General features: G+C 32.6%; 2 protein-coding genes and 1 pseudogene across 4 annotated transcripts; 1 reads left to right on the top strand and 2 right to left on the bottom strand.

Annotated features, from left to right (window-relative positions):
• The first annotated feature begins 117,962 nt into the window (after window positions 1-117,962).
• On the top strand, window positions 117,963-247,503 carry wb (wing blister). The gene is made up of 30 exons (XM_085955467.1): window positions 117,963-117,998; window positions 119,310-120,315; window positions 197,564-197,670; window positions 199,436-199,619; window positions 201,117-201,253; window positions 202,074-202,304; window positions 203,430-203,654; window positions 204,112-204,429; window positions 205,744-205,940; window positions 206,514-206,772; window positions 207,351-207,522; window positions 211,969-212,196; window positions 213,511-214,022; window positions 216,336-216,811; window positions 218,573-218,832; window positions 219,580-219,876; window positions 221,010-221,176; window positions 223,075-223,388; window positions 224,712-224,996; window positions 229,843-230,017; window positions 232,141-232,297; window positions 233,325-233,581; window positions 236,116-236,377; window positions 237,493-237,823; window positions 240,533-240,686; window positions 241,509-241,670; window positions 243,011-243,292; window positions 244,519-244,818; window positions 246,512-246,764; window positions 247,267-247,503. Exons 2-30 carry the CDS (start codon window positions 119,358-119,360, stop codon window positions 247,407-247,409), a joined length of 7,803 nt encoding a protein of 2,600 aa, XP_085811593.1. The 5' UTR covers window positions 117,963-117,998; window positions 119,310-119,357; the 3' UTR covers window positions 247,410-247,503.
• A 3,434-nt stretch (window positions 247,504-250,937) lies between these two features.
• Window positions 250,938-271,532, bottom strand: Lamp1 (lysosome-associated membrane glycoprotein 1). 2 transcript variants are annotated; one of them, XM_085955465.1, is made up of 5 exons: window positions 271,345-271,532; window positions 261,735-262,022; window positions 259,279-259,509; window positions 256,428-256,616; window positions 250,938-251,592 (listed from the first exon to the last, which is right to left on the bottom strand). In XM_085955465.1, exons 1-5 carry the CDS (start codon window positions 271,406-271,408, stop codon window positions 251,450-251,452), a joined length of 915 nt encoding a protein of 304 aa, XP_085811591.1. In that variant the 5' UTR covers window positions 271,409-271,532; the 3' UTR covers window positions 250,938-251,449. The 2 variants fall into 2 exon arrangements, with proteins under 2 accessions (XP_085811591.1, XP_085811592.1); XM_085955466.1 differs by having other exon boundaries at window positions 259,282-259,509.
• Window positions 271,533-277,477: 5,945 nt separating this feature from the next.
• LOC147066045 (sodium/potassium-transporting ATPase subunit beta-2 pseudogene) lies at window positions 277,478-283,591 on the bottom strand (annotated as a pseudogene). Its single transcript, XR_015071628.1, has 3 exons — window positions 283,571-283,591; window positions 282,838-282,991; window positions 277,478-277,947 (listed from the first exon to the last, which is right to left on the bottom strand). The product of XR_015071628.1 is annotated as a sodium/potassium-transporting ATPase subunit beta-2 pseudogene (transcript).
• Window positions 283,592-288,358: the final 4,767 nt, after the last annotated feature.

Genomic DNA, 288,358 nt, shown 5'->3' with positions numbered 1-288,358 from the left:
TTTATTGAAATTCTTTCATATTTGTATACCCTAATAAAATAATCCGGAATCGTTGCTAGCGCCCTTATTTCTATAAAAATCGTGTGACTTTTGTGAGCTTTTTTTACTACGAGATAAGAGAAAAATATTCTAATATGTAACAATAATTTCTGATGCACCTGCTGACAATAATAGGTGTATGTTCGGTCTTGGATAACGTTACATATTTGATATTGTCAGTTTAATAATACAATAATTAATCGCGTTTTTGTTTGATAAGAAATGATAACTTTAGAAATCTCAACTTATAAAAGCATTACTTACCTCGTTATAGATAATACCATATTTTTATATTCAATAATAATTAACACTCACGATGGCCGAGCGGCTAACGCATCGATTTATAATGTAGCGGGTCCCAGGCAGCGTTGCCAACTTAGAGTTTTTCTTACCAGATCTAGCATTTTTCGACTAGCTTTCAAAAAACGCATATAGCTTGTGGCTTTTTTACTAGCGTTTTTTGATGCCTCCAAAAGCTTTAAATATGCTGAAAATACGCTAGATATTTAGTTTATATAACTTCAGGCATATCAATTTTCTGACCACCATATAGGTACTTAATGAATTAGGTCGGTACATGAGAAATAAAACAACATAATAAACCAAGTACAGTAGGTGTTCAAGTTCGTAAATATTTTTATAGTGCGGTAACTATTGAATGTATTGGTAGGTACATATTATAATAGGATAGAATGGGATTTTTTTTATAAATTTTTAGTAAAAGTGGTAAAAGTTTCGGAAAAAAATATAGTGTCAATTTTGCCCTTAGGTATACTTAGCCAATTATTTTTCAAATTTTTCACTTTTCTCGATAGGCGAAAAAAAGATATTGATATCGTTTTTGGGAGATATAAAATCATTTTCACAAAATCTAGCATTTTCTCCTACCAAATAGCTTGCTTTCCCACCCGTCTGGCATATTTTTGTCAACGACAGTGAGCAACACTGGTCCCAGTTTTGGTAAATACACACATTGTTTTTCAATGTATGTTGGTGGATGACCTAATTGGTTGAGAGCAAGTGGCTAACATACATTTCTCGTGAAAACAAAAATCTGTTATTACAAACCTCTACAGTCTACACTGTGGATGCCCATATTATGATCTTTTTAGGATTGTACATAATCAAAAAAATAATACAATATATTTAATAATGTTGCATTCTTTCTACCAAGTACCTACCTACACCGACCGGATCACTATGGTTGTGCTTTCAAGTGTTATGAGTTTTCGGATATTAAAAACAATATTATTCTATAATGAGGTCCGTATATTATTTTAATCGACTATAATTACATAATGATGTTGTACGTAAAAAATAAGAATACCTACAATATACATCATTTATATATAACAATATACATTATATATTCATACATACACATTCAGCTTTGCTTGAAATTGGTTGTCTCTGATAAGAATTTGCAATAAAGATCCAAAGAATTTTAATCGCTTCCATCGGGTGAGAGTCGATAGTGTAATATAGTAATATGGCTGGATTCACTTGGTATTAGATACCTATTTATAATTATATACAAATCCCATTTGGAATATATGTAAATCATCATCATCAGCCGGGTTCAATCCACTACTAGATCAAGGCCTCCTCTGGCTCTCCCTATTCTTCTCGGTCCATAGTTCTTCACTGCCACATACATCCACCGAACTTTATAAGTTGGTCTATCCCTGTGGTCGTTTAGTGTCATATATACATGTTATGCTTCTAATCTCTTCCAAAATATGCAAAATTTCATATATTTTAAGCATGCTCTACCACAAAACACCATTGGTGACTTAGTTGTAGAGTATCTTCCACTACTGCCGTATATAGTATGTTTAAATACATCGTGTGTTTGATCCAGAGTGTTTTTAACGAGTTGATTAAATGCCTAAATCCTAATAGGTGAGTTAAAAAAACGTTAGTACTTAATATATTATATAATATTGCTCCCGGGCAGACTAAAATACACAGCGTCGTTACGTTGCGTATTACTCCTTGTAAGAAGGGTTTTAAGCCCTAAAGGAAATTCATTGAATAAGAAAGGTCCATCGTGAAAATTTTAACCCATTTTATTCTTGCGTTTAAATGAACTCCGATTCACATACATCTCACATAAAATCGTCGTTAGAATCGTTTGAATCGATCAGTTGAGAAGTTTTTAACAAATCGACCATCCGATACATACAACATTAGATTACATACAAAAAAATCGGTGTGTGTACTTATGTATGCGCGTTTGAAGTTATACTTCTTTGGCGTAACAAAACAAAAACAAAACTTGTGATAACCTAGATTCTTCGACTAGCTCTTAATAAGTTCTTGTTAAATTACACACTCAATAAAAAGGACCGCTTATTGGAACGCCGTTGGATTATTTCTATACACTTTTACTTATATTACTAACATACTAAGTACCAACTGTCAATCTGACGTTTAATAGTTTGGTTACGTAAGGAATTGCGAATTGCCGACAATAATAAATTCGCTGCCTAGGCAACGGAACAATTCTAAACAATAATATTATACTGTATAATCGTCACGCTTGCAGTATTATACTGTGGCGTAAAGGTAGTGCGTTCGACTGATAACCGAAAAATCGGTGGTTCGAATCCAATAGAGTGCATTTTTTTCGTGTGAAAAAATAAATTATGTGTTACATGTCACACGCCAAAAATACACTCTGATCTCGCCAAAAGAAGTATAACTTCACAAAATATGTGTCTTTTATATATTATAATACCTACATATACAACAGAATAATTTTATCCCCTCCCCTTTTTGAGACCAACGTTCAACAGTATTGACTATTTCATATAGCTTTAGGTAAATAAAGATTTAAATCACAATAATATTGTTTATTTTTATTTATTTATTATAGTGATATTTCAATATGTATAACGTTATTTTTAAGCTAAATATTACATTATCAATTTCCTTGGTAGATAAATTGCCTTTAATAATATTGCCTTTTCGATTACGTTCTATAAATACATACGACAAAACTATAATCAATAGCTTGAATCAGTAAAAACTAAACTAAATATTTAATTCAACTACTAATCTTAAATCATGCTCTTTGAATAAAGTAATATTTAAAGATATAAGTACTAGACAAGAGATTATCATAAATCAGTAATCGAATAAACAAACTGATACTAATAGAGTTTCTATTTCGTCCTTGAGTCGAGCCTGGGTTGTCCATGTCACGACCTTGGCATCATAACTGGTACGGTGTACTTTTAATAAAAATAATTACAGGGCAAAGCAAAATATTATAATACACGTGGGAGTGGGAGAGGACTCCAAAATGAACTATGCCCTCTCTGGGACCCCCTCTACCCTCTTCCTCACCCTCCTCAAAGCTCTTAACTGACCCTTCTGACCTTTTGTGCGTTGAGGAACTTAACTCTTTGATGCCTGCTTGATAATTCTACGCAGGAAAATTCAATTGCTGAATCGGATACAAAATATCTTCGGAATTTTTTCGTTTTAGATATTTATTTAGGCCTAGCGCACACATAGCAAGTTGTGGCTAATAATAAACCACATGTGGCAGTTGCCAATGTGCATGGTTGGTTGTAATTTCTTCCCAATCCTTTTCAAAATATAATCGCTAAATCAGAATATATCACGGATAATTGAGGCTTTCGAATTGTGGCTGTGTAGATTGTATCCTCAAAATTGCTTAGACTAATAGAGTAACAGTTGTTGACATATTCAAACAAATAGGAAATGGAAATGAGAAGTTCTGCGCAGTATCAAGACCAGAAAACTATAGTTCCTTAGCCTTATTTTGAGTAAACAAAACTACAGCATGCTCTAATTAGTCTAACTCATTATCATAGGAAAATTTAACAGTAAACTTAGCAGAAGACCGCACCACATTTTACACCATAAGAACCTTTCTGATTTAAATGAGTGCAGCTCCGTTGAATTGCTCCGGGTTACTGATGAAAACGCAAAGATTGATCTGATAGCAGCCAATCTCTGACAATTGAGATGATTCGTGATGAAGAATAAGGAGTGGCTGCCACATTTAGCATGTACATATTTACCCCAAATGCTTGGCTATAGTGGGTAGTTGTGCACTAGGCCACTGTCATAGTTTGAAGCAATGTCTCAAAGAAACAGTATAAATTTAGTCCGCAAAGTGTGGTAACTACAGCCAGCTGTGGTCAGTGGTTGTATCTGAAAGCGCCCTTTTTACACTACCTATACATTTTTTAAAGCTGATTGTATGGCGTTTCAACATTGCTCGATCATCCATAAGTGTGTGGTGGCAGACCCATCGTGGGAATTTATTAGACCTCGTGATTGGAATGACATCTAAGCACCATTTCCCACTATTTTTGTCTAAATTGTTGAAATTTTTGTGGAAAATTACCTTGGTAAAGTACTGTTTAGTGGGTTTACAATTTTAAATAATAATTTAAAAAATATTTTTTTAATGGAATATTTACAATGATTTTGTAAACCTACTACCAGTGCTGATTACCCGCAGATAATTTGCGAATATTTTAATTATGTACTTTAAGCCCGTTTAAAATGAATGATGATTACACAGTCAGTGCCTCATTAATTTCTGTCATAACTCATCGTAACAAAAGCTCGCATACTGACAACTTAGTATTGGATGTGTTAACCCGTAATAAAACTATGGGCGGGCATGGGAGACCACCCACGAAACCCTTTGTTTATAAATCCCATCGCGAAAGTCTCTCGGACATTAATTTTTTATACACTATATCGAAATAATATGATGAAAAACAACACGGAAGGTTTCTTTTTATCGTTTGCAATACCAAACAAGTTAAAGAAAATCTCGTTAAGTTAATTATTTGATTTTTATTACAGCCTTATAACTGCCGGATAAAATTTTAATTGGCAGTTTATTTTGCTTGAATAATCTCCAAAAAATACAACAATGTTGTAAAAGGTTCCTTAATTTGCTTGTTGATTTTTTTTTATTAAAGTATTAATTTCATACTATCAGCTAATGTTTGAAAATATTGTTACCATTGATCGCACTTTCAGATTTTCATGGCCGAGCATCCTCAAATACCCAGTGGTGCAATCTAACCATATCAATCATATCATATCATATTAAAATTAAACATACATAATTTTGAAAACACTTCTGAGAAAATAAATATAGCCAATAGAAAAAATATTTTTTGTGCGTACGTGCATTTTTTAGGGTGGGTGCCAATCCCGAGAGACACAGGTTCGAATCCTGATTTTTCCTATTGGAAAAAACAGTTTTTTTTCCAAGTGATGTTTATTAAGAAAACAAAAAAAATGTCTTAAATGTTTGTGATTTACTCGTTTACCACTTAACATTTACAACTTAATAACATTATGTGATCAATAATATCTATATTGCCAAAAGAAAAAGAAAATTCCCATTAAAAGTAAACTTATTTTTAATGGTACAGGTGACAAAATATTTGTATAACACTCCACTTAAATGCTTGTTTTCAATTTTTTTTATTTACGAAGTGTGTATTAATATTCTATAAAACCTTTTATATCAATTATCTTTACCTATGTCTGTATTGGAGATAGATAAATTTATACATTTTTTTCCATAATTTCCAATGAACTGATAATATAATAAAGAGTACGTATTCCGAAACAAATGCGTAGGTTAGTATTTTTACTACCATCTTTATCTATGTTGTTTATATTTTACGCAGAGGTAAATCGTATGTATAGAACATTATAGATAAAGGTACTTAATATGGTATAATAATGCAACTACACTGACACTTAGTTAGTAAGAATCACAAAAAATATTAACAGTTGAGTGGTAATATTTTTTCTATTCCTATGGATTTGGATAAGCAGTGAATTAATCAAAAGGAATTATCGCTACAATTAAAAATTTTGCGAATTACATTTCATATTACTTTGTGGTATACTGAAATCATTCTGTAGTGGCACCATCGGTAGAGTGCCACTTCATAACTTTGCACTCCGGCTCTAGGATGGCATTGGTGTAATATATTGTAAAACTATTTTCACATATATTTTCCATTTATTTATTATAAGTGAATATCATTAATTGATCTAATTTTATGCGAAGTAATCAGGCAAAGAGGCGTATCAGTATAGTAAAAAATGCAAAAAACTTTATAAAGCGTATACCTACTCTACTAGTAAAAGTCTATTCGTACTTTTTACTAAACACTGAAACAGTTATTGCAGAAAGCAACACTAATACAAATGCGAATCGCTTTTTTATATAGTATAATGTGTCAAAGTATAATATATAGTGATTTACATTCTTAAGTCGTTATTACCTATCGCTATAGATTTTGAAGAAACCCTTCTTCTATCAGGTAACGTTTAATATGGTATTTATAAAACTGATTCTACAATATAAATATAGTTTATTAGGTACTTAATTGTATGTAATTCATCTCGCATTGTACTAATTTGTACAAGTTTCAATTAATTTGTCACTCATGTGGTCTGTTGCCAGAAATATACTATAATAAAAACATCTTGCATTAGTTGTCAAAGTCTAAAGTATATGTACCTATACAATGAATCATTATTGTTTGGACGAACAATCACAAAAATATCATATATATGTATATCAAAAACAAAACGTCAAAAAAACCACCATTGCTTTTGTTTACCAACAATGCAATTTGTCAATGCATAGATTATTTTTTCCATATTTTCCAATTCAAGCACACCCGAAGCTTCCATCAAGCTGCTCGTAGTACAAAAAAGTTTCAACATAATAAATAAAACTTTTACTATAGTAGGAAAAGCTGAGTGGTTCACAAGCATAGTGAACCAAGTCCATTCTGGTTATTTTTGAGTAAGCTAGGTTCAAACATAATATTTGAGTATTTGTAATTCTGTAAGGGTATGATTGTAATTCTGAAGTGTTATTTTGAGTATACTTATTTTGAGTATACTCATTCGCTGCTGACTAGAGAACGATTTTTTAATTACCACCTTTAAAATCCACGTTAATTACATCGATCGGCCTTACGCGCCAGGTGCGTCTTCAGCGTCCAAACTATTAAGTTATTATCTAAGGGAAATCATACCCTTACAGAATAAAAAATACTCAAATATTAGCATGTTTGAACCTGGCTTATTCAAAAATAACCAGAATAGACTTGGTTCACTATGCTTGTGAAACTCTCAGCTCTTTGGCAATTATCTAATAAAATGATTAATAATTATACTTACATGATACCATACCATAATATAATTATACATAATGTAGTGACTAAAATAATTAAAAATATAGTCACAAGAAGCGGTAAATGTAGGACAGATTCTGATTACAGTAATGACAATGCGGCCACGACGAAATCACTTTGGAATAGTATTAGTGTCATTAGAAAGTAACGGAACCAACACCTAAATGAGTTGCCTGCACTGCCACAAGAATCTAACACAATTCTAGCAACATTTTTTTCCAATTTACTGCTATCTGAAAAAAGAAACAAAAATAATTATTGCATGTAACAACCCTGTCGCAACAGCCAAAATATTTTTTTTTTTTGCCATAAAACGCCGCCAATCCAAAAACTGTCACTACCCAAGATATTATTACAACCTTCACAGGGCCCGCTGATAAGATAGGTAGGTATATCGTTTTATTGAAAAAAATATTAATAATAGTTTGGTAGAGATAAAAAAATGGTGGGAAATAAGTAGAAAAATGCGAGTTAATTAAACACCGTCATCACCGATTTCTAACTGAGTGATTTTTTTTGTTTCACGAAATTTTGGAATGGAAAGTATAAAAACTTTTTTTAAAAGTTAAAAACGGCTTTCTCAGTTCTATACGCAAGACACTGAATAGTCATACCGGAGGTCAAAGTTACAATACAGCTGTATGATTTTCTCGATTCTACGTACATATGTGATGAATTTCACTTATGGCTCCCACAGGGGGGTGGCCGACAGGGCTCTAGCCTAGAGGCCCGGCGTGGCGGGTCGACCAGGTAAATGAGATTAACACACTTCTTAAATTTGGTCTAATAGTGAAAAAAGTCACCTGCGGTGCTATTTTACTTCGGGGTTATTTATTTTTAAATAATATATGGTTGTGCGATGCAATTTTTAATATATTTTTTTTATTTTCGTTATATTTGATTTATATTATATTTTTAATTTCGTAAACTCCATAATTCGATGTGTTAAAAAAATGCTGAAACTACATTGAATTTTATTTGACGTCGAACACCAATTAGAAAACGCCACTGTAAGCAATGACATTATTAATGGACAATGCATTCAATACAGTAGCTAGTAAGTAAATTCATGCACAGTGACATTCGCACATGTATAGGTAGTCACGCAATTTCCATTATGCGATATCACGCATCGGGAATTTATAGCAATATCACCTTTATTGTAATGGCGTTAGAACAGTGTTTCTAGCGTCAATGTTCATTTGAGCGAACCCGTTCGAACCGAGCCGTTCGGCAGACCCAACAAAAAGCATCGGGAATTTATAGGAATATCACCTTTATTATAATGGCGTTAGAACAGAATTGAATACGTGTATTAAATAAGGCTCTAAGTACCAAAAAGTAGTATTGCCTGTAGTTACAAAATACCGAGTCATTGCAGTAAAATTTCATGAAGCAGACCTTTTGAAAAATGTAGTTTTACAGTGTGAATCAATCACGGCAGCTTCTATAATTTTAGGTATTAAGAACTCGCAAGTGTCAACACACCATCGTCAGTTATTTTATATTTAATGCCGTTGACCACTGCAGTGCTACATACACCATTATAAATAAAATACGCCAACGGACTTACAACGTCGACGGGTTTAATTATTTTGCTGTATTTTTTTGACTTGCTTGAGGCACTTAGACTATAGTTGAAGTTATTGGCGTTGGTATGTAGAACATTTTTCTATAAAAATGTCAGTTTTTATGTTTTTGGTACTTAGCGCCTTAATTAATACACGTATTCAGATTATGCCATTCGGCAGACCCGACAAAAAAGTGAGTGTCATTTTTATTCCCAGATGCTTCGTCCATATTAATGTCATTGACTGTAAGCCGTCAAGTCTTTAACCTTAGCGATGGGTAGGGGGACCCGCTAAAGATCCTGGCTTGGGGACCCGCTTCAGAATGTGGGGGCAATGATTTCACCACTGTAATTTACTTGGTAAAATTCCATTTCCAGTAGTATAATTTCAATAATATTAAATCACACAATTAGTACTTGTTTATTAGACCGATATTTCGGCTAAAACACAATTGATACCCAGTGATACTCTAAAATTGGTATTTAATTGACTATTTTCATAATTCTTCACTGAATAAATACAATTTACAAATGCCGTGTTTGAATTTGTCCATAAATCTGATGTATGTTGAAAGGTTTGCAACACAAAGGTGGAAATAAATTGTAAAATGTGTCAATCCGCAGATTTCAACTACGATTGCTTGACACAAAACAAATCTACGTGATGGATTTTCATTAACAGTGAATAAAATACTACTACATCGTAAACAACACACAGATTATCTATCACGGAAAATAGAATGTGTTTTTCTTTACACAGAGGTGTTAAATTTTCCATCAGAGAACTATAACTGATAACTTATAAAATTCAAAATTATCTCTGAATTACCTAAAGTAGGCAATTTTAGTTATTTTTTTTATTAAATACTAAATACAGGTAACGATATTATTTTATTTTTGCCTACAGATAATTGATTAAACCACGCTAAAAGATTTTTTTTAAATAAAACGTCATTTTTAACAAAATTAGTTTAAAATATATTATATTACGTATTCTAATAAAATAAACAAAAATATTTTTTAGCTTATAAATTTTTAATCGACTAATATTTTTAGTTCGTATATAAAATTAGGTTTTTGAAAACTCCTACTTTTAGTTATTAAAATATATATTCTCATTGCAATATCCAAAAACATGTTTATTTATTAAATGCTTATGTGTATTTATCTCAGTAAGTAAATCGGTGGCACCTATGTTTTATTGCATTTCAATTTGGAAACTGGAGAATTTGATTGGTAAAGATTTTACATAGATATTTTCTTGTCAGATTGATACTAGGCAAAAATTAACCTCAGACCACTACTCTTGGTTTGTAGATTGCTACAAATAAATTTTCAATGTGAAGTGACATCTAATTTAAATAACATAAAATTATTCTCATCTCTACTTTCATATTATAATAAAGATCTCATTACCTCTACCAGCTGTACCTACATTCATTTTTATTACCTACATCTATGCAATCCCATGGTAACAATGATGGTCTATTTATCAGTCATATTTTTTATATCAAGTGCCTTACACTATCTATACACATAGCTACATAATATATTATATTTATTACTTATATAATATGTAGTACACATTCGAGATAATTTATCACATAGCAACACTGACAATGAAATACTATTCTATTTTCAGGAATACGAAATGGCGCACGTGATTCTCCGATCAGGTCCGTCTCCTCGTCCCGCCGCCTTCGTCCTGGAGCGAGCCACGGCTACCGACCCTGACGATTTTTTCCCTTGGCAGTATTTTGCGAGAAACCCAGCTGAATGCCTGGACTTATACGGAATCCCAGCTGCTTCGCCTGGGAAGCCAAAACCTCTGGCGGGACCTCAATCGACCTGCACGACGTTTTTCGCCAAGATGCAGCCCGTAGAATATGGAGAAGTATGACAATACAATTTTATTTTATTGTGAAATTTTTAGATTCGCGTCTATATAAAATCATAATATACCTATAGAAAGCGCTTTTCGTCTTTATCATATCGACAGCTCGTAGGTATATTATATATAAGCAAAGATGTTGAACAAAACCTTCGTGTACAGAGATAGAGCCTAAACGTATCAAAGTGATCGAAAAATGGGCAAAGGACCTCCAATTTTCTTGCATACTCTCATAAAAAAATTCTGTAAACCTGATAAAACTGTATCAATATACCATTCAGCATGAAGTGATGAAGTGACTGACACACTTTAATATGTAGGTTTTGTTGTTAAATCAAAATATTAGAGAAATAGAATTATCAGCGTTTTCTCAAGCATAACTAGATCAGTACCTAGTGTTTGTTTTGATTGGTAATTATGACAATATCTATTGTGATATATGTACTGCATTAATATAAATAAGAAAGAAAATCTATGAATCCTCACTGAACTCGTTAAGTCCGTCACGAGACGTACTACTATTGTCACGATTTCTTCACTCGGCATAGTAATCTCTTGATCATATCAATATTACCAGTACATCATTACCTCGTGATAAATATATACACGTTCAAAACTATATCGAAAAATTATAATGAGTACCTACATCCGAAATGTAGATCCAGCGACTAAATTGACAAAAAAGCTTAACTCTGTATAAATACATGGCAATATAATGTACACGACCAAGAAATATTAAATCAACTTGGAAAGGTCATCATTCAGCAGTGAATTGATCCGTGCTTCTGACAATGATGATAGATGTTATTATGATTATTAATTACCTAACTACAATATTGCAATGTGTGTATATTTTTTTAATAAGCTATTGAATCTTTTCGCGAGTGCAATTGACCGCAATGGTCAATTCAGTGTACAAAAGGAAAGGGAAAATAAGTCTAAAATCACTACAGTTCAGGAGAGCCAAAACAAAAATGGGTATAAGTAGGTTATGGGGAAGCCAACAGCAAACACATTTTGAAAATAGCCGATATTCTGGATTATTTGTTAGGTTGGGTTAGTTTAGGTTAGGTAAGTTTAGGTTAGGTTAGGTTGGGTTAGGTTAGGTTAGGTGTTCATTCTTGAATTCAAGAATTTTCCCAAAATCGGCTATGACTTTAACCGCGGTTCCCGCCTGGCTTCCCCATAAACGACTTGTAGCCAAAAATGATATCTCGACAACTTTCTATATGATTTTCTATGTTCCTGTATGAAATTTAGAGGCATCGACTAATCCTCTTTTCTCGTCATTCAATTAGATTCGATTTCACCCGATTTTACAGAAATATATATATATACATAGTTAATTTAGCGCATTCAATTATTGCCTTAAAACAATTTATTTCACTTTTCATTTCGCACACACAATTATTTCCAAAAATATATACCGATTTTAAAGCAACGAGAAACGCTGACATCGTTGTATTAATAAATCTTCATACTTTATTTTGCGCAGATTTTTTGCATAGCTTTTCCGCATTTTGTAGTTCATGTTTGCATTAAATTTGCTAAATCTGTGTTCCGCAGCGAACCAGCAGCGCCGAGTATATCCGACATATTAATACTACTATCTGAATCTCCGTGCGTTTTCATTCCCGCTGTCGCCGCGGATCCAACGTAAACAGAATAATGTGTTTTAAATCAGTGTCCCCAGCCATTACGCCACACTTACATCAGGCTTAGGGCTTTGTTGCTATTATGAAAACGGGTAATCCCCGAAGTAATCTACCCGTCTGCCAAAGCAAGTCGAGTCTGCGTGCGCACTCGCGAACAACACTGGTTTACCTAATTGGCCACTTGCTTCAACGCACGTGTAAGTACTACAAACACAATGCAATAGTTTATTTACAACCACAATACATAATTTATAAGTAGAGACCGGATTATATACAACATTAAAAGCTTGAAATATGCATTAAAAATAGTTAAAATATACATGAAAAGTGCCAAAATATGCAACATTAAATAATAAAAAAAATAGTAATTTTAGTCTTTTTATTACAAAATCAGCATACAATTAGTAAGAATCGACGATAATTATTAATTATTAATTGTACAAGTCGGTTATTCTGGATACAGCGGCAAACATATTTTGAAAATAGCCGATATACTGGATTATTTGTTAGGTTAACCTAACCTAACTTAATCTCACCTAAACTAACCCAAACAAACAAATAATCCAGTATATCGGCTATTTTCAAAATGTGTTTGCCGCTGTATCCAGGATAAACCTTATTAATTAACAATCATTATTTAACATTTTGTTACTCTTGTACAATCAGGTACTGTTCCAAATGTTCGGTAGTAAGATTGTGCCTTCGACCAATTAAAATATTTTTATAAGTGAAAGAGGACCGTTCCACATTCACTTGGGTAATTCGGCAGTATTTGAATTTGGGTGCTATGTTAGCACTTATTGTTTCTGACAAAAGTTCACCAGTCCCATTAATAAAACTATCAATTTGACACAAAGGTTCAAGGCCTAGTTTATTGTTCAAAATGTTTTCAAACTTTCAGTCTTTCTTGAAACTTTCATAGATTCAGTCAACGACAAACCTTGAGTTTCAAGCTTTTTAATACTAGCAGAGTCGCAGGTAGGTAGGTATATGGAAACAATGAGTGCTAATCACAGATATGTTTTTTTATACTTACTAGAATCATTAAATGCTTCCTTGGACTGAAATATAGCAAAAATATGCATCATCACTAGATTTTAGATAAAATATGCAATATCCGGTGAGAATGGGCTAAATATGCAATTGCATAATATAGTATGCAAATGCATATAATCCGGTCTCTAATCATAGCACAATTAAACTAACATATTTCTTGACTTTTGCAACGTAAACTTGTAAGTACTATTATTATATTATTATTTGAATCGATGTTAACGTGGTAGATTTCGATTATATTGGTTTTAAAAACCAGACCGTTGGAGCGCTGTTCGAGCAGAAGTACAGAACAGTGGAGCAATGGGGTTTAACCCGGAGCAGGAACGGACCCGGAATATCGAAAATTTGTAGTTGTCCACTGCTCCGAATGTTTTTTTTTATTATTAAATTTTCGTCCTAAAATCCAATGAAAATATTATATTTGACACTTTGCAACACTGGAATTATTTGAAATACCGCAACACGTGATAAATAAAAGCCGATTTACTGTCGGAATTTTTTTTAATAAAATTAATAATGAAAAGGACGAATAATAAACCTTATTTCAAAACTACTTATTTTTTTCATTTTTTAACATTTGTATAGGTACATATTAAAACGGTTTGCCCAGAGCGGCGCTGGAGCAAGTATTAGGTCCCGGAGCGGAGCTAGAGCGGAGCAACTCAAAAAAGGGTCCGCTCCAAACCTGTGCTTAAACATAAAACAAAGATTAATTTATTATCACCATAAGCCGCTACTAGGGTCCAATATCGGGATCCAGATATACATTTAGAAATTTATATTGCCTAGTTACTTTTTATATTAAAGTAGGTGGTTGCCCACCTATCCTCTTCAAATTGCAGAAAATGATTGTATAACACAGCGTGTATCCAATTAATACAAAATAACGCATCGCATTGAATTTTCCCGTTTAAGAAATAAGTATGTGTGAACACCAATATGGTTAGGAAATACTATATTGTCGAGTAGTTTGTATCACGATCGACCCCGTAAACCTACAAAGAATTCCCATATTAAAATTTCCAAATATAGAATAGATATAGAATAGAGTATTACGCGAAACTCAAATAAGCGGGCAAAGCTTTTCTGATATGGCATGAAGCATTGTTCTATAAAATGAATTCGCAGCAGAAAATACACATATGGAACTACATACCCATTATTGTATCGAATATTATTTGATGGTTTAACCCCAATCAAACACAGAATGTTAGAGACAATAAATATACATATCTCATATTATATTATATTTTAATTCAGATAATAATGAAGGTTTCCATTAGTTACATTACAGTAGGTATTGCTTAAATTTATAAAACACCTTGTATTGAGAATTAATGTTCGATAACAGTGATCCTATATTATATGTGAGTATACCTTTTTTCGTATTCGCTCCTATTGAATGGGTGTTCTTCACCAAGGAACATGTTTCGCCTGAAGAAATGGATAGGTTAGGTTAGGTTAGGTATTCAGAGGTTACTTGGGGAGCTAATAAATATATGATAATTTATAATAATAATAAAACATACTTACATAAATTCTAATGGATTTTAATTCAAATTCCATCAAGTACCTTCGGTCGATTGGAATAGTACAAAACTTAAATCCATTAGAATTTAAATTTAAATTCCATCAAGTACCTTCGGTCGATAGTATTAATATTAATAATACTTACATAATTTGATGAATGATTAATTTTGATGAAAGAAGTCCGACACCCGACGGGATTTGAACCCGTGCCTAGCCACTGGATATCCAACATTATTACGTCATGACTAAAAATCTGGAGCGATCAGAACTTCGGTTAGTAATTAAGGCATTTAATTCATACCTAGGTATATTGATTAAATATACAAAAACCGATAGCCACTAGTATTAACGCAATTTAATAAGAATGTATTTTATGTAAGAACTACTAGTTAAATTCGTCGTAATTAGGTAGGATGCACGCAGCTGGAAAATCACATTGCCACGAATCTAGTGGTTCCAGGTTCAAGTTTTGTCGGGTGTCGTATTTTTTGGATTAATATTATTTCTAGTGGGTATATATATATTATATATATATATATATATACATGAGATGTTTTTAAATTATATATGTTCAATAAATATAGAATGTTACTTTCTCAAATCTTGTGAATTCATTGAATAAAAGAAATATGTACGTAGTTTATTAAAATAATAAAAATAACCACGTGCTCAAAACACGTGTCGTATAGCAAACTTTTTATGTGGTGAACATTATTTCTGTTCATTCAGCAATTCTCTAAAAGTTTAAAATGATTACACCATTGGCAACAATCGGTCCAAAAAGTATTGTATTATAATATACCTACGATATATTTTATCTACTTACTTTTAATTTAACAAAGCATCCAAAGTGTTTCAAATAACTCTAGGATAAAGTGAATCGGAGTCACAGTATATGTTATATATTACCCAACTTTCCATCAAATGTCATTAATTTCCCGGAAAACAGTTTGATTACTTATCACATATTGCTACATAGTGTTGATTCAATAAATAAAGTAAGTAACTCAATCGTATGAAAACAATAATACATTTATTATTGACGATTTTACTTACAATTTTCCGACAAAGTACACATTATTTGACGTCTATTTGGTGGTGTTTCAATCAAACAACGAAGAGAAATTGGACTTTTTTTAAATTTGTTTCCTGCAAAGAGAGTAAAAAATACCCAATTATATTATGTTACCATAAATAATATATATTTTAATTAGCACAAAAGTCCTGTGTGGATATGAGTTCTTTAACAAAGAGGTTTCTTAATAAATTTTTGTTTTACGAGAAATGGATGTTAGCCACTTTGCTCAGCCTTTCAGATCCAGTGACTGCAGTCATATAAGATAGGATAATTATATGCTCAGAATATCAGTCCTATGCGACATTTCTTTTACCACGGGAAAAACTCGGCTACAAATGGCAGTCCTCAGTTCCCAATGAATACGACAAAATATTCATCAGAATCACCACCGCCTTGCGCTACAAAGAAATTTCCAGGGTTTTTGCGAGGCGGTTTCATAGGCCCTGGTCGAATTCAAATTAGCAATACCCGATGCGGGTGGAAGAATAGTTTTCAATAAGGCATATTCTCTCAACCGGCACAATTTTTATTTGACTAGCATCAAGTAGAGTACTTTGCATGCCAAACTCCTTAAAGAAACCTCGATAGTAAATGCGAGGTATCCATAAAGGCATCTAGAAAAAAAAACCTATTAGGTTCACGCTCTGGATCCAAATAATACATGTTCAATAAATAATTCACATATTGTATATATACTTTATACTTGCTGATTTGTAAATAATAAAAAAAATACTAGTTTCATAAAATATACCTACAAATACGATTTATTTGACAATTAATTAAAAAAATATCCAACAATTTTAAAAATCAAAATAATAAATCGGTAGTTTCAAATCAGATGTATCACACAAGATAAAAAAAAGCTTCAAGTCTATACAAAAGATAGAGGCCACATTTTCTTTGGATATATATTCCAAACCAGCGCATCTATTCTACACACATGACTGCTATCGGCGACTATCCATGGTAGTTTATCATATTTATATATTGAGGTATTATAACTGTTAAATTAGTTTTAATTGTTACAAAAAGTGCTATGTTTTAACAACACCTCTTTTGGCTGTGTTAACTTTTAGAGTGAAATAGACAGTTTTAACAGTTTAGACGGATAACTTAGTGTAACAATAATTATAATATCTCAATACATAAATACGATAAACTACCCTCGATAGCCGCAGCTGATAGCAGTCTTGTGTATAGAATAGATGCGCTGCAATAATTTTCTTTAATTGTACATTGATATCGATTACCTACATTTTTTTTTAATCTGACAAATTACAAATTAAATAACACAAATTAGCTAAGTAACATTTAAGATAGATATTCAATATAGAATGTTACATTTTAAAGTCTTGTGAATTATTTGTTGAATTAATTATAGTTTATTAAAATAAATAATCTACTGGGTGAAAGCTTCCCTAGTTTTTTCCACCCCTCTCGGTCCTTAGAATATCGTTGCCGCACAATATGTCCCTGCAACCACAATCAATTCAGTTATCTTGTCCATTCAATAAAATTATGGTTTGTATTCATACTTTAGTGTTAGTCGAATCATCCGAATCCAGAATTTATCTATATAAGACATACATAGTACTGGTATGCAGATGTTTTCCCGGATTTTTTTTTTAACGAAAAATGTTTTTCCACTGGTGAAAAGCAGAACACTAATTATCTTGTGACACACAATATTATTATTATTATAAAAAGGAAGTCGTTAAAAATTCACACAGCAGTCAACTATGCAAATACTTTACGCAAATGGGTAATTAGGCATTATTATAACGCCGTGGATAAAAGCTTCACACTATGCTTAAAGCTAGTGAGCTTTTAATAGAGCTGCTAAAAAGATTAGCTTGACATTTTACTTTACATATTTTTATGTTATTTGTCATTTAAATACATGCATACACATGATGTTGCTTATTTTAAATATTACAATTAGAAATATACCTACGTAATGATTTAATATTGTGGTTTTCATTATTTCCTAGACAAACAATATGCTCATTCCTTCCTCTTACTCATAAAAATAAATTTTACCGACGTACCCCAATTTTAACATTCACAATAATTAGAGATAATAAATGTGAATATGACTTTACATATTTTTTGTGTCGCGCAATGGATTCTATGGTGGTTCGTGTACCACAATTTGGGAAACTCATTCTTTGGTAAGTAACTAATCATTGACTGTCGTTCCTTGGGGGTAAAATAGAAAACGTTATGTTATGAAACTTTAATAAAATATGAATGATTGTTAGACATTTTTTCAACCCTTTAGATCACACAATAACCACAGAAAGAAAAAAACTTATTTGGAAAAAATCAAATCCTGATCAGGTAAAAATATAATTATTTAGTTAAATTGATAACTTCCTGCCATAAATAGGTTAATGAGACCATTGATGTTATCAACTTTTACTGTGACTATAAATATATTATACACTATACTGGGTACCATATTTTACATTTTCATAAATAGTAGTTTATAACAAAAACAACCGATTAAAATAAAATGTTAATTTTGATAGTGTAGTTTAGTATTCATTTTAATGGTATTAACTGTCAAATTAAATTATTGATGGAAAGGTTTTAGGTATAACAAAAATTGGTACAGTTCGGTTATGAGGAATACAGCGGAAAACACATTTTGAAAATAGCCGATATTTTAGATTATTTGTTGGGTTAAGGGCGGACATGCTCAGCGTTGGTCAAAATGGAGCTTTTATTGTATTTTCAAAGCATGATCCTGGACATTCCTTAAACGTTTTAGATAATCTATTTATATAATTTTGAAGCCTTATTATATTTTATATTTATTTTATCTCTCATTATCGACATAATTTGTTATCGTAAATATTTCACTATAATAATTTCGATATAAATTATACTGATGGTTTTATAAATGCGTTTAAAAATTAATAAATGTAAACATCTTAATACCACTGCACATGTATGTACTGAAATATAACTATTTTCTAAAACATTAGAGCGAGAGGTTTAAAAGAATACTATTTTATGTAATAAAAATACTTTATGCAGTCATCAAATGTTCAAAATAAATATAAAGGATAATAAGGCTTCAAAATTATATAAATATATTATCTACAACGTTTCAGGAATGTCCAGGATCATGCTTTGAAAATACAATAAAAGCTCCATTTTGACCAACGCTGAGCATTATATTATTATTAAACAGGCGCTAGGGGCCGTTCAGGTCCATGGCCGACTGCACAACGTTTCTCCAGGCATCTCTGTCCAGCGCTCTCTCTTCCCAGTTGACTATCCCCAGCCTTTCCGCATCCCTTTGAATGTTGTCCGCCCATCTCCGTCAAGGACGGCCAAGAGGTCGAGTGCCAGCTGGTGTGCCTTTGTAAATCCTATAGAGAGTTCTAGATCTTTCAGATCGTACAACGTGGCCCGTCCATCTGAGCCTTCTTGACCTCAGAATATTAGTGATTGTAGGTTGGTATCGGTCGAAGAGCTCAGCGTTTGTGCGGATGCGCCACCGGTGGTTCTCATTGACGGGTCCAAGTATTCTCCGGAGAATTCTGTTTTCAAACACTTGGAGCGCCGGAACGCTGAGCATGTCCGCCCTTAACCTAACCAAACCTAAACCAACCTATCCTAACCTAAACTAACCCAAACTAACAAATATTCCAGTATATCAGGCATTTTCAAAATGTGTTTTCCGCTGTACTCCTCATAACCGAACTGTACCCAAAAATTAAACACTAAATTAAATGGTGGGTAGTTAAACGTATACAGTAGGATTTCGTGCATAGGTATTGCATTATAATATTAGTGTGTATACATTATAATAACTGTTTAATAATATATATATATATGATTAATATACCATCATATTACAATAATAATAATAACCAGTTATGTACCGAAATATGACTATATTCTAAAACATTAGAGCGAGAGGTTTAAAAGAATACTATTTTATGTAACAAAAATACTTTATGCAGTCATCAAAGGTTTAAAATAAATATGAAGCATAATAAGGCTTCAAAAATATATAAATAGATTATCTACAACGTTTAAGGAGTGTCCAGGATCATGGTTTGAAAATACAATAAAAACTCAATTTTGACCTACGACGAGCACGTGGGCCGTTAATTATTAATTAATAAGAATTTTATATTAGTTTTGATTGATGAATTCTTTGTAATATTATTAAAATTTATTTACTCCGTTACTCAATGATTTTATATTTAATCTGAAGTATTTCCTGTATTAATCGCTTCCGTGATATAAGGTAAATTAAATTAAACTATTATTGAATACACAATACTCTTAGAAATTTGTATTTAATTAGACTTTATAGATTGATAAATCTATTGTTATCATTTTTAAAGTGGTTTTAATATTAAATAATAGCTGTACCAGGAAATGTTGAAATAATTGCGTTATCTTCTAGGTTTAAGTTTTAAATCTATTAAAGAATAAAAGAGTATTAAAGAATAAGCTATTTTCAATATTTACATCTGTATCATAATAATAAGTCTGTCAGGTAAATGAAACGCGTATCCAATATTGTTAATATTTTATGACACTCTTTGACCCTTTGTGTTTCTAGCGATTTATGGCCTGAGTAATAAATCGAGCCCTGCTTCAAAACCTTTGTCCATGGCGACTGGCAATTACATTTATATATTCTGTGACCTGTGCAATATATTTTGTGTATCAATTGATAATATTATACATGTCTAAAGCTCAAATTACATTGGCAGATTGCGTCTGACCCGATCTAGTGCAGGATCCCATAGACTTTTCGTATACATAATATGCGGAACGCATTCTGAAAATTGGAATAGGTTTTGGGGGTCACAAAGATATATAAAGTCGATGTTGCCAGGCGATATTAGTGGTCAATTTTTTTTTATTGAGGTTTTAATTTTTTTTCTTATAACCCACCAAAAATTATTCTGAGTTTTTCAATAAAACCATGACCGAATCAGGGATTGATTGACAATGCAGGAATTGTACCATGCCATCGGCATGGTCGTAGAACGGTCCGTCCCGTTTGAAAAAATAAAAATAGCGGATAGTGCAATGTGTTCAAAATTATCGATTCTTAGGACCCTTCTTGGCTTAAATTATTTTATTTAGTAGCATTTTTGTATATAATCACCTACATTGGTTTCTTTACTATATCTATGCATATGACATTAGTTTTAGTATTATGGTTAATCCAGAAACAGTGTAGGTTGCATATATAGGTAGGTGAATAAATGAAATAACGATAACCACTAACCACACTAAGTATCTACACATTTATTAAAATAAAGAAACAAGAAGTCAAGTGTTCAAACTGCTTTAGGTATCATGGTCACAGTTTTTACAAACAATACTTACACATTTGCACAATGATATTAGTGTCAAAGCCGATTTCTTATAACTACGTGATAATGTACGGCAGTCAGAATTACATTTGCATGGTTTAACCAAATAATTTGGCAGAGGTTCATTCGTCATTTGTCTTGTATACAAATTATTTTCTCATAATTGTTAGAAGTTGTAGGAAATCAATAGGCTCAATAGTGGATCAGATGAGTTTTTCCGTAAATAAACTTGTGCTGAAGCCCTTAAACAGTGTAAATGCTTATAATATCTAAGTCTTGGAGATTGTCCCTTAGTGTATGTAGTAGGTATGTGGTGGATTAATTGCAAAGATTTTTTTGTGAGCCCTAAAAATAAATTACAGCTTGTTAAATGCATTTGCAAAAATCAACGGAAAAAGTGAGCTGTACATTGTGGTGGAATTGACGACCCCACACAATGGTTTAAATTGCAGGGATCAATTTTCACTGACGCCATTGATTTAAAATCAAAATCATTTAGAAGCAGACTCTGGAGTCTAGAATGTTCTGTCATATATTTCATGCTGTAAAAATGCAAAATTTGGAGATTATCACAGTCCCGATACAGATGTTTTAATTTTAGGCATTAATTTCTGGAATAAACTTGCAACGATTGGTTGCCATGGATTATGGTTTGAGGGATCTCAGAAGAAATCCCATGTTTTAGAATGCCATTTGGCAGCTGAATCTCTTGGCGAAAATATTTGTAATATTATACCAGCATTACATTATTTAAACGGCTGCGACACCACTAGTCGCATATGTACCTACAAAGAAACAAGCTTTAACCATCTCGTCAATGAGTTTTGTTCAGGATGCACTTTCACTTTTAGGAAATGGTTTGTTGGAGACCACAGCAGTTTTAAGACCTGGAAATTGTTTGCACTTACTTATTATGTAAACAAAAAACAACAGCGAATGAACTTCGGCATAAATTTATTTCCCAAAATATTGGATTTAGTTTAAATTTGTCAAGAGTGATATGCACATATGATTCATTGTATTTACACTGTTTAAAGGCTTCAGCATAAGTTTATTTATGGAAAAGCTCATCTGTTCCACTATTTGAGCCTCTTGATGTCCTACAACTTGACTATGAGTTACGAGAAAATAATTCGTATCCAAGACAAATGGTGAATGAACCTCTACCAAATTATTTAGTTAAACCATGCAAATGTAATTCTAACTGCCGTACATTAAATTCACGTAGTAATAAGAAATCGGCTTTGACATGTATATCATTTTGAAAATGTGTAAGTATTGTTTGTAAAAACTGTGATCATGATACTTAAAGGAGTTTGAACACTTGACTTGTTGTTTCTTTTTTTTTTAATAAATGTGTACTTAGTGTGGTTAGTGGTTATCGTTATTTAATTTATTCACCTACCTATATATTATGCAACCTACACCGTTTCTGGATTAACCATAATACTAAAACGAATGTCATATGCATATATATATAGTAAAGAAACTAATCTGGGTGAATCTATACAAAAATGCTACTATATAAAATAATTTAAGCCAAGGAAGTATCCTAAGAATCGATAATTTTGAACACATTTCGCTACCCGCTATTTTTATTTTTTCAAACGGGAAGAACCGTTCTACGACCATGCCGATGGCATGGTACAATTATTGCATTTTCAATCAATCCCTGATGCCGTCTTGGTTTTATTGAAGAACTCAGAACATTTTTTGGTGGGTTATAAGAAAAAAAAATTAAAACCTCAATAAAAAAAATTGACCACTAATATCGCCTGGCAACATCGACATTGTATATCTTGTGACCCCTAAAACCTATTCCAATTGTCAGAATGCGTTCCGCATATTATGTATACGACAAGTCTATGGGATCCTGCACTAATCATCTGCCACGACTGTCAAACTCTATTCTCTATGGTTTTCAAGGATCGTGAGCGATCGGAACAGAAGTGGAATTTTTTTTTATTATTCCGTCGTGCGATCTATTCATTAGCAATCGAAGATTGCCGAAGGCGTACGAAAATAGCCGAATACGCGCCCGCTCGCGAGCCACGCAAATGGTCGTTCATTCTACTGCTCGATTTCAACAACTACAAGATGGCGAAATCTCAAAAAAATGTATGGACTAGCGATGAGGACACAGTCCTCGTCGAAAAATGTCAAACGGCCGCGTAAATTTCAACAGATGCTCGCTAGGCTTGACAGCTCAGTTTTTTTGACGTAAAATTGCGCGAGAATACGTTCAGTGTAGCCACCAATCTAAGAAATATCTAGATTTTGGTCAACCTATATTTTTAATAATAGCAATACTATGTTTATTTTAAACCAATCAAAAGGAAGGACCAACGCGATTGAATCGTTGCGTGTAATTGCAAATAGTTGGCCACGACGGTTATTGGATCGGGTTGGGTCTGCGCGTCTGTCAATATAATTAAGCCTTTAGACAGTGACTCCCAACCAGCGATCCTCAATGTTTTTGTAATTATTGTATTCGAAAAACTATGACTTTTTGTATTTGAGTAAACATCAACGTAATCGTATATTAAAATAAAGAAAGTTTTTACGTATGTAATCTATTTATTCAGCAATTGCATATCTGCGTGATATAGGTAAAACAATTAAAAAAAATAAACATTAAATCTCTACATAATAATAAGTTTTTACACAATGAGTGAGTGGGGAAAATATTTTATTTTTTTGAACTTATTGTGTCAGCAAGGTAAGGGTTCCCCGATTTTTTTTACAAGATATTCAAATATTTCGTTAATTAACAATCCTCCAACCAAAAAAGTTTGGGAATTACTAGTCTATGAGGATGAAACTGCTCTTATTTACTGTAACTACCAAACTATTAACCATTATTTCGTATTAAAGGTTTTTGAAAATCGAATATCTATTGATCGATGCACTCAAATAAAATATGACGTCATGCAATTGATTATGTCTTTTTTCACTTACATCTATCTACATCGCCTTCTTCTGAACAATTGACAGTAGAAACGTTAACCGCATCACTCGAATTTTGAATCTCAGAATCAAATTAATCACGTTCTAGCCACTCCCCCTTGTTGTCTTTATCGACATTTTAGCCTTTTCCGAAAAATTGTTGATTTTTCATTAGTGCCACACATTTTTACAACATTTTTATTAGCTCGTATACTTGTTTATCCGGTGGTTTTTTATCCGGTACACACCTTGCAATCAATTTTTAACTAACTTCCCGACTAACTAGACATTTGAAACTTTTAGAATATATCAGGATGACAATGCATTCTTTTAATACTTTTAGCCATCTTTAAGTAGAATTGAATTCATTATCAGTTAATTCTATTTTGTATGAAAAGTCAGGACTCGAAATGAACCGGAGCGCACCGGAGCGCCGTTCCGGTTCGTGAAATTGGTAAAATTATCACTCCGTCTTGTGGAAAAAATAATTTGACCATCTTAGCTAGATACGCCCTATAATAAAAAATCTAATACACTTATTTATATAAAATACACATAAAATTTGATAACTATGTTAATATCTTCAGAAAAACATTTCGAGCGCTGTGAAAAGTTATTTCGGAAGAAATCCGTAATCCAATCCACTATTATCGGTTGCTAAGTAGGTGGTCCTAACAACTAAATTATTAATATATACGTGCGTTACTATGGAAATCAAAATGACATTTCAATATTCTATATTTGTTTGTTTTTTATTTACTTCATAACAAGTACAAGTTTGAGCATATTGAGCATTCAACAGAAAATTTAAAAACGTTGTATATAAAAAGTTCTTTTTGTCTTGTAATTATTCAGTCTCAGGTTGGATAAATCTCTTTCTAAATCTGGAAGAATTTTCCTCCACGATAGATCGAGTGTTACTGGATCTAGATTGAGCGCACGCATAATCCACACCCAGATAATCGAGATAATTTATTATAATAGTGTAGATTAACCAGGGGCGAATGGTGGAGGTAGGCTGTTAAGATCCAACATAAATAGTGCACATTAAACTTTGTTAGTCATCCGTTTTTGTTTTTCTTGAACTGAGACTACAAATTACAGATGGTGTTGGTTAGTTCTTAAAAATCAATTAAACCCTGCCTATACCAAACCATAATAGTTTTGGTATACTTTGGGCGACACAACAAAATTGTACACACTTTTATTTTTCATTTTTTTTAAATTCTCTAATCCTGCCTAAACCAAACTATGATAAAAAATTATTCTCTCTATAAAATATCCAAATTTATGGCATAATTTTAGATATTTTATAGATAGATAAGTATTTTTTGACTATTATCTATTATGGTTTGTTTTCGCAGGGCTTAATTGATTTTTAAAAACTAACCGACACCATTTGTAAATTGTAGTCTTTGTTCAACGAAAACATAATACGTATGACTGCCAAAGTTTAGTGTGCACTATTTATGACGGTTCTTAACAGCCTACCTCCACCCTTCACTACTGAGATTTACTATATTATACACTGTTATATTTTACTTTAATCGATAATATTGTAATATAAGAATAAGAAACCATTTCATATTGTATTAGTATTGCGTCCGACCAAACTCATACAAAACCTTCGTAAATTGACATTGGTAGTAAAAGTAACATTCTAATGATATCGTTAGCTTTATTCCCTTGCCTGTAACCTTTTTATGGGCATAAGCGTTGAAATACAACCATTTTGTTAATACATTATATTGTATTGTGTTGATTCCCAAATTGACTTGAACTCGCTTTGATTCGATGTGAATTAATTAAGTGCATAAAAAGTTAATGGGAGCTATTCAGGTTTTACGTCATCGTAGGTCGTTGGTCTCCATTATTACGGGGTTGATTGCGCCCCTGTTGGAAGAGTTATATTATTACCACAGTTATAGTTGTAATTCTATAGTTCATAATATATATGTTATGTAGGCCAGTGATCGCCAAACGGTCGCTCGCAAGCTACCGGTAGCTCGCGGAGACATTTTCGGTAGCTCGCGTAGGATATTTTGTCATATTTATAAATTTGCCTTTTTTTACTAGTTAAGCAAATAAAATTTATGATGTGTATTTATCTCACTTATCTGATCGACTCAGCTCGCCGGGCCCTTCCTGAGGCGGACTCCCAGGCTAGGGCCCTGTCAGCCCCCTCCTTGTGGGGGCCATGGGTGTAGGTATTGTCACCATTGTCTTTTGACACACGAATCTAACCACTACAAACTATTATACGCATGGCCCCCACAAGGAGGGGGCTGACAGGACTCTAGCCTGGGGGCCCAGGCTTAGGAGGGGCCCGGCGTGGCGAGGCTCGACCAGATAAGTGGGATTAAAATACATCATAATGCTCTAATAGTAAAAAAGAGTTGCCTGCGGCGCTATTTTCCTTCAATGATATTATTTAAAATTATGTGGCTGTACGACACAATTTTTAATTGTGTATCGATACTCGACATCTCAACACTAAATATACCTACATATTAATTTTACCGGGTACACCATCTGGAAAACCCTACTGTAGAGCATCACACTGCCTTTATCCTTAGTGATAAGCAGGGGTGCCCGCTTTAGGATGTGGGGGCCATGATTATATGTCTCCTGATCATAGAAAACTGATTTATAAGTACTTGTGATATTTATTATGAAAACCAGAAAATAATCATTAGGAAGCTTTTTAATTTATGTAGACAGATTGATAATATAATATTATTATTGTCTTACCTTCTTACCTACATACCTACGTACATCAGTGCACAAACACCATTTATAAACCTTTGTATAGAATCATTTAAAAAATATCATTCTTTCAAATGCCCATGCTTCTCTACAGACTCTACAAGATACGATGATGCCAATGTAACACAATTTATTCATAATTTCCATTTTATAGTTATTTATTAAATTTAATCAACATGTATCCAAACAGATTATAAACTTTTCTTGACTAAAATATTTTCTTTTACTTCTTTCAGATTCATGTGACTTTGGTCAGTGACAAAGATGAGAGCTGGAACCGAGCACAGTTTGTCAGGATTCGCCTACTGGGACTGCACGGGGGCGCCAGATCAGATAGGCGCTATTACACACTTCGCGACATCACTGTGGGAGGGAGATGCACATGCCATGGTCACGCGCATAACTGCAGGCACAATGTTGCAAGAGGGGTAAGGATTCAATTGACACTTTTTGATGCGTTCTCATTGAATTAAAATATATTCTTCTTATAATTCCATTCCCTATCGAAGGCTGGTCACCATCAGAGTAATCTTTCCTTTAACGTCTTTTACCCAGAACAATTTTACTCAACGGAGCTGTACTACTACTATCCATAGAGATTCTTAATCCTCATCCTCTGCTATTTTTACCATTGATCTTTCATTTCCATTGGGTGTTACTGTACCATTATCCTCTTATAATGTGGTTGAGGTAGATACTAGTGGTTTTAATACTACACAGAACTTCTCTGTCCTTTTCTATTCATTTGGGAATGTCAACATTTTTAGTCACCTTGTCAGTCTAATTGACTTTGGGGATACATCCGTACCGCCACATCTTGAATGTTTTAACTCTCTGTGATATTCCCTGGTTTGGTGTCCATACTTCAATTCCTTAGAAAAAGTTTGGAAGACAACCGACAACAGCGAACCATACACTGTCTCAGGTCTTTTCTTAAGATTCCTCACAATTAAAGAGATTTCTTAGATGACGTCTGGATTTCAATAAAATTACTTTGCATAATAAAAACCATTTATAATGAAAATTATTAAACTAAAATATAATGAATAAATAATGTCATCAAGCCAATATCCTAATAATATGTACCTATTACTTTATATCCTTCTAGCGTCCTGATTGCGAATGCATCCATCACACCTGTGGACCAAACTGCGACCACTGCTGTCCAATGTACAATCAGATGCCTTTCTTACCAGGATCCGTCACTGAGGCTAACATCTGTCAGCCATGCCAATGCCATGGTCATGCCTCGGAGTGCATCTATAGCAAAGAAGTGGACGAAAAGAAGTCCAGTGTCGATACACATGGCCGTTTCAAAGGTGGCGGAGTATGCGTCAACTGTCAGGTATGTCAGAAATAAAAAGACTTTCCATTTAAAATTTATTATAGTTGTTCTATTCATTCAGAGATGTCACTTTAGGGCAAAAATATTCATAAGTAGTCATCTTATAATAATATAATATACCTATATTAGATAGACCCATATAGTGACTACACTGGCATGCAATTTAAATATAATCTTTTAAATATCTTTATAAAATAAAATTAATATTACATAATATTTTTATTCTTTGAGTTATTCCGCTTATTATTTCATTATTTCAGACAATTTTAGTTGAAATCATCATTTATATATAATATTCATTAAGGGGGATGCTTATACTATCAGAGGCGAAAAGAGGCACCTAACGGAAAAATACGAAGCTTGCAATTTGAGATTTTTTTTTGATAATTTACAATTTCAACTGTAGTAATTAATAAACATGTAACTGAAAACACTAAAAAGATTTTTTATTTTTTTTAAATTTAAAGATAAACTGGAAATTGTAAAAAAATGTAATAAAATGTAAATTCGTTGCAGGGTCAAATCTTATTATTACATTATATTTTATGGCCATATTTATTATTAAAATTTAGTTTATTAAGTTCTAGATTTTTTGTCGTTTAGATTTTTGATTAATTCATCGTTTTAATATTTTTTATATATATCTTAAAAAACATCGATTTTTATAAAAATATAAATGTGTATAACTTGAAATCCTTATTATTTATATCAAATTTTATTTTAGGCATGGTCACAATATTGAAGCTCGAGTTGATATACATAAAAAGGATTTCAAGTTATACACATTTATATTTTTATAAAAATCGATGTTTTTAAAAATAAATATAAAAAATATTAAAACGATGAATTAGTCAAAAATCTAAACGACAGAAAATCTAAAACTTAAAAAACTAAATTTTATGATAATTTAATGATAATTATGACCATAAAATATAATGCAGTAATAAGATTTGACCTTGCGACGAATTCACATTTTATTACATTTTTTTACGATTGTAAGTTTATCTTTAAGTTTAAAAAAAATAAAAAAATCTTTTTAATGTTTTCGGATACATATTTATTAATTAATACAGTTGAAATTGTAAATTATCAAAAAAAAATCTCAAATTGCAAGCTTCGTATATTTCCGCTATGTTCTCTGCTGGCATGCGTCTACCCCTTAATAGAACTGTTTAGTTGGATATAAATATAAAGGATTCCAAGTAATAAGCATTTATAAAAAATCAATTACTTGCTTGAATAAAATATGAAATACATCATTATTGATTTTCAAAAAAATCTCAATGGTCGAGAAAACTCATTAACGGCACACAACATAGGTCAAAATGGAGTTTTATGATATTTTCAAAGCATTAGCTTGAACATACCTTAAACCTTGTAGATAATCTGTTTATATAATTTTGAAGCCTAATTATCCTATATATTTATTTTAAACATTTATTTTGATGACTGCATAAAGTATTTTTATCACATAAAATAGTATTCTTTTAAACCTCTCAATCTAATGTTTTAGAATATAGTCATATTTCAGTACATCCATGTTCAGTGGTGTTGGGATTTTTTAGGTTTATTAATTTTTAAACACATATATAAAACCATTAGTAAAATTTATGTTGACATTATTATAGTGAAATATTTACGATAAAAAAATTATATTTATAATCTCTGTGATCCCAAATTTGACAAGAATTAGGCATTTTATTATTCAAAAAATGGGCAAGATTACCACATTTGAAGATAATTATTCTAAAGATACTAATTATAAGCTATGTTTTTGACCATTCAAATGTGATAAAACATCCTACGAATAATGATTGTTTTATAATAATTATTGACCTAAGAATAAGGTAGTATTTTTTTGAAAAACGCCATTTCTATTGGCATTTCCCAGTGGTTAGGCTACAACAAACGGCCGTAGCCATAAATTGACAAACTATAACTGAACAAATAAAAATAATTTCAAGTTATACAGATTTATATTTTTATAAATATCGATGTTTTTTAAAATTATTATAAAAAATATTAAAACTATGAATTAGTCAAAAATCTCTTCAAAAAAATGTCTCAAAATGCAAGCTTCGTATTTTTCCGCTAGGTGCCTCTTTAAAAAGGCTTCACCTTAAGGTGAATAAGATGTTACAAAAAATTGTTTCAAATTACAAGCTTCGTTTTGTTCCACTAGGTGCCTCTGGTAGACAGAGCATTCACCTTAACCAGTATCACATTGATAAATTGTGCTACAACAGTTTTATTTTTAGATACCGATATATTAATTAATTAAATACGTATAAATCTTTAATACGGTAAAAAAATATTGCATTATTCTGCAGCACTAATGTGAAAGACTCTATGAATGGAAATTGTATGAAAAAACGATAACAGAAAACTGTAATTTACTATTTCAGAGACATACTGCAGGAATCAATTGTGAAAAGTGTAAAAACCATTATTACCGACCTCCTCAATTGCTTGCTGATGATGAAGAGCCATGCCTCAAATGCAACTGTGACCATAATGGATCAACTGGTAAATAATAAATATGACTATATTAAACGATAACTAACCTACCCTAATCTAACCATGCCATGCCACACCTGTGCATCTATTCTATACACAAGACTACTATCGGCAGTTAACAAGGGAAGTTTATCATAATATGTTTGTATTGAAGTATTATAATTGTTACAATAAGTTAGCCATCTAAACAGTCAAAACTGTCTATCTCGCTCTAAAATTTAGCAAGCCAAGAGAGTGCGCTTTTAAAATATAACAATCACAACTAACTTATTGTAATTGTTACAATAAGTGCTAATACTTTGATACAAAAATATGAAAAACTACCCTTGATAGCTGCCAATAGTGGCCGATAGCACTCTCGTGTATAGAATAGATGTGCTAGACCTATGATCAAATCACTACCCCCTGTAGCTCTCTGTTTACTAATGAAAGGTTTCGACAGATATCAATTATTATTAGTTAATTCTAGGGTCTGAACAAAATTTGTTTATTTAATATTAACCATAAGTGCGAGTAAGAAAGCATTCAGCACTTTTATAATCTTCCGTAATATATGTACATTAGAGTAATGATGACATTAGATGATGATGACACAACCGATATATGCGAAGAAAGACTGTGCGACTTGGAGTATGCAGACGACGCAGTCGTGTTTGACTCGACGATCGAAAGGTTGGAGGTGACCGTGAACAGGCTCGCCACGAACTCGAAACGTGTGGGTCTTCATCTGAATGCGGCTAAGACCAAATCCATGTGCAGTGTTGCATGCATCGACGCCGACACTCCTCTCCGGGTTTCCGGTCTGCCCGTCGAGCTGGTGTCCAGATTCAAATACTTGGGTGCCACGGTTGCCGATGACGGTGGTATTTCTAGTGAGCTTGGAATCCGCATGGGTGTGGCGGGCTCTGTGTTCAACCAGCTTGGAGTCGCATGGAGGTCAAGGCTGTGTTCTGTGAGGACCAAATGTCGTTTGTTTAACGCGTACGTGCTACCTGTGCTCCTGTATGGCTGTGAGACATGGCATCTTCAAGAGTCTCAGCTTTTGAGCTTTGAGAATCGATGTCTCTGCCGAATCTTAGGGGTACATTGGTACGACAGCGTTACAAACACCCGAGTTCGTGAGCAGACACAACAGCCTTCGGTGATTGAAGTTATCACGAAGAGACGATTTACGTGGCTGGGACATGTATTCCGGATGCCGCCAAAGAGTGCGGCACTTCGTACCCTTGTGGCACAGCATCAAGGGTTCCGTCGCCGTGGCCGGCCCTACCTCACCCGGTAGCGGTGCTACAAAAGCGACCTACGTGCTGCAGGTTTGACATGGCGGGAGGCGCAGGAGTTGGCGATGGACCGAGGGAAGTGGCGCCAACTTGTGCTTGCCCTATGCCCCAATGTTGGGACGTGAAAGGGTGGAAGAAGAAGAAGAAGAAGAGTAAGATAGAAGACATATGAATAAACGACTTAATGAAGCTAGATGTGAAGCCGGTAAATATTGGTTTGACTCTTAAACCGAGAGCATGTGCTGCTGAAATATATGGTTTTTTATATGTGAAATATAAAGTTACTGGTCAATATTTTTAGTTATTTAGTAGTAAAGATGGCTAACTGTATTATGTTTAAATTTGGTATCCATATGTACTGAAAAGCAAGATGATGGTACAATGTTTCATGAGAACGTTAACAATATTAAAATTGAGGTTCTACTGTCCATCATACGCAAAGAAAACGGCATAATATAGTCAGAAAACACGATCTCTCTTTGGGATTATTGCTCTGAGGTTAATACTATTTTACCATTGGTTCTTTCAGGAAACTGTGCATATGATGAGACTGACGACGTTGTAAGATGCGAATGTATAATGGGTTTCACAGGCAACCGCTGTGAAAAATGTGATGCAGGCTACCGAGGTTATCCGAAATGCGAGATATGTCCATGCAATACGGCTGGAAGCCTTTTCATTGGAGACTGTCTTGGAGATTGCCAGTGTAAAGTAAGTAAAGTTTCACATAATAATTTTAAAGACCTTTGTTAATACAGTGTTGTAAACCATACTAATCCAATATTTGTAAATTTTTTTACAGTTCAATGTTGAAGGACCCTTTTGTGATTTATGCAGAGAAGGTTTCTTTGGACTAGATTCGAATAACCCAGAAGGCTGTATTCCATGCTACTGCTCAGGAGTCAGCACAATATGTCAGGCTACTTCAATCGAGAATCATATCGTAAGTTAAATTTACTAATCTTGTAAGGATAATTTATTCATAAATATTTCAATGACCCTGTTTGGTATAAACATCTTTAATAATCATTAATCAGTTGTGATTGCATATTTACCAGTCTATTCACAATATTAAAAAAAAATATGCCAATCTACTGTGATTATTTTATATTAGGTATACGATTTACTATCAGCAAGGCTAATCCAACTAGTTAACACGTTACCACGTTAGGTGTTAACACCTTTCCATTATTTCTCACGTTCCGAAATAACATGGATGGTTCTCAGATCAATTCTGTATGCAAGATGTTTATCTAAATTGCAAGTTGACACTTAACGTCATCTCCTACGTGTGCGCCATGCCACTGATATATTTCATTATGTCACTTTGACGTTTAGTTAACCTAAAAAAAGAATTGTTATTATAACTGTGACACTTAAAAACAAACATGGCCATCTCCAACATAAGCGAATCTGAGTAAATCAACTTTTTTTATAGTCAATTTGTACCTATGAGTTCATAATTTCCTAATCTATAATTATATTTAACTCAAAAAATACAATTTAAACAATGCTCAATAATTAAAAATCTTTAACAAACAAGAAATTTACAATTTAATGTTGGAGATGACAATGTTTGCTTCGTATCATCTGGATTTGACCAGGTTTGAAATAAATACTATTATTGGACATGGGCAGTTTTGTTTTGTATTCTATTATACATGTCTATTTACGAACACACAGGATTGTGCTCAAATAAACTTTCATTTATTATTTTATTGAAAAACAGCGGGCGCAGTGGCATTATAATCTTAAATTTCCAAATAGTCACATATCGTGATATAATTAACTCTTGGAATATAACATAGAATATTAATTATCACTTTTTTTATTAATTTTGTAGTTAAGTTGTTAAGTTATGTTGGAATAGTTTCGCAGATGAATATTGTTTAAGAAGTGAAAGATTTTTACGCATCAATATTATTTTACTTTGTCTGCAGTGTGTTTTTCAAAATGTAAATGAATATTTATAACACTTTTGAATTGTGTATCCTGTTATATACTAAATTTATATTATCCTTTTATTATAGTTCCAATCTCCTGAAAACTGGCTTGTAACTGACATAAGCGTTTCACAACAAGTATTTCCTACAGTAGACGTAGACTCGGGAGTGCTGACTGTGGGAAATTTTGAATTCTCCAGCATCGAATCATATTACTGGAGCGCTCCACACTTGTACCTGGGAAACAAACTAAAAGCATACGGCGCTCGGCTCATCTTCAATGTCGGATGGATCGTGATGCGCGGTGATACAAGCGGAGAACCTACAACCGGCCCAAACGTTATACTAATCGGACAAAATGGAATTAGAATTGCATTCGATGACATTTATTATCCCCAAAAAGGCGACCGGTTAGAAATTGTCGTTCCATTGTACGAACAGTATTGGTATCACGTACCGCCATCTTTGAAAGATATCGTTACCAGACTTCGAAGAACTGAATACAGAGGAGATTACGTTTCAAGAATACAGTTTATGAGTGTACTATCTAATATAAAACATATATTATTACGAGCAAAATTTCATACAGATCAAGCAGAGGGTAGTTTGCAAAATATGTTTATTCTTATTGGGAATGGTAAATCAGAAGTTACAACATCAAGTGTTGAAAAATGCTCATGTCCTCCTGGGTACACTGGTCTTTCTTGTGAAATGTGCGCTTTTGGATATGTAGGAATTTTCACCAATACAAGTAATCATAAAGAGCAGTTTGAATGCGTTAAATGCAACTGTAATGGTCATGCTGAGACGTGCAATACATTAACTGGTAAATGCGCAACTTGTGAGCACAACACGATGGGAGAAAAATGTGAAAGATGTATCAGCGGTCATTATGGGAATCCATTAGTAGGGATGCACAATGACTGCAAAAGATGCGCTTGTCCTTTGCTGATTGACAGCAATAATTTTAGTCCGAGTTGTTCTTCGGATGGAAATATCGGTGACAGCTATTTCTGCACTCAATGTCCTGAAGGATATACTGGAGACCATTGTGAAATGTAAGTATTTCTTTTATTAAATATTCTATTGTTGAGTCTTGCATCAATTGTATTCAATTAATTATTACATAATGTCATTGATTGTTTTCATCTTCATTTTTAGCAACTATTCTTAACACAAATAAGTAGTACATTAATTGAATAAATATTACACACTGTAGTGCAGTGGTTTCCAAACTTTATGTTACTACGCCTCCCTTTAAAAAAATCTAATTTTGGCGCCTCCCCCCCTTCATTTCATTAAATAATACAGATACCTTTTTAAATAGTCAATAATGTACTAATACAAATATGAAAAAAAAAATTATAAAAATAAACAAGGTTTTTAATGTCCTTGTTTATTAGCACAATCAATTTCAATAATAGTCAATCCAAATTCATCATCGTTCATTGACAAATGGATTCTAACATGGAGCCCACATCCTGAAGCGGGCCCCCAGGCCTGGATCTTTGGTACGTCCACCTACCTATCGCTGAGGTTAAGGGCAGTGTGGTGCTCTAATGTAGTGTTCCCTAAATAATACATGGGAGTTATCATTGAAATATATCAATCATCATATAGGTATCACATCAAATTGCAACGCACAACCACATATTTCAAATATTTAATAGTTCTTATTTTTGTTTGCTTCAATATACCTAACGCAGAAATCGTTTAAAAGTGGAAACATTGCGAACTTATTTTTTTGTAATTTTGATTTAAAAAGCTCCAATTATTATGAATGCCTTCACTTTGTCTTTTTAAATAATCATTGAATGCATTAGTGGTCTTTGCATTGATTTATTTTAACTAAATAATAAACAAGTTTAATTACAAAATTATCGTTCCTAAACAAATTTGCCTCATTATGATTTCACCTTTATTTAATTTTTTCACGAGATAGCCAGCGCGCTTCACAATAGTATTATAGAAGTGAGGTATAATAAAAATAGTCTCCATATTTTCAGACAGGTTTGCAAACAACCTTTTATAGGACTGTTTTTTTATGTAGTTTATAACCAGCGGCCGTTTTATAAACTATGCATTTGCAAACTGCAAACCTGTGGCCACTCGTACATTAATAATTATTGTGTTATCGCGCCTCCCAGTTTGGAAATCGCTGCTGTAGTTTCAGGAATATCTTTCACATTTCACCCACAACCCATCATCCTAATCTTTATCACTTTTATTCGCAACTTTTCCTGATACAATCACGACTTGGACTAGATACTTGAAAGTAAATTGCTGTTCTTTGTCAATGTAACCTAACCAAATTCCACCAGTACACGGTTTTCTTTAGCTGAGAAATTCATTTTCTTAGTCCCTTTTTTCTTTAAATATTACGTGGTTATTAGCACGTTAATAATATTATTAATACGACTACTCATTTCTATGTATATTCATGTAAATCTGTCTCCTTTCTAGTTGTGACTATGGCTTTTTTGGAGAGCCGACAGTTCCAGGATCTACTTGCCAAATGTGTTCATGTAATGGTGCTCCTTGCAACTCTTCAACTGGACAATGCTTATCTTGTCCGGGAAATACTCAAGGATTCAAATGTGAAAGGTACATATTCAATTATTATCAGTTTCTCTTACTAATAATGTTTATTTTTCATATTATTTCTGTCAAATCAAAACACGGCTTGGTATTATTAATGCGTTTTTTTTAATTTTATTTACAGTTGTAAACCTGATCACTATGGCATCGCATCAGAAAAGGATTGCAAACCTTGCGAATGTGATCTGAGCGGGTCAGTAACAACAACGTGTGATCCTAATAACGGACAATGCCAGTGTAAAGAACGATACGCAGGACGGACATGCAACAATTGCAAGGTATAATTTTATTAACAGTTTTCTACATTATATAAGAACAAACAATTTCATTATAAAGGAATATTTATTTAGCTGTCTGTGTGTAAAGCGTCAATTACATTGGGCTACTTTACGAGCTGTTTGTTGGCGAATTTAGAATCTGCCTGTAAAGTCGCCCAGTGTAATCATCGAACAAACTAACAAGCAGATTGTAAACACTCTACCGAGAAAAGTTGAAAGCCGGTAAACTTTACACGCTAAATGCCAGCGTGTGGGCCTACTGCGTCTGCGCAGTAGAGCGCAGTAGCAACCTCCCGGTAAAAAAACCAACTACGTTCTGTCAAAATAGTCGCTAGCTTGTGGCTTCTCAGCGAATGGAAAGTTTTATGTGTCATCATCATAATCGCAGTAGCTGAATCGCCCGCTATTAAGTTCGCCAACAAACAGCTCGTAAAGTAGCTCAATGTAATTGACGCTTAATTAAAAGGGAGATAAGTATGATATTACTATTTTCCATGATACCTTAGAGAGGATTGAATTTTCGACAACTTTGTATGTTCCCTGGTAAAATTTACCAATTTAGTTGTGTTTATTCGACTTGTCACTTTTCTTTTTTGAATATTCAACTCAATTATCTATTTCCATTTTCCCATAATCAATTAGCTACAGACAGACTCAGAATAGTGTAACAAATTTCAATTGTTCTTTGCAAAGGTTAGGTACATATTTTCCAACTAATTAGTAAAATTGACAAATTTTACATTTACCTACCCAACTTTTGTAATCTTATTGCTTTACCAATGTGAACAGAAACCATCAATTATTTATCAACGAGACAAGTGGTTTCATTGTCTGATTTTGATGTTATTAAATTGGGTCCTATTATTTTTTTATATTTCAGGAAGGATTCGGAAACATATCAGCTGGGTGTACTCCGTGCACTTGCGACAAGGTTGGATCATCCGATATGTCCTGTGATCCGGTAACCGGACACTGCGCTTGTCAGATAGGAGTCGAAGGATTTCACTGCGATGCCTGTCAATACCTGCATTATGGTTTCTCTCAAGATGGCTGCAAAAGTAAGTGCAAATTGTTTATCATCATGGTTACTTATACATATTATATTATAATAAATGTACCATCATACAAATTTTAATTTTTCAACATTTAGCATTCATAATGTTTTTACATTTCACAGATATTTATTTACGATATAAGAATATTAAAAAATACATTGCAAAGTATTTATGATCCTTGTACTTAGACTGCGGCAAGTTTAACGTGAAGCGTGGTCGTTTCGAGAACTACAATACTGACAATCCTTTCATAATATATCGCAACGCCATGACACTATGTTATAGTTATGTTGAACATATTTTTCGTCAGTAGTGACATCTATACGCTGAAATGATGACCTATATTTTTAGAGTGTGTTAGATCAAGTGTAGATGTCACAAATTAGTAAATTAATAGTGCTAAATTTATTCGTTCACAGATAACGCTACTTAAGTTTTAGCGAAGCCTTTTCTATCTACATGTAGATGGTTCACCATACATGTAATAATTTAAAATATAAGGGACAAAAAAGATACATGGTCAGATATTTTTGATACGTGCACTTAATCTTATGTAGGACGTTCTTAAAAATTTTATACTGCCAATGCTTTAGAAAATATTTGTTCTATCAGTAACGATGTCCATACGAAAAAATTATGAATTATATTTTAGTGCTTATATTTATATTATAGTGCTTTAATTGTAGTGTAGATGTCACTAGTAATCAACAGTAATAAATCTATGCGTTCACAGATGTCATAGTAAATTTTTTATTTTAAACTTTTTCTATTCAGATGTAGATGTCATTCATAACGAAAATAACGTCGATATTTTTAGTTATTTCTACAACATTTTAATTATTTATGTTTACAGCTCTTTCGGTCTATGTAAACCCACAAGACGATTGTAATTCTTCGATCATTCTCAAAATAAGATTATAGTCAGAAAAAGTTGTCAAGTCAATATAAATAATTCATTATTGTAGAACTAACAAACAAAAAATCGTTTCAAAAGCATAAAAATATACCTACCTACCTACTATATTATGGCATACAAAGTTAGATATTTTATATAGTTATTTTTATTGGAAAAATTAGTCTGCGACCTATGTGACCAGCCGAGAATTTTATCAGACTTACTTAACTACGCCGTATACGCTCGTTTGCTCCCTAAAGCCACATTTAGACCAAGCGAGCGAATGTTTGTTCTTCCCCCACTCCAGCGAAATTCTTATGCTCGCTCAACAAAAAGCGGGAGAATTTCACTGGAGTGGGGGAAGAACAAACATTCGCTCGCTTGGTCTAAATGCGGCTTAATACATTCAATTTTTTGTTCAGTCGATTCATAATTGATTGACATTGACCAATAACGTCCCTAAGCAAAATGCCGCCCCTAGGCAGCGTCAAAATGCCACAGTATTTTTTATTATCCTTTCATGACTTCAATATCTAAGAAATACATTATTAACAAAATATATAGGTACCACAAAATTAAATTAAAATATCATCTATAATTCAATAGACAATATTGCGAGTCCACGGTTTCAGATACATTTAAAAATACACCTGACAACTTTCAAAACTCGCGAATGACAAATGAATGATAAATATTTGGATAAATTAATTAGGTATGTACTTTAGTATGTACCTACTTACCTATAATTCAAATATAATTCGCAAATCTGCATGTATCATTGCTGGTCATCAAGGAGTGATGTCCATAGACGGAAGTTAACTAGACATCGCGAACCCGACGAAAAAATACAGTCCTCTTCAACCGTTTATGCTAATTAATACATTTTGTTTCCAACCAGTGAGCTGAATTTTTTAATGGAAAGATATATCCGTTATTACTAAGTTTAGGTACCTATTCCTATAATATTATATTTATTTATTCTCCTCGATTTACCGCCCTTCGAGTAACTGCCGCCCCTAAGCGACGCTCAATCTGCCTACCCCCACGGGACGTCACTGACATTGACAATCATAATGTCTCAATATACTGACCTATACAAAATATTATGCAGGTAGTGCAAAAATTCAAGTAGTTTAACAACTAAATAAAAAATATATTTTTGATAAAAATACCTTCTAATTTTCACGAGATTACAATTGACATTGACAAAAATATGTAGTATTAAAAATTCATACTAGGGGCATGTCATCAAATACAGAGTACAGACACTACAGAAAAAAATAAGAAACTTGTCTGGTTTCTGTGTAGAATAATAATAAGGAAATGAGGATCCCGTAATTATTGTAGGGGAGACCGAGGTGGGTTGAAACAATTTTTACACCTTTGGCCATAACTTTACTGACATAACTATCAGTTTGCATTTAATATAAGTATTTATTTGTGAAAAATCTATTTTAAGGGAAGCATTCCAACGGTTTCAACCCTCCTAGTACAGCAGTAAGTTAAAACAGCAAGTAAGGTGGATTAAAATATTTAATTATATATAAATTTACATCATACTACAAGGCTTTGTAACCGGAAAAACTGTTTTAATTATTTGAAAAAACAACGTGTATCGGGATAGAAAATTCTGCCCGGGATCGCAATCCCTAATAGATACCTATTGGTTAATAAACTACGTACCGATAATATATTAATTAATTCACAACCATCCCGATTGAATTTATAATTGAATGGAAAAGCAGAGTGCCTATTTAGTATTCCTAAAGCAACCCCGTATTTTCTTTCAACTACATCTAACTGCCAACACCATAAATGGAATAAAATAACCTCCATTCTTAGCTTCTTTTATCAACAAACACTTATTCTTTGTAATGTCAATCAAGTTCAGCGTGTCACGCAACTCGGTTTAACTTGTTTCCGCGTTATTTGACATAAAAGTATTTTTATTAGTCTGACTACAGACGTGTGATACGTGCGAATATATAAGAAGGGATCCAACGATTAGCGTGTATGTAGGCAGTGACGTCCCATGGGGGTAGGCAGATTGAGCGTCGCTTGGGGGCGACAGTTACCCAACGGGCGGAAAATCGAGGAGAATTATTTGGTATATATAGAAATAGCTACCTAAACTTAGTAATAACGGAAATATCTTTCCATTAAAAAAATCAGCTCACTGATTGGAAACAAAATGTATTAATTAAGTACCTAATATGAAAGTTTTAACAGGACTTTCTTTCTTTTTGTCGGGTTTGCGATGTCTAGTTTACTTCCGTTGTCCTTGGACGTCACGTTCTTGGTGAACAGCAATGACACGTGCATACCTAATCTAAAATTTATCCTAATATGTTTGCCACTCATTCACGAGTTTTGGAAGTTGTCAGGTGTATTTTTAAATGTAAGTAGCTATCTGAAACCGTAGACTCGCAATATTGTCTATTGAGGCAGAGATGGCATTTAAATTAGATTTTGGTAGATAAAAGCACTGTATAAAAAAAATGTGGCGGCATTTTGTCACAGCCTAGGGGCGACATTTTGTCTAGGGACGTCACTGTATGTAGGTACAAATATACCGTATTATCGTGAAGTTCGATAGTTCTGACAGAAAAATAAGTCATATTCGGAGCGGCGCCGAGTGAAAGAAAACGATGCAATATGAGTTAGGTGTGAAATAAATCAGGAGTAAAGACCACAAACAATGATCAAATTGGCCCTGTGTAATTCGAGCGCACTCGAAAAATTTGCATCTGAACATATTCAAGGTTAAATTGGTCTACTGTAGGTTCCTATTTTCCACATAATAACAGACGACGTGCTGTCTGTCATATATTATATACCTATACAAATTTACTCTCACTCTCACAAGACCCGAAAGACCTCCAAGGCAGAATGCAAGAACTCGCGGATGTCAGTCAAACGGTCGGTCTAAAGATAAATGTCTCAAAGACAAAAGTAATGAGGAACTGTTTTTCGGACCCTGCGGTTATCTGTATTTCTGGAACCCAACTCGAGCAAGTCAGCAGCTACGTCTATCTCGGACAGCAGGTGTCCATAGACGGAAGCATGCACGATGAAATTGCTCGAAGAACAAAGCTGGGATGGAGTGCTTTCGGACGTCTGAATAGTATCTTCAAGAGTGACCTACCATTATGTCTTAAGCGTAGGGTGTTCAACCAATGTGTGCTACCCGTGCTCACGTATGGCTGCGAGACGTGGACCCTCAACATGAGAGATGTCCAAAGGCTAAGAGTCACACAGCGAGGCATGGAGAGGTGCATGTTGGGCATCACGCGAAAGGACCGTAAGAGAAACGAATGGGTTAGGAAGCAGACAAGAGTACGCGATGTAATAGACGTTGCCAAACAGCTGAAATGGAGATGGGCGGGGCACATTGCTCGCCGAAAGGACGGCCGCTGGACAAATGCCGTCATCCAATGGTACCCAAGGGGTACGAAACGGCCACAGGGTCGCCCTAAAAGTCACTGGATTGACGAACTGGTAAAGTTCGGCGGAAATACGTGGCAGCGAACGACACAGGACCGAGAGAGTTGGAGAAAGCTTGGGGAGGCCTTCATCCAGCAGTGGATTGACCCCGGCTGATGATGATGATGATACAAATTTAAGCTGTGGCATGAAAATGAAATTGAGCTGTGTATAATTTAAAATTTAGATAATCTTGGAAATTACCTGTTATCATTATTTTATAATATGCTCCGCTTTACTTCGCATATTATACTATAAAATTCGGCTAACACCTAAATAAATTTCGAATCTGACTCTGAAGGAAAAATTTTCAACGTGGGCTATTTGAAAGAATCTTTACACACTAAAAGCGTCGTGAAATGAAAAAAATTGAAAACCACTTCGATAACATTAGAAATAAAATGCGGGTTTTGTATCATGCGTTTATGAAGGATGTAGTGGGCATGAAGTGGGCATGTCTTGCATAAAAATCGGTATTCCATGCTTTGCATTTCACCGCATTTGTAAGACGATCTCCCATTTCAGCATATTCTTGCGGGTGCGTTTGGTTCGGAGTCTGTTGAAGGCTTTCAATGTTCGGTACCTCCTCAGGATGGGTTCTGAGGAGAGATGGTATACTGGCATTATTAATTTCTCGAGACTCTCGACATGCGTACAGTCGATCCCCTCGAATCACACGATTAATGAATGGTGCATTTAAGCCTAGTTTAAGACATTTTAATACCCATACCTAAAGTACATATACCTACCTGTAGATAAAGGATCGTGGCACCACGCAATCGAATGAAATTCGAAAATAGACGTTCGTGAATATACATGTATCTACTTTTAAAATATATAGATATTTAATATCATTATGCATATTTAAATTATTATATTATTATTTAATACTTGGTGATAATTTAAATATTAATTGTGCATATGTTTAAGTTCCAACGAGAAGAGAGTTCTTTTATTTTTGTATAAAGCCTCAGGCATGATAATTCTCAATCCGCAATAAAAAAAATCATTATTTTAAGAGCAAAATGAAAACTATCAAGTAGTAGAAGTGGACAGAAACTGATTAAAATTCCTCGTCTACTTTATGTGTAAAATCGTAACGAATGTTTATTAATTTCATTCGACAGTACAGCGCCTAATTTCCTGGCGACCTGTTGTCCCATTCCCTATGAAAATATCATTGTAATCGCAGTGAAATAGAATTAGGTATCTGAGTTTTTAAACAGTTTGCGGCAACCCTAGAGTTGTCTTGAGGCGCGGTACGTATTTTTAATACCACTGTCTTAAATACCACATTGAAGGTTCCGTTTTTGGGAGAACAAACAACAGATTCTCCTGATTTTTAGACAGTAAAGTTGTCAGAGACACGTCATTCAACATTATATAGCAAAAACAGCACAGTACCTACCACAGACTTCTACCCCGTTTACAAGTGCATGGATTTACTGCTGACAGTACGTATTATCGCGGCCACAACAAGAAAAGGCACGTGTAAACATGTATTATCATCCAAGTTGCAAAATTGCATGCACGAATAAAAAAAAATCGGTAGCTTCTGAATTTTCACGCGACAGTTCGGTTGTTTGATTGTTCGATATCTTCGCCTTCGCAGTAGAAAGGTAGTGGCGAACCTGCCGATTAACAGATTTTCACGACCTGTCAAATAGTAATATAAAATGACAACACCACGTCTCGGTTACTCTTGAAGAATGAGATTGGCGAGGCAGTCAGCACTCTTACGTGTAAACAGTTATTATCACGATAGTTTAAAATACGCATTATTGCTGCCAGTAAATCCATGCACGTTGACATGCGCTATTATACTACGTAGGTAAAAAAAATATTTGGTATCGAATTTTAATATGTTTGTTATCTCTATCCGCGAGCCGTTTTTAGAATCAGTTAGTACGAAACAGATCCTGTTATAGGTACCTACTGAGATCAAAAACATTTATCCTAAAATTCCATCTTTAGTTATATATTAAAAATAAGATTCATGTTTTTAAAAAACGGTGTATTTATTTACATCGGTATCATGCTTACGATCAAAGATATTTTAAATCTCTATGCTCTATAAAAAAAATATAGTCTGTTTTCTATCGAATTGGCACCGCCGTAATTTTAACGGAAAGCAAAAATGTATTCGCGATATTTAGATTAAAAACTGGTCTGCTAGCCGTGGTTACTAAAGAGATTTATTATGAATTGATAAATACCAAGTAATTGCCGTCAAACGAATCTTATAACATTTTCATACACGCACATTGTAAAAAAGTATTTTCAACATTCAAATTGATCATTAATATTCGGATAGTTTTCACATTGAAAACCAGAAGTACGCACACAGAAGAATGGGAGGGGTCCATTTAAAAATATATCAATAGTATTGATTTTTAAGACGGGGGAAGAAAGCAGGGTTAACAAAATCTACCAGTGGGTCTATTATATACACAAGGCGGCTATCGATGGTAGTTTATCTTATTCATATATTGAGGAATTATAATTATTACAATAAGTTAGCTGTCTAAACTATCAAAACTGTCTATCTCGCTCTAAAAGTTAACACAGGCAAGACAGGAGCTGCTGTTAAACATAGCATTTTTGACAGTTTAGAAGGTTAAGTTATTGTAACAACTAACCACCTCAATACATATAATTACAAGATAAAAAGAACTTTTTATATACAACGTTTTTAGATTCTGTTGAACCATATAAACTTGACTTGACTAGCTTAAACGATCAAAAAAAATTGTACCTGACATGTCATATTGATTTCCATAGTAACGCACGTATATACCTATTAATAAGTTAGTTGCTAGGACGCCAGACCCCCAGCAACCGATAATGGTGTCGAAATAACTTTTCATACAAAACAGAATTAAGTGAAAATAAATTATAAAAAGATGGCTAAAAGTATTAAAAAAATGCATTGGTATCGTGTTCTGATATATTCTGATATCTGATATAGTCGGGAAGTTAGTTAAAAATCGATTGCAAGATTTTTACCGGACAAAGAACCACCGGACAAATAAGAATACGAGCTAAGAAAAACGTTGTAAAATATGATAAACTACCGTCGATAGCCGTCTTGTGTATAGAATAGACCAATAGGTGCCTCTAACATCCACATTTACCCCGTACTTTTCCGGGGTATTTGTCGCATACCCAGACACTCCTCATTTTGAGTTTACACCTGGCCTTCAGCTATAACTACGGACACTCACCTACGAGATATTGTAATCTGCCGTATCCACGAAGGTTATCAAATGTGCGTGGCGTAACAATAATTATTATTAGGATCATTGTTGGTCCATTTGTGTCGTCTGCGCTGACTTGTCTTGTCAAATCATCCTAGTCACTGTACTTAGTTGGTCATGATATCCAGGCAAAGGAGAAGAAGTAATATTATTCTATTTACCCAATTAATTTGTATTTTTTTGGTTTGTGGGGGGGGGGGTCCGAATCCGAGACCATAATAATAATTAACAACGACTTTTACATCATCGACTTTATTATTTTATAGGTATTAGGTTTGGTTAGGTTAGGTTACCTCACCTAACATAAAAATACACAAAAAAAGTAGAAGTAAAACTATTTCGGTTGTCAAACTATTATCAAGACTACGAATATAAACGATATCAGCTGAATTCAACTACATATAAAAGAAAGATACAGAATCATCTCTCTCTCTCTCTTTTACTTTAGCAACTATTACGGAATATTACAATAATGTTTAGTATTTTTAAAACCATATTAATTTGATTAACATTAAAGACACAAATAATTTTCATACTATATTTTAATACGTACAATTTCGCGGTGTGATTTCACAATACAGATAAGTTTATTTTGCTACTTGTTTCAGTAATAATCTTTAATAAAAACATGTCAAGATTTTAATAATTGTTATGTACCTACATTGTAAATAATAAAAAAATCTTTCTTATATAATATTATTATACCTAATAATACATACATAATATTAAAAGATGATTTCGTTCTCTTGATTACTGACTAGTAACATTATGAATTCGAACAGCCGTAGAGTCATATTTTATTTTGAATAGTTTTGGTAACAGAAATGCTCAACAGATGCCATTCTGGAATATCTGAAGAGATGAAAGATGACCAAAGCGAATTCCTGAAGATAATGAGTTCGCGAGACGAAACATGGCGCTTGGGAAGATTACCAGACCGTGTCTCCATCTGTTATGGATCTCTAACCCTCCGCGAATGAGGCGAGTCGAATTCAATGGCTCTCGTATTCCTTAAACTGCTTGAATAAATTATTCTTATTATCCTCCATATTTAATATTTTGAACGTCAATTTATAAAGTGGGTTTCTGTAGCTACGTATTAAAACAACACTAATATAAATAACCACTATATGCAGTATACAAATCAACTGTACGTTCTTTTGTCTATTATTGTCATACTGTTCTTTGATTCTAGATTTAAAATTGTCACTACCAATCATAATAATTGCTTCATATGAGTTTTTTCGTACTTTATATTGTAAGTCTCTTTTCACTGACAGTACAGAGTATTACGACTTATTTATTGAGATAGCACTTCTAACTAATTCGAGTAATTGGAAAGATTTAAGATAGTATTTATTCGGACATATAGAATTCACAAGACTTTATTTATTATATTAACAACCCACTTTTTCTATAATACGTAATTATTATTGATTCACTAAATATATATTATGCTTTAATATTATTGTACATGAATTACCTATCATGATTCACAGACAAATCATTAAATCAATAATTCCGTGCTATTATCTCTGCAAGATGGTACATTATAACGTCACTGTTCTGGCACACCAATAATATAATAGAAAATACTAATTCGAAAAAATGACATATTGAGTTAGTAAGTACCAAAATGTTCCTTATTTCAAACTTTACCGTCTGGAAACCTTATTAATAAATAAACAGTCTTTATTTTAAAGTCATCCTTTCTACGATTATTTAATAAACTCACATGATAGATCATTATTTCAAACATTTTAACAACTTCAAAGTCAAATTACTCAAAACTAGTACTCTCCAGTTAGTGTGTTCTGCCAGAACAGAGACGAAACTTATAACATATCATGATTCATGATATGTTATAAGTTATAGTGTACCATCTTGCAGAGATAATAGCACGGAATTATTGATTTAATGATTTGTCTGTGAATTTTGTACGTTTTAAAATACTATACACAAACCTAACAAACTCCAAACACATTAAAATCAGGTTTTTAGCTATTTTATATGGATACCATGACCATGTCCGATCCTAATAAGATCATAATATGGGTCTCTACAGGTGGAGGTTTTGTAACTGATTTTTGTTTTTACGAGAAATAGATGTGAGCCACCTGCTCGACCTCCAAGCAATATGTGTATTTTCCTGACCCAGGATTCGAACACGGGACCCACGACATTATAAGCCAACGAAAAGCCGCTCGACCATCGTGGTTAAATTGATACATATTGATTTTTTCTATTTAATTAATTCATATGTTGTAAAAAAGGACAACTTTAACTTAGGATAAAAGCTTAATTGGAAAAAATTCACAAGTTGAACACATAGCCAAAAATCTGAATTATTAAATTAATGTTATTTTAATAATAAAATGATAAAATCAGGCAGAAATCAAATATTTTGATAGGTACTTAACTGTAAGACAATACTGTGATTAGTAATCGTGTACATTATAAATACTATAATATATATAGACAAGCTTTTTTACGTTTTCCTAATAACGGTAATATTTTGTTGCTAATAGCTTAATTTGTCAAATATATCATTATATAATAACATTTCACCAGAACACATTGTTATGTAGTATGTACGTATTTTAAATCGAGATAACATCATTCAAGTTTTTCTATTCCATGTAATAAATACATGTAAATTCAGCTCGAATTAATATCTTGATGCTTTTACACAAACATATTATTAATTCGTTAAGCCACCTTACAAATGTTCATGGCTCGACATTTCTAATATATCAAAGAAACACGCTCATGCCACAACACTCGTAACTGGACGGAAATACAACAGAGCTTTTGTTGATTTAAAGGCTTTGCATTATGTCAGTCATTTTTCACACTAAGCGTTATGAAATTCCCAACGTTTCCTCTTTGATTATTACAGCCATTCTTCTCGCTAAATATTGTGACATTCCCACCTTTCCCCTACAGGAGCAAATCCAGTGACCTAAAAATAATAGATGGTATCTTTAAAACTATTCCATTTCAAACATTCGATTATAAATACAGTGTATCTTTCTATTTTTATAATCGAGCGGTATTATGTATGGCAACACTAACCTAAAATCGTGTATGACAGTGGAGTCCGTAAAACGTGAAATTATGCTCAGTCGATAGCTAGTAATAACAGTAAAAGTACATAATATTATATTACTTATAACTAAACAGTGAAGTAGTGAAGTCTCTACATCCCTGGATTATTTTAATCCTACAACTAAATAAAACTCACCTGTAGGTATTGTATTTAATGTGTGTGATGGATATAGAGCATGAACTCAATGTTTTGAGAGAATGGTTGACAACAGGGAACTATTCTTTTGAAAAAAAAATAAGATGACTTCTGTTCAATATGTTCACGGAAAATACTTCCACGGCCTTATACATTATAATTCCAGGATGTTTTTTTACAACTTCTTAATTTACTTTATGGTTGCTGCATTATTCAAGTATTGGTCAAAGGAAAAACTGATGTGTATAACTCATGGATGGAAGCTCGAACTAATTATAATTAAACTTGATTTATAATGAAGGCTCTCTTGTTCGTATTGCTAAACGTTATTTATGGTGAATCAAATAGGTCCATAAAATGTATTGTTTAGTAATAGCATGATTGGTTATTTTCAATATCATAATTAATAGGTACTTACTTAATAGTTTTTTACATATACTTCCGGATACGGAAGAAAACGACATATCAATATCAGCAGGTTTCCTACCTGCGATCCATCTATCAAAAGCGGAATGCACTATCCATTGCTCCACGACGTGCGATTATGTAGTACCTATAGTGATAGATACTCAACGTGTAGTAACAGGTACACTACAAACTATCCCAACAAAATATTAAAAATAGATAATCTTAATTCAATGCACTGATGAGATTATAGTTAGAGATGAATACGCTTCGATCGCTGTTTTCTCCAGGCGATAAGATTATTTAAACTGTTCTTCCCTTATCTCAGACATTACGCAAAGTTGTCAAAGTTTATCCAATCAACAATAAAAGCTCTAGAATCCGATTTTATTGAAACAATAAATAATGTACATATTGCCGCGACACCAATGGTTATACGGGTTCGAATCCCGTCGAGTTTCGTATTTTTTTTTTCAAATAAGATTTTTTCTGGTTGGTATATATTTGAGATGTTTTCAAGTTATGTATGTTCAATATATTCAATATATTGTTACATTCTCAAAATATTGTGAATTATTCATTTGAATAAAAGAAAATGATTCGAGATTTTTGTTTGAAGATTTTTTTAATATGTATGTATTGTTACATTCCCAAATGGTCCCCATTTGGGAATGTCTCCGTGAATCTGGAGAAGCCCAAATCGGTACCAAACCGACAAATAGTAAGGGTTGATTACGAAAATAAATAATAATAAAGCCGGCAATGCTATCAATTGCGGCCGTTTAAAAATATCTGCAACGTCGCCATTGTCGCCGTTTTTGACAGCGCTTTCCGTTGAAGGCGAAACATAAAATGGCGGACAGAACGCGGCAGCAGTGTTGCCATGTCTACTGATATTTTTTGATATTTTTGGCAATATACTGAATCTACTGATATTTCTTCATTTCAAAAATTCCCACCAGCTGGGAAAAAAACTAGCCATCTTCGAAAATTTAGGAATCTGCGGCCCGCGGCGAAATTTTTTCCCCTAAAAAAACGAGCCGACCATGAGAAATTGGGAACCTGCGGCCCGCGGCGAAATATTTTGCTTAAAGCAGAAATCTACTGATAATTTGTCGAATCTACTGAAATTTTTTTACACATTCTACTGAAATTTCAAATTTTGACTTGGCAACACTGCGCGGCAGACTGCCAGAGAGTAAACATTGTTAACTCGCGCTTCTCATAAAAGAAATTATAAAAATGTAGCCATTAGTACATATGAACGTAAATATATCTCTTCGTTTCCACCACAATTCTGGTGTGTTATTTGTCTACCTCCAAGTCCCGAATCCAGACGAAAAACCATACAAAGAAACAAAGTGACAGCATCTCATCACTTAAATTAAACCACGTAAATGACGGGAGATGACAGTATATTAAGTGTTTCCAAATTATGTATCTTAAATGTTTATAATGCTTAATTTACACTACACCTGTTTTTCGCAGTGTTAGAATCTTCGCATTCTACAGTCCACGCAATTTTAACGCCTATGTAACAATCTGTTACTTTTATCGCACCATTGGGAATATAAACGCTCGCTTAGTTCTGCCACATATTATTACAATGCCCCTCGATATTCGATACCATAAAGCAGCATCGCTTTATGCGATCTTCACGACTTAATTATGGCCACGAGCTAACCTTGCTTTCTGCATATTGTCTAATATATTGAAACATACACAAAACGCTCAAAGACTTAACAATAGATACGTATTTTTGCATACGAGGCTGCTGTGGTATTCGATATCGATTTTATATATTCGTTAGCAACTGGAAGCTATAAACCTACTGTGTACCTAATATTTAAAATTTAAGGTACAAAGAATTTATAGTAATTTAGTTATAATAATATAGAGAATATAGTGCTACTATAACATCTAGTAACGAAATAATGAAACATGTAGGTATACTTAAACAATTTAACCTTGAATATGTGCACAAGAGTGTCTTCTAGTGCGCACGAATTACACATTTAACTTTCGAACTTAACGTTCTAAATACAATTTATCTTCAATTAAATAAATCTTTTTTTTATTAAGGAAAGGCAGGTTTTTTACGTTTAGAATTATTAAACTAGACTATACATAGACACCTTGACCTGTCTTTAATCAAATCCTTATGACAGTGGTATGCAAACTGTGCGCCGCAGGCTATTTGAAATTTCAGAAATCTAATTACAATGCTTTGATACCATAATCATAATTAGAGCTTCCAAACCGGTTATAACCGAAACCGGCCAACGAGTAACCGCGGGTTTTTAAACTAACCGAAAACCGGGTAATTTCAAACGGTTAACCGGTTAAAATTATTAGTAGGTATCTAAATATATGAACCAAAGAGACAAACAGTTAAAATAGCATGCGAAAGCTTTTTCAAAACCATCATGTCGTAACAAAAAATCAACAACTGTCTTAACTTAACACTAATAGTAATAAAATTGCCTGCCTAAATAATTACATTATTACCAACCCTTTGAATGGCTTACTTTACCATTTCCTAGAATAAATTAATAATAGCACGGCGGCTAACATCAATTTTACTTATGGTTTTATAAATGCGTTTCAAAATTAAGAAATCTAAAAAATCTTAACACCACTGCACATGGATATACTGAAATATGACTATATTCTTAAACATAAGATCGAGAAGTTTAAAAGAATACTATTTTATGCAATAAAAATACTTTATTCTGTCATCAAATGTTTAAAATAAATATAAAGGATAATAAGGCTTCAAAATTATAGAAATAGATTATCTACAACGTGTAAGGACTGTCCAGGCTTGTGCTCTGAAAATACCTTAAAATCTCCATTTTGACCTACGTGACGCATGTGGGCCCTTAATATCATCATTTTTCTTTGGAATGGTATAGTTTGATTCTAATTGGTATATTTGTAGGGCGTTACGAAGAAGTTTGAAAACCTCTGCTGATTAGGATTTACCAACAAAATATTATATTATTATTATATTTAACAAAAAAATTTAAAAAATGGACATAAGGCCATTATCGTTTCGACATGTTTCGTTTATTTTTGATACCTAACTAGATTTCAGCAATAGCGGCATATGGTTTTTTCACTTGAGATTCGTTAAAACATTTTGCGTAAACAATGCGAAGCATTATTATGAAATGTTATTTCTGGCAAATGGTTTCAAAGTTTATTTATTTATCTATCGATTGGACTTCGGTATACGATAAAATTAGAAATATTTCGGAGAACAGAAAATATAACATTACTTACCTACATAGTGAATATCATTATAAAGACAGATTTATACCGACAAAGATCACAATAAATGCTATCGAAACTAAAATTGAATAATTATCATTGATTTTGAATAAAAATCAAGTGACCCACTATGTAGATCATAATCATGGCCCCCACATCCTGAAGCGGCTCCCCAGGCTAAGATATTTGGCGGCCCCCCTACCAATCGCTAAGGGTAAAGGCAGTGTGACGCGCTGCAGTAGTCTTTTCCAAATGGTGTACGTGGTAAAATTAACGTGAATTTTTAGCGATTTTCTGTATTTTTAATATGTACATCCATTAAAATACAGTTTAAAATTGCATCGTCCAACCAAATATTTTTAATTATTAACATCATCGTAGTAAAATAGCGCCGCAGGCGATTTTTTTTACTATTAGAACAAATTTGTGATCTATGTTTAACTCACGTATGACTCCTACTTGAGCCTGACTTCTCAGAATTTTGGACCACGTAAACATTTGTCTCAGCAAGTAGGCAGAGTAAATTATAATTTATAATTATTTTTACATGCAGAAATATCACTATTACAGTGGCGAAGACTGCATACTAGGTGATTATTTAAAGCTAAATTCAAGTCCTAATATTGCTCTCCTAAGACTTACTTTCAGTTACCTACTTCAGCCTATCTACCTTCAAGAGGCACCGTTCGCCACTGGTACATGCTCATGTAGTGATAAAACAATAATAATCGAAGAAGTCGCTTGATCTATAAATACATAGAAAACCCCATGTAGGCGAGTCGTAATGCAAACGATTTAAATTTCCCATGTATGTTTTGCATTTTGTAAATTAATACTTTTAAAGCACACGAATGGCATCAAGTATAACTAGTATTTAAAAACATGCAGTAGGTGGCTCAATTTGAACGAACAATGTGTATTTATGTTTCTATAAAAGCGATTATTTTTATGAATATATTGTTCTCTGGCGCACTCATTAATTTTAAATGTATGTACGGAAGTTTCTATCGATAATATTGATTCATAGTAATAGCCATTATGGCCACCTACTTGAAAGTGCGTAAGAAAACCAGTCAATGGGCCTACATAAATCTCGGGAGACTGCACAATTACTTGGGAGCTTTTTCATACTCACAGTGGGTGGGAAAACCAGTTTTCTTCAATGTAAAATAACTTAATATTTAATACTTACCTAGAAACTACTTACTAATTTTCGTGAGTACAGATGTTTTAAGTCATTGCAGGAAGAACTGTATCTGAAAGGGATAAAGCTAGATTGGAAATTTTTACATTATTTTTTACTTTACTCAACTCTTTTCTTTCGTCTTCCGAAGTTATATCAGCATACCGTAGCTCCACTATAGTCCACTATACATACCATAGGGGTAGTATTTAGCGACTTTCTAGGATGACGAATTCTTGTTGAATTGAAGTAAATACAGGCTCCTTTTTTGCGATATCCACATCATCCGGTCCAATGTTGCATCTTTACATTTGATCTGCTTTTGTGTCCTTAGATACTTTCAAACCCTTACAACCCCACACATATCCGCCGTGATCTGTCGTCAAAGCTCAACATACAATGGAAGGACTTGCTACTGTAAGTCAGCACCGTCAGAATGTCAGTCAGCAAGCATTGAATAAAGCATTTAAGATTAAAGAAACAACAGCATTTGGTGGCTTAATATAATATTGTGAAAATACGAAATTTGAAAACACTGAGAAATATATAACAACTAGAAAAAAACTTTTTGAAAAAAAATCATAAATCCTAAAATTTGCTGAATACATTTTTTTAAATTATCATCAAGTGCAAGTACGCTATAACTAAAATTTGAGAGATCCTGGCATTGATTAACAATAATTAAGGTAATATTAATACTTTAATTTAAAATACAAAATCCGATTGCCAAAAAGTAACGCAATTTAGAAAGCACTTCAGAGAGTATTGTAAAAACACTAGTTAAATTCGTCACAGTTAGATAGGACACGTATAGGTAAGTGGTCAAAGTACGTGGACGCGAATCCCGGGGGGTGCAGGTTTGCATCCTGTTGAGTGTAGGGTGGCGTATTTAAAAAAAATATGTTTTCTAGTGGTTATATATTTCTCAGAAGTGTTTTCAAATTATGTATGTTCAATAAAAGAATATTACATTCTTAAGTTTTGTGAATTATGGCTATAAATTATGATTCATCATCTCTTGGCTTTAACATCATCAGTTAATTTTTAAATATATGAAAAATTATAGATTATGATCAGCACATACGTAACCTCTCGAAAATATCAATAGATATAATACAGAAAGTAACTACCTGAATTCAATTAATCAGTAGTTCAATTTAAGATGTGAGTAGCTAAAGTATATATTTTGATTAGTCAGAGCTATTTTTAGTATTTTTTTTCGTATTTTTAAACTGACAGGAATCATTTTAAACTGATGACTGATGTATCATAGAAGTTGAACACAACACGCGTATATCTCTTTGATTCTGACATTCAGTTGCCAACTTATAGAGATCAATTTTAAAAATTTAAACACAAGATGTTATCTGTTTTAAATAATAGTTACGCACCTGATACATATTCAAAGATCTGATATACTTAATCACGTTATGCCCAGATGCAAAAAATGGTCATCTTTTAAAAGCCATTTTAAATGTTTGTTTACAGAATTTAAACAATCTTTTCGTTGTTTATTTGTTTACGAACAAAATGTACAAGGATTTATATAATATTACATTTGGGACACATTGTCAAAAGAAAGCATGAACAAAGTTTTTAAATATGTTTAAAAATAAATTATAATAAAAATAAGACGTTATACTAAAATAAAAACAAATAAAAACCATTTTCAATTTACTATTTTAATTACGCAATTGGCGGCACTTGTATAGTGGTTAACTTTTGTGTTTGATTAATTATTTTACCATGACAAACTGTATTTCAAATCGCATATTACATCTCTTTTCAGTTATACTTACCTATATTGTGATACTTCTTGTATTATTTTTAATTTTGTAATTCTGTAGATCAAGTGACTAATAATTTTAAATTCGTTTGATATTACTTACTTAAAATATGACCAACGTCTCCTTATTTTATGACACGACCATCTCTTATATTGATAGGCATTGCAATACCGGTATTTCAAAACCGGTATTCCAGTATTCATCAATACCGAAATACCGGTTTTAAAAATCCAAAATACCGGAATTTTCGGTATTAAGAAAGCACACTCGTTTATGTTTTTGAAAATGAATTATAAGTTATGTGCTGCTAAAATGCAAATATATTGAGTGAATCAAACAGGTGAAAAAATAATAAAACAAATTTCATCAAATATGTTTATATAAGTAAGTAATTGTCGCGATGAAATAATATTATTTCGAAACAGAAAACATCCATGACAAAAATTTAAGAAGCTTTTCCTGCAGCCGGACTTATTTGCACTTGATGAACTTTTGAGGGCTTTTGTTAAAATTACCAATATATTCAAATTATTTGTAAAAAATCACTAGTTCCACAATTTATTATGATCAATACATATTTTTTAATGTCAAAATAATTAATGTATGTAGGTTTTTTCTATAAAATAATATTTTTAAAAGATTTTAATAGCTATGTCTTTATTTATAAGCACCTACTTCTGTTTTTTAATGTTTAAGAAATACCGAAAAACCTATATTGACATTTTCATTCGGTATTGCAATCCCTATATATTTATATTAAGAAATATTTTAGAGGCTGTTTTTTATTTAAATAAAAGTAAAGTAGATTAAACTAATATTTTTTGAAATTGAAAATAACGTAATAATAATAGCAGACCGGTAGCGATAGTTTGAGTCATTTTAATGCTATGCGATTATCTCTGATTCCGGCATAAAATACATCAATTCATTTGCGTATAAAAACACATCTTGATATTCATAATGGTCTCGAAAAATTTACGTGGGTCGGTCACGACTCATTCTTCTCCATAAAAACGTAACATTAGGAAATTAAAATTGTTTTACAATTTAAATACGAGTTTGGTTGTAGGATTAAAACTAGCATTTTATTACCTAATAAAATGAATTAACATCGAACACCAGATTCAACATTTTTTTAACAACAAAACACAAGGTTTGATTAATAAGCTTAGCACTGTCGACTTGTCTCAGGCAACCACGAGGCAGGAGTCAGAAAATTAGCGTTTATGCACGTGGTTGCGGCAACTAGCTCTTTGCTTGAGACAGAAAACAAGAGTAACTCACTCGGCGACCAGAGTGGAGTGCAACCAATGGAATAGCTTGTTTATTACCACGCGTTCCGCTCAGTACGACCAGCCATCAATGAACTTACCTCAAAGTAACCAATATTTTTTTCTTCTGGCGTGATGCACAGTCTCATATTCGTATCCTGGCCTGTGATCGACGGCCTCAATGCATTCAACATCTCGTCATATGATCTCAGTGACATACCAACATACTTTATATTTACATACTTTTTCAAATCACTGAAAAACACATTGAACATCCCTTTACTACGGCATTCTTGCAGTAAGGGGTGCACCCAATATTTCTTTTTCTTCTTCCTCTGCTTCATGATGAACAAAGCTACAACAACAATATCTTTCACGTCCATCTCGAAACTCAACCGCTGTGATACTTACAAGATTTTTCGTATATGGTCGCCTTATCAATTATTGGTCTCTCGTCTTTGGTCGCCCACTTTCTGGTTACTGGAAACCATGATTGTCGGAGACTGGCCAACGGTGCGTAAGGGGCCTAAAGCAACACATTTTCAAATATCGTGCTAAAATCATTTTTTAATGTAAGAAATAAACCTACTTCACAGCGGTAATAACTCGATAGTCAACGATAATTTATTGAGAGAGGTTATTTTGCAGCCACCGACGACTTGATTTCGGGCTCATGTCTCGTGTGTTTATTTATTTAATACGTGTGCTCCAAGTAAGTAAACTGCAAATTTTCGGTATGTATAATTATTTAAAGTCACACATTATAAAACATTAAAATCCGTTACAATTATTTGCATTATAATATACGTGTAAATTCGTATTGTATCATTTTTTAATTTTCTATAAGTACCTAATAGTAGATTTTAGTATTTGACTTATTTAATCCAATAAATAATATTACTAAAATGTATTATCTCACTAAGTAATCAATAATATACATAATTATATTAGATAGTTAAACTATAAATACATTCAAAATCATAGTAAGTGTTGGGCTCTGACAATGTGTTCTTCCTTCTTCTCTTTTCAACGTTTTGTCTCGTTGTAAAGGCTATTTTCAAACGTAAAGTATTAAAATATTTTTGTCAAGAAAATATGGAGAAAAAACACACGACAGCCTTAAAATAATACAAAAATACAATAACATCAAACTGCGAAAGTCTAAATCAATCTATAATTGTTTTTAAATTATGTGCCTAACCTTATATCATAATATATCAAGTCCAGGACATCAGAATGTGAAAAATATCTAAGCCAAGAGAAACAACGCACATTAAATCGATAAAAAGAATCGGCAACGAAAAATCGATTAATGATAATTTGAAATCGGTAGCACCAACTTATGTAGTCTTGTGTAGTGTAGTAAAATGTAGTCTTGAAAAAATATTCTATAGAGTCTCCGTGATTGCAGAAGTTAATCTCACTCAAATTTTGATATAACGCATTGTTTCCACGTTAGCATTTGTGTACTATCAAAAATCTCCATCGCTTGGTATACTAAAATGATAATAGGAAACGGAATACATGCAGTAATATTATTTACAGACTTTATTATACCAAATGATGCCATGAACCAATCCGTTGAAGATCAACCCTAGGATAGAAAAACGGCATTAATGTTTGCCACATGACTCACAGTGAGTACTAATGAGTTAATAAAATCTAACGCAGGGTTTCCCAAACTTTTTCTGCAATGATACACTTCGCAAACCCGGAAATTTTAACGGAACACTTAGTTTATTTTGTACGTTATTTATTAGCGCAGCTAACCGTTCTGCCAATTCTGGCAACTGTCGTTAAACTGACAAGACTTGTCAGCCGGCCAGTTAAAGACAATATACCCCATCTTTTTCATGCGCACGGTGTGAGAAAAGATGGTCCTCTGTCTGTATCTAGATCATGGTCCCCACATCCCGAAGCGAGCCCCCAGGCTAGGATATTTGGCGGGCCCCTTACTTATCGCATAGGTTAAAGGCAATGTGACGATCTATAGTTGCATATTCCAGATGGTGTTTGAGATAAAATTAAGGGTATTTTTAGCGTTTTTTGTATTTTTAATACACCCAATCCATAATTGTGCACATCAATATGTCAAATATCGACAATAATCAAAAATTCTAAGTATGGCAAAACCACATATTATTAAATTTTAGCATGCTTTAAGTGAAACAGCGCCTATTATTGCATGTTTGTGATGTGTGTTTATCTCACTTGGCTGGTCGATCTCTCTGACCGGGCGTGCCGTGCCGAGCATAAGCCCAGGCCCCCAGGCTAGAAGCCTGTCAGCCCCCCCTTGTGGGAGCCATGACCTATCTAGATACTTGACGTCATAAACATCAGTGGAGATTGATCATCACTCGTCTTTCAATATGAAGTAGATTCTTTAATTATTTTAGTTTTACTTATTTTACTTCTACTTAGTAGATCTTTAAATGTATTGCAGAGCTTTTAAAATGGTCGCGGAACACCTATTCAGGTTCGGCGGAACACTGGTGTTCCGCGGAACATAGTTTGGGAAACCCTGATCTAACGATTGAAATAAATTTTTGTAACCGCATGGAAGACGTCAGTTTATAACTAAGATTTTAATTCTTGATGATCTAATTCTAATAAAATGTCAGATACACGTACCTTGGTACAAAATTATTAATAATATCATAGAAAAAACTCACATTAAACAGTTCAATGGCCTTGTATACGAATTTATTAGCGATCCAAAAAACTAAGAAGATAAATTAGTTTATGCTAATTCAAAATCAACATTTCAATTCCAACGTAATTCCTCATTCATTATATTGACACTCGTAAAATAAACACACCTTGGCTGCTAAAAAAATGTATCAAATCAATAGAAGATTTTATTTTTCCGCATGCGATATATACTACGTGAGGCAAATTGTATTTATACATACTGCGAAAATAGCTCATTATTTACATATCAGATGTACTGAATAGTATAGACCGGCAGCGTTGCCAAGTTAGCGTCTTTTGCCAGATCTACCATTTTTGATTATAAATCTACCTTGCAAAAAACACTTCTGGCGTTTAGCGGACAATCTAGTTTTTTTGACAGATCAAACATTTTAATATTTAAGCAGATTAATATTGGAAAACAAACTACCTATATGAGGTGTAATAGACAATATTATTTAAGGAATTAAGCAATGACCCAATGTAACTCTTAATTGCATGGTGTTGCCTTTGAGCATTAAGCTGTATTATTCTTAATGTTTTTTTGTGGTAATGAGTTTTTATTTAAGAACTTTCAGTTATCTGCAGTGGATATAATGTACTAACAAAATAGTTATAGTTTTTTTCACAGGTGCCAATGTTAATTTACAATAATATTAAACATTAAATTTGATAGATAACAGTAACTAACGTACGTTAAAGGGCTGCCATCATGCATTTAAACTAAGGGTTAATAATATACTTACATAATTTTAGGTGAATAATGAAATGACTTGTTTCTAGGTTTTAAAATATTTTTTCTAATTCTACAATAATGTAATTATTTATTTTGACGGCTGTTTTTGTCTATGAACCCATCTTCAACTAAAATTTTTCAAAACAATCATAATGAAGTTTGACTACGTAAACGCTAATTCAATTAATTCTGTACCTCAGAGGCAGACCGATGCAACTCCATTTTTGGGGAAAATGAGTTTTTTTAAGAATCGTCATGCTAAAGGCTTTATTTATTAGAGGCAGAGAGATGCAAGTCCTAGTTGCTATAAGGCGTAGCATAAAGATGCAAATGCCATACCTACCTTAGAAGCAGAAGGATGCAAATCCAATAATCCACTAAGAAAAAATTCTCTCAAACCGTCTGCAATATGTACTAGACGTGAACCACCCAGGAGAACAAGCTTTAGAGGAGGATACAGCACTATGGACCATATCCAAGTCATCATAGAAATCAGAGCGGTAGCAGGAATACAAGCTGCCGCTATCTATGGGTTTTATAGACTATGAGAAAGCGTTCGATTCCATAAAGAAATTTTCAACACTCGATGCACTCAGAAATCAAGGAATCCCCGGGAGCTATATAAATATTTTCAATAATATATACAGTAGCGCAACAATATCTCCATAAACCATCGCGCATTTCCTATCAGCAAAGGAGTCCGATAAGGTGATACAATCTCACCTAAGCTATTTACAGCTACCCTTGAAGACTTATTCAGGCAACTTGACTGAAATGACAAGAGTCCCCATAAATGGAGAATACGCGAGTGATCTGCGCTTTGCCGATGACAATATATAGTAGTTTGCAAGACTCAGAAGACCTCCAAAGCAGAATGCAGGAACTCGCTGAAGTAAGCAACAAAGTAGGCTTGAAAATAAATGTATCAAAGAAGAAAGTCATGTTCAACTGCTATGCGGGCAAAAAAGAGATCCTCATCAATGGCATTCAGCTCGAACAGGTGAAAAACTACATCTATCTGGCACAACAAGTGTCTATAGATGGATGTATATTTGATGAAATTGTTCGCAGAGTAAAAAGCTAGGCTGGAGTGCTTTTGGCCGCCTGAATAATTTCTTCAAAAATGACCTCCCACTGTGCCTAAAGCGCAAAGTGTTCAACCAGTGTGTGCTTCCCGTAATCACATGCGTGTGAAACATTGACCCTAAGTAAAAGAGAGATCCAGAAACTTAGAGTAGCACAACGTGATATGAAAAGGTGCATGCTGAGCATAACGTTAACGGACAAAAAGAGGAATGAGTAGATAAGGGAACAAACAAGGATGTATGATGTGAGAGAGTTTGCTAAAAAACCTCAAATGGAAATGGGCTGGACACATAGCTCGAAGAAAGGACAATCGTTGGACAAATTTAGTCATCCAGTGGCATGGCCCTCATATCCTGAAGCGGGCTCCCTACCTATCGTTAACTATAAAGGCAGTGTGTCGCTCGACAGTAGCGTTTTCAAATGGTGTACGCGGTAAAATTAATGTTTATATTGTAGTGTTTTTTGTATACTTTAATACACCCTTTTGAATTATGGAGTTGTCGAGTATCGATACACAATTAAAAATTGTATCGTACAACCACATTATTATAAATAACATTATAGAAGAAAAATAGCGCAACGGGCGACTTTTTTTACTATCAGAGAGAATTTGTGTTGTATGTATATCTCACTTATCTGGTCGACTCGCCACACTAGGCCCCTCCTGAGCCCGGGCCTCCAGGCTAGAGCCCTATCAGCTCCCCTTTGTCATGGCCATGTCCAGTGGTATCCAAGAGGTACAAAACGTCCGCAAGGTAGACCTAGAGGCCACTGGATCGATGAAATGATAAAGTTCTGCGGAAGTACTTGGCAACGCAACGTACAGGAACGAGAGAATTGGAATCAGCTTGGAGATTAGCTAGGCCTTCATTCAGCAGTGAATAGATTCAGGCTGATGATGATGATGATGATGACATAATAAAATTTTAAAAAAAAATGTATTTTACTTTGTTACATTTATACCTATAAATTTTTTAAAGTTATAAATTGTTTTATTTTGGCTAGGTAAATACAAAATATCTTTAGAGGCAGAAGGATGCAAATCCACACTACGTTTTTTTTTTTTTTTTAGATATAACATTGTATTATATTTATTCCTTTCTTACATATTCCAGAAGTACTTTAATTGAATTAGAATACAAAAAATAATGATCATTATATGTATATTTTCTTGGAAGTTATGAGTATTCGTTTAAAATAAAAATTGTTTTTTAACTCTCCTGAACAATTGGGTATTTGGCACTTGCATCCGTCTGCCTCTGAGGTACAAAATTTATTAATACAATATGTCTTATCTGTTGTTGACAAAATAAAAAAAAATCTTCATTGTCTATTCTCGTGGCGATAGTTTTCGTTTTTTTATATAGCAATGTGTTTTAATATTTAAATTTATAGAATAGCTTATCTATTTTACCCCATCTGGCATATTTTTGTCAACGTCAGTTGGCAACTCTGGTTACGTTTACTTTGCCACAGTGCAAGATGAAGTCATAGTTTATGAATGGATGGAATATATTATTATTTATTATGCATCACTTGAACACAATATGTATTTAGAGCGTTAAATTGTCGTGAATAAATAATATAATTATGTTTACACGTTGTCATTTCACGATTTTACAGGATGGCCGAGCGATAATGTATAAGCCTATAATATTGTGGGTCTCGGGCTCGAATCCCGGGTCTCGCGGAAGAAAATACGTATTATTGTTTTTTCAATATTTTTTTGAATCCCGAGTTTGAGCAACTGGCTATCACATATTTTTCGTAAAAAGTCTGTTAATAGTACAACCTCCATTCAGTGGAGGCCTATTGTTCTTCTAAAGATAAAAATCCGTATTCTCTCTTTTATGTTCAATGTTCATGTTGACAATATGAATTAATACTTAACCAAAAATATAGACATTCACAACTGTTACCTTATAATATGTGTATCAAACAGTTTCAGTTCAGAATGTCATAATATCGTCGGTGTTTTATAAAAAGGGCGAATTAACCAAAATGCTACTTTACAGGAGGAGGATTTTTAACTTTTGACATTTATTTGTTTTTTACCTGTAGATGATTATAAATATCTAACAAGTTTATATTAAAGCTAAGAAAGAATACTGTCATTATAATAGGTAATATTATATAATATTTTAAAAGGTCTAATATGTCACATTTGCTTTTTATTTTGTAATTTTAATTAATTTAATTTTAGTCGATTATCGTTTTTAAGTACTTTCCTGTGGAGATAAAAATTCGTCGTTTTTACACAACAAAGGTAGTGGGGTACATATTGTATTTTTGTTAAAATCTCGATTTCGCCCTTTTTACAAAACACCGAAGATAATATGCGAGCGAAACCGATACTGTTCATTATTAAAATATGTGAAAAAAGTACTACCTATATAAATTATTGTGTTTTTTTATAATCACTATAATATTTTTCCACGAACAATTATCGGTTAACACCATTAAAGTAATATTATTTTTTGGCATGATAATATTATACAATTTATTTTTAATTAACTATTTCTTTTATTCAAACGAATAATTCACAAGATTTAAGAATATATCATTCTGATATATTCTCTGATTTGGAAATGCCGGGTTCAATTCCCGACCGGTTGGCTTACTTTTTTCAAAAAAAGTTTTTTCTATTGGTTGTGATATACTCTCTCAGTTAGTGTTTTTCTAAATTATATAATTTATATTATCATTTGGTAAAACGGATTTTAGCATTTAAATGCTAACTAAATCAACAATCTTTTTATTGGGTAAATATTTTTTTCTCCAAGTAATCATATCATGCATTATATCCGTATATACATTCGAATAAACATGTATATATACATAATTGTATTTAGTTGTACCTACGAGTGTATGTATACATATAACATTATTGATGATTTGATTGGGTAATAATTAATCAGTTGTTTGAAAAACGATATTCACGTTTAATGTAGTTAAAAATACCACTCAGCTTTTAAAGATTATAGTAACATTTATTGACATAATATATAACTAACCATCTCAGTCGAAAATGAAGTAGGTACTTGTCAACTTATTATATTATTGTATTGTATTCCATATAATGAATAGTCGATATTAAACCTTTCAATCAAGCAGTTCACAAATAATAATATCTCAATTGAATAATCGTTCATCGCAACCTACTGTGTCTGTCTGCAATAGACAATAAACTATCAAAATAATAAAGACATACTTTAATGTAGGTACTTACCTAATATTAAAATATATAATGTGAAACAATAAACAACCATGAACAGTTCTATGTTTTTAATAAATAATTATATATCCATATTAGAAAATTAAACTGTGTAGTTGGATGTCATAACAACTTGAAATAACGAGAAACTAAACATAATAGTTAAAATAATAATTAATATTTAATTTGGGAAATTTTAAACATACATATTTCCCAATCAACTGTTCATATTTTAGAAGTCGCTAAAAGTCATAAAATTTCTTATCTGAGATTGGCTAAGATACAGTAACTCAGTGTCTAAATGGTACTTTCGATAATTATAATAAAAGTTCAGCAGGTTTACTTTAAACAAACTGACGTACCTACGTATGCATATATTATTTTCTTTCGAGCGATATATCATTCGGCGCACCTGTGCCCAGGTAGACGTACCTGTAGCCGATATATCTGTATAATACAATACACATTGATAGATATATCGCGAAGAACATTTCCTCTCTGGTTTAATAAGTGGTCCAAACGATTTATAAACAACGTCTCTCTAAGCTCGAAATCAATCGGCTGCTTGAACACAAGATCGATTTACATAATAGAGTCATTTTAACTGTAGTTATATGGCTATGGTTACATGCTTAAATGTTGTTCTTTGTGACCGGATAAGATGCTTTCGACTTGTTGGTTAGTCGTGTATTCGAATAATAATGTAAACAATAAAAATATATAATTGATAATTGACGGGAATCTGACTAATATAAGTACACCAAGTATATATACCTATATGACGAAAATGACTTTTTACCTATTAAAAACAACAAATATACTGCCCATTGACTGCGAAATTTTCATATATGTTGTTATTTTAACAAAAATGATAGAGCCATTTTAGTAATTTCCCGTATCTGCAGGAATATTCTAATAATATAATTGCAGGAATAAACCTGTAATATCCCGTATCTTACCTCTAAGCTGTCAAGCGTGTTGCATGACGTGTATCGAATTCAGCTTCAGAATGTCACTTTCGAATTATTTAAGAGGTAAAACAGTGCTCGTAAGTAATATAACAAATTTGGATGTTTATCTTTATATATATGTCACATTTTATTGGATGTTATCGTTGTATTAGGCGTTATCGTTATGTGCTTTGTTTTACCACTGTTTACGTTACGGGTTATTGGCATACTAAAATGTTTTTTTTTAACTAAACACAAAAAAAAATAAGTTAAAAGGTATCAATTTTCAATTTTTTGAGACGTTTTTTGTTTCCCCTGAAAATTTTAATTAATTGACTTCCGCGGTGTTGTTTCTTAAGCGAAGATACTCAGGTTCAAATTTGGTGGTATTTAACGCTATGCAAAGAAGAAGAATAAAATCTTGTATTTATTTATTTATAAAAGGCGCATGCACACAACATGAAATAAAAGAATTTTAAAATATAACAGTAAACCAGAGCACAAAGATAATAATAATATTACAAGCAGGTACAATTTATACAACAACCACCAAATTTTAGAGACAGACAATTTATTATTAAATTAGAAATAAAAAAGATGAAGTATGATAATATAAAATCAGCATGAAATTATGAAAACAAATTGAGTATGCAGAGTACCAATTCATATGGAGGTATTGAACATATCAATAGAATAACTATTCGAAAGAGAATGAATCCTTTGTATTTATTTTAAGAATAATTAACTGAGAAATTGTTTGCCAATTACTTTGCGTTTCAAAGAAAATTGACTACAAACTGTATTACTTACAAGACTGTTTTTACCATTTATTTGTTGCTGCATTATTCAAGAATGTAGATTTGTTGTGACTTATTTTAATCGTTGAAAAATAGACACTCTGATCCGTATTAATAAATGTTATTTGTTGTGAATTACAATGTATACAATTGCCATTTTTTTGTAATGATGAATATAAATTAATAATTATTTTCTCCAATGACACATACACTGTACCTACCCAATATTTTTTTGAATTAGTACTTATGTGAATCTAATCACACGTTAAATTGTATGGGTATCTAACTTTTAGTAATTCAAAAAGTTGAAAAAATATATAAAAAAGATAAAATTTTGTATACATTACGTGGTTAAAATAATAGATTTTGAGTTTGCTAAACCAAAACGGCAGTAGGAACATTTACAGAATTAGTTATGAATAGAGTTAAATTGTTTATAATATAATCTTTAGCATCCTTAAAAAAGTGTTGTAAAGAGTTTTTGTCTAAAAAAACGTTCTTTCTTTCTTTTGACCATGTTCGATCCTAATGTGATCATATGGACTAACTAATGGATTAACAGATTTTTGATTTTACGAGAAATGCATGTTAGCCACTTGCTCAACCTATTAGGTCCACACTCTGGTTTCAAAAATACATTAGAAAAACAATATGTAGTTTTCCACGACATTATAAGCCGACGCATAGGCCATTAGACCTTCGTGGGCGTACACTGATAATATACAAAGTTAATAATATGTATCGTATCTCCGAAAGACACTTTCAGCAAAACACAATTAATTTTTTTATGAACTTTCGGCTTTTTGTTTTCAAAATTCAGGTTTCTGTTATGAATAGATTCAAAAAATGAATTGGCTCCAAAAAATAAAATACTCATCGTTCAAAATCTGTACCTAATTAACACATTTTCTGCAAAATCGTACATATCGTATACTACGAGGCAGAGAAACATACTATAATAATTCATATAATTTAAATGGTAATTACTCCTCTATAAATATACACGAATCAATAAAATGTATATTGCATTAAATTATAATTCTAGGAACATATTTACAAAACATTCGCTGCGTGTTGATCTAAAATGCTTGCCTACGCAAAGTGAATACATAGTGAAGTGGACCGGAAATAATCGCGGGCCGCGGGCCGCAGCACGCAACCCCTGGAGCAACTCACAGGTGGGCCGCGAACCTAAGCGGCCCTTCATGCCAGTGGCGCACCCCAATGAAAGTATTATTAAATGCCGATAATAGAAAATATTTCCGAGCATACTTTAATAATTATTGTTAGTGACGATTTAAAAAAAAAACTTTTAACGTTATATTGGTTCTTATAGAGGCGTTATGTAAATTTATCGTGAAACATTCACAAAACGATGTTAAGCAACTGTAGTAGATAGTGTTCGGTTGGGTAGGTAATTATTTAGCTAATAATTTAACTGCACATTCATAGAATTATTAATTGCGAAAATAGAAAATAGTGATGGACGAGTGGTAACGTGTTTGATTATGAAGTCGTAGATCTCGGCTTTGAATCCCGGATCGGCTAATGTTATACTACCACCTCTCATAAAAAAACTGCTTAAAACTCTTCGCCAGGCGGCTAAATATCCACATCGGATTATGATTATATTAAATCAAAAAAAAAAAATGACAATAGTTTATTTCAATTGAGCTTTGAAGAAACGTACAATTTAAAATATCTAAATATCTACAACGAATTTATTACATATTTTATTAAAACCGTGTAAGGTTAGGCATATAGATCTCCACATAATAAAAGTTATATAAACAGACTCATATATGAAAAATGGATAATATCCTTCCATTCAAAAAAATAAGTATCCTTGCATTGGATCTTGGATCAAACACACGGGAGGGGGAGTAAGTGCCACATTACAATGTCACGCACAAATATTATTATATTTATTAGTAATTAAAGATTATTAATAATCTAGGTAGTTGCTTGAAACTTTCCTCACCTTGTATATATGTACTTATTTTTACATAAAATAATACTGACCGAAAATAATAAATTAAAATTGTCCAATAAACATTAATTTGCTTAAAATCACTCTCACACAAAGTTTTTGTTTCATCAAAAATACAGTTAATTTTTTGTGATTCCTATAAAATTGACCAGGTATTGAATTATCTTATAAAATATTAAAATTACTAAACATAAAATAACAGTAAAACTTATTTTCCACGCGTCGCTTATAACATACCCTTCACCCTTTCACTGCATCAATTTCTTCCTCCACCGCTAAAGCCTGCAGGAAGAAGCGGACATTTCATCACATGCAAATATGATGGTTTATGCGAGATTCCACATATTTTTGCATACAAAAAAGGATGTCCGTCAATAAAAATATCAACCGGTTCGCTAAATATATATATTATATTATATATATATAATCTAAATAATATTTAATAATCTATTACCACTATTTATAAGCTCAGTTTTTATTAGGTATTGATTTCTTCGTATCCACTCGCTTGTAGAGAATAATAATTATGCTAAATAAATGTTTGAGGAATTTTATAAGTATGAAGTTTCAGTAGGATTTTCATTACCTACTCTAACAAAAGTATTGATTGTAGGCAATACACTAGGATTTATCAAGAATTATACACAACATTATACACGTAATACATACATATAAATGTTTTATATCCATACCATTACATCATGTAGTCTCACTTGTAAACCATCATAATATTATGATGGTAGCAATGGGCTAAGCAAGGCAATAGGGAAAGCTAAGTTGATCATTCAGAATAGGTAGGCTTTGCAACTTTGTTTGTTTTTTTTATTTATATATATTATATTTATCTCTAATATTTCTTGGTAGAATAATTTATAATAACCCGCATGACTGTGAAGTCATTTTGCACCTTTTTAAATATCAAACGTGCACATGCCTGAAGATGCCGAAGGGCGAAACCCCGGTCGCAAAAAATGACTAAAATGGAATAGTACAAAACTTAAATCCATTATAATTTTAAAAATTAAATTTTAGCATTATTTATCAATCTGAATTTTAAAGGGAGTATCTTTTGTATCGTAGAGTAAATATTTTATACTACGATTATACGAAACATGGCAGTTGCAAATACTTATATCAAATTTAATATTCCACATAATAGTTATATATTATTCAACATGATTAATCATTATTCTGCGTGCTTGAGAAAAATTGTGGATATTAAAAATTACCAAAATCCGGCATCGGATTTCGTCCTTAAATATACAGATTTTATCTTTCTGACCCTTTATCAGTTATTATATAAATACACTGGGAGTTTGTGTACATATGAATAATAATTTGTTATGATTTATAAAATAATTGAATTCTATATTATCATTTTATAAACCAATAATTCTTTTTCATATTCGAGACATCATGACCTAGTATCTTGCCCGGACGATTCGGCCATTAGGCAGTAGCCGTCTCCACGGCTCGGCTATTTTTCTCCCTTCATTCATATGAAGGAAGCTCTTCCTTGTTGTGTCTGATCTTTAAACTAAACAAACAACATAAGAATCGGGCTATTCGTCAAAATTATCAGACAGACAAATTTGACTGCATTAAAAAAATGCAGGCGAGATAATCTCATATTATCTTATTATCTTAGTTGGATGGACAGTTTTTTGTTATTTTTCTAATTTGTCCTCCCCTACAGTCGGTTATTAAAAATAATATTAAGCAGATTTGAGTACGTGGCAACCTAGACATTCCTAAAATAAACTGTTATAGCCCCGCAATTTGAGCTTATCTTTACATCATTCATATCAAGTGTTAACAAGCAGTACAATGAATGTCTCGCAATGCGTTTGATAACGATTTGATTTAACGCTTATTGTTTCAAACTTCCCTCCAACGGATATTGTTGTCTGAGAATTCCATACGTCATAATATCAATGTTTGTTTTATAGTATACTTAATCAAAATAGCTATACAATTCAGTTTAAATTCAACCTTAGAGAAAGACGCATCGACTGCATTCACTGTATCAAGCCAAGTTATTGTCTAAAATGTAGCCTGCTACCTATATTATATTATATTAATTAGCTTCTAATAAAATCAGTTTAAATATAAAATGTGTTTATATGAAAATGATCCCGCCATTCCATAACAAAACTACTGCATTTTTTGTAACTTTTCCTGTAAGACCAAAGAGCGGGAGAGTTTGGCGCAGACAAATTGATGAGAATCTGTATCAAAAGTCAAGTTTCCCTGACAATGGACTCATTGGTAAGTTTGTCCAATTTGCCATCCACAAGATTCTCAACATCCACATCCAACACCTTATTTTAAATGCATCTAGTCTTTGTATTTCTCTTGCTTTCGCCATTCCAGTCAGGACTGTTTATGAAATTTTTAAGAACATAATATTTAGTTAACATCACTAAAATATGTAAGTAACAGTTCTGCATCCCGGCAAACTGCTATTATCTTTGGCCAGACAGCGTAATATCTACTATTACGTAAGATATCGTATGATTTCGATTTCACTCGTTCAACTTCAAGCGGTTATTAGACCCATAAAATATGATGGGATCCTAATAACTCAATTTGAATAATAGCTAAGAGGCTTTTGTTTAACGCCTTCTAAGGGATTAACCATTAAAGATTTGCGATTAAAATGTAATCATATGGAACAATCGGCAGTAAACGCTTTATAATTTGCTTTTCTCATCTGCATAACACGAGGTCGATTGCAATGTTAGTCGGTGGTAATATAACACCCCCAGAAGGTCTTGGGTTCAATTCCCGACTGCGTCAAAGTTTACATTATTATTTTCAATTAACTTATAACTACGACTCCAGACAGTCCGATTTGATTGAGCATTAGGATGATTTTGACTGGATTCAACTTAAATCAGGTATCTGTAGGTATGTCGGGTGACATAATTCTGTCTTATGATATTGGTTGGTAGGCTTGTTGTTTACATTTTTATGTAAACACCAAGCCTATATTACATTGTATTAATAGCTACTGCCGCAACTAGCATGATTTTTTAAAGATATAAATAATAAGAGACATGCGTAAATCCGTAGGTAGGTAATGCCCGATTATGTCGGGCTGCATAGAGTTTAAATATAGGTACGTACTTAGTATAATATATTGGGCCAATCAAGTTTGATCGTCAAGACTCAAGAGGGCTTTTTAGATATGATCAGAATTGGTCAAAGACATGAACTCGAATTTGCAGTATAGCCCCTTATTGCAATGAAGATAGTTTTTTTGCCTCATTCAATATGTAATAATATTATATTGTTTTTAAAAATATTTAATCGGACATGTCCACATAGTACGTTAACAGAATATAACAACAATAATTTAAATTAATAAACTACGGGCTGCAATATGTACCCATACTACCCATATTGCAATCTAATGAGTTAATTTTTCAATTCTGTAAACATTTTTTACGTATGAATGTAATTTGTATTGACATACACGTCCACAATAAAAAAAACCTAAAGTTTTAACCGGTTTTCAAGTACCTATGTATTATTTTTTAACGGTCTCAAAGTGAGTGAAAGAGATTATTCCGTCTTACTCTTTGAGTTTTATACTAATCGCGTAGAGAAGTCATTAATTATTTTTTTAGTCTTGATAATGGTGTAGGTATAATAAGAATATAAACAACCGAAATAACTATCGACTCAAAAAAGCAACATGTAGAATTTAATATAATTTATAATATCATTTTGTAAAAAGGAATTCCACCAATTATTTACTAGCTAAATCAATTAATTATTAAAATTTGTCGTCCATATAACTAATTTAAATTCGTTTTTTCATTAAGTTTTCAGATTTCATTTCAACTTGAGCAAAGATATAATTTTTATTGACAATATATTACAATAATTATGATGTATTTTACATAGTAGGTATAATCATAACTAATTAGTGCAACAGTATGCACTTATCGCTTTCCTCTCATAAGCATTGCCGAGTATGCAGATAATCACGATTTATGCCTGTCACGTATTGACAGCTCCTCGCCATTTTACCTCACCGAATTCCGCCCGCGGCCCTCGTGATTAACTTCTCTTTAATAGAAAAATCGTCTTTGAAAATACAAAGCCGCTTTTCCTGGTAGAGATTTAAATTTATTAATACTGCCGCCTGTACTGTCATAATAATATGGAACGGTTATATTATTTCAAATAAAAATGTAATCAAATATTTTTTTATTCTTTTATTTTGTATATTATGCATATGAAATTTTTGACAGATGAATGGAACACTTTTTGAAATTATTTACCGCGTTAGAAGAAACCTTCTCTAAACATAAGAAAACTAAATCAGTACGTAGATATATGAAAGTAAAACTAAAGAAACATATAACTAAGGCTAATGACTAAATAATTTCCCAATCACTCCGCATTGCAGATTCACTTGTAGCAAACATCTCACTGTTATCACTCACGTCTGTGAAAACCTGTAAAAAATTCAATACCTTCAACATGAGATTCACTTATTTTTCGTCTGGGTGTTCAATGGCTATATAAGACAAGACAAGTGCCGCTCCGGAATATGACAAAGGCAACATTTCCCAAAGCTTGTAGTATATCGTTGAAATTACTATGTTTTTATTAGTTTGTATATTGTTAGGGTAATAATATAATTTGAAAGATTAAAAAAAAAAAAGAATGTGAGACCATAACTATTAAATCTTCTCAAAGACCTATGTGCGTTTTGTGTATAATAAATAACTCGCTTTCGGAAATAACTGGACATACATTATCTATGCATTAACACGTGGTGTAAATGAGAACTCTGCCATTCTTGGTGGTATTGACTTATGTGTGTCCCTCATAACTATCTTAGAAATCGGGAGCATCAGTAAGTTATTTGTTCTCCCAAGGTGCCGAACTAACCTGCCATTGGTGATGCCAATTGGGATGGCAATAACTCTGTTCAACCAAATCACTTCTTATATTCCACCTACGTGAGAATGAGTATAGGTGGGTGTTGTTTTATAAATTCTTAAAATAGGGTCCACTGAACTCATTCGGTGTGCTTCCATGCTTCATAATTTGTATACATATTTACTTTTCAGACTGTTTTTTGTGATAAGTACTGGATATTATATTTCTTTCTTCTTTAAACTCTTTTAATAATATTTCTTTGTTTTTAAATGTCATGTTGTGAACGTCTTAAATTTATAATTTGTAATATTGTAAAAATAAATAAATAAATATGAAATTTTAATCTTAAACACGTCAACATTTTCTGTATCAAGATATTATGCAGTGTTGCCAGTTTATTAAAATATAACTTCAGTTGCATCCATGCAAAATTAAAGCCTATGTCACGGCGATTAAGTATTCAGAATTGAATGTCCACTATTTGAAGTGCGGCCAATTTCGCAATTCAACCTTTTAGCGCGCGTATTTACAGCAATTAGACAAACATTTTTTTCGGTTACTTAATAATACAAATAAGAAATAATTAACTAATAAGACTAAACTGGTGTAATTTAGATGCCTGGCGGTCGCTGTGAGTCATAAAATATTTTTGATTGGCTTAACTCGTTAAACCATTTTAGTAGGTTAAACATATCGAAAACTTTTTTTACTACACTTTAATTGCGTAAAAAGGTTTATTTCTCACAATATGTGAAATTATCTCTTGTAGGTACACATTTCACCACACGACGTCAATATCAACCGTTATCATTTGAATACGTGAAATAAAATAGGCACTAAGTATCAAAAAGCTGAATTTGAGATATAGGGGTTTTAATGAATAATTCACTTATTTTTCATAAAAGCACTGTTTTCTCAACTTCTCAATAGATTTAACGTACAATCTTTCATTATAAGAAAAAAACTACAATTTATAATAAACATGTTTGAACAACGATATTTTAGGCAAGCATGACGCTGCAACACTAATTTCTTTTTAAAAAAGCACCACCAAAAGTGCCACGCTTTATATCGAAAATTAAGAACCAAGTCCCATGACACAATATCAACGAAGCCATCTTATTTGAATATCCATGGAAGCTCTAATATTATATTTTTTTAGCACTAGATATTTGTATTTAGGATATATTTTTTCGATTCTCGGGCACTTAGTGCCTATTTTATTTCATGTATTCATTTCATATCGTATATGATGGGGCACAAAAACTATCAATACATTTAGGTCACTTTCTATACAATACGGATATTGATAGATTTTCTTGTACGTTGAATCACAGTTTTTATTGGAGATTTTTTATTGCTCATAACATGAAATAATCACCCTTAGTCCCTTTTACAAAAAATAGTCGATTAACGTCCATTATTTTTATCAAGAAAATATTGTCACCGTATCTATATCATTCTATAAAATAAAGTAAATTATTATCTTAAACCATATGGGCCTCCAAAGTTGAAGATTATTCTAACAGATTTTTTCAGCGGAATAAGGTTTCCCACCGACGTGAACCGTTGAGTGCGGTGATTGGCTCCGGCTCGCTTGTCGACCCTTCCGTCGTAAGAAATATAGAAGCCAGTGCGCGGGGCATAGCTGCGCGGGGCATAGAGATAAACGCAACCACTAGACCGCCGAGCCTAATTGTTAGCCATTCCTCTAACCGATTGATACCTTGCTCTGGATCAAACGCAATGTATTGAAAATTAAAGACATGGGGGCTAAGTCAAAAGTTTCGATGCAAAAACATATTTTTATTCATTGAATCGATATGTATGATTAAAATCTTAAAATAAGTTACCTAAATCAAAATGAAGATACCTTTTAAATCTAAAACAATGGTAAACACTTTATAAATACGTCCCCAATAATGGTTTTGAAACAAAAATATTTTTGTTAATTCAACTAAATAACTTTGTCTTAAAACCATTATAATGAAGTTCTACCACGTAAACGCCAATTCTATTAATATACCTCTAAGTATCTACGTTCACGTCCGAGATGAGGGGCTTTTTGCACTAGTATCGACTAAATTTAATATAATATAAAGTTGCATAATTTATATTTCATTCTGAATTTTTATCAAATACCTTAGGTACACATTACAGTTTAAAGGACATTTATATCTCTTATGTACGTATAGAGCCCAAGTGAAGTCAATATAAATTTTCAGAATCGGACACTCAGCCACTAATGTGTATTAATTTACTTTGTAGGTTATAAAAATGCCTTCACCAATCTGTTAATTTACTATATGTCGGTAGACGAAGCCAAGTAATATTCGTTTTAATATGCAGTAAATGGCATCATGTACAGTTAGCACTGATCAGTTACTAATCCACGAAGGGAAGGCTGCCTGTCTCTTGTCAGTTGTGTCTAACACGATCATAATTGCGAAATCCAACGAACCTGAAGCCATGATCCTTCTGATGATTATGAGTTTGATATAGCTACACAGCATATTGCTATAAATTATACTTCGTGGAAATAGCAATAACGCTACGTGAAAAAATAATTCAAAATATTTATTATTAAAAATGTTTTTTTTTTCAAATAAGATGCCTCCTTAACAACCGAGACTTCAACGTATATCTGAAACAACGAGGACGTATCGTTTTCTGTTATCTAAATGTATCATTATGACTTATTTCAATGAAATTAAACTCCCTGAATTTTGAATTAAAACTAATTAAATTTTGAACTTACATAATTATTCGAAAGCACTTCTGAAAAATATAGGTATAACCACTAGAAAAAAACTTTAAAAAAAAAATACGACACCCAGCACGATTCGAACTTGCTCACACACCTCGGGATTCACACTAATGTGTATTTACTGTATGTTTTCTAGTGATTATAATTATTATCGTCACCTCAATACTACAACTAGATAACTTGATTTTAACTGTTTTTGAGATAGCTATTGAATATGATTCTACATTTCGTTCTCTACAAAATAATAAAACTAGGTAAGTCAGCTGAAGTTAATAGGAACTGTATTAATTTTGTGTTTGAAAAAATTAGATAACTTTAAAACCATAAATGCATTATATAAATAAATATTGAAGCTACAATATTTTTTCATACAATTGAACATTATTTAATTGTTTCAATTAGACAGGAACAATTTTCCATTTTTATTTTAAATAGTAATAATTGCCTAGATTTATGTTAATCGGGTAAAGTATAAATTTCATTTTCTCAACAATGACCAAATCAGAGTTACTTAGTTGTAGTATTGAAGTGACAATATTTTACAACGTTTTTATTAGCTCGTATTCTTGTTTGTCCGGTGGTTGTTTGTCCAGTACAAATCTTGCAATCGATTTTTAACTAACTTCCCGACTAGCTAGACATTTGAAACTTCTAGAATATATCATAACACGATGCCAATGCATAATGCTTTAATACTTTTAGCCATCTTTAAGCAGAATTGAATTTATTTTCAGTTAATTCTGTTTTGTATGGAAAGTTATTTCAGAAAATCCGTAAAAAGTAAAAGATTTGGTTGCTAAGGAGGTGGTCCTAGCAACTAAATTATTAATATATACGTGCGTTACTATGGAAATCAAAATGACATTTTAAGTATTCTATATTTGTTTTTTTGTTTATTTTTTATTTACTTCATATCAAATACAAGTTTGAGCATATTGAGCATAATAATTCAACAGAAAATTTAAAAACGTTGTATTTAAAAAGTTCTTTTTATCTTGTAATTATTTCAGTTGTGTTTTCAAATCATGTATGTTCAATAATAAATGTTAAATTTTTAAATCTTATAAATTATTCGCTGAATAAAAAAAAATAATTACTCACTTTTCTTAATTGTTATATATCACATTATATGAGTACATATTTACTGATATTTAGAGATGTGTCGTTAGTATCAGGCAGTTATATAATATTTTGGTAAATTTTATTTGGTTGGGACACTTGAATGAATATTTAACATCAAAGTAGTGCCGCAGATAGAACATTAAGATCTGCTAAGTACCTATTTATTTAATGATGCATTAACTACTATAAAATATAAATAAATTATTCGACGCCTATGGCCAGTTCGATTTCAACGATTATTACTTTTGGCAGAAAAATAATATTAAATTCGTTTGACATGCGACTGCATTCAGATCGCAACTGGTTCTGAAATGCACTGACAATGCGCGTCACTGTCTATAAGATTTTTTGTAAATGCATAAAATGACATAATCTCACATCGTATTTCAAGTCTTATCGTCAAATCAACATGTCTTGTATCTTAATCAACATCATCTGACAGATACTACCGACTTGATTTTAATTCACTGCATATCGTAATGATAAAACTCAGACTGTCAGATTAATGCTACTTACACTAACTTCAACAACACTATGTGGTCAATTAACTTGTAAAAAATTAATTGACGATAAATAATGGCTTATTAACTTGTTAGCGATGACATTGATTACTGTTGATTCCATCAAATTCAACTTTAACTTCAGTTTATTTAAATAATTTGATCTGACTGGCACCAAATATTTTTCATAAAATTAGCATTAATAAATATCAATCCTAGCATAATAGAATCTGTACACGTGCATGGATTTACTGGCACTAAAAGTGTGTATTTTAAACCATCACGATATTTGACAGGTCGTGAAAATCGGCAAACTTTAAAATGAGTCTCTCCGCGGTGTAGTTCGTTTTTTACCAGGATGTTCGCTACTATCACTCTACAGCGCAGGCGCAGATATCGCACAGTCTAACTGGCGTGAAAATTTAGAAGCTTCTGAACTTTTTTGATCCATACATGCAATCTTGCAACATGCACGATAATATGTATTTACGCGTGCATTTTTTTGTTATGGCTGTGATAATACGTACTGTCATCGGTTTAATCTATGCACGTGTAAACGGGATGGAGTATAAAGGCTTATTTGCACGCTACTCACACTCAAGATTGGTTTAGATTATGCTAGTATTTTAATCGAATGGCGAGTGATTTACTTACCACTAAACGTTTTAGTAACTGAAAAGTGTCCTAACACAGTACAATAAAGTGAACATGAATATTTCTTTTCTAAATATCCTGTTACTTATACATAAATCAAGTTCATTAAAGTTTGGAATGGACTTTACGTTGGCAGTCAAGATGAACATATTACATTGTAAAGTAAAAATAAATTGATTAATACATTTATTTGTAATGTCTACATTAGAAGTGGAGGATGAAATGAGTGAGAGAAAAGAAAATGTATCAATAGGAGAGATGCACTACGAGCGTATATTTTTCTTAGAGTGGCGATTTAAAAATCGAATTATAGTTTAAATATTCCGACACAATTTTAAATTTGTATCTTCGCTCCAAACAAACAACATTTTTACAACAATACTAGTGAACTTGACTGAATATAACGTGTTTATAATTATCTCGCAGATTATTTGGTATTTAGTGAAGGTTGGTGGGGATATAGATCTCCCGGTGTAGAGAGATATTTTGATAACATAACTTTTAATTGCCTAAAAATACTTAATAATTTGAAATAATTTTAATAATCCTAGAAGAAATCTCGAACCAGTTTGGAGTCAAATATATTACACGTCATTAATGGTCTATTAACGTGTTTTCAAATATTTCTTAAGCTTGTCTTATGTACCATAAAGTCTATAGCAAAATATAGTCACATTTAAAGTGACATTTTTATATAAAGTTTATTACAATAAACATCTACGTATTTCAGACGTTTTCCACTTTATAAATATGCGATACTTGTAAAATGACCTAGGTAGATCATCAATTCCATTATTCAATATTAGGGCCAATTAAAATTATTTTCTCATTTTACTTAACTACTTAAATAATTACTTTCTACGACGACGCTATTACTTTATTTGATAGGTTTTATAATTTCCACAAAGACCGGATACTAAAGGTATTTACTAATAAATAACAGTGTAGTTAATTCATCCAAGATTTCTTTGAAGGTCAAAATCATTAGCTACACTGATGATGACCATAAAAGTTTTTACAGTAATAGGGCCTCTTAGGTCATTGTGGTCAGTACCAAATTGACTGCGGATGGTCAGCGTCAAACTATAGTACGAATTAGCTAATAATAAATAATATCAAAATGTACCTATTTCATATTTTTTTCTTATTATTTTAAGAGACATATATTGTACCAACATTGATAATGTGTTATTATTGCAGATAAATTTGTTTAATCATATTTTGACAACCAATATGTTTGGTCACGTTCAATGTTGAATTCAATTGTATTGATCGTCTAATCTGTACAAAAGCTTTTTTAAAAAGCTTATTTATAAATAAATTACTGATTAAATTACTATAGGCCTTACAGAAACTTATTTTATAATTTTAAAGCTTAGGATGTCCGTTGTACTGCGTTGCGCTCTAAACACCCGGAAATCTGTGTTCGAATCCTGTCGATTTTGCGTTAATGTTTCAATAAATATTTATATGGCTTTTCTTATTTCAATAATTACGTTATTTTTACTAATTATCAACTAACCAAAGTACTAAATATGATCTAAACCACATAAAAGAGCTACTTGTAACTTTATATATCCTGCATATCGGAGAAATTTTGCTTGCTGGATGAGCCATTGACGCAAAATTGCCCACCAATACTCTAGTCACTTTTAGTTAGCTACAAGTGACAGCATCGCAGGTTCAATTGAAGAGAATTCCACACTAAACTTCTACTATGACATTCCCCTATAATTTCAGATTCACCTAATTACTTAATTGCATATCTACATAATTCCATGAACAGATATTACCTAAGTAAGGCTTGAATGTGTAAATTTATAGAATTGGATAGTATTTTGAGTTTAATTTGATATATCATGCATCTCTCAAATTATCGTATGAAATAAGAGATTTGTAATAACAATACTATCAACCGAAGGTACTTCATGGAATTTTAATTTTAATTCTAATGGATTTAAAAGATTTGTGTTTATAATTTTAGCTATAAATACACGTGAAAATATACTTCCTCATCAATTTTATGTAGGCAGCAAAAATACATTTGATACACAAACTATGTAAAACACCTATAAATGCTTACGTAAGTTATGTAACAAAGGAACAGACTTTAAATCAAAACACGAGTCGCCATTTTGTTTTTGGGGCTGCCAATAGAATAATAAAATGATTAACTTATTCTTATTAGTTATTAGTATTACCAATGAAAACACATGCACAAATTGTTCAATTCGAAAATCGAACTGTTCTTTTCAACTCCATATTTACCTTTTTCATTTTATTAAAACCATCGTTCATTTATTTTGTCATGTTGATACTTACATTAATAAATACGGTTATATCTGTATCATCGAAAATTCTATGTTCATGAAATAACGGATGGTTTTTTACGTTCTTCAAATTGTAATCTAACAGTGCGACCAAGAAGATTCTCCAAATATTAACGATAGGCAAGTCAAAACAAATTATCGTCAATTGAAAAAAAACATACTTAATATTCAGTCTCTTTTTGAAAGACTAAATTGCACTCACAAAAAGTTTTCAATTAATAAGAGTCACTTCATTATGGGAGGCGTTGAGCGAGACCAAAAAAAGCTTTCCGCCTTGTCACTTTGATTATCGCGTCAAATAATACGTCACGCCATTTCGTCACCTCGAAATAAAAATGCTTTTTCAAAACACCGATTAAGCGATATAGCCTCATACTATTTTACAATGTATGAGGATAGCAACTATCTATGGAATTTGATACATTCACTGTTACATGTGAGATTTTTTACTATCTTCGTAATTATTATTGATAACAATCATAGAAGGTACACAATGAAAAGGAATATATTATTTAGTAACAGCCCTGCAAACTTACCTTTATAATGTTCAGACTTTAATACAATTTTTCTCAAATTGACAATGTGGGTGCAATCTAATAATCATAACATGATTTGAGTTACCCCATCTCCACCCGTCATGTATATAATATGAAGCCGCATATTTTTTAAAAGCCTCAGAAACATATCTACTAAAAAAATTTAAAAAATTACGACGCCGGTCAGGGATCTTGGATTCTGGCAAATGTGCAAATATGAAGAAGATAAACTATCCGCATGGGAGGCGGACCTAGCCTCTGAGGGTCTCGAAGATTGGGTAAAGTCAGCAGAGCATCTCCCACCCGGAGCCAGTCTCGGGTACCATACATGGAAAGCCCTAAACAGACTGAGAACCATGGTACGGCGCACCCGAGACAACATGGTGAAGTGGGGATTCTCCGATCACCAAAACTGCGAGTGCGGTGAAATGTAAAGCATGGAGCATCCAATTTCATGCAAGGCTTGCCCAGTAAGCTGCGATTTCGACGACATCCTATAAGCCGAGGAAAATGGTGTTGCCTTCGCTAACTTTTTGAGCGATACATTGTAGCTATTGAAGACCTGACACGACGAAGAAGAAGAAGAAAAAGAATTAGAAGAAGTTAGGTAGTAGAGCAACGTACGCAGAATTTGGGCATAGCTTACCATTATGCTGCGTCTATGCACAACTACACAATTTGACAATAATTATAAAATTATACCTATAAACTCAAACGTAAATTTGGTAAATGCTCATACTCGACAAAGCTCACCAAGTGAGCTAAACGTGTGTTTAAAGGATTTTTTTATATTTGGCAAATACCAAGTGATAAACTGATTTAATGTTTTACTTAATTTATCTATTCTTGAAGCATGCGTTAATGGTTACTATCCGAAATATTTTTTTACGAATAGTTCGAGCATTTTACATTATGTACCAATATAATGTGAATCTTGGCGATTGGTGGTGGTTTCCTGTTTACGAAAAATAGTTAGAATTCACTCGCTCAACCCATTGGGTAGGTATATACTCTTGATCCTAATATACAACGAACAAAAAATAACAAGATGTGAATTTAAGTAGGGACTTGCTAAATGTCATTTAAGTATTACAAAAAATGTACATACTTAGAAACGTTTTATAGCCATCTCCAAAGGCCATTAAAATTACGCGTATTCATCATGTTAAGCAACATTTAATGCCATCTTGGACGTTGTTCGCATTAAAGATGGCATACCTTTTGTTATCGGATTTAGTGGGTCAATTCAATCAAACTCTTAATAATATATATCTAGCAACTTCTATTGTTAAATAATACGCACTTCTACTACAGTTTTAACGGTAACTGGAGACACCTGAATCTGTTACTTGGATAGACAATTACAGGTATTACTTGTAACTGGTTTGGTTTGTAATTATTATGCAACTAAAAATGGACCGAATCTCTGATTTACTATCGGAACCTGCGGTCGGCCGACAAACGAAGAAACGGAAAAGCTATTTTACAAGCCATCAATCATGAAATTTAATATGACTCAAAATCTAACAGAACATTTAACTTGTAACATTAAATTAAAGAAAAAAATGTTCTGTCTAAATGTTTTCGTGGGCAGGTATTCACGTTAAATTGAATCTTGGGGTCAAATAGATATCACCTGTGAGATTTAGGAAATGGCTGCTTATTATTTATTAACTAGGGTAACTTTCCTGGTAGGTTTAGTATGGCACCGCTGCAAGAGGAAAATTTTGTGGCACAATGTATTTTCTTTATATTGTTTTTAGCGAGCGTGTTTTTTTTAATTTTTAGTTTTGGTATCTCATCAGCATGGCCCCCACAAGGGGGGCTGACAGGGCTCTAGCCTAGGGGCCCGGGCTCAGGGGGGAGTCCGGCGTGACGGAGCGACCAGATAAATGAGATAAATACACATCTTAAATTTGCTCTAATAGCAAAAAAAATCGCCCCAGTTTACTTCGGAATTATTACCATTTTAAAATATATGGTTGTTGGGATGTGTTGAATAATATTTGACAACTCCATAACTCGAACACCATTTGAAAAACAATACTGGAGAGCATCCTTTAATCATAGCGATATATAGGGGGGCCGCCCAAGATCCTGGCATGGGGGCCCGCTTCAAGATGTGGGGGCCATGGTCATCAGTTAAGTAGTCATCGCCATAATAATTTAGTAATCTGATTTACTCTAAACTTTTACTAATATCGCATACCTATAGTTGAATTCAATCTTCAAAGTTAAAATAAATATTACCTACGATTGTAAACTCTACATAACTATTTCCAATATTCTTTAAATGAGATCTTGCTTTCAAATGATCAATCAATTAATACTTACTATTTTACGAAATTAGTAAAACCTAAGTAATATCTAATTGCTACATATTCTATATCTATAGCAGCTGATTATTATCAACTTGGCAAAAGGAGGCTTATGGTTTTTCTATGTGCACATATTATTATCGTAAGGTAAAAATTAAGCCCCTCGATTATTTTAAATTCTATTTTTTTATTAATGAATAATTTCCACAGACTTTCAGTGTATGAAAATTGAATTCTAGGGATGATGTATGTACCTAAGTACCTACGTATTTATTGACATTATACTCATTTTTAAATACGTGTTATGAATAATTGTAGAACATTTGTTTACTTTAATATAAACCGCTTTAAACCTTATACACTTCTCGTGAAGTTTATTGGGTTGTTTCCAGAATATTTTTAACAAACAAAACATAAATCATATTTTACCTTTGCGCTTATCAACACCTGCTAAGAATGCCTTTCATTCCGAGTTCAGCCTGTATTGCAGTTTTAAAAACTGCATTCAATGGAATAAGCCTTCAAATACCTATAACGAGAATTATTTGTTATTGATTCATTTTATTTATAATAATTATAATGAAGTCTAATAGCCATAATCATAGGTTAATTTAATACTTTATGTATGTACGATAGAATACAATTACGCGGTACAATTTAAACACAATAAGAGGTCATTTTTTGATGACACTTATTTGTCTGTCAATGCATTGCATACATATGTGATTTCTAATTGATTTTAGATTTGTACTATTCCATTTTTGTATTTTTTGTGTCTTTTACCTTCTATTATAATCATGGTACCCACAAAGGGGGGGGCTGGCAGGGCTCTAGCCTGGGGGCCCGGGCTCAGGAAGGGCCCGGCATGGCGAGTCGACCAGAAAAGTGATATAAACACACATCACAAATTCTCTCTCATAGTAAAAAAAAGTCACCTGCGGCGCTATTGTTAGTGTTTCAAATTATGTGGTTATACGGTTTAATTTTTCATTGTGTATCGATACTCGTCAACTCGAGAATTCAAATGGATACTTATATTAAAATATACAGAAAAACACTAAATATACACATTAATTTTATCGCGTACACCATTCGGTACACCTACTGTAGAGGATCACACTCATAGACTATAGATACATCTAGACGCCACCCGTTGCATTGCTAAATGAAGCTACGTGCCGTGCGTTTGGTTTGTGGGCGAGCGAACGCATTCGCCTACAAATGTTCGAGACCATAGACCATTTCGCTAGTGCTCGCCCAAAGTGCTCGCACTAGACGCTCAGAATTAAAATATAATTTTCTATTTTTTTACGTTATATAGTATTTTTAAGCAGTCAAAATGCAACCATTAGGTAAAGATATCCATAATTTAAGTTATTTTAAAGAAACACTAGGTCACTGATATTAAAATAAATAATAATATACAAATAAATTGTCACGGACATGTATCAACTTACCTATGAAACGTAATACCACCTTCTTGCTTATCAGTACGGCTACCATATTTTAATACAACACGCAGAACCACCTTTCCTACTTAATTAACTAAAAATATATAAGTACCACTGACTTTATGTTTAACACAAAAATAGCAAATTTAGCAACACGAACTTGCAGATTATCGATGCTACGTGAAGCGATTCACCACGATTTGCCAGCGATACTTTTGGAAACTGACTCAAAAATATTAGACCTTTTATCTTACTCTAGCGCGTGTCGCAGAGATTATAAGGGTGCCGAATACTTTCTCACTCGCACTCGTGCATCGTTTTTGTTCAGGCCTTGATCACACTGCATTTATCTTTAGCGATAGGTATGGAGGCCCGCCAAATATCCTAGCCTGGGGGCCCGTTTCAGGATGTGGGGGCCATGATTATAGTATTAAATTACTATATGAACATGCATTTACTGTATTCGTTGTTAGTGTGTATTTGCCATTGAATAAAAATTATTCAAACCCTAGTACAAAACTTATCAATTAGAAATTAAATTCAAATTCCATCAAGTATCCTCGGTTGATAGTATTAATTAGCTTACGCATGTATGTGTTTACTAAAATCCTCTTCTCACACTTCCCTATTCGTTCTTCCCACCATGAAAGCATTTGACATTTCTTATTTGAGTTTGCTGTAAGTTATGTAGATGTGTTAATAATGCAAAACATCTTGAAAGGCGATGGTAAGAAGATTATAAGTCGTACTTCGAAGTAGAAAAATGACAAAAAGAGCTTATTCGGCCATAAACAATGTTATCGAAATAATTGCAGCAATGACAGGATGTTTCCATAAACTTAACTAAAAATATCCCAACTCAATGGAAAAAAATCTGTAGATATGTCATTGTATTTTATAATTATATTTTTAGGAAGTGGGGAATAATATCTTACTATCCTGGCAATATTCTTATAATATTTCGATGCAACCATGACTCAAGTTATCGCATTCTATGCCATTACATTCTTTTCATATTTCACATTCGGGTCCCACTCTTTAAATTCGAGTACACACTCTTTAAATATGCATTTTAGGCACAATGGGAGGTAATTTTTAAAGACATCCATCAATAACTGTAATGCGTATACATCCAATTTAATTAGGCATTTTTACCATACACTTTCTATGGCATTACACCTTTCACCTCAGTAACTTTTTATTAACCAGTCCAAAGAAATGATTTACAGCTTCCTATTTTCATAATTAGAAGCACTAACTCACGTGGAAACAACACCTGATTTATTAAATAATATGTTTACTTAAAGATAAAAATACGTGGTCACTTTTGAGGCGTATACGTTTCTATTATGTATGTAAATTTTAATTAAATGTATTAACGAGATTGTATAACTACGTTGATAATCGTTTTAAATTATTACTGGCAAGTTTAGCGTGTGTAACTAACTTTACGGTTTACAAACAAGTTTTTTTAAACACTTAACTAAACGAAAATGCATCTCGAATTTCGTTTTACCGTTTCCATTCACACCGATGCATTACGCTAAGGCGTGAGGTCATTATTTCATATTGTGTTTTTTTTATGTTTACCTAACTAAAAAATAAATAGATAATACAATTCACATGATTGTGCTTTTATTTCATGTGATAAATTAAAACCTGATCGATCTATTTTTTATTACAATGTTATTACAATGTTTTTCTTAGCTCGTATTCTTATTTGTCCGGTGGTTGTTTGTCCAGTAAAAATCTTGCAATCGATTTTTAACTAACTTCCCGACTAGCTAGACATTTGTAACTTTTAGAATATATCAGACCACGATGCCGATACATTTTGATCGTTTAAGCTAGCCGAGTCAAGTTTATATGATTCAACAGAAAATTTAAAAACGTTGTATATAAAAAGTTCTTTTTATCTTGTAATCATTATTTTAAGTACTTAATACGTTTATTCTAAACATATAAAATTCCATAATCAGAACGTCTCCCCGATGAGTTTTGTTTTGTTTTATATTTTATAATAGTGATAGGTAATTTCTTTTTTTTGTGTCAATGAAAATCAATTCAAAAATATTATTTTCAAAAATGTTGAGAAAACTTATCTAACAGACGAAACCTAAATTTATGATAGAGGTGGAAAAAGCGCGTTGTGATTTGATCCTCCTTCATTTTACGATTGAAAGTGAGGCGACTACGTTAGGCACGCCATGTCTCAAGGGGTGTAATAGACTATAGTATAGAGCAGGGGGGGGCAAACTTTTTGGATGGAGGGCCAAATTCAAGAATTCAAAATTAGCGGCGGGCCGCAAGTAAAATATCATTTTTAGATATACACTATTTATTATCACGAAAAATAAACATTACACAAAAATTAATGAAAAGAATGAAACTGTTGTACATTTTTGAACATTTTTTTAAATTTAGGTGTTAATTTTGTAGTTGATATTCTCAAAACTGCTTGGAAATGGGCATCGGAGATATTTGATCGTCAAGAATTTTTATTGAGGTTCATGATCGAAAATGTTTGTTCACATATATAGGTTGATCCAAAAATAACTAACATTTTTCTTGCATACTCTTTAAGTTCGTCGAATTTGTCTGAATTAAGGGCATTGTAAAATTTGGAGATTTCTTCACGACGATGCAATTCTCTTAAATCAGTGTCACACTGCAGTTGTAGCTCTGTCGGTACACTATCAATATCTATTGAAATCTATGTTCAACGTAGAAAATAGTGGTTACATAGTGTGAGACGAGACGCAAGGAAGAGGTACTGAGATAATACATTTACGAAACAACAAATTTTTCAAATTTTGATCTATTGTCAATATTTTTTAAAAAACCACAGGCCGCATACGGCCCGCGAGCTGCAGTTTGCTTTCCCCTGGTATAGAGAATAAGGAGTATAGGAACGCTTAAACTATGGTAGTTGGATTGTGTAGAGATAAAATGGGTTATCACTGGTGATAGATATTATTGTTTCTATGACACGTATTTAGCTCATATGGTGAGCTTTTAAAAGTTAAAAAATCTATTTTTTTATTGCACACTTGCACTATTAATTATTAACTGCTGTCACAAAATTCAGAATAGATTTTATACATATCTTATGAATTGTACCGTATTGTAAAGAAGCAATAGCATGTACATATCCCTGCCGACATGCTCTTTGATGTAACATTCATTCTGTGTGCTTATTTGAAAAGTATAGTAATGTCTGTAACTATATGTTACAAACCACATGAAAGATGTACGATTTTTTTTTCTGCTTCCCTTTTGCTTCCACCGCCTACTTTGAGAATCACTGGTTTAATCAGTATCTATGGCATACATTAGTATTTATAGTTGTTGCTCCTATTTTTTGTCACTTTAAAATACGAGAGAATAACAAAAAAAATCAAATCTACATACACAAGCAAATCAAATACGTAAAGTTGTTTGTGTATGGTTGCCCGATAAGGTGACATCTTTAAATACGACGAAAATGTCCCGGACATGAGATTGTGCCAGCCATCTATTTGCACAATGCATTCTTGTATATTTCCGCTATAACGTTATCTACATACATAGATATATATATATTGTATAGCTATAAAAATAGAATACCGGATTGTGGTATAGGTAGGTACACATAATGTCAAACACATTAGTCTATAAATTCTTAATATTTAAAATAATTCATTCAAATGAGACACCAACAGCATGTTTTTAAACTAAAAAAACAAATGCAAATTCAGTCGTGACAAATTTCTTCAACGGTTTTTACGAATAAGATTTATCTAACAAAATATGCCAGCAAACTAATGGAAAACATATCTTTTTTGTCATTTAGTTTTGTATTTTATTGGCTATTTTTCATAGAACTGATAGGCATATATCATTGATTTCATAATTTACTTTATTTATCATACCGTTTATAGACAAGACATTGATTTGAATATTCAATTGAATCGAAATAGCGAATTGTTTTTTATTTGTTTTATTTTATATCCTGTCATTAAATCTTAAACCTTGGGAAGACATTCAACGTAAATGTGTCTAATATGGATATACAGTTCTCCAAACTTATCTAAAGAACGGTCAAAAATGGAAATACGGACGCCATTCGAATGGCAGATTCTGTCCGGTTGCGAGTTTTCGAAAGTAACTCCCCCATCCATTCTTTAGATAAGTTCGTAAGTTTATAGGTAATTATTGACGTTATTGTGAGCTTTTTGCCTGCCAAGTTAATGCATCGCCATTTTGTTGTTATCGTAAATCATGACACGACATACATGTCATGTAATTAAATAATTTCAGTAGCGTTCTGAACTCCTGGGCATCTTCATTGCCGGCTATGGATTTGTTTGTCTTGAATATTCCGTTTTGGAAATAAATTCGAAAACCAAATTTTAATCTATTATTTAGTAACCATTGTTTCAATATGATAAAAGAGAAAGCTTATCTCTTAATATATAGTCAATAATTGTTATAATTAACAATTTTTGAATTGTGCAATGGTTGAATTTTCCATCGTTCAGCAAAATGTTACAAATATAAACTAAAACCGAGCTAAATGCATCAAAATATGCATATCGTCATTATACAAATATTAACTCTTTCATAATATTGTATCGATCACTATAAATGATTTTTTTTTTTGTGAAATTTACTATCAAAGATTTTGACAATTTCAATTTCACAACCACGTGAGGTTTTAATTAGTGCACACGCTTATATTTACCCAATAAATTCTGTTTACTGTTAATTATTGTCATTGTGAATATTTTTTTCAATGTCTCTAGAATCTGCATGGACCTTTTGCACTACCCAAAAAGGATGCGTAACAGATTTTTTTTTGACATGCCAGTATTAGCCATTTGACGAAACTGTCATGTCTTAATCCACACACACATTTAAAAACAACATGTGAATTTCTCAAGTGCAGGATTTAAAAACGCGATCCACGTCGCTAAAAAGGCAGTGCATTTTATCTGCATAAATATGTACATTTTCATTTATATTTTCACCACATTATACATCCATGTACATCAGGGCCGCCTCTACAATGTGTGCGAAATGTGCATTGCTCAAGGGCGGCCGAATATATTATTATGTTTTCATTTTATATCGAGTACCCGGTTGGTAATTGTCACGCTTTACAGAGATCAACAAAAATAATTACAATATAAAAAGAACTTTTTATATACCACGTTTTTAAATTTTCTGTTGAATCATATAAACTTGAAAATTCTATGTATTAATAAAAACTTTTTATTGTAGTTGATAGAAATATTAAATAAATATTATAGAATATAGAAATGTCGTTTTGACATTTCATATTGATTTCCATAGTAACGCACGTATATATTAATAATTTAGTTGCTAGGACCCACTTAGCAACCGATAATAGTGAGTAGGTAGTAAATATTACTTTTAACGATTTTTTTCCGAAACATACAAAACAGAATTAATTCAATTCTGCTTAAAGATGGCCAAAAGTATTTAAAGAATGCATTGTCGTCGTGTTCTGATATATTCTAAGTTTCAAACGTCTAGCTAGTCGGGAAGATAGTTAAAAAATTTGTACTGCACAAGAAAAAATTTGTACCGGACAAACAAGAATACGAGCTAATAAAAACGTGATAATTAACAAACACCACGATAAAACTACCAGCCTAAGGCCCTAAGTAATGCATCAAAAGTGTAACCCTTGCTTTAGTCCTGTCTTTTTGACAAAAATATTTTATCGCCACCTCCCTTAACACTCATGTTGTTATTTTAGTTTGAAAATACACCTAACTTATCTAGGAAAATAAATTATATTTGTATTGATTTTTAATGCATTTAAAGAAGTAAAAACGGTGCGGCTTTTTGAATTTCACACATGTGCAGCGTGCAGCCGAGTTACTTACTAAAAGTAGATTAATTTAAAATGATAATTTACCATTTTAGACGCAAAGCCGAATACATGGGCAACTACTGAGTGAATCAGTAAACACAGATGAATTAACTAAAAATGCTATTTTTACGATTTTTTCACATAGGTATGTAATTATATTTTAGTGGTTATTTTAACATATTATAAAGTACAGACTTTATTATATTTTTTATGGCAATACAAACATATTATTACCGTCACTGCCTCCACCTGTCAGGCAAACAGATGCAACTTTCTTCACGATTAGCATCGGGAGCATGTTTCAACGACAGCATTTAGAAATTTAATTCAATTAGTTAACCATTATACTTACTTTGTATGATATTGAAAAATCTTTTTCTCAATTGACGCGCATTAGCCACAATTAATACTTTCTCCGCACTATGGCTTCAATAATATCTAATCTTTCAATCAAATCACGGTTAATAATGAAGCTTTACTACCGATGTCATATCCAAACGTCTCCTGTAGTTTATTGAGAATAATTCTATAATAAGGCAACATTTCATCTCATACGACGTCATACGTCAATAGGTAATTAATTATACCTAGATCTGTTTGGCCCATACTCACCGATATTAAATTTATCATATTCAAGTAATGTACAAAAATTAAAAAATGTAAAGCATCACCATTATTCGGGGTCTAGGGCGATTCGGCGCCGGGACAACTGGGCGCCATGCAATGGAATGAAATTCGAAAATAAATAGACGTTCATGAATTGTTATGGGTAGGTACTTTTAAAATATATATTTATATTTAAATTAGTATTTAGTATTTGGTGATAATTTAAATATGCACACGTTTAACGTTTAAGTTACAATTAGAAGAGAGTTCTTTTATTTTTATATAAAGCCTCAGGCATGATAATTCTCACATTATGTTAAGAGCAAAATGAATATGTATCAGAAAACATTAAAAAGATTTTTTTTTTAATTCAAAGGTAAATACACTTACAATTGTAAAAAAATGTAATAACATGTGAATTCGTTGCAGGGTCACATCTTATTATTACATTATATTTTATGGTCATATTCATTATTAAAATTTAGTTTATTAAGTTTTCAATTTATTGTTTGACGTTTAGATTTTTGACTAATTCATCGTTTTAATATTTTTTATATTTATTTTAAAAACATCGATTTTTATAAAAATATAAATGTGTATAACATGAAATTCTTTTTATTTATATAGAGTAAAATGGTTAAGTAGTAGATAGAAACTGATTAAAATTCCTTGTCTAGTTTATGTATAAAATCGTAACGAACGTCTATTTATTTCATTCGACAGTGCGGCGCCCAATTGTCCTGGCACCCAGTTGTTCCATTCCCATCATTCGGGGGTCGATACACTGCGGTATAAATATCTCCCCTGGTCGTATCTACTCTTCATAGTTCCTAGATCTTCATTGCCACGTACTTTCGTCAAATTTGATTAATATGTTTTATAGTAGTCCTATAGACATTTAGTCTCCCTACTGCACGTGTATAGTTTCAGTGTTTCCCAATCACTGGTTCGCAGATTTTTTTCTGCAGAACCAAAATTTTTTGTCAATTTTAAAAATAAGAAGAGTATCCATCACTATGTTTCCATTACTAAAAATTATTTTACGCATTTTCGACTACTTATTCGTGTGAGAAGACTTTTTCGACTATGCCATAAAAACGAAACAACGAAACCTAATGTCACTACATGTTTCAAAAATCAAATATTGCTTTCTCAAAATTCCAGACAATTTAAGTATTATTAAAAAAATACTCATCGGTTACTAATTACAATATTAACCATAGAATTTATTTTATTTTTTGAATTCGCAATCCTACAATGTCTGTTTTAATATATGATTTAAAAACTAATATACAAAATTCTATACAATAGTTTTGTATTTCTATGTTCTCTATTATCACCGGTTCGCAGGTCTAAAAAGGTTGGGAAACACTTGTCTAGACTCTAGCGGATATCCACTTGCTGGGCGATATGTCCCTGTTGATCAGCTTAGCGACCTATACCTATAACGTCGCGTAGTCTTGTCTGTCTCAATATCTATTGGTTTATGATATAATCTTTCCGCGTTATGCCCAACATGCACATTTATATGACACACTGCATTACTACCTTAAAATCCATGGCATAATAAAATTATTATGTTATACTTATTTGACGATATTTTATTATATTTACAGTGATCTTCAGATTAAAGTTCGTAGAATAATTATTGGTTATATTATATACCTACACACCCACATTAAAATCTGGCTGGCTTCGGTGCATCCTTTATGCTACATTATGTATATAGATAAGATAACCTATATAAATTATTATGTAGACATTCCGATCATGTTTTTAATTTATTGGTTCAGGAACGGCAACGATCAGCTATTCAAGTGGTCCAATCAAATGATTCGTTAATAATATACATATTAAGCAGTTACCTAGATGATAGTGTTATAATAATTAAGTACATACAACCAATGGCACGTTTCTATCTCGGAATTTATTGTAGATACGGAATAAAGAGATGCCGTAAAAGAAACTAAAACATGTAGGGCTTCATTCAAAAGACAAATTACATTCTCGACGGTCAATCGCCGGTCAAAATAGACTAATACTCCAACAATCCTAGACATCATCGACTCCTTTGAGGTGTAGAGAATCAAACAGGTATTTATCATTTCCAGCTCTGCAGGGAGTATAGCAAACACTCCACGAATAATATTAACCCTTTTCACCACAGTGATATTATCAAATGTACCATTTCAAATCGTATATTACCTGTGTTTAATGGAACATGAAATTTATCGGCGATTTTTGGGATAAGTATTATTTTTAAACTTATTTCCCTTTTAAAATAAATTTTAAGGGAGGGAGGTAAACGAATACTAGTCACGGTCGTTATAAAATTCTATATATTTTAAATAAATAAACAGGGACACGTGACTCTAGCAAGACTATTTATCTAAACGTTTGCTACACTATTTATAATTTTATTGACACAGGAAAAATGTTTTTTATCAGCCATCGACATTATATTTTCATACATTTTTTACCCATAAAATTAGTAATAACCTGATAAGAAAGAATATTGTTCTCCATTGAAATCATATTATGTCGATAGTTAGCCCAAACTGTACTTTTTAGTTGAACTGACGTTTACGTGGTACATCTCTACTATAATGGTTGTGAAAGAAAGTTATTTTTCTTAATTATACTATTAACTGAGTCGAAAACCGGACAAATGAGTCAATATGCACTACTTGTGGCATGTTTGTAATATGTAAGCAGTAGGTATATTATATTAACTGCTCAGTCAAGTAATCAAATAATTATTTCAATGAAGTATTCGCCATTAGTATCTATCTATCACATATATTATAATGAATTAATATATTATCATTTGGTTCGGCTGCATCATGAGCACTATTTAGAGCATACTTCAGTGAAATGGGAAATAATTTTCAGCAATAGTTAGGACGTAATTTCGCAACCGTTGCCAATCGGAGAGCGATAGTCGACCTGTGAGCACGTCAATTTAATTTGTGATGACGTCGGAAGAATTAATTCTTAAATCGTGTAATGATTACTAAAAAACGTTACGTATTTACTCGAAAAACAAAACATGTCATTGAATATATTATTATTGTTACTTAAATAACAATAAACATAACATTAAATGGACGCATGTTGAATTTTATGACAAATTATGTTTTGTTCGTCACACGTCGTTTGCACAATCTGCGCGTCGCGTAGTCACGATCGTTTTAGACCATGCCTCAGCTGAAGTATAGGCTTAAGTATATATAAGTAGATACTTTTGAATTTAGTAAGTATCTATAATTGAATGAGTAGAGTAAAATTATATATTATTTTGAATTTGTATAGTTTTGTTAAATATCAAAATAGGAAGGTAGCTAATAAGAAGAACATGCAATAAAATTACATTAAAACGAAAGAACGTCAATATTACATACATAAACGAAAATACAATGACAGTTGCTAAACTGATAATTAGTGTCGTCACATCGCATGACGTCATCATTATTATGACCTTTTTTTTTAAATTTTGATTCCCCGATAATTAATTTAATTTTTTTTAATTGTCAATAGTGGTGAAAATGTGCAATCGGCACAATATAAATTGAATATAAATTCTAATGGATTTAAGTACCCTCGGTCGATAGTATTATTATTAATAATTGAATAATTATAAAATAACAATAACTACCCAATGTAAACCTTAAATATTTTAATAGTTACTTTATCATAGGTTTTTAATTATTAATACACGCACGGTGATAAAGTATTGCCAGTATATATTTTAAAATGGCAACACAATCTTCGCCCGATTACAACAATATAACGTTTGTTATTATTTCAATAAAGAAACATCTACTGTACGATGATTCTACGAAAAAAGCTTAGATACTTAAATAAGCACTTCGTACACGCCATCACACTTTGAAAACTTTTTAAGCAGTAAAGAGTTAAAATAACTTACATTAACATGAATATTGTATCATAATATACAAGTATCTTATTAGTGTTACATATACCTACATAATATATCGATATCCTCTAGGATCCGTTGCCAATCGATTTAAGTATGAGTCAATGCTTATGCTTACTATTGGTAAAGTTTTCACACGAACTTATCTAGAAAACTATTCACATTAATGGTATTAACTCTGAATTCTTGGTAAGACGTCATTATAACAGTTAAAATATAACACAATATAAACACTTATTATTCTACATAATGTATAATATTTATTGAATAAGTACCATAACTCACACAAAAAAGATTATTTATGTTAAACCATGTGAATAAATTCTCACTAAAGGCCATCGCTAAGCATAAATTAATGAAGTAGGTAAGTGGATTTCACCTCCTAGTTTCCTCTTTTGTTGTATCGCCTATGAGCAAAAATGAGTTCGTGCTGATATTGAAGCTTCAGAATAATTGGTAAAATATTTGATAATCTCGTGGAGAGAAACGATTTTCAATTCTGCGATAAATATGCTGTTCAGGAGAACACATAGCGGTACAATGTCTCTCATTTTATCGACACAGAGTAGAGCTGCAACTTGTAAATGTTTTTGAGAATGTCGAGGAATTGAAATTTGCAATAGCATTAGTGAAGATGAGAGAGCATGGAAAATCGTGAAGTTCTCATAATTGAAGAGAGGTTCTGAACAGCGGATTCTCACTTAAAAATACAATATGGCAGCAGGCCGCAGTTATAAAGATTTTGTACTTAGTAATAATTCAATAATAGGCCTATAAATACTGCAAAATAATATATATTGAAATACTCGTATTAGTCTGTCAGAGATTACAGATAATCCCTTAGACACGATGTATTGGGAGTAAGTTATTCAATATACCATGACCCTCAGTTGAATGTATGTCAGAAATCGGATTTGCTTAATTTAATAAGAGTAAGTAATTAAGATTGGCATATCGGGTACTGGAAAATGTTTCTCAGCGACTAGTCGTTCGGTCGGGGGAAAATAATGCTACTGAAATGTTACTATTAGGGCTACATATTGTAATAATATAATTAACTTTACATTTTTTTATCATTGTGAAAACTGTAGGTACATCACATTACGTGTAAGGGTTTATTATCAACATTAAAATAATTATAACCTATTGAGATAGTAACAATAATCATGTAATATGTAGGAATAGTGAGTTTTTATTTTTTAACCTGTGGTATAGTCAATAGTGCAACTTTTATAGACTGTCTCACTCATCACTATGTCCGTCTATGCGACTAATTAGGTATATCTCAATAATTTATACTGTGTATTATACATGTCATCGTCATCATTATCAGCCAGGGTCGACCTACTGGTGGATGAAGGCCTCCTCTGGCTCCCTCCACTCTTCTCAGTCCCTAGATCTTTGCTGCCACGTACATCCACCGAACTTTATGAGTTCGTCTTTCCAGTCGGTTTTAGGGCGTCTCTCTGAGCGTTTAGTGCACTTTGGGTAGCACTGTATGACAGCATTTGTCCAGCGGTTATCTGCTCGGCCTTTTTGATTTCATTGCTTAGCGACCTTTATCACAAAGCGTACTTCTGTCTGCTTCCTTATCCATTGGTTTGTTTTATGATCTTTATGCGTTATGCCCAACATGTTCCTTTCCATGCCACTTTACGCTACTCGTAATTTTGGATTTCTCTTACATTAAGAGTCCATGTTTCACATGCATACGTGAGCGTTGGTAGCACACATGGACTGAACACTTACGCTAAATACCTACAATGGGAAATCACTTTTGAAGATACTATTCAGGCGTCCAAATGCACTCCAACCGATTAATGTCATATTATTAAAGATGTTTGCAGCCCTGCATATTCTAATATATCGAGAAAAAGCATACCAAGCCCTACAAGCCCATGTGTTTTGAATAAATCCGCAAGTCTACGATATGCGAGTATTACATAGTATTTCTGCTTACTGTCAGTAAGTTCTCTGGCTTTAATGCATCACTGCACATGCGCGAGATGCATTTGCAGTTACAGAATATGCATTTGTAACCGTATCTGTCAATTCAAAAAAGAAACATTCGATTAGAACATTATAGGCTTACTTAAATAGGCAAGAGCGTTCTATATTTACCTTCTGCAAGACTCGCGGGCAATTTTCTTTTCAATGGTGCTTCTTATAAAAGCTATTTTTGTATAGGTAGGTATACCTACGTAAGCTGTTTTAAAAAGCTCCACGTGTCATTATTTAAATCAAAGTTTGGATATTGATTACTTCTTGAGATGCTTCAAACGTTTTTAAACGCTTAGGTGCGGCTTATACCTATACCTATGTATAGGATTTAAGAATATCAAAGTTTTATTATCATTTTATGGGATTTTTTTTTTCAAATATTATAACTGGCATTACGCTCGTATAAATTTAATCAAAGAACCGTCATAGTATATTTAGGTGAGGTCTCCTATATTGTTAGTATTTTTGATTAGCAGTACCTATGTATTAAAAAATAACACAAACAACTCTCTACAATTAACAATATAAGTTAAATGCCATTAATTTTATGAATATAATATAGGTACATACTAGTTTGAATCATAATATACGGCAAAATGCAAGTATACATAATAAATTTATAAAATAAGTTACCACATAAAACCATTGTTTCTGGTGTGCTTTTTCAAATATTACCTACTCCATTTCTTCCCTCATTATATACCTAGTATTAACAATAATAATTCCAACCATACACAAACTCATATCTGTTTTTCGGTAGGTACTCCTACTTCAAAAAGCTTACCATATTATCTATTACCGAAACACGTGTCTTAAAAACAATAGTTGGGTATATGCATGGCCCCCACATCCTAAAGCGGGCCACCAGGCCACGATATTTGACGGTATAATGTTAAGGGCAGTGTAATGTTCTATAGTAGTGTTTCCCAAATGATACTCCGCGGAACTCTGTGTATTTTTAATGTGAAAATGAAAATAAAGGGTATCCGTGATTTTTTTAGCAATTTTTGGTACTTTAAATAAATTAGCTGGAATGTTCGGCACTCAGCATCATAATTGAATACGTGTATTAAATAAGGCTCTAAGTACCAACAAGTAGTATTACATGTATTTACAAAATACCGAGTCATTGCAGTAAAATTTCATGAAGCAGACCTTTTGAAAAATGTAGTTTTACAGTGTGAAGCAATCACGGCAGCTTCTATAATTTTAGGTATTAAGAACTCGCAAGTGTCAACACGTCATCGTCAGCTATTTTATATTGAATGCCGTTGACCACTGCAGTGCTACTTACACCATTATAAATAAAACACGACAACGGACTTACAACGTCGACAGGTTTAATTATTTTGCTGTATTTTTTTGACTTGCTTGAGGCACTTAGACTATAGTTGAAGTTATTGGCATTGGTATGTAGAACATTTTTCTATAAAAATGTCAGTTTTTATTATTTTGGTACTTAGCGCCTTAATTAATACACGTATTCATTATGAAGCGCTGATCGCGACCCTCCTTTGTGATAGCCAAGTTACATGTGACCCTTCGCTTTGTTGGATAAATAGTCATTTTTACTAGTCAGGAAACACACTAAAAGTAATTATAATATAAAACTCTTTTTTTACTATTAGAGCTTATAAATTTACGGTGTGTCTATCTCACTTAACTGGTTGACCTGCCACGCCGGGCCCCTCCTAAGCTCGGGCCCCAGGCTAGAGCCCTGTCAACCCCCCCTTTGTGGGGGCCATGGGTGTATGTGATGAATAATCGCTTTAAAAAATAATTATCATCAATAAACGCTGAGAAGATGACATAGGTAGTTAACAAGTAAACCTTAACGAACAAAATTATTATGAAATTAGGAAACCGGAATCAAATATATTTTCATTGCGGTTACACGATACTATTGCCACGATAAAATCATAATATTAATTGCTTATTATTAATTAAACAGTATCCGCGCCAAAAATATAAAATATCTGGCATGGTTAAAAATACTTGCGCCTCAGTAGCGTGGCCTGTCCATACTTCCCATAAAACGCATCCACGCGGCTGCCTGGACGTGCCGATATTCAATTAACGACATCTATAATTAAAATGTTACATTATAATATAGTTTTCCTTGAATTGCTTCATTTTATACGTCCTATCTCGGTAGTTTTCGACTCGCGCAGTAGCGTTCACAATATACGTATTCATAGACGAGCGTTAAAACTTCAAACTCCTCTCTTTATATATACGATTATAATATTTATCTATTTAGGTCAACTGTTGTATTCCTTCCAATGAAGTATTTTTTTTATAATAGTAATCTACTTGGCCGTATTGATTCCACATTAAATGCTTGTGTATTTTGAATGTATAAAATTTTGGTAGATTTTATGGATGATTAGACAATGATCTTCAAAGAAAAAAGAAATTAATGATGTTTGATAATGAGACTGAATTTTCGTTAAATTAATAATACATATTACATACAGATGGTGTTAGTTAGTTTTTTTTTAATTTATAAAGCACTGCCTAAACCAAACCATAATCGATAAATATATTCTTCTAAGTATGTATGGTTTAATGGCATACTTCTAGTTATTTTATAGATAAACGAATATTTTTTTACTATTATCCTATGGCGACCTATGGCTTGAATTAGGAAGGTTTTAAGGCTATACCTCATTTGAGGCATGATCTAATAAAAAGATCGTGGCTAGGCGATGCGCGGATTGCGGGTCGCGGGTGCAAATGACGCATGGCGAACGAAATATAAATTGTCATATAAATCCAACATGCGCTATATTCATTGACATGTTTTCTTTTTAAAGTAAATGGGTAAAGTTTTTAGTCATCTTTACACGATTTAAGAATTAATACCCCCGTCGCCATCACGAAACAAATTGACGTGTCCGCAGCTCGACGTTCGGTCTCCGAGTGCCAGCGAGTCCAAAATTTCGTCTCGCCTATAGTTGAAAATTATTTGCCGTTTCACCGAAGTATCGCCTTAATTGAATTTTTAAAATTTACAAACACTATCTACACTTTGTTGTCTTGGTTCAACGAAAACAAATACGTTTGACTTAGAACGTTTAGTAGGTATATACTATTTATGTCGGATTAGAACAGCCTACCTCCACATATATATGCCACTTATACCTAATCCATAAAAAAGCATATAGTATTGAAGATTCGTGTTATCCAAAACATATTTGAAATCTATGGTCATCAAAAATAAATTTTGTATAAGTAGCGGTGATACTCGCTGCAAATATGTGATAGTACGCCTTGAAGGTAGTGTCTGAGTATGGGAAAAGTACTCAGCAAAAATCAATACCTTATAAGACATTACGATATTTTTTTCCAAATAGACGCCCTAGTATCCCTAATAATAGTAGCCCTACTAGTAAATATATCATAATGATATGTAGTTTACAACAATCGTTTTATATATTATATCCGATTGCACAATGTTATTTAAAATCATTTCCAGCGTTTATTTGAGGCTTGTATTAGTAAATAAATTAAAAGCATACCTACACATCGTCGGTGTTTTGTAAAAAGGGCGAAAACCAAAATGCTATTGTAAAATATCAAAATATAAAAATATAAAAACCTGTAAGGGAGGAGGATTTTTAACGTTTGACATTTATTTGCTTATTGCCTGTGGATGATTATAAATATCTAACAAGTTTATGATAAAGCTTAGAAAGAATACTGTCATTATAATAGGCATTATTATATTATTTTTTAAATTCCTAATATGTCACATTCGCTTTTTATTCGTAATACTAAATGGATATTCGTCCTTACGATTATCGTTTTTAAGTACTTTCCTATGGAGATACAAATTCACCGTTTTTGCATAGTTAAGCTAGTGGGGTACATTATGGTATTTTTATTAAAATCTCGATTTCGCCAAAATGGTTGATTCGCCCTTTTTACAAAACACCGACAATATTTTGTCACTTCTTAAAAAATATTTTTTCAAAAATGTATGGTAGGTACCTACGTATATAAAAATAATTACAATAAATTAAATGTATAATGAATGTGTAATACATTAAATACATTGAACACTGGGTAGGTACATAATAATATACAATCTTATTTCAATCCAATATTATTTGATTTTTGTTCTATTATGTACCTATTCTAAATTTAAAATATTATATTATCACACATGCCGATTGCACAGTTTATTAGCCAGACGATTTATATGTAAATGTATCCATGCAATTATGCAGTTTATATTACAAACAAAATGTATACACCACACATCCGATTGCAGAATGTTGTTTCGAGCTTTGAGGCATTTCATATTGATTAATATTTGGTATGCCACTGCTTATGGATGCTGCATAAGAAAATCAGGATATTTGTAGCATAAGACGGTGACCCGTTAATCATAACCACCTACGTTGAATAAACATTCTCAATATTTCTGGAAGATGAAATCTTAGTGATAACTTGATGTTTATTTAACAAAAACTATTTAGTTATGGCTGATATATGAATAAATTCCTGTTGTCTGTGCTTCCTGAGATTATTTTTATAGTATATACCAAATTTTGACAGAATTAACAAAATATGCAATCATGTATTTAGGTCATCGAATAAATTATGTAAACTGTCAAATCGGCTAATATACTATAAACTATAATAAAAGGCCGCAATAAAATTAATACCTCCATAATCACTTCGTAGTTGTGTAAACTCTCACTTAATGTCTGAAAAGGCATCGTATTAATTAAAATATAACACGATTTATTTCAGATTATCTAATAAAAAATATCAAGACCGGTTTCTTTATTAGCTCAAGGGGAGTAATACTATTAAACCTGCTAATGTGCTAATAATAGGTTTAAAAAAAGAGCTAAAAGAGATGTGTAAATTTAGGACATTATTCTGAACCGTTTATTAGTATTTTATGATGATATGAAATCTCCTATATTTTATATAGGTAATAAATAAAACGCCATTGTCATGTAAAATGTGCAAGATAATAATTAGAGTTTTCTATATATTTCCGGGATGGCCGTGCGGCTTAAGCATCGGTTTATAAAGTCGTGGGTCCTAGGTTCGAATCCTGGGTCTGGCAAATACACATATTGTTTTTTTAATTTGTGTTTGGGGTCACAGTATGGACCTAATAGGTTGAGCAAGTGGCTACCATTTATTTCTCGTAAAAAAATCTGTTAATACAACCTCCACTCTGTAGTGGCCCATATGATCCTTTGAGGGTCGAATATGGTGAAGTAAGTAATATATTTCACTTTGGTTATCGCTATATCGTTTTCGGATGGTGAGGACTTTGCATGAGAAAGCTATCAATATCTTTGAATTACAGAATTAATAGTAACTATATTTATAAAACGCATTACAAACGTAACCTTTAAAAATATTCTCAACGTTAAGTATCTATTTATTTATATAGCTTTTTTAGTGTAAATATTATTAAATGGTAGGTAGGTATGTCTGATGTCTATCATGATAAACAATCACCTACAATGTCAACGAATAATGGCTTTTCTTAGAGCAATCAAAGTTTACAGTACCTATCGATAAAATATTTAATATTTATATCACAGGTTCAGAAAGTCTGCCTTAAAAGCAGTTTGATGAGAGCTATCAAGCTAATAACAATGTTTATGTCGATACTATTAGCTATAGCTAATAATAGTCTGTGTAATAATATGAGTATACCAACTAGTTCGTATGCAAATCAGCATATTATTTGAGCCATACTATACTGACTAAGGTAGTAGTTATATTTTTATTCTTTTTGTGAAATAAAGTTTATAAGTATTGACTCGAATATGTATCTCTGTCATATTTTGGATAGTAAGTATATAGAGATGAAGAAATTTAAGACAAATTTGTTTAGTGATTAACGCATAAATGTAGTGACTTCCATTGGGGACAGGCAAGCCATGTGATATTTAGTGCCTGCAAATTAAGGAAGGTACCTATGTACATAATACATTTTTTTAACATAGAAATAGATTCTGTGAAGACGAGATTTATCAATTAACTTGTTGAGTGCGCACACCGCGCTTGGCCCAAGGCCATTAAATGTCATTAGGATGTTATCGAAATGGGGTAATTAAGGGATTATTAGTAGGTCAGCAGTCATGTATTAAAATAAGTAACACAATTAAGTAGGGAAATAATTTTATATGTGTGAATGTATAGATAGATATCATTATGATACGTCATGTCATTTCTATTATAATGATACAAGAAACATTAATTCTACCACATAATAATATGTAAAATTAATTGTTGTATTTGAATAATTAATATCTATTAAGTTAATCATCTAGTATAATAAATTTTTAATCAAACTAATATGTGTTGATCATGCTGATTCTTATTAAATTTTGCCAATAATTATTATTTTTGATAATATAATACTACAATTTTTTTCGTGTGTTGATTTATCTTTTTAATTATAAAAATATGCAAATTGTTTGCGTTAGAAAAAATATGTGCCTATAATTTATATGAGACTATAAAAAATTCTTCGATTGTTCATGTGGGCGTATATAATAATGTTTATCAATTGAATTTTATGTGAGTATTTTTCAATGTTTTGTCTTAAAAAAACACCCACAATCGTTCTTATACCGATTCGAATAATTAGCCAATTTCCCATCAGAGATTCGTATCATACTCTTAATACGGTATATTTTTAAATATACTCAGACATACAATTTAAATTTTGAGAAAGTGTGTATAAAAATCCTCAAAAAAAAATGTTTCACGGTTGTTTTTTGTCATAATAGATTTTTGGGTTTTCACCGTGTGTACTTCTTCCTTCTTTCCTCGACGTTTTGGGCTCGTTGCAGAGGCCACTATCCAGTAGCGCACCCAGGGGGGGGGGGGCAGGGGGCCTTGGCCCCCCCCAAAATATGAAAATCATCAGAATGATTTTACATATTGAAATCGAAAGCCAATAAACTATACCTTGGGCTTAGACAAACAACACGGCAAAAAATTATTTGTAATTCTCCGGCACCCTTTTTAGTAATATTTCTTAGATTTTAATTTCTAATACAAAAATTTCGAAACACTAATGTCAGGTTTTTTTAGAAACCCGTTCCCTAATGAAATTCTCGGTGTCCACCCGAATTCCGGAGTGGTATTCCGGTGGTGGTGGTGGTCATGGCTGGGGAGGGTTGACAGGGGTCTAGCCTGGGGGCCCGGCGTGTCGGGTTGACCAGATAAGTGAGATAAACACATTTCATAAATTAGCTTTAATAGTAAAAAAAAGTCGCCATAAACATTTTAATTTATATAAATGTCCAATATATTTTCTGATTATTATGTGTCGGCAGCTCCATTATTAAAGTAGATGACGTACTGAAAATCGCCAATAATTCACTGTATAAGTACCCTTAATTTGAACTAAAACACAATTTGAAAAACGTTAATGTAGTGTTTCACACTGCCTTTAATCTAAGCGGTGGATAGGGGGCCCGTCAAATACCCTAGCCCAGTGGTCGGCAAACTCATTAGTCAATAGAGCCACATATCAACAGTACAACGATTGAGATTTCTTTTGAGAGCCAAATTTCTTAAACTTAAATTATATACGTAGGTAGTTTAGTTAAAGTCCTAATTAAATTATAGGTAGGTACACTGAATAAAACTGAATATCATACGTAATAATGATCTTATTTATTAATAAAAATTAAATTGTAAGTAAGGTATCCATAAAATTGAATCATGACAATGACTGACAAGCTCAATGTGAATAATGGCCTTGCACCTCCTTGTAAAGTTTGGGTAAGTCAGGTTCGTATGTTGTTGATTTAATTTTAAACACGATTCCAGGTTCTCATCAATAAATCGATTTCTCAATTTACTCTTGATTTCCTCTCTTGGAAATCTTTTTACTAACCACAAAACTTGCAATATTAACATTGTTGAAAGATTTTATTCAGTACCTAATTAAATACAGAACTTTATTTTTCTTGACTCTTCTCCTCAGCTGCTTTCTTCCTTGCATCATTGACAGAATATTTAGCGCAAAATTACGAGTTTTTAGTTGTAGTATCTCTCTAAATTTGAATGCGTCAATTTTTCCCGACACATAAATACAGGTCTGGAAGCCATTTAAGTTTTGAATAAACGCGAAGTCTCGGTCTATTCAACATTGTATTTACGGTTATCCTCTTCCATTTTCTTTGCTGCTTCTTTGTAGCCATGTCAAATATGACAGAGAGCATATGTGGCAGAGCCGCACTCAAGGGGCCAAAGAGCCGCAGTTTGCCGACCACTGCCCTAGCCTGAGGGCCCGTTTCAGGATGTGGGAGCCATGGTGTAGGTACACCGAGTGCAATAGACAAAAGACCGATAAACGAGATATAAGGCTGTGTTGTATTGAGTAGGTTGTGTATAATTTAAAGGCAATAATACTTTTTGTGTCCATTTTCAATTAATATGTTAGAACCTCAATATTAAAAAACCAAAAATCTGCAACATTCTGCGAAAAGAACGACTACACCCACTACGGTGGTGGTGTAAATCAAAGGAACATTTTTTTCGGTGGAATTCGGAATAAATATTGTATTGTTGTTTTAATTTAATAAAACGTATTTTTTTTTTTAGTACTTATTCCACTTTTATTAAATAGATTAGGACCGGTTTCGTCCGCCTCTGAGGGACATTTTCAAGTAGTTGAAAATGTCCCTATGTATATCGCCATGTATTGTGAAAATATCTAAAAATATTTATATGAAGAAGAAAAAGAGCCTATGGGACTAATTTACATTCTCCTCCTTGGGCCCCCCCCCAATAATAATTCCTGGGTTCGCCACTGCCACTATCAAATAAGAAACGTCGAGGGAAGAAAGAAAAAGTACACACGGGTGGAAACCCAAAAATCTATTATGATGATAACCAAGAATCAAATACAAAACAAGAATTATACCATTTGTCATGTTCAAAGACCACTGGGCTCATTCAAGCGGTACGTGCCGCATGGAATCTTCAGACCCATCAATGACACACACTCAGGGTGAAGTTAGAAATATAACAACAAGCTTTGTGCGTTGTAAGAGAACCCTTCGCATCTTACAGTTCATCAAATTGGCGTTCCTTTAGCACACCACAGTAGTACTCACACGTTTCTGACTGCATTTTCCATACTGTTTGTATGGGATGTTTAAACACTCTGCGTAACCTACGTGGAGCGCACATGATTCGTTGTTTGCCGGTACTGTCGACATCTGCTCTTACCACACACACTACTTTACCGCACCTCGTTTCTGAGACTGTTGACCCATATCGTCCGTCATGTACCCCGAATACATTCCTCGTTTGCAGTCTCACATACTAGTCACTGCGATTTGTCGTGCCCACAAATGGTTACGTGCGCGCCAATTATGCACAAAGTAGCAATAAAACCAACTTTAGGAATACCGAAAAGCGAAACAGTTGTCCGCGCACAAGATGGAGCGATAATGTCAAGTCAAATAAAATTGTAATAACTTATTAGTATTATAACAAATTAGAGTAAAGCGGCATTGGAGAGACTTAGAGGTGAATGCTGAATGAGACCAAAGCTCGCATCGGAATGTAGTAAAAGTATTAACATAATATGTGTAATGTTGAATAATATGAATGTATCACATTAATGAATTAAAATACCTTTATCAATCAATTAATTTATTCAATCACAAGATTTAAGAATGCCGCATTTGTTATATATTATTGAACATTATTGATAAATCAGAAAACTTCAGAAACATATTTTTTAAAGACATTTTCTGACTTGAACCCGTATCGATCGTATTTCTCCATTTAGGAATCAAAATAAATTTATAAAAGATAGTCATCAGTATGAAGGAATTTTTGACATAGTAGCTCTTACACATAGTTTTTAAGAAATATTGACGTAATTAGTATTGCACTGGTTGCTTAGTTATTAAATCACAATATCCGGAATACGATGAGTACAGGTTCAATTCCAGCTCGCTACAAATATGTTATCTAAAAGTGACGTTTCCAAAGAATTCCAAATTATTTTGAGGATTAAAATACATAAAAAATAGAACATCAAAACATTGTCGTGTCAAAGAATTTAAGTCCTTCGCTTCATCAAAATAATCATCTGTTCTGTTATAAATATCGTATACATACTGTTGTTATATTTTTAAAATCATTAAAATGTACCATTGATACGTTATAACTGATTCAAAATCCAACCCAACGCATGCCTTCCATACCTCTCAATGATCGCATTCCCAAGCGTAACTTTTTCAACTCCGAAATGAGTTATCTTCAACTTTGGTAAGAAGCAAGCAGTCATCTCGGAGTGATATCTCAGAACACCTATAGTTCCTGCTAAAAACCGATTAATCATTCCACTTCAAGAAGTACTATCATACAACGGCAGATATTTTGTGAATTTCTTAATCAATATTCTTCGGCTTATTTTAACTTTGTACTCGTCATAATAATAATATACTCACTCAACAGTCATGCATTGGTTCAGAAATAATCAATTAAAATCTATCACATTATATATTGTCCGGCAACTTCATCTTGGCTACGTGGCAAATCTGTGAACTACAATCCCCTCCAGTACAGCTAATCGAACTTCCGGTTTCAAATTAGGAACGCCCCCAAATTATTCATTACATTTTTGACACTTCGTATTGGGCGCATCTATCAATTTACGTAATTTGAAGCTTTTTATATTCAAAAGATGTCTAAAACAATACGAAATGATGTTCGTAATATTATCAGTAAACTTTTGATTTATTGCGAAGAAGAAAAAGAGTCGTATTTAAAAGGCGAGCCTATACAATACTTTAAACAAGCCCATTTTACGGGTTCCTGTCATGTCAGGTATGTCAAAATTCAGTGTTGCAATCCTAGAAATATTTCCCCAAATACTGGAAATTATGTTTGTATTTTATAAAGTTATGTAAATCGTAATCTATTTTATTATCATTTTAGACGTATAATTAAGTATAAATGATCATTAGTTAGTTCATGAATTATCCTTGTATTTTTAAACCGATAAGTAGGTATATATTGTTTTAAAATTTATGTAAGATGGATATAATTTAATTTATAGAAAATTATTTTCACAGTATGTGTTTCTACAACAATTTTAGTAAAAATACGATATAAAGACATCATTTGTAAATTATAAAACATGTGATTGGGTCATCAATATAATATTGAATATGTTATATCTTTCACTTCTACTTATTTAGTCATAATTTGTGTGCTAGTTATTTCATTAATAAATACCTGCAGCAATATTATCAGTTAATGTGGGTTCAATGATACATTTCCTTCCAAATTCAATAATTACGCTGTATTAATTAAATTAATATAATAGTAATAATTAAGAGGTGAAATTATTTGAAAAAAAATTTCTATTGATATTTATTGAACAATAATTAGACTTATAAATTAATGTACTTAAAATGTACTAAAACTAAAATGTATTAAAAAAATGTACTAAAACTTAAAACCTTATTTCGCGGATATGTTTTCTCAAAAAATGACAACACTGAGAAATATTCTAAATGCGACAAGGGCGACTTCCTGTTGTCGCCTAAATAATGTTGTCGGACAGTAGGTACCTATATCGCTATTAATGTGCTTGAGAGAGGGTCCATTTTTTGGGCCCCGCATCAGTTGAAATACGACCTTACGATGAAGGGAGTTCAAAAGTATAATGTCACAATTCACAAGCGCCAACACTAGAGTCTACCTTCTATAAGCTGGCATGCGGTTTCTCCCCCCCCCCCACTTCAGCATTCAGCACTGCATTCCCTCCCATTGAAAACTTGCAACAGTCGAACGCGATGGCACAATGCTTTCCGTCCGCGAACGACGTGACGTGAACGCCGGCTTATAGAATACAGTTTCTACATTTTAAAGACTTATTGCCTTGCACTAGAGCGCGTGATTTCTTAACTTTTTTCAGTTCTTGAGATTCTAAAAGTATTGAAATCAAGAATATTTGTTTTCTCGAGAAATCGATGATATTTTTGACTTCGCGGGATTTTCGAGAACGATCAAAGTCGAGACCTTTTCTTTTACCGGAAAATTTAATTAAATTTCGTTCTGAATTTGAGGTTAGCTTTATTGTTCTTTACCGAGAAATCAAATTTTCTTTGGCAGCTTATCTTAGTGACTGTTTCACGAGAACGTCATTGATGATTTCTCGATTACAACCTCTACCTTGCACTCTCTCACCTTCAGGTGTCACGACTAATCACTGTGCAAAAAATATAAAGAAAACTCTTCATCATTTTCGTAGGTATTAATTGAGATTCCACTATCCATTCATATGTGGTGAGACGTGAATAATTATAAACAACTCAATATTTTAAAAAGGGTACATAACAATATAAATATTGAATAATAATATGTTTACTAATCGAGTCGATTTCAGTTAGGTATTTGGGATAATATAGCCCATCAGAGAAACTTTGTGTGTATGGTTCATTTATATACGAGAAGTGCGTGCCATAAGCACTCCCACGCGAAATACTATTTAATCCTTTAATTCGTTTATTGGCTGTTTGTACCAATTCACGAGAACTTGCGGATACAAAATAATAACGTCCATCAAAGTAAACCTGCCAATTCGATGACATCATTGTAAATTTAGTATTTTATAACGATATGACTGATTGTATGATTTTTCCAACAATACTTGAGCTATAAACTAAGCTCTCATAGATACATAGATACTAAACTAATTCCATAGTGGCTATTAATCATGCTTTGCAATAAAAAATGAGTTCAATATACTCGCAACACTCGATCAATCGGTCAAAACTTTATTGTATTTATAATATATCTATTTAATTTTGCAAGGTATTTTTTTAAATTTAATAAATAATTATCGAATTTAAGTACCTATGTCGAATCTAAAGAGTGTTTTATTTACTATATAATCCAATATAGGTAACGTTTTTCTGTCAAATTTGTAAGTTGAGTTTTTCTCTCACGCTCAATTTTCGGCGATTTCCCGTAGGTCCCCGTAGAACACATATTATGCTGATGCGGTGATTTTATACAATATATTTGGGGGCGTTCCGTAATTCCAAACATGGGAATCATTCCATATAATGTTCTTTAAAAAACATCTTCGTGGACGGTTTTAAAGAGGAATGTAAAAAGAAGCACGCTAATCATCGAGAAAATGGAATATAAACATTGAATTATATTAATAATACTAACGACCGAAGGTACATACTTGTTGGAATTTGAATTTAAATCCATTAGAATTGTTGTAAAGGTAGGTATACAATTTATTTAATTCGTCAGAGATTTGGTCGATTTTCCTTAGTTTAACAATTTACATATAGTTTTTCACGTTCGTTATTATCTTTTCAGATAATGCAGCAAAATGAAATCGTTTGAACTAAGTATAAGTTGAAGGATTCATTAATTATTGAATTTACATGTACGTGGTAGAACTACATTATAACATTTCAAGGATTCGTTTTGTGTTTCCCAGAACGTTTTTGTTATGGTTGGATTAGTAGCTATATAACAATAAATAAGTAGTTTACCTGTTTTAACGTTGTATTATAATGTAAATATTATTTTATGATTGCTCATCTAAATATTTTAAATTCTGTAATTGTGTAAAAAACTTCATTTATGCTTATAACCCCAATACATTGTGTTGTGATTTCAGTGCATTTCTGACAAATAAATCTCAAAGTACATAAGTGTGCAAGTACTCACTACAAAGTGAAATTAATTGCAAGTTAATTAATAATTAGCTTTAGTAGGTAACCTTTTATTATGTCTGGGTGTTCTTCGGCGTCATTCTACAGAACCAATTGTAAGAAATATCTGCGGTTTACCTTTTTCCAAATCAAGAGTTCTGTCGTTCGTGTTAGGGATGTTTTTTGGTGGACCTCAAAATAGAGGTTAAGTTTAGTGATAAAGAATAATATTGTATTGTAATATTATTTACTATTCAGTTTTCACCTTTTTCGAACAGGTCTACATTGTATAGGTTGATAATACCAATATAGGTTATGATCATTTTGGCGCCAATCCTGGGCACCATTATGTTTAAATGGCTAATGAAAAAGTCCGTTAATACATCTCCGTATTTATTATCATCAATAAATTAAATAAATCATTAAATATAGTATAGATGCGTGTGATGGTGAGCTGCCATGTTTTTAAGATACCTACTGGCTTTTTAAATCGAATTAAACATAATAAACTCATGTTAAATTATTATAGCAATCGCCACGATGACCTTTTATACTCAACTGACCTTGACAAAGCTATTCATTAAAAATCGCCATTTTATTTCAGGAAATACTTAACATTTGTATCTGTTTTGATCGTTTTTTTATGAATTCTAGCTAATCGACTGTCATCGGTTAAAAATACATAATAATACATTCACATCTTCTACCTACGTTCTAAAAACAATAGAATGCAATCATAGATCGTGCAAAAGATATAATCCGTTTTCAGATATTCATTTCACTATTCAAAAAAAACAAATGTTACGCGGAAAACGTCATATGGGTGTCCAATAAAAAAAAAAGGTTTTCATTTGAATTTACTACTTCCCCATGAACTGGAATAGCCGCATTTGATAATTAATTCTAATTTATTAAATATACAATAATTTAATTAATTAAGTAAGTATACTTAACACTAAAAATAATTATTTGTAATATTCCAAAATTTTAAACACAGCTGTTTTAACGTTTTGCGAATGAACGGATAACACACCACTACTGTTTGCGATGTTTTGTTATTATTCATCCAAATATGAATATAGCTGCTATCTATGCGCAATAATTTATGCGATGTGTACTTTCAGTTATAGGTACTCGTATTTACATATGGGTTTTTCTCTAATTGATTTAATTGTACTTTTTATTCTAAATGTCATGTTGTGAACGTCCTGAATTAATAATTTGTTATGTGCTCAACGTGTCTTTTTTTTAAATAAATAAATAAATATGTCATTACATTAGCTTTGTGGCGTGAATGCTCTGATTCCCGTACAAGTCAAACATACTATGCATGTTTGAAATGGTTAAGGTAAGTAGTAGACAATGATACAAAAATATAGCAAGTTTCAGGGTTAAATAATCTTGGAAATATAATGTGTACAGTTAATAGTTTATGGTATTCACCGATTAGTGGATTGAAAATAACATATATAGACGGTAAATGTGTGATACCTACCTACATGACACATACGTGTGACAAGAATCTGCAATACGAAATGACCTGCAGCAAATTCTAGCAATAGTGCCTTTTCATCGTCACTTGCAGATATTCATGGCCCGTCTTCCATATAAGGTTTTCTTCAACATCTCTAAGGTTCTGACAACGTTTTCCATCCGCGATGAAATAGAAAGAAAACATGGGCATTGATAATATTGTATTAGAAATTTTTAAATATTAAAAAAAACGATTGTAAACGCTTTTGATACAACTTTTCTAGAATTTTTATTTGTTCACAGACATTTTATTATGTATCTTGGTCTAGACAAGGCATAATACATTCTTGATAATTTAATTAATTTAATTTTAAACCAGTTTCTAATTTATTTCATTATTTTATTATTAGAATATACTAGGATGCACAATATTATATTCATTTTATTATATTATATACCATGCTATATTTAAATATAATATTATATATATATATTATAACATTATGTTTGCTCATAACACCGAGGCACCAACTCCTACTAACGATGATGTCTTCAAGAACAGGTGTTCACTTACAAATTTAATATCCACTACCAATTTAGAATATTATATGAGTTTATTTCCATAAAATCTTTGGTAGGTCAGTTTACAGCTGATGACTTCATCAAATATATTCGTGCTTAATAGCTATCTGTCACTTTCTCAGCTGTTGAAATATTATATTTATATATTATTTAAGATAAAGATTATGAGAAAAGTGCCACTTATATCAATAATAATATTTTTTTAAATTTGGTTAAAAATCACATTGAAATTGTCTGCTCGCATGCCAGTCAGTGATGTAGAGTGGTTATGGAATTAGTTATTTTCATCAATATTTTTATTACCTTAAGTAAGTAGATACATTGCGACTAGTTTCGATCTTAACATGTTTTTAATTAAAATATAATGACTTCATAAGAAACGAACCGCTTTGATAGAGCATTCTTACATTCCCCGTGGTATTCAACACCCAACCAAATCAGTTTTGGCCATCCAGATTTTCTCTTGAGGATGCATAGATAATCCGTTTTGCTGGACTCCTCCAACCTTACAATAGTGGCATTTTTTTAGGTAAACATTTCGAAGTAACCTGTTGCTCTTTCATTATTGTAGACTTATCGTAATCATCATGAAACTTGGTGTTCGGCGGAAACTGTAAAAAATCTAAACATCGCTCAAAACTCAATGTCGGACGGGAAATCAGGGCTGTGTTTTGATTCCAATGTTATAAATTAATTGTGTACCTAGTGGAGAAAAACCTTATGAAATAAGAGGATCGTGAAACCAAATAATTTTAAAAACACTGTTAAATTAAGTTGGTATGTACATTAGCATTATGTGATTGATAAGATTTTAAAAATTAGGTCGCATGTATATTAATTATTAATACATAATTTGTTTCACTATTGACTATAGAATGTCACTTAATAATATTAGTAGTTTTGAAACAAAGTTTTATTGGTTAATTCTACTTTATCTGAGTTATTTATATTGACAGCTGCTGTTTCGGTCTATAAACCCATTTTCACAACTGTATTAACTATTATAACTGACCGTTCCGAAGATGAATTTATAGTCTGAAACAGCTCTAAACAAATAATTCATAAAAATAGATTTAACAAAAAAACCTTCATAACCATAATAATGGAGTTCTACTAATTAATAATCTTAGGTTTTTAAAAACTTTTTGTATTTGCATAGGTACTCATATCTATCTACATTACGGACGCCAGTTTTCAAAAGTGGAACTCGTTTACGACAGTTGGTATTTTTATTATTTTATAAATCCAGCCTATGAATTATTACGAGATTATGACGAGGCTTGATTTTTTTTTTAAATAAATTATTCAAAAATTTCTAATGAATAAATTACCAATTTAAAAATAATATTACAAACAATGGCTATTCATAGAGAAGACAGAGTCATTCAATAGTCCACCAAATATTATGTTACATTTATATCTTTCTTATATTTAAAAAATCTAATAAACGTAAAAAATATAACTAATTGATATACCTACATCCAGTTTGTACGTAGGCACAGAGATGTTTATAATGATACTTTTGATTTTAAATTTTAGAACACGCATTAGGAAACTATTTGTCCAAAAGAAATAATATCATTTTTCATAGACATTTAGATAGAAGGAAAAATATATTCATATATTTGCATAATATATTCTCTATAAGGCCAGCGCCTTACACACTGCACCACGAGAGCACGGGAGGTACTGTAACCTCCTCACATTTTGAGTATCTTCCACTAGGTAGTCAATAAGCGTGATTTCAGTTGAATAGCAATAAACAAATACCACATGGTTTGCAACCAGCCCACGATGTCCGAGCGGCTTAAACGTCGGCTTATAGTGTCGTGGGTCCCTGGTTCGAATTATACATCTGGCAAATACACATATTGTTTTTTAATTTGTGTTTGAGTATGGACCTATTAGATTGAGCAAGTGGCTAACATCCATTTCTCGTAAAAAAATATTACGTTAATGCAAACTTACACTCAGTGAATGCCCATATGATCTTATTGGACATGGTCGAAAAAAAATGTATTTAAACACACAGGTTTTACCATTAAAACAATAACATTATTTTTTTACACAACTAGATAGGTAGGTACTAAGGCCTATTTTATCTTACCCCGAAAACAATATCGAGATGACTATTTCTAGGATAAATCACTAAGTACCCAGGATCCATTGTTACATCCTCAAGAGCCGAATAGAATCCCGTGGTTTTTTTTTACATTTTAACCAGTACGAACACCTATAGAATTTTTAAGAAATTTGTACCGAATACAGTACTACCGTAGGTCATGGCCCCCACAAGGGGAGGGCCTGAGAGGGCTCTACCCTGGGGACCCGGGCTCAGGAGGAGCCCGGCGAGGGAGTCGACCAGATAAGTGAGATAAACAGCTCCCCCTTATGCGGGCCATGTACAGTATCTACTGTTTATTGGAAACTAAATTTAATTCGCTTCAATAATAATGATTTTATATTATGCTTTCATAGTAATAACTGTCATATCACTGTAGTAGGTGTCACAATTATAGTGTATTATACCTAAATGTCACAACATTATTTTTAAGCGATTAGAGATCTAATCAAGTTATCGGCATTACAGCGATAAAAAATAACTTTTTCAATAGCCCGTAAACGTAACTGTAGATACATGTTTTTATTACAACAAATCTATGTATGTACTAGTTAGTAATAATATTTAAAAAAAAATTAAAAAAGATTTATCTAAGTTGTTCGCAGTGATAAAATAAAACTAGACGTGTACACGCAACGCGTAATACCTATTTACATATATATATTAATTATAATATATCATCATCCGATGATGAACTACTTTGCTGAATGAAAAACGATCCTCATTAATGCCACTCAAATCGAGCAGGTCAACAACTATGTATATCTCTACATAACCATGATTCTTCTTCCTGATGATTTGGACGCCGGGCAGCCTCCCCACTCATGTTTGGCTTCAACCTTCTCGGCATTTAGCACACGTCAGTACGCACGACATTTTGTAAATGGAAAACACTAGGCATTATCTACTTGATCCGTTCATTTGGAGGTAGCTCTTCCCTTTCGAATTGGTCAAATACATTATGAAAAATGATTTATATTTCTCAGAAGTGTTGTCAAATTATGTTAAATCAAAAAAATAATATTACATTCTTAAATCTTGTGAATTATTCGTTGAATGAAAAAATAGTTTATCAGTTAAAGTTAGGTACTTACTAATAAAAAATACAGCCCACTCTCAATCGCAACAAAAATAAAAATAAACATATTTTTATGTCACAGTTTATTTTACCTTCAAAATATTAGAATTGTAAAAAAAATGTATTTTCAAATATCGTCGTCTTTAAATGCCATCTCTTCCATGGAGGTTGAAAATCATCAAATCGATCCTCACCTTTGAGATTACTGACCGAAACAACAAAACTGCCTGTAAGAATATTTTTGACTGATAACTTTGCTTGAAGTTCTCTCCTGTATTATTAGTTATAGGAAATGGTATATTTCACTAAGCATCACGTATCAAAAATACTTTATATAAAATTAATATGTAGTTTTAATCGCTTTATGGTGTAAAACAGTAAATAGCTACAAGTGCTTTTTCATTCATTCTTTTAAATATATATATTTGAATATATTATAGTTTAATTGAGCATGTTGTCTTAATAATTATTGTGACTCACATTATGGATTCACTTATAAAATAACCGATTACAGAAAATAAAAGTATATATTAGTAACTTTAGAAATAACTAGGAACCGATTAACCCTACAATATAGTAATGTCTTTTTAAATTTCACAAACCTAGTTGTTTAAAATACTTAATCAATCAAAATATTATTGTGTGCTATAATGTATGATAACAATTCTTGTGGTAGTCAAGTTTATAAAATATTATGCTGGTATTTTTTAAGGTCTACGTGTAAGTTGTACATAACAGGACTAATCGATACGTGATTGTTTTTCTTGTACATTTTGGAGTCAAGTTTCAGATCATTTCAATGCATATCGAAACATTATTTCTTCAAACACATACAATATTAATATAATATAATATAAAGTGACACGTCATAAGAGATATTACTTTGTAAAAACTCAATCCTTTTATGGACTCCGTTGTTAATATGGTAATGGAAGTAGATAAATTTGTAAGTATTATCAGTTAATTGAAACAAAATTTACTTAAGTGGCTTTGTAATATACGCGATGCAATACTTTTACATGTGTATAATAACATTTTTCTGGTGTTCTTTTTAGTCATTTTAAAGAGATGCGTAACTATCAATTGCCAGAATGATTAAAATCCATGTTTATGTACATAATAAATTGATTAAACATGTTTTTCGGTATTATTTTTTTGTTGGCTAGCCACGGATGTCTATTCGTACCTTTCATCTTGACAAAGAACATTCCCAAGCAATAATAATCGCATGTTTTGTCACGCATTTCACCAATTTATTTCATTATTGATTCCGTTTCGCCATTCCTGCATTCTGCACAATCGGTGGCGCGCGTTCGGCCTGGAGCCGCGGCCCGGAAGAATGCGATTGTTTGCGGAACTTATCGGACACGGGGGGCGTCGTGACCCCTTCGGCATCTGGAGGAAATCACAGGACGGAGCACCGGCTTTGCATGGGCTCTCTGTCGACGACGTCAAGTGATTCAAGATTCAAGCGAACCAGTCGGGCGATGGGCGCAGGCCGGATTGCACGCGCTCCACTCAGCCTTCGAGCACGACACGCGCGCCGCGGCGCCGCAAAATTAGACGTCGAGTCCGCGAGTTGAATCGACGCCCATAATTAAATACCCCCAATTCAAAATAAGTTCGAAATCCAATTTATTACAGTAACTGTGTGTAAAAATGGTTTATTATATTTTTTTCATACGTTTTAATTTACTTTTGTGTAAACTGTACTAGGCGCCAAAATTTTAACATTCTTTAAGTGATAATACTCATTTGGTGTGCAAATATTGTCGATCAAGATAGCAACATAAGGATATCAGTGTTTTCTTTGTGAATTGTGTACATAAATTATGGTTCACTTGTATCACTTTAAAAATGCGTGTGTCTATTTTTGGATATTAAAAATATGTACCTACCTACTTACAAATAGCAATTTTATGCATAAATAATAAATAAAACTTATTAGTATTTAAACATTTTCAATTAAAAGTTAAACAATAACATGTTTCCAATTAACATTGCAAAATAAGAATTGAGATATTTTTTTTTAATTTAACCTAGCATACTGAAGCATAATAGTCGTTTAAATATAATACCTACTGGTAAACTACTAAAATTTAAGTACATTACTATAAAACAATGTACTAATAACCGTTTAAAACTATCATAAAGTCAGTTAAATTTAACTGAATTGTAATTGTAATGTGGGCAAACGACATTATTTTAAAATGAAAGCTCAATATGTCACTGTTATCGTCTGTTTGATTGAGTGAACCAGATCACAGATATCAAAACCGTTTTCATTTTCTACTACTGGATTACATACAACACGTGGGCATTACGTACTTATTCATTTAAAACTTATACAATACGTGGGTGGATTTAAAAAAATGCTACCAAAAGAATTAATACATTTAAATCACCGCCGAAGGTTTGTCGATGCCGAAACCAGTATTTTTACATTATTAATAATCTTGTATTTTTCAAACGTTGTTTTTCGAGCGTTTTATCATCAGACGCAAGTTGAATGTATAATGAAATAGAGAAGCGTTCCTTATGTCATTTACTTACTCGACTTTTAGCACTGTTGCTATGCTTTATTTAAAAAAAAATTAAGTAAATATTTTTCTTACTTTATATTTGCACAACTATTAGCAAGTTTATCTTACAGAGTAAGAGTTATTTATTTTATAAGGGCAAATTTAACGTAATGGCTAATAACTACCAATAGAATAGTTACATATATATATATATATGATATAATAAATATACATATTATCCTGTAGGAGTTATTATAATCAGCTGTACTTTATATTAAGTCAAAAATATTTCTAAAATTATCAACACTTTTAACTAGGTGTTTAAAACAATTTTTTTCTACAAATAAATATTGATGTTACACATTAGTGACAAATGGTGTATTTGTTAATGAGTATTTTTTTTCTTAAATACATTAATTTTGTTCTGAAATTTGTCAGGATATAAGATGGGTTAAAGATAGCAGTTAAAATCATTTGTATTATGAAATGGCGATGAAACGTACGAGTTTAAAGCACAGTGATAATAAAAACAATCAGAGACCGACATGGAAGGGCTTCGCCCTCCGCCTGTCTGCCCTGGCGATGCTACTCGCGACGGGGTGGCTAATGTTCTCCGAAACATCAAAAGCAGTCCAGCCCCCTGTCAAAGAAGTCCCAATCGACGCGACCTCGTCACAACACAAGCGACCCAACGAAAGAGGCGACCTCCCGAGCGATAGTCGACCCCGACATCCAAAAGAGGACGCGGCTACCCGAGAGTACGATCAAATTGAACGTGGGGAAGAGCGATTACATTATATTCCCGAATACAGATCGCGTGCAAGCGATAACATTGATAATTACAACCGACCATCAGACGAAATTAAAATCTCAATCAATGCTGAAGACGGGTTATCGTCAGATACCCGATTCGACGAATCGCCTGACTTACTTCCTGGGTTAAATTACTATGACATAAACCGTGATGAAAATACAGACGGAACTTTAGATTACGAAGATGCCACTGAAGTAAATCAAAATTATCCGAATATCGACGAAGATTTACGATTTGACAGTTCGCCTTTAAAAACAATGAAAAAACTTCACGCATTAGCTAGAAATCGACGTGATGCTGGACGTGAACGAAGATTACGCCACCAACATGGACCACCATTAAAATATATAAACTATATTAATAACAAGAAAAGTAATAAAAATCACAAAAGACATAGAAAACGTACACGAAAGCCTGAAATAAAAATAAACTCAAACAGTGCAGTTCCCAGTGATAGGATAAAAAGGTATTCATACGTGGATTCTACTGGCATTATTCGTTACTCTTATTATCCTCTGGATTGCTGTGATTATCCTCCGCCTGCATGTAACTATCCTCCGCAAGTATATTTTCCAAGAGTTCGCCCATCGTATGGCCCCTGGAGTAAAAACTGGGTTGGACTTAAACACGGTAAGAATATTCAAATGTAAGATGTATTAATAATTATTTTCCTGTTATAGCAATCATATTAAATTGTTTTACAATCTTGCGTATAATATTGGAGGGTAGCCATATGTTATTCTCCTGCTGTTTTTGAATGGAATTATAATTAGCTTTACAGTTTGATTTGTTTTTATTTTTAATAAGCATGCTACAGAGATAAACTTTATGTCAATTAAATATTTAAAATTTAACCGAACAAGATTAATAATAATTGATATTATCGATTCCCATAATTTTATTTAAATTATGATACACGTCAAGCTAGAAATAATGTTATATATTCCGTTGTTATTAAAAAAAATGTAGTGAATATATTGTTATTTATTTAATAATAATATTTATTAATTTCTCTCAGTGAACCACTAGTGACATTTACAGGGTAGTTAAGTATTAAATAAAATCATTTAAATCAATATTATAGTGTAGGGTTGTTATGCATAAATCTGAGATTATAATGTTTAATCTACTTTGAAGATATATATATAATATTGACTTTAGCTATGAATTAATAGAAACAATATCAACGATGTTTTTAATTTATAAATAAGTATATTATTTGTTTATTTGGGAACTATAAAACCAAAAGCTAAAATGTTCAAATCTAAGTTTACTCATTTAATCGATATATACAATTACGATATAACAGGTTGTGAATGCAAAACATTAATAAATTCATCATAGTATATACGCCATCATCGTATAATCGCTGAATAATCGCATTAATAGTTTTTTTAGTAAGCATAGTCAAGTATTGCTTACCTAATAGTAACATATAAACTGTACATATAAAATCAATATAAATTACTATTTTTATTGTAAGCATGATTATATCCTTGTGACTATTTATATCCTTGCCAAACATGCAAATTAAATTAATTATCAGTGGTGAAGGTTTCGTACTCAACGATTATTTAAATCTTGCCATTTTAATAAAAAATATTTTTTTAATTGTTTTAATACGTTTTGAATAATATCTTCATTATTAAATTTTATATTCTAAAAAAAATCCAATGACATCTGTCTGTAGGACTTGGTCAATCAAACAAAATGTAGCAATTCCACTAATACTTAACGAGGTTATATAACACAATTTTACAAAGGCTACAACTAATTTGGTACATTTTACAGTGTATAAAAACGATTACTTACATATGTATTATAAAAACACAAGCACAACATTTCAAAACCCGAGACTATATTATATACCTATAAAAACCTGACATATTGACAATATTATAATATATTATTCATTATTTTTTTCATGCTAGATCAGATCTGAAATGGTCTCTTCGACAAAACTACCGAGATAGTATAATTTTATAGCCTGACTTCGAATCACGGTTGGAAATTACTTAATATTTCTATTTGAGTGCCTGTTGTTCTTTTTCATGAAATATATTCTATTATAAAAAAATACATATACTTAATAATATATTATTTTTCGATTAGTAAAATACTGAAGATGAACAAAATTTAAATTTATATCGTGTAAATATGTCTGTACTAGGACCTACAACAGGCGCCCTTCGCCACTGGTATTTATTATGGTAAAATAATGTGTATTCATTACTAAGTAGCTGATATTATATCATAATGACATAAATTGTCCACTATTCGAATTTGGAACTAAGCTCGTAGTAAATTAAAACTGAATGGTATATCACATATTAGCAAGTGTCACCCCTCAATAGACGATTTATGTTGGTAAATCTGATATACCTAGACTTTATTTTGGTCACATTTTCGGCATTATAGTATTATTGTTATCTCAATATAATTCGAGATATTATCACGTTTAACTGTGTTATACCACTTCCGGTTGTCCTTCGGTGGGTGACGTGCTTCCGCAAAATCGTCACTGCGAATTTGGTGTGATAAACCCCGCTTCCGTACAGCATCATGCAACAGCTGATGATAAAAAAAACCCTCTGATAACACCGATAACAATGTTTATAGAACCGCCCCTTATCTGCTTGAATACCAAACCAATATAAGGCCAACGAACTAGGTATTTTACTTCGCTAATATAGTAACGTGATACCCGTCTTTATCATTTTGACACAGTTTATAAGTAGGTGTAAGTAAGCATAGGTATATTCAAAATGTTGAGAGTAGCATTAGCAGTGTTGTCAACTCTCATTCACAAAAATATACCAAATAGGGTAAGAAAATAAGCTAGATAAGAGAAATAAATGAATAAAAATTTATTAAAATTAAAAGATGTCTATACCTACACTACATATTTTCTGACTTATACCTACGCTGTGAAAATGGAAACTCTGCCATTCTTGTTCGTGTCCGGAAACTTGTACGTATTCAGTTCGCCGTTTCACACTTCACCGTGAAATGTTGTATCGGAAATAAATGACCATATATTAAAGACCGTCCAACATCTTTGGGTCGTACTGACATAAAATTCATGTCTAAATAAAACACGATTTTTGTCGGTTTACTTACAGGAAGCCAACAGCAAACAAATTTTGAAAGTAGCTGATATACTGGATTCTTTGTTAGGTTACGTTAGGTTAGGAATTTTGCCAAAATCAGCTATGTAAATTGAATTAATGTTCATAGTGAATCTAATAAAATTGGAGACCGTACGGTCATCTCTTTCCGATAAAAAATCTCACGGCAAACTGTCTCACGGTGAAATGTTTTACGTACAATTTACATGTAACCATTCTTGGTAGGTACTAGCAGTATTGACTTATGTGTCCCTGATGATTATTTTAAAAACTCGGTAGCATGCATTGTTTGTTCTATCAAGGTGCAGAACTAACTATGTTTAATCAAATCGCTTCGGATATTGATATATTCCACTTACGTTTACTTACTATAAGTTTGGGTGAACGTTATTTTATAAGTTTTTAATATAGAGTCTACTTATAATTATTTCACTCGGTGTGCTTCCATGTACATTTTTACTCATTTACGCCATGTCGTGAACGCTTTAAATTTGAAATTTGACACTCAATATAGTATGTAAAAAAATGAATTTTCAAAACATCAGAAACATACTAGGTATATTATAGAAAAAAAGTTTGATCGAGTGTAGATATAGTCGATATAGTCTATGTTCTGATCCCATCTCACATCTTGCACTGTACGGATGAGTGCTATTATCATTTAACTGTGTTTGCATGCCAATTAGGTGCCACCGCTTATATTTAAGTTAATGACGATTTAAGAATAGTTCAGTATTTTCTTTAATGAAAAATATTTTTTCCAAAATATTGTATGTCACTGTTTATTTCTTCACATAATAACTAAAACTTGAAATAAAGTCACCATTTTTTTACCGGTCGGTACCACGTACTACTGTGACCAAACATTCATTATGATGAAATTAATATATTATTATTAAATGGTATTGAAATTGTTTAACTGAAGAAAATTCGGAAATGTGCGTACAATTTGTTTGTTTTCAGTGGCACGCGGTGTGTCCAATACTGGCAGTTCAGTGTACCTACCCACGTATCTTGCTGACCACTGATTTAACTTAACAATCCGTCTGTGATGCATACGAGTGAATTCTAATAATTATGCTATCCGAGATATAATTGTTATGGCAGTATTATTAAAATTAGCATTTCCTTCATTAGATATTGAGAATTTAGTAACATCACCATTGCATCGCGACGCCACGGGTGATATTATTATTTCCACGCTATTTTTTTACAATTGTTTATAATCAATTCGTATTACCTCAGAAACAAATAAAAGTCATGTTCAAACAATGGGTCCGTAAATGGTGGCTCGAAAATAAAGTAAAACAATTAAATCGAAATAACAATGGATATTCGATGAAACAAAACAAATTGATAGTCTGAATACAATCGATGATAAAGCTCTAACTAAATGATTCCCATTCAAACTAAAGCTCGATCTGCGTATATGCTCGAAAGTCATGCCCCTTACACAACATTATTGATAATAAATAAGTACAATGATGCTCACAATCTTTAAAATATATTTACAATGCTTAAGAAACAGGGAGTAGCCACCAACACTAACTTTTAATAGTAGGTAGTTATCTTAAAAATAAAAATCTTCACCAACAAAATACCTACTAACTTCGATATCGTATTATTGATTTGAGTCTTATAATAATTTCAATACTTACTTGTCAAAATTTGGAACCGTTTGATAGAATACGTAAGTTATTATATAATACTTATGTGTATATACCTATAAATCAGTGGGTATTTCTTTATCATTTCCATTGTCGTTCGTTGTTGAGGTTTGAGAGTTAACTGATTATTTAAAAAAAAAGTTACATTTTTTTTTCGCTTGAAATTTCATCCGTATATTGATTGAACTTCGACGTAAATTATCAATGTTTGATTAAAAATGTATGTATATAAACAATTGTATATAAAACATACCAACTATAACTCATCATGTCAGAATACATACTCATGTTAACGGCCCACATGCTCAGCGTACGTCAAAATGGAGCTTTTATGCTATTTTCAATGCATGATCCTGGACATTCCTTAAACGTTGTAGATAATCTATTTACATCATTTTTACATCATTATCCTTTATATTTATTTTAAACATTTGATGACTGCATAAAGTATTTTTATTACATAAAATAGTATTCTTTTAAGCCTCTCGCTCTAATGTTTTAGAATATAATCATATTTCAGTACATCCATGTGCAGTGGTGTTAAGATTTTTAAATAAGGCTTCAAAATTATATAAATAGATTATCTACAACGTTTAAGGAATGTCCAGGCTTATGCTCTGAAAATAGCATAAAATCTCCATTTTGACATACATGGCGCACGTGGGCTCTTAATATGGATGAAAGATTTCCAAAACAAGTGAATATAGGTGTTTGCTGTAATTCCTTATTTAAGTATAGAGTGAACAAATGAAATTTTATTAACTTATTTAAAAAATGGTTATAAATGAAAACCATTAGTAAAATTTATGTCAACATTATTATAGTGAAATATTTACAATAAAAATTTATATTGATAATCTCTGTGATCCCAAATTTGACAAGAATTAGGCATTTTATTATCCAAAAAATGGACAAGATTTACACATTTAAGGATAATTTTAAAGATACTGATTATAAGCTATGTCTTTGACCTTTCAAATGTGATAAACATTCTACGAATAATATTTGCTTTATAATAATTATTGACCTAAGAATAAGGTAGTATTTTTTTGAAATACGCCATTTCTATTGGCATTTCCTCCCTCCTCCCTACACGTATGTCAATAAATGGCCAATTCTTGATGGAAATTGAATTATTTAGCAATCGCGTATTTTTTGTATAAAATTAATTATCAGAGTGTCGTGAGAATAATTTATTGTATTAAACCAATGATGGGCAATCCACTGGATGATTTTGTTTTAATAATATATGTTGTCGAATGAATAAGATTTCGTGATGTTGCAAAATAATAGGCTCAGATGGCTGGCCGTCCACCCGAGAGTTCTGGATTCGGTTACCGGTGAGGACACAATATTTATGTGTTTTTCTCAAAGCCTGGGTGTTTGTGATTGCTCAAAATTACTAACAACCACCTTGTACGAAAAATCAATGACATGGTTAATAATTCAAAAAAAATAGGCTCAGTTGGGAAAAACATACGTGTATACTGTACTTCCCTATATAAATGCAGTAAAATTTTTAGTATGTATTTAATTTGACTCTCGTCGATAAAACGGTTTTTCATTGCTATTTTAAAAAACCAAATCGGGCTTGATCATAATAATATTACTATTCATTTATCTACAATACTGCCCTTCTAAGGAAGAAGGCAGTAACTCTTTCAAGTAAAATTTGTTAAATTGAGTTATGAATGCCATCCGTTAGGTAATTTTGAAAGCATTATATTCTGTTCACTTTACTAAAATAACGTTAAAATCCTTAGTGAAAAAATTGACATCTTCTAAAATAATACATTTTTTTAGCAAAACGGCAGTAATTGCACCTATTCATTGCAGTTACTGCTTGTTTATTATTACTTTGTTTGTATTTTAACATCCTACTAATAAAAATGACCACCGTTTTTTTTATCAATTCACAGTACTAAAGTTTGAGAAAAAACACATTATGTCATTTATCTCGAAAGTGTGTTAGAGTCAGTTACTGACTTTTTCCTAAGAAGGGTAGAATTCTTAAACATATTATATAAATCCCATCGCTGACTATATTATAATTTTCATTGATGTGAAACCATGTAGTTAATATTCCTATTATCACCAGAGAAACTTAGGAAACGGAGATAAACATGCATTATAAGTGTATTCTTTAAATCCCGGTACCTACTGCATGACAAACAATCATCATATTAGCCATGGTAATCTACGTTAGATACTCTTGTTCGAGGAATTAACGAGTGCAATGTAATTCTTTGGAATTGTATAGCATAATAAACAAACGAATTTACATTTCAAATCGTAATACTAGAATTATAATTCCGCGTATAAGCCTACAAATACCATATATTTACATACATCCTTTATTTTAGGACGTTATCATTTAGATTTGTTTTTCTTTCGAAAACTTCATTTTTAAAGATTAAAAAAGTAAAAATTATATTACGTAGGTATATATTGACACGATAAAAAAACTTCTTAGATCCTATTCAGAAATTGAAAATCTCGATTAGTAGGTCGGTAGACATAGCTCTCGCATTTTATTCTAAGATATATTTTTAAGATTTCCAGCTCAAAAAATTCTCGAATTTAAGAATATTTAAAATTAAAATCAGTCTTAGGCTTTAAAAAAATGTCCCTGCACGACATGTTGTTACTATTTTAGACCTGTGCATTATTTTTTCCCCAAAACATATGGCCACCGTAGCCATCAATCAAATACACAAAGTTTCGGTAATAATCTACTACTGTTTTTACAATATATAACTATTATATTCATAATATTGAGATTATGTTCCGAGAAAAACAGTTTTATTGTTAATACAAATGATTTAAGTAGGTAGGTACTTTTTTAAAATTTTAATACGTACGTCTCTACTATTACTATTGGTAGGTATATGTAAATAAGCTTACGAAATAAATATGTGTATAATAAACAACGTAAGTAATAAATATAAATTAATTTATATATTTCCCGTAGGATCGCACAAATCGTTTCACCAACTGCTTATTTTGTGGTGTATGGTATATTATTATGTATTCTAAAATAAGAAATCATGTAAGTAATGCAATACGATATAATTTATACAAACAAATGTTAACCCACTTCCGTATGGAAGTACTTAAACCTTTACTAGTGACATTTTGATGATACATCATGGAGAATTTCGTACATACTATAGGTATAGACATAATATTATATAGTATCTTTGTGTTAACGATATGTGTAGGTTTAAATATAACTATTGGTGCCTTGCTAGATTTTCTAATATTTTCAAGCAAGTGTTATAATAATTTATTCATAAATAATCCATAAAGCATTAAATTACTTGTATAGAATATCGTGATGGAAATTCTAAAAGTGGGTAATTATTTACTACATTTTACGCCTAGTTATTATTTCAAAGTAAGTATTGACTTTAATATGAATCCTTTAACAGACTACTCAATATCCTCTTATAATATAATATTATAACTACTGTACATAGTGAATTAGAAAGGAGATATTATCGTCTTTTTCTGTAGGTAAAAAAAGTTTTTTTTAATGATGTTATCTGTCAATAATTTATTGGTGGAAAGACATTATACTAAAATAATATAAATTTTTAATACTTATTCCATAATATTTAATAAATATTAGGACCGGTTTTGCCTGCTTTAATCGGACATTGTTAACTGATACAAAATGTACAATCATCAATACCTACAGCTATTTAGAATAAAAGATCAACAATAATATTAATAACAAATTTCTAAAAACTTCCCTTTTCAAAAATAAGTCAATTAAATTTACCTATGTTTTCATAAATTTATATACTTACTTAGATATTTCAATCTACTTAAATCACTCTTAATACTTTCATATAGTTTATATATTTATAACAAAAGTAAGTAGGTACTATTAAAAACATATAATATTTAAACTATTCTTTATTCAACATTCATTACAGAAATTAATGCAATTTAGAAAGCACTTCAGAGAGTACTGTAAAATATACTTGCTAATTCCGTCGCAATTGGATAGGACGCATATAGCTTAGTTGATAGAGCACAGAGCGCGAATTCCAGGGGCGCTAGTCCGAGTCCCGCTGGGCGTCGTATTTTTTTCAAAAAGAATTTTTCTAGTCGTTAGAGATATTAATTATTTATGTTAAAAAAGATATGTTATAATAATAATTAATTAAACTTATTTTAGGTTTGTAAACAGTTTTTATCTTAATGCGGCCTTAGCTGCATTATAAGTAATTTTTACTTTCCGCCATTTAATATTTCTATCAGTGCTTGCAGCTAAAACCATAAGTAATACTTTTTCAACTTCGCTGCCTATCATAATATATAAAAGTTACCATACGGATATATACGCAAGAATATTTCCTAAAATATGATATCGTTATTAAATACAATAATATGCAATTTTGGGGGAGAGGAGAAAAAAGGACGTTGTGGGATTTAAAATCACATCTTACACTTTCCATGGACCCATCTGTTATATTTGTTAGTTGGTTACAACTTCTTAGTAGAATTTTAAACATTTCACATATCGTAGTTTTAGCGACTATTGTCAATATGAATTCATAAGCTAATGAATAAGAGCACTGCCGAAGACTGAAGCAGGTGAGCTCGAACCCGGTGCGGTCCATTTTTTTAAATTTGTATGTTTCTAAGATTTTTTAATTATTTATTTTTGATAACGTAAATATGACGTAAGTACCTATATATATATATATATTATTTTGAAAACACTTCTGATAAAATATAAATATTATAACATTTATAACCAATAGTTTTTTTTAAACAGTAAGACACCCAGCAGGAATCGAACCTACATCTCTCGAGTTTCGCGCCCATGTACATAGACTACTATGCTATAGACGTCATACTTAATTGCGACAAATTTTGACTAATGGCTCTCAATACACTCTGAAGCTTTACTTTACTCTATGTATGTTCTAGTTAAATTGAATCGGTTAAATTATCTATGTTCAATAGTTAGAATGTTACATTCTTAAATCTTGTGAATTATACGTTAAATAAAAAAATAGTTAATTAAATAATATTGTGTAAGTATAATTGGTAATTGGAATCAAATGTAAGAACTACCACATAGCAGATGGAATAGTTCTACATTTGGTGCCGATAGATCGATTTAACGATCTCGCGTGTCAACCCTTACTTGTAGCAATTGAATTATCTTTCACAGATAATAACATGTTTATTTTTATAAAACTCATCCCAAATTTCAAGAAACCTTTACCCAAATAATTGCCCTTTTATACGCGGTTTATATTCTTCCGCTTTGTGGACACGTTTTGTACGTAATGTTCTCGGAACGCCTTTTTACGACACGGATTTGTGACATTATCTCGCCCATTCGAGTCACGCTACTCGCGTAAAACATTAAAGAGTCAAATCATTTTGATATTAAGGCGTACAAACATTCCGAAAAAAGATTGACATTTACAAGTGAATCGATACGGTTTTATTGCTGGAAGAAATAAATTATTATTTAAACAGATACCACACTTTCGAAACGCCCCCACTGCACTTACTTGTTTTTAGACTCGACCGAATAAGAAAGAATCAAAAGAAATACAATAAAAGTAAAGTGAAAATAAATAAATGTTATGAGTCAATTTGATTCGAGTTGTTTTGAATGCTACCCTATAAGGAACATACATTAAGTATGTAACATACGTCGCATTGACTGAATAAGTAGCATTATGTTACAAGCATCTTGCTTTATAGTTTGAATTATTATTTCTTTCTACATGTATATTTCAATATCAGTAAGTATTATCTTCACTATGATGCTCATATTTTTAACAAAATCAGTGGGTTTATTCCATACACAAGACGGCTATCGGCGGCTATCCACGGTAGTTTATCATAATATGTATGCATTGAGGCGGTTAATTGTCACAATAATTTAACCGTCTAAACCAGGGGTATTCAACCTTTTTATAACTACCGCACATTTTTGTATCTCTGTTAGTAGTACAAATTTCTAGCCGCCCACCGGTTCCACAGTAGTTTTGCTATGTTTGGCAGAATAAATCTTTATAAAAAACAACTAACTCTAGTTAAATCTATCTTTTTATTTGTAGGTACTTTGCAAACATAGAAGCATGAAGTCTGATGAAATTACATTTAATTAGGTAATCAAATTATTAAAGAGATCCCTGAGGCTGATGCTGCGAAACTGAATACTGCATATCTAATTGTCACGGGGAATTTTAAGAAAACATAATGAAAATGTTTTTAAAACCCCTACCGCCCACCATGAAAGCTGGAACGCCCACTAGTCGGGGGTAGGGAACAGGTTGACTACCCCTGGTCTAAACTGTCAATAAGTGCTATATTTTAAGTCCCTCTCTTGGCTGTGTTAACTCTTAGAGCGAGATAGATAGTTTATAATTAAAATATTTGCACCGAATACAACATGATCTAACAATTACCCCTTTTACCATGTAGGCTCTAATCAATCTCACAGAGATTTTTTCTAATGATATACAAGTGGAATGTTATTTCAAATTTTATTGAGTTGTAACATTGTTTATGTAATTTAATTTTGGGCCGACTAGATAAATATAATCACAGGCCACCAACCCCACCCTGTAGCCTATGCAAAGAACAAAATACGTAAAATAAAATATAAGCAATATTTACATGATCATTTTATTTGTGATTATTGATTATCAATCATTGTACACAGATGTCATGCAATATATACTTGAAAGATTAATAATGGTTATAATAATGCCATTGGCGACATTTTGTTTATATGTAAATAATTATATTTTTGCCATACATTTTAGTATTTTACATTAATTTTATTATTTCCAACTACGCCGTGGTTAAATGCAGTTTTACCCAGCAGGCAAATCAATGGCGTCGAATTTTTAAAAAAGCATTCATATAATACTGAAGTTACTGTATACATGTATTTAATTTCTTTGTCATATTAATTTTAAATGTAACTTATTTACTAAAATTAAATGTTTAATTATGCTGACATATCAATTTTGATATCATAGTACTATTTTCAATAGTAATTTAGTTAAGGGTCAGAATTTATAACTGTATACTGACTGACTTATATACCATGTCTAAAACCGGAAGTTGTTAGGGATGGGAATATAAATATTGTCATTAGTCATTACTGTCATTATCACCGGAGAAAAATATACATACATACTAATTTTTTCAGGTTGTAATTATTAATATTTATTTAATGGATATTAACTCTTACTTACTACATTTGAATGAAATTTTTTTTTAAACTACATTAAGTACTTATACATATTTTTATGAGTTAATAAAATCAGATATTATAATTAATAATAACATGCTTTATTATTATCATATATTGTAGGAAAAATCAAAACAAAACAATTTTGAATAAAAATAAAATCATTAGATAAGCTACACACCTATTAGAAAATCTACGAGTGAATATGTCTTCTATCTGAAACGTCATTTCATTTAGCAAAAAAAAAACTTTTAATTACATAAAATATCTGTAATTTCCGTACGTCGGGAAAATTTTTATAAGATGACAACACTGTATGTCATTTGACGTTTGAATGCGGAAAACACGTAGGGTGGCGTAGGAGGGCGTAGCCAGATCATATTTTTGACAAGCAGTCATGAATGTCATGATACACCGGTACGATAGTAGATTTTTAGATACCTCACTCAACTAATGTATCGAGCCCGAGCGCATTGTTAAAATACTCCTTAAAAGAAACAAAAGCGCAATTACCTCTAAAAACAACTAGTAGAACTATTGTTTTTTTTTGTAAACTAATGATTAATATAAGAAATCCGTGTGATACGTCACTGTGTTTGGTGTAGATTGTTATCGCGAATACAAATGATGCGTCGAGTGGTGCTCTTGTGCATAGCGCCGCTCTGTTGTTTTGTTTGGTGCCCTTTGCCATACAAAGCTGAGCCGCAGCTGTTGTGGGATAACCCTTTTCTTTTGACTAGCGTCCACTCAGCTGAGATGATAAATATTATCATTGGATTACAATGATTAGATGATGCCTCGCTTTATCTGGACGAAGGTCTTCAAATTCGTAATGTAGTTCTCACTGCACTTTAAGTGTTCTCAACAATTAACTGACTTGATATATTGTATTTTGTATTACTTTATGTTTGTCGTTTATAAATAAATTTAAGTAGATAATTTAGCAATCGATTTAGCACTTGTATGTATCACTTAATATCGTGAGGAAATACCAAAATTAATGTATGAGGTTATGTAATAATAAGATAATTATTATCAAATCTACGGTATGGGAGTTTGCATGTGATAGACGTATACTTATGTTTTTTTTTTAATATGTATATTATTAATTATTATGTAATGTGGGAAATGATAACTGGTAAAAATCCAAGATACAATTGAGTAAAAGGCGTGGAAATTTTTAATGGGAATCAGGAGTCAGGAGTGTAGAATTATTAGAAATTAAGATATTGTTAATTTTTGTATAAATGAATTATCATGAATACCTACAAATAGCGTATAATCCCAGTAAACGTTGAATCTATGGAGATGAGTTACCACTATAATATTAGTGAAATAATTACTTAAAAAAAGGAAATTATCTCTGTAACTCCTAAGTGAAACATACTATTATTTAACCGACTTCTTTTACAAGGAATGAGTTTAAGCTATTCATCGAAGTCATACTTCTTACTCTGAATTAAACAAAGCGAAATAGCAACAGATAATTTTTCAAAAGGTGACGTTCGAACCCGTACTTACGAGTTAAGGAACGAGAGCTAAGCCTACTACTCCACCGTGGAGTTTATATTTAATAGATACAATGGGAATTCTACAAAATAATTAAGCTAGAGTCGCTAGCTATTTCGCCATTAATGCAATTAATAAAACAAAAAATAACAGTCTTCAATATGAAAAATATCCTAGTAGTGTGTAGTACCTACCTACACTAGTTATATTTCATGCGTGTAACAAGAAACATACTTTAAAGGGTAATAATAACATTACTAATTTATGTCATATCCTAGTGAACAAACATTACTGTGCTCATTCAATACAAGAAGAAGTTTCATTAGTAGCTATAAGAAAAATATCAATTTATTGGTGAACGAAACTATCCACTGGTCGATGACCTAAAAATTCAACCATCAGCCTTATCACTAAGTTGAGTTAATTTTTGTCAATGAAATGCCGATGTAAGAATTTTACGATTATATCACGATACAACTTACTTTGTATCATAACGTCATTTTCTAAACAACTTAATTCAAAATATATTCAATTTATCTGTTCAACAAGTACTGATGGTATGTAGTACTCTGATTTAAGCAAAGTTGATATTATATTTTCTAATGACACAATATTTTTAATATTTTTTTCGATGTATGCAAATAATTAATGAATATTGCCAGAAAAAAATACGATATAATTAATTATAATTTGAATAATACGACATGTGACATAATACAGGTCTATCAAAAAACATATCATAGCTGTACCGCTTGAAAAATCTAATTAAATTGATTGAAAAGATAATAAAAAAAAATCTGGTGATTGGTTGTTAAGAGTGGGACGATCGATCAAAATTCGTTCCGGTTTGTGGTTTGGATGAAGCGCGAAGTCGTTAGCTACGAAGCTATTTCAGATCCTGCGGGGGAGTTTCCCGAAACACCCACACACATGAATTAATAAAACCTCGAACATTTGTATCTTTCCAATCCTGATTACTTACTACGGTACAATTTTAAACGGCCATAACTTTTGTACTTACGTAATAATAAACATACAAATATTATCAGATTCGTAAATGTCTAAATAGATAAGAAAACATAATCGATGAGTTTGGTTATATAGAAAAAATCTAGGTATCATAAATCACTATATTTAGGCTTAAATTAAACCGATAGATAAAAAATATTTTCTTTTAATATTTGTTTTACACACCATCCTATTAAATTTGCACAGTTTTAAAAATATGTTCCTGCATTCATGTATTGTGTAGACGTAATGTTCGCAAAATGTATTTCTTATAGAATTTAAAAATGAATTACGTTTTTATTGAGCCTATATGGAAGGAGGTATATAAAAATATTGACCTTTAGGTAATCGTTAGCCTTGAAGTAAGTGTCCATGACCTTGCTTTTATTAATAATATATAATATTTTAGTATATCTATTGTGCCTATATTATATCCGTGTTCCATAATTTAAAAACAATCTATTTTCATTTAAAAATCAAAGTAACTACTATAGGTATAGGTTCCTTTGTTTAAAAGTGAATATATATATATATATATATATATATAAGTTAGTTCTACACTTTTTCAATATTACTTCGCGAATTAGGTACAATATTATGCGCGTACTTAGTTATGTTTTGACTAATATATATAACGCTGCTATTGAATTATTATATTTAAAAGATGCTGTTAATAACGGTGACCATGGCCCCCACAAGGGAGGGGGGGCTGACAGGACTCCAGCCTAATGCCGGGTCTACACTGGCAACAAGTCGCGAGAAAACTTCATTAAATATTACGATAATTATCATACTTATCGTAAAATTTAACGAGGTTGTCGCGCGACATGTTGCCAGTGTGGACCCGGCATAAGGGCCCGGGCTCAGAGGGGGCTGGCGTGGCGAGTCGATCAGATATGTGAGATGAACACACATCACAATTTTTCTCTAATAGTAAAAACGTCGCCTGCGGCGCCTGCTCCATAATTCAATTATATGTATTAAAACTACATAAAATCGCTAAACCTAACCGAAGGCCCTTACTTGTACCTCATTTAAATTTGTGTTACAGGTAAAGTTTGTTGTGCGTCACACATGCCATTAAACTTCGAGATAGGTAGGGGGCCCGTTTTAGGATGTGGGGCCATGCGGTGACCTATATACTAATTATTAATAAAAAAAATAATGTTTTCTATTAATTAGTGTTATTAACTTCAATAATGATGTATATAGATTGAAATCATTATTTTGGGATCTGAGACCGTTGATTTTTAAATCAATATACCTAACTCTTTATATCATTTTCTTCAATACTGCGGATGGGGACCACTGAAAATATAGGTGTTGTCAATAATTTCCTTCCACTTGGGGCGATCCTACGCTAACCTGATTGCTACAGTTATTTTCATAAGGATGTGGCTTCATTTGGAAGTCTCACGACCATGCGACCTAGTTCTTTCGATGCCACTCTAAGGATATCCATCCTCTTCATGCTGCTTGGATTTATTCTAATAATTTGCCCGAATAATTTAGAAACACGTCTCTATCGGTTAGACAGATACGGCCTTCAATGCCTAGTTCTTCAAAAATATAAATTTATGGACATGGCCAGTCCATGGAATGTGGTGTGTCTTCCAACAGCACCACATATCGGATTATCTGGGAGGCAATGTATCAGCATCTTAACGAATCACGTAAATCTATATATTTAAGGCATGTATTTCTAAAATCCGATCATTATACACCTGGTCAATAAAATACTTACATATTCTATGTGTAAGTTCACAAAATGATCGTTAACTTCCAAAACCCACGAAAAAAGTGATTAAAAACTGTATGACTTAGTAATTAATTAAAATAATACAAATAAAATGCCTATATTATAAAATGTCAATTTTTATCTTATATCTATATCAATGGTGGGATTATTGGTTAATAAAAATGATTAGGTTTATTTTTGTTGTGAAATATAATGGGAAAAAAACTGTCATTAAAACTAATTATTTAAACTTGAAACATAAAAATCATTTTCTACAATGAATTAATAATTCAACAGTCTTAAATCTTGTGAATTATTCGTTGAATAAAAAAAATAGTTAATTATAAATCATTAGCAAGTTCAAGTAGGTTACATCATAAAAAATATTGGAGAAATCCACGACGTCGGTTAGTAATTGAAGTAATAGGTATCTCTTTGATTTAATAAAACAAAGGCCGATTGCCAAAGTAGCTTGATTTAGAAGAACGCTGATGAGTAGGTATTAAAAAGGACAATAGTTAAAATTTTTCGCAATTAATACGTCGCCTTGTAGCATAGAGGGAAATACGATGGACGGGGCGGGGCGTAAACCCATGAGATGCAGGGTTCGATTCCCTGCCGGGGTGGCTTACTTTTTTCAAAAATATTTTTCTATTGGTTATAATATATTTTCTCAGAAAGTGTTTTTCAAAATTATGTAGGTATGTACAATGAATTAATATAGAATTATGGACATCATACTTATATAAAAATACAGTTAGTATCAGAGTGTCAATTCGATGATCAATTTCTTACAATATATAGATACCGGCATGTGTGGTGTACTTATTGAAATATTGCGAAAGTCAATAATAAAAAAATCGATGCTTGCCTTTAATTTATGTAAAACTTTGTTGACCGGCACCGCCCTCGTATTATTTTAAATGTGCAAACCTGCCATCCGATCTGGTTCACAAGTTGTTTTATTCAGAACACGAGCGCGCGTTATATCAATTCGCGAGATGAATACAAAATGGCGATCAGTAATATCCTCTGAAGCCTTAATACACCTACCATTTCCCGTGAAAACTGAATTGATTTAACATGGCTGACGTATCAATTTAGCGAGCGTACTCGGTTACTTATACAATTATATTGTATTTATAAATATACTGGAGACTTGCATAGTTAAGAATTTAACTATATAAACAATCCATGGCATTGTCTCCACATGGGAGGAAGCTGACAGGCCAGCCAAGGGACCCAGTGTTAGGGTGGAGGGCGTGGTAGATCAACCAGCTAAATGAGATGAACATTAATTAGACAAAAAGTGACTTGCGGTTGTTCTATACGTACTATGTACCTATTATTCAATTTTTGATTATTGTGTATCGATAATTAAGTAGCTACTTTTAATCTGTTTTAATTTGGTGTTTTCAAACAAAGTATGTTCAATGTAAAGAATGTTAAATTCTCAAATCTTGTGAATTATTCGATGAATAAAATAAGTACCTACCTAGTTTATTAAACTGAGATATGTTATTGAAAATAATGTTATACACAGAACGCAGGAGTCCAGGGCATATAATCTGACTTTAATAATAAAATGCTTCTTATGTGGTGATGTGAAAAATACTTACTCGTCTTTTAAAGATATTTCACTTATACTCATTTAGTCCTCAGCACCCATATCGATTATTATTTTTACTAAAATTATGATGGAAAATATTTTCATATTAAATATGAAAATATTTTTTTTAGATGTCCGCGCTTTATTTTTAAGTTTATTTTTATTTGTGACCTAGCATATAGACACTTGCTAGAGCTCCAGTATGTATAATACATTTATTTACATGAACTCACCAAAAATTAAAGTGGTTGAACCAACCCTATGTCTAGTGTTACAAGCAAAGGCAAGGTCGCATTTACGCTTTTAGAGGCCGTGGGCGAATGCATTACTGGTGGACCCAAATGTTTTTTAAATAGTTTTTTTTTGCTGTATATTTCAGATCTTTCTACCACAATTTTTTAGCTGATGCAATGGAATTTGATATGCAAATGTGCGCATAATAAATATTTGTTCCAATGCATTTATGGCATATTTTTATACTATTCATTTAAAAAATAGTATATTATAATGTTATAATCTATACATTAAGTAAATATTTAAAAGTTTTCTTTATCAAAAATTGAATTTCGATTATTCTTGAAAACCGACGATTAATCTTGATTTATTTTATATTAGAATTGCTAAATAAGATTTCCATATTTCTTCCAGTTGTCAAAAAGGTAATACATACATATGTTGGAAACGTCAATAATTCAAAATATTTCCATGCAATTACCTACCTGGTATCAAAACATGCGTAGGTTTGTCCATAAAATTTATTGCCTTCTCCGTCAATTGCTATCAATTAATCTTAGTAAATATCTCCAGTGTCTGCAATACAATAATGGGTCAAATTGTGAAATAATCAATTATGTAGGTACTAATGATTGGTGTTTCTGAAACAAAATTCCTTATACTGTTCGTCAATTTTCTAATAAAACAGCAATTTGTATCACAGCTAACTAATTAATTTTAATGGGAGTAATTCGCATTTTGACACCATTGTATCTCTTTCTTGATCTTCTGTGATCTTACTTAGTATATAATATGTATTAGAATCATTACAGTCTTTGTAACAATTGATGTAACTTCATTCAATGGAAATCGAAACGAAACGAAACGAAAATCGAAACCGAGGGGCAAGTAAATTGCGCTTTCTTTGCCATACTAGCAGTATCTGTCAGTCGAGAGAGTGGCAAGCACCTGCATCGTACATTGCGGATTAATAACCAATCAATTGTATGCTACGGTTCAAATGAGGTGGAATACGATTGATGCAGTATGTGCTAAATATTATAACCGATGACTTACGTATCATATTTTAGTTACCATAAACCGATAATTTCATTTTTAAATTATTAGCAATAGATATTTAGAATAATATAATTTTCAAATACTATTTATTAGTTAATTCACTATTTATTACACTCTCTTATTTGTTTTTCTTATACTATCGACAAGTCGTAGTGCTTAAACGGCTGATTTTCAAGATATACCATCAACTAGCCATGACATTACCAATGCCTAAATCAAGTAGACAATGAAGTTTAAAATAATGGCGTGCTCGGATTCATAAAAATCACTACTACTTTGTATATTATACACACACAATATTTTGTCATCAGAATCATATACAAGATTTAAGAACGTATTGTCCTTCATTGAACATCAATAATTTGGAATAGCCTCTTAAACATACAGGAACTATTCTTGAATAAATCTAGAATGTAATAGAATGTGTCAGTGTCCTAATTGTAAGAAAATAATAAAAATATACGTGAATTTAAAAAATAACTCAACACAATAATTTCATTTATTAATTCATTCGCAAGTAACGAATTACATTGTCAGCAGTTTAGCTATTTATACAGATGAATAATTTATACGTATGAAAATAAATTACGCCGCTAAGTAGGGTAGAAGATCATAGGACAGGTAGTTTTCATTACAAAAATATGTATATTTCATTATCTTCTCAAATTGGTTTGATAAAAAAAAATACCACATAATAATAATAAAAATTGCTGGGTTATAATATATGTTGTTATTATGGGACACAAACTACGAGTACGTAGGCACCACAGTATTTCAGCACCATGTAAACGCAATGCTTTATCATTGAACAGGTATTCATAATACAAATAAATCAATAATGTGTTATAATAATACTATGCTGATTGAAGGTTTGAAGAACGATTTATGTCAGTCACCCTGTCACATTTCCGTCAGGTATATCAGACCTCATAGTTGTATATGATTATCATAATTTTGCAGTGTTTTATACATAGACAATACACTGAACACACCTGTACAAAATTAACGTGTCGTTATTATAAATTAATATGCCCTAAAGTTGCTAAATATTGTATTTTGCTTCATTAATTTGAAAAATACTTGACAAAGAAATTAAACAATAACAACACACACTTATATACGTATTACTTATATTATTTTACAGCAACTCTAAGTATCGCGGGAAAATTTATTAAGTTTATTTTTAGTATTTGTTTTTGCTTATAGATAGGTACTTCTGAATCTTTCCTATTTCTCCAGAGTGAGATGCAACTGAATCTCGAACATGCGCAGGTGCGATTTTTTCTGGTACACAGAAATTAGGCAGGACTAATGTGATTATTTTTACTATTGCTAACATTGACTATACTTAAATGAACAATACTGCTTTCGCTCGCTCGGCACCCCTACGATTGTGTCTTGTTTCACCAAAATTTGTATAATATTAAAAATTTAAAGATGTCACTAGTTTCAGACATTGTAATTTCGTTACTTTGGTACAATACAATAAAACAATTTCGTACTAATCGTAGCAAATGCGTCGTATTAAAATTCGCATATTGCAAATTATTATTTTTTGAAAGTCAACGTCAATGTTAAATAATCGTTTAATATTGGGTTTTTGCCACTGGGTATAAGAATAACATTGCGATGCATGATTTTAAAATACACCCAGCTCAAAAAGCATGGATGCAAGCGTCTTGTGTGTACCTAACTCTTGAATGAGTTATTTCCTCGAGAACATGCACTGGATGTTTTTATGAAGTGTTGATGTACATTCTCATTTCGTCACTCACGCTTTTGCAATAACCAATTTAATAATTGCAAATGTTGAAATGAACAATCAGCAGGCATTTTACGGCAGATCGTTAATTTCTCAAGTTTATTGATTTAGCACGCTGCTTTTATTATGTGTACAGCACAGTGAGTTCCCTGGTGTGCAGTGAGAATGCATCTTACTGTCTGCGAGATGCAATGTATTAATTATTAAATATTTCGATGACATCATTATTATATTATGAAGGTGTAAACTGAATAGGTGCCTACATAGAAATAAAGTTAAATAAGGGTTACAAATAAAACTTATGTATTTAACTATTTAATAACTTCTTAGAAAGTTTCTATACTATAATAGGACGATTTAACCATGAGCTTGCACAGATTTCACTCTGGCGCGCACAAATTACACAGGCGAATTTAATTATTGATATGTACCGATACTATAGAGAAGTAACATGATAACTTCATTTGTGTGGGTACTGTCCGAAGATACCAGTAAAAGAATAAATTGGTTAACAATACATTGCTGAAGATTCAAGGAGATCCTTCGCTATGATCGAGCTTTCTCCCTACAGGGAGCTTCGCACTATACCATTAATGTGAAAGAAATAACCGATAAAGTTTTCTGCCCCTATCTAAGGCCCCACCAAAGCGGCGCTCGGTGCGCTCTCTACGAAGTAGGCCCCCTCCCACCCGCGCATTACCCTTCACCTATGTAATAAGGGGCACAAGAAGCACAAAATAATTATTATTATCAGCGTCTCTCATAACAAAGCAATAAAAATATTATTAAATTTCTCGGGGCTTGTAATTAATATTCACGATGACATTCTACCAGCGAAATATCGGACACGCAATAACTAAACAATGAGTTCACTGTTATTAAATAATGCCTTCTCGCCCGTCTATCGCCGACGCTTCCAGAAGCGTGATTTTGCTTGCCGTGTTCAATGAATGGACTACGTTGTATTTTCGTTAATTCGTGCCGCTGAGAAGCCACACAACGGTGAATCATAGGGCGGGCGGGCACAATGCGTCGTCTAATCCAGTGTGCGCTGGCGTATTTGATCACGTTGTATTTTCGATGATTTACGCGGCACTTGTGAAATTTTGCGCGAGTGCCCCACTCGCTGCGTTAAGTGGGTTTTACACCTAAAGCTCTCTTCTCTATATCTCTTATTATGGCTGAATTTTTTGTTGTGATGTCCTCATGCCTATTTTTTGATATTTGTATACCTAATGATAGCCATGTATTTGCCGCGTTGACACTAATTAGTAATTAGTATGGGAAGTCTAATAATATAAGATTTGCATATTAACTGACATCAACAGCAGGGCTTATCTTTTTTTATTTGCCATTAATGCAGAGAATAATATTATTTTCAATTCAAACATAGACAAATCGTTCTGTTATCTCTATTAATAGTCTATTTCTGAATTTTTACAGGATTGCCAGATTCAATTAAGGGGGGACATGCTCGTCGAAGGTCAAAATTGAGTTTTTATTGTATTTTCAAACCATGATCCTGGACACTCCTTAAACGTTGTAGATGATCTATTTATATAATTTTGAAGCCTTATTATCCTTTATAGTTATTTTAAATATTTGATGACTGCATAAAGTATTTTTATTACATAAAATAGTATTCTTTTAAACCTCTCGCTCAAATGTTTTAGAATATAGTCATATTTCGGTACATAACTGTGCAGTGGTGTTAAGATTTTTTACATTTATTAATTTTTAAACGCATTTATAAAACCATTAGCATAATTTATTACCAGATAATTTTTGTAAAATATTCACGATAAAAAATTATATTGATAATCTCTGTGATCCCAAATTTTACAAGAATTAGGCATTTTATTATTCAAAAATCGGCAAGATTAACACATTTCAAGATGATTCTAAAGATATTTATTATAAGCTATGTCTTTGACCATTCAAGTGTGATAAACATCTTATGAATAATGATTGCTTTATAATAATTATTGACCTAAGAATAAGGTAGTGTTTTTTTGAAATACGCCATTTCTTTTGTCATTCCCCAGTGGTTAAGCTACAACATACGGCCGTAGCCATAAATTGACAAACTATAATTGAAATAGGGAGTAAAATGATATTGACGCGCGTGTTTGAACATGTACCGTTTAAAAAAAAATTAAAAAAAAATCAGTTAGGTACATGTTCAAACACGCGCGTTAACATAATTTTACTCCCTACTTTAATTATAGTTTGTCATTTTATGGCTACGGCCGTATGTTGTAGCTTAACCACTAGGGAATGACAAAAGAAATGGCGTATTTCAAAAAAACACTACCTTATTCTTAGGTCAATAATTATTATAAAGCAATCATTATTCATAAGATTTTTATCACACTTGAATGGTCAAAGACATAGCTTATAATAAGTATCTTTAGAATTATCTTCAAACGTGTTAATCTTGCCGATTTTTTGAATAATAAAATGCCTAATTCTTGTCAAATTTGGGATCACAGAGATTATCAAAATAATTTTTTATCGTGAATATTTTACAAAAATTATCTGGTAATAAATTATACTTATGGTTTTATAAATGCGTTTAAAAATTAATAAATGTAAAAAATCTTAACACCACTGCACAGTTATGTACCAAAATATGACTATATTCTAAAACATTAGAGCGAGAGGTTTAAAAGAATACTATTTTATGTAACAAAAATACTTCATGCAGTCATCAAATGTTTAAAATAACTATAAAGGATAATAAGGCTTCAAAATTATATAAATAGATTATCTACAACGTTTAAGGAGTGTCCAGGATCATGGTTTGAAAATACAATAAAAACTCAATTTCGACCTTCGACGAGCATGTCCCCCCTTAAGATATAATCTCTTTTTTCTATATTCTTTTCTATATTTAAATCTATTTTTTGGCATACACCCACTCTTCTAAACAGGATACGTCAAAATATAAGAGAGAAATCGCTTGTATTTGTTTGGCAGGTTAGAAACATGCCTTCCTGAAATACATAATCTATAATAATATAATCTCCTATATATTATTATCCTAAGAGATTTTGGAAAATTCACTAACGGCTCATTTAAGCGACATTTTATTGTTATTTTTCCATCTTCACTTCAAAATGAGCGCTACCGATTCATCTACCGTTTGAATTGACCACATTTCACAAATTTTCAATGATTTTACAGGTACTTGACGTTTATATCCGATATTTTCTTACACACCGTATACGATCGCCATATTTACTGTCCACGCCTGTCAGAATGACGTCTTTGTCGCTTAAGACCTTCTAATCCTTTATTTGACAAACGAATTCGATTATTTTTATTCAAATATCGTAATGTAGGCATTGGCGCACTTTTTTCCGGTGAAAAAACCATAATTTTGGTACAATTTAATACGTATAATATCTTTTGACAGCGGGGTACGCCACTGACGGCCATTTCATAGATAATGTGATATTCCAAATTTGATTTTTTTTAAATACTTTGTGGCTGTTCACCCACTATTTTTGTTATTGAATAATTACCTAGGCTACTAATTTCCATACTAAAAAAGTTGCCATTGCAAACAATGAAAGAAATTAATACGAATTGTTATAGTTATCAAAATGTGTGATATTGTATAATATCTACCTATTTTTTTCATCCCTATCATCATCAATCTTGATCTATACACTGCTGGATGAAGGCCTCCTCAGCCTTATTCTACTCCTTACTTACACATGAATTGTTATATTTATCAAAATCAGTGATATAATATTATAATCTACCTATCTATATATAATGCCATTATTATCACGAGCCTCAATAAATCCACTGCTGGATGAAGGCCTCTCTACGTTGATTGTATTCTTGACAGTATTGAATTTCTAATGTTATTTATCTACATATTCATATCGTCATCAAAATCATCATCATCATCATCAACTAGGATCAATCCACTACTGGATGAAGGGTTCCGCAACCTGATTCTACTACTATCGGTTTAACGAGTTTGCGATATTATACCTATTTCTATCATTCTTATATCATCGACCTGAACCAATCCACTGCTGGATAATGGCCTCCCTAGCCCGGTTCTACTCCTTTCTGTCATATGAATTGCTGTATTTATCAAAATCGGTAATATTATATTTAAAAACATATTCATATCGTCATCATCATCATCAACCAGGATCCATCCACTGCTTAATAAAGACCTCCCTAGCCTGATTCTACTCCTTTTGTCATATGAATGTATGTATCTATCAAAATCTGTGATATTATATGTATCTACACATTCATATCGTCATCATCATCATCATCATTATCATATACCTGAACCAATCCACTGCTTAATAAAGACCCCCTTAGCCTAATTCTCCTCCTTTCTGTCATATGAATTTCTGTATTTATCAAAATCGGTGATATTATATTTATCTACATATTCATATCGTCGTCATCATCATCATCATCGACCTGAACCAATCCACTGCTTCATAAAGACCTCCCTAGCCAGATTCTACTCCTTTCTGTCATATGAATTTCTGTATTTATCAAAATCGGTGATATTATATTTATTTAAATATTCATATCGTCATCATCATCATCAACCAGGATCCATCCACTGCTTAATAAAGACCTCCCTAGCTTGATTCTACTCCTTTTGTCATATGAATGTATGTATTTATCAAAATCTGTGATATTATATGTATCTACACATTCATATCGTCATCATCATCATCATCATTATCATATACCTGAACCAATCCACTGCTTAATAAAGACCCCCTTAGCCTAATTCTCCTCCTTTCTGTCATATGAATTTCTGTATTTATCAAAATCGGTGATATTATATTTATCTACATATTCATATCGTCATCATCATCGTCATCATCGACCTGAACCAATCCACTGCTTAATAAAGACCTCCCTAGCCAGATTCTACTCCTTTCTGTCATATGAATTTCTGTATTTATCAAAATCGGTGATATTATATTTATTTACATATTCATATCGTCATCATCATCATCATTGACCTGAACCAATCCACTACTTAAAGACCTCCTTAGCCTGATTCTACTCCTTTCTGTCATATGCATTGATGTATTTATCAAAATCGGTGATATTATATTTATCTACATATTCACATGGTCATTATCATTATCATCATCATTGACCTGAACCAATCCACTGCTTAATAAAGACCTCCCTAGCCAGATTCTACTCCTTTCTGTCATATGAATTGCTGTATTTATCAAAATCGGTGATATTATATTTATCTACATATTCATATCGTCATCATCATCATCATCGACCTAAACCAATCCACTGCTTAATAAAGACCTCCCTAGCTTGATTCTACTCCTTTCTGTCATATGAATTGCTGTATTTATCAAAATCAGTGATATTATATTTATTTACATATTCATATCGTCATTATCATCATTATCATCATCATCATCATCGACCTGAAACAATCCACTGCTTAATAAAGACCTCGCTAGCCTGATTCTACTCTTTTCTGTCATATGAATTGCTGTATTTATCAAAATCGGTGATATTATATTTATTTACATATTCATATCGTCATCATCATCATCATCGACCTAAACCAATCCACTACTTAAAGACCTCCTTAGCCTGATTCTACTCCTTTCTGTGATATGAATTGCTGTATTTATCAAAATCGGTGATATTATATTTATCTACATATTCATATCGTCATCATCATCATCATCGACCTAAACCAATCCACTGCTTAATAAAGACCTCCCTAGCTTGATTCTACTCCTTTCTGTCATATGAATTGCTGTATTTATCAAAATCGGTGATATTATATTTATTTACATATTCATATCGTCATTATCATCATTATCATTAGCATCATCATTGACCTGAACCAATCCACTGCTTAATAAAGACCTCCCTAGCCATATTCTACTCCTTTCTGTCATATGAATTGCTGTATTTATCAAAATCGGTGATATTATATTTATCTACATATTCATATCGTCATCATCATCATCATCGACCTAAACCAATCCACTGCTTAATAAAGACCTCCCTAGCTTGATTCTACTCCTTTCTGTCATATGAATTGCTGTATTTATCAAAATCGGTGATATTATATTTATTTACATATTCATATCGTCATTATCATCATTATCATCATCATCATCATCGACCTGAAACAATCCACTGCTTAATAAAGACCTCGCTAGCCTGATTCTACTCTTTTCTGTCATATGAATTGCTGTATTTATCAAAATCGGTGATATTATATTTATTTACATATTCATATCATCATCATCATCATCATCGACCTAAACCAATCCACTACTTAAAGACCTCCTTAGCCTGATTCTACTCCTTTCTGTGATATGAATTTCTGTATTTATCAAAATCGGTGATATTACATTTATCTACATATTCATATCGTCATCATCATCATCAACCAGGATCAATTCACTGCTGGATGAAGAGTTCCGCAACCTGATTCTACTACTATATTATACCTATTTCTATCGTCTTTATCATCATTGACCTGAACCCATCTATTGCTGAATAAAGGCCTCCCATGCCTGATTCTACTCTTTTCTGTCATTTGAATTGCTGTATTTATCAAAATCGGTGATAATATATTATATCTATTTATATTTCCATTATCATTATGAACCTGAATCAATCCACCGGTGGATGAAGGCCTCTCTAAGTTGTTTGAATTTCTGTCGGTCATATGAATTACTATATTTATCAAAATTGCTGATATTATATTTTCCCATTCATAATATCGTCATTATCATCATCAACCAAGATTAATCCACTGCTGGATGAAGGTTATCCCAACCTAATTCTACTCTTCTTGGTCATATAAACTGCAATATTTTTTTAAATTTGTGACCTACCTACCTACCCATTTATATCGTCATTATCGTCATCAACCTGTATCAATCCACTGCTGGATGAAGGCCTCTTTAAGCTGATTCCACATCTTTAGGTCTTATAAATTCCTATTCTTATCAGATATAATATGTATTACTTCATTATTTATCAACATTTGTCTCGATATGAATGTCCCGCACCGGGAAACTATATTGTTTAAGGTTAATTTTTAAAACAAAATATGATTTTTAAAATTATTCTGTGGCTCCAAGCATTTATTTTTTATAGACAATGAAACAAAATAATGTTTAAATTTATTTTTTATGCTGCTAACCTTTTTCTATTATGTAAATGGGACCCAAAAGAGATTAATATTCGCGTTATATTGGATCGCTATTTATGATGATCACGATTGAGATGTATAACTATTTATCATATTTAAATGCACATACCTACACATATATTGTATTAAAATTAAAATGACAGTGGTAGCAATCGGCGATTGCCAGCTGTTTTGCTAGGCTTAGCAGCCTGAAATGGTGTCAGATGATATTGAGAAGGCCAGACTCCAGAATAGACTACGCACATGACTCCAAATTTGTATTTGCAGTGACGACATGCATATCGTAAAACTGACAAATCAGATAAATTTTCAGTTGTCTGACGTGAATGAAAATCCATCCCGAAGGGAAAACTATGGCGCCATCTATACACACTTTACAATTATTATATTAAAATCCAACACCAAGTCACTATGATGAAAAGCTGTCTGCAAGACCTAGCGAGACAGACTGGCGAGAGCCAGCTGGCTCAGCTAGTTATATATTAATTTTGCTGAAAATAAATCTGGTGGAAATCGCGCAATCTGAGGTTTACATACCAAACATACTTACAATAAAAATACTTACTAATAATTTTAGTTTGCTTATACTCAATATGAGTCTGACTTTAACCGCTATGGTATGCCAATAAAAGCAATTTTACACCCCAATATGACTACCATTCAAGATCGATTATCAAAGCCTACATATTTCATGTCTGCCGATAATCTTTTATCAAATCAAGCAAGGCTATATAATAGTATTAGTGTGTCAAAATAATTAAAAATCGATAATTTTTACGGAGAAAGATTGTTGAAGAGCTTTAAGCTTGTTTTAATATTATCGTGTATTTGGTAATAATAGTTGTCATCGGTTAAATGCGGAAATATATTTTATATAATAGTAAGTTGGAAAGCTATTAAAAGTATAAAGTAATAACTACTTATAGAAATATAAGATAATCTATAACCGTAGTAATTATGTCGTGTACTTTCACCGAAATGTTGCACAAATTTAATTAACTAACATTTAACAATGCATAATATTGGCTTTCGTTGTAAGATAAATTTACCATGTAAGCTAATAAGCCGAATCTAATATGGGGCTTCACGACGTGGAGGCTAAATTAATATACTTTTATATGAGGAATAGTTTTTAGCGATTCGCCCAACACATTGGGTTCTTGCACTGGATCAAACATGCATTGAAAACAAATCAAATGATTTTTTTTTTGCCTAGCTGCGGGCTTAAGACGCAGCTATCTTCAGATATAGCTACTTTGCCAACTAGGCCACGGTGGGTTCGAAATATATTCATTAGAAACAAACTGTTTATTTAATTATCTTATGTTTGGTATTTTGACATATATTTTTGAATGATCATAATACCACTTGTACTTATACTTTTGACAAATGGGAAATTAAATTATTTTTGAATTAATAGGAATCTTATAGTTTTTCATTACTTATACGTGGTGTAAATGAGAACTCTGCCATTATTGGTAGTATTGACTTGTGTGTCCCTGATAACTATCTTAGAAATCGGGAGCATCAGTTGTTTGTTTTCCCAAGGAGCCGAACTAACCTACCATTGGTGATGCCAATTGGGAGGGCAATAACTCTGTTCAACCAAAACGCTTCGGATGTTGATATATTTCACCTATGTGAGATGAGTATAGGTGGACGTTGTTTTATAAAGTCTTAAAATAGGGCCTGCTTATCTCATTCGGTGTAGGTACTTCGTTGTAAGTATCTAATTTATATTTTTTTGTATTTACACTTTTCTACTGTTTCTTAATACTGATTTACTTCTTTTTTATATATTACTCTTTTAATAATATTTCTTTGTTTCTAAATTTCATATCGTGACCGTCCTAAATTAATAATTTGTAATGTTCACTAAGTATATGTAAAAAAAAAAGCTTCTTTTTGAACATACATAATTTTGAAAACACTTCTGAGAAAATATATTATTACATTTATTATCAATAGAAAAAATCTTTTTGAAAAAAGTAATACACCCCCGCAGAAATTGAACCTACATCTCTCGGGTTTACCTACCCAAGATTTTTTCTATTGGTTATAACACATTTTTTTCAGAAGTGTTTTCAAAATTATGTAGGTATGTTCAATACTTAGAATATTACATTCTTAAATCTTGTAGATTATTCTTTGAATAAAAAAAATATTTAATTTGAAAAAATAAATTTTAAGCAAGTTAGTGTTAATCTTAATTTACGTAGGTGTATGTATATCCACCTATTTCAAAACACGAAAATATAAACTCAGTGAATACAGTGTTCTTCCATTTGAGCATATAAATGCATCATAAAATTGCATCTATAAAACGAGAGATAGTACGTTATAGTAACCCAGATTTTTTAATGTCGTACCTTGCCATAAAACAAGCAGTTTGCTGACTGCACATCGTCGTAAATCTTAGAAACGTCACGCGTGCATCGGCCATAATATAAGTCATCGTCTCGCGCCACCGCTTCCACATAACATGACGTGTAACCAAATACCATTTTGCCCTCTAACTGTTTAAAAATTATTCATTTTTTACGAACCTGTAACTGTAGAGAACTCATCTAATCTAATATGAATGGTGACTTAGGTTTAATTATTACGTGTCTTCGAACTAACACGCGTACCCCCCACGTTTGATGATATGCTCTTTCTGTTTCTCTTCCAGTGAAACAAACGAATAATTAAGATGGCATTCACTTCGTCGAATTACATTTTACAATTAATTTTATTTTTAATTTACAATTATTTTTAATCAATAGCTATTTCAAATATTGTCATCATCAGAATCAAGACTATACGAATAAATCATTTCTCTTTGTTAAAATACTTTACTTATAGAAAACGACTCTTTTTATTTAAACAAAGATTGTCTAGTTAAATATTTATTATTTAAATATGAGAGTTATTATCTTTTTGTGATAATACGCTCTAAAGATGAATTTGTAGCCTGAAAAAATTGCCAACCAAGTTAAAAAGTGTAGAATAAAATTAACGTTAACGTAGATACAATTAAAATAAAGTTTTTATTAATCGTCTGCAACAGAGCTTTTGATAAATTTTATATAATGTCTACCATTCACTTGATTAAATACCTCTCTAAATCAATACGAATCATTCGTGGTCGCTAACCCTTGGAAGATGATATTCCTACTGAAAGATGCCGAAGAAAGCTTTTCCTATACGATGTAGCGTATATAAACGAAAAAGACAAATAACTAAGTAGAATGATTAACTTAATAATTGGAAGTCATTTAGCATTATACATATAGGTATATTCATTTGTGGCAAGCTTCAAACTTAATTTACTTAGAGATTTATTTCCCAGGACCACATTGCATTTGTGATACAATCCAAAAAAGGTCATTATTCAATGAACAATCATTATTTAGAATTAAACGCTGATATAAAATCGATACTAACAACAATTCGTAGGTAAAATAAGTCGCCACCTTGTTTATTTATGAATAATGGACGGTTAGCAAAAGGTTTCGTAATCACCCTCATAGTCTAGTATGTAAGACTGGGTTCTGAGTTTGATTCCCAATGATGTCAATATATAATATAATGTAATAATATGTGCAATTTTCTCAAACCTCAAAACTCGTTTATACTATCGTTTCACTTATAATATAAATACTACTTCACTACTTTTTCACTACACTACCGTCATTGGGCTTCATTGTCTGCTTTAATATTTTAAAAAAATGTATTAAAGTGTTTTTCACAATTTGATAAGCATTCTATTAAAAAAACTACTAGTTAATTTCGACGTAATTAGATAGAGTTACCGTAGTTTAATTGGTATAGCACATTGGCTAGAATCCAGTGATTACAGGTTCAAGTCTTAATTTTTCTAGTAAGGTTTTCTGGGGTGTTTTCAAATTATGTATGTTTAATACACAAGAATCTTACATTCTCAAATATAGTAGGTAGATTACGTGTGCTAGTTTAATACCTATATTAAAGAGTAGTTTGTATTTTGTAATGTTCATAATTTCTACACATATCTTGGCAAATGTTTGGCAAAAATATTTATGTAAAAATAGCGTAAGTATATATTTTATCACATGTAGCACACGTCAAAGATCGTGTACGTGTCGCCACTATCTCGAAAAATGATCACCTCAAAAAATACTAAATTTGATGATCGCCGAGTGCACGTGAGATAAATCGTGGGAACAGTTCCTTGTTTATATTACGGTGGGATTATTTACTTTGACACTTGGTCAATAAAGCATGACCACATATCCTTGTATGGAGTGTCCAGCCCTATGCAAAACGATGGAAGATAAATGACCATTCAATACAACATATAACCAGGGTATTGTACAAGCGTTTCCGCGCATAAATAATCCAAAGCGAGCGATGTACCAATCAATTATCCGCGCGAATTGCACATATCTGCAAATCAACTGGGATAGATGAATTACTGAATGTGTATACTTCGATTCTAAGGAATTGTTGTATTAGCTTACAACTGACATTAATCTAGCCGTTCGTGATGCTAAATGAATGATTAGTTGCGGTTATTATGTGATATGACACGAGCGAATCTATCGTTGCTGTAAATTAAAAGATAGAGATGTGGCACAAACATTATTTTGACGTCTTGATGATTTAGTATATTAGCGCCTGTAGACGTGCAATATTCCCATGATGACCGCGTGGCTTAAGCGTTGGCCTACAGCAGCGATACTCAACCTGTGGCCCTTTAAGATTTTTTGTGCGGCCCGAAACACATTTATTATCAGAAATTTTGTATATCTTAAGATTCGTTTCGACTTTGACGCACAGATAGTGACACCCGAAGAGGATTGTCATTATGGTCCACATCAGACCTGGTATAAGAGTGTTGCTATTGCACACGATTAATTAAAAAAAACACGCATAATTTTTTAAATCTCAAAAATGTTTTGTAAAAAAGGGGGGGTTTCATGATTTTTTTCGTCACAGCAGTAGTGATGCGGCCCACGTTACTTTACAAATATATGTATTTGGCCCGGAAAAAAAAGGTTGAGTATCATTGGCCTATAGTGTCGTGGGTCCAAAGTTCGAATCCTGGGTCTGGGAAATACATTGTAATATAATATAATAAATAAAAATATATTGTTTTTCAATTTGTGTACCTAGAGTCAGAGTATGGACCTAATAGGTTGGCCAAGTGGCTGACAATCGTTTCTCGTAAAAACAAAATCTGTCCGTAGAGGCCCATATTATGATCCTATTAGGATCGGACATGATTAAAAAAAAATACGTGCATGGATTTCCTGGCAGCAATAGTGCGTATTTTAAACTATCTTGACAATAACTGTTTACACGTAAAAGTTCTGACTGTCTCTACTATTTGACAGGTCGTAAAATTCGGCCGCGGCGTTTATTCGGTACTATCGTTTTAGTGTGCAGACGCAGATCGAAAAAATTCCAACATTTGCATGAAAATTCAGAAGCTTCCGAACTTTTTTGATTCATGGATGCAATCTTGCAACTGCAGGATAATACATGTTTACACGTACATTTTCTTGTTATGGCCACGATAATACTTACCGTCAGCAGTAAATCCATGCACCTGTAAAGTGGGTATATAAACAACTACATACTGTAACTATCGTATTTACATAATATAATATATTAAATTTTAATACTGGGTTAAAATAAAACGTAAAAACCGTTGATAATATGTACGAAAGACACAATTGAAGCATTTAATGTGCAATTTCACACAATATATTCTACCCATCTATCTTCTAAAACGCAACAAATCGCACGAAAAAATGTTTCAAACCCTAATGATAAATTACATAAACGAATTATTGAAAGTGATATAAATTGTTATTGACAAGACCGATTTTTTTCATGGATTGCAGTAATCAATTGCATTGCAATTGGTTAATCAGTTAATTTTATAAATATGCATATTATTATAATTAACTTTTTTTTTTTATTAAACGAATTATTCACAAGATTTAAGAATTTAACTTATTGAACGTACATACTTTTGAAAACACTTCTGAGAAAATATATTAACGCTTTCGCTGCTGAATAGATAATGAGATTTTAATTGCCCCCTTTAAAATGCACGTTAATTACATCGATCGGCCGCCTGGTCATTACGCGCCGTGTGCGTCTTCCGCGTCCAAAGTATTAAGTATAACCAATAGAAAAAATCTTCTGTGAAAAAAGTAAGACACCCAGCAGGGATCGAACCTGCATCTTTCTGGTTTCGCACCCATGCACATATACCACTATGCTATAGGCGTCATACTTAATTGCGACAAATTTTAACTAAACGCTCTATATGGCACTGACAATATTGATATAGACACATATACCTACACACAATATTGATAAAAACTACTTGAAGAAGCCATTTAGCCAGAAGTTCTCACCGACCTAGCGTGCTCTGATCCACCAAATCACTGCATATTTATTATGTATAATTGTGACTTTACCGGGAATCCAACCCCGAAGCTTTCCGACATACCTAGCCAGCGCTTTACGAGGATCGCCATCATATTGCATTTTCCTTTTTGCTTTTTACCCATCAGTTTGTTTTACGTTTATTCACTGCCTTCTTGAGTTGTTGAAACAGTGGGTGATTTCATTTTTGTGTGTAATATGTTACTAACACCGAATGCGTGAAATTGCGTATTACATGAAATCGGAAAATTTTTGCCTATTTCATAAAAAATGCAAGCCCATTGCCGAGTGCGTGAATTCGGCAGGGTATGGAATTCTTAAACTGTCAACATGACAGTAGAAAAAGTAAATTTAATACGGATGGTTTTATTAGTTATAATAATTGGACATGATATAATTATAGCATAATATAAGGTTAGGTCAGGTTAGGTTTTGTAATTCTGGATTTAACTGAATGTCCATTTTGAGGTTAGCTAACAACTGTCAACAAACTATCAAATCATACTATCACAAACAAACAATCGAGCATTGCACGATTGATACCCAAGCACGAATCAAATCACGAAAATACATTTTAATAAAATTCTTCCGTTATCACGTTATAGTTCTAGATTTTTTTGGGCATAGTAAATGGAAATGAATGTCATTGTAGTTATTGATCGGTATATTATATTTTTATATAATCAATGACATTTGACACATTTGGTTAGTTTGATTAGTTGCAAAAAACACCACCGGAGCGCCACTATCTAATTTGCCCAATGCATGAACTAGGCAGAATAATTACTGCCGAATTCACGCACTCAGCAGATATTTTGCCTAATTCAAGAATAAGGCAACGGACTTGTATTTTTCATGAAATAGGCAAAATTTTGCCGATTTCATGTAATACGCAATTTCACACATTCAGCGTAACATGTATAAACACTGCTGAAACTGTTGACAGGCGATGTCGCGGTTTTTGCCTGCATACTGACCAATGCGTACTGCGTCGATAAATAACACCAATCACCCACCGCTATAGTATTTTACATTCTCGCCTACATTTGCTAACCGTTCGTAAACTTCTTGAAATATTTGAATAGCTCGCAATATCTCTTCTAGTCGCCGTATAAGTATTTCTATGACACCTCTTCTCGCATTGTGCAGCGCTTTGTGCAGCCGCCACATTGCCAATGGCATGGCTAATGACCCCAGAGTGACGTGACCTCCCAGAGGGACCCTAGGGTTTATCTAGATGCGATCTATGGATAATTTCGTTCAGAGATTGCTACATTTGCGGTTGGTTTGATCCGACGACATAAATGATCACGCACTGCATAAGGATAAATACTATTTGATAATATGTATTTATATGGTATATTATGGTCCTTCATATTACTACTCTAAGTGAATTTGAAAAATGCAGTATTTTATGAGTAACACTGTATTTTTTACATCCATATATCAGTATATTCACATTTAATTTTAAAAAATCAAGTTTACTATGAAAATTACCACTTTTCTACAATGTTGCAGCCATCTGTCAAAAATTCATTTTGAAATCGCTAACGACTTTCTGATACTTTATTTAATATTTCCAACGAATATATATACACTTACAGTGACGTTCAGTGACCTTTATTAGTAATATTAATATTTGCTCTACTCATGTTAGAGTTTTATTAACTATTTTTTTATTCAACGAATAATTCACAATATTTAAGAATGTAACATTATTTTTATTGAATATACATAATTTGAAAATACTTCTGATAAAATAGAATATAGATAACCGATAGAAAAAATCTTTATACGACTCCGAGCAAGATCGAACCTGAGTATTAAAAGGGCCAATAATTAAAATGTGTCGTAATTAAGTATGACTCATTTAGCTTAGTGGACTATGTGCTTGGGTGCGATACCTGAGACATGCAGGTTCGATTCCTTTTTTCAAAAAGATTTTTTCTATTGGTTATAATATATTTCCTCAGAAGTGTTTTCAAAATTATGTATGTTCAATAATTAGAATGCTACATTCTTAAATCTTGTGAATTATTCGTTGAATTAAAATAGTTAATTAAAGACAAAAAATATGATCAAAATCCCATAATTACCAATAATTAAAAATCTCAAAACTCCATAATAGTAAGTTAGTTTGACTGTAGTTAAATATTGTATTTCCATTTTTTACCAAAATTTCGTATATTATACACAAAACACCCGTCATATCTGTATGCTTTAAAAAATATTATAGGTACCTACATCCAAAAAAGAAATTTGGTAAAATTATTTCTTGTCTCACATTTTATGTGTGTATAGATTAGATAAGATATATTATTATCATAAATCGCCCGGTCTTCCAATTTAAAACTAATCCCATCACAGTATAAAAGGTATTGAATGATCTGTCAAACTTTAGCATGTATTGTGGCGACCTCACTCAGCGGACAACTTATACTGGTAGATCTATAATAGGTAATATGTCAATTGTGTCTCAATTTCAATTTCAAACAATGAATTCTATTTATTAACACAAACTGGACGTGCAACATTTGTGTATCAACCTGTCGATATTACAAATTGAATATTTGATCATACATAATAGCATCGTTGTATAAGTACCAAGGAGCAATCAATCTCGCGTTTTCACACCAAATTGTTGACACATAGGTACGAATTTATAAAGATTTCGTTAAGCGTTCGGAGCTCGAGGAAAGCATCGTACTTACATAATATTTTACGAATTTATGTGTCGTGTTTTAGCGACCTCTAGTTATCACCTCATCAGTCACGATCAAAATATTTACCATCATTTTACACCTTGTTTATCCTTGTTATTATTATGCACTTATTATAAACGTGCACCCAGTGGCTGAAGTGAATTATTTAACACTTTATCGTCACTATTTTGTGATGAATTTCAAAACTGATTATGTATGCAATGATTTCTTCTTTCGCAATATAATCAAATAATTTTAATGGCATTGGCCAGGACCCGTATGAAAACAGGTGAACTGTCAATTTTTATTATTTTAATTAAACTAAGTACGTACTTAGTTTAATTTTTTTTAAATTTAATAATATAACAATAGGTACATACATTATATATTACCTATTTTTATATTATTTCTGTCGTTTTGGATTTTGTTGATAAATATTGTTTTTAAAAAAATGTATTCAGTTGTAAATGTCCCTCTGAGGCGGACGAAACTGGTCCTAATTTATTGATTAAAAGTGGAATAAGTACTACAAAAAATGCGTTTTATTAAATTAAACAACAATACAATGAAGTTCCACCATGAATTGACAGTTAACAAAATAAAAGAAATTATACAAATTTAGTTAAATCACAGCCAATATTCTCAGTTAGTCCGATATTTTGTACTAGATTATTAATATTAAACTAGTTTATATAATGCTATGAATCACGTAATCTTTTTTTTTTTGAATCGCCAAATAATCTAAAATATTCTGGAGTATAATGTTTTATTACTTTTATCAATAATATTCTACTACATTTTAATTATAAACTTAAATTTAAAATCGTATTAATTAATAATAAAATCTTATGCAAAAATGTATTGTATAAAAAATGTTTAAAAAAAAAAAAAAAAAAAACAGTTTTATGTAAAGAGGTTAACGATTATTTCATTGTCGTTGTTGCGAACAGTTCCAGCACTGAAAGTTCATTTCACCTGTCGACAAAACGAGTGTCACGAAACCGTCATCGCATCAAAGCCTCCAAGCGGTGAAGCCTCCGCATCTTGATCCCTCAAACGGACCTCCGCCGGGGCTTACAAAACAAAGCCTTATTTAAAATCACTATTTGATATCTCTGACAGATAGAGCGTGTGGTCTGAATTGTTTTTCAATTATTATAATGACCTAACAGCATACGCAATTGTCATGATCACGAATTCTGATGCAATTCTTAGATGATGATTAGTTTTCAATTAAATAATCTAAAGACGTTGGTTTAATAGAAGTTACTAAGTAACCATTGTATTTAATTTAATTTTCATTTCATTGTCGATATAATAATCAGTTAGATTTATTTTGTTCTTGCACATTTTGCTACAGCTTATGAAGGACTTTCAACAAAAATATAATTCAAATTCAACACACTTTTGCAATACCTGATGTTCCAGGATTTTCGTGAGTTATGCTAGAGTTTCTCAAACTTTCTTGTATTGCTCAATCTTTAAAATTGATAACCAATTACCACCGTGATTTATATTAACCTATATTAAACAAAAAAAATATTTAATAGTTTAACTTAAAACTGCTTACGTTATTATTTCTTTCGTCAGATAAACAAACGAATATTTTACATTTAATGTAGGTATAATTAAATTTTCTAGTTAATGTACCTATTAAACATTAATTGTTTTATTTAATGGTTCTCAATCAAGATTGGTAATTCTATATCAGGAGTTATTGAGTATAAGCAACAAATGAGTAAAAAACAGTTAGGAGAAGTTTTCATGTGACCATATATTATATTTATTTATGCTTTAATCAAGATTCACACATATAACAACATTATATGTAAGTTATAACCATTTAAATGTAATTCCATAATAATGTTTTCTAAATAAATAATAAAAAAATAATAGGTAAAATTATGTAAGAAAATATCACCCAAAGATCAATTTTTATGTAAAATCCGTGTCGGTCAATCAATCAAAAGGTATCTTTTTAAATGTTTTTACCTTTTATTTTTTTTTCCTAAACATAACCTAACCTAAGCTAAAGTATGTTTGGCTTTTTTTTTTCAATCAAAATGGCTAAAAAATCATTATTTTTTCATCTATCATCGTATTCCTATATAAGTCAAGTCAATTAATCACAGTAGTATTATTATATTATTCTATTTTTGTTTCTTTAACAAGTAGGTATACCGAGCTCTAAGCCTAAACTATTATTGCTTTAGAGCTATTTTCGCGAAATTAGAAAATAGGTAGGTACAACTGTTTCTCATGTATTTTAAAAATATACCTACTTACATATTGTTTAATATTATGAATGAAAAAAATTACTGCAAAATAGTTCCGTTATTTATAAGGCTTGTAAGTGTTTATTAAAAAATATTAGTTAATTTTAATCCTGCATGAAAAATATATGTTTCCGATATTATAGGAAAAAAACAAGATCAACACATTTAACATCAAAATCTTATTATAGAAATTATCCAAAACAGCGAGGTATCTTACGAGAGATAAACTCTGCGTATTATCTAAATCTTATCAAGCCGAAAAGTATAAAAATGGTATGAAATTATATAATCACGCCTACCGCATTCACCCACATTATCATTATTACTTTATTCAATTAACGCACTCTGTAATTCACTTTTAAATTTCATAATAGATATGTTCGTAACCCATACTTATTTATATTAAACCAAATTTCATTCATCAAAATGCAGAGGAGGATGGCTGGCTACCTCTCGATGCGAACCGGTCTCAGGCGAACAGTCTTTGTTCATTCATTCACTGACCGAGAAATTACACTTGTATTTATATCGACCTTTAAATTAAGATTGCAAAGACATAAATATTTAAATTAGAAAATTTCAAAAATTTTAATTAAATTTTATCTTAGATATTTTATTAGTGTGACTAATTATTATTTATATTTCACTAAATCGTAAGTATTTTTCAACAAATGGCGTTATGATACAATACTGGGAAGTAAATATTAATATATAGTTATAGTATATCAGGCATGTCCAACTCGTCGATTACCGTTCTATTTTTTCGTGAAAATCATTTTCAAATAAACCACGAGGACCTCGTGACGTCGTCGTATTACTTGTTTTGTATTGCATCGCTCACAGCCTGTCATATGACTAAAAGAATGAGACTATGAGAATCCTTGAGCTGTATACTGAGATTTTATTCTTATCATCGAGCAGTAAACTCTTTACACTCTGTGTGACTAAAATGATTTTGTAGTTATTTGTGTTATTATATTAATGATTTATACAAGTGTACATGTGTGTCATCTTAATAGCAATTATAAGTATGTAGGTAGAATGGTATCGGATTCTATTCTCGACTCATTTAGGTGTTGGTATCGTTACTTTCAAATGACACTTAGTGGCGCAGCACACTGCAGGAAGCCGTGCGGTGCGCGCACGGCGCAGGAAGCTTGAACGGCACTTATTTGATGCAAAAAGTAAGTGCTTTTTACGCTTCTCACGCCACACACGCATCGCAAGACCACTCGTAGTGTGCTTTGTCGTTAACACTGTTCCTAAGTGATTTCGTCGAAGCCGCAATGTCAGAAAAATCTGTCGGATCGGATATAACTATATGTTCTGGCATCCGGAAACATATACTTACCACGACACTAAATACTTACCATGACATTTGTAAATACTTACTGAAATGCTCATAAAACTCATAAGATAATAAAGAAATTATAAAGGTATGCATGCAGTTTACGCTACGATACTCATAGTATATTTAATTTTATCTTAATACTAGTAGATAAATGTTTTTTTGTGAGACGTATGACGATTGTTCCTGAACGTATGGTCTTGTAGCTGGTGCTATCGTAAGGCAAGAAAGAAGACAAAACAAATAATACCTAAGTAAATCTACAAAGCATTTTTTATAATGGTTTATATCTTGAGATATTGTATTTTAGCTGTCACATTTTTGATGCTACAATTCACTGCATTCTGCTCTGACTTCCGCTCTCCTCTCCTGCACCCTTTCTGTAGGCTATCAAGCCACCGGACCAATGCCATACTCTTCCTTCACTTTGTTTTTCTTCTGGTTCTCGAATCGTCAGTGCTCGACCATCCATATGTGTCACGTGCCCATCTCATCGTATGCGTTGTGTTTTTATAAATCTGACGACGTAAGGCTATCAATGAGTAAAGTAATTTACTTATTTATTATTAATAATTATAATTTTAAATAAACTCAGAGGTTAATTTTCGTCCTCATATAAATTGATATAGTTTAACATGATGAGACACGTGTCACCAAATATTTGTAATGAATACCAAGTAAAATATAGGTAGGTACATTGCATGGTAAAAAGTCGCATTTTCTCTTATTAATGGTTATATGTATTTTAAAATATGTGGTTGTGCGATGTAATTTTTAATCCTGTCATTACTTAATAATTCCATAATTTAACTATGTATTAAAAATACACTAAATACCCTTAATTTTACCGAAACACCATTTGGGAAACGCTGGTGTGACGCTGGTGTAGTACAGTGTAGAGCGTCACACTGCCTTTAAACCTTAGCGATAGGTAGGAGGGCCCGACAAAGACCCTAGCCTTGGGGCCCGTTTCAGTATATGGGGGGCATGGTACATTGTATAAATTAACAAGTTAGTACCTAAAAACTGAATGTCTTAAAACGAGCAAATCGCTGGGTGAAGTTAGTTTATTATTATAATGTTCATTTGTTTTTATACTCAAATTTTACTTAGTTCGAAGTGTAAAAACTACTTACAACATTCAGCGTTAAACCATTTTATAACGAACCACATTTACACAACAGATTTATTTTATTGCTATACGTAAGTACCTACAATTTTTTCTTTTTGAGTTTATCTACGTGACTTCTTGTGATCTTAAAATTTAAAATTCTTTTGATAAATTCAACTACATACTTACCTGCTTATTTCGAATTCAATAATCTACCTGCCGCTATTGTTCAATCCGTTTATTGTTTCAATAACACCGCCTTTGTTGTGAAATTTGACAAGATTAGCTATTCAAACTGAGTTTGCTTTCCTACTTCACTCATAAAAAAACTTGTTCTTATAAGCACCCATTACAATAACACAACTTTATATTCTTGCTTCTGGCAACACATCATTATTTTTTCAGTACAATTGTATAACGAATGCTTTTGCTGTCTATTTATAGATAGAATAAATTTATGATTTTATAAATAGATAATATTGTAAAGCTATTTTTTTTATTTTATCACTCATATCAATCAAAATGCTATAATATTCAATCCAGCTTCTTCTTGGGCATAGCACGGTAGACTAGTGTCAGAGTATCCATCTTTGTAGTCATAGTATGTGTTGGGTTTGATCTCTCATCTGGTAAAATCACAAGGTGATTAAATTTATAAATGTAGCTATGTTAATTCAAAGCAAGGGCGCGATTGGTTGCGCGAATAGCTAGCAATAATTCTTGGGGTCAGGCAGATGGCGGTAAGAACACTTTTTTCGAAAACGATGTTTTGGTGCCAATTTTTAAATGAGACTAATATCTACGAGAAGCAGATTGCAATAAGGCCAAAAATGTTGTACTTTTAAAGATAAATCATAAATCTGTGCAGTAAGTAATCTACCCTGTAGAAGCAGAATGCAGCAGAGTGACTTATCGCATTACGCTTCTAAATTGTGACTATCATAAATCGACTACAATATTATATGAAAAATTTTGGACTTACTTCATTCTGCTATTAAAGTTTGAACTTACTTCATTGTGCTATTAAAGTTTTTCATTTGGCTGGCAACATGTTCAGTAACAGAGTGAAGTAAGTCTGCTTCTTATTTCGCATCTAATGATATTTTATATTATAAGAAAGGTACACTTATTTTGATATGTAACATTCAAAAAAAAAATAAGAACATTATGTTTTTTATACTGAAATAAAAAAAACCATCATTGTCTGTCTCATTTGTTATATTTTACCATTCAAAGTAGTTTTAAATTTTAAAACTGCTCCCCTGAACAATTTCACTTTTGTGACTTACCGCTTTCTGCTTCTCAGCCCCAGAATTATGCCTCGTTTATATTTTTTATGAACCAGTGGCAAACATTCGACATTAGGGGATTATTCAACGTTTAACTGACGTGTGAAAAATATCTTTTAATAAGAAGCTGAACATAATAATTTAATGAAATGCATAATGTAAACTCATATTTTCATAGTACAGCGGTTATAAAATTTTATATTAGTGAACATTATTAGATATTATGGTGATTATTAATAATACTTACTAAAATTTTAATTTTAATCCAAAATTTAGATAGTAATGTTCTAGATTAGAAGTCGGCAACCTTTTAGAATTACTGGACACTGTTTAAATGGAGATAAAAACTATATAAACATACTTTTTTTAAATTATTTTAATCTTTAAAAATGCAGAACTAATTAAAGTGCGAGTTAAGAAAAAATATTATATTATCTATATTGATTTTAAAACCTGACATGCAAGTTTTTTTCGTATTGAAGTATGCAGATCATCAGTCGATCTATAAGAAATTTTATTATTTCTAAAACTCATGCTTACAAATGAAGGTAACTATTGTCTTCTTGTCGAAACGAATTGTTTGCATATTTTGTACATTTTTAATTTTTATATTGCTATAATTCCAACATTTTTGGCTAGGTATGTCATCGTACATACTTTGCGGGTTGTTTTACAAAAATCCCATATTGAAAATTCAAATTCTACAAAATTTATACTTAATATTTGTTATTCATATAAAAAAAATATTATTAAAATAATTCAATATACGGACTACAAGTTATCTTGGTATAATTAGCCATCTATGGGCCGCAGGCCGCCGGTTTCCGACCAGTGCTCTAGATGCTAAGATAAAGCTTAATATGTTTTCTTTTAAGTCTTGTTGTGAGATATAACAAAACATGGGTATTATAGTCATTACTACTAAATCCATTCTCATAACAAAAATAGTGATAATGAAACAACGAAATTCGCGGTGCTTGCAATGAAACAAACTTTGTGAAAGCTTTCAGTAAGTACAATAAGTTAATTAGGCTATGTTGTTAGGTTAATTACAATGAGCGTACGAACCTATTCGTACTGTGTGCTCACTCTGCTCTGTTTATTAGATTTTGTTCTCACGTGATACTTGATAAAGCTATGGGAAATACTTCGGTACGTAATGTGGTGAATGGTACAAATTGGTGAATAGTTTACAAAATAAATTAACAAAGCTTTGCTTCTAATTAAATTTAAGCTAGTATTAGTAACTGTGAGGATTAGTTCCATGTGAACACACAGTACTGATAATATGTGAAATAAATAGAAGACACTTTGCGTTTTAAAGCATAGATATCTATCAATTAATTTTGTTTGAACCCCGAAATACTTTTCAGGGTTACTAAGTGACATTGTAGTTCGTAGTGTGTGACATTCAAAGTTGACATAATTATACATAGAGTAGAAGTGAGGATATTAGTTTCAAAATCGGTAGGTATACTTAATTTTTACTTTTTTTTATATGTTTCTTGATTCTAATTAACTTGTTGACTGCGGAGTATTTAATTACTATTGAATTACCGCATTTAAATAACATGCTAATTATATCTAATGGCCAATTAATTAGTATATAATAGGTGTACCGTCCGTGTGGAAAGGATTTTTCCATCGTATAATAATAAAATATTAAATTTAGCTTCGTTTGTAAATTAAATGGAATTATTATTCATTAATTAAAATACTTAAAGTGTAGATTATCAACAACATGTCTAAAATTGCAAGCTTCGTATTTGTTCCGCTATGTTCTACTGGTAGACGGAGCATTTACCTTAACGAACCACTTCGTAAGTCGGCCAATACTCATATTTAAAATTATAACAATATCTTCGCTAATACCGGAACTTTATATAATCGGATACATTTTGCTAGAAAATTTCGCCATGTTTAGCGATTGCACTAATAGAATACTCTATTACTCGAATTGCAGTGGATATTGTGTTCTATTAGATTCAAATATTTTTCTAATTTTATGGTAAATATATTATAGTACAAAAACTATATTCAGTACGTTATTTAAAAAAAAAAAAAAATATTCAATACTGATAAATCATTGTGTTGTCTTTGAAATATATTATAATGTATTGTTTTGATCATGTATGAGGGTTTATACCTACTTTATACTCTACATCCGGCACTTGGAGTATTTACATGCAAAGTGTGCGAAGTTAACATGCGAATCCTATCATTACACTCAACACTCTCGACCGAGCCATTCATTGAGGGAATACATTACTCCGGATATGTGCCAAAAGCACGACAGGCGAGAGTGGGCGCGTGGGAGGTCGTAGGAAGAAGTGGAGGAGCGTTACTCTTGCCCCAACATGGTAAATAAACCAAACCTCGTGCTACCCGCCCACGACTACCGACACTCAGCTGGACCTGACGACAGCCGTCATCAATCTTTTTACACCACAAATCCACCTGGTGTTTATAAGCCATTTCAAGTTGGAAGCCAGTTACGTTTTATGACAAAACCTTGGAATTTATTTTATTACGCGAGAGAATACAATATCGAAGACAAGACTCTCATAAAAGTTGATAGATGTTGATTTTTTATATCAGTAAATAATAACCGTTCGTTTCTCTACAATGCATAAGTATGGTTACGTGTAAATTGTCATTTCACCGTATCACAGTTCGCCGTGAGCTTTCTTATCGCACCTAGATGAAAATATTACGCGTTGTTCGCGGAGAATTGCAGACAATAATGTTCCGATTTTGGAAAAATTCATGAATTCAAGAATGAAAACCTAACCTAACAAATAATACAGTATATCGATTATTTTCAAATTTTGTTTGCCGCTGGGTACAGGGATCCAGCGGCAACAACCGTGTTTTCTTCAGACACGAATGTTATCTCAGCACTATATGACCCAAAGAGGTTGGACGGTATTTAATATACGATCATATATTTCCGACATAACATTAATTTCACGGTGAAGTGTGATACGGCGAACTGCATACGTACAAATTTCCGGACACGCATTAGATCTCCTTAGAATCGTACATGGTAAAAAACCTAACCTAACCTAACAAACAATCCAGTATAATATCGGCTATTTTCAAAATTTGTTTGCCGCTGGGTTCATGTAAACCGACAAGAACCGTATTTTATTTAGATGTGACTTTAATATTTTATCAAGAACTTTTCAACAAAGAATTTTATCTAACCACTATACGACCTAAAGAGGTTGGACGGTATTTACTATACGACCATATATTATTATTTCCGATACAACATTTCACGGTGAAGTGTGATACGGCGAACTGGCATAAGTATAGGCCTCCGCAGGTAGGTATTACAAACCGTAAGCTTAAAAAATTCAATCATTTCACTTGAATATATTATATTTAGACAATCAGTTCATTTTTAAAAAGCTCCAACGCAATCGTGAATTCTTCGCTACAGAAACATCTACCGAAATTTTAACGAATGTCTATAAATAATCAATACAAGTATTAACATCTTTAAGATTTATATATCTGGTCAACAAAATCAGGTTAAATATAGTGTTGTAGTTGACTAGTAAATCTGAAGAAAATACTTTAAACGTAATTGAAGATTGCTGGAATTCTTGACACTGATTGTATTGTGAAATTTTAAATTGAGTTGTAAAATCATTGGAAATAATTTATACTTGCCTGACGGAAGTCATTCCGATTTTGCCAGAGGCCGGCGGTGAATGAAGGATAATAATATGATATTAATATTTTGAGAACTTAAATCTTTAACTCAATATGATGCCTGTTTGTGCATTATAATTTACTGCACAAAAGACACCTGTAAAATAATATATGTTGCTACTACTCCCACACACTTTAAAATTTAGGTTTTATTTAGTGAGATGTCACTTTACTGACGTGGGATGGATACTTGGTAGTTGGTACAAAAATTACCGGAACAACTTGCTGCAATGCTTACTTCAACATTCAATTGTATGTTTTATTGTTGGCACCTGAACGAAAATTTGAAAGTAAAATATTTATTTACCTTTGCTATATGTATTTACTATTTTCTTTAATTTCAAAATATTCAAAATTATTGACACAAACTGGTTACTACAAAAATGACCACCTTCACAGCTAGTTATGCAGATGATAGTGTCATTACTAGCCATAAAAAGTGGTCAAAAATACATTTTAATAAGAGCAATCAGTACCTAACGCTATTTTTTCTACTGCATAAGGATAATAATATTATACTCATACATTGGAAGAAACAGTCGAATAATAAATAATAACTATCTAAACCTAAACTATATTCCCAACATAATACCTATATATATCATATTAAAATAGTAAAAAGGGTACTTTGTTTATATATATATAACTTTTTATCACGCCAGATATTTAAATTTAGAATTTCATTATTATATATTAACGGCCCACGTGCGTCACGTAGGTCAAAATGGAGACTTATGGTACTTTCAGAGCATAAGCCTGGACATTCCTTAAGGGCATACATAACTGAAACGGCAAATAGTTTTCAACAGTGGGTGGAACGAAATTTCGCACTCGTCGCCAATCGGAGACCGACAGTCGAGGTGTGAGCATGTCAATTTATTTTGTGATGGCGTTGGAGGAATATATTCTTAAATCGTGTAAAGATGACTAAAAAACGTTACGCATGTACTTGAAAAGAAAACATGTCAGTGAATATACTATTATTATTACTAATATAACAATAAACATAACATTAACTGGACGCATGTTGAAATTTTATGACAAATTATATTTCATTCGGCACGCGGCATTTGCACAATCCGCGCATCGCCTAGTCACGATCGTTTTAGACCATGCCTCAGCTGAAGTATAGCCTTAAATGTTGTTGGTAATCTATTTATATAAGTTTGTACCCTTATTATTCTTTATATTTATTTTAAATATTTGATGACTGCATAAAGTATTTTTATTACATAAAATAGTATTCTTTTAAACCCCTCGATCTAATGTTTTAGAATATAGTCATATTTCAGTACATCCATGTGCAGTGGTGTTAAGATTTTTAAATAAGGCTTCAAAATTATATAAATAGATTATCTACAACGTTTAAGGAATGTCCAGGCTTATGCTCTGAAAATAGCATAAAATCCCCATTTTGACATACATGGCGCACGTGGGCTCTTCATATGGATGAAAGAAGATTTCCAAAACAAGTGAATATAGGTGTTTGCTGTAATTCCTTATTTAGGTAAAGAGTGAACAAATGAAATTTCATTAACTTATTTAAAAAATGGTTATAAATGATATAGGTTTTATGATAATATCAATATCGTACTATAATACAATATTATATTCACTATCAAATAATAATTCCATACCACACTCGCTACGTTTAGTTCCGATAGGAAGTAGTACCGCGTGGCTTGTAATATCAGATTTTTTTAGAGATCTAGACCTTCTTGTTCTCCAATTGTTTTTAATCTATACGTTGAGTTAGTTACTTAATAACTAAATACTATATATTTATATTTTCTTCTTCATTATCTTCACCATCATGACTCAAGATAGCGATCATTATAATATAATAGGTATTGCAAATTTCTGTATCAGTTTTTTCAACCCCTATACTTTGAAAGCATTGTAAGTAGTGGATATTATTCATGTTTCATTAGATTCCTTCTATCAGACACTCCACCTCATCGGTGTTCCCTCTTTTTATATGAAAATGTACAATTAAGTTTCACATAATAAACAGAGCTAAGATCTCAAGAACAAAATATCGTATCAAACAACGTACAACAAATTTTGGATTTCCCTAAGCATTTTGTTTTCATGTGTTAGTAAAAGATTCGATTGACTTGAATACAGTATAATTATGTAAAGGTATGTGATTCCTGAATTCAATACCTACTTAGAGATAAGTGGCCCTGTTTGCACTTTTTACCTTTGAAATGTCTTTAGGTTATTACTATTTTTCTTTTCTTAAGAAGGTGAGCTTTTAATAACCGTCTAGTATGGAGTCTTCCCGACTAATATAACCTACGCATTGTTAAGTTTACTCAAATAAATAATACTACTTACCAGTCAGAAGCGATTCAGAATACAACACGTTCCAGCTCCTCTTACTCGCATACCTTTTGTTATTTTCCACGTATGCAATAATGCATTTACTTTGCAAAATGTACAGAACCCATACATTATCGTTGCTTCTTGTATGCGGACGACACGACCTGTTGTTTCTGGACACGCCACCGCCTTCGAATTTGCATGTAAACAACTTCGCTTGAAATAATGTTCAAATACATTGAAAGGCATCCCATAATTTGATTTAAATAAGCTTCTAACACACTAAAGCTCTTCCGAAAGCTTTCACAAATAATAATAATACACCAAAAATACTTTAGAAAATGTATATTTCATTGTAATAAAGCACGTTTGATTATTATCGAATACAAAACATATTAAAAAGATTAGTGTAGTACAGTCGTGTGGTAGATTTCGCCAGACTGTTGAAACAGCGATTAGACTTGACAAGTAGACAGGTCATTCAACGATGCACTTATATACCACATAGCGACTAAGAGGTATCTATGGAAAGGCATTCATTCAGTTCAGTTAAACAATATTGGCTCATAAGTACACATATATCATAATCGTCGTCATCACCAAATCTATTTTACGTGAACGTCTCTGCAAATATTCTCGATACAGTCATATTTGTAGTGAAGATCAAGGGCATCGTATTCGTATCTATGTACATTCTTGAAGTGAAGTAAATTTGATTTAAAGTGAAAGCATAGTCCTAAAATATTATTTTGTTTTAAGGCTTTACTAGTAAATAGCCGTTCTACCGTGTTATATTATATAGGTGATGTTGGCGTACTTGATTTTATAAAACGATACTAAACTTGTTTAGATACAATATTGTAGTCAGTCTTAATATAAATAATACTCAAATTATTGAAGTGCGTGACGTTAACTTATTTAGTGCTGACAACGCAACTGGCGCGTTTGCATTACCTGACCAATAGATATAATTAACATGATATTTAGATGTGGTAATTAAATATTAATTAACAGGTCAGCAGTGATTGTATGATGAGAAATTTTGATGTTTTATTTATTTAACGTAACGCTTACCTTAACTCCAACTCTAATTTTATAATCATAATAACAACACGGCAATTTCTACGAACGACACTATGTATTTATTATGCCATCTGTAATTAACGAGAGAGACTAGCGACACCTTTAAGTAGATACTATGTAATTATTGTGTCTGTAATCATAAGTAATATTTGTATGACAAATTCGATTCATGCTGCACTGCAGCGGATATATTAAAATGATCAATAAAATTTGTGTAAAAAAATATTATTCAAATTAACATGATTTTTTCTGAAATGTTCGAGTTAACCCAAATATAGGACAGGTATATTATAATTGAAAATACATTGATCACTATGTAAAAATAAGTGTTGTTACAACACTGTTCACATCAATACGCTGACGGATATTATAAATTTTTAGGATAAACATCTATATTCAAATTGAAAAGTCAAAAAACATATGACGATTCTACATAATAGGTGACTCATCAACATTAGCCGGTCTACGTCCACAGCTTGACCAAGGCCTTCCCTTGTTTTCCTAACTCTCCTCGGTCCTTAATTCTTCGCTTTCGTTTACCTGCATCCGCCATATTTCTTAAATTAATTGATTCAGCGGGTTGTATGGTCGTTTGGTACCCCTTGGTTACTACTGTAGGTATGCGTACAGCGGTTGTCCACTCACCGTGCGACGTGTCTAGTTCATTGGCATTTCATCAGTTTGGCGGCATCTGTAACATCAGGTACTCTTGTCTGCCTCCTTATCTATTGGTTTCCTCTGTGGCTCGTTATATATTATAACTTATAAGAATTGTATAATGACGTTACGTTATAAGGTGTTTAGACATTTGAAATGCCATTAAGCAAGTACCGGTTACTATAAAAAAAATACATGAACCAAATGTCCCGCCTATTAATTTTGAATTCTATTATCACCATAGAAAATCACAGATATTAATATTATCAAAATATGATAAATTGCGATGTCGAAATGATTACCAACTCCTACGTTATTTTTGTATTTAAATAAAAACCTCTAGCATAAATAATAAAACGTAATATGAAACGAAAGTCGATTTGTCTTCGCCCTTTTACATAACGTTTGGTTAATCTAATTCAGTCATTCATAACAATTGGGACCACTGTGAGGCAAGAGAGATCGTAGGTGTGTCGCGAGAAATTGAAATATCCTAGAGCGACACACTAAAGTGGCGTCTTTGCTTATGCGATGTTCGCATACCAGGTGGATATATGATCGAACAAGTAAAAATGGTTTGGATGTAATAGCGCCTGTACACGTGCATGGGGTTACTGGCAGCAATAGTGCGTATTTTAAACTATCGCGACAATAACTGTTCATGCGTAAAAGTGCTGACTGTCTCTCCAATCTCATTCTTCAAAAATAAGCGAGACGCGATGTTGTCATTTTATGGTACTATTTGACAGGTAGTGAAAATCGGTAAACCTCAAAATGAGTGAAGCTCGTTTTTTGCCGGCAGGTTCGCCACTATTGTTCTACTGCGCAGACACAGATCGAAAAAATTCCTACTGTCGCATGAAAATTCAGAAGCTTAAAGACTTTTTTGATTCATGCATGCAGGCTTGCAACCGCAGGATAATACATGTTAAAACATACATTTTCTTGTTATGGCCGCAATAATACTAAGCTTACTGTCAACAGTAAATCCATGCACGTGTAAACGGAGTGTAAGTACACATTCAATTCAGTCAAATAAGTAAAATCACTACTTCATCAGCTAATCTAATCATCATGTCGACGCATACCACACAATAATAATATAATCCATTGGCGCGTTTCTTTGACGCAAACAATGCAACCGATTCGTAAGAAAAAAAAATATTTAAGGGGGCTTCCAAAGTGTTAAAACCTGTGACAATATGATGTTTACTAACACCTCTCCAGTTATATAAGATGTAATAATTCCAATGCATTTGTTTGCATCTGGTTGCACTTTTCGCAGTGGACTGTAATTTTGAAGATGCTTGTAGATTATGGATCTAAGGGGGGGGGGGGGTTAAACAGGATACCAGGCATGACCTCTGGCTTGGTGTTCACGCACTGGTAAATGGACGGTTCGGAATGTCACTATCACGGTTTCACTTGGGTTTTGGGATAAATGATGATAACAAGTTTAGGATGGATAATAGACGCGACGTTCGCTCAACCCATATCAAATTTGGCGAAACAAAAGTCGAACAGATATGTTTTGGATGAGTCACTCTGTGGTTAACGCGTCTTCGCTATTATCGTATCAGATCACGGTGCGATAGAGTCTTAGCTTTAACAAGTCTAGGCGCGTCCGTTGTCATGAAGTAACTGAATGTAACTTAATCACGGTCGACTCATGACCCGTGACTGTTGGTCGCCTGGTCTTGCGACAATAACTGGGATTTTTCATAGGTAGGAAAAAAGGAATGAGGGCCACCATAATTTGCCCAACCAGTATCCGACAAATAAACTTTACCTACATTTCAAAAATTCGTCGAATGACGAATAAATCTGCTAATCACTTTCCACTAGATGTGTTATACTTATAAGTCAGTGCCTTGCATATTTTATCATTTCGCAAAAGGTTCAATGTAACTGATCTAAAGTACAGAATGATGAAGGTGCTTAGTGAAACTTTACATTGAAATAATGTGAAATATTTTTATTTCACATTATTTCAATGTTATTTTTATTATGCGAATAATTCACATTATTTTTATTATGCGTTTTGGGGCTATTGAAATTATTATTGTATCGCGTGTTTCTCGATAATTGATTTATTTTCTTTAAATTAAGTGGTCCATAAACGCCGATAATAGCTGAAACCGAATCGGAAATAACATGGATGGCGGCCCATTATAATTGGCTATTTAAAATATTATTATCAAGGCCGTGAAAAAAATGTTTTCCAAATTACCAATGTCTATTTATGGAAGTACCTGCCCATACCGTGATATTTTCGTTTATACACAAAGCCAATACTTTATTGATCAACGTTTAATATTGATTGATGCTTTGTTCTGTGATATTTTAAAATAAATTTATACATAGTTAGTTACTAATAGATTTTTTCCATATTAATTGAATTTGCATTTATATAGTAAATCTTCATTATAAATTTTGGTTAACCCATCTCAACGAGTTTAGAGTCTAGAATATGTAACTGATAATTATTATCATATAGGTACGTTAAATGCTTGTAACTCACAAGACATACTTTGTTCTTTGTGTTCTTTCTTTTGCCTAACAGTGGCCTCTATGGTAACATAGTTCCATTTTAGAGTACATAATTATATGCTTCATAACATAACTTTGCACTCCGGCTCTAGACTGAAAATGATGTAATATATTCTAAAAATATTTTTTTAAATATTATTATGTATTTATTTTCGTATTACTACATTTATATTAATACTACCTAGTGAATATCAATAATATCATTAATAGATCTAATTTTATGCGAGGTAATCAGGCAAAGAGGCGTATCAGTGTGGTAAAAAGTGCAAAGTTATAAAACGTACACTCCACTTTATTAAGTTATTACTATTATCATTTATTTTACTAGAAAAATTTTGTTCCAGTGACATCAATAATAATAATATATTCAGATGTTAAAACCGTTTCAAGAAAGGATTATTTAAATAGGCTTACATCTTCATTAATAAGATTATTTCTGAACTTTTTTTTACCATGTTCGATTCTAAGAAGATCGTATGGGCCTCCATGGAGTGAAGTGTTATAATATTAATATTAATATTACAACATATTTGGTTCATACACTGAGTACAAATGCACATTGAAAAACAACATGTGAAATTTTTATCAGACCGGGAATTAGACCCAGGACCACCGACACGTTACCGCTCGGCCATCGTAGGCATTAAAAACTTGTAATGAAATTACTATTTTTATGATTTCAAATATCAAAAACTTATTACTTTCACACAACCCATTAGATCTGTGCATTAGATAAAACAATACTTCATAAAAAGATCAAGAATGTAATACTACTTACTTAAATATTAAGATGCTGGCCACAGAACATATTAATAAAAGAGAAATGTGAAAGGGATTGCCATGGACTAAGGTTTTGAAGCAGAGTTCTTAAACGGTCAGGCCGTAAAGCCCAAGTAAAACAAAGCGCACTGACTGATTTCAAATATTGAATGCGCGTTACATTTACGTGACAAACTGTAATGCATATAATATATAAATACAGACGTAACTATTTAAAATAAGAGCTTCTATAACACATGTTTAAGTTCATCCCATATTTTTCCATACAGTCCGGATCCGTAGCTTGTCAATTCGCATCCAGTAGGGTAAGGCAGTTCCCATTAATGGCGTTATCCGATACTGACCTTCTGTAGGTACCTTATATTGTATCAATTAATTAATTAATGTTACATACGATTTACGACCTGATTTAGTTGTACGACTTATTTGTATTTTTTTTCAATATTTTTATCTTGTAAAACACTCGAATTTTCTCGCATTTTTTCTGACAATCGGCATATTTTTGTTTACACTATAGTTGGAAGCACTGATTGTAAACCCTCTATCTAATTCAGTGGCGAAGGGTGGAGGTAGGCTGTTAAGATCCGCCATAAATAGTGCACACTAAACTTTGTTTTCATTGAAATAAGACTACAATGTACATATGGCATTGGTTAGTTTTTAAAATTCAATTAAACCCTGCGAAAACCAACACATAATATAATTATAATAGTCAAAGAATACTCGTCTTTCTATGAAATATCTAAAATTATGCAATGAAATCATACATAACTTTGGATATTTTATAGATAGAATAATATTTTTATCTATTGTAGTTTGGTTTAGGCAGGGCTTAATGAATTTAAAAAAATAGCCCACAATATTATGTGTAATATGTATTTTTAATCCAACGAAAACAAGTATGAATGAAAAAATGTGCAAAATTTTTTCGTGTCGTCCAAAGTATGCCAAAAGTATTATGGTTTGGTTTAGGCAGGGTTTAATTGATTTTTAAAAACTAACCAATACCATATTATGTAAATTGTAGTCTAGTTTCAATAAAAACAAATACATATGACTGACAAAGTGTAATGTGTACTACTTATTACAGATCTTAACAGCTTACTCCACCCTTCGCCACTGCTATCTATAAAATTATGATATGTCACGCTATCTTTTATTTTTAACATACTTATTTACTACAAAATAAACTACATAATTGCTTATAAATGAACAACTAAACAGGGTAGGTAATAAAATAAAAAAATAGCATTCGATTCATGATCGTTTAATATACATAACTTGCATACTATCAGCACTTAGCAAATTGTGTTTTAAATATAAATTATTGCAAAACAATATTAGTTTGATGCGAAAGCACTCAAGCGAGTTTACAAGGGTATAATATTTTAGATACCGTATCGCTTATTAGCAATCGTCTTATAAATTAGCCGTTTACAGATTTACAAAATACGTTGCGCATTTACCACCCAATAAAGAAAATAATAAAATTGCTAAATGATAATATTACTATATACATGTTAATATGATCATTTACATGCCTACCTCAACACAAGCTGCATGGAACGTGATTTTAAACGAAATTAAAATGATGTATAAGCTTACCTACATGTACTTAAATTAGATTGTTCTGAATTACGTGCATAATTTGTCCATTTATCACTATTTAAATTATTTATAACGCATAAGAGAAAACATATAAAAATGTGTAAGAAAGAGGGATATACATCGAGGTCGTGAAATAAATCAAATAACACTCTCACAATAGTTATGCTTATAGTGCGGTATTAGTACATCAAATAATTAGAGTAGGTATCGAGAAATCTGTGTGTTATGTATGAGATTCTATGGCATTTATAATAGGGTTAGGATGCTGTAACATGCGGTAACATTAGACTGCAGACACTATCAATAAAAAATATAAACATTGTGAATGAGGAAAAATCAACAGCTTAACAAATGAACGAGTTCAGCGATGGCGTGCTCGGCAAAGTCAGGAGACTCGACATTATACTCTGCCAGACTGTTGCAGCATGTTACAAATAAATAATTGAGTCTGAAACACCAGAACACAGACAGTAAGACATTCATAAGACATAATTCGCTCATATGCCTGTTATCCCTCCTTTTAGAGGAGTGGTGGAGGCATAGCCCTTACATCCTGAAGCGGGCCAGAATCTTTGGCGGCCCCCCTACCTATAGCAAAGGTTAAATGCAGTGTGTTTTTTTAATATCCACCGAATTATGGAGTTATCGAGTAATCGACAAATAATACTCAAAAAATTCATCGTACAACGACATATTTTAAAATGTTAAAATCTTTAAGAAAAATTGCACCACATGCTACTTTTTTTGCTATTAGAGCAAATTTGTGATTAATGTTATTTCACGTATTTGGTCGACCCGCTACGCCGAGCCCCCAGGCTAGAGTCCTGTCAGCCCCCCCTTGTGGGGGCCATAGGTGGAAGGGTAAGATAACTGTACCTGCATAATAACGTTTTACAAAATATAATAATACAATAAATAAATATAAGTAGAAGTAGATAATAGTAATTACATAACTGTAGATAATTCTGCATTTAACTAACCTTAAAACAATTCAAAGCAAGAATACCGAGATTTAATTATTATCTTTCAGCAATTATTTTACACTCGTTGAGTTAAGTAATTGAAAAGGCTGTGAGCATACCTTTATAATTAATAGAAAACATAACTGAGATAAAACTTGGATAATAACTTGCTTTGCAATCTGCTAGAAATTCCCATGCAGTTTTATAGAACTATTAAGTAAATAATTACTTGGAAAATGAACTAGGAATTGAGTCTTTTATATGAGTAGGAAATAAAACGACTGGGTATATGATTTGTTGTTTATTTTCCAGTTAATGCATAAAAATATCAAAAATCGCTGTCCTTTTTTTGCGATTTTTTTTCTAGTAGTATGCTTTGGAAGGATGGAAGAATATTTTAATTGAACCTTTTCCATTTTCTGATATCAAGCCAAGATACAAAGGTTCTTTTATATTTCACTTCCTATATTTTTAGCTATTCCTAGAATCACCGACAAACAAGTAGCAAATATTGATGAAGAAGTAGTATATATTACCTAAACTGGCATTTTAATTTTAAAATACTGTCAAATAACTTTCTTATTCTTTCTTCTTCCTTATTTTGTTTTGTTTTTTATTATTTTTTGGCACTACAGCTCTATATGAGTTTTAGCCTCCATTCATACAGTTCGTAGTGCTCAACATAATCCTTCGATATCGTTCATTCTGTGTACATTACCCAAAAATCTGAAAAGTTCCACCTTGATAATTTTTACGATATGCGAGGGTCCCTATATATAACGCATTTCTAAAAATCTAAAATATGATCTGGGTATTTACATTATGTAGTAAAATATTTTTTAATTCATCTTCTTCTTCGGCCATATCCGCTCCTTAGTTGGAGCATATGGACACCACGCGGCGCCTCCAAGAATCCCTGTCGCTGACCAGTCTTCTTGCATCGTTCCAGGTCATACCAGCATCCCGTAGCTAAACGATACAAACGCACATTTTATATGGGTTTTTTTTCAAATGCTACTTAGGTACTATTACTACTTTTTTACCCTGTCACGCCCCAGCGTTGGGGCATAGGGCAAGCACAAGTTCGCGCCACTTCCCTTGGTCCAACGCCAACTCTCGCGCCTCCCGCCATGTCAGGCCTGCAGCGCATAGGTCGCTTTTGTACCACCGCTGCATGGTGAGGGAGAAACGGCCATGGAAACAGAACCTTTGAAGCTGTGCAACAAGGTTACGAAGTGTCGCACTCTCTGACGGCGTCCGGAACACGTGTCCCGGCCACGTGAAGCGTCTCTTCGTGATTACTTTAATCACCGAGGGCTCAATCAAGGGTCTCGGATTTTGAGCTTTGAGAATCGATGTCTGCGCCAAATCATAGGGGTACATTGGTACTTAAGTTTATTTTAATTGGATAAAAACTTTGTAATGTTGTAAAATCAAAATTATCAATAAAATCAATTGCTTAAATTAAAGTTTTCAAATTCACTCAGAAGAATTGCGATCGCTAGTTTATCTTTTACATCGTATTGTATTTTTTTTCTAGACATAGGTATTATAGGAATTCATCTGTATAGTTTTAATTAATCGACTTTCGGCAGGTTCTGGTCGTTATAAAATATAGATCTATCATACATATCATATTGAGTTATTTATTTTTTGACATATTTTCACCATAACAACTCTATCAAAATCAACACTGTCAAATTATTGATTTATTATATGTTGGTATCATATTAAAATGAAATAAGTACATACTATCAAATAATTTATTCAAAATCAATAAATCATGGCATATGTCATCATGACAGACAGCATTGGCGTATAAATACACACTACTTTCGTATACAGTCAACACAATAAAATATCACTTTATGACAAGTATTTTAGGCGTATGATGAATAATTTAATACTGCGAAGAAACTGCAGCCTTTTCAAACAATAAACAATATTTATTTATGAAGCTTTTGAATGATTATCATTATAAGGATATAAACCATCTAGCGTTGAGACGACAATGGGTCTTATATTACTACCCATATATGCATTCGCGGCCCGAAAACAAAACTGTTCCTTTTTCGAAGCTACTTACAATATTCGCCTGCCCACGGCATGCGACCTCCATTACCATAATAATTTGATTATCATAATGACATTATAATATTTTCATTACATATCCTTCTTGAATAGTGTTTTTCAATGAGAGTCATTTTAAATTAATTCGGATACGAAGGTGCAAAAACTGCTTTTATAATAATGCATTGAACACAGGCATACAGTGTATTCAGTATTGCAAGTATTTATTTATTTATTTAAGAATACAAAACATTGTGGACGTAACAAATCTAAATTCAAGACGTACACAAATGGGCACGATTAACACATTTGAAGATAATTCTAAAGATACTGATTATAAGCTATGTCCTTTACCATTCAAATGGGATAAAACATCTTACGAATAATGATTGTTTTATAATAATAACTATTGACCTAAGAATAAGGTAGTATTTCTTTTGACATTTCCCAGTGGATAAGCTACAACACACGGCCGTAGCCATAAGTTGACAAACGATAGCTGAAGTAGGGAGTAAGATCATGTTAACGCGCGTGTCTGATCATGTACCGTTTAAAAAAAAATCGGTTAGGTACCTACATGTTGAAACATTTTCAAATCATTTATTTTAATCAGGTCGTGAACGAAAACAAAAGATAGCATAATAGTTAATAATAGTGACATATACACATCCAATAATGATGACAGGTAACACTGCCACCTGGTATTTTTCTCCAGTACCTATTTAGCAGAACCTCGTTCGTGGTTGGTAATCTTCCATTCTATAGGTGCTTGAAATAAAAAGAATGTAAGTATAGTTATTTTTCACAAATGTATATTATGTAATTATAAAATTGTCTGAATATAAATATGTAACATTTAGGTAGATATTCAAAGTGAAACTGGGCGGGGAGTTTATATTTCAGATTGTCCTTACTTATGGCATTTTCCTATTGCATCGCAAATTACGTCTGTGTCGGTTGAAGTGATTACATTTAATATTTATGAAAATAACCATCGCCACAACACTGTTTATATTCAATTTATATATTTACACAACGCACCCAGTAGCTATAAACCTTTCTGATCGTTTCGAATCTACAACGTGACAGTTTTTTTTTTAAATTTTCTTATAAAATGGATTTTACCTAAATACGTGATTCAAATGTATAATTATTTTTCTCGCATGTATATTTTATTATTTGATTATAATAAATATTTAAATTAAACCGAATCGGCAAATTGTGGCTCTCAAAACACGTGTCGCTCTTTGGTACACGTGCGCAGTTTTTTCAGATATATTTACAACATTTTCCCATAAATTTGTTACAATCACAGAACAGATAATAAATAGAATTCCGATATGCTATATACCAATACAGTAAATTTTGACGCAGGGTTTTGAATGTGTGAGTGTCCTACGAAAATGAACCACGCATTATAGACATGTAATACACCAATATTAAATAAGCGTCAATGCATAAACGGAGAGCAGATGTCAGTATTCGACGTATGACGTATTCTTGACACGTGTTTAAATTTATCCCGTATTCTTCCTTACTCGAGATCGGTTGCCTGCTTCTCCTTACCCGTTAGGTATTCCAGTTTCCATTATTTCTGAGTTCCCTGGATACAATGTTGTTATTTCAGGACAGCCAAGTAGCAAGAAAGCTTGTGTAGTTTTTTTTAAATACATGAATAGTGAATCGATCCTTAGCTTTTGTCATAAATCGTTTAAATTTCAAAGTCTAATGATTTATTTTGCGTCTGTGTGATATTTAAGGGTAGGTACTAATAAAATTTAATTTAATGTACTTATCGTGGAATAATTTATAATGTGTACGTCTTAATATTGAATATTATGTAAATATGGAAAAAGAAAAATAGAATCTGGTTTAACAATACAAGTATTATTATAGTTTTTGATAAAAGTATAAAACGTACAACTTATATTAAATTTGACCATTCTTTGTCAAAAGTTTGCTGACTCTGGCATAGGCCATGACATTTGAATGCTACTATAATCATTGTGGGAATAAGTCGCGACCTGCAGATTTTCATTCACAATGATTGAACGACTATGTTCAGGTTATCTGTTAACTAATCATTGTTTTTTTAAATCAAAACAATATCTCTATGTCCATGTTTAATAAAAATATAAATTTTTACTCTCTTGTCCCAATTCATAATCGTGAGAATATCTACAATGGCGTAACTTGGCGAAACTAAAAATGATGAAAGGAATGAAATTAAATAAAAAAAAATAATGTTCTGAGATAAAATTCGATGTAGAAGTAAAAAGCGCTGAATCTAAAATGTATGTAACTGTCTCATAACAATGATTTAACTATATGTTCACATTTTTTTTAGATTAACAATGATTCACTACCCCCTTTGCACTAAAATACTATAATCTTGAAAATCAGAGTAGTTATAGATCGCGCAACCAGAGTTGAGGCGGCCGAATAGTCACACAGACGCATTCAAAAAAGGAACAGCTTCTAAAAGAATACTGTATTCTTCAGAAAATCACCAACACACACAATCTTTCGTATCTGTGTCGCACCAACTCTGGTTGCACGATCTACACAACCAAAACGAATCATTTTCCTAGGTAGGTACCTATATAGCTTTACATAATTTCAGTCTAAAATATGCACTGATCTTCTGCACAGTTCTATTTTTTAAAACATTATTTTGAAGTTGATGACTGATGAACAAAACAAATGACAATAGCGTTTAAAATATTTATCAATTAAATTACTCGTGCATCATTTATAGGTATATTGCGATGGTTCTTTATAAGACTGGGGAGCGTTTTTCAAAACTTAAAAAAAATATTGGACGGTTTCAGAAGGCATTCTAGCCATTTGGGTGACATTATTAATAATTGTGTAAAAAATAATAATTTTACATTTGGAAGACATTTTCTTTGGTGGTAGTAAAAAAATATATATATATATATATATATTTATTAAGGAAAACAAACAGTTACATATTGATTACAGAAATTTAAAATATAATAATAAAAAGTTATTGCAACCAGCAAAGTTTCCATATATACATTATAATATAGTTAAGCCTAACAAGATAGAGGGTACAAATAACATAAATATAAAGAAATTACATAAGATTACATGAGAAAAATGAGGGAGAATAATGAATAATTAAATGATATACTTACAAAAGATAAAAAAGAAAAATAAAAAAGGAACATAAAAAATAAAAGAATATATATATAAGTAAATACATTATATATCTATTTATACAAAATTTTGGAGATAGCATGTTTAAATGAAACAGGTGAATTATTAAAAGGATCAACGGCGGAGAAATACATATTATAATTTAAACAAGAGCGCCGAATAAAAGTGTTTTGTGCATAATTAGAACCGCTATGCCTGATATGGTACAAAGTTAAAATTTAACTTAAATTAAAGTTAAAATTCAAAGTTAAGATAATAGGACTAGATATCAACTTTATAGTATATATATATTAACAATTAACATTTTTTTATTTATACGAGGAATGTTCGAAAATGCCGATATTTTCCTACGTTTTTCGTTGGGTCTAATTTTTTCTATTAATTGGCACGAGAAAAATTCCCATTACATTCGATTCTGAAAGACGTAAAAATACCGAACGATAAATTAATATGTCGCAACAAATTATTAAAAAATATGGTCACCGTCAAAAAAAAAATATTGTTCGATAGTTCCGAATTTAAGTTGATGTCTAGGTCACCAAATTCTCTTAATTCGGTTCTGACTCGTAGCCACAATTGCCCAACTGATACGAACGAATACTATTTTTCATAATAGGTTACATTGAGTAGAGATTAAGATTAGGCTGACCATATTATGTGTCATTAATTGTATTGTATTATGTATTTTGAAATTCTTTTACGGGAGGTCCATTACTCTAAGTTGTGAACAGCTGGTCCGCCACAAGAGACTGACAGCAACTCCTTATATGTCCAGCAATTGCCTTCGCAGAAAGGAAAATAAACAAAGAAAAGTGGAGTCGGCTTCTGTATTCCGCCACGTGCCTCGGAGCTATGATGGCTACTTGTGGCATCAGAAATCAATCTGTCAGCGGATTCCACTCCATTTATATCACCTTATACGAAATGTCGCGACACGAAAATAAACAGTCTGATGATTCGGTAACAGCGTTGATGAAAATTTGATGTTGTTATAGTAAATATTTAAACGGTCTTTACCTTATATCGTCTAAAGAAAACAGCAGGGAAATGAAATAAATATAGGTTGGGCAATGCGTGTCTCCACTGAGCGCCAAACAAATCGTCACCAATGTAAACAAATACCAGGCGATTATTTTAGTTTCATCGAAATGTCACATAGGTACTACAACTAGATGGTCGAGGTTGACAAAAAATTATGGGCTTGTTGATAAAGTGCCGAAATTTGACAAGATTGTAACCATTAAATCCCTATATTGACCAAAAAAGTGTCCATCGATCCGAGTGGCATTTTTGCGATAGTTTTTGATATTTACACAATCTTGTCTAACTCAACTTAATTACTCTACGTACTTATCTTATTTTATTGTGTTGACTGTCAATTGCATGGTAGAAATGCATTGTATTGTTAATTTAATTTAATAAAAAATTTTATCGTACTTATTCCAATTTTATTTATTAACTGCACCGGTTTCGTCCGCCTCAGTTGAAAATGTCCTTCTGAGGCGGACGAAATCCTTATTTAATTTTTCATTTGTAAAAATGTACATCAAATAATAACCTACATGAAATATATCAAATCGGTCCATATTTTAATTGTTTAATAATATGTACAATAGAAAACTACTTTATTTTGTTAACACCAACTTATAGACGGGCGGTCTTTAACAAAGTGTACTTTTACTAAGATTTTTCTAGATTCATACAATTTTATTGTCGAAGGAATATATTTTTTTTCTATTTTAACACTACAATACACCATTAGACTCAATGACAGCAGTATACACCCAGGTTTTTGATAAATCACATAAATATATTGTGACCTCACTGGGAATTGGACCCAGAGTCCCCAGACGAAAGGCCAACGCCTTGGATGCTGGACTATGATGATTGCATCAATAATACGATCGACATCGCGATCAGTAAAAACTCATCGTTGAGATTAAACGCTAAGAATTACCAGGTCAGTTATGGCTGCAATATACCTACCCGTAATGTAATAGTATCACACTCTCATGATGAATGACAAATAATTCTGTTCTGCTCCCGAAATCGGTTTTATACGGATACTAAAAGGGTACATGCTAAATACATACATGTTTCACGAAGAAATTCGTTCCTTTTGCCGTTCAATAAGTAGGGAGGGACGTCATATCGAAAGAAAATATCAATACCAGTGCATCGAAACTTTTTAACACTGTTTTCTTGAAAAACAATAATCATGATATAATACCAAATTTATATAGTGTACTATAATATAATACAATTTCAAGCAAATAATAATTACTAGATAAAAAGAACTTTTTATATACCTACTTACCTACATCGTTTTTAAATTTTCTGTTGAAACATATAAACTCGACTTGACTAGCTTAAACGATCAAAAAAAATGTATTTGATAGAAATTATACTGAAATGTCATTTTGACACTTCTATTGATTTCCATAGTAACGCACGTATATAATATTAATAATTTCCTAGCAACCAATAATAGTGGATTGGGATTACGGACTTCTTCCGAAATAACTTTTCATATAAAACAGAATTAACTGAAAATGAATTTAATTCTACTTAAAGATGGCTAAAACTATTAAAAATGCATTGGCATCGTGTTCCGATATATTCTAAAAGTTTCAAATGTCTAGCTAGTTGGGAAGTTAATTAAAAATCGATTGCAAGATTTGTACCGGACAAAGAACCACCGGACAAGTAAGAATACGAGCTAAGAAAAACGTTGTAAAAAATTATACTAATTACATGCAAAAAGGTTTGAAAATAGCATTGGTTTAATGAGTTTAATCTCATCCCATTTAACCTACGTATGTACTGTTTTATTAAAAATAGTTCGTGTTAAGTGATCGCACTGTGTGGGTTGGATGTTTTAAACACATCGACTCAAAACAATTACTGTCATATTATTATCTTCATATTTATTGATCTACGTTATTATTATATTTATTGGCGATCAACACACATAAAATATTAAAACAAAATACTTTATATTTCACTGAAAATATTGTCATCGTAACACAGCATTTAAATATGATAGATATGGAAAAGTATCAATGCCTAAATATATCGAAGTATCGGTGAAACTTTGTCGAAAGTTTTTTGACGACTTGCTGATAGGTACATACACTACATCATTATTTTTTTTTTTTTTTGTACGAAACCTGGAAAGTTCTATTGTCCCTGCACTGACTATATCATAAGCTTGAAATTGGTTTTTTATTATGTAAGTACCTATACTTTAATTATTACCCTTTAATGCAAGCCTGAGCAAACTACGAGCCGCGGCCCGCCAAGTATTTCTGTGGAGCCAACGAACTTTAATCGTATTTCTGAAATAAGTTTACTTTTTCTACATTTTAACGCCTTTTTTAAATTAAAATTTAATTTACATGAATTTCACCGTCAAGAAGAAATCTGCAAATTTTACAACACTCTTAATTCGGACAATTCGAACGACTTAAAAGATTCTGCTCGGAAAATGTTGATTATTTTTGGATCAACCTACATATTATGATAACAAACATTTTCAATTATGAATATCAATAAAAACTCTTTACGATTAAGCATCACTAATGAACATTTAGAACAAGAATCTCACCTACATAATTAACACCTGAAAAAAATGATGAAAAAATATGTAAACAGTTTCATTCTTCTCATTAAATTATTGGCTTATTAGAGAATCATTTCTTTTTATTGATAATAAATAATGTATGTCTAAAAATAGAATTTTACTTGCGGCCCGGCATTCATTTTATATTCCTAATGTGGCCCTTTATCCAAAAAGTTTTCCCAGGGCTGCTTTAATTTATACTGCCCTACTAAGTAAAAAGACGGTGTTTTTTTATTTTAAACTACCTTTTCTCTTATTATTAATGTAAAATTAATCTCTAAATAGACGGTGTATATTTAGAGATTATGTCAAAACAATCAAATAATTTTACATAATATAAGTAAGAGAAAGGGTAGTTTAAAACTTGGGTTCCTATTGCATTAACTAAACACACTGTATTTTTACTTAGCAGGGCAGTATATTGTAATAATAGTCCTTGCGAGATTATAATAATATTATTAAATAGGTCACTAAATTTAATATCCCACCATAAAATCAATATCGCAAACCTCCAATCGATTACAATTTTAACGCTGCCCATCCTGCAGTTTTGATTATTTATGATTTTTCAGTTTCACTCGCTTCGGTTTTATTCAATATTTGCATTATTTACCCATAAAACTGTCACCAGGGCAGGGCATATTTTTAATAACTGAGCCGTATTTATGAGTTTATGACCACCCCTGATCCTGTTATACTGATCATCATAAGACGTATTCAACTCAATTTATCATAAAAAAAATACCGTTATTCTATATGAGAAATAGCATTTTATTGAGAAAGTGACATCCTTAAGTATTCTAGAAGTGAAAAGAGCGTATTCTTAAATTAGACATAAGTACCTAAAATCTTTGGCAACGATCATTTATATTTTATAACATTATTTTATTAAATACGAGAGAAGCACTACGTAAAATATTTTATAAAAGTTATGTTTAAAAAATGGGCGAAGACTGTTACTATGTTGGCTTGTACGTTTATGTTTATATTTTTGTAATCTGGGTGACGATTATTATAATATGTATAGCATTTCATATACTTTATGTTCTACAATTAATAATTTTGTTGATTAATTTCTTGCCGTCTTCCATTTTGAAAGTGCGACTATAGTTATTTTCATAGTTTTACAGACCATTACATTTATAGATAAATTAATTCATATAATTGGATGTTGCTAGTGATTCATACTTTTGTATCAATATTGCATTGTACATAATATTCTGTTTAGCAAATCCTCGTAATATATTTTCTAAATCTAGGTAAACGTTAAATAATCATTTAGTATTGAGTATTCGCCGCTATTAATATTAATTTCCTATAGCCCTCAATAATAGCCTGGTCACGGCGCGAAATTGTGAATTCCGATCGTAGTGCTAGTTATTGCTATGCGGTTAACTATTTGCAGCAAATTAGTATTATTTCACAATAACAAATAAAGGTGGAACGTTCATTAATACAAATAAAATATACAAAATATTTACCGCATTGCGTTCGAAGTAAAAGCAATAACTGGCACTACGATCCGAACTCGCAATTTCGCGCCATAACCTCACCATAGAAGGTCATGGTATTAACCACATTTTAAGTAATTGTAATTAGTGTAACTTATTATGTAGCCGACATTCGCGATAAAGAAGTAAGTATAGTAATTAATATAAAGTCTCGTCAAAGGAATTTCGCGTAAAAAAGTGACCGTCCAAACACATTTCGCGTCGCTGAAGTCTCTTCACAATGTCATTACGACATGTAGCAATAATGTATATATGTATAACAAACGTATATAATATTTTAGCGTTTTTGCTGCAATCTTGTGCTACACATACGAGTATTTATTTTATCCTTTACGAGCAGCTAGCAGGCGACTAACTTTTGCTACCGGTTTGTAAATGCATTTATAAAGTGCGGTGACCGTTTGAACAAACTGATTTGTATTTAATTCATTTAAAATGGAAACAAATTGAATGCGACAATTATTCTTGTAATGCGCCTTTGATTGCAATGATCTTTATCAGGCATGTCAAACGGAACTGGGGCAACTGGGCGCCAGGACAAGTGTGCGCCGCACTGTCGAATGAAATTAATAAACGTTCGTTACGATTTGATACAGAAAGTAGACGAGGAATTTTAATAAGTTTATATATACTACTTAACCGTTTTAATTCATTTTATTTTTAACATAATGTTTTTTATTGAGGATTGGGGATTATTAATTATGCCTGCCGCTTTATATAAAAATAAAAGAACTCACTTCTCATCGTAACTTAATCATATACATAATTAAATCATTATTTACGTGTGCATATTTAAATTCTCACCAAGTAATATAAATATAAAATATAGTAGACAAGTATTAAATGTGTATTTTAAAAGTACCTATAATTCACGAACGTCTATTTATTTTCGAATTTCTTTCGATTGCGTAGCGCCCAGTTGTCCCGGCGCCGAATCGTCCTAGACCCTGTCAAACACTTCGATCGCGATTGACCGGTCGATAGCGATAGCGTGTAAATTCAATTGTCGTATAGTGTTATTTCACCGAGGCTTAAAAGGGGAATCGTTAGCTATACCGCACAAGTTACGGTAAAATCGTTTTTAAATTAACTATGAGGAAACTTATGTAACCTCGTCGCTTCACTTTATACGTATTGCATCACTCACAGCCTGCCGACGCAGGAATGGCAGAGAGAGAAAATGTGAATTCCGGTGCTTTAAACTTAGGCGTAGTTTCCTCTCACCATCTCACAGAAGGCTCTTTACATAGTAGGAGAATATTTCGACGCGCAATAAGTGCCCAAAAGAAGACCGAAACTTAGTATTTCTTTGTGGTGATGTGTAAGAGATTAGTATCGCCTTAGAGCGGAATGCACAATCTAAGATTTCGTTCCTAAGGATAAGTCGCCGAAAAGCATGACTTAACTATAGACAATCCTGAGTATAGAGTTAAGGAATCCTTAACCATAGACTACTTTTGTTATGAACACGCCCCCTTCTGTATTACCATTTACCACTGACAGCTGCTGTCAAAATAAATTCGCATGTCTATAACACAGTAACACAGTCCATACACTCAAATTCATTTAACAATGTATCTCAATATGGATATTGATAGTGTTAATTCGTTTGGCATGTACTTGTAGAATATTATTTTATTTTTATACGCCAGCCCGCAGAAATACAAAATACCAGATGAAGAATGACACTTGATGCTAGTGTTACCATGTTAAAAAAAAATCTTGTGGTGCCTGTGGAATCACGTATAATGACTTATAACGGAAACATAAGAGTATTATAATTAAATATTAATATGTATTTATAGTTATTGCATTTATAAAATGCAGTTGTCATATTTTTGTCATCGTTTAACAATTATAAAATAATGTACCTAATTTACCTAACGAGAATTTTTAATTATGGTATTATGATCCTAACTAAGGACAGTGTTTCTGCATAGTGTTTTCTGCTAAGGAAATTTTAGTTATGACAAATGTTTCTGCATTCCGCTCTTTAGTGCCCTCAGTCACGTTTAATACATTTTTGTTCATGTTGCAGAATATCATTCTGAGAGTGTGGTACATCACTGTCAGTTTTGATACTGAATAGTAACTAATAACTGTAAATCGTCATCATTATTGAACCAATGGAAATTACCATAACTCAATCCACTACCGGATGAAAGCCTCTCTTAAGGACGGTTCAGATTAGTCGAGTAGTTTAGCCAAGTGGCGAATGATTTAGTTACCATTAAATGTTTTAGTAAATGAAAAGTGTCCGCACACAGTACATTAGTGAGTGACGTGTCAAAATGAACAGAGCACAACGTAACATAGCAAAAATAAATAATTAACTATTTTGTTTATTCACCGAATAATTCACAAGATTTAAGAATGCAACATTATTTTTATTGAACAAACATAACTTTTGAGAAATATATTATAACCAATATAAAAAAATCTTTTTTTTAAATGCGACTTAGGGCTAAGCCAGGCGGTGCTGTAACTTGTCGCAAATCGACACAAACTGATTCTAACTGATTCCACAATTAATAAAAATTCGCCAAATATTTGGTAAGTTTGCTGCAATTTTCTGCGCTATGTGGATGTTTCCATTTCTCTTGGTTAAGTGAATTGCGTTACCATGTACTCATGCATAACTTAACTAATTCGTAGTTTTTATGTTAATTGTATGTCCTGCCCGATTATATTTAAAGCTTTTATGATACTTCAAGCGTTGTATAATATATTATATTGGCTATTTTTCCCTGTCTGCTGATGCTCAAACTAGGGATGGAGTGCTGAGGTTAAACCAGTCTCTGCCCGAGATCTACCCTTAAATTATATGAATCTCTAATGATCTCTCCGTATAAAGTATACCAACTTTCTTGATTTTATTTCTTTGTTTTTTTTCCATAATGGCATCACCTCAGGCCCAGACATCCATAACATTGTCTTTCTAACTGATACGGAGCTGATATGAGTCTGTACACCTACATTTCGAAAGTTTCAAGATTTCTGAGCGTTATTTTTCTGTCCATACTACCACTATATATCCAAAAAATATAAAGTTCCGGGTTTTTAATAATTAAAAGCCAAATTTATTTCAAAATGAATTATTTATAATCTTAAGATGTTTGGTCACAGCAAGGCCAAGTAGAGTGTTCCACTCGTCTGCGTCGATCACTCGTTTTTATTCACTTTGATAAGGCCAGAATGCGATCAGATATTTAAAGCATTTAATAGAGCCAGATGGGCAGTGTGACGGAGAGCTTTCTGCGGAATTACCTTGTTTAATGTTTTATTATCCGCCAGAGATTGCGAGCTTTTCTTTTTATGACTTTATATTCCTTCGACAAAAAGTAGCTATTATAGAATTACAATCCCAGATAGAGTCCTCGATCTCTCAAATAGTATTTTCTTTCCGGGATTAGAATAAACAGATCAGTATTTCTCACATTTAAAAAATAATTATTCCTTTCCTCAATCAATACCCTCGTTACTGATGATCGTAGTTTTAGCTCAGACAGAATGTTGAGATTCTGCCCTAGTATCAGCGTATATACCTACATGCGCTGCTTTTGAAGCTACTCTCCCACGTAGCAGTATTGTAGATATTACCTAAGAACTATGCTATGTACGGCATAAAGTCCACTAAAGCAGGCTTGCGGGGCGCTCGCGCATTTTCTATGTGAATCATGGAAAATACAACGTAATCAAATACGCCAGCGTACACTGGATTTGACGACGCATTGTGCCCGCCTGCTCCATGAGTCACCGTTTTTGGCTTCTCAGCGATACGAATTAACGAACATACAACGTAGTCTATTCATTGAACACGGCAAGCAAAATCACGCTCCTCGAAGCGTCGTCGATAGTCAGGCGAGAAGCCTTTATTTAAGAACAGTGAACTCTTTGTTTAGTTATTGCGTGTCCGATATTAATTACAAGCCCCGAGAAATTTAATAATATTTTTATTGCTTTGTTATGAGAGACGCTGATAATAATAATTATGTTGTGCTCCTTGAGCCCCTTATTACATAGGTGAAGGGTAATGCGCGGGTGGGAGGGGGCCTATTCAGTAGTGAGCGCACCGATCGCTTTTTTGGTGGGCTTTATGCCTAAGGTGTTTTAAATTTCGTCAAAAATTCGCTCCCGTCTATTCAAGCGAAAGACGTGTGTTCGAAGCTTACTAAGCCTAATTATGTTTTTGAAGTTACGTCTACATCCTTAAACTATCTTTGACGAATATTAATATTTTCTATGAAATATTATATAAGCAGAAAAAAATCTATAGGTATATTTCAACGTTATTGAAAATTAACCACCATATAGATGGGTAATAAGTCAACTTCATACTACGGTAGGAATGTCCAGTAGACCAATATGATAAAGTAATCGTCTAATCTACTCTACCCTAATCTAGAATCTACTGCATGTTTCTGTAATTATTCTCAACTCTTTAAAAAGGCACATTCACTTAATTTTATTATGTCTATACTACTGGTAATTTTTATTTGAATTGCATACCTAGGTACCTAATATTATTTTTAAAATATCACCTTTTTTAGATTGCTTAGGTACTCAATATTAATTACGTGCAGAAAATTCGTGTCTGGAAATTTGTACGTATGCAGTTCGCCGTATCACACTTCACCGTGAAATACTGTATCGAAAATATTATATGGTCGTATATTAAAGACCATCCAACCTTTTTGGGTCGTATAGTAAGTACTGATATAGAATTCATGTCTAAATAAAAAACGATTGTTGTCGGTTTACAGGAAGCCACGGCAGACAAATTAGCCGATATACTGAATTATTTGATAGGTTATGTTAGGTTTTCATTCGTATAGTATACAGTCATCTCTTTCCGATAAGAAAGCCCACGGCGAATTGTGCTACGGTGAAATGTAATACGTAATATTCATGTAATCCAGAAAATTATTCGTTTCTGACTGGGAATTAATAATGCTTCTGGGTAGGACCTGACATTCAGAACGGTAGGCAAACTTACACACGAAAGAAATAAACGATTATAATTTTCTATTAACTTTGAATGTTTACTATCATGCTACCTACCCATGATTGGTCTGGTTTTCTTTGTTCATCATACCTAGTAACCCTATGATATTCAGCTACCTGGGAGGTATTTTAATTAATCTATTAATTTAATAATAATTTGCCGCGCCTGTGTTGCCGCTGCGTGAAGCATTATTGTTTTGTATAGGAAATATTAATATCGAATTTAATTATTCTTAGATGGCAATAATCCCTATGTACCTACATAAACTATTTATTCATTTAGCTACTTTTAATCTATACTTACCTAATAGTATTGAATATTATTTTTGCCATTTGATCAGCATTTCACGGGAATGGGACAACTGGACGTCAGGACAATTGGACGCCGCACTGTCGTAGACACGTATACAGAACGTAGACACGGGATTTTAATCAGTTTCTATCTACTACTTGTTAGTTTTAATTCATTTTACTCTTAACATAATGTTTTTTTTATTGCGGATTTAGAATTACCATGCCTAAGGCTTTATATAAAATGAAAAACTTTTTTTTCGTTTGAACTTAAACATATGCACGATTAAATCATTATTTACGTGTGCATATTTAAATTCTCACCAACTATTAAATCACAATATACCTAATAATTAAAATATAAATAAAAATATTAAATATTTTTTTCAAAAGTACCTATACCTACGTATATTTAATTTCGAATTGCGTGGCGTCCTGTTGTCCCGGCGCCAAATCGTCCTAGACCCGCATTTCACTATGTATTCATTCACGTAATATCTAACCACAAAACAGAGCTTTTATGGTTTTGTCTGTTTTTTTCCCATTATAATCCATAAACTATTATAGGTACCAAAATTTACACAGCTTTTATTGTTTGTGCCTACTAGTTTAGTAAATTTTCATCTCGATACCCCAAAAGGTTTAGATATTACAAAATAAAACTTCTCGAAAATAACACACTTGCAACAAAGGTCATCGTGAATCATGATAGGTAAACTGGCTAAATAGCATTGATGGAGTGGTGAGGTATAGTAAGGGTAGAGGGGCGCGCGCCTTTATCCAACCGTTGCTGATCACACGGGCTTAGTCAAGTGTGATACTAACATACATGTAAAGGCTCTGGCTGTATATTCAATGAAATGTAACGACTGGGTAGAGGGCCGTGCGTCTATATTCAACTGTTATCTATTACATTGATAGATTTATACCTAAATTACATTTCAATCAAATCAGTGCATTTCTTCATTGTGAATATCTGTCTATTAGTGGCGAGGGGTAGGCTGTTAAGATTCGACATATACAGTGCACACTAAACTGTGTCAGTCATATTTATTTGTTTTCACTGAACTAAACAAATAATTTGCAGATGGTGCTGGTTATTTTTTTTAAATTCAATTAAACCCTGCCGAAACCAAACCATAATCGTTAAGGTATGTTATGGGCGAACCGACAAAAATAGTCAACACTTCTTCAGACATACTTATTTGTTTTCGTCTAAATAAGAATACACATTATTATAGATGGTGCTGGTTAGTTCTTTTTAATTCATTAACCCCTGTACCTATCTCCAAACCATAATCGATAAAAAATATTCTTCTATCTATAAAATATCTGAAATTATGTATGGTTAAATGGCATAATTATTTTAGATATTTTATATATAAACGAATATTTTTTTTACTATTATTTACTATGTCTAGACTTGACATGTACCGTTTAAAAAAAATCGGTTAGGTACATGTTCAAACACGCGCGTTAACATCACTTTACTCCCTACTTCAATTATAGTTTGTCGATTTATGGCTACGGCCGTGTGTTATAGCTTAACCACTGGGGAATACCAAAAGAAATGGCGTATTTCAAAAAAACACTACCTTATTCTTACGTCAATAATTATTATAATGTAATCATTATTCATAGAATGTTTATCACAATTGAATGGTCAAAGACATAGCTTATAATTAGTATCTTTAGAATTATCTTCAAATGTGTTAATGCCCAATCTTGCCCATTTTTTGAATAACAAAATGCCTAATTCTTGTCAAATTTGGGATCACAGAGATTATCAATATAATTTTTTATCGTAAATATTTCACTATAATAACGTCGACATAAATTATACTAATGGTTTTATAAATGCGTTTAATAATTAATAAATGTAAAAAAATCTTAACACCACTGCACATGCAAGTATTGAAATATGACTATATTCTAAAAGATTAGAGCGAGAGGTTTAAAAGAATACTATTTTATGTAATAAAAATACTTTATGCAGTCATCAAATTTTTAAATAAATATAAAGGATAATAAGGCTTCAAAATTATATAAATACTTAACAAACTGCCTCAACCCTTCGCCAGCGGTAGGTATACCAACAAAGTCATGGGCTACAGCAATTAATATTGTATTAAAAAATGTTTCTTTCTCTTTTTCGTTGTAATCGATTGTCATTTTGTAAAAGTTACAATTTTTATAATTATGTACAATTATGTATAGCTAATCTCAATAAATGTATAGTAGGGACATCGGTTGGTAAAGATCATTACTGCATTATTATCAATCATTGTGGTGCCTGGTGTATTTGTAGTGTGTACCTACCAGCTGATCAGTTGGCCATCATCTTCTTGCTTCTTACTCGTTTCATCTAAGAGCAGAGTAAAACAGTACCAGTAAGCCATTGTTGGATTTCGCAGAGTCGGTTATGATAATTATATTAGTTTACATTTTAATAATCAATTAAGTAATGTTCCCTAACACTTTTTATTTGAATTAAATTAATAACCTTAATGGCAATTAATTCCTGTGAAAACTTGACGAATTATATCTTTACCTACTCTCTAAATCTGTCCTCCGACACAAAACACTAGATGTTGCGTTTAACCCGCCGCACGCCTTTCAACCCTTCCACCGTTGAAAGTATAGGAGCCAGTCGGTGAGGTACGCCTACGCGGGGAATAGAAAAGAGTTTTAACGCAGCATCTAGTGGTTATGTCGCCGGACAGTTTAAAGATTAACTCACGACGCCACAATACATTAACGAACATTGATTACATATAGGTATGATTTTTTTTATAAAATTATTATCTAGAACTGATTTGTGTAAATATATGAAAAAATATCATGTTACTGTCTTCTCACCATACATCATTTATTGTATCTATATATTGTGTCTCTCTGTTCCTGGCGGTAATATTTGTGGCACTATACTATGGAGAGTGAATACGTACATACATCACGAGGCTTTGAAACATTTTCAATTTCCCAATATTATATTATTAATTGTCATTTATTGTTCTCACAATAATCACACCATAGCACAGAGCAAATATTATAATATCTTTCGTATCATTTCAACGATTCAACGTTTACCTACTTAGGATTATTTTTGATATATTTTTACATTTGGGGTTGAATTTTTTTGTCTCGTAATGCTTTGTTTTTACAATTGTTAATAAATATATTTTACGGCTATTTACAACGATAAAAGAGACGATAAAAAACATCATAATATATATTTTTAATTCAATTATTACACAAACTTTTATAATTCTTTACTGAAAATACATAATTTCAAACAATCTCAGAAATTCTGATACAACAATTATTAACCCATCGTAAATATGAGCTTCAATCAAATAACAGTGAATGTAAGAATCTAATGACATTATTAATCGCCTATCTGTAGCCCTTATAATATGGCTCCCTAGGTATCTATATTTTATCAATATTATGCTCTGTTAGGTACTTACCTAATTCATGATATTTATAAAAATGAGTATCACTTGGTATTCACCATAAGTAAACTAAGTTTTACAATACGTATTCCGCTCTCTTCCGCTCTAAGTATAAATACCAAAATTTACGTTTTAGTTTATGCAATGTTATATTTATTGTCAATACTGTGATACTTATAAAATCTCTAGATTTAGAAAATGATGAAACACAATACACAAACAATATTTTTCACATAAATTGAATTAAGAGATGGTTAATCCTCAGCTGAATGCAGAACTATTATATTAGTGTTTTTGAAACAGCCTACTTAAGACGGTACTTCAGTGAAACGGCAAATAATCTTCAACCATAGTTGCGACGAAATTTTGGACTCGCTAGCAATCGGAGAGCGAAAGTCGAGCTGTGAACACATCAATTTGTTTCGTGATGGCGATGGGGGTATTAATTCTTAAATCGTGTAAAGATGACTGAAAAATGTTACCCATTTACTTGAAAAAGAAAACATGTCAATGAATATATTATTATTGTTGCTAATAGAACATTAAATGTACACATGTTTGATTTATATGACAAATTATATTTCGTTCGGCACGCGTCATTTGCACAATCCGCGCATCGCGTAGCCACGATCTTTTTAGACCATGCCTCAACTGAGGTATAGCCGTTATTTATGACATATAAAAAAAATATTCATCATTTTATTCATCAACAGTTCTACTAAATTATAATTTATACATTTATTTAAATAAATAATTGTAGTAGATTGTTTCAAACACTTAAGTCCCTTCTAAAAATAATCAAAATATGTGAGTTAGAATATAGTTCTGCATTCAATTGACGGTTTGGTTCTTCCATATATTACGTCACGTCACGTCAAGGGAGGGAAGGTCTGATATGTTGCAATGATCTGTGTCGAAGGGGATAGAGGTTGTTGTCGAAAGTATTAATTTTCAAAATATAATGTATTTTTTTCTAAGAATAGCAAATTCCGTGTGAGAATTAGACTGAAATCCATCGTTTTCAATGAATTTATTTTTTTAATAAAACATTTCACCGTGGCACAGTTCGCTGTAAGCTTTCTTGGAAAGAGATTACCGTATACTATACACGGTCTCCAATTTTATTAGATTAATTCAATTTTCATAGCTGATCTTGGCAAATTCATGAATTCAAGAATGAAAACATAACCTAAACAAAAATCCGTATACCTATCGGCTATTTTCATAATTTCATCATTTGCCGTGGCTTCCTGTAAACCGACAAGAACTGTGTTTTATTTAGACATGGATTTTATGTCAGTACTATACGAGCCAAAGAGGTTGGCCGGTCTTCAATATACGGTCATTTATTTCCGATACTTACAACATTTTACGGTGAAGTGTGATACGGCGAACTGCATGCGTACAAGTTTCCGGACTCGGTTAAAAATATGATGTAATTTAGACAGTAGGGTACAATATGTTGCGACAAAGTGTGAAAATTGGTTGACATCGTTATTATGGACGACTCATAAATTGGCGATGGTCCCACGAATGGCGTGAAAAACCCCCTACAACTCTAATTTGTTTGAAGATTTTTCTCCGTATCGTTACATTTTCCCGTCTTACATATTTTTCTTTTCCCACAAACCATCGCCTTGTTTGTCTCAAGAAAAAAATTGCACCCAGTTCATCTCTGTTTTTTTTTTTTTTTTTCCAAAGTCCCGATGAATATGCATTTATTGACCCGCGGTCATTTTCATTGCAGGCTGCAATTGCAACGAGCGAGGTTCCGAGATCAAAAGCTGTGATATCAAAACCGGGCAGTGCCGCTGTTTGCCACACGTGGTTGGGCTCACCTGCGACCAATGCGAGGTAATTATTGTTACTCATACATACCTTACTATTATTCATTCATTAATCTTATACGAAGACAGTATCAGAAACACTGTCATCATTAGATTTAAGATTTATCTATGTTAATATATGTATGTTTATTGAGAGTTAGATAGGTAAGTACCAATGACGAAGGGTGGAGATAGGATGTGGCCAACATAGATTAATATAGCACACGAAACTTTACCAGTCATACTAATTTGTTTTCATTGAACCAATAATTCAAATTGCTGATGGTTTTGGTTGAAATTCAATTTGACCCTGCCTAGACCATACCATATTACGTCTCTGTTCTGGCAGAACACACTAACTGGAGAATACTAGTTTTGAGTAATTTGACTTTGAAGTTGTTAAAATGTTTGAAATGGTCTATCATGTGAGTTTATTAAGTAATCGTAAAAAGGATGACTTTAAAATAAAGACTGTTTATTTAGTAAGAAGGTTTCCAGACGGTAAAGTTTTATATAAGGAACATTTTGGTATAACTAACTCGATATGTAATTTTTTCGAATTAGTGTCTTCTGCCAGAACAGTGACGATAGTAGAAGACAAAGTAGACTAAACTACAAAAGTCAAATGCTATAAAATGTGAATTGGTTAAAAGATCCCATCTTATTATTACATATTATTTTATGGTCATATTTATTTAGCTTTCTATAATGTCATGAAGAGATTTTTGACTAATTATTCATAGTTTTAATATTTTTTTAATTTATTTAAAAAAAAACATCGATTTTTATGAAAATATAAATCTGTATAACTTTAAATCCTTTTTATTCGTCGAATTATGTAGTCAAAAATCTCTTCATGACATTATAGAAAACATAATAAATATGACCATAAAATAATATGTAATAATAAGATGGGATGGCATCTTTTAACCAAAATTCATATCTTGTAACATTTTTTTTTTAATTGTAAGTTTAACTTTGACTTAAAATAAAAATATGTTTCTTTTTTTCTTAATGTTTATTTAAATTTAAATTACAGACACAGTTATATTTATTAATAATTAATACAGTTTAAATTGTAAATTATCTACAAATTACAAGCTTCGTATTTTCCCGCTAGGTGCCTCTGGTAGGTAGACGATTGGCCTTAACAATGGATTGTATTTATTTATTCAGTAGATATATATGATGATTTCAGTTTTTGAATTTTTAAATCATTGTTACCTACATCTTCAGCTTTACACCTACATCTTTAAGCGTAGGGTGTTTAACCAATCTGTGCACACGTATGGCTGCGAGACGTGGACCCTCAACACGAGAGATGTCCAAAGGCTAAGAGTCACACAGCGAGGCATGGAGAGGTTTATATTGGGCATCATGCGAAAGGACCGTAAGAGAAACGAATGGGTTAGAAAGCAGACAGGAGTACGCGATGTAATAGACGTTGCCAAACAGCTGAAATGGAGATGGACATGGACATGGATGGTCGCTGGACAAATGCCGTCATCCAGTGGTACCCAAGGGGCATGAAACGGCCACAGGGCCGCTCTAAAAGCCGCTGGATTGACGAACTGGTAAAGTTCGGCGGAAATACGTGGCAGCGAACGACACAGGATCGAGAGAGTTGGAGAAAGCTTGGGGAGGCCTTCATCCAGCAGTGGACCTGACTCCGGCTGATGATGATGACCTACATCTTCAAATTAATATTGATCAATACAACAACTGCATAATATTATGTATAAATACATGAAAAGTTACTTTGTCCGTTGTCTTTAATTTCCGTATGTTTACAGAAAGGATTTTGGGGCCTCAACAATGGAATGGGATGTTCTAAGTGCATCTGCGATTCTTTGGGAACTGTAAATGGATCATGTGACGACCTCACCGGTGTTTGTCGTTGCAAAACTGGGATTGGCGGAGACAAATGTGATACTTGCTTGCCAAATTATTATGGATTTAGCAACAGTGGGTGTTTGAGTAAGTGGCATTACGCTTGTTAGGTATAATATCAACTAATAATTACCATGTATGCAGCCAAGAAACACAAAATTAATGGGAACTGGCTTAACTTTCCGGATGTGAAATAACAGGATACGGATCTTGAGTGTAGAAAAATCTGCGATAAACAAGCACGTGGTAAAATATGTTATTTTCAATAGTTTCGTCTGAATTAAATTTTGTCACGTCAACATATTATAGCCAGTACACGTGCATGGATTTACTTGCAGCAGTAGTGTGTATTTTATACTATCGCGATAATAACTGTTTACACGTAAAAATGCTGACTGTCTCACCAATCTTATTCTTCAAGAGTAAGCGAGGCGCGATGTTGTCATTTTATAGTACTATTTTACAGGTAGTGAAAATCTATTAACATCAAACAGAGTCTCTGTGCGGCGTAGTTCGTTTTTTTACCGGCAGGTTCGCCGCTATCGTTCTACTGAACAAATCCAACTGTCGCGTGAAAATTCAGAAGTTCCCGAACGTTTTTGATTCATGCATGCAATCTTTCAACTTGCACGATAATACATGTTTACACGTGCATTTTCTTGTTATGGCCGCGAATACGTCAGCAGTATACTTACCCATGCACGTGTGAACGGGGTATAACGCGCATTCAATATTATAGGATAGTCAGTGCACTTTGTGTCCCTTGGTTTTATGACATAAAGTGATATAGAGAACCCTGCTACAAAACTGCTACCACATCCGTTAGTAAGCCGACTCCCATTAATGTTGTGTCCCCTCTATACCTACAACCATACGTCACACCTAAAATAAAGATAATACATTGGACCTGGCTCGGTTATGTGCTATGGATACCTCGACAAAGTCTCAACCTGGTAGCCTCTTCTTCAAATCAACCAGATTCAGAGGGCCTCATATAAACCCGCAGAATACCATCCTAGGACGAGAAGAGAATGCGGGCGGCAGGGGGAGTCTTGGGCACAAGATATGCCGTCGATCTACTTTTTGAGATAACGACATGCAACATTTCAATACTTCGATACTAAAGTACAGAGCTCACTGGTAGCTGTGCATTATACATATTACGCGCTCATAGACATCGCGGGAGTGTTTGATATTCGTGCGCTTTCAACAATGCTTCGTAGTAAACCTCTTATTAATTCGACACCTCGCCACACCACTTCCTGTGGACTTTCTCACTTACGGGCTGCCTGTTACAGGAGTCTGTTCTATATGCTCCTTCTAAGGATCGAACATAGTCAAAGAAGGATATCTATTATTTTTACATAAAACTTATATCGTAGTATATATAATAATTTAACATTTGACATCCTCTATTAAATTATTAAAATATCCCGTGTCTTATTTCTTGATAAAGCATACCACACAACAACATAATATTATTTGATAGACTGGCGCCGAAAGCAACGTGTCATGAATATGATCACGACCAATAAGTACTTGATTGAATGCCTTATCTGATTTTTTTATAATTATTCTTTTTAGAATGCGAGGTTTGTACAGTGGGCCAGATGTGTGATCCAGACACCGGCAGATGCATATGTCCACCTCTTGTTCAGGGAACTGGATGCAGAGAATGCAGACCTGGTTCCTGGGGACTGGTTCCATACAAGGGTTGCAAGGTAAATCTTTATTATATTGATATCAATAATATTTTTATTATTTCGTCCTTTATTGCTTTTCAACACGTTTGATTTATTATTACCCCAGTGCAAACGTCACACTAGTGACTAGACAGAAACTATCACGCTGAAAATTCACACAAAAATCGCATTTACACGAAATATGTCAAATTTTCGTGTCTAGCATCTTAATCGATATATTTTTGGTCCAGTGGTTAAAACCTCCCCCGTGCATTTTCTTAAACCTATATTGTAATATTTTTGCCTAATTTATTAAGTTGTCTCTAATAAATTAAAAATATTTTTTATTAATTATCATTTGTAATGTTTTCTATAGATATTTATTTCTAAAACATATATTTCTCTTGTCGTTCACGATGGCCGAACGGCTTAAGCGTCGGCTTATAATATCGTGGGTACCGAGTTCAAATCCTGGGTCTGGCAACTACACATATTATTTTTCAACTTGTGTTTGAGACACAGAGTATGGACCTATTCGGTTGAGCAAGTGATTAACATCCATTTCTCGTAATAACAAAAATCTATTAATACAAACCTACACTCTGTGGAGGCCCATATGATCTTATTGGGATCGGACATGGTATAAAATAAAAATAAAATATTAAAAAAAAAAACATGCCTATAACTTGAAATCCTTTTTACTTTTATCAAATCTAATTTCGGTAAGCGTTATGAATTATATGACAATGCGATTTTTTATCAATCAATAATAATTGTGGTCTTTCCTAGATATTATTATTATATACATTCCACTTTTATAATATACCCACTTATTATATACTTTTCTAATTATTTCCAGTACTGCAACTGCTCAGCTCTTGGCTCCACGTTCTCGAAGTGCAACCCCCTTGATGGGACTTGCACGTGCCGAGAAGGATATGCTGGCGCCCGGTGCGACACGTGTGCCCCGAAGCACTACGGCTATCCCAGATGCCGACCCTGCGCCTGTCACTATCCTGGAACACTCCCAGAAGCTTGCGATCATCTTGATAAGTGCCATTGTGACGACAAAGGACAGTGTCCATGCAGAGTAAGTAATGTCGTCAATTCTGTATTCTCAGGTCGAAGGGATTGTTGAACCACAAGAAAACCATAATTATTATTGGTAATTGATGCTACTACCTACATAATATATACGAAAATTCTTGAATTCAAGCATATTTAATTCTTCAATTTAAAATTCCTTTATTTCTTTCTCGAGATTTAGAGAAATTTCGAGAAAAAATAATTAAAGGTATTTTTGAGAGGGGAGAGCTTATTTTTTTCCGGAAAACTTCTTAAATTCTTGAGATTCACATTGATAAGAGTTCATTATGAGAATCTCGAAATTTCTTAAAAAAAAGAGAATCCACTTTTCTTATTATTTCTCGAGAATCCCCGAGACGAGAAATCTCGATCACAAGCTCAACTCGCATCACACTTATAATAGGTACTCATCTTGTCATAAGGGGTCGTCCATATCTGACTTTACACCCTAAAATGTATTATTTCTCGAGAATCCCTGAGACGAGAAATGTGGTTCACAATTTCAACTCACATCACACTTATAATACTCATCTTGTCATAAGGGGTCGTCCATATCTGACTTTATACCCTAAAATGAGGAGAGGTCTGATATGCGACATCACAAAACCAACCGTTTATTTTGAGAATAAAATATTCCGTGATAACATTGTACTGAAGACAAAGAGAGTGACAAAAGTACCAAAATCATTTGACATTATATGGGTGACCCCTAACGGTAGTTTGTGGAGTTTAAAATTACTTGTAGCGATAATCACAGTATTTTCCATGAAACCAATTCTCTGGACTGTGAAAAGACAGATAATATGAAGAGCATCACAAATACCAATGCCCTGAATCCAAATACATTCATTGTAGATTGAAAAATCCTAGGCAAAAATTGTTACAGTGACTGCTAGAAAAAAAAATTCCTTAATCCTTTAGGTAAGTACCTACCCTATTTGTCCTTATTTTCACCATTATGAACATTTTTATAGACTACACTAGACAAGTCATTGAAACTGACAATTGATGCTAAACACCAATGCTCTTCAATTTTGATACAATTTTTACAAAATTTGTTTAATGAATCCAATTTATTATTTGTTTATCTATCTATAACAAATCACGACAAATAATTCCTTGTTTCCAGTTAAACGTTGTTGGACAAAAATGCAATGAATGCAAAAACGGTACATTTGGCTTATCGGTGGACAGTCCGTCTGGATGTACGCAATGCTTCTGCTTTGGTCGAAGCTCTCACTGCACCGAGGCTGGGCTCACCTGGGGGCAGCTGCGACTTTATTCGCCCAGAACCCTTAGAATTACATCCAGTGGTCGACCCAATCCATTTGGACCAGCTATCAGTTTTATATCGGTAAGAAACTTTACTACTGAACACAACATACTTCTGCATCCACAGTTATACTTACACAGCTTCTAGAATCTAGAGAGCGTATTGTCACATAGCTTAATATGGTTACATGTAAATTGTACATAAAACATTTCACCGTAGCACAGTGCGCCATGTGCTTTCCATCAGGAAGAGATGACCGTATACTATACGGTGTCCAATTTTATTAGATTCAATATGAACATTAATTCAATTTTCATAGCTGATTTTGGCAAAATTCATGAATGAAAGCCTAACCTAACCTAACCAATAATCCAGTATATAGGCTATTTTCAAAATTTGTTTGCTACTGGCTTCCTGTAAACTGACAAGAACAGTGTTTTATTTAGACATGAATTTTATCTCAGTACTATACCTACATAGATATTATTTTACTTTATGGGAAAAATCCGCAATAATCAATTTTGTGTATTAATTTCAGATTACTAAAGTAGGAGAACTCCCATTGGATCTATACTCTGAAGACCAAAACTTGGCATTGAACATGACGTCAGGTGTCACCCTAATTCCTGACACTGACGGCAATGTCACCATCGAAACCAACTATGATTTAACTTATCCATTATACTGGGAGCTACCAAAGAAATTCCTCGGAGACCGAGTGACGTCTTACGGCGGCTTATTGAAGTTTAACATCATCAGTTCCGGTGATTCAGATGTGATTCCACCTCTTGTACTGAAAGATTATCCATTGGTTCAGTTACATGCTCAAGGAGTTCTCATCCTTGAATATCATGAGGTAAATAATATTATGGTATTTAATTAATATGAAGTATAATTTTTAGGTCCCACATTGGCATAATTAGTGATTAAAAGTGTATAAATACAGGTGTTCAATAAATAATTTATAACAGCTACCTATTGAGGGGTAGGGGTTTACGTAGGGTGTTGATTTACACTTTTCCACTTATTAAAAACACTGATTCAGGGACATTAACTATATTTCGCTTGACAAGTAACAATTAATTACTAACAACATTTGTAAACGCACGCTTTGGCGCGAAAAAGGTAGCAAACCGTATTTATAGGCGACGTAAGAGGCTCAATGGTAGGTAACCGACTGACCGTACCCACTCTCGACCCTTCGTCCGACCAGAAACAGATAAAAGTAACTTTCTTTTTCTTTGTTTCGCTGTGCATCATGGTCTAGCCTTGACTCATTTACAATTACAATATTATCATTATATTCCCAACTCTGTCGATTGGAGGATTTTTGATGGGGGATTTAGGCATTATGATAATATAATAAATATTATTTGGTATCACTATCTAGAAGAACAGTAATCGACTCACTGCTGTGTGAATATTTCTGAAATTATGTATGATTTAAAGACATAATATTAGATTTTATAGATAGAAGAACATTTTTTATCTATTATGGTTTGTTTTAGGCAGGGCTTAATTGAATTTTAAAAACTAACCAATACCATCTGCAATTTGTATTCTTAGTACAATGAAATCAGATAAGTATGTGTGAAATACTTTTGTCCGATCTCCGTAGCCTACCTCTACCCATCACCATCGGCTCGGAGTGGCCTTCATCTAGCTCATCATGAGTGTTTTCAGAATTGTGTATGTTCAATAATTAGAGTGGTACATTCTTAAATCTTGTAAATTATTCGTTGAATAAAAGAAATAATTATTTAAAATTATTAGCAAGTTCAAGTAAGTTACAACAGAAAATATTGGAGTGTTCCGTGACGTCAGTTAGTAATTAAAAGTAATAAATACTTTAATTTAGAATACAAAAATCGATCGCCTACCGTAGCTGAGAGCGCTTATGAGCTGCAGGTATTAAAGGCCAATAGTTAAAGTTTGTCGCAATTAAGCATGGCAATCGTAGCATAGTGGTAAAGCACAGGGTGCGATACCCAAGAGACACAGGTTCTATTCCTGCCGAGTGTCTTACTTTTTTCGAAAAAGATTTTTTCTATTGACTATATTTTCTCATGAGTGTTTTCAGAATTATGTATGTACAAACAATGAAGTTATTATGCTAACATTTTGTTTATATGAATCTCACACATTTTAATGATAATTTGCCTTGTTACAGAAATACTCCAAGTCGAACAATCTCCATAATGTTAGATTCCATGAATCATTATGGACACTTCGAAGTGCGAAAGCAGCTACGTCCCTCTCACCGACTGCCGGACTAGCAGTTGACCGAATGACTCTAATGGTCGCCCTTCAGAATGTCGATGCGATCTTTATAAGAGCCTCGCATTATACAACACCCTCAGAAGCAATGTAATAAAAAAAATTATGCGTCTTATTCTTTCATTTATATAGATTAGCTTTATTATTATTTTCCTGCTGTCAATTTCTCACACCTGTGGCTGTCATCGGATTCCTGTGACCCAGATCAGAATTATAATATTATTTATTAAATATTCATTTTTCACATACAATCTGTCAGTACCTACCTATATATTATATTATGATTTCGTAATAATATTACGAATTAATATTATTTCATAATCATTTCAACATATTATTATTCCATAGACCGCCGGTCAATAAATAGCGGGTCAGAATCAATTGGACATGTCACTCGATTACAAGTTTCCATTAAAGACACATCGCGATATTGGATGTATATGTTAAAAAATTGAGTCACGTTCTGTCTTGAAAATAAATTATAGGGGGCCGATCTCACGCACTCATTATTTCCGTCTCTAATTTTTGCTTAGAGCATTAAGTAATTTTTTTGGCTTAAAAATACAGGTTGTTATTATTCTCTCCAAACTAAATGACCCGGAATTTTATATACCTAGGTAATTAATTATTCTAAAACAAACTGTTTTTATAATTCCATTCCAGGCTCTCAGAGGTTATCATGGACACAGCAATACCAGTTCAAGGACACCCTGCCCGCTTAGCCACAAGCGTTGAATTATGTTCCTGCCCCCTGCAATACAACGCTTCATCGTGTCAAGATGCCTCTATTGGGTACTTCATTCCACCTTTCCAGTTCAATAATATCTCCGAAGATATTATAACAGAACTAATTGGAAAAGCGGAACCTTGCCAATGTAATGGACGTTCAGAAACTTGTGATAAGGATACTGGATATTGTACCGTAAGTATTTCTTGAGCATGAGTTATAAAAATACTCATTTTTAATATTCTATTAGAAACTGCAAATGTCTCTATTTTATTTCACACTAGAGCAGTGATTCCCAAAGCGTACGCCCTACCGGGGGGGCAATTTGAATGTTTTGGGGGGCAAAAAGGTCATCTTGAAAATCATTTGATGACGAACCATAGTCATCTTCTCAGTTGTACATGTAACATAATATACATATTTAATTATTAAAAATAGTATTGCCTCTGTGCATTTTTTATTTAAGAATTAGGTAACTAGGTAATTTTGATAGGGAGGGGGGGGGGGAATGGAGATTTTTAAGCGTTGAAATGGGGCCTGGCAACACTACACTAGAGTGTGAGTTCGTTTATTTTTTTTAACTTTATTAGAGATATCTAGTGTCTGGTAGAACAACTTAATTATTATACAAATTTATTATTACCATATTTTTACAATACAATATAAGTAGTAAATTATTAAATCCACTCAACCCATGAGTTATGTATTTAGAGATGAGTAAAGTTTTCTGTCAGTTCTCCACCGGTAAATATAATATAACCATTTGTTTTTAGAATTGTAGAGAAAATACTGGAGGAGCTCACTGTGAAACCTGTGCAGTTGGCCATCATGGGGAGGTAAACTCTTTTGAAGGTTGCCAACCTTGCCCGTGTCCGCATGTTGCAAGAAATCATGCAGCTTCTTGCCAAATCCGGCCTGGAAGAGTGTTGTGTTATTGTAAAACAGGTAAATTATCCACCTTCATTATATTGAATTTATTGTATTATATTGTGTGTTTACCTGTAGTCAAGTTACAGTGCAGTGAGGTTACAAACATAAATTTTCTAGTTCCGCTTATTAGTTGTAGTACGATCTTTCTGCCTACAAACTACTTTAAAGCCTACCTTCTAATATAAATAGATCTTCAAGTTAAATAATTTAATTTAAAATAAATAAATACACTGAAAAATCCAAGCGAATTGAGAGTCATCTATCGTCAGAATTTATAAGTTTTATTTTATTTAGTAAGGTTTATAACCATATAACCATAACTAGCGCCGTCTGGAGTCAACTATATTATGAATTAATTAGATTCTTTTTCAAGATCTGTTTTGTATGACTTCAGTCTCGTGGCACTGTATCATTTCTCTGGCTTTTTATTCCGAAATCATAAGTTGTTTAGTTAGCGCTTACATCCGCTAAGGCACATTTATTCAAAATAATTATTAATAAGATAATTTAAAATATAATTTCTATGGGATTCAATCACATATAAATATTGATTGTTGTCAAAAATATAAAATAATTTATCTCGTGATTTTTATTTATCAGTTATTTATACCAAAGTCATGTGTTTTAAATATAGAAATATTTTAAAATGTCTAGTTTTACGGGTTAAATTATAAATTGTTATGGAACATATTATACACAACAATGGATATTTTCAAAGATGATAGCGTCATCGTTCAGGCAAAAGTCACCAACCCTCAAAAAGGTAGTTTTGAGTTGAGTATGTCAACCGAAGCGTAAAATTATGTTCTTTAAGATGCAAAAGTCACCACGGTACATTGGTTAGTAAAATGTTGCTTAAATCCAAATTATTTTTTTTTTACTGAATGACTTTCGATAAAATCTTAACAAGCATAAGTCATTATAAGCGGATAGACATTATTAACACTATAAAAAATAAATGCGTCGTTATAAATATAGAAGCAAAAGTTACTAAACTATGTATGGTGACTTACTGATTTGTCATTTGAAAAATTCTAATACTTGTCTGAAACAGGCAAGAATAACTAAACAGGAATAGTTACTTTAACATGTCATAACAATATCGCTTTGGTCCAGATTATTAACAAGCAAAAGTTACCAAACCACATTTCAGCCATCTTGCCTCCTTCAAAACTTTCCAGATGTATTAATTAGCATCAAAAAGTAAAAGTAACCTAAATAACTTATTAAGAAGAAATGAGAAAATTATGTAATGTAGATAATACCTTAAAAACAGTAAAATCAGATTTTTCGTTCATCTCAAAACTTTCAAATTACGATATCTCGAAATGATGTTTTTTGGGTTGGTGACTTTTGCCTGAACGGTGACGATAGGTAATATATTTTGAGCATATGTTACGTTTATAAATGTTTAGGAAAATACATAATTCAAACTAATTGCTTAAACTAATTGAGCTTTTGAAATTTCATCAATATTCTTGATATTTTGACAAATTGACAAATTTAAGAAATATAATCATAATAAAAGAAAGAGAAATCAATATATGTAGCTATGAGGGAGGAAGTTTTCAGGTTCGGACCCTCTCCCAGGAACGAAAAAATACCAATTATTTATGAGAATGGAATATTACTTCTTCGTCTTCGTCAAGACCTCATAACTGGGGATCGTGACCTGTATAATTTGGTTGTTAAATACCTCTCTCCTCTCGGCATTATACGACACACAAGGCCTTTGGCAGTGGAAGACCCGTGACACTCATGAATTGGTGCAACCATCTGAGGCATCCAATGTTTGCTTTAATATTCTGAAGCGCAACTCTTTAATACAAGACAGTGCAGACGACATAAACGGACAATAATGATCCTAAAAATTATAACCGTTAGGCCACGCGCAACCAAGAACTATTTGCGGATGTGACATGTCGAAATAACTTGAAGGTGAGCACCCGTAGTAATAGCTGCAGGCCAGATCTTCATCACTATACGCAAAGTGTGAAGTGTCAGGGTATGGGAAATGTACCCAGAAAATGTGGGGGTCCGCGATTAAAATGACAAGAAACCGTAAGCGATAGGCAGGGTCAATGTGTAAGTCAGTGGGACCTGCTAGATTTTAATAATCCCACTCCCACCCACAGCCTCAAAAATCAATAATAAATTTTTATGGATGTTTTATCAAAATGAACCCTCCCCATAACATTTTTTTGGTTACAATTAATTTGCAAAATATTGTGTTAAAGATTCGAACCTGTAAATTTACATTAAACTATTATTATATAGATGGCAGTTTATGTATTATATTATTTAAAAGAAGTACATTATAATATTTTATAATGTACTAGCTGAAGTACCCGGCTTCGCACGAGGTCGCTTCGTGGTTATATTTATCTTAGATATTTGAAAAATAATAAGAGGTAATTATTTCTTTAATATTAAAATATCTGTGTAATACAATATGGCAATATGAAAATAATTATAATAGGAGTAAAGGTCAAACATAAGAACACTAAATTAAAAACGAATCCAAAATATGAAAACGTTATTAATGTTATAAATATGTAGTAAAAAAAAAATCAAAATTGGATGGAACAAACAAACAACAAACTTTGTATGTTATATAATAATAATTTAGAAACCGCACACAACTGACAAAAGTTTCATCGCAATCGGATGAATGGTATAGGAACGCATACGAATAGTAGAAGAAGATGATTTTCTAATTCAGAAACCTTCGTGGGCATGCGCATGACAACTCACCAAAGTTTCATTGCAATCGGATTAATGGTATAGGAACGCATACGAATAGAAGAAGAAGAAGATGGTTGTACTAATTCAAAAACCTTCGCGGGCTTGCGCACAACAACTGGTCAAAATTTCATCACAATCGGATGAATGGCATAAGAACGCATACAAATAGAAGAAGATAGAATAGAAGAAAAAGAAAATAGTTATAACAATTCAGAGACCTTTGCGGCGTGAGCACAACAGTTGATCAAAATTTCATTGCAATCGGATGAATGGTATAGGAACGCATACGAATAGAAGATAGAATAGAAGAAGAAGATGGTTGTACCAATTCAGAAACCTTCGCGGGTGTTGGCACAATTACTGACGAAAAATTTGTTGCAATCGGATGAATGGAATAGAAACGCATACGAATAGAAGAATATAGAATAGAAGAAGAAGAAGATAGTTGTACTAATTCAAAAACCATTGCGGGTGTTACCACAACAACTGACGAAGGTTTCATCGCAATCGGATAAATGGTATAGGGACCATACGAATAAAAGAAGATAGAATGAAGAAGAAGAAGAAGATGGTTGTACTAATTCAGAAACCTTCGCGGGTGTAGGCACAATTACTAACGAAAATTTTATTGCAATCGGATGAATGGAATAGGAACGCATACGAATAGAAGAAGAAGAAGAAGAAGAAGAAGATGGTTGTACTAATTAAAAAACCATTGCGGGTGTTACCACAACAACTGATGAAGGTTTCATTGCAATCGGATGAATGGTATAGGGACCATACGAATAAAAGAAGATAGAATGAAGAAGAAGAAGAAGAAGAAGATAGTTGTACTAATTCAGAAACCTTTGCGGGTGTTGGCACAATTACTGACGAAAATTTTATTGCAATCGGATGAATGGAATAGGAACGCATACGAATAGAAGAATATAGAATAGAAGAAGAAGAAGAAGAAGAAGATGGTTGTACTAATTCAAAAACCATTGCGGGTGTTACCACAACAACTGATGAAGGTTTCATCGCAATCGGATGAATGGTATAGGGACCATACGAATAAAAGAAGATAGAATGAAGAAGAAGAAGAAGATGATGATTTTTCTAATTTAGAAACCTTCATGGGTGTGCATACAACCACTTGCCAAAATTTCATTGCAATCGGATGAATGGTATAGGAACCATACGAATAAAAGAAGATAGAATGAAGAAGAAGAAGAAGATGATGATTTTTCTAATTCAGAAACCTTTATGGGTGTGCATACAACCACTTACCAAAATTTCATTGCAATCGGATGAATGGTATAGGAACCATACGAATAAAAGAAAATATAATGAAGAAGAAGAAGAAGAAGATGATGATTTTTCTAATTCAGAAACCTTTATGGGTATGCATACAACCACTTACCAAAATTTCATTGCAATCGGATGAATGGTATAGGAACGCATACGGGACAGACACACAGACAGACAGACATACAGACAGACAGACATTCATTTTTATATATTAGTATATATAGCCTATACTCTTCCCGCAAGTGCAAGCAATAAGTTTACAAAGTTTTATCGCAATCGGATGAACGGTATGGCTGCGCATTAAATACGAACAAACAAACACACAAACACACAAATATTAATTTTTATATATTAGAAGATAGATATAGCTGTCATTTAATTTTTGCGTTTTTAATTTAGGTATATAATATTATTATTCTCTTGCAGGATACACTGGGCACGATTGCTCATCGTGCGCACCAGGTTGGTGGTTGGGGAACGATGGGAAGTGCAGAGCCTGTGAGTGTAACAGCGGAGGAGTAATAAGAAATCACCACGGATCATCAGAATGTCATCCAGCAACAGGACAATGTCCATGTCATTCACACGTCACGGGAATGCATTGCGACCTCTGTATCACGCCACGACACTATTTAGAAGGATCAACATGTGTTCGTAAGTATAACATTACGTTAACATGATTATTGAACTGTTCATAGTTTTTTTTTTGTGAATGTTAGTGTACGTAAACTATACTTTCATATAAGAATTATTGTTAGCCAAAATGAGATGAGTAGCTTTAATGTTGTGTTTTATTAAAAATTTGCAATGACACTCAATGCTCTCAAGATCTCTAATCAATACTTGAACTATTTCCCAAAGTTGCAGAACTATCCTACCCAGGGCTCGAAATGGAACGGAACGCACCGGAGCGCCGTTCCGGCTCGTGAAATTTCTAAAATTATCGCTCCGTCTCGTGGAAAAAATATGTTGACCGTCTGAGCTAGATAGGCCATAGAATAGACAATCTGACACACTTATTTTTATAAAATACACATACGATTTGATAACTATGCAAATATCTTCAAAAAATTTGTCGAGCGCTCCGGTTCGTAAACTTTTCCATTTCGAGCGCTGATCCTACCTTTTGTAATGTCAATTAATTAAGAGACCTAATATTATGTTCAATCACATTGCTTTGTATGTTGATATATTCCACTTGCGTGAGGTGAGTTTGAATAGATGGCATTTTATATATTTTTTTAAATGAGGTCTACTTCACTCATTTGGTCGTATACATTTTTATGTTTTTAATTTTTTGTATGTACCTACTCTACTTATTTGCTGTATTTTGTTTAAATATTTATTATTAAATTTTTAATTTGTCATTTCTAAGTATTTTCGAGTCATCAAGAGTCGTAGGATGTTTGCCCATGATAAGAACAATTATCGCATTTGAATGTTTTTTTTGTATATATCGACTGCTTAACTTGCAAACCGGTTCACTCCACTTGGGAAAATTCTTCAGGAAGAAGAAAAAACTTAATAAATTAGCTATCGAGCAGAATTTAACGATTCCAAAAATACACTTTTTTACAGATAACCTTCACTATGAATTAATACATTATTTTACCTTCCTTTCTAAGAAAATTTATATAAAGAGCGGAGTTGTTCCATTTACGATATTGAAAATTTGGCAAAGAATGAAAACATTTGTGTAAAGAATGATAACTCATTTATTTATAGGTTTAGGAATTTGCAATTTTGTGTGAGCATAAAAAACATCCTTTATAACAAAATTCCATCAAAATCTCATTATTGGTCAAAAATGTAGCTTGTTTGCAGATTAAGCAGTCGATATTTCATTTTATGTATGTTAAAAGTTGTGATTTGTATTACTTGTATAATAACAAACATTATATCTAAATTGATTTTTCACCAGTATGAGTCATTTTATTGTCTGTTAATTGGTTTTCTCTTTACTTGCAGCTTGCGACAACTGCAGTCAGACATTACTCGATACAATCGAATTAATGTCATATGAACTATCAAGAGACACTGATCATATCAAGAACACTTCTATCCCAAAACCTTGGGTAGCTCTGTACAAATTTTCCAATAAGACTATTGAAACCAAAGACAATATTAAGGATATGTATGCCGCCATTAAAAGAATTCTCGCTCGGCCAATAAATTCTTTTGACGATATGAAGTACAAAAGTGAAAAACTACACATAAGTTCTGTGGAATTATCCAGGCAGTGGAATGAAACAACTGCTAAGTCATGCAGGTTAAATCACGATGCTCATTTGATATTTGACGATTTAATGAATGTGCGTAAAAGGCTTGAAGAGAGAATACAAGAACTAGAAGATTTCAGCCGCCACGAGAGGCATTTGAATGTCAACAAAGTGTTGAAAGAAGCTCGTAGTATGCTGAAGAAAATTAAAAATATTAACTTGGGAGAAAATCTACAAGATTCTAACGATGTTTTTGATAAAGTGAGTTCATGAATAAAACACCTACTTGTCAGTTTTACATTAGTATTGATAAAAACCAAAGCTTGGGAGTATTACATGATTTAAATTTGTATTAAAGAGCAAAATGTGCTACGCAGTATGGATTTATATTTTTTTGTTATAGTCTTACAGCTCTCTTTTTACCATTGGAATTAAAGCTATTAATAATATCAATATATTATATTAATTGAGCTAGCATTTCTTCTTCTTCTTTTTTCTCCCATATCCGTTCACCACATAGGTAACTTACCATAATATTTTTTTCTCAAATTATGAAAATTTAGAGAATTTGCTCGAAACAAAATGAGTGCCTTCTATGTGATTTTAGAAAGAGAGACATATATTCAGCTAAGTATTTTTAATTGAAACAAACCTAGGTATGTTGTAATATTTTTTTGTTATCACTAGCGTGAACTTTCTTTCAAAGTTTGACAATTCAAATGATTTTTAACGTCCGAACACCCACCATGAGACACGGAAAATTCTGAAGAACACTGTTTGCATTTTACTTTCTCATTAAGACTACAAACTTTTTTTAAAAATGGATAACTCTATCTTTAATTCATATTTTAACACACAATATCTTTTTGACATTTTCGGTGTTAAATTAATTTAATGTCCAATAAAAAAATAATTGAAAAAAACATGCCGAAAACAAACACCGACTTGAGTTAATTACCTATGCTATCTGATAGAACTCAATTAAGATCGTGCACGCACGGCGACTGCGTACTAGGCCAGTATTAAAGTCAGGTTTTCTTATTGCCTAATTGCCATTTTCTAAGGTTTTTGACTTTGTGTAAATAACCGGGAGAAATTCACAAACTGGTCAGGACACCAGGTCCGTACCTCCAAACCGGAACATATGGTATGCCTACACGTAGGGTCTCCAAGAATCGTTTAATTGGTAGAATTCCATTTTACAAAATGAATTTAAATTATATTAGGTCCTACAAATTTTATTCGTCGATAGATAATTGATTCGCCTAGAGTCATAACTCATGTTTTACGATTTTGTCATTCTTGAGATAACTATATCAAGTGATTCTAAAGGCATTAATCCATATAAAGAAAAATAGTTGGGTATCAAAAGTCACTTTAAACCATGTGAAAATCGTTGATAAAGTTGATAAAGTTGACTGTTGGTGTCATAACTAACATGCTTCAATAAATAATCTGAGTTCTGTCACCAAGGCCTTTCTAACCAATCGGGAGGATCTATTTCTCATAGTGTGCTGTGTGTGCCTTAGGAGTATTATATATATATATTTTTTTAAATAATGTAAATCGACTCACTCACTCATTAATATTCAAGGGAGTTCAATACTTTTCTTCTAATTACAAAAAACAGTGTTCTGGCGGTTTTTTGGGATTATCTCAAAACTCGATTTTTGGAATATGTGCGCTATGACTTTAGGCAACTCATTTATTTTGTTGTCACACAATTATCAATACCAACAATGGTACCACAACCGAATTAGTAATGGTATTGGTAGGTAATATAAATAATACTACGCTTTTCTGAAATAATGTATCTGATTCTTTCTTCAATATGTCATAAGTGACATCCTGAAGAAAGAAAAAACATTGTCTTTTATTTCATTATTGCAAAAAATATTCATAAAACATAAGCTACATAATGTATATTGCATCTTTGAGTTAAAAGATTCGACAAGCGTATGATATTCTCGACGTTGATAATTGAAACATTGACATAATATCGACTGTGTTTAGGAAAAAGGGCGTAACCCACACAGAACAAATTTTACAGGAGAGGCAAAAAACGTTTTTTGAATGATTTTGGTTCAATATTAATAAAAAAAAATAGACACAGACATTGGGTACATGATGATTGATTATTTGGTGTAATATCTTTACGATCTACTAATAATTAAAGAAGTTATTACAGAAAAATCATCAAAATTGAGGGAAAATGTTTTTTTCCTTAAATTAAAACTTAATTAAAACTCAATTAAAACCTGAATTTAGATAATAAATCGGCATTTGTGGCTTACTTCCTTTTTACATAACGTGTATCTAGTTGTATAGATTGTTAATATCTAATTAAAGCACTTTTCGAAAAATCGAGGGTTACGCCCTTTTTCCTAAACACAGTCTGATATGCTTGGAATGACTATTTGCTTGACCCATGTGAAAAATCATTATGTAAATTTTATTCTTTCAATACGATTCCATTCAGTGACCCACCGTTCGCAAGCGCACACATTAACCTGTGCTCTAAGATGTTCGACAAAGTATTCTTTTACAAATTAATTATTGTTTGTCTTGTTATAGGGAAGCCTACAATCAGCAGTCATACATGAATACATTTACAAAATAAAAGATCATGAAAACAAAATTGAAGCTTTAAAAAATCGATTTGACATCCTGCACAATAAAACTGACGAGATAAACAAATTCAAGGAACACACGTTGGACATTATCGATATAGTTGAAGGGTCAGTTAAAAAAAGCAGAGATAAACTGAACGATATCCTTGAAAAAAATGTCCAAAGTGAAGCAATCCACGGAGACATCATCAAACTACAAGATCATCACCTAAATCAAGAGACTGTCGTCCTTCTTGAGGAATATGAAGATGATATTCTGAATCTCATGCTGTTGAAACCGATTCTGGGAAACTTAACTAACCGTGTTGAAGAAAAGGAGGGCATATTGAACAGAATCAACCCTGATTATAGAGAAAAGTACCTGCTTCCAGCTATTGCGCATGTGGACAACTTGACAAGTGTAGCACTTAAATATAAAGAGTATGTATATTATATTATTATAATGCAGTAAAATTAATTTTATTTACTACCAGTGATGTACCCAGCTTCGCAAGAGGTCGCTTCATTGTTTGATACCTACTTATCGTCAGAAACAGACGGTCTATTTTAAATTCAGTAAAAATTTGGGAGAAGATTTTTTATTCAATGTGTGATTAGTTCTGCGTTATCCTGTAAGAAAATACTCACTTGGAATTTCTTTGTATTTGATCCAAAGACGTTGTTGATGATCGTTGATGATGTTCTCAAGTTATTACTATTATAGCGAAAAGGCTTCATTGTTGAGATGGAAGACATGTGAGAGATACTTCCAACAATGTTATGCTATAATATTAATCTTTCTCAAATAAACCATGCTTTCGGCTATAAGGGATGTAGTTGTTATTTGTTTGTCAGCTACCCCCGTTATTATTTTATATTCAGACAGTTGCTTTTGTATGTGACATGTGATATTGTATGGGCAGTGTTGAAGGAAAACACGAATTGGTATTTGTATCGTTTATATGGCACAAATACATTAGTGGTTATTACACTGCAGATAGTTATAATAAACTGTGGTTTGAGTATAAAGGTTTAACATGACTCTTTTAACTGGATAATTTAGAAAAGGGCTAAGCGCCCTTGTAACCTCTACATAGACAACTGTCATTTCCACTCGCCATTGTCTATGCTCTAAATATGAGCATAGACAATAACGTGTCAGTTGTAGAGTTGGGTAAAACCTCTACACGGCCCACTTCTTTATTTTTTTGAGATATTACGACACCACTATGTTGACGGATTTCAAAACTTGTGAAAGAAATTCACCTTCGGACTATGTGAAGTAACAATATGCTGCATTATTCAGTATACCTTCTATGAGTTCAATCTACTGCGCTGAGATTAGCAAGTATTTATCACCTTGGTTACTCAGTGCAACTTGAATCGCAGGGGAATTTACCGATTATACAATGTAATATTGTTATCCTCACATGTTTCTCACCCTAGGATAATAGTCAAAAGGAATATTTGTATTATTATAGCGCCTGTACACGTGCATGGATTTACTTGCAGCAATATTGTGCATTTTAAACTATCGCAATAATAACTGTTTACACGTTAAAGTGCTGACTGTCTCGCCAATCTCATTCTTCAAGAGTAATCGAGACGCGATGTTGTCATTTTATAGTACTCTTTGACAGGTTGTGAAAATCGGTTAACCTCAAAATGAGGCTCTGCGCGGTGTAGTTAGTTTTTTTACCGGCAGGTTTGCCACCATCGTGACATTATAAAATCATTGTCAATTTTGAAATGAAAAAAAAATAACCAAAACTACGTAATTCTAGATGAAACCTTTATGAAACTAATTGTATCGAATCGTAAGAATCTTTTAAACATATTCACAAAATATACTATTTTTTATCGTTAAATGTATACAAATTTAATGATCACGCGCCCTACAGAGGTCGCGGGTGATACTCGCTACAAGTATCACAATCCGAGCCTGAATAGAAACATGATTTATCGTGGATACAACCATGTCTAGGAACATTCATGACAGGTTTTAATAAAGCTGCTGAGGTAATAGTATGCGGTGTTATTTGGATGAACTGTATACACACCACATGTTCTAAAGCTCTTGCATTCATTTAATATCCTGGAAATCGGGCACCTTGTTTCCTTTTGCAGAAATGTTTCTTAATTTAACCCATGCATACTTAATATTTTTTAACTATTACACTAACAATTTTATCGTCGCCACAGATTATTTACAGAAACAAAAAACAGTTCAGAATCAGCTGTCACTGCCTCATCGGCTTACAAAGACATCGTGCAAGGAATAAAGGCAGCACAGGAAGCAGCTCTACAGGCGGTAGAATCATCAGAACTTGCATCGAAAACTACAGAATACCAAAAAATAACTGACGGCATCGAGGGGTCTTTACTTGCGTTATCAGAAGAATCTAAATCTAACTCAACAGCGCACTTTCTAAGAGGCTCGTTGCAAATTCAGAAAGTAAAAGGTAAATGACTCCATATGACATCTTCTTGTGCCATATTCATTGCACGGATTGCTTCTAAAACGACGAGATATCATGATAATTTATTTATTTATTGAATGAATTTATACACTTGAATATTTTCATATTATTATATTTACATACATACATGTAATTTAAAAAGGTAAACACGTAATAATATTACTATAATATTATTATGTTACTATTTTCACCCCTAAGTAAGCATATTTTGACGTGCATCCCCAGAGAGTACAAGTTATATTAAGCCATTTACTCAACCGATTGGTTCTTTGTTCAGGATCAAACACGCATTGAAAAAACAGCCTATTAATACTGTCAGTTCACTTCGTGAGAGTATTGGAGTAAATTGGCATGTCTTTTTTTTTAATTCTAGCATGTCTATCAATTTGTGTCACTCATACAAAACTCTAAATAAATGGTGCTACAATAATTGGACTGAAGATTTTTAAAACTTAGCAGTGGCAACACCGCAATTGAAAATAATTGATGTGATTTTATATTATGTTTTGTCATTGACAACTTGCCACCATATGCATGAATGAATCTGATTCTTGACGGTCTTAGCCACCTCAAGCAGACTTCTCCACTTCGCCCGGTCCTCTGCTCTACTTTTTCCATTGATCACTTCAAAAGAACATCGATATTTCTAATCTTTGTCTCTTCCATTGTTTGTGCTTGACAAATCTATTGTTACGATATTAAAAGTTTTGAATCGTTTGTTGTTTACAGATATGTCAACCGAGTTGGATAAATCACGACAAAAAGTTGAAAGAATACGACTTACCATACGAGAGCAGGCGTGGAATGACAAACTCAACTACATCAACACAACCAAATTGAGCAGTCAGAATGTTCACAATCTTTTAGCCTTCGCCAACAATAAGTCTGACAGAGTTTACGAGAATATGCGAGCTCTGTACAAGGAAGCCGACAGCATACATAAAGACACGCTGTACAAGTTACGAATGAAACTTCAAGATTTACAAAACCATGGAGATGAAAAAATTGGAGGTGCTGAAGAAAACGGTAAATAAATAATTTTAGATGGAAAGTTATTTCTTATTATTTTTGTCTTGGCCATTAACTTCTTGATAATTGATCTAGGACCAATTCATTCATCAATATAATATCGTTATGTATTTATTTCTATTGGTTAATGAAAGAATATAGTAAAGAGAATTTAGTCTAAAATTTATAATAGTAATTGCTACCTTTTGGTGTGTTAGAAGAATCTTGGGGAGCGCAAATACAAATCGCATTAGTTTTGTAGTCACAAAAATCGCATGTCTTCACCGTGAAATTTTGTATCAGAAATATATGGCCATACATAGTACTGACATAAAATTCATGTCTAAATAAAACACGGCTCTTGTTTACAGTCTCACGGTTTCTTGTCTTACAGAAAGCCATCAGCAAGCAAATTTTATACTGAATCTAATAAAATTGGAGACCGTATAGTATACGGTCATCTCTTTCCGATAAGAAAGCTCACAACGAACTGTGCCACATTGAAATGTTTTACATACAATATACATGTAACCCAAAAATCGACGAGTAGTGATAATATTATGTATTCTTGTATAACAAAAAACAACATTTAATTGTTTTTTCACTATTGTGTCATTTTATATATTTTTAACTCATTTAGTGCTAACACCGCAACTGGCGCATTTGGAGTACTTGGCCGTTAGATATAATTAACGTGTTATTTAAATGTGGTAATTAAAAGGTCAGCAGTGATTGTGTTAAGAAGTGATACATTATGTTTATAGGTATAAAAAGACATCACATTTTAAAAATATTAATTAATATTTCAGTTTCGATGAATCATTTTTTACTTTTTTTTTGGGTCCCTGATGAAGTATTATTTAATCAAGAAAGGGAGCCGTAGTCTGTAAATTATATAGGAAACTGATTTCTAATAATACGTAGTTGATAGAGAATAGTCCAAATTAAATAGAAGTTGTCAAATATTGCGTACAGTAATAATAATCTAAGAATATGAGAAAATGATTTTAGGTGCCATTCATATTAAGTAGAACTGTGTAAAAATTATTGTCATATAAGGTGTAAAAAAGTTCTTGTAGTTTCATTATAATTAATATTCATTGATGCCATCTACAATAAATTCCTTGAAGTATTGTTTCCATCCCTTTCAGTATCATTACTAAGAGGCACCATAAGAAAAGCTAGTGATTTAGCATCCAGCTTAATAGACGCGGCTCAGCTAAGGGTGGCTGAGATTAATCATTCAAATGCTTCATTGGCCAACAAAATGCAGTTGCTACGAGATCAAATACAGAGAGCCAAGCATGCTGCAGATGGAGTAAGTAACAAATTACTATTTATATAACATTAAATATGTATTGAAATTTCCCGGTCCGGTGTAATATATTAAGATACCATAATATGGAATTATGATTAAATGTTATTTATTTCACTCACTTTCGAGTTTTTTTATATATAGGCTTTGACTGTGACCCGCTGTCATATTGCCTCTTCTTTTCTGAGTGAGGATTTGTTATTCAGGCCCTCTCTTCAATTTGGCAAGGAAGACGTACTTATAACATGTTATTATAATATGTTATAAACAACCACAACAGATAAAAGACCTTCAACCTCCACACACTTCGCCCTAAGTTACGCAAAACAAAAACTAAAAGATGACACAATAGAGTTATGGAACCACAGATACACAACATCCGCCACAGGATCAATAGCGCAGAAATTTATTCCAAACATAAACTCTGTCATCACTCTTGCCAGGAACATAAAAATATCATACGAACTCACACAGATACTAACAGGCCACGGAGCGGTGCGAGCCTATCTAAAAAGATTTTAATTGAGGGACGATGACTGTTGTCCGTGTGACGGCTACACATCTCAAACTGTGTGGCATGTCATCAACGACTGCCATACACTAGAAAGGGAGTGATGGACTATCAGGACTCTGTCTAGACATGAAATTGACCTCCAAAAGCCTTACGAAGTATCTACTAAGCAGTAGAACAACACAAGAACACTACACAAAATATTTAATTCTGTGCCATAAAGAAAATTAAAGATATAAATGGAGGAACATAATTAGCCACAAATTAATGCAACTAACCCTCCCACCACCTTGTACGAAAAAGCAAGGTCATGATTATTTATATACATACAAAAAAAAAATATGTTATTCAATGGATATGAAGGGTACACGGCATAAACAGGCTCATTGACAAAATGATAATTAAGCAGGAGAGCAAAAAGAAGAATGAAATCGTTATTGATTGGAAAATGGGCTTAATATTAAGTAAAAGAATTAATTATATATTGATTTTTCATTTATTTTGAAATATAATAAAAGTGAAAATAACTATTAAAAACGTTTTTGTGCAGTTTTATACACAATGAACTGATTTTTGCCTTGACGACACCTTCATTTATAAGCAATGAAATTGATTTTGGTAGTTTTAATCATAACATTCTTGAGCACTTCCACTGTTGAACAAATTGGCATTAAAATCTCAAAAATTAAAAAAATGCGATGAGCCTGTTTTTTGTACCCTTCACATAGTAGTGTATATTTTCCTATATGGGGTGACTGGCATGGTCTTATTGTATGTTACTGCAACTTGGCCAGAGAATATTCCTTCAAAATAATTAAGCTAATAATTGTAATATGTGTCACTAATTGACTCATCTGAAATCAAAACGAATGCTTACGAAAACTTGCTTACCGGCGAGGCAGCCGGCTCACCGACACAATATAATAAACCTTTTTATTGGCACCCAACTTGCTGATGATCAATATTTTAAAACACCTTACAATTTTACCAATCTTTTCCACCCTCCCCAATGTTAGGACACGTTTGAACTTCTCAACGTTTTCAACAACATCTGCAGGTCGTAGCTCTACTCTGTGTCATTCAAATTTAGGACATTGTATAATATCTCCATGAGGATATTAAATCTTTTGCCCATGGTGTATCTCATGATAATCCCAATATCAGCTTGAGCTCATCTATAGTCATAGGCGAATGGACACACTTTCATTACGTGATTTTAGTGTTTTTAACCATTGTAACATTCGTCCAAGTATTTTCTTTCTCGTAAAATTACTTTTTATAAAATATCTTCATTCTTGTCTTACTAACTTCCGAAACGATATATGTATTTCATATAATAAAATTGCATATGTCTTGCAATCTAATTTTATTTCTATATGACCAATTACAGATAAGAGTGTCCCTTCAATCGGCTACCAAAAACGGCTGCTACCGCTCATATCGCCTTCCCAGCCTCTCCCCTTCGACGACGAGTCGGATCTCCGCAACCCTCGCCCTCTCACCTGACAACGCGCACGACTCCATCCTCTTCCACCTCCCCAGCAGTACCACAGGAGACTTTATCAAGCTGGAGCTGGTCAATCGGAAGATTCGCTTTTCATGGAATCTTGGAGGGGACACTGCGTACATTCTGCATCCAGAAAAATTGGAAACTTATTCCAACATTCTATCAGATTACAGCTGGTACAGGGTAGATGCAGAAAGGTAAGAAATATTTTAACTACGTATTGAAATACCAGATAAAATTTTTAATCCCATGATTACAGAATTTTAAATCCCGAGATTATAGGGTTAGTACTTTTTCAGTCCGGGATTACAGGATTAGTATTTATCAATCTCGGAATTACACATGGACATGTGATTTCTTACTAAGTACAGTATGGTTACAATATTGATGCTTGATTTGATATAAATAGAAAGATTAGTTTAGGAAGAAATGTTTCAGAAATTGAGCGGAATCAAACTTCATGCCGTGTCACTTCTATGTATGTGGTGGCTTAAATGCATAGAGAAAGATCCAATACCTCATAATGCCCAACTAAGACCTTGTCCAGATGACGCGTGTCCCACCGCATTTTACCCTCGAATACCAAACATGTGTTCTGTCCAGAGAACGCGATCCATTTGGCAGTGAACAAGTTAGAGTGCGAAAATTATAAGTTTAAGTGTCATGGCCGCCGTCGTGGCGCTGCGATATATTATAAAAGGATTGTCAGTATTGTAGTTCTCGAAACGGCCACGCTTCACGTTAAACTTGCTGCAGTCTAGGTGACGTAATTCATTTTTGAATTGGCATAAAAACCAAACTCGAGTGCAAGAAAAAAGCCCAACAACTTAATCGTGTTACTCGGTTTCTATGAGATTTTGTATTTCGGGATAACTTGCAATATGTATTCTCGGAACTTTACAAGCTAGGTGACGTAATTGGTTTTGCAGTAGCTATAAAAACTGTCGCGTTCGAGCGCCATGTGGTCATAATTTATTTTGGAATGGCTGTAAACGCCGCGATCTTGAAAGCCTAGCGATCGCGGGCGCTTGTCATGCGACAGTCGTCACGGCATGAGTGCATGTGGACGGCTCAATGAGATCACATGTACACGGAGGAGCACAACTTGTTACACGAGAGTCAAAACGTACCATGTGGACAAGGCTTAAGGCACTAAAAATTACATCCACTCTTTCACATATTATATATCTATATCCCCCCCACCACTAACTAAAAACCTTTTTACGATTACTAACTACAATTATTTTCATGTATATCTCTTAACCTCCTCCCGTCTGTTCTTTTACATTACATACAGTACTCTGACAGTCGACTGGAATATACCTATAACTATAGAAATGACACCTTATATACATTATAATTTAAAAATTTAATAGCATGCGTTATCTATGTATATCAAATTGCTATAATACTACATACCAGAATAGTATTAACAAAGGGAATTTGACACCTATGACATTTACACTGTCTAACTAAAATCATTAAAGTGTAATTTAAAGTTATCTCCAATTTTATTTCAGAATATGGAATGTAGGCAAACTGTATGTCAGTAAAGTAGTTCCCGAATCTGCTGAGACTCTAATGTCTCCCAGAGTACCGGCCTCAAACACCAGCAACCCAGCGTGGGGAATGTTCGACGTGAAATCCGGCGATCTAGCTTGGATCGGCAGCATCGGCTCAAACCTTCAGAAGAGTCCCGGGCTCTCGGGATGCTTGCACGAGATTTATTTCAATGATAGACAAATCGGTCTTTGGAATTTCCATAGTCAGCCTAATGAAGACAGTTGTAAAGGATGCACTGAAGGGTAAGTACCAATTGGTTTTGATATTTAACTTGTTGACTGCGGAGCTTTTAATTACTATTTCATTACCGCATTTAAATAACATCCTAATTATATCAAATGTCTGCGTGGAAAGGATTAAATATAAATGAAAACCTCAAAAAAGGTTTGATTCAATCGAAAATCATCCAAATTTCTCCTCAGTGACCAAATCAAGTGCCGTCAGATGAACTATATAATATGGTTTCTTTAATGTTACTTTTTGTGTAATAAATTTAAAGTTAATGATTTTTTTTTTCATTGTTTTTACACTGGGACAAATATTCATTGGAATGCTTTATTTTTCGAGTGCATGCATCGAGTTTTTATGTCCAACATTTATGCCCTGTCAAGTATCACAGCCATAAAGGCCGAAAATGGGAGGGGCTTGTATAATTCTATACCCAATTTGGTCCCAGAATAATGTCATCCACGGTGGCCGCGTGGCTTAAGCGTTGGATTATAACGCCGTGGGTCCCAGGTTCGAATCCTGGGTCTGGCAAGTACACATATTGTTTTTCAATTTGTGTCTGTCAGGGTATGGACCTAATAGGTTGAGCAAGTGGCTGACATCCATTTGTCGTAAAAAACAAAAACTGTTAATACAAACCTCTACTCTGTGGAGGCCCATATGATCCTATTAGGATCGGACATGGTCGAAAGAAAATAAGAATAATGTAATAGTTATTGATGTATTATCGATATATTTTGACATGAATCAAAAAACTAAATATCTGAATATCTGAAAAATAGACGATTACTACTTTTATTTCTTTGATAGTTTAAAGCAAATTTTTGATATTTTTTTTAGTGGGTTATAAAATAACCTCTGAAAATTGAACAAATAAACCTTTTGTATAAGAAGAATACTTAAAATATTTTGTTTTATTCATAAGATGTGTGTTATGAAAAAAAGCGTCTCGAAATCTTGTACAGTACGCTCTCAGTAATCCGCCACTCCAAAACCAGACAAATGTCCAATTAGTGAAAGTGGCGGATTATCTAATATATAAAAAATAATATTTGTTTGTGTGCTTGTTTGTTTGTTTGTTTGTTCGTATTGAATGCACTGCCATACCGTTCATCCGATTGCGATAAAACTTTGTTAACTTATTGCTTGCACTTTCGTGAAGAGTATAGGCTATATCTTATATATAAAAATGAATGTCTGTCTGTCTGTATGCCTGTTTGTCTGTCTGTCTTTCTGTCTGTCCCGTATGCGTTCCTATACCATTCATCGGATTACGATGAAATTTTGGTAAGTGGTTGTATGTACACCCGCAAAGGTTTCTGAATTAGAAAAATCATCATCTTCTTCTTCTTCATCATTCTATTTTCTTTTATTCGTATGGTTCCTATACCATTCATCCGATTGCAACGAAACTTTCGTCAGTTATTGTACACACACCCGCAAAAGTTTCTAAATTAGAAAAACCATCTTCTTCTACTTCTTCTTCATTATATCTTCTTTTATTCGTATGGTTCCTGTACCATTCATCCGATTGCGATGAAACCTTCGTCAGTTGTTGTGGTAACGCCCGCAAAGGTTTCTCAATAAGTACAACTATCTTCTTCTTCTTCATCATTCTATCTTCTTTTATTTGTATGGTCCCTATACCATTCATCCGATTGCGATGAAACTTTTGTTAGTGGTTGTGCCAACACCTGCAAAGGTTTCTGAATTAGTACAACCATCTTCTTCTTCTTCTTCATTATATCTTATGGTTCCTATACCATTCATCCGATTGCGATGAAACCTTCGTCAGTTGTTGTGGTAACATCCGCAAAGGTTTCTGAATAAGTACAACCATCTCCTTCTTCTTCTTTATTATATCTTATGGTTCCTATACTTTATACATTATTTTTTATACTTTATACATTATTCGTATGGTTCCTATACCATTCATCCGATTGCGATGAAACCTTCGTCAGTTGTTGTGGTAACACCCGCAAAGGTTTCTGAATAAGTACAACCATCTCCTTCTTCTTCTTCTTCTTCATCATTCTATCTTCTTTTATTTGTATGTTCCCTATACCATTCTTTCGATTGCGATGAAACTTTCGTTAGTGGTTGTGCCAACACCTGCAAAGGTTTCTGAATTAGTACAACCATCTTCTTCTTCTTCTTCATTATATCTTCTTTTATTCGTATGGTTCCTACACTAATCATCCGATTGCGATGAAACCTTTGTCAGTTGTTGTGGTAACACCCGCAAAGGTTTCTGAATTAATACAACCATCTTCTTCTTTTATTTTATATTCTTCCATTCATCCGATTGCAATAAAACTTTCGTCAATAATTGTGCCAAAACCTGCAAAGGTTTCTGAATTAGAATAACTATCTCCTTCTTCTTCTATTCGCAATGAAACTTTGGTGAGTTGTCGTGCGCATGCCCATGAAGATTTCTGAATTAGAAAATCATCTTCTTTTCTATTCGTATGCGTTGATACCAGATGAAAGTCTCCCACAGGAGACTTACCTCAAAGGGCGGACCGAACCATCAACTTTCCCAGAATACCACAGCCTACATCCACTCTTCGCGGTTATCGAAACCCTCGGCCGAGCGAAGCCCGCGCCTCAATCGGAAATTCAAATTCGTCAGAATCTCGCCAAAACAGACGCGGCCTACCGATAGCGCCGCCACCGGTCAATTTGTCGGTAAAACAGGGAGATTCGCGACCGAGAGTGGGATGACGCCGAATCTGACGGCGGAACACGCGCGAAAAGGTCTTCTTCGATTGGCCGCCGGACAGCGAGCATCGTCTCTGCTCGCCTCGGACGCGAAGCCAAGATACATATCCCGCCAAAAGGACCGCGTCGGCAGACTTCTCAAGCATCTCCAGGAAATAAAGGACCACATCGGCAGCACGCCAAGCCACAAGCCCCGATCCTATCTCCCATCGGACAGCGAGCATCGCCTCGGATGCCAAGCATCAGCAGCTAGGACGCAAAGAAGCCACGCTTGCAGCCCGCCAATTACCGACCGACCGCCATGACAATAACATGTAACGACTGACAATAAACCAGCCTTGACCAAATACCCCGTGCGTTTCTGTCTCCCACCCCCGCTTTGACCATGACGTTATCACGGCCTGCTATCTCTGCTTCACACGCGGAAGGCCGGTGATAGCGTTCCTATAACATTCAACTGATTGCGATGAAACTTTTGTGAGTTGTTGTGCGTACACCTGCGAAGGTTTCTAAATTAGTATTATATAAATTACAACGTTTATTGTTTGTTTGTTCCATGCAATTTTGATTTTTTTTACTACATATTAATAACGTTTGCATCATAGACTATAGATACATCTAGACGCTACCCGTTGCATTGCTAAACGAAGCTGCGTGCCATGCGTTTGGTTTGTGAGCGAGCGAACGCATTCGTCTACAAATGTTCGAGACCATAGACCATTTCGGTAGTGCTCGCCCAAAGTGCTCGCACTAGACGCTCAGAATTAAAATATAATTTTCTATTTTTTTACGTTATATAGTATTTTTAAGCGGTCAAAATGCAACCATTAGGTAAAGATATCCATATTTTAAGCTATTTTAAAGAAACACTAGGTCACTGATAATATATATAATAATATACAAATAAATTATCACGAACATGTATCAACTTACCTATGAAACGTAATACTATATTAATGCTTATCAGTACGGCTACCATATTTTAATACAACACACAGAACCATCTTTCCTACTTAATTAACAAAAAATATTTACCACTGACTTTATGTCTAACACAAAAAATAGCAATTTAGCAACACGAGCTACGATGCTACGTGAAGCGATTCTCCACGATTTGTTGGCGATACTTTTGGAAACTAACGAAAACATATGTAGACCTTTTATCTTACTCTAGCGCGTGTCGCAGAGATTATAAGGGTGCCGAATACTTTCTCACTCGCACTCATGCATCGTTTTTGTTCAGGCCTTGGTTTGCATACTTTGGATTCGATTTTAATTTAGTGGTCTTTTGTTTGACCTATACTCCTATTAGAATTATTTTCATATTGCCATATTGTATAACACAGATATTTTAATATTAAAAAAATAATTACCTCTTATTATTTTTTAAATATCTAAGATAAATATAACCACGAAGCGACCCTGTGCGAAGCCGGGTACTTCAGCTAGTAGTGAATACAAAATATCGTTTTTTTTTTTTTGAGAAATTTGTACTAGCAAGTTACGGTTTTATTTATAATCAAAATCAAGTATTTACTAAATTATACATATTTATAAACTAAATATTAAACATTAAATCACTTGACACAACTAGTTGTTCAGTGAGGCAGATATTCTTGAATGGCTTAGGATTCCTGGCTTTCCCTATGACGAAAAGCTTCAGTTTGTGTGTCCTGGTTTTATTGGAGCACGGGATGATTGTGATGTGGTCCTTGGGCACTTTTCTCCCTGGTACATTACTTTCTTGGTGATAAGCTTACGTTTTACGAAGGAGAAGTTTCCAAAATACACCCGTCTCATCTGCGTTGTATACTTGTATGCGGCGAACTACTGAATTTGACCATCGAATACCGGCGAATTATAGAGCTTGATTTTGTGCTTTCAACTAGTAAAAAGAACAGCAGATTATAGTAGTTGTCGGATAATCGAGCGGCGGATTACTGAGAGTGTACTGTAATTCTTTTTGTTTCACTCTTGTATCCTCTTAACTAATTTCGAAGTTTTGGTTTTCCTCTCTTGTTAAGTTTTTCAGTCAAATATATATACTTATATGTAATCATTTGGCATCACAGTAGCTACCGACTTACTTCATAATATAAAATGTCAGTGTTGATAAATGTTTTTTATTTCTTATTATAGGGCTGATGAAGTAAGTCATTCTGAACACAACATGTATTACTGGAACGGAGCTGGCTATTCGGTTTTAAAAAGATCTGATCTAAGGCCATTCAACAAAAACCATTTCAGTATATTGCTCACATTCAAGACCTTTGATGAGAATGCCTTATTATTCTTGGCTGTGGATGAAGCAAATGTAAGAGTTCATCATTATATTTATTTTACTAATTTTATTCATCATTCTCATAATGATACCTGGCCCCTATAGATAAATGGACTGTATTACGATGGGTGCTGCAACCATAGGGGAGGAAAGTGAGAGTGAAATGGAGGACTGGAATCACTATATGCACTTACTTGTAGACTCAGTGCTTTTACATCCAATATAGTCAGAATTCTGAATGTGTTCAGATTACAAACATAATATCACATACACATTTTATAATATAATTATTGAAAATACACTGGTTTCATAATAATATTGTTCTATGTGATAGATATGGTTGGTTTGGCCCATGGGCTAACATATACATAAAAAACAAATAGTAAAACCAGGGAACACAAAATTAATGGGAACTGAAATACCTAAGTAGTAGAGTGTCGAAGAATATGGGATAAACTAAGCTTGTCCTTCGTTTTGACAACTGTTCTCGATGTATGCACTGACGCTCATTCAATATTAGTGTATTTGAAGGTTGCAACACACATTATTGCACATCTATAATGTCTGTTTCATTTTCGTAGGACACTCACACATTCAAAACTCTACTTCAAAATATAGTGTAATGGGGGTATAGCCTATCAGAATTCTATTTATTCTTTTGTTCTTTAATATTACCTACTCGTCTCAAAAATTTGTTTTGAAAAATTACATATCGTTCAATCAATTTCTAGTAAATATAACATTTCGGACACTATTACCATTACAAGATGTTGATTAATGGTGTAAATATTTTTTATTTTTAAACTTTTCGCCTCCTTAGTTAATTGTTTTTTTAGACCCTGACCTCAGCACTGGGTTATAACCCTTTTACCCCTAATGTAAATTCAAGTCTAATGATACACAGGCACAAATAGTGACGTTATAGCCCATTTACACGTGCATGGATTTACCGCTAGGAGTACGTATTATCACGGCCATAACAATAAAATGAAAGTGTAAACACGTATTATCATGCAAGTTGCAAAACTGCATGCATGGATCAAGAAAGCTCAGCGGCTTCTGAATTTTTCACAAGATACATAGTAGCAGCTTGAATGATATTTGAGCATACACAGTAGAAGGCATGCATAGTGGCGAACCTGCCGGAAGAAAAACGAACTACACTGCGCAGCACACAAATCCACACAACATCAACCAACATACAATTGCCATTTTTGTGTGTAAACAGTAAGTTATTATCGCGATAGATTAATTTACATGCTATTGTTGATATTAAATCCATGGACGTGTACTCAGGCACTAATATTTTCTTGAAGTTTTATCAATACTCCACGTAGCGAACCATTTGTTTATTAAGTTATTGTTGTGTTTATGATTTTTGCATAAGAAATGAGATAAAAGAGGGAGAGGAAAGAGGAAAAGAAGCAATTAACGTAGGTACAGTGGAACCCCGATCTACCGTTCTCGCATAAATCGTTTTCCCGCATGGATTGTTCATTTTTTAAAGTCCCGCTAAACACCCATAAGAACAATTGTTGCATTGTGTATGATACTTTTTATTATGCTTTGTTAGGTAGGCGCTCAATCTCGCCTGACCTTTCAGTGATTCAGTCACATTGCTTTGTTTGCACAGGCAGCTCAGACTTGCTTGGCATCTCGTATTACGAATTTTGATAAATCGCAACTAAAATGCAAATGTAAATTTTTTTTAAAAACAAATTTATATATCCCGCATTTATCGTTTCCCGCATTTATCATCTTTTTTAGGGTCCCTTGAAAATCGTAGAATCGGAGTTTCACTGTAACTGTATTATGCTCATGCAATTTAATAAACTTTGATAATTTGATACGTGAAGTATTTATTTGAATAAAGGCATTATGACAGATTACAATAATTATTGAGTGGTAATAGACAATAACAATGTTGTGTTGCCAACCTCTACCTTAATTCATACGTGGGCAGTGTTAACAACATTACAGTGAAATGATTATAATATACTATTTATTTTCTTTAATGACCAAATATTAATGCACATCATTTGAGTTTTCCTGCTACAGATAATTTAACCATCATCTCTTTTAGTGGCTATAATATTTTCTCAATACTAAATGTAATGTGTAATAATATTACTTATATTATTATTGTTTCCGCATAGAATCGTTCTGTTTCGTTGCAAATAAGAGAAGGTCGAGTGGTGTTCAGGATTGACTATGCTGGAGAGTCACGCTTGGAAATAAACACAACCGAAAAATATAACACAGGGAAATTGGTTCAAGTACAAGCAGCCAGAGCTTTCAACAAAATTGAAGAAGGTAAGAGAAACATCTGCTAATTTCTGTATAAATCGAAGAAGAAAATTTTCTCTATAATACATAGAACCTTAATAATATTGTATGCAGTTGTGGCTCTTGGATATTATATCTGGGGGTGCTGCGGTTGATCAAAAATAAAAATAAATGATTATTTGGATTATATTTTACTAGTAACATCAAAATTATTAAATATTATAAGTTTTTTTAATTCATTATAAAATTGATTATTCTGTCTTTTTTCCTTGAAAAAAGGTCTATCACGTTTTAATTGCTCTCGACATCTGTCGCAACTCACACCGCGCGTCGCTACTAGCTCAGAGTCGTTGTCCCGAGACCCGAGTCCTCAGAGACATTCGCAACACGAAAATAGTATATTAGTATTACTGTCTAAGCGGCAGTCCCAGAGTAAGCTCTGAGTGGCGAGCCCCGCTTCCCGCACCCCCCTTAGCCAATTCGAGCATTATTCTATCAAAATGGTACTGCATGAAATCACGCAATGCATCACTTTCATCCCGGTTATGATAATTATTATTGGGTATATTGGTACGTGGGCAAGCTTAACACTCTTTAATAATATTTAATATTTTCATAATATAATATACATAAATTTATGTATATTATAATATTACATTTTTCTCAATTTGCTTGGGGGTGCTGCAGTTCCGCAGTGCATATGGACGAGCCGCCACTGATTGTATGTGAAAACTGGAAAACGGCTCTTAAGCTAGGTTTCATAACACATATTCATTTATAGCAAATTTCACACTGTATCGCCAGTACTTATCTGTTTTTTTTATATATACGGTATTCAATCCTAAGATCATAATAATATGGACCTCCACAGAGTGGAGGTTGTATCAACAGATTTTTTTTTACAAGAAATAGACTACTTGCTTATACTATTAGGTCCAAGTACAATTTGAAAAACAAAATGCCAACATCTATAATTGCAAATATAAATTCTGAAACATGAAAAATTTATTTAAAAACGACTTGTTTTATTGCAATCTTTGAATAATCATTACAGGAAGTCTCAACGTTGATGGCAACGAGCAGCAGGGTTCACCGAACCCGCCTGTCATTAGTTCTGGTGCATTACCGGATTTGATCGACAGCGACTATTTACTAGGTGGCACCCCACCACTGTGGAAACCGTCTCCCTACATTCATTCCTTGCCACCGGCTCTTCTGGGATGCCTCGGTGACTTGACAATCGACGAAGAAGGATACAATCCGATGGACGCTACGGTCACCTATGGCTTGGAAAGTTTATGTTCAACTAAAGTGAGTGACAAATCAGTTAAACATTACATGGAACAGCCTCCGAAATACAATCAGTTTTTATGAAAAGATCATATTATTATGTAGAATACGTTTTTTGTGTTTAACGAGAGATAAATATACAAATGATTTTTTTCTCTCTTTTAAATAGCATATAATATTTATATTGACAATGTATATTATGACATTTAAATGTTGTAAAATCAGTACAGTACTCTCTCAGTTATCCGCCACCGCAAAAACCCAATTAGTGAAAGCGACAGATTATAGTGCATACATACAAAATATGGTAAAAATTAAAACAGGTATTTCGTAAAAATAGTTTTTATTGAAAAATTTGTACTAGCAACTTACAGTTTATAATCAAAATCTAGTATGTATTACGTTATACATATTTATAAACTAAGTTTATTAACTACCTACATAATTATGTATTAACCCTTTTTACTGCATGATTTTTTTTTTGGAAAAATTTTATTTTTTCTTGGTGTCAAAATGCCTTGTGAATGAAGGAAAAATAATAAAAAAATTTTTTTTCGAAAATTCCAATAAATTTTGTATGTTACTGCGTGGTGTCGCAGATTTACGACATTAGGAAATCTGACATTTTAGTATGACAAAATACAAAACTAAATGATAACAATTATAAAAAAAACTAATGTACACACCTTCTATACATTTTTTTTTATTTATTTACAAATGCAGATGTTCGCGTACATACGAATTCGTCCACTGTCATAGCAGAAATGCATAGACTATAATGCAGAAATGCTTTATTTCTTGAAATGTCCAAACAAAATCGGTAAAGGAGGATGTTTATGGTAAAACAGTTTTCTAGGCATCGAAAAAGGATATTATTTGATTTGATAATTTACACAGATGGCATTGGCTATATCGAAATAGTTTGAAATGTCGTAAATTTGCGACACTATGCAGTAAAGGGTTAAACAGTAAATCACTCAACACAACAGTTGTTCAGTGTTTGTTTTTTTCCTGAATATTGTTGAAAGATTATGTCATCTCGTAATTTATACAACATGACGAGTGTGTTGACGGGTGTTACGGTCTTCTGATTTGACTGTGTGAGCTGCAGTCGGTTGACAATTATTGTCTTCATCCTCAGAATCTAAGCCTCTTGATATATTTATGAGCTCGTCGTCTTCAGATGGAAGTGGCGCATACTCCTCAGAAATCAGTGCTATCCATTCTTCTAAAACATTTTGCGTTTGCTCTTGAGTTTTCAGTCGCCCTCTGAATCAAATCTTCTAATTGAATTAAATCTCCCTTTTCCCAGTTTTCATCATCTTGATTCATGGAGGGCCACAGTTTTTTCCAAGATGAAATTATTGCGCGTCCCAGTAGGTGTTCCATGCCTCAGTTAAGTTAAATAGGACGGCGGACAGTTGACATAGGCACGCGGCGGACTACTGAATTTGACATTCGTATACCGGCGAATTATAGAGCTTAATTTTGTGCTTTTTCAACTAATAAAAATAACGGCGGATTATAGTAGTTGTCGAATAATTGAGCGGCGAATTACTAAGAGAGAACTGTACATATATTGATAATATAATAATAATAAAATATAGTATTAGCCAAGGAACATAAAATGAACGGGACTGGCTTACCCCACTTGGTGTGGTATACAAGCTAGGTATCTTGAGTGTGGAAAAATATGGAATAAACTTGAACACATCGTCGCTATAGGATTGGTTTCCCGAATATCCGTTTTTATCAAAATCGACCTTGTAATGCAGAATATTTTTTGTATCTAAACGGACTAAAACCATCCTTTTCTTTAAATCACTTTGTAATGGTAATGAATACACCATTAATATACTGTAAAAATAACTATTTAAATATCTCCATGTATTTAAATATAGGATTATGACATTTGTTTTTCGTCTCCTGAACATTTGGTCTATTCGGGAAACCAATCCTACAGCGACGACATGTTAAAGAATATGTTATTTTCAATAGTTACATCTGTATCATAATAATATGCGAGTTTGTCACTTTAATGTGACATGCTTTCAATATTTGGGGACAGTCAGTGCATTTTTTTAAACTTGGGTTTTATGGCTTGCTGTCATAAAGTACCCTGCTTCAAATCCTTGGTCCATGGCGATGGCTTTTATATTCCTATCTTATTAATCTATTCTGTGGTATCAGCATACCTAACTACTTTAAACATATATCTTAGTATCTGCCTATTTCTATGAAAAAATTTAAAGTAATAATTTGGATTCCGGTATTGTATTATTTATTATTGAAAATATAATACAGATACTGCCATCTGTAAAAGCTAATACAAAGTTAGTAGTTGTGTCCGGCATTTTATTGCCGGTATTGATAAGATTACTCAGCTGATCACTGTGAAGGGGGCCTCGATGTGCAAGTTCTTACCACGCCCCCAATTAACAATTAAATATTCTTCATAATCATTGCAACAAAGCGCATTTGAAGAATCTAAATTGAGTTTCCTCCGTATGTAAATTTAAATTTCAAATATGTAACAAAGTTTTTCTATTTTTTAGCTTCTGTCATCAGTAGGATTCTATGGAGACGGTTTCTTGGAGTTGCCAGCACACACATTACGTAGAAAAAGCCATGTCGGATTTATGTTCAGAACTTTACAGCCAAACGCATTTTTATTACTGTCTTCTCCACACTTCTACCATGTTTTCCGGAGTAATGAAGTTATTTCGGATTATCTTTACACAACTATACCGGATTTCACAAATATGGAGGACTCTTCCAGCAACACTGAAGGATTCTATTCATTTTCACTCGTGGAAGGTATTTATAATATTTTTACCATAGATAAACTAAACATAAAATGAAAACATTATTCTTAAGGCGAAGTCTTTACCTACCAGAGGCACCTAGCGGAAAAATACGAAGCTTGCAATTTGAGACATTTTTTTAATAATCTACAATATAAACTGTATTAATTAATAAATATGTATCTGAAAAATATTTTTTATTTTAAATCAAAGGTAAACTCACAATTTTTAAAAAATGTTATGAAATAAGAATTTTTAATACAATAATTACTGTTGACCTTTTAATTATCTTTTGATTACCACATTTAAATAACACGTTAATTATATCTAATGGCCAACTGCTCCAAACGCGCCAGCCGCGGTGTTAGCACTAAATGAGTTAAAGGATCCCATCTTATTATTACAAATTATTTTATGGTCATATTCATTATTAAAATTTAGTTCATTAAATTTTCTATAAATTCATAGTGCCAATATTTTTTATATTTATTTTAAATAACACCGATTTTTATAAAAATATAATATGTGTTTAACTTGAATAACTTGAAATCCTTTCTATTTATATCAAATCTAGCTTCAATATTGGGACCATACCTAAATATGATTATATATTATGTGTCGTTAAATTTATAGACGCATTGATTTTGATTTTGTTTCATAAATGACAGTCAATCATAGCGGATTTTGAATGAGGCGATAAAATTTTCATCTAGAGATTTTAAAAACGAATCGATTGATATATCTTAATTATTTCAAAAAAGTGTTATGGCGGATTTTGAAATTTAGCGACACATAAGATTATGTAATATAATTTAAAATTTAATTATCAGTCTAGATTTAATAAAATCAATAATCCAGACCGCTTCGTTTAAGTGTAATTGAAATATTTTTGGCTTGTCTTCAATCCCTTTATCAAAATCATACCTTAGAAATACCAGCAACCCTCATGGAATGTTTCATTGTACCTCAAAGAACCCCATTTGTGAAACACTATAGAAACAATAGATTCATAATGACATCTACATTTAGTTCATAAATTTTTATGGAAGTATGAGTTATCAAATGGTTTAAATGAGACACAAATTAAATTCATCTAAGCCTAAATGACAATATTTTGATGTTTTTCAGGGAGGATACACCTTTTAATGAATGCTGGCAAAGGAGACCTGAAGTTAGTGTCAAACATGACCGCATTGAACGATGGTTTATTCCATTCATTGAGTATAGTCAAGAATGGCCGCAAAGTGGAACTGTTTGTGGATGATATTCCCCAGGCTATTGGCTCCCTGCCGCCTGGTTCAGTAGTGATCCATGCCAGACCACCGATAAACGGAGAAGGCGGAGGCTTGTTCTTGGGCGGAGTTCCCGAGCTGCTGAACGATACAGATGTTACTGATCAACATATTGCGTCAACTGTTTCACTGCGCGGAGCAATAAAAGATGTTGTATTTGACGGAACGTAAGTAATGGTTTATTACCAATCTTGGATTCTTTCATGGACTGACATAAGGTTCATACAGTAGGTACATTAACAATAGAATCGTAGGTACATTAACAAGAGAGCTTCAGTAAAAAAATCCTATGACAAACAATAATTATGTCATCACCCAAAATTTACAAATTTTACAGGAGATACAAAGTGTAATGTGTGATGAAGTTGTAAATTATTTCGGTTATGAATATATTTATTAATATTATATTTCAACATAAACTTTAAATATTGTCATTTAAATTATTGAATATGTGGATTAAATCAGGGCTTCAAACCGAAAACAGAAATCCAGAAAAACCATTATTTTTAACGAAAATTGGAACCGAACCGATGTAATTGTTTTTACTTGAACTGGAATGAAAAAAAAATAACAGTTCGAAGCCCTGGATTTGACAAAACTCTCAATTTACCGAAATTGAGATATTATTTCAGCTTTTATTTTTTTTATTCAATGATAATTTTTTTGACCATGCCCTATCCCAGTGGTCGGCAAACTCATTAGTCAAGAGAGCCAAATATCAACAGTACAACGATTGCGATTTCTTTGAAGAGCCAAATTTCTTAAACTTAAACTATAGATGCAGGTACACTAATTATTAACTTAACAAATTTTAATTAAAGTTTTAAGTCTTAATTAAACTATAGGTAGGTACACTAAAAAAATTGTTGTACTTAATAATGATATCATTTATTGATAAAAAATAAATTGTAAGTAAGGTGTCCATAAAATAAATCAATAAAGTCTATAGAGTTATAAATTACATCAATTCTCTTTAAATTAAAAATTGCCTTCCATCTCCTTGAAAAGTTTGGGTAAGTCAGGATTGTATATTGTTGTTTTTAATTTTAGGTACGATTCCAGGTTTTCATCAATAAGACGATTTCTCGATTTACTCTTGATAAGGTTCATGCTTGCAAAAGATTGTTCGCATGAATATGTAGAACCGGAAAGGGAAAGAACAGCAAACGCTAGTTTTTTCAATTGATCATATTATGAGCCAGGAATACTATTCCAGGTGTTAAAAATCATAATGACTTCCTTCTCCAGGTCTTTCACAGAAGACTACTTGTGCTATGAACCATATTCATATTTGTTTTTCTCCGTTGAGACGTTGGAATTTAGAGCTCCATAATTCTTCATTTTTAAATCCAGCAATTGCATTTCAAAATTTCAAAGTTGCCAATGTCAACATTAAGGGGAGCAAAAATAATTCTGTTACCATAGCATTAAGAGGTTTTTTTTAACAAAGACAAAGTTTTGAAATAGCAAATATCAATATCAGAATTATTTTCGTAGCGATGTTTTAGCAGGCTTTGAAAGTGAATCGAAGATTCTCTTTCGAAATTTTAAGCAAAAAGGGATAATTTGTTTTCGAATGAAATAACTTCTTCTAACATCGAATAAAATGTGTTTCCTTCCCCCTGCAGTTTACGATTAAGCTGATTTAGCTGAGACGTAACGTCTCCCATGAAATAAAATTTTTGGATCAACTGATTGACCGTTACCTCTTTCTGGATAGTGAACACCCTTCTCAAGGAGAAATGCTTTAATTTCTGTTAATAAGGAAGCGAAACATTTTAAAACGTTTACTCTTGATAACCGACGTACCCTGTTATGCAGCAGAAGATCTGCGTACTAAACTAATTAAAAAAAAATTGGCGATGATTAAGAGCTAACTTTGCAAATTTCTTTTGGAAATATCTGCGCACGAAGCGCTGAAGCGCTGTTTGACGAATGATGCAGTGTGCTTATTTTTTCTTTCAAAATAGTAACAAACCCTTTTCCTACACCGTCATACTGTTCGCCCTATCTGTTGAAATTGGCACAATTTTATCGAGCGGAATATGATGTTTTTCCATCCACTAAATTACAGCATTTGCAATATCCTCTCCACAGAGTGGCAATAATCCTAAAAGTTCTTCTTTATTACCTGTATATGAAATAAATCGTACGAATTTGTCCTGTATCATTTATGTCACAAAACTCTTCAACTACTATTTATAAATATGAAACCAATTTAAGATCTTCGACTTGCTGGTTGGTTATATTCGAAGACAGACTATTCTATCTTTCACTATTTTAGTCCGTACGTGGTCATTTGTGGTAGAGCCACACTCGAGGGGCCAAAGAGCCATGTGTGGCTCGCGAGCCGTGGTTTGCCGACCACTGCCCTATCCTAAGATCTGGGACTCACAACATTATAAGCCATCACGTTAGCCGCTCGGCCATCGCGGACATGTGAATGAATAATACACAAGATTTAAGAATGTTACATTGGAACAGCAGTAGTGAATTGCCTCAGAAACATACCTTAAGTTCGAGAAAAAAATACAATTCTGTACTCTACGGTTTGTTTAAAGAATCGAATGCATTTCAATCTATGACGATTGGCTGGACTCCACCGACTAAGTCATGTACGCCATAATTATACATGATAATAAACCAAAATATTGTCCAGTGATAGGATAGGATGCAGGAGAGAAGAGGCTGGTCAAAAATTTGCTGTCTAGACTGAAGCTAGCTAGCAATGACTGTCGTAAACTTGTGGTACCGATTTGGAAAATTACCTATTATGCCAGGAGAGAATTGTTGCAGGAAGCCAAAACACACCCTACTTCAGTTTCTAGGGTTATTTATTGAAGTATAATACGAAGATTTTTTTTTTGTATTTTCAGAATTATTTCTATGAATGATGTCATTTCGATGAATCATGCTCTGATTGGCCGACTTGGCCCTCCAATGGGGGAAGAATTTGAGATCGGAGCTAACCTGCTAAATACCGAACAATCAGAATCGGACTCCAACAAAACTTCTAAAGGATGTCACAAGGTAAACAATGTTCATCATAATTAATATTAAATACAACACAATTACGTGACTTTAAATTGGTGTATCAATTGATTAATAATTGTAATTTTACTTGAAAATACCATATTGTATCAAAAACAACTGTGAAATGTAGAAATGAATGAACTCATTGTAAATGCTGATTCGTCAATAACAACCGAAATAAACAAAGAAAACAAGGAAGCATTATCCTTGAAATTCACAATGTTTTTTTTTTCAATTAAACCTCTGACCTTCCTAGTATTTCCAATTGCAATAATAATTGTTTAAATTTGTGACAAATTAGCAAATAAGCAAACCGCTCTGCGCATCTATTCTACACACAAGACTGCTTTCGGCCTTTACGGCAGCTAACTAGGGTAGGAAAGTACAGAAATAATAACACTTGTAACAATTACAATAAGTTAGCCGTCTGAACTCTCAAAACTGTCTATCTCACTCTAAAATTTATCACAGCCAAGAGAGGTGCTGTTAAAACATAGCACTTACAATTAATTACAACTAACTTATTGTAATTGCTACAATAAGTGTTAATACTTGGATACTCTCCTACCCTAGAAAGCGGCCGAAAGCAGTCTTATGTATAGAATAGAAGCGCAGGAATGTATTGGCATCTCATACAAAAGGTGATTTTAAAAATGGATATCTTTGGTTATATTAATTTGTAATAAAAGATCCGATATTCTATGTAAAGCTCATGAGAAGACAATGTTTAGGTGAACATCTTGTTATAAGAAATATTGGGGGGAAAAAAATACATTGGATAACAACATCAAATAATATATGAGTTCTATCAATTTTTAGGTGAATAGTTACACTTTAGAACCAGGCGCTGTAAAATTTGGAGATGTATCTAACAGTTATGCCCAGGTCTACCTTACTGGAAGAAATATATGGCTGCGAGATTTCATAGTGGAATTTGATTTCAGGACATTTTATCCAAATGGCTTATTATTTATGACTCCTGTAAGTTACAAAAAACAAAGAATAATATTTAGTCATAATATATTATAGTACCTACCTGCCAAAATTATATAATATATCTGGGTTATATAATCAGAGATGCTGCCAGTTAAATAACATAACTAACATCAGACTAATTATTGGGAGAATTGAGAAACGCATATGGCATCTGTCACAATAGTCACTATATTATTGTACATAGAAAATATAGTACCTATTACGATGGTGTTGAAACAAAGTTATTTTTGTTAATTCTACTTTAATAAATTAATTAATAAATATAGTATTGAATTTTAATTAGTCGTATGCAAGATGAAATTCTCAATTCTTTCACTATTTACTGGTGTCGCTATGGTAACGGCCGATTTCAGCGGTCTAACGTTATGCGGTAGTTAAGTATGACAAAGTATCTGGCCTTTACTCACTATTTAACTAACTGAAGTACCCAGTTTCGCAGGAGATGGCTTCGTTGGTGGATATACATTTATCTTATGTAACAAAACAATAATATAAATAATCACATTGTCCAATATCAAAAAATAAATGTTTAATCTAGGCATGGATTTTTTTTATTTCATTAGTTTCTTTATTAAACACCACAACAGGCTGTGAAGCCCAATAATAGTAGTAAAACTTCCAGGCTTGAGGAATTTACATATCAGATTATGTAAATATATTTTGACCTCACTGGGAATCGAACCCAGAACTCCGTGATGGAAGGCCAGCGCCTTGCGCATTGCACCACGAGAGCCGATAATAAATAATCCTGACAGCAAAGTCAAACAAAAGAATATCAAATTAAAATAGAATCCAAAACAAGCAAACCTTGTCTAAAGCCTCAATCACATTGAGCTTCTTTACGAGCTGTTTATTGGCGAATTTAAAAGCGGGCGTTTCTCGGTAGTGTGTTTACAACCTGCTTATTAGCTTATTCGATGATTACACTGGGCGACTTTACAGGCAGATTGTAAATTCGCCAATAAACAGCTCGTAAAGAAGCTCAATGTAATTGAGGCTTTAATCTATGGTAAAACTTCAAATTTGGAAGGAACAAACAAATACAGTCCTACAAACTTACTAACGAACGGTCAAAAATTGAACTACGAACTACCATATGGATGCCATTTTGAAAACGTCTTTCGAATGTCAGATTCTGTCCAGTTGCGAGTTGATTTTGTAGTTGTCGACAGTGGCTCCCCCATCCATTCTTTAGATAAGTTTGTAGGTCTGTAAACATACTTTATATTTTTAGTACCTTTAAAGATTTATATAAAATTTAATAGCTCAAATTTTTACGTGGTAACACAGGAGATGTATGTGTTAAATAGAATTTATCTTTTCAGGGAACTAAAGAAAGACATCGGCATTTGATAGCTGTTTTCTTGAGAGACGGTAAAGTAACACTTTCATTGAAAGCCAAAAAGAAGAGAGAGTTGACAATACCATTAATAACAAATGACGGAGCTTGGCACCACGTAGTTATAAGGTCTGTCCAGAAGAAGCTTACAATGACAGTCGGGCAAAGAAGTACTCTCACTAGAATGCCAAGAAAACTGGCTTTGAGCAATATGCTCTACGTCGGAGGGCTTCCTGATAAATCAATAGCTATAATGATCCCAGAACAAGTAAGTTAAGGAAATAGATTATACCTACATATCGTCGGTCCCTATTAAAAAAGTCGGATCTGCAAAATGCTATTTTTCAGTACGAGCAATCAAAGATGTTTCATCAAATATCCTTTGTGACCTATTGCTTGCCATAATGAATAAAAATACGGGTTATAGAAACTTTTCTAAACGTTTATAAAAACATCCGTCTGTCCGGTGAACATAGCAGCAACTGTCAGATCCGACGCATCTTGCTCACCCACGCCCAGCCAACAATGTCGGTTGGTAAGAACCGACATTGTTATTCGGACACTCTCGGTAGATCCGTCATTTTTAACTTGAATATCTCGAAATTTTTCAAACAAAAAAAACTGTGATTGTGGTATAAATGTTTAAAGTGTTTAAATAACTTTTACGTAATAATCCGAAAATGACAAAATTTCAGATCCGACTTTTTTAATAGGAACTGACGATATTATAGTAATAATTTTGTACCTAGTATTGTTTTTGTCAATTTATTTTGATTATGGCTTTCACAACTTCTCCAGGTGCCATTTTGTGGACCCAGAAGCGGGTAATTTATCTTCAATATCAGCGCTTGTATAAAAAAATAAAGAAATTATGTTTGCTCAATAGTTAATGAAATAGGAAAAATACTTTATTTGTCAATGGGATATTATATTGTAAAGAAAACAGACGCAAATGCATGTTTTAAAATCTGTGTTATCCAATGTCGCTTGGTTAACTACCGGCATAGATGAATCATAATAATTTTAGTAAGTATTAATTGATAGCTATGTTTTACCATTGACTCCATGAGTGGGAATCATAAAATGTCAAGATACAGCCAGCACCACACCATTAGAAAAATGTTTTCTTTACTTTGGAAGCTGACAAACTCAAATTTGTCACAATTTCATAAATATTAATTTGCACCTGAAATTTTAACTAATATGGCAATTGATGAAAGGGTTACCCACCTCAGTTTTAAAGTCTAACAGTGTACATAACAAATTTACTCTCATTCTTTATTTTGGTATTTAATTGTACAATTTAATGCATTGTTAATTTTTATTTCAATTACCTTCATCAATGAGTTCACATTACATATTAATTTCTATATTTTCATTCAATATGTAGTTGAATGTCGATTTTATTTTAACAACAAAAAATACTATGCAATTTAGGGCCTCTTCTAACATATGCATTTTGATGTACCTACTAAATACATTTTATTAAATCAGATGGCAAAGATAGAGGGCTTCAAAGGATGCATAAGGAAACTGAACGTCAACGGAAAACCAGAAGATCTCGTGAAAGATGCAGCCCTTCATCAGAACGTGGGGCAGTGTTTCCCTACCATCGAACGAGGTTCATACTTTCCGGGCGATGCGTTTGCCATTTACATGAAGCAGTTCGTCATCGGATCCCACCTGGAGCTGCAGTTGGAATTCCGGACGGTGGAAATGAACGGAGTCCTTCTGAGCATTGCGCATTCCAATATCAATTCACCCGCACTGTCACTGGAGCTGTACAATGCTAAAGTGAGTAACTTATAGTATAAATCAAAATTATATTGTCCCCATCCGGACTTTTCCAAGTGCCATCTTTTATCAATAAATTGAATGCTCAAACATTTGAACGAAACCTTCTCTATAGCGATAATATTGTCTTTAACCATACTATTATATCATAGGTGCGTGATTATATTATTATACGTTAGCAGTCATCGATGGAACTACAAACTCTTCATTCTTTCACATACAAATCTATGAACAGTATTTTTAGAACATTATTTTAAGAAGTTTGGAATGATATCAGTCAGAGCCATGTGGTCATTGTACCAACATAGGTTTGGTGTGAATGATCAAATTGGGTAAATTGCTTGAGGAACAAAGTGATACACCCCTGTTACAGGCGGGCTTCTCCCGGTGTAAAATAATCATTTAGTAGTCATAAGTCGAAACGTAACCCTGACCTCTAGAAACGGCTTCATAAAAATCTGATTCCTTGCTTAACTACGTAATTTTTTTATTCATAAGTAAAAGCCTTCGTCCGGTGTGTGAAAATCATATAATTTGACGTTTTTAATTTGACTTAAAAAAGTATAAATGATGATGGATGAGAGAGATAATTTTAAGACTAAATATAAGTATTCATATATAATAAATTTCCACGCGCCTGCGCCGGGGTGGTCCTCGTGATTTGTCAAATCAAAAGCATCACGCGATAAAGTTTGGCCAATCACGAGAGTCCTTTTTGCTGGACGGCGTGAAATTTGAAAAAGAGAAAGAAAGTAGTGAGCTTCTGGTTTTCAAATCGTACGGACCTGACGACTACAACTGTAAAAATCCCAAATATAATTTGTAAAACTAAAAATTAAGAAAATATAAGAAGACCACGTTACGAGCACGAAAGGCCGTGTTTTATTTACACTCCAATCGTTTAACTCTTTTTTTTGTGAATCCGGGGTTCGATGGACACCTGAGCTAGCCGCTGGAACCCCGGGTATCTCAAAAGACTATAATTTTTCCCATAACCACTAACTTACTAAGCATATTTTCATGTCTAATTTAAGTTCTGGATTTGTTTCCCGAGTTAAAAATGACAACACAATTTTCTTTATTCACGTGATTCTACATTATTGTGGATAACTGTTTGAAAAAGTGCATAATATTCTGAGAGTAGAAATAAATGTATTATGTTGTCATTTACACAGTAAAGTTGAACAATAATGTGATAAAAATTCCAACATGCATCCTGTATGTCATATCCCGATAGCAAATTTAACTTTCCTACTATGTATCAGTTATGGAGTTTATCTTCAAGTGATGACGTACAAATAGCTGCCCTGAGAATTGATGTTTTTAGACTTAGGTACCTATCTTTTTTACATCCATAAATAAACATTTTAATAATATTTTTTGGAAAAATCACCCTTTTTACTGGATATTTAATTGTCCCATTTTCTTGTAATCATACAAAACTTATGATCAAAAAGAAAATCCAGATAACTAAATTTCTACTGTAATGATTTATAACTAGGTAATTCCTAAACCATATGGATTTTTAAAAACCTAATAACCAATAATTTAAAATGTTACAGATAAAATAATATGGTAATAGATCCAATTTGATTTTATTTATATTTCTTACAATTTTGGATTAACGTGAAAATCCAATATGACTAGGAAAAAAAAATCTTCAATGCTTTGATATAAACACAATTTGAAACAGGTGGTGATCTCAGTGCTCACCCTATCGGGCAGACGCTTCAGAGTGGAGACCAGTCTCCCGACGCAGTTTGGCCTGTGTGACAACACATGGCATAACATCTCGGCGTTATTTTCGGCCGACGAACTCACCGTGCGGGTGGATCAGCAGCCAGAAGAGACAGACGTGGGGACGGGTCCCGCCCACTCCCACTCCACTCCACCCAGCATCAATCAGCCCATCGTACAATCTCCACTTTATATTGGAGGCCTACCAGGTAACATTGTAATATTTTAATCAAAATAACAGATTATAATATTTGAAAATTTAGAGAAATTTTTTAGAGTCAAAGTATGCAAAAGTAACGTTCTGGTCTGACAGGCATATTATTAATTGTTCGGAGCCATTTAGAATTATTCAGTTTCCCATAGTAAGATGCACAAATTCTACTTTGATTTCTCATCCATTGCCAATCAACTTCGACTTATTATAATTTGATACAATTGACAGAAACAATAATTTATTTGGTTGGCAACAATGTTAACATTTTACTTACCGCTTCTGCAAATGCAGGGTCCTGTCACAGCCAAAAAGTTACAGGTTCGCCAACATGAGGTGTTTAAACATGTGTAACTTTGCCATAGAAAATAAATTCGATATTCGATTTTATGTCATTGAACATATTATACCCCCTCCCGCTCGGCTCTTCCTTGTTCACCACTCTAACTATCAAACCTTATTTTCAAGGTAGCATATTTGACCATTTTGAATTTTTCCAGATGGAGCACCCACTGGGACGCTGACAACCAAAGATAATTTTAAAGGTTGCATTCGAAATGTTTCCATAAGAGGATATCGTAAAGATTGGACAGACATGGACTACCTACACAATCTTCTGCTAAGTTCTTGTCCGGTTCAGTGAAATTTAAATTAATCGTATAATGGACTTATAAAATAATATTCACAATTTCCTAAATATTTGTGATAAATGTTTCTAGGATGTATGTACATAATATATCACAAATGAAATTGTTTCAGTATTAAAAATAACAAATATTTATTGTTCTCATGTATCATCATTTGGTAAGAAAGCATTTGAATGACTACATAATATGTACGTATTTTTAAATCACGTTAACTTTGTATGAAGAAATCCATTAAATAGAGCGTTATGCATTTGAAACAAGGAATAAAATGTCAAATGAGGTGTCTATTCCCAAAAAAATCAAAAACACCGTATTTCATTATTTGTGGTAAATGACATTTAGTGTTTTTCAAATTTTAATGATTGGTTTTAAATTAAAACAATATGCCCAATTTTATCACCTTATTAACACTTAATAGCAAAATAAAACAGGATATACCTGCATTATTTGTTCATATGTATATCTTTTTAATTTGTCATGTCATTAAGTTGTTGAAATTTTTTTTTGTATGGTTTTGATGGGATTTAGGAGTTATAAATCGTTACATTACATCATATGAAAATACATAAGTACTTATAGATTAAAATTATATGTGGACTAATCGGTTTTTGGAAACAAGACACCTCATATTGGCAATTGCTTGCATTAGAATTTCAGTCAACAGTGAAGTATATTCATTGTTTTGTTTATTTTTTTTTTCCTAAAATTTCACTTTGAAAGAGATGTTGTACTTAAATGTTGAATCGTTCAGTGTTTAAAAGACTATAAAATGGATACATATGAAATATGTAGTGATAGAAATGCAACGCTTCCACAAGTTTAGACATAGTTGTGTATATTTGAAAAAAGTAGCAACTAAAGAACAATTTTTAATTTATACAAGTGGTATTAAAATGATAGTGCCATAATGAATCAAACTTTTCTGTCCGCTATGAATGTGTCCAGGTGTGTATACATGAACGTGCCTTCCAATCAAACCTTCAATAGCATGACAAACTCTGTGACAGGTGAAAAAAAGTGAAAAGTTTATTTGTACAATATTTATACTGTGTATAATAACAATAGATAATTTATTTTTAAATGTGATTATTTTTTACATGACATGTGCCAAATCGATTATTACGTTTTATTTAAGTTATATATTTAATATTATTTATAATATAGAAGTCACAATTATTTTCATATTATTATTATGTATGTGAATTTGTGAACGGAACAATTTAATCAATCGGTTTCAAACTGTCACATCCAAAGAATTTGAACTATGCAGAAGGAATTTTATATACAATTTCTTAACTTAATCTAACAAATGACGCATGGTTAAGTTGGCGTTTCTGATTTACTAACTCGAGTAATGGCCGCCACCTTTTGATATTAATTCTATTTTTACTTACTTAAGTAACGATTTTACAGTATTTTTCAACTATGTAATAATTAGACGAAGTGTTCTATTATCGACAGCGGATGTGACGGATTGTCTTTTCGTATGCCATGCAAATTGGCAAGTAAATCTCATGTTGGAAATGTGAATTTCTCTTCGAATGAAACTACAATGCAGACACTTGTAGATAACATAATCAGTGAACCATGGGACCTTTTTTTACTTCACTTTCAAATTATGTTTACGCTCCATCTTTATATAGAGAAGAAGGTTCTCTTTCACGTCTTCGGTTACATCTCCATATGTATTTCATGCCACCTGTAATGACTGATGTTTCTTTACTTAATATTTTATTTCATATCCTAGTTTCCCTGACAACTTTGTTACTGATCTAATAAATTCTGTCAATTGCATGATCATGAGCCCATGAATATAAAAAAAGAATTCATTGACAATGTGTGCGAAGGGAAAATCACTACTCTTCAGGAGAGTCATAAGATGATTGAGTTTTGGACAATTTTGTTTGTTAATTTCTGTTTCTGTATGAAATTAATGTAAGTAATACAGAGGCATTGATTTGACTCATCCCTTTTTTCCTTATACATAAATTGGACATTATGGTTATTTGGCATATATTATTCTTATATGTTTTGATATGATAGAATATAGAACGCTTTGCTTCAGAGACATGTAGTCTGTAACATCAGTTGTAAGCGAAAGCAATACATACTGATAATTTACAATATTATGAAATAAATATTGTTGAAACTCAGTCATTGCTTAGAAAATTTTGTCACCCCAGTTTGTAAATAACAAGTCATTTTTGTAAATTTCGCAGGTAAACCTTTATTTTGTAAAATTTCTAATAATTACAACATTCAAATCACATATCAAGTCTTTTCATTCAAGTAAAATTATGGACCTATCAGTTTTAATAAGTGTCCAGTGCGGCGATACCAAGCTTATATTGACAATTTAAAAAGAAATTTTGTCATTTCACTCTGCAATAGTTATGATAGAATGTTATTAAAAAAGATATATTTTAAAGTATGTTTTTTTGTATTGACAAAATATATTTTTGTTAGCAATGTATATTATGAATTCTTGAAAAAGAATTCAAAGAATTAGAATGGGTCAGCTACAATTATGTGATTACCTAAACTCACCCTAGCCAACATTAAAATTGTCATATAAATCTTTGATACAATTAATTATTATATACTTATTACTCCGCTAAATGTTGACAAATATTAGGAATAATTTACTTGACATACATATTATACATAAGGCAACCAATAACATTTTTACATATTTTGAGTTAAGAATGGAATCACATGTAAATTTGACTAATAATTATTTGATTCCTTCACGCATAGTCTGCAGGCAAATAAACCAAAAAAATATATGACAATTTATTTTTTGTAAGAGTAAACGAGTTTTAGAGAGGTGGTCGATACTTATGACACTAATTTAAAATCAAATATTTTTATAGGACAGACAATAAGAATTATAATCAATGTCTTTTTCTCCTCATAACTTTCAAGTACATTGAGATGTACAGCAAGATATTTATTTATATTATCATCACAAAGCGACAAGGCATTATATATGTGTAAAAATAAAAATCAATTAACAAATTGATGTAATTTTTAATTATAAAGTAATAAATCAAACGTTTAAGCATCGGGAAATTTATTTATTCTTGCAATAGAATTCTAAAAATAGTCTATTACGTAATTGAGTTTACCAAAATACTGTAATGATTTTTGTTTGACAATTATTTGTTAAAAAAACCTTAATGACACTAAACGAAAGTAGGGTTAAAACTTAATTACAACACAAAAAAGAAATGATATAAAAAAAATGTATTTAAACGAACACAAAACATTTAAAAACAATATCTGAGCAGAAATAAAATTTTATATTGAATTAATTTTAATTTAAATTATCTGTCAGATTTGCAAGAAATAAAATATAATAAAAAAAAATCAAGATAATAATGTGGCAAATGGTTTATTCATAAAATAATATGCGTCACCAATGTACACCAAACATAATTTCATCTGGTTACGATCACCAAATATATATTTTTTTTTACCTCCTTATCTGTTTATATGTGTACCTCATAAAAAAAAACAGGGGATAATTTAAAAAACTCATTTATTTATTTGTTCAATAATACTGCTATAACAGCGGTTGAATATGTTGAATTTCAAACTGGGAATTATCGAATATGACCCAATATTATAAACACCAGACCGATTGAAATATATGTTACTGGCACCCATTTTTTTTTCCAGTTAAAAACACTGAAAATTTTCAATTTATCTTAACGAGCAATAATGATATTCACCGATTCAGTTTAAAAAATTGCACGCATGCAAATCAATTTCCCACCCTCTCTTTACTCAGTCCTACGCAAATTAAAAAATAAATCGGCAAATATCATCGTTAGACTTATTAGAAAAAAATTAAACAAAAGTTCTGTTCAAAATTTTTTTCTGCTAGGTCCAATCATAAATAATATGGCATGTTAGATTATTCCCAGTATTGAGTTAACGTTTAACGGTTGCATCGCGGATGCATGGAATATCCCGTGCGGCAAAGGTGGTGGGAGATATTTTTGGATCATTCTAAGTGAGAGTCCCCGAGGGTTTACATGGAGAGGTAGCCGCGCGCCTGGTTACGGTGTCTCCCGACCAAGTACACGATGAGGACAATCACGACCAGGCCACCGAGGGCGCAGCCCACCGCAATCGGTACTATGTCAGGAACATCAACGTAATCGCAGTCATTGGCTGAAATGACACAAAAGAAAAGTATGTTTAGTTTCTGCACAAAACTGCAATTTTATTTTAAATGTAACATCATGCACTCATTCTAGATGCAAAGATGTTGACATTATGTTGCTATTAGGCCAAGGATACATTAAATAGTAATGTCACTCTTTGCAATCAAAAGTGATGTCATTTCAAACACCAATTATTGTTGGTAACATTATAAAATACAAAGTCATACTTGGTAACAGGTTTAAACCTACATCTGCGCATCTATGCTATAAACACAAGACTGCTATCGGGGGTAGTTTTTCATATTTTTTATTGAAATATTATAATTTTTACAATAAGTTAGTTGTAATTGTTAAAATAAGTGGTATGTTTTAATAGCACCTAATTTTAGAGCGAGAAAGATAGTTTTGACTATTTAGACGGCTAACTTATTGTAACAATTATAATACCTCAATTTACAAACATATGATAAACTACCCTCGATAACAGCCGATAGCAGTCACGTATAGAATAGTTGCGCTGGTCAATATTTAGGAGTGAACATGTCATATTTTTTTATAAAATTTAATTCAACATAACAATGGTAAAATAAGTTAATGTACAATATAAATTGAACAATTAATTACAAATTCATAGTTGTTAAATAATTCAATGGTTTCGTTATCAGTGGTTTAATTGAATAAATGCATACACCAGTCTTCCTTCAATTTCAACCATATTTGAATTGTAACACTACATCAAAACCTTCCAAAACATTAAAAAATAAATAATAGAAGTTACATCTGGAGAATGTCGTTTTTCCTAGAATAAAGTGCATTCTACAACCAACACGTGATTTCATAGCGCTGTATGTAATGTAAAGGACGGAAGCGGGGATCTGGTACACAGGTATGTGAAAGGGCGGAGGAGATTTAACGTCCGCAGCCATAATAATATATAATATAATGGTAAGTCTAAATACAAATTGTAATAATAATAAAATTGCAAACAGACATGTCAAAAGAGGCCTTCAAGGTGACAATGTGACTTTTAAAACTATACTATTTATTATCTTTCTGATAAATAATTCAAGGTTAATAATAAAATTCTGCCTGCAAAAAATCAGGGATTCTTAACACAAGCATACTAAAGCATCGTATGGGAACATAAACAATGTGATATTATTTTTAAACTTAACAGAGTATGGTTGTAACTAGTATGTCAATACGCAGTGTTGATATATTTTTCACAACACTCATCTAATTCCGATTGAATTATTATCTCTTAGGGGTGCTGGATATATTAATATGAATGAGTTTTGACAGTTATTTTAACCCAATGTTTACGGGCCGCACAAAATTGTGTTTTTGCTAATTACTTTTGAAATGCAAATTAACACGTTAATTACAAAATTAATTAAAAGGGCCCGTAAGCATTGGATTAACATAGACATTAATATAGTGATAAAAAAGTTGAAATATTTTTAAAAATCTAATCAATCAAAGGGTTAAATAACCTTATAATATTATGTACTTAAGTTAACAGTTGTTAACAGTAAACAATAATTTACTAAGAGGTGAAGAAAGGCATAGGTGAAAGATGAATGATTCAACCTTACATAAAACAAAAATAGAATTAATAATAAACTATGAAGACACATCCATGACGTTAATGAATTCCCTGATAAGATATAAAATAAATTACGATGTCTAGATGATAATATTATGTATATAACATGATTATTATTTTAATAATTTTATAATTGAAGATGAAGTTTGTATGAAACTAAGAAAACTATTTTGTACACTAAGGGCACACACAACAATAATTACTTGTGGGTAGCTTTATTGGAGCCCCCACCGCGGAGGCAACAAGCCGCGGTAAGGTAATTAGCGAGGACAGTAAGTAGGTACGAACAATGTGAAAGTGGTATCTTTTATGCTTTCACTTCTAAGTACGGTTCTGCATTATACCAGAGCGTTGGAGCGGACCCTTTTTTGAGTTGCTCCGCTCCGAGACCTAATACTTGCCCCGGGTCTGCTCCGCTCCAGGTAAAAAGTTTTGATAGGTATGTGTTATATGTATACAAATGTTAAATTTTTTTTTTTAAAAAAGTAGTTTTAAAATATTTGTCATTTTTTACAAACAAAATTTTTGGTAACAAAATTACCGACAGCAAATCATCTCTCATTATTTGCCTATTTTGTTAAAAAAGTGAGGTTATTGATTACTCGTGCTCGGCAGTGTTGCCATATTTCAAATAATTCCAGTGTTGCAAAGTGTCAAAATATACTATTTTCATTGGATTAAATAAAAAAACATCCGGAGCAGTGTAGCACTACAAATTTTCGGTGCTCCGGGTAAAATCCCATGCTCCAGTGCTCCGTGCTCCTGCTCCGAACTCTGCTCCAACGCTCTGCATTATACTCCAGCAGAGCAGGCTATTCTTAATAGTTAACATAGTTTCCTTTATTTTCATGGCTCCATTAATATTAATTCCATAAATAGGCGGTTATCTACAATAATTAGTAACACAGTGATAATTCGTAACACGGTGAAAATTTAAGTTGGTACGCATGTCGTGTGAAATACGTCTCTTTTTTGCGAAGCTTGGTCAAGTTCGTGTGAACTCGTGCAACGTATTTCTATGGTGTTCCTACCGAAAGTGAAATTTTGTGTACATACATCAAACAATAATTAACATATCCTACAATATTTGACAGCTCACAGGTAAGTATAAATTGATGCGGCGCCGGCGGCGACCATGGCATTGGTTGTATTAATTTTCAAAATAGTCACATCAATTCTCAATATGATGTACTCTAACCTCACACTAAAACAGTTAGCACAGTCATGAAAGGCAGTGTTAGAAGGTACCTAACTCATTTGACAATTGAAGCGTCTAATTACAAAAAGCGAAGTCCACAATTCAATATTTTCGGGAAACAACGTTTTTATGTTTCAGGCTTCAATTATTTGTTTTAACGTGAGATTATTTTTTCCGTTGTATTCTATGTCGAAATTAGAACCAAATGGCAATTTGTTTCAGGCGATAAACTCTTAAATGTAATAAATATAGGCAAAATAAAATTGGACGTAGCGCTATTTGTATCTCACTTTTTAATTTACTCCGCATAAGGCACCTATTTCCGTGGCACTGTCATGCGTTTACCAGATGCGACAGCATGGGAGACGCCCTTTTCAATATTGAACGTTCCCTTATTGGTTGACTTAAACACGCGCGAAATCAACCAAGCTTTAAATAATATGAAACACGGACTTGGCGCTTTTTGTAATAAATTGAGACTTAAAATATTTTTTTTCGTAGGGTTATGTCGCGTTTTGGAATTTATAGATCAATACATATTGTGTAAAATTATACAAAGAATATGAGCGTATTTTTTTCTCGATTTTGACCAAATGTGGACGTATCGCTTTTTGGAATTAGACGCCTCAATTCACTTCTCTGATAATTAACTGCCTGAATACCTGAATACACAGTGAGGAGTCGTGTTAAGTTTCCGTGTTACTCGCAGATTGTAACAAAGTTCCCTGTTATTCTAACAATCTAACATCACAGTATTTTCATGGAACTTGATAACTTGAAACTGTTCATTCATTAATTCATTACATTGTTAATTTTCTTCTAGTTATAAAACGTAGATAGCATTGGCATGCTGTATACATCATTCATAATATTTCACCATAATCTAAAACATGTGATAATATGTCATAACATAAATTGGGAGTCACGTTGCAAGCAAAATCATGTATTACTAATCTAATAAAATTTCATAATATTATATGACTAATATTCATTTAAATAATATTACATTACCATACTGGAACGCATAGTTGTCCTGGCTGTCCAATTGCCAAAAATGATCTATGAATATGCGGCCAACGCAATCGCACAAATGTAACAATCATGATATTTCAAATAATCATTTTTGGTGTATAGTTTCATGCTGGGACAACTATAATAACTATAAAACCATTACAATCAATAATTACTGATTGTAATGGTTTCTTTTTCGGGTGCAACCATATTTTTTTAAATTCATTTCAATCAAACAAACGAACTACAGAAATATATTATGTTGCCACTTTGGTGGCCTTGGCTTTGGCTCTGATTGCGTAATTAAACCATCATTTTTGCAAAGGAGAAAACAATGTGGTCAAATTTCAATTAATATTGCCTCTGAAATTTTATTTCCAAATAATTTAAAAATAAGTAAGAAACGAAAATGGCAGATTCTATTTTCGTTAAATGTTGGCGAGCCTTTAGAAATGTCATATCTATCTTATAGGTATAATTTCTGAAATAAGCATTTTTAAATTTTGTTTGTAACTAATAATATATAACATTGAATAATATTATTTCTAGAAATTATACCTATAAATATTTCTTTTTCCCTTCTAGAATTTAGAATGCAGGCAGTTTATAAAATAATTATTTATCTCAATTATTAGCATTATGATATCTTTGTAAAGGTGCTTTTAAATGATCAGTTTTGCTATCGAATCAGTCTCCGTTTCCATCGAGCTGTTCATTAAACCGACGTGTAAATGTAAAACAGAAGTGGCCGACTGAAACCAAAACGGAGAGGAGACGGAATGGATTTTCCATCAGTTCTCGTATCCATTTTTAGAGTTGCCAGTTAAATTGACGTGTAAATTAGTATGTTGTCATATTTTTAATACTACTTTTCTAATTTTGACTGAACAGTCAACTGACCGTCTAAACACACCGCCGTTCAAAACTGAACAGACCAAATCGGAAACCTCGATTAAACGACTACAGAACTGACGTTTAAAAGGACCTTAGGATTTGAAGTTCATTATAAATATTGTAATACACGTACCATTGCCAAACGTGTTTCCTTTGTCTGTGTGGAATGCTTGAATTTGCGTACTGCTGATTTCAAGAGTCGAGTTTGGCATTCCCTTGCTTTCAAAAATGATCGTCTGAGTTTTGGCACATCGGTAGCTCATGGCAAGCGGAGTGGTAAACGATTCATGAGAATTCACCAGGTTGATGGTTTTATTTTCGCCTGAAATATTGGAATAGATCATGTATCATTAAAGTATAGTATTAAATATAACTTTACAAGTAGTTAATTATTCACACAGTTTTATAATCAAGTCAACATGACGTATTGTACATCATGCGAAGCTATCGAAAAAACAATGTAAATATTTCTGTGAACTCAGGATAAAACTCTTAACATTTTGGGTAAAAGGTATTATGTAATTAAAATTAAGATGTGAACGAATATCCTTCAAAGTTAAATATGCATTAATATAATGTAACAATACTTATAGTTAATATCTTAATACCTTTAGTACCTATTGGAAGGAGAAAAATTCAAGCCAAGACATTCAAATGAAATATGAGTGTCATGAAAATAATGACATTTAATACACCCCCCCTGATATGTTACCTGTACTAGTTTAATCCCCAACACCCTAATAATGTAATAAGTATCATGCGAATGTTGGGCTGTTTTTAGTTAAAAAATCAAGCTCAATACTTATTTTGGTCAATCGATGGTGTAATACTAGGTCTAGGTACAATAATTCTGACATTAATCATTACGGTTTCAATCTCATTGTCATTGATTTTTTTCTAATTCTCTTAATTTTTTTTTATACTAATTTTTTTCACAGTTACAGTGCATTAGGGCACTTAATTTGATAAGCATTATATGTAACAACCACTAGTTAACTTCGTCATAACTAAGTAGGGCGACCGTAGCTTAATTAGTAAAGCGCACATTAGCGCGAATCCAGCAGTCACGAGTTCATGTCCCGTCGGGTGTCTTATATTAAAAAAAAAGGTTTTTTCTAGTAGGTATAATATATCTGAGATGTCTTCAATTATATATCCATTATAAAGAATGTTACATTCTCAAATCTTGTAAATTATTCTTGGAATAAAAGAAATAGTTTATTAAATAACTAACGGAATTACATAACTTGGAACAGCCTCAGAAACATACCTAATACCTATTAAGCTACTGACTGAAGAATTTGTTAAAGAACTCACTTGGGAAGTATAAGATGAAGTGTGTTCAAATTTCATTCTGTCTAAGGTATTTTGTATATTTCTGAGTCCGTTCAATATAGAATGCTACATTCTTGAGATCAAAACTACCTATAACTGTTAAGACAAGACAACTAAAAATCAATTATTTGTATGATAATAACATATAAGTAGGTACCTATACAATATTTTTATGAAACTGTTATTTTCAAAAATGAATACAAAAGCGTGCCTACATTCGTTCTTAAATTAAATATAATAGTTAAAATTATAAAACTAGAAAGGAACGGTGAATTGATAACAATTCAGCAGTGCAATTTTACTGTCAGACCTGTAAACGTTTGTATTTTCCCATACGTCACAGGCGATATAACTTTTAAGAATAATAATGATTTTAATCAAAATTCCATTAGAAACAGAATAACATATGACTACAAAAAGTGGGAGGAAAAACTACCAACGAAATCAGAAAAAACCACAAATTATTTTTATTCTTTAGACATTACTTTGATAAAATGATTCATTTAATGTAGCGTACATTTATATCACAGATTCAGCATTAATTATTGTAATATTCAATGACATTATTAATGGACGGCGCACTCAATACAGTAGCTAGCAAGTAAATTCGCATGTATAGGTAGACGTCACGCAATTTCCATTATGCGATATCACGCATCGGGAATTTATGGCAATATGACCTTTATTGTAATGGCGTTAGAGCAGTGTTTCTAATGTCAATGTTCATTTGAGCGAACCCGTTCGAACCGAACCATTCGGCAGACCCAACAAAAAGCATCAGGAATTTATAGCAATGCCACCTTTATTGTAATGGCGTTCGGACAGATTATGCCATTCGGCAGACCCGACAATAAAGTGAGTGTCATTTTTTTTTCCAGATGATTCGTCCATATTAATGTCATTGGTAATATTGTATGCGTCATGCTTTTCACCAAAGCATTCGTATATAGAAACACCCCGTGACGGTTACGATGACAGTTAAGTTAAACATGAATGAAACTGCTGTGAGATTTCATTTGACAAAAGAACCATTTTTCTATGCAACAAACAACGAATGATTTTCTGACTCTTATATGAAAATTACCAACATTTTCAGTTTCAGTTTCATACACTAAAGTTCATCTCTATAAAAGAAAGTTTTCTTCAAAATCTTTGAGGAAAACAAGCTTTTAGTATTACGACATTTGATGGTAATTCCAGAATGTTTATTATATAATTGAATTGGTGTTTTTCAGGTGATCATTTTATCTAAATAATGCTTAAATGTACCCATTAAAAATTTATTTAAGCTTCGAGATTCGAGAGACTATTGAGATTTTTATTTCAGCGGTTAGTTGAATAGATCTCATAACACAATGTGATTAAGCTTGCTATAAATCAATCTTCAGTGCGAAATGTTTTATATCTAATTTAATCATTAGACTTAAAGTAACCTTCATTTCACTTTCATTTTCGTTTATAGAAACTTCACTTCAATCCGCATAGAAATTTTTTGACAGGATAACCAGCCATAATTATATTATAATGTATACATGGAAACTTTGCTTGTTGCAATAACTTTTCATTATTACATTTTAAATTTTTGTAATCAATATGTAACCGTTGTAATTGTTTCCTTAATAAATAAAATAAAAATAAATAATACTTACTACCTGATTTTGGGAAATACACACTGTCTTGAACAATATCGGCCTCTATGGAGGAAAGGGCAAACTTGTCTGTGGTAGTGTTTTTCATGAAATTGAGAGTGAGGTTGTTGGTGAGATTTCCGACACTGGGCCACTGCAACTCGATGAACTGCGATTCGTTTCCACAGCTGCCACTTATCGTTTTTGTGGCGTTCACAGGTAAATCGAATACGGCAAACAGGGGCTTTGAATCTGAAAAGCGAAAAAATGTATCATCCTACAATACTTGATAAAGAGATGTTAAAATAATCAAGCGCCAATCGAAATGAGTAAACAGTTAACCTTAAATAGAGATTACACACAATGATTCAGGTACCAATTCGATTGTCTCAACACTTGTTTTGTTTGGTTCATAATAAAATAATAAAGCTGTTCAAGTAAATCAAAAAATATCTGTCAGTCAGTTTGATAACTACATTAAACAGTCTTCCCTCATATTTTCTTACTTGAAATGTCACCAAAAACCATTGGAGATTGTATTTTTTAGTTGCTGATTATAGTTAACAATATTTTATTTAAATTAGTAGACAAGCGGTGAAGTGTCGAAGTATAAAGTAGAGGGTGTTGGGTTCGAACCCTGTGTGACAAATTGACATGTTGTTAATGTTACTTAGCAGTTACATGGTCTTCATGTCATATTTGTATAGGTAAAAGACAAAATATCCAAAGTATGTATTATGTATTATGGTTATATTCATGTACTAAAAAGTATCAACCGGCGATTCTGTTTTCTTATTTCCTATTGGCCGGCCGATTAGAAGTCAAAGTAATTCACTTTGTTAAGTACTTGCGCAAGTAAATGTTCTTAAAAATTGTCACATTTGCCACGGCTTCAATGCTGTATTTGGTAGCGCGCTTGGCTATCAACTGAAATGTTCGTGGTTCGGCTATGTATACTAATCAGCTATTGGTTACAAATCGAAATGGCTTCGTAACCATGCGTAAAAAGTTTCACTTAAAAAAGAATGACTTTATGATAATATGGGTTGAAATCTGCTTGCCTACACGTATCTACATTTATGCATGTGAATGACACAAGGAACTACACCCGCACTGTAAGAAAGTGGCAAGATCAGAATAGGTACTTTTAATTGCGAATTATCTATAAAGAAACATGTTCTGATTGCAGATATTGTAATAAATAACACGCTGATTATGTATAATATAGGCATTATGTTTATAAAACAAAAGTAAACAAACAATCAAATATCTGAGTAAAATGATAAAAGATATTCTAATATTATCCAATAAAAAAAGCAGTGATACTTTTATCTTTTAAATGTGGTAATTTCGGAAAATGTTCTTTATCCCTTAGATATTAATTTCGGAAAATGCAGGCTTCAATACTGATTACGTGATTACACACAGAACATTAAAAATCTTTTCTAATACCATTCATAACACACGACAGGGATACATTTAAATTTCAACCAATGGCATTGACATGTCATTTTTTATCGAATAGTTTGATACAATTTTCCAGTTTGAATAAATATACGGTAGATAAAACATTGGCTAAATATTGGTCGGCTTTAACTTTAATGATTCTACTAGAGACAGTCAAGATTTAATATGTGAATGTAATACTGATTAATATAATATGTAACTAAGTAAAAACATTGCATAATTTATTTATAGCTATTCTATCATTTATTATCGGCCTCCATTCACATCAAGCTGGTTTTAAATGAAAATATTAAAATTCATAGATTGATGATTTTTGCATAATAATAAAACTTTATCTAGGAAAGCACAACAGACATTTTTCTTAACAATATTAATATTCGTGGAAAGATGTCATGATGGTTAAAATAACACAATAATTATTATTACTTTTGATAAATTTCATTTTACAGCTGCATATTGATAAGCTATAAAATGAAATAGCTTTCAATATACTATTATAAATGTGGAAAAGTAACTATAAACAAAAATATTTAATGAACATAATAAGAAAGTGGGTTTTCATTTCTTTTAAGGGTACATGTTAAATAACCCCTATGCAACATCTTGAAATTAACCGTGCGCTGTGATGTGTTATGTTCACACCTTGCCAGCAAATTTTTAGCCTACCTCTTCTTCCGCATCGTATTGAGTTGCTCAATGTCGTTCATAAGTCTCCAACCAGTGCAGTCTGCCAATCTTAACTGATTGAACCGTGCTGCAATCTTAGTATAAATGGTAGAGCTCGGCATGGTATCTTATCTTTTAAATTGTTTCAGGTCCATAAATACAGCGGAGAATTTTTCTCTCACAGATATTCAGGGCTCATTCATTTCGCAGTGTCAATATCCAGGTTTCTGAGACGTAGGCGAGTACAATATTAACAAGCAATTAATTAATTTCGGCAAGATAATATTCGGGACCTGATATGTCGTAATAAACCAAAAGTATCAATATCTAATAAATTTAATTACCGTTAGATAGGTATGTGACGTTCATCTGGATGGCCATCTGCACAATGACACAGGTGGCACCGGTCTTCGGATCGCTGAATGCCCATTTCCCTTTATCAGCGGGTGGCAGGGGGGTGGTAGTGGAGGCTGGGGCAGTGGTAGTGGGGATAGTGGTGGTACTTGGTGGGGGTGGAGATGCTGTGGTCGTTGTGGGTGGTGGTGTGGTCGTTTTAGGTGCCGGAGTGGTTGTCGGCTTGTTATGGCCGGCGGTTGCCATTAAAGCAGGAACTGGAGCCGCATCATCCAGACCTAAAAATAAAAGATATAGGTATATTAAAATGTCAATAGTCCAGTTGAAGAAACATGCACGCGGCCAATGTAAAACTTACTGCTTATGAAACCCACGCGTAAAATAGAGTCAACAATGTAATAATTTATCATTGAGTTATTTTTCTACAAATTGATAAGTAAGCTTCATGATTAATGGAATCACGTCATTATTAATTCAATATTAATTTGCGAAAGTAGTCATATTTGATGACACAACTACATAACGTTTTGAGAAAAAAGCGGTTTTTTAATTTGATTTGATAGGTATGCATAAGTGTAGTAGTGTAGGTATATTATTATACTACTAATAGAATTCTTTTGTTTTTCATGCAATTGACATACATGTAGGCATTAAATAAATAAACAAAATGACTTGATTATATACAAAGAATTAAAAAATCTTCGGCTATTGACCTAAGATAAAAAAATATCTTTATTAAAAGTCACCATTCAATGAAAACATTCAACAGTTTGCTGTTTTACATTGTACAACTTCTTTTTTCAAATATACACTTTATACCTAACATAGGAGCTATCCTGATAAAATGTATGCAAGTTTAGTATGTAGTGATTTTACCAACAACTTATATCATTTGAAATTCTAGAATCATTCACAGAGGGGGTATTATTACATATGGTGAAAAAATAACAAGATGGTATTTTTAGAACAAGATTGTTTTTTTAAATGCTACCACAAAATTCTTTGTTCTAAGCTCAACATTACCAATCGATATAACTACTTAGTAAAATAAAATCTATTTAAGTAGATATATTTTTATACTTTTATTTTTACTAAGTTTACTAATTTAGATTAAACGACACAAGCAACCAAAGACGGATGTTCTTCCACAATTCTGTTTTACACATTGAAACCGCATGTGAATAACGAATGAGCTCACATAGACGAACCTGCCCATAGACATCTGGGTCTGCTCATACAAATTTCATTATTCCGTAAACAGATAAACAGTAGTGTTGTCCTATTATGCCAATGAGGCAGCAGGTGTCTACATAAATAGAATCACATACGCATAAAATCCATTTATATTTACTTAAAAAATCAACGCTACTTGCATTTCAGTACGGGTGATTATTGCAAATTCACATTCACAGTCCTTTACTTATTCTGCTAATGTGTTCACTATAATATTGATATTTCATATTGGAGAGTATGTCCTGGTTTTACATAATAAACAATGGAAATTATTGATATTGTACAACATTCAAATAAAATCTTATCTGATTTATTTTTTTATAATTTTGGAACATTGGTAAGCAGTTTGAATGAAAAGTGGAGCATGGAGCAGAAGAGCTGGTATTTTGATGCCGGAGTAAATTTAATAATTTGTCTGCTCGGAATCTGTGATAATTCCATAATCTGTGTACATAGCACAACTTTAAATTCATTATTAATAATTAAAGAAAGCTTTGACAAAAGAAGCGATTGATAAAAAACTGAGTGGTTAAAAGCCCAGTATATTTTAGGAAAATGTTTAGCCTTTTGAAGGTGGGCATTACTCAGATTACTCAGCAAAAAATATAATACAGTACTCTCTCAGTAATCCTCCACCCCAAAAACCAGACAATCACAAGGCTCTCGTGGTGCAGTGCGTAAGGCGCTTGCCTTCCACCCGAAAGTTCTGGGTTCGATCCCGGTCAGGACACAAAATTTATGTGTTTTTCTCGAAGCCTGGGTGTTTGTGATTGTTCATAATTACTAACAACCACCTTGTACGAAAAAGCAAGGAAATGGTTATTAATTTTTTTTTAAAAGTGTCCAATTAGTAAAAGCGGCGGAGTATAAGTGCATAAATACATAATATGGTAAAAATTAAAACAGGTATTTCGTAAAAATAGTTTTTTTGAGAAATTAATACTAGCATATTACGATTTTATTTATAATGAAAATTAAGTATTTACTAAATTATAAGTACATAAATTTATAAACTAAGTTTAAAATATTAAACAGTAAAACACTTGACACAACCAGTTGTTCAGTGATGCAGATATTCTTGAATGGCGTAGGATTACTGGCTTTCCCTATGACCAAAAGCTTAATTTTGTGTGTACCAGTTGCATTGGAGCATATTGTGCATAATTGTGATGCCTTGGGCACTTCCTCCCTGGTACATTACTTTCTTCGCGATAAACATACGTTTTACGAAGGAGAAGTTTCCAAAATAAACCCGTCTCATCTGTGTTGTATACTAAACTTGTACGCGATGGACTACTGAATTTGACAATCGAATTATAGAGCTTGATTTTGTGCTATCAACTACTAAAAATAAAGGCGGATTATAGTAGTTGTCGGATAATCGTACGATGCATTACTGAATGTGTATTGTATGTGAAACCACATGTTTCCTTGTCGATTTTTATTACACATACATAAAACAAGCCAATGTTTTTTTGGTATTCATTTGCAAATATCCAATCAGTCATCCAAAAGTGTCAAAATAATATGCAACATTAAATAATAAAAAAATAGTAATTTTTAGATTTTTTTATTTCAAAATAAGCATACAATTATTAGTAGGTAAGTAATGTGAATCGCTAAAGTGGTTTTTTTGTTTGACTTTGGAAGTGGAATAAGCTGTTATCGTATAATAAGTTGTTGTCGTGGGCCTTTCTTTTGCATTTCTGCGATATGAAGACTTGTCTTGACATGCTGGTCTATTTGTAACTTCTTTGCGCACGAAATATTTTTCTCGCAAACTCGACAATATAAAACATTTCCATCGTATGTAAATGTACCAGGATAGTCACTCTATCCATGAAGAGACACTTTTTTTCGGGAAGCATGGAACATGCGTAACTTACTTGCCTAGTAGGAGGAGTGCTGCAGTATTCGAGTGCGACACAGAACGGTATCGTCCGCCCTTGTCTCGCGTGAGTCTGTGTTTTACTTGGCCTCATAATATTATCCTACCAAAACAATAGACGCGCAGCTGCCAAGTGCGCTTTTGTGTGGCTAATAGGTTTGGCCGGCTACAACGTATACTACACAATATTGTAAATATAGCGAAAATATGCATCATCACTAGATTTTAGGTAAAATATGCAATAACCGGTGAGAATGGGCTAAATATACAATTGCATATAATCCGGTCTCTATTTACAATAATTGATGAATGTACCTAATATTTCTCTACCTATAATCTCAAACAAAATCACATTTTTTTTTACCTGATGTACAATGACAATAATTATCCTGTTTCAATAATTTGAGTCAAGATTTTTGACATTTCGAATGTGATTAAATCGCGTCTACTTGCAGGAGTTGATAAAACTTTGTTGGCATTTCTGAGTTAGGATTATGTGGGTGTCAAGTTGAATGTCTATGTGCAGGTCACTTGAGACTATTATCAACACACTAACATTAAACAGATAAGGTTTAGGTACCTATCTAGTACACTGCAGGGTTTCCCAAACTTTTGACATCTGTGTACCCCTTCTATAATTTTTGTAACACAGTACCTCGTCAAAAAAAAAATGCATATACTTTAATAGCAATTAAAATATATTTATTTTTCCTTTTTTGGTGCATAAACAATATAAAAATAAACGAAAAATAAAATTCATTCATATAAAATACAAAGAAAATAAATAAAAGTTATACTATGATGAAATTGTTTATGTTGAGACTACAGATCAAAGTAATTTGGTTCCCTGGTTATTAATTTTAATCTGAGATGCGTTTCCTTATATTTATTTTTCAAGAATCCGTCTGAAGCTAATTCCAACAATTGCTCTTCTTCTGCATGCGATAAACCTTCTACATGGATGTTGTATTGATGTCGAATTAATGCTTGTTGCACCAGGCGCAGCCAAAGCCCGGTGGAGCGCGAACCCCCACCAAACTCTTCCCGTACCCCAGGGAGTACGCGTACCACACTTTGGTGATGATAACTTAGTGATGTGTGAATATGTATATAGAAAGATATAATATTGATTATCTATGTAAACATGTTTGTACTAAAATCAAACTGAGTTCCAACAACTGATAAGGAGTATAGTGTCAGCATTTGATGTCTATATGTGCAGTTATATTTTTCAAAGCGAGCAAAAACACTATTAGTAACTTCCATGACATTAATTAAAATTATTGTAGGCCTGCTGGATACAATTTATCTTCCACAATAGATAAATCAATTCAATATTGGCCCCTTTCTATGTATTCGAGTGTTTCATAGTATGAAAATTATCACCTTCTCTATAAATAGTCTATCAGCGAGGCACTATTGGCAAATCATGTGACCATCGCAAAAGGAATTGGTCTGATTTCAAAAAAAAAGATCTCGACCCTGATTCTCAACATAAAAAAGTTTGCCACCCCTTAGACAGGATAGGATACATGTTTTAAATTCCATATACCTAGAACCATTCTGTTGAGATGAGTTGAGACATTATTCTAGAACCACCATAATATTTCATGATTGCAATTTTTTGCTGCTATATAATTTAGTGGGGCTCAGTAAACATAATATTATTACTACTTATCTACAATAAATATATAATTGTGAGTATCAACTATTATCTGTAACAAACAATTATTTACTGGTCAACAGTTTTAATATACGTTTTACAAATAATTTATTAACTACATAGGTAAGCACATAAAAAACCTAGAGCAGACCAATATGCCCCGCAAACAAACTGTTCAATGGTTTAAGATAAACATATGCTGCTAAAAAATGCACATGCACAACCATCTGTTCAAAACTCAACGCATGTACACACTCGCAAATATTGCATGTCAAATTAATATGGATTTACAGCTGACAGTACTATTATCGCGGCCATAACAAGAAAATGCAATGTGTAAAGACGTATTATCGTGCAAGTTGCAAGATTGCATGCATGAATCAAAAAATTTCAGTGACAATTTTCAGGTGACAGTTGGAGCTTGTGCGATATCTGCGCCTGCGCAGTAGAACAATAATAGCGAACCTGTCAGAAAAAAAATGACCTACACCGTACCGCGAGTATTTTGACATTTACCAACTTTCACAAGCAGTAAAATAGTACCATACAAGTCTCGCTTACGCTTGAAAAATGAGATTGGCGAAATGTCAGTACTTTTACGTGTAAACAGTCATTACGCGATAGTTTAATTTACATTTGGTGCCAGTAAATCCATGCACGCATACAGGCGCTATAAATGTAGTTTGGACAGTCCATATCGTAAAAATTTGTGGGGTTTAATGCAAGCAACATTCCACAAGATCATGCTTCGTTACTTCTGATGAAATAGTAAAATTTTTCCCTCAAACGTGGTCACACTTATTTCTTAGTGCATTTACACATTTTTGAACCGAGATGAAATACAAAAAAATACGGTACTTTGTACAAAAACATTTAGAAATTTAATGGTAACAGTGTTTATACAATGCCTATTTGTATACGGTTTGGTTTTGGCCACATTAAAATGAGCTATATTCAATAAGATATTTTTTTTTTCTGTAAAAACTACACAAGAAATGTGAATGTAGATTGTTTAGGTTGTTTCAACTATAGTGAAACAATTTAAGGTTGAACATGCGCAAACGCGATTATTGCTCCTATTATCTTATGTCTGTCAAAACTATGGAACTTCACACTAATGTGGTATGTCTTTACGCTATATCTATGTTATTAGCTCAGAACAGATAATAAATAGAATTCCAATAGACTATTTATACCAATACAGTAAATTTTGACGCAGGGTTTTGAATGTGAGTGTCCTACGAAAATGAACCACGCATTATAGACGTGTAATAGTGTGTGTAATACACCAACATTAAATGAATATCAATGCATAAACTGATAGCAGTTGTCAGTATTCGATGTATGACGTATTCTTGACACGTGTTTAAATTTATCTCGTATTCTTCCTTACTCGAGAGATCGGTTGCCTGCTTCTCCTTACCCGTTAGGTATTTCAATTCCCATTATTTCGGAGTTCCCTGGTTATTAGTTACCTATTATTATAATAAATAGTATTATAGAGAAAACACTGCTCAGATTCTAATTGATAATTGAATGATAACTCTAACAAGAAACTAATTATAGGACAGCAAAAGATAACAGACACCTACTGATTGATAATTAAAAGTTTTCCTGTTAAGATAACTATTTAACATTGCACTATTCATTTAATTAACAAAAACAATATTCTCAATGATTATCCTTTTATATCAGGTTTTTAAAAATATTCAAGCAATCAATTAAGTAGGTATTGTGGATATTGCGGGTAATTCACAATTATTATATTATTTAAAAATAATTATATTGTAGAGTTGGATACACTGTAAATACTTTTTAATGATTTTTTAATCTGTACCTACAACATGAACATTGCTCGTATCCTTATTATGAAAGCAATTATTTTTTTCCTTAGCTAATATAATAAAATGATGTTGTATTCATGTATTGTATAGTAATCAGTATCACTAATCATTCCAACACTGACTGACTCACATACTTGTGATTGCACTGGACAAAAAAGCAAGGCAACAATATTTCAATGTGTAGGTATAATGCTGTGTAAGTAAATGAAATACAATAGTATGCGTCGCCATGTTCATTTTTAATAATAAATTGTAGAAGGCTTGTCAATATAGTTACAACTGCTGTGAATAGTATTAAACATTTGGTAATGTTTTAATGTGAATATCTGAATAAATCAGAAATGATAAATATAGCATTCAAGACTCGTTTAGCTATAATATGTACCTATTACACGATAAATATTTTTAATTTGAAATAATCTCAGCCTTAATTACTATTATGTTGTGTTATCTATTTTCAATCCAATAATTTGCAGGTATTTTATGCGTAAAATCAATAAGGGATTCAGTAATTCGCTAGCTAGTGTTGCCGTAGTTTCAAATGTTTGCACATCATTTTTTTAAGTTATCATTATGATACATTTTCAAATGACTGACTCGAGATTGACCACAAAGGTCACAGAGGGCACGAAGTCAAAATAGCTTTGAACATTAGGTGATAATTAAAATATATTTGCAAATATTACAAACTTGCAAATGAGATATTCACTAATTGACTGAGTATAAACAATCATTGAGATAATTATTAAAGATTTTTTTTCCAACTCCTGTTCACAATATTTAATATGAAGAAAGTAAATAAATAATTTGAATAAAATTGGCAAATGAGCGGGCCCCTTCTAGATGAGCGGACTGATAAAAGAGACGGCCGTTTCTTTCATAAGCGTTGCAGGAATCGGGAGGATTGGGAGTGGAAAAAATTTGCCATCACATTCAGTATGACCAGCAAGACAGAAAAGAGATATATTTTGATACTTGTTACAAAACTGACGGTTAGATATTTAGTACTTATGGTATCTAGAAGGAAAGAATAATTATAATGTTGTAAAAAACGGCTGGCACTTCCTTGGCAGAAATTGATTTGGTATCCAGACATTCCACCTATTGTAAGCTAGGAACCTACTCATTACTGGGTAACTAATTTACACACTATGGTGCCAGAAAATCCATGTACGTGTACAGGAGCCATAATGGTAGATCATACCTATTGTTACCAAAAGAAAAAGGAAGGCCCTGGTGCCCGACAGTTTCAAATTCCAGATCAACAATTTAACAACAAAAATATCCAGCTCCCCTGAAGAATGTTTAGAACCTCTGACTTACACGAAAATATTACAAATAACATTTCGTAAACGATCATTCGCAAAGTTGCATTTTATTACCCGGCCCGAGGGTAGAAGCGGCCCGTCCCAAATGGATGTTCCGTTAGTCAGTGACCTGCCCTTTTCTCCTCCCCTCCGTAGAATGGACCCCGCCAAAAATTAAAAGATGCCTTTTAAAAAAAAATAGCGTCAGTTTAAGATCTACCTACGATGGAAGGATAACACAAAAATAACCGTCACGCCGGCGAGGCGTGCCACCGCGTAATCGATGGCGTTCCCGGCCCATTCTTAAATCAATCGTTAATAATCCGTAATCGTTGTAATACCGACCGGTGACTCGTGCAAAAATCTAATGAAAGTGAATCAATTCCCTAGTGAGAGAAAAAAGCGAGTCAGTGCTTAGTGCGCGGGTTAATAATAATAAACCGACCCCAAATATAATGCCAGTGTCGTGTTTAATTTAAAACTCTGGTTGTAGCCTATATTGTAAAATTATCGATGTTTGCCTATGTGTTAGCTTAAATAAATTGCTGTCCTGCGCAGGATTATAAATCAAGAATCCGTGTTATAATTTATCCTGTTTTTCCTGACGTCACACATTACCTACAACCCGAAGCGATACCGGATCAGGACATCTATCCAGAAGACATGTGAGTTCCTCCATCCCCCCTGTATCACCACTTACTGCTGCAATATTTCTTTATAGGTACCTATAGGTCAGGCTCGAACGAAAATACCAACATACTTAGTTATCTAATTTTATTTATGTATTTTATAAAAAAATATAATATGTTAGATTTTTTTTATATGGCTGATCTAGCTCAGATGGTTAAATTATTTTTTCCACAAGACATAGTGATAATTTTGGGGATTTTATGAACTGAAATGGCTCTCCAGCCATTTCGAGCCCTGTTATAGGTGTGAAATAAATAGGATTAAGTAATATTATTGATATTGATAAAAATGTTGGCAGTCTGGTGTTCCCCGTAAGGGCGAGTACCTAGGCAGATTCCTGCTTAGATAATACTATCTGAGAAAGAATAAAGGAACCTAGGTACCTACTTACCTATTACTGATTTGTATATTTAGAGTGTATATTCAAAAGCAGGTACCACTTAAATAATAAAACCTTCTCGAACATACCTGCTACATAATAATATAACCGAATACCTATAATACATACCTATATGCATGAATTTTGCTTTAAAAAGCGTTTCGAAAATAATTTTGGTACAAAGAATTGCAGATAAATAATAAAATGTAGATTTTATAATAATATAACAACGTAATAAAACTGGAAGCTAGAGAATACCGAACTTATTAATCTCATAAATAATGCTCATAGTATCAATAATATGAGCTAATTAGGCACGAGTATGTTGTAATGAATCATCCTGACCCTTGCCGAGTGAATGCATAATACATATTTTTCAATAAATCTAGAAATCATTAATTGTAAATATGCATGTTCCATAAACATAAAGTTTCGTTGAACAAACATTATCTAAGTACATTTGACGCAGTAATATTATCATACCTTCTGGTTAATGTAACAAAACTACAAAAGATTGAATGCATAAAAAGGTTGAAACCAAATGACAGCATGCGACAGCTGGAAAAAAAGTAATACGAAAACAACAGATTTCTTACCTTGCACGGATACTGCTAAAACGAGTGCTACAGCAACAACAAACAAGTCCTTTAGCACCTTCATTTTTATTTTAATAACACAACAACTGTCTGGGAATTGTGACGATATTCAATTATTTCCTACAACGCAAAACCGCACCAAGCCAGCGATAAACCGACTCCGCGATTTTGATAACAGAAACAGAAAGAGCAACGTTCTTCCTAGGCAGAAATCACAAAAATGGCGAGAATCTGCTGTCCTTATTTAACCCGTAGTTAAACGAATGGCATAGAAAAGAAAACCAAATAATACCGTATATCCTTGAAATCACAGATGACTGTCAGGAATTAAACCATGTTCAGTAACTTAACAAATACAAATGGAATTGGTGCTGCCACTACAAATAAATATTATTCGAAATTAATTAAACTCAGGTTTTTTCCGAAAAATATCCGTAAAGGGGTGGGATTATACCAATGCAATAGGTTGTTCTCTCAAAGTACTCACAAAGAGATTGGACGCAATCGATCGTAATGTTTTATATTTTTCAATTTTATATGGTTTTTTTATAATTTTAATGAATTTAAAGTTATCAACTTGATATTGATTTTATTAAATAGATTTTTAAACATTTTTATCGTATTTTAGCGCAGTAGTAGCAAAAATGTATTTCTGTATTTGCAGTTCTAATGCGCTTCATAGATTTTTGTAACTGCATAGGTAAGTATCTCAAAATAACAGATTATGGATGTAACCAACTTTGAAACCAATACCTAGTCTCATTTGTCAATAATATGGAACCGGTTTAGTTTTATTTGAAAATATCAGTAATAAATTAATATTGAGACGTTGAGAACAAAACCAAATTTTGGTTCCTTCTTATTGTGACGACCAAAGAGGTTGACAAGTTCTCGTTGGTGGTGACTCACTTTAATAGATGTTGATTTTCAATGGTAGGTAGCTGTAATAAAAACTCTCGTGGTGCAGTGCGTGAGGCCCGGACCTTTCATCCGGGAGCTCCGGGTTTGATCGCAGTGTGGTCACAATATATTTAATTATGTGATATTCTCAAAGCCTGGGTGTTGTAATTATTGTTTCACTTCTATTAGTGTTTCAGTGCACTACTGTCATTGGCCTGTTGTAGTATTATAAAGAATGGGTTTAAAAAAGGTCACAATCAACAACATTTCTACAATAAAATTACTAGTATAACATTGGTCTTAGGCACTGCAGACATATTGTGTCTGGAATTCATTTTAATGATTGCCATCCATTGAATTGAATGTGTTCAAATTAATTGGGAAATAAATAAACGGGAAATAAAAATTTAAGACCGGGAATCAATTGTTTGTAGGTGCTAAAGTGAAACGGGACATAATTTATTAATAATATGGACAAGCATGCTGTCAACGTTAGTTTTTTGATCGACACCTAATTGTTAATCTATCAAGATTCTGAAAGAGATGGCGCTGATCGAAAGACTGAAAAAAGTGAGAACAAGCACCAACTGCAAAAATTCAATAGGTACTTACTAATTCCTACCTTGTACATTCTTAATAATAAATTCTTTTGCATTAAGTACCTACATAATATCATTTTGAAAGTAAAAGCTAATAATTTTATTATTTATGAAACATATCAGCGACAAACTGATTTGACATGATAAATTAATCATTTTTTTGTTATGTAAAAAGTGTTGTATTCAGACATATTTTAAATGTGTACCTACTATTATTAAATTGAGCTTAATACTATAGTAGCAAAAAACATTTCACCTTGAATAATGCACAGATACAGTTTCTTTTAATGTGCAATAATATTAGGGCAAATGTGATTATTGTTTCGGTTAGATACTATTCTCAACTTACATCAAGTCTATTACATCAATTTCTATTGCTCGGTAGGTACCACTTCGATTATGCCTTGTTTTCTGTCAAAACTACGAAACATTATGCTAATCTAATATGTTTATAATAGTTTGTGATTTATTTGTATTTCCATCAGCTTTCAAGATATCAAAAATAATTTACTCAGATTTAAATCATTATATGATTATATTCATTGATTTCATATTTTTCAGAATATTAATTATTGGTATTGAATCAAATTTAAAAAATGGAAAGGGTTAAGTGAGGGCACTATATACAAACCTACAAACTTATCTGTAGAATGGCCAAAAATGGAACTACAAACTATAGATCTACCATCATAAATTGGAATTTCAGCGAGGGCGCTAGTATGACATTGAGAATATTACCATAACTAACAAAAAAATGGTAATTTATAATTTTTTATTGCTAGTAGATTTCTGTGCAAATATTATGCAATCCATAATTCGAGAAACATGTTGTAAAATTAAATGGCATTTGTAACAAATTTATCCTCGATAGACAATTTTAGTTTCAAATTCGACCGGCTGCCAACTTACGATGGTAGATCTTTACCATAGGACGTCATTTTGAAAATGTCATTCGAATGTCAGATTTTGTCCAGTTACGAGTCTTGATTGGGTAATTTTCGACAGTGGCTCCCCCATCCCATTCTTCTGATAAGTTTGGAGGTCTGTACTTACAATATTATTGTCATATGATTTTCTATTTTTCATCCTGTAATTATTGAGCTTAACTTTAAATTCGCACAGCGCTAAGCGTTGCATATGGACCTCCACACAGTAGAGCACTGTTTCCTAGCTCATAGTGTCACGAGATGATTTCTATGAGATTGCCAACAACTCTTGAATTAAGTAATATGTTCATACACTATTCTTACAAATTTGTTCCATGAATAGTAAAAATAGTTACTAGTTTTTTGTTTCACATTTATTAACACTTCAAAAATGTTATACTGTTGATACAATATGTACCTATTATTTTTCACGTTGAATAAACACTGTAATAATTGTCAACTATTTTCCATAATGTTTGGTTTGGTTTTTAACGGAGAATTTTAGGTCTCTCTAGGGGAAAATCAAATCTATAAATCTTTTTTGACAAAACAGGTCTGACGATATATATTATAATGAAAAATCTTTTTGTATAGTTCCTTGTTCATTGGTTCCTTTTTATGGTCTTACCACCTTATACCCATCCTTCAACCTACTGAATCATCAAACTGATTATATTCACTGAAAATACAGTTAAGGATTGGGAGAGATAATAGGAGCTAGGAGGTCTTCACCAAGACAGTGATGGACTTCCGTTGATGATGGTATAGATATTATATTTTACCATACACCAAAATTGTACCCTACCTTCTGTAGAATTAATAGACAATTTAAAATCATATCACTAATTTTCCTCTCTAATCTTCTTCATTTCATATTCTAGTATTAGGATGGGCTTACAGCCCAAAAATAGCTCTTGATATCTCAATTTTGTAGAATTAAAAAAATATTTCCAAACCATCAACAACCACATGAAATTAATTGTGAGATGCAAGAAAATATTATGATGGTTACTAATTCACAAGAATATATCATTATTGTTAAACAATTATATATTAATCCACTTGACAACTTTTGTTTAAGACTATTTTTAATGGGTTTTCTCATTCTATTAAAAATGCCTTTTATGCTAATTTGGCGGTGGTCGAAGGTTACTTAGCCGCTACAAAGGGCAGCCGTGACATGAAAAAGGTTGGGAAGAGTAGAGGTTATATTAATAAACTTTTTTTATAAGAAATGTTATCAGGGATTTGCTTACTCCATTGGTTTCTTGCATTAGTTCAAACATACATTGAGATACTTACATGAACTTTTTACCAACCTCGAGATCAAACACACGACCCATAGCCTCAGAGACAGGCGCACTACCAACTAGAACAAATTATTATTATGAAATTTAAAAACCCATGGATATATATTACACTTTATTACGCTTGCTACTGTCCTGCATTTGTACTAAATTATTTTTTCAATTTGTCATTTATGATTTTAAATCATGTTTTGACCTTGGTATCTATGCTATGGAGTGTAGATTGAAATTTATTTCAACTAATAGGTAGGTATGTGATAAATATTAATGTATGCATCTAATTTACATAGCAGTTTGTATACATACAATAATGATAATCCAGTTATAATACTTGCATACTATTCAATTACTTCCTTATAAGTAATTAAAAAATACGAGATACTTGTATAAAAAAATGTAACCTTTGATTATCTTGTAACGAATACAATGTTATTATACCTAAAAATAAAAGTTTTCAATCAACCTATTAATAAATATTTTAAAATATTAAACTAATACATTAAAATACTATTCTGTCATATATTATAGAAATAGTTTCAAAAGAGGTTGGTGAAAATTGTATTTATGGTTTGAATCCTAGCTAAATCTATATTAATAATATTTTCCATTGCGTTCATTGTATAAAATCATGAGATATTATTGCCTTTATCCACAATAATATGCCGTTGGCTTTGGAATTATCTACTTTCTTATGCTTAATCTACTCCAACATTTACCACCATAATAATCATATCCAAGATGGCAGAGCGGCTAACGTGTTGGCTTATAATGTCGTGGGTCCCAGGCATAGGTCCAAGATTCGAATCCTATGTCTGGTAAATACATTATATTGTTTTTCAATGTGTTTTGAGTGTCAGAGTATGGACCTCATAGGTTGAGCAAAAGTGTCTAACACCCATTTATTGTAAAATAAAACTGTACAACTTTCACTCTATGGAGGCCCATATTATGTTCTTCTTAGGATCGAACATTGTTAAAAATATATATATTATCGTAATTTGAGTCATGTCCAACTACAAATAGGTTGTGATCTACTATTCAGTATCAAAATTGGCAGTGATGTATGACACTCTCTCATCGTCATTCTTCAATTCACAATATTATTTATATTCATTCATAATAAATATGACATTTATTTTATTTTGACTGAGGAAAAGTGAACAGCAACACTTGTCTTTCAACATCATAATCAACTACTCAGTTTTCCATTCGTCGTGAAAATGATGTTTTGGTCTTCTTTTAGGATCTCTTTGCACTCATCGTGAAACTATTCTCCTACTTAACCGTTTAAAGAGCCTACTGCATGACGAGAATAAGAACTATGCTTTAATTGTTATATTTATTTTAAAAAACATCAAAAACAAAAAAACTATATTAACTTTTGAATAATATATAATAAAAAGATAATAAAATAATTACCTTACTTATATTTTTTATAAAAGTCGATGTTTTTTTAAATAAATATAAAAAATATTAAAACTATGAATAAACTATAATATTGGGACCATACCTAGAATAAAATTTGATATAAATAAAAAGGACCTTAAGATGAAGCCTTTACTCAGCTTTTCTAAAAGAGGCACCTAGCGGAAAAATACGAAGCTTGCAATTTGAGACGTTTTTTTGATAATTTATTATTTAAACTGTATTTTAAAAAATAAATATGTATCTGAAAACATTAAAAAGAAAAATATTTTTTATTTTAAGTCAAATATAAACCTACAATTTAAGAAAAATGTTATAAAATATGAATTTGGTGCAGGGTCCCACGTTATTATTACCTACATATTATTTTGTAGAGCTTTGACTTAAAATAAAAAATATTTTTCTTTTTAATGTTTTCAGATAGGTACATATTTATTAATTAAAATACAGTTTAAATTGTAAATTATCAAAAAAATGTCTCAAATTGCAAGCTTCGTATTTTCCCACTAGGTGCCTCTTTTAGAAAGGCGGAGTAAAGGCTTCACATTAAGCATAAATTAAATAGTTTGAAATAAATACTTAACTTTTTGCATGCAGTTTTATTTATGCACACTTCATTTTTAAACACTTTGTATACATGTGCTCTGTCGCGAATGTTTTCCGGGGGCGCACGGGGCTCCCTCCACAAGTCGGGGTCCAACTTCCCTTTGCTGCTTCCCCATACCTTGGCCCACAAAACAGCCAACACTGCATCAAAAGCGATCGCCTCTCATCATCCAATCGTAAAAAACCTTCATTTGCTGAATATAAATTTAACAAAACGCCGTCGAAATCAAGGATCTGAAGTTTGCTAAATCCGACGAGCGAATAATGCTGTTGTGAAAATATATTGTGAGCGGTGGTCGCAGTAGTGATAGAGTGAGTAGACCGCAGTCGAAACCAAGTTGTCTGCCGCTAGCACTAACGCCGTGGCGCGTCGGAAACATGCGACAGAGCACAATAATCGGTCGAGCGACTTGGAGCGGCGAGCGCGCCCGGTGCGGTCCGGCCGCGCTTCTCGCCGGACGCTCGCTGTGGTCCTCAAAATGTGCTTAACTTAGAAATATTATCATATATTATGTTTTATCAATATATATTAGGTATATAGTTATTTTTTTATATATTAATTTGATGTATGTGTGTGGGGATTATAATACAAAAAGATAGATATACACAAAACGGAACGCGTGACTCAAAGAAAGTCTCCAAATGACGGAACTGAAAATTTTGTTGTTATTGTTGTCGGTGAGACAAATCTTATATAATGTGTTAAAAATAATAATATTGTTAGCGCCATTGCGCACTCTTAGTCTATCATCAGCTTGAAGTGAACGGAGCCACGATAATCGTGTTGGTCGTCCTTGTTCTTGGCCCACGCCTTGCACTCGATGTTGATTAGTACTCCGCCTGAAATCATATTATCACATACGCGATTAGTCGTTATGCTTCATTATTGTGCGCATCTTAGATGAGAGGAACACAAAGAACACGGTGATCAAGTACCAAACACTTTTTTTATTGAAAGAGACCTCTCAACTAGTCTAGATTTGGGTTAGAGCTTAGAGCAGCATCTATTTTCACCCCGTGAAAGTCTAATCCAGTGGTGGCCAAACCGTGGCGCATTGGATGATTACATTATATATGGCGCATTGCATCGTTGCGCGCGCCTACTTATTCTTTTGAAGTAGGCGCCATAACTGATCCATCTTCATATTTTCAACACCTGAGAGCTCTCATCTCATCTCAATGAACTAAATTTAAAACTACAAGGCAAGAATAAATTATTTCCTAGCTTAGTAAATAGCATCAGTTCATTTAAAATGAAATTAAAAGAGTAAGAAAATGAGGATTTGAGTAAATTTACACACTTGAAAGAACAGAATGAATGTGCTGCGGATAATAGCAATTTGACCAAATATATTGAAAAAATCAAGATATTGCAAGGGTCATTTGAAAGTAATTTTCATTTTTTGCTAAAGAAGAGATTGTCTTGATTGATTGAAACAATCTCACTTATTCCACATGCAAGCAAGATCTTATTACATATAATCAGCAGACGTCTGAAGCATTTCATCGACCGACAAATACCCAAGGAACAAACAGGTTTTGTTATGGGCAAGGGAACTCGAGAGCAAATTCTGAACATCAGACAACTAATTGAAAAATTTAGAGAGTTTAATACCCCTATGATGTTATGCTTTAATGACTATCAGAAGGCATTCGACTGCGTAAGATGGAACTGTATGTGAAAGGTACTTCTGGAAATGGGAGTTCCATCACACCTTACCTGTCTCATCAAAAACTTATATAACAATAGCCACACAAAGGTAAGAGTAAATAGCGCGTTTTGTGAGAGTTTCCGAACCGAGAAGGGAGTTCGTCAGGGATGTGTTTTATCTCCCCAGTTATTCAATATATATGGAGAGCATATAATGCGAAGAGCCCTAGATCATTGGCAAGGTGGAATAACAATTGGTGGTCAGAAAATAAGCAACTTAAGATTCGCAGATGATACCACACTAATCGCTGCTGATGAAAGAGAACTCACAGAGCTGCTACACCGGGTAGAGGAAGAGAGTCGCAAATACGGCCTCCTTATGAATAGGAATAAGACCAAGTTAATGGTTGTTGATCGGGCCAACCTTCTATCAACACCAAGTACACTCCAAAATCTCAAAACAGTCGACGAGTTTGTATATCTTGGATCGACCATCAGTGGAAAGGGCGGATGCGAAGCAGAAATAAGAAGGCGCACACAGATTGCAAAAAATGCGATGACATGCCTTACCACTATATGGAAGGATCAGGGAATTTCGATTGCCACAAAAATTATGCTTGTGCAAACATTAGTGTTCTCAATATTTCTATACGGAGTCGAGTCGTGGACCCTGAAGGCAAGAGAACGGAAGGCAATTGATGCCTTTGAGATGTGGTGTTGGCGCCGAATGCTTCGCATTTCTTGGACGGAGCACAGGACGAACCAGTCAATCATCCAGAGACTGAAGATAAAGGAAAAAGGAACGGCTCTCGACGATATGTCTGAGAAGAATTCTGCAGTTTTTTGGACATATTATCAGGCGCGGACCGGACAACCTGGAGAGACTGGTAGTTTTGGGTAGCCTCCAGGGAAGATGAAGCCGAGGAAGAGCGTCTGCGCGATGGAGCGACCAAGTGAAAGAGCTGACTGGGGGCACCATCCATTCTGCCCTAAGAGAAGCGGAAGATCGAGAAGGATGGAAAGTCTTGGTCGCTCAAAGGATGGCAAAATTGAAATTTGGTCACGATCCTCAGCCATGAGTGCACGACCAAGAAGAGAAGAAGCTAAAGAAGAAAAATGCATGCTCGCATTTATAAACCCATTTTCACTTAGTGAACAAAATGTAATACAGATGCCTAGTAACAACATACAAATGGAACTTTTTTTTGGATTTAAAAACAAATTCATTATTGATTCGAATTCGATGAGCTTTTTCCAGATCAAAATGCTTCTGACATAATTCATTTCTGGCGTTCATTACCTTGTGAAAATTTTCCAGAGCTAAGAAAATTTGCAAAAAGTTATCCATGAAATTGATTAAAAGCAAAACAAGGTCGCGAATAACTGATTCAAATTTTAAGAATTCTCTGCTACTCTCAGTAACAAATTTAACACCAAACATTGAAAGACTAGCGAAATCCACACGCTCAAAAGCTCTCAGTGCTCCATCCCACTCAGAGCTCTCTCTCTCTCATATCACATCCAAAAACTGTGGTCCAGAGTTATCTTCACCAAACGAGACTCTCCGGCAGCTGTAGCACGATTAGCGGGGTCCACAACAGCGATCACCCTCCCGTCCAAGAGATCATTTCTGACTATTGTAGATTGGTGCTCCAACGAACGTGTTTTGTGAACTGGCATAAATTAATTAATTTAATTGCGTGATTAAGTAATTCCTTTTCCTCCCCTAAGCGAAGCAGATGCTACCCCTATCCCTATTTTCCAACCCCAACCATGAACGTAAGAAGGTAGAAAAGGTCCTTGAGTTGTATGGCGCATCTGAACTCGTATGTGAAAAAATTGGCACATGGTATGCAAAAGGTTGGCCACCCGTGGTCTAATCGATTCTCGAACACTGATCATATGAAGACAGAATAAAGCTAATGTATTGCTATTAAAAAATTATGTTGATAATTTGAATAAGAGCTGTGTGCTTTTACTAAAAAGTACTTTTTTATGCGCTGTAAGCTCCTCTTGACACTTTATTCGTAGAAATTAAATAAATTCACATATTTTTATTAAAAATAATTGACTATTAATAGTGTTGGCATAAATAATGTACAATATTTTTATTTAAGAGCATACTTCAGTGAAACGGCAAATAATTTTCAGCAATAGGTGGGACGTAATTTCGGCCGCGTTGCCAATCGGAGAGAGATAGTCGAGCTGTAAGCACGTCAATTTGTTTTGTGATGGCGTCGGAGGAATTAATTCTTAAATCGTGTAAAGATGACTAAACAATGTTACGTATTTACTCGAAAAACAAATCATGTCAATGAATATATTATTATTATTACTTAAATAACAATAAACATAATATTAAATGGACGCATGGTTATTTTTTTGACAAATTATGTTTTGTTCGTCACGCGACGTTTGCACAATTTGCGCGTCGCGTAGTCACGATCTTTTTAGAGCATGTCTCAACTGAAGTATAGCCTTAATAACTTAATACACTAATTTATATTCAATTATTGTTATATTTGTTGAATTTATTATTGAAAACATATGCCTACAGTGGATTAAAAGAATATTTCAGATGTCCTCAAATGCCCGCAACATAATATTACAATTTTATAAATTTAAATCCACTGCAGATAAATGGATCCAAAAGCACAACGTCGCTGCATTTCCATCATTCAATTAAGATGTTAATAAAGTGTGTCCAGACTATGCGATATGTGGGGCCGCGATAGAGGAGCGAATGTATTTGGAATGGACATCGCGCGCATCGGCCAAATCAATATCGCCTCACGTGCGACGGGCGGAAAATCCGCCGCGACGCGCCGTCACTGAGTTAGTGAGTGGGCACAACTGCCCACTACTGCCCCTTTTCGCTTCTGTCAATTTATTTTAACATACAACTAATTTTTTTCACAGATTTCAAAAGTATATGACTAAAAATTATTAAATTGATAATTCAGTTTGCCAAACTGTATTAATTATTTTTTTTATAAATGTCACTATCGATGGTTTCAGATATTATGTCATCATCATCATCATCATCATCAGCCGGGGTCAATCCACTCCTGGATGAAGGGCTCCCCAAGCTTTCTCCAACTCTCTCGGTCCTGTGTCGTTCGCTGCCACGTATTTCCGCCGAACTTTACCAGTTCGTCAATCCAGCGGCTTTTAGGGGCGACCCTGTGGCCGTTTCGTGCCCCTTGGGTACCACTGGATGACGGCATTTGTCCAGCGGCCGTCCTTTCGGCGAGCAATGTGCCTCGCCCATCTCCATTTCAGCTGTTTGGCAACGTCTATTACATCGCGTACTCTTGTCTGCTTCCTAACCCATTCGTTTCTCTTACGGTCCTTCCGCGTGATGCCCAACATACACCTCTCCATGCCTCGCTGTGTGACTTTTATTGACTATATTATGTAAATGAATATAATGTGCATGCTATTAATTATTATTAAAATCATATAACATCAGATATTATATAAGGATATTTTTACTGACAACCACATTTAATATATTTCATCTGGTGAAAATATGTTATTCTTTCTTTAATTTATTTATTACATAAATATTAATGAAAATAACCATATGTCAAATTGTCACCACATTTCTAATTTATATGAAAAACTGTATTTTTCTTCAGCAGACATTGCCAGTATATGCTCCAATAAATTATACTTACTAATATGTTTGAAGAAAGTCTTCAATCTATTTTTATACAAAATAATCGCTAAAACTAAATTGTCGATCGACAGTGATTCTTAAAGGCACCGTTTGGTGTTATGATCTGACTGAAGACCTGGTATGGAAGAAAAAAATAAATCGCATTTAAAACAAGTTATAACTAGGGTGACAAATGTGGGTAATAAATGTAGATCACATCTAATTGTTTTCATCAAAAGTCGGTTCTTATTGTTGAAATGGTCATATTTATAAATAATATATATTTTACTAAAATATTATTATATGATAAACCACAATAATATGAATGTTAAATGGTATTGATACGCTTTCATAAACCACAAAAATGTTAAAAAAAATATGACAGCTATAATGAAAATTATGTAAAAAGTATACTAACGCTTAGGACGCTCGAAGAAAAGGGCCACAAGGGGGCTGAGGTATCCGTCCGTATTCGTGAACGGGAAGTAGTAACCCGGAAATTCGCGCCTCGGGATGTATAGGATGGGGCCGATGTTCTTGTGGTCTTCAGGGTTTTCACCCCCGCATGGCACCTACACATTATTCTGGACACACGAAACAACACAAACATAGTTATATTAGTCAAAATTCTGTTTCTACATACCTACTTTATAAAATGGTGGATTCGGTTGAATTAAAAAAAAAATGAGCATTAAATAAAATTGTTTTAGTATGAGTGGGTTTAAAATTGAGAAAATGATTCGAAAAGTGACATGGGTAATAGGTATTTTATTACTTTTATATCTGAATGATTTCACCCTAGGTCCTAGAGTATTTTTGTATACCTATTTTCATAATACATGAAAATATTAAAATTTCACACCATGTTGAATCATTTACAATCATTTACGACGCCGGTATTTACGACGCCGGGCGGTACTAGAACCCTCATCCATTATATTACGGCCAATGTACTATCAAATTATGTGTATTCAATGAATGTGACATTCTCAAATTTTGTGAATTATTCGTTGAAATACTCTTTTTAGTTAATTAGAATAGTTAGCAATTACATCGTTCAGCTTGAGGAATATACACGGCGTTGATTTATTATAGAAATAATTATTTTCCGCGATGCACGGCTTCCAGGTGTCCACAGGAACGTTGCACACCTTTCCTTCTGGTGGTGGCATATAGTAGTCGCAGGCCACGCGGTTGTCGGCCCCTGGCGCATTCGAGTCATTCTTTAAGTACACTGTAAATCAAAACAATCCGTTGAGAATGCACTAATGGATCAGAAACCTTGACATTATTTAATTTTCCTTTTGAGATTCGTGCAAATTTTCAGTTTTTAAGTCTGGTTTTGAATTTTATATTTTATTAATACCTATAACATTTAACTCAAAATAGAAATATCATATTTCATTTAAAAAAAGGATTGACTAAAAAAATATATTATATCTAATACTATTATATTTAAATTCACAATGCTATTGTTAATCTTGTTACAGATTTTTATTTATAAGTGAAGGCATGTGAAACTATGACTTTATGTATTTTAATATTAACACTATCGACTGAAGGTACTTGATGGAATTTGAATTTAAATTCTAATGGATTCAAGCTCTGTACTATTCCATTTAAGTCGTTTTTTTGCGACCCGGGTTTCGCCTTTCGGCATCTTCAGGCGCCGTGTACACTCACCAAAGGTAAATACACACTGACAACGAACTCTCTTTACTCTAGCTTATATAATAAATCAATACAATAAATTATGTAAAAACTCCATTACCTACCTATCAAGTCAAAGGTTACAAAAAATACAATAAACAAATTATGAATAGTTGAAGTGTCAGTAAAAAACCTAATTAGTAAAAACCCTATATTATTAATAATAGATCATTATTCTTTATGAACAATAAAAATACTACATTCAAGAGGTGTAAATCGTCAATTCTAAGAAAAATAATTAATGGGATAATAATACTCTTACATGGTACCTACTTTTTTTTATTATTTAAAAAAAAACATATAAACTCGCCTAATATAATATATATAAACTCACCTAATATACACTCATACATAAGTACCTAAATCCTCATCCATTCATTCTCATACATACATATATACATTTTGTATCAATAACATTGACCGAATAGTACAGAGCTTAAATCCATTAGAATTTATGTATTTTAGTTTATTAACACATTTCGATCCATGTGATCGTTATCAATATACATAGAATAGAAAGATAACATTTTTTTCTTTAAAATTTCAAGTAAATTTTGAAGAGTAAAACCTGTTTATCTTTTCAGATAGGTACCTACAATGATAATATAATTCGTGGGGTTGCTGCCAAAAGTTGTTAAGTCGATAATTTGGTATTTAGACTTAACAACTTATTATGTGACGATATATAAATATGTACGCTATAAAAAAATAAGGTCATCCAATATGTAGAAGATGCACATAAAGCACAGAGAAATTACTATTATGCCCGATTTTAAAAGGCATGTCAATTAACTTCAAATTGTAATTACTCCATAAAATGATTTCGAGACTTACCAACTTTTGGCAGTAAAGAAGCTGATAATAAAATAGTAAAATATCCCCTGAAGTCACGTTTTATCTCACAATTATTATTAAATCATATAATCAAACGATATTCAAAACCTTATGCCGGGTACTCATTGGCGAGCCGTAACTGTGACCGTTGCAGATACAGTAACCAGTATGGACGCCAAATAATTAGTTCGCTAGCCTAATAAATAATTATTTCGCACCTAAAGTTGGTTACAGTATCTGGAACGGTTACAGTTACGGCTCGCTAATGAGTACCCGGCTTTACATTTTAAGAAATTGTCAATTTCGTTGGCCCAGTATTTGACGTCCCCCACATCGCCTGCTGTGTACCGGATGAGTGTGCTATTGGAGTTCGGTGGCATGGGCCGGAATCCAAGACCTGAAAATATATAGTACCAACAATTAATATTTTCAAGAATGCAAGAAGATTTGACACACGACTCACATCTATCTTCATACATTTATAATACTCATTTTCAATACTATCGGGTAAAAGCTAATTTATAAGTGTAAACAAGAAGGCTTAATATTCATTTCATTCATTAGATTTTTTGCAATTTTAATTTCAATGAGAATGACTGAGTTTGAATGATTACTTTCATAGAAAATATCATATACCACACAAAGAAATATATTTTTTATTGTAATTTAACATCTTTCATTATAATAAAAAATAAGTTTCAATGAAAATAAAATGAAAACATATTAAGTTGGTATATTATGCGACGTTGTGTTACCAAAATACGTGCTACATTTCGTGATGTCATAATATTTTTATCAAACGTTCCTAATTTAAAATTATTAAGCAAACATAAAAAAGACCACGTGATCGATTGATCAGCAAATAGTTTAGTAGCTCAGTAGGAACATTTTTAACTTATCATTATGATTCATTTACATGACTTAGGTATTCGATATTGGCCAGAAAAGTCATAGAGAGCACGAAGTCAATTCAGCTTTTAACATTAGGTGATAATTAAAATATATTTACAAATATTACAAACTTACAAATTCACTAATTGTCTAAGTAGAAACAGTCATTCAGATGATTATTAAAGATTATCCAAAATATTTATGTTAAGAGAAAAACAAATTATTGTAATAAAATTATCAAACACTCATCTTAAAAAAGGAAAGAAATGAAATTTCATTTTTAGCAGCTTAATTTTGGATATTATTTATGTGTGGCAGGAGGGGTCTTGTCATACTTTAGATGTCATCAAAAGAAACAGAATGTATTTTATCAAAAACTTGACTGTTGCTTAGAATATAAAGTCAGGCGAATGAGTGGGCCCCTTCTATATGAACGGACTGATGAAAGAGACAGCGGTTTCTTTCATAAGTATTGCAGGAAACGAGAAGAGTCGAATAAATTTGTCATCACATTCAGTATGGCCAGTAAGACAGAAAAAATGTATATTTTGATGCTTGTTATAAAACTGACAGTTAGATATTTAAGTATAATATCTAGAAGGAAAGAATAATATAATATTTTAAATTCAGCTGGTATTACCTGGCAGAAATTGATTTGGTATCCAGACATCCTGTCATATAAAACCCATTGTAAGCTAGGAATCTACTCATTAGACTATAAAGTATGTTTTAGTTTTTTGTCAAGTTTCACAAAGAAGCAGTAATTGTGTATTTTTAAAGAAGTCATTCAACTTAAAATGTGTTTGAATTATGTTATCTGTTAGTTAGGTATGTGATGATTTGAAACTCATAATAATGTAAATATTGGCAGGATGCAGGCATAAAGAAAGGTTCAAACTCAGTCGCAAATTAATAGAGTTTCAAATTTTTTTTGATGAAAAAAGTGTAACGATAATAAAGAATTTATGAATGAATGCTGATGTCAGGGAAAAGTAAATACGTAGCATGTAAGCACTTAAGCATAGACACTCCACATTTCATCAGGCAGTGATGGCTCTTGCGTCAGTAAAAATTAAATTTTGTAAGAGTAAATTTGATTACTTAGTACTTAAAGATTTAATTTTAGAGTTATTTTGTCTTTTAAATCTATTCAGTGTCTATTTTTATACATGAGTTATAGAATGAATTGGAATAAACTGAAACGTCAGCCCATATTTCACTAGCGTGAAACTACCATATAAGTTAGGCATCCTGTAATGTAAATTAGTAGCTGACCTGAGAAAGGCTACATGTAAATTGTACGTAAAATGTTTCACCGTGGCGCAATTCGCCGTGAGCTTTCTTATCGGAAAGAGATGACCGTATGCTATACGGTCTCCAATTTTATTAGATTCAATATGAACATTAATTCAATTTTAATACCTGATTTTGACAAAATTCATGAATTCAAATATGAAAACCTAACCTAACAAGTACTTTAGTATATCTGCTATTTTCAAAATTTCTTTTCTGCTGGCTTCCAGCAAAGTGTAAACCGAAAAGAACCGTGTTTTATTTAGACATGAATTTTATGTCAGTACTATACGACCCAAAGAGGTTGAACGGTCTTTAATATACGGCCATACATTTCCGATACAACATTTCACGGTGAAGTGTGATACGGCGAACTGCATACGTACAATTTTCCGGACACGTCTGAGAAAAGCAGAGACGGTATATCGTTAAAAATATAGAACCCACAGTAGATATGCAGTTCACGATTATTGATTATCCTGTTTGCACTATGATCATCAGTTTTATACTATAGAAAAATAATTACAAGATAAAAAGAACTTTTATATATACAACGTTTTTAAATTTTCTGTTGAATCATATAAACTTCACTTGACTAGCTTAAACGATCAAAAAAAATGTACTTGATAGAAATACTGAATAATGAAATGTCATTTCATATTGATTTCGATAATAATGCACGTATATATTATTTAATAATTTGGTTGCTAGGACCCCCTATCAACCAATAATGGTATCAAAATAACTTTTCATACAAAACAGAATTAACTAAAAATTATTTCAATTCTACTTAAAGATGGCTAAAAGTATTTAAAAAAATGCATTGGCAACGTGTTTTGATATATTCTAAAAGTTTAAAATGTCTAGCTAGTCGGGAAGTTAGTTAAAAATCGATTGCAAAGATTTGTACCGGACAAACAACCACCGGACAAATAAAAATACGACCTAAGAAAAACGTTGTAAAAAAGCAAAATATTTCCTGTAAAATAGAAGAAGGACGTTGCGTTTTCTGAGAGTTTCCGAACCGAGAAGGGAGTTCGTCAGGGATGTGTTTTATCTCCCCAGTTATTCAATATATATGGAGAGCATATAATGCGAAGAGCCCTAGATCATTGGCAAAGCGGAATAACAATTGGTGGCCAGAAAATAAACAACTTAAGATTTGCAGATGATACCACACTAATCGCTGCTGATGAAAGAGAACTCACAGA

This window comes from Rhyacophila brunnea, unplaced genomic scaffold (assembly GCF_057557595.1).
Source record: "Rhyacophila brunnea isolate RB1 unplaced genomic scaffold, BYU_Rbru_1.0 scaffold_5, whole genome shotgun sequence".
NCBI classification, from domain to species: domain Eukaryota; kingdom Metazoa; phylum Arthropoda; class Insecta; order Trichoptera; family Rhyacophilidae; genus Rhyacophila; species Rhyacophila brunnea.
This window is presented reverse-complemented; position numbering and strand designations above follow the sequence as displayed.

Coding starts and splice junctions, on each gene's coding strand:
- wb (XM_085955467.1), top strand. CDS start 119,358: ATGGCGATGAAACGTACGAGTTTAAAGCACAGTGATAATAAAAACAAT. Junction 201,254..202,073: donor TTCCATACAAGGGTTGCAAG/GTAAATCTTTAT, acceptor AATTATTTCCAG/TACTGCAACTGCTCAGCTCT. Junction 230,018..232,140: donor TGGCTGTGGATGAAGCAAAT/GTAAGAGTTCAT, acceptor GTTTCCGCATAG/AATCGTTCTGTTTCGTTGCA.
- Lamp1 (XM_085955465.1), bottom strand. CDS start 271,408: ATGAAGGTGCTAAAGGACTTGTTTGTTGTTGCTGTAGCACTCGTTTTA. Junction 259,510..261,734: donor CGTCACATACCTATCTAACG/GTAATTAAATTT, acceptor TTCGCTTTTCAG/ATTCAAAGCCCCTGTTTGCC. Junction 251,593..256,427: donor AGGAAACACGTTTGGCAATG/GTACGTGTATTA, acceptor GTGTCATTTCAG/CCAATGACTGCGATTACGTT.